Source organism: Podarcis filfolensis (genome assembly GCF_964270895.1).
Source record: "Podarcis filfolensis genome assembly, chromosome: 14".
Taxonomy (NCBI): domain Eukaryota; kingdom Metazoa; phylum Chordata; class Lepidosauria; order Squamata; family Lacertidae; genus Podarcis; species Podarcis filfolensis.
Genome location: NC_139616.1, coordinates 23,948,388 through 24,183,992, shown reverse-complemented (window position 1 = coordinate 24,183,992; position 235,605 = coordinate 23,948,388). Strand labels below are relative to the sequence as shown.

The 235,605-nt window shown below is 45.0% G+C and overlaps 12 protein-coding genes and 1 long non-coding RNA gene across 28 annotated transcripts; 5 read left to right on the top strand and 8 right to left on the bottom strand.

Annotated features, from left to right (window-relative positions):
- Positions 1 to 1,638: 1,638 nt before the first annotated feature.
- On the top strand, positions 1,639 to 10,466 carry PARP16 (poly(ADP-ribose) polymerase family member 16). Of its 3 annotated transcripts, none has more exons than XM_083586961.1 (8): positions 1,639 to 1,785; positions 2,270 to 2,364; positions 2,717 to 2,923; positions 4,346 to 4,483; positions 5,545 to 5,751; positions 6,204 to 6,375; positions 7,697 to 7,838; positions 8,576 to 10,466. In XM_083586961.1, the coding sequence occupies exons 2-8, from the start codon at positions 2,362 to 2,364 to the stop codon at positions 8,715 to 8,717; spliced, it is 1,011 nt and encodes a 336-aa protein (XP_083443087.1). In that variant the 5' UTR covers positions 1,639 to 1,785; positions 2,270 to 2,361; the 3' UTR covers positions 8,718 to 10,466. The 3 variants fall into 3 exon arrangements, with proteins under 3 accessions (XP_083443087.1, XP_083443089.1, XP_083443088.1); XM_083586962.1 differs by having other exon boundaries at positions 1,745 to 1,921; XM_083586963.1 differs by lacking the exon at positions 2,270 to 2,364 and having other exon boundaries at positions 1,689 to 1,785.
- Positions 9,138 to 20,500, bottom strand: LOC310749623 (gonadotropin-releasing hormone II receptor-like). Its single transcript, XM_083586899.1, has 4 exons — positions 19,786 to 20,500; positions 15,869 to 16,387; positions 14,335 to 14,536; positions 9,138 to 11,910 (listed from the first exon to the last, which is right to left on the bottom strand). The coding sequence occupies exons 2-4, from the start codon at positions 16,382 to 16,384 to the stop codon at positions 11,504 to 11,506; spliced, it is 1,125 nt and encodes a 374-aa protein (XP_083443025.1). The 5' UTR covers positions 16,385 to 16,387; positions 19,786 to 20,500; the 3' UTR covers positions 9,138 to 11,503.
- Positions 20,501 to 40,026: 19,526 nt separating this feature from the next.
- On the top strand, positions 40,027 to 62,785 carry CILP (cartilage intermediate layer protein). Its single transcript, XM_083586280.1, has 9 exons — positions 40,027 to 40,079; positions 43,802 to 43,978; positions 49,510 to 49,593; positions 51,866 to 52,135; positions 53,845 to 54,030; positions 56,255 to 56,569; positions 56,825 to 56,933; positions 58,609 to 58,766; positions 59,498 to 62,785. The coding sequence occupies exons 2-9, from the start codon at positions 43,915 to 43,917 to the stop codon at positions 61,843 to 61,845; spliced, it is 3,534 nt and encodes a 1,177-aa protein (XP_083442406.1). The 5' UTR covers positions 40,027 to 40,079; positions 43,802 to 43,914; the 3' UTR covers positions 61,846 to 62,785.
- Positions 62,786 to 65,061: 2,276 nt separating this feature from the next.
- MTFMT (mitochondrial methionyl-tRNA formyltransferase) lies at positions 65,062 to 73,466 on the bottom strand. The gene is made up of 9 exons (XM_083586887.1): positions 73,231 to 73,466; positions 72,022 to 72,234; positions 70,705 to 70,827; positions 69,781 to 69,883; positions 69,217 to 69,292; positions 68,353 to 68,444; positions 67,036 to 67,117; positions 66,393 to 66,475; positions 65,062 to 65,690 (listed from the first exon to the last, which is right to left on the bottom strand). Exons 1-9 carry the CDS (start codon positions 73,395 to 73,397, stop codon positions 65,496 to 65,498), a joined length of 1,134 nt encoding a protein of 377 aa, XP_083443013.1. The 5' UTR covers positions 73,398 to 73,466; the 3' UTR covers positions 65,062 to 65,495.
- A 4,368-nt stretch (positions 73,467 to 77,834) lies between these two features.
- On the top strand, positions 77,835 to 87,175 carry SLC51B (SLC51 subunit beta). The gene is made up of 5 exons (XM_083587108.1): positions 77,835 to 78,078; positions 80,091 to 80,181; positions 84,476 to 84,625; positions 85,484 to 85,574; positions 86,629 to 87,175. The coding sequence occupies exons 2-5, from the start codon at positions 80,142 to 80,144 to the stop codon at positions 86,849 to 86,851; spliced, it is 504 nt and encodes a 167-aa protein (XP_083443234.1). The 5' UTR covers positions 77,835 to 78,078; positions 80,091 to 80,141; the 3' UTR covers positions 86,852 to 87,175.
- Positions 87,176 to 87,576: 401 nt separating this feature from the next.
- On the bottom strand, positions 87,577 to 107,531 carry RASL12 (RAS like family 12). The gene is made up of 6 exons (XM_083587029.1): positions 107,062 to 107,531; positions 101,666 to 101,790; positions 100,898 to 100,954; positions 93,753 to 93,826; positions 91,955 to 92,145; positions 87,577 to 91,110 (listed from the first exon to the last, which is right to left on the bottom strand). Exons 2-6 carry the CDS (start codon positions 101,781 to 101,783, stop codon positions 90,726 to 90,728), a joined length of 825 nt encoding a protein of 274 aa, XP_083443155.1. The 5' UTR covers positions 101,784 to 101,790; positions 107,062 to 107,531; the 3' UTR covers positions 87,577 to 90,725.
- A 6,804-nt stretch (positions 107,532 to 114,335) lies between these two features.
- KBTBD13 (kelch repeat and BTB domain containing 13) lies at positions 114,336 to 122,282 on the top strand. Of its 3 annotated transcripts, none has more exons than XM_083586806.1 (2): positions 114,336 to 117,709; positions 122,178 to 122,282. In XM_083586806.1, exon 1 carries the CDS (start codon positions 114,779 to 114,781, stop codon positions 116,138 to 116,140), a length of 1,362 nt encoding a protein of 453 aa, XP_083442932.1. In that variant the 5' UTR covers positions 114,336 to 114,778; the 3' UTR covers positions 116,141 to 117,709; positions 122,178 to 122,282. The 3 variants fall into 3 exon arrangements, with proteins under 3 accessions (XP_083442932.1, XP_083442933.1, XP_083442931.1); XM_083586807.1 differs by lacking the exon at positions 122,178 to 122,282 and adding an exon at positions 119,647 to 120,283; XM_083586805.1 differs by lacking the exon at positions 122,178 to 122,282 and adding an exon at positions 119,327 to 120,283.
- Positions 120,039 to 138,644, bottom strand: UBAP1L (ubiquitin associated protein 1 like). The gene is made up of 6 exons (XM_083586804.1): positions 138,580 to 138,644; positions 134,578 to 134,732; positions 130,235 to 131,026; positions 126,383 to 126,592; positions 122,312 to 122,410; positions 120,039 to 121,572 (listed from the first exon to the last, which is right to left on the bottom strand). Exons 2-6 carry the CDS (start codon positions 134,707 to 134,709, stop codon positions 121,438 to 121,440), a joined length of 1,368 nt encoding a protein of 455 aa, XP_083442930.1. The 5' UTR covers positions 134,710 to 134,732; positions 138,580 to 138,644; the 3' UTR covers positions 120,039 to 121,437.
- Positions 138,645 to 139,515: 871 nt separating this feature from the next.
- Positions 139,516 to 147,129, bottom strand: PDCD7 (programmed cell death 7). Its single transcript, XM_083586753.1, has 5 exons — positions 145,762 to 147,129; positions 143,844 to 143,982; positions 142,513 to 142,749; positions 141,581 to 141,668; positions 139,516 to 141,085 (listed from the first exon to the last, which is right to left on the bottom strand). The coding sequence occupies exons 1-5, from the start codon at positions 146,671 to 146,673 to the stop codon at positions 140,968 to 140,970; spliced, it is 1,494 nt and encodes a 497-aa protein (XP_083442879.1). The 5' UTR covers positions 146,674 to 147,129; the 3' UTR covers positions 139,516 to 140,967.
- A 426-nt stretch (positions 147,130 to 147,555) lies between these two features.
- CLPX (caseinolytic mitochondrial matrix peptidase chaperone subunit X) lies at positions 147,556 to 172,949 on the bottom strand. 4 transcript variants are annotated; one of them, XM_083586573.1, is made up of 14 exons: positions 172,667 to 172,949; positions 169,511 to 169,671; positions 168,171 to 168,288; positions 160,795 to 160,949; positions 159,852 to 160,011; positions 158,442 to 158,483; positions 156,897 to 157,073; positions 155,431 to 155,595; positions 155,117 to 155,205; positions 154,212 to 154,376; positions 152,640 to 152,939; positions 152,262 to 152,354; positions 150,568 to 150,674; positions 147,556 to 149,367 (listed from the first exon to the last, which is right to left on the bottom strand). In XM_083586573.1, exons 1-14 carry the CDS (start codon positions 172,734 to 172,736, stop codon positions 149,277 to 149,279), a joined length of 1,893 nt encoding a protein of 630 aa, XP_083442699.1. In that variant the 5' UTR covers positions 172,737 to 172,949; the 3' UTR covers positions 147,556 to 149,276. The 4 variants fall into 4 exon arrangements, with proteins under 4 accessions (XP_083442699.1, XP_083442700.1, XP_083442701.1 ...); XM_083586574.1 differs by having other exon boundaries at positions 169,511 to 169,635; positions 172,667 to 172,883; XM_083586575.1 differs by lacking the exon at positions 158,442 to 158,483.
- Positions 172,950 to 175,782: 2,833 nt separating this feature from the next.
- On the top strand, positions 175,783 to 195,328 carry SPG21 (SPG21 abhydrolase domain containing, maspardin). 5 transcript variants are annotated; one of them, XM_083586969.1, is made up of 9 exons: positions 175,783 to 176,134; positions 181,228 to 181,320; positions 188,689 to 188,850; positions 190,380 to 190,460; positions 191,687 to 191,832; positions 192,237 to 192,345; positions 192,650 to 192,757; positions 193,543 to 193,683; positions 194,620 to 195,328. In XM_083586969.1, the coding sequence occupies exons 2-9, from the start codon at positions 181,258 to 181,260 to the stop codon at positions 194,752 to 194,754; spliced, it is 945 nt and encodes a 314-aa protein (XP_083443095.1). In that variant the 5' UTR covers positions 175,783 to 176,134; positions 181,228 to 181,257; the 3' UTR covers positions 194,755 to 195,328. The 5 variants fall into 5 exon arrangements, with proteins under 5 accessions (XP_083443095.1, XP_083443092.1, XP_083443093.1 ...); XM_083586966.1 differs by having other exon boundaries at positions 175,881 to 176,197; XM_083586967.1 differs by having other exon boundaries at positions 176,118 to 176,240.
- LOC310749789 lies at positions 182,992 to 186,124 on the bottom strand. Its single transcript, XR_014541784.1, has 2 exons — positions 183,652 to 186,124; positions 182,992 to 183,130 (listed from the first exon to the last, which is right to left on the bottom strand). It is a non-coding gene; the product is annotated as an uncharacterized lncRNA (long non-coding RNA).
- A 1,978-nt stretch (positions 195,329 to 197,306) lies between the features above and the next one.
- On the bottom strand, positions 197,307 to 216,107 carry ANKDD1A (ankyrin repeat and death domain containing 1A). Of its 5 annotated transcripts, XM_083586686.1 has the most exons (16): positions 215,734 to 216,107; positions 213,263 to 213,429; positions 211,285 to 211,388; positions 209,818 to 209,916; positions 208,635 to 208,733; positions 206,828 to 206,932; positions 206,524 to 206,622; positions 206,247 to 206,345; positions 204,793 to 204,891; positions 204,523 to 204,621; positions 202,503 to 202,601; positions 202,248 to 202,346; positions 201,008 to 201,103; positions 199,621 to 199,822; positions 198,407 to 198,538; positions 197,307 to 197,935 (listed from the first exon to the last, which is right to left on the bottom strand). In XM_083586686.1, the coding sequence occupies exons 2-16, from the start codon at positions 213,339 to 213,341 to the stop codon at positions 197,874 to 197,876; spliced, it is 1,572 nt and encodes a 523-aa protein (XP_083442812.1). In that variant the 5' UTR covers positions 213,342 to 213,429; positions 215,734 to 216,107; the 3' UTR covers positions 197,307 to 197,873. The 5 variants fall into 5 exon arrangements, with proteins under 5 accessions (XP_083442812.1, XP_083442813.1, XP_083442815.1 ...); XM_083586687.1 differs by lacking the exon at positions 213,263 to 213,429 and having other exon boundaries at positions 215,734 to 216,096; XM_083586689.1 differs by lacking the exons at positions 213,263 to 213,429; positions 215,734 to 216,107 and having other exon boundaries at positions 208,635 to 208,774; positions 209,818 to 209,912.
- Between the last annotated feature and the right edge of the window lie 19,498 nt (positions 216,108 to 235,605).

Here is a 235,605-nt window from a genome sequence, read left to right as displayed (position 1 = left end):
TATCAGAACATGTTATTATGCTTGTGGGCTATGTAGCTGCAATCTTACTTCATTTACCTGGTGTGAGTTATTCCCACTGAGCTGCTTCTGAGTAGACGTTATACGTATTGCAAATCCATGGGCAAACACTGACCGCCTACTCTTCTGTCAAATACTATCAATTATTGCTTGCTTGCGTGGCTGATCTGGTCAAATGTTAACTGCTGCTGCATGCCAGCTGCCAAATTTGGTCAAATATTCACCACTAGGACTCAGATTTTGACCAAACTGCGGGAGGCAGTGGAAGACAGGAGTGCCTGGCGTGCTCTGGTCCATGGGGTCACGAAGAGTCGGACATGACTAAACGACTAAACAACAACAAGGACTCAGATAGAGTCAGACTCTTAATAACTGGCTGAAGCAGCTCCTATAATGAGCAAAGATTACAACATATGGGGCTTTTTAGTTTAGAAAAAAGGTGAGCAACTGGGGAACATGATAAAAGGAGTATAAAATTATCAGACCCTCCAAGTGTCCGTATTTTCCAAGGACATCCCTGATTTAGAGAAGCCGTCCCGGTTTCTGATTTGATCCCCGAACGTCCCACTTTTCCTTAGGACGTCCCTATTTTCATCAGAAAAATGTTAGAGGGTATGGTAGAATGTCCCTATTTCATTGGAGAAATGTTGGAGTGTATGTAGTTATTTGACTCCAGAGCTGTCTGAAGGCAATCCTGTACAGGGAAGAGCTGTTGTTTTTTAATGTTCAATGTTTTATTGTGTTTTTATCTATGTTGGAATCTGGGGCAACCCAGTAAGGTGTGTGCGGTATAAATGGTAAAATTATTGTTATGGAATGGGACGTCCCTATTTTCATTGGAGAAATGTTGGAGGGTATGAATTATGCATGCATGGGCGTAGCCAAGGGGGGGAGCAGGAGCTGCCCACCCAGATCAAGTAAAACAATAGAAATACTTAACTAACTGACCAAATACGTTGGTTCTGCCCCCCTCAACAAAAGTCCCGGCTACACCCATGTATGCATGGCATGAAGGAAGAGGATGGAGGACGTTTCTCTCTCTCATAACACTTAAATTTAGGGCCATCCACTGAAGCTGAATGTTGGAAGATGCAGAACAAAGGGCAGACCTTAGTTAAACTATGGACTTGGCACCACAAGATGCAATAATGACCATTAAGTTGGATGGCTTTAAAAGGCGGTTAGAGAGAAATTGACGAAGGATAAGACTGCCAGTGGCTGCTGCTGCCCCTGCTTTTTACTGATTTTTAGACAGCCTGGGAACATAAATTGATGCTGATTGCTGAAGGCTTACTTCTGAATTGACCTGGGCAGGATTGTACGCGCCAGTTAACTGAACGCTCTCCACGTGAAAGAAAGGTCAAGGCTGAAGCTTCACTTACTGCTACTGAGCATGCTCAGGTTTGAATGAGGGCAGGACGAGGGCAAGGGGTTGAGCTTCATTGTTTATACTGAGCATGCTTAAAATCAGGTAAGGGCAAAGTGTGGCTTCATTTGCTGCTACTGAGCCTGTCTAAGAACAAAGGCCGGCAGGTGCTTCTAGTGAGCATGCTCAGGATGACGTAGTAAGCAAAGGCATGGTAAGGGTAAGGGAGGCGGCTCAGCTCCTGCCACTGCGCACGCTCATAATCAACTGCTGGCACGCGTACGGCTTCAGCTCCTGCTACTGCGCATGGCTGAGCTGAGCTGAGCATGTTCAGTAGGAATTGGGAGGGCCTCTTCTCTTCCACCTCAGTGAGAGTCGCCTTTTGCTGAGTAGCCCCTGAGGTAGGCCGGAGGGCGAGGGGAAGAATAAAGACCACACACACACACACAAATGTCAAGGAGAAAGGGGAAGACGCTTTTTTTGGCAGCGTGGGATCCTGCCCGTTTAACAGCTGCCTTACAGGCTGAAGTTCAACAGGTGAAGCTTGGATACAAACGATAAAAACAGACCTGTTGGGCTTCAGCCCGTCACAGAGCTGCTAAAACACTTGCTTGCTAGGCAGTTGTATCTTCTGATTTGTGTTTCCCCACCCCTCAAAATACTTGCAGTCTGCCATATTTGGGTCGGTGGGGTGGGGGTGGGTTTTCCAAGCTGGAAGGTGCAGTGATGCAGCTGCACAAAGTCTCACCTGTTGAATGCCTGGCTGCCATGTGACAGTTTAAAGGGTAGAAGCGTAGCCTCGGGCGGCACCAGTGAGGGTAACTTTAATTCTGAATGCTGCAGAATGTATTTTATCATCTCTTTTTTGTTGTTCTTTCAACTCAGCGTCTGGGAAGAGTAGGATTGCTGTTCCCCGGGAAACGTCAGTTTGCTTGTGGGGATGTTTGCTGGAGACCTTATGGCCTGGTTCGCATGACATGGTAAGCCAAACGGGGACTTTCCAGGACTCTGTGAATGTGTGGGTTCCCAGAGAGGAACGCTTAGCTGCTTGGCTTCTCCCTGGTATTCCCCCCCCCCATGCTGAGCTTGTTATCTGAACCAAGGCCCTTGAGTCCAGGTTTGAATGACGTGCCATACGCTGGCTTAGCTTGATGCAGCACAGGAGTAAAAAAAAGACGAGGGAAGGAGGGAGCAGAGTGCCTGGGAATGCCTCTCCAGGAGGCAGCACATTAGCTTGGTCCCAGTAAGCTATAGCCTGCCTAATGGTGTTGTGTGAACCAGGCCGCTCCCAACTCTTGATTTCTCTAACTTCCGCCTGTGTTTTAATGGCAGGAGGGCCCCTTGGCAATGCAGGTGCCCACGGCCGGGGTCGCGGGCCTCCGAGAGCGGGTGCGAGAGGCCCTCAAGGCAGACCTCTTGGCTGCAGACCTGAAGTGCAGCTTCTTCGTCTCTGCCCTGCAGAGCTACAAGCGGGATTCTGTCCTTCGGCCCTTCCCAGGACTCTATACCACGGATGAGACGAAGGATTTTGAGGCTTTGGTGAGTAGGTGGTGGGCTCTACATCACTTGAAGTTTTTAAACAGAGACTGAATGGCCATCTACCAGGAATGATGATGATGATTGCTGCAATTCCTGCATTGCCAGGGGTTGGACTACATGGCCCTTTATATGCCTACAATTCTATGATTCTATCAGTAATTATTATTATTCACATAGCGGCGCATAGTTCTACTAAGGAACTCCTGAGAGGGTCTTGTCCCTGACTTTGCCTCTGAAATGCAGCTCAAGGCCAGAAACAAGCTGTTCTCCTCCCCAACTTGCAGGGGTGGGAGCAGGAATTTCAAAAACAAGCTTCTCCCCTACCCGAGCTTGGAATTGACGTAGGGGATGGAAGTTTGTTTTGCCTGGTTTTCTGCTTGTAAGGGGCTTTGAGATTCCTGCATCTAGTTGGACTGGATGACCTAGGGGGTCCCTGCCAACTCTACAATTCTATGATTCTATTGAGCACCTGGTAAATTCTGACCCAAAGTAATCCCAGCATCCCTCATGGGTTAGGGCAGTGGTTCTCAAAGGGTGTAGCAAGCCACACTGGGGTGGCAGGAGAGGATGGCAAGTGTTTCGGGAAAATCAAATAAATATTTAAACATCTCATTGTAGCGTAGCGTAGTATAGTATAGTATCTTATCAATTTTTAAAAAATTATTATTACAGTGGTACCTCTGGTTACGAACTTAATTCGTTCCGGAGGTCTGTTCTTAACCTGAAACTGTTCTTAACCTGAGGCGTGCTTTCACTAATGAGGCCTCCCGCTGCCGCATGATTTTCATTCTCATCCTGGGGCAAAGTTTGTAACCCGAGGTACTACTTCTGGGTTAGCGGAGTTTGTAACCTGAAGCGTTTGTAACCTGAGGTACCACTGTATTGGATACACAACCAGAAACAGTACCCCTTTCTGCAAATATCTTCCCATTCTAAGCAGACAAGGGTGCCCAGGAGTCGTTAGAGGAGTGATGTTTCGTAATGAAAGATAGTTGAGCTCTGTTGTGTTCTAAAAGAATTCCACCCTTGCCATTTGTGGGGTTGTTCACAGTGCCACCATGCTTGTGGAAATAAATGCCACCAGTTATGAAGATCTGTTAGATGAAATGGTTCAAGTTTGATGGATTGAGGAGAAAACAGGAAGCTGTGTGTGTGTGTGTGTGTGTGTGTGTGTGTGTGTGTGTGTGTGTGTCTCCCCGTCCATGTGGAGTTTGTGTTCCAAGGGGGCGAATAAGAAGGCCTATAGGGTTTGTCCACAGGGATTTGCTTGCCAGCTAATGCCCTGAAGACATGTGTTTGTTGGAGAAGTTGCCTTTCTTTCACCACAAGGGGGGGTCTCTGACTGTGTGAGATGCTCAAGGAAAGCCAGCAACCCATGTTTCTCTCTCTCTCTCTCTCTCTCTCTCTCTCTCTCTCTCTCAGCTTGCAGATACAAATGCCTTGGTGGGCTTGAAAGAGCTGCTTGAGTTGGCCCAAGACACAGGCACAAGAGGCTGGGAGTTGCTGGGCTGGGTTTTGTCTTCCAAGGCCCTGTGCATCCACAGCACAAGCAAAAAGGAGGTGAGAGGCGACACTGGCGACAACCCAGTTATCGAACGTGTGCAAAAGGATCCAAGTAATATTGGAGGTGTCAGATGTGTCAGCAACCTGCATATGGGCACAGGGCTTTGGGGGAGAGTAAGCATGTTAAAGCAGAATCGAGACAAATGGGATGACATATTTTGTTTTATGGTATTTTTAAAAAAATAATAATTTAAAATTATTTTTTGGACAAAAGAGAGGACCTGTGAGGTGGTTAACAGATGGCAAAAATGCAATGCAGGAGCGAATCAAACCTATCTATATATAGATATACATATGTGCACATATATATGTGCACATATATATGTACATATATATATATATGCATATATATGCATACACGCACACATAATGTTTTTCTTAAATGTTTCAAACCTTTTCACATTAACCTTCAAATCAAATAATTCCATTGCTTAGTAAGTCAACTCTTTGCCCCCTCACCTCAACAGTGTCTTTGCTCAAACCTTTTCCACTACAATATATCCTCATTGATTACAAAAAGTTAACTGAGCATCAGTGAGCCAAAAGCCCAGCAGAGGAGACTCTGAAATCTCGGAGGTTACTGAATGCCTTTTAAAAATGCACAGCCTCCCGCTGGCTTCAGCATGGGCCAGGGAAGAGCTGGGACAACCCCTGCTTTCAGTATTACTGGGGTGTCTTGTTAAGCGGAGTCCCAAGACTTGGGGGAAGAGCCTTAACTCAGTGGTGGCGTACCTGCTTTGCAGTTTCAATCCCTGCCTTCTCCAGGAAAGACACGTGCCTGAAATCCTGGGCAGCTGCTGCTACTCCGTGCAGACAGTACTGACCTAGATGGGCCAGGGGAAAACAGCTTCCTATGTTTCTTAAAGATACTATTTTACTTCCCATGGGGATGATTTCTGCCTTTAAATCAGCTTTTGCCAGCCTGGGGTCTGCCGGGTGTTTCAGACCACAACTTGCATTAGCCCAGGGGCTGGTGGGAGTTGTAGTCCAAAACATCTAGAGGGCACTGGATTCTCAGAGCAACCCAGTAACTTCAATATATTTTATTGGTGTTGAAGTATAAGAAGATCCAGGAACTGACAGGAGTGCCCTGCGTCCCCGTCCCTGCACCAGACTTCCTGTTTGAAATCACTTATTCCAGTCAAATGAACGCCAAATTTGAAGAGACCAAGGCGGGACGAGACCTCATCTATGCATTCCATGGGAGCCGGCTGGAGAACTTCCACTCCATCGTGCACAATGGGTTACAGTGCCATTTAAACCGGGTAAGGTTTGAGTCTGGGTTGTATTTCAGAATTGAATATATTTCACATCTGGCAACCAGTGCTGGTTTCAGATAGTACGTGGGTAGGCGAGGACTTCCGAGGCCCGTTTGAAAACCTCAGCATTCACTTCCGGGTTGTCGGTGTTCGGGTTCTGAATTGTTCGGCTTCTGGAGCATTTGACAACCGAGGTTCCACTGTAATGTATTTAGCTTTAGCTCTGGAAGTGTATACTTGATTCTGGCCATACCAAGCCTCCTGATGTATATTTTGCTCTAGGCTGCTTAGCTTGGTCAGAAAGCCACTGCCGGTCAGTTCAGACCGAACTAGGTCTAATTCAGCTTCCTAAAATGCTTCTAGGAATGAGGCAGATTTTCTGTGATTGGATATGTTTGAAATGGCTGGCTGCCAGCGTGCAGCCCAGTTCATGTGCAACCCCATCCTGCTTTTTCTAGACCTCCTTATTTGGGGAAGGCACCTACCTCACCAGTGACCTGAGCCTCGCTCTCCTCTATAGCCCCCATGGCCTCGGCTGGCAGCAGAGCCTGATGGGACCGATCCTCAGCTGTGTTGCCGTGTGTGAGATCATCGATCACCCAGATGTAAAATGCCAGGTGAAAAAGAAAGGTGAGTCTAGAAAAGACTTGACTCGGTGCAGCTGCTTAGGCCCCCAGCTCCCATCAGCCCCCAGCCAGCACAGCCGTGCTTTCATCAACTCCATCCTTGGTGCATCTGTACTGGCAGGTGCTGATGGGAGTTGTAGGCTACAACATCTGGTACTAGATGGATAACTTAATTGGTTAAGTGTGTGGGGCTGATAATGCCAAGACTGCAGCTTCGATCCCCATATGGGACAGACAGCTGCATATTCCTGCATTGCAGGGGGTTGGACTAGACCAGCCTTTCTCAACCTGTGGGTCCCCAGATGTTGTTGAACTACAACTCCCATCACCCCTAGCTAGCAAGGCCAGAGCTCAGGGATGATGGGAGTTGTAATCCAGCAGCACCTGGGGACCCACAGGTTGAGAACTGCTGAACTAAGGGTAATCTAAAAATGCAATATTAAATTTAGAAAATGTGTAAAAATGGGAAAATATGGATGATTGGCAGAGAAGCTGAGGGAAGTCCAAAAAGTTGAAATCTGTGAAAATTGTTTGATATGGCAAATTTGTATAATGGAAAATTTAATAAAAAATATTTTTTTAAAAAAAAAGAGAAGTGCTGAACTAGACGATCCTCAGGGTCCCTTCCAACTCTACAATCTGGAGGGCACCCAGTTGGGGAAGGCAGGGCTGAAGCAGCCTCACGCGTGATCAGATCATTGGTCCCTCTAGCTTGGCTGGGCAACATTTTGTCTCTCGAGAGCCTTGCAGGAACACCTGCTGGAGGTAGGAGGAGCCAGAGTCAAAAGCCAGCAGTGGGAGGGGCCAGAGTCAAAAGGAAGCAGGCCACCGCCCCCTTTTTCTCTAGCTTTTTCTGACACCCCCTTCTCTCCTTCCCTGTCCAGTAGGCAAGATAAGCTCTGAACTGCTGGCTTTTGAAATTGCACGGAGGGCCATGTGACGTTAGAGTGAGGTCCACCCTGATCTAGCCCATTACCGTCTCCTGTGAGGCAGTGACTCTCCAAGAGAGAGAGAGAATGGTCACTCCAAAATCTGTTGCTTGAGGCTGTGAGAGGTGCCCTGCTTCAAACCCCTGGAGAGCTGCTGCCAGTCAGAGTAGACAGTAGTAAGCTAGATGGGCCAGTGGTTCAACTCGGTATCAGGGATCTTCCTGTGTTCCTTTGAGATGCCTGCACTTTACTCAGAAAACAGACACAGCAATTCATGGGGCACATGGCAAGACCTGTGCTATTATCAGGAACTGATCCCTTTGCCCTGAGAACTCCAGTGCGGTTGTATCTTTCACCTCCTTGTCTAAGAGGCCCTCTTCTGCTCATTTTGACCAGATTCTAAAGAAATAGACAAGAAAAGAGCCAGAGTGAGGAACAGCGAAGGGGGCGACGTTCCCCAGAAATACTTTGTCGTCACGAACAATCAGCTGATACGGGTGAAGTACTTGCTCGTCTATTCGCAAAAGCAGCACCGGAGGTAAGTGCCCTTCTGCCACCCTCCCTGCCCCCAAATACCCTGACCAGGGGTGCAAGTGCTTTGTAAGTTCATCTGAAACCGTGTGCTTCAGAAATGCAGGAAAACCTCTAACATGACGGACAGGACTGTAAGGGATGAGTGTGCAAAACAAGTTGTTTTGCAGTGTTGGCATCGCTCAGAAGACTTTTGCACAAACGCAAAAAAACACAGTTCGCAGCTGTGGTTGCAGAAGTTCAATTTATCTTTTTGTTAACTTTTGCAAAAATGCATATGCAGAATCCTGAACACATTGTACACATAGTAGTGTTTTGACATATATATTTTTGCCAGTGGTCTTCAGCACGGGCAACCAAAAGGGGACAAGTATTTAAATGACAATAAAACAGCTTTCAAAATCAGCCATATGAAAATACATTAAAAATGCACACATTGAAAACACACAGTATGTGCCCAATGGGCCAGTGTGTCTGGCTGTTAACCAGAAGGTTGGCGGTTCAAGCCCGTCCAGGGACAGCTGTGAGCAGAATTCCTGCATTGCAGGGGGTTGGACTGGATGATCCTCAGGGTCGCTTCCAACTCTACAATTCTATGTTTAAAAAGAGCCATTGGGGCCATATCTAAACCAGCAGCAAAGCTTTGGCCTGGGCATATAATCACATTGTGGGGGGTAGGGGCTTTGAAAAGTTGTGCTCCCTTGTGGCTTGATGTAGTCATCGCTGTCTCTTTTTTCCCTCTAGGCCTGCTAGCCAGTCGTGGGTCTCTAAGCATCGCTTCGCTATCATGATGAGCCTGTATCTGCTGCTGCTGGTTGCCATCGGGGCTAGCAACTCCCCAGCTTTCCTCTACTATTGGAACAGGATTTTTGACTTAAAACAATGAACTTGTGGGGATGGGACAGGGCTGCCGACCCTCACCATATGCCTTAATATTGAGCAATCTAAAGCCTTCATGAAACTTTCCACTCTGAAGCTGGGGGGGGGGCCCTCTGGGGGCTGGGGTAGGATGTTTCAGCTGCCTTAACTTTCCCGGCACAGCTATTTCATATCTCTCTGGTTTTGCCTTGCTTCTCTGAACACAAGTCAGGTAGGTGGACCCTCCTTAGCTTAAAGATGGAGCAGGACGATGCAGATGACAGGAAGTGCAGAAATCCTGCAGAACAGGGACTGGCAAGACTTAAGGGTGGGGTCCCATGTCTGCAATCACTAGCAAGAGCTTCAATGCCCTGTGCAAGTAAGGGTGATGTTCTTCATCTCAAATCTCCCCCTTGCACTCTTTTCTGATTTGGGCATTGGAAATAAATTTCCTGAATTCTCTCTCTCCTCCCCCCCCCCAATAATACCATATGAATGACGGAAGAGCTGGGTCAGAGTCAGACCAGATGCCCTTTTGCCCAGCAGCCCTTCTTACAGTGGCCACCTGTATGCTGCAATGAAAAGTTTAGAAGCAGGACCATGTGCACTTTCCTGCCTGACTTGTGATTGCCAGAAATTGATGCTCAGAGGCAATCCCTAGCTAGACGGACTCATAGTCTGACACACCTAAGGCACCTTCCTGTGTCCTGATTTGGCCCAAGACAACATAAGAGCCCTGTCAGAGGAGGCCCAACTAGCCCAGCTGCCTGTTCTTGCAGTGTTCAACCAGATACCCCTGAGAAGCATGCAAGTAGGAATGAGCGCAACTCTGGGTGTGAGAAAGAAGACAAGAGACCCTGTGTCCCTTGAAACATGATTTCCACTCCAGCATTCGCCTGCCAAATGCCCAAGTCAGAAACACGTTCCCAGTCTGAGAGCAAAGGCATACCGTCTGCATCCTGTTGCTTCTCCTCAGCTGCTGGGCTGCCCCTTCCTTTGTGCTTCTCCCTGTTCCTCTTTCTCTTGCTTCTCCCTGTGACCAGCCTGCCGCCGCCCTCCTTTCAGCTGGTTGGGGCTTATCTTGCGGGAACACCTTCCTCAAAGGGGGAGAACCATCTCTCTCCAGACAGTCCCCTTTTCCCCAAAGCAAGGCAACAGTGTGGAGCAGCGTCTGCCCTCAAGCAGAGAGGCACAGGTGGCTCTTGGAGCAACAATCTGATCACTTGGCTCAGGGGGACGGGACCCTGGGGCCCTCCAGATGTTGTGGGGCTCCAGCTCCTATCATCCCTGACCATTCGCCCTGCTGGGGAGCTGCTGAGAGTCTTAAGAGCCCATGCAGGAACTCAGGGTTTCCACCTGTGATCTGACTGTAGGAAAAACCACACGCCGGCTGAGCACTGGAAGAGATATTGCAAATGGCAAGATCATCTCCACTGCAGCTCAGGATGGTAACACCCGTAAGAGGCAGAGGGTGGCTCAAGTTGCGAAGTTGGAAAAATAAGTAAATGGACTTCTTTCGGTTTGGACTTTGCAAAACAGACCTTCTGGGTGAATTTTGCATTTGCCTTCCTGGTTTTATTCTGCGTAGCAGCCGCTTTACAAATCACACACCGAGGGCAGTTGGTTCAAGTCCCCTCTTCTCCACAGGCCTTTGATGGGCAAATCACTTGTCAACACCAGCCCTCCATTGATAAAATGGGAATTGTGGCGGCCTACCTCGCAAGCTTGTTGTAAAGGCAATTGCAATAAAGACTCTCATGCACTTTGAACATTAGAACTGCAACATATGCGTGGTAAGTCATGACGCTTCTATTTTGAGGGTGGGGAGAGGGCTGCCCTGAGACACTGAGCTCCAAGGAACTGTTCATCTAACTCCCAGGGAGTGGGCTGGGTATATGCTAGTGGTGGGTGGGGGCAGAGGGAAGAGTGGGCAGGCCAACACATTTGCCTCTTAACCCTGGTACAGTTGGGTACATTCCAGCCATGCCAAAGGCAGAGATTTCTGCATGCACCCACTTGCCCATCCTTCATCCAGGCAGCAATAATAATAATAATAATAATAATAATAATAATAATAATAATAATACAGGTTTTATTATATGGTCACAGACCCAATAACAGTTAATAGTAATAATAAAACTGCTACTAGAACAAAAATCATGCTACCCCAATAAAGCATAATATAATTTCTGAAAAGGTATCCAATTGGCCTAATACAGCTTTAAAAATTGACATTGCACAATGTGTTGAGTCTCAAGTGGCTGCATTTTGTTCAGGATGATTGTGGGACAGAATTCGACCCTCCCCACTCCCAAATGTTTAACAACAGCTTGACATCTTAACTTCCATTTATGCTGAGATCTTGGTACAAATGAGCCCACTCAGTGTTTGCCAGGGCCTGCTTCATACATGCCTGTCCATCGCTTGATGCCTGTGGCATAAACTGGTGACTTGTGTGTGCAGGAACTGTTTGACCCATTATCTCAGTGGCAGAGCATCTGCTTTGCATCCAGATGGCCCCGGGTTCCAGTCCCAGTCATCTCCAAGCACAGTTGGCGGCAATCCCTGCCTGAAATATTGGAGAGCTGCTACTGGTAAATGCGGACGATACTGTGCCGTATTCACCAAGTGTGTGACTTGGGATCAGGCACCCTCCTATATCCCTAGATCACCTTAAACCTAGTGCAGCTTAAGAGAGTTGATCCAGGCATTTAGTCCTCAAGTGCACAGTTAAGACAGGTGTAGCAATTCAGGTGTTCTGCCTGCATAAGTGAGCTCGCCCTGAGTTTCATCCCTCCCAGAGGGTTTTCCCCTCTAGAACACAGTGTGCATAGTCCCTCCGTTGGAAACACTTGACGGCACCTGACCCTGGTCATGAGAGTCTTTATGGTTCATCTCTGAAACAGATGCAAGTTTTTTCTCCTGGTGGGCCACCGTCGCTTTCAGGTTCCTGATGCACAGTTTCATGTCCTCTCGAAAGGACGGGGTGTAAAGGCCGTAGACGATGGGATCTGTACAAGTGTGCAGCAAGCCGAAGAGGAAGAGGAAGTGGTTGATGTACTCTGGCATTCTGCGGATCATGTCAGGCTGGAACCAGTACCACAAGCCCAGGAGGTAATAAGGGGTCCAGCAAACGATGAAAGAAGCCACAATCACAACTGTCATTCGGAGTGTCTTCATTCTGGCCTTGGAGATGTGGTCGTCCTTCCCTCTGGCGAGACCTGTGGGAGAGGCTCAAAGGAGTCAGTTGTGGGGTGAAAGGTTGCCCTCTTCTGAATGAAATGCAGGCCCCACTCTGGGCTGGAGTGATCCAAGAGCAGGTGGGGCAGATAAAAACAAGACAGTGTCCCTCTGGACGGGTGATGGTGTTGCTTTGCAGTTGTATTCTGTATAGCAGAGGTTTTCAACCTTTTTGAGCCCATGGCTCCCTTGACCAACTACATTCTTTTTGCGGCTCCCCTGTGGGGAAACATGCCCTGAGCCTCAGAAGCCCAGTTATGTCACCCCTTCCTAGGCTTGCCTGGTTTTCGGGTGTAAAAATGGCGTCAGGGGGGAATTTTGCTGAATTGGCAAAATGTCAGGGGAAACCCAGATGTATTGCAATGCGATGTAAAAAAACAACTTTGCGGGTGTCAGGAATTTTACTTTTTGAAATACGGCAACTCTACTTTTTGCCTGCAGAGCCAGCAGTCCCTCACCCCTTTTTGAACACCCTCCCTTGTGGAGTGTTCCCTCAGCCTCCTCTCTCCTTGGGAGTCCTCCAGGCAGCTGCCACCACTGCCCCTGGTCTCTGAGCCGCAACCCCAAAGAGAGGTGTCTCCTCATGCCACCCCACAGGGGCCTAGGAAGAGGATGCCCCTAGCTTTAGCAGCCTGATAGAGACTTAACCGAAGGTGAACCCCCTGGTCCAGCCCCACAGGCACCATTCACCTGGGGAGCTTGTAGCCAGGGCTGTTGTAACAAACAGCTACGCAAGCCTTTGGGAGGCAGAGAATCAGGGGAGGGAGGGAGGGAAAGAAGGACAGAAGCCAGTGTTGCCTGCGGCACCCCTGACCATCATTCAAGGCACCCCAGGGTGCCACAGCACACTGGTTGAAAACCACTACCATATAGGGTTGCCAGGCCGGGAGCATCCCAGACCCTGAAATTGCAGGGGCCAAACCTGAGCTTCAGGGGCAGTCCCTGGTGAGTCTTCCTCTGTGCTCCCTTCCGCCACTGAGCCCTGGAAATGGAGGTTAATTGGGAGAGGGGCGGAGGGAGAGGAGGAGGGCAGATCAGGTAGTTGTGCAATACTTTGCAGGCTGCTCCTGCTGGACTGAAGCTTACAAGATGCACACATAGGCTTAAGAATAAAACTAAAGGCACTCTCAGCTACCTGGATATTCACGCCCTCCCCTGGAGGGGGCCAGGCAAACCTGGAGAGTTCAGGTTAGCCCCAGAGGTCTGGAAACCCGATTTCTGTAACATGTCATCAAGGCAATACTAGTGCATTAATGGTGGATTTATACTGGACAATCCACACACCAATCTACTTTATTAGTCATCGTGTGACGCTTCCCCAACATTACCATATTATTGCCATCCTGTGCTATAGCTCACCAAAAGTGGGACAAAAAAAATTCATTGAACCAGAACATTTGTGGCATGAAAAGTTTCAGGTTTTCTGCAGGAAGTTATGAGACATGCACTGATTGGAAACAAAGCTGAAACTTTTTCAGGTGCAGACAGTATCGAAAGTACGATTGTATATAACTGCCCCAACACCCACATGAGCACAAATCATCATGAATGTGCAATAAAAAAAGGCTATCTGGAGGGGCCCATAGAGCTTTTCCCATTGGAGAAATGGGTCTTCAAGTGTCTACCTTGTTAGGGTTTACTGTTGTTATAAATGTATTGCTGTGTTTGTGTTTTTAATTGCTTTTAAATACAGTGGTACCTCTACTTAGGGACACAGGTGGTGCTGTGGTCTAAACCACTGAGCCTAGGGCTTGCCGATAGGAAGGTCAGCGGTTCAAATCCCCGCGACGGGGTGAGCTCTTGTTGCTCAGTCCCAGCTCCTGCCAGCCTAGCAGTTCGAAAGCACATCAAAGTGCAAGTAGATAAATAGGTACCACTCTGGCAGGAAGGTAAAGGGCGTTTCCATGTGCTGCTCTGGTTTCACCATGCTGGCCACATGACCCGGAAAAACTGTCTGAGGACAAACATGGGCTCCTTTGGCCAGTAAAGCAAGATGAGTGCCGCAACCCCAGAGTCGTTCGTGACTGGACTTAACTGCCAGGGGTCCTTTACCTTTACCTCTAGTTATGTGCAAATCGCCTTGAGACAATTGTTCAGAAGGCGATTAATAAATCACAGATGATAATAGTAATAGTAACAATAGGGGGCAGGGGAAGGAGAAGTAGTAGTAGTAGTAGTAGTAGTAGTAATAATAATAATAATAATAATAATAATAATAATAATAATACAGGCACAATCCTCAGCCATTTCGTAGCTATAAGGTCAGTGCCAAACCCTGAGAACAAGGCAGAAAAATGGAAGGCTGTTTTTCAGGGGAAGAGAAACCTTTTGAGAAACTGGAAAAACACAAGCTGAAGGGCATTTCATTGTTCCCACCCAATGCAGTTGAGGGGAGGCCAACTCACCTTTGTTAATTTTCAGCTGCTTGCTGATCTCAAATAAGATGCGGACATAGCAGACGACCATCACGGTCAGCGGGGTGACATAGAGGGTGGTGAAAGTGAACATGTTGTAGGTGGTCTCCTGCCAGTGCTCTCTGAAACTCCCATGTGTCACGCACTGGGTGAAATTGACGCCCGGGATGGTGTACAGGTGGAAAAGGAAAAGCTGAAATGGAAAAGTAAAACAGTCTAATAATATACACACTTATTAATTTACATACATATATTGGTTTGTTATTATATTAATTATCAATGCATTATTATTTATGTACAAATATGCAGCACTCTGAGATTTGAAATACTGCGCAGTACATAAAGGCTTTTAAATAATGTATAATGACACACACACATGCAAATACATTCAGGCAGCTAAAATAACCCACTGTAAAACAAGGCATCAATTTCCTTGCTTCTCCCTCCCCGCCCCCAAATAAATGCAGGATGGGAAAAGGTCAGAAGGGTGAAATTAGTAATAATGACATTCTAAATGCCAGCATTCTCCGTTTCAGCCTTCATGCTCACACACTGCATGATTCAGAAATCATGTATATAAGGAAGCTGTTCCCCATGAGGCTGCTTTTATGGAGTGTTCACACATTATGTTCTACAAGTGCACAATCTCTGTGTGTACCTCTCTACACAAATCCTTGAGCTGTGCACTCAGTGTGCAATCTGTGCACCTGCGTACACACTAACCATGATGAAAAATTGAAAAATCAATAAGTGTACGCTCTGTCTCACAAACGCTTGTACACGTGTACAGAGAGCTTGTACTTGTGTTCTGTGCAGTGCGCGAACAAGCCTGATATATTTCGGGTGTCGCGCTTATATTTCTGCTCTGAACGTTGTCCTTCAGTATCCTGGCTGATGAAGATAGTGACATTACCCTAGCAAAATACTCTGTAAGATCCCTGCAAGAACGACACAGGAAGCGAATTAAACAGGCAACTGTGGCAATGCACCGGAATGTATACAATCTCTTACTTGGGTTCTGGCATTGTGGGGAGGGAGGGAGGGAGGTGCTTGTTATTGTTTGGTTTTGTATTTCTCACTGTATTCCATTACTGTTTTGTGGCTTGGTACAATATGTGCGAGACGCGGGTGGCGCTGTGGTCTAAACCGCAGAGCCTAGGGCTTGCCAATCAGAAGGTTGGCGGTTTGAATCCCTGCGATGGGGTGAGCTCCCGTTGCTTGGTCCCAGCTTCTGCCCACCTATCAGTTCAAAAGCAGGTCAAAGTGCAAGTAGATAAATAGGTACCACTCCGGTGGGAAGGTAAATGGCGTTTCCATGTGCTGCTCTGGTTCGCCAGAAGCGGCTTAGTCATGCTGGCCACATCACCTGGAAGCTGTACGGCGGCTCCCTTGGCCAGTAAAGTGAGATGAGCGCCACAACCCCAGAGTCGTCCATGACTGGACCTAACGGTCAGGGGTCCCTTTACCTTTACCTTACAATATGTGCACCTCCCTGAACAAGCCTTCTGTCCTAATGGATTCCTACCTGGGGAGCGGCCAGCAGGACACTGAGGATCCACGCGACAGAGAGCATGATCCGGTTGCGGCGGCTGGAGTTAGCAAACGAAAAGGGGTGCAGGATGGCAGAGTGCCGGTCCAAGCTGATCACCACCAGCACCAGGGCGGCTGAGTACATGGCAAAGAGCTTGAGGAAGTTCAGGAACCTGCACAGGGCATCGCCAGCGTACCACTGGACCGTGATATTCCACACAGCGTCCAGGGGCATGACGGTCATAGTGACCAGCAAGTCGGCCACGGTCAGGCTCAGGATGAGCAGCTGGACGTGGGACTTCCGTCTCTTTCTCGTGACGCTGTACAAGACGGCAAGGTTGCTGCATGCTGCAATGACGAAGAAGCAGCCCGTGATGACAACTCGAGCTTTGGCAGCGAGTGTGAAGGTTGGCTCCACCCAGCCCTTTGGGCAAACCACAGATGCAGAGATGTTCTCATCCACAACGTGGCATCTTTGTGGGTGATTCATCAGGTGTTCTCTGTCTGTCATTACCTGGAGAAAATATTAATCATCTATTATTATTATTATTATTATTATTATTTAGTTTATTGGATCTATCTATCTGGGGACGCGGGCGGCGCTGTGGGTTAAACCACAGAGCCTAGGACTTGCCAATCAGAAGGTCGGTGGTTCGAATCCCCATGACGGGCTGAGCTCCGGTTGCTTGGTCCCTGCTCCTGCCAATCTAGCAGTTCGAAAGCACGTCAAAGTGCAAGTAGATAAATAGGTACCACTCCAGCAGGAAGGTAAACGGCGTTTCCATGCGCTGCTCTGGTTCGCCAGAAGCAGCTTAGTCATGCTGGCCACATGACCCGGAAGCTGCATGCCGGCTGTCTCGGCCAGTAAAGTAAGATGAGCGCCGCAACCCCAGAGTTCGCCACGACTGAACCTAATGGTCAGGGGTCTCTTTACCTTTATCTATCTATCTATCTATCTATCTATCTATCTATCTGTCATCTATCTATCTATCTGTCATCTATCTATCTATATGTTATGCACAAATAACATAACATGGCATCCCACCACCCCCGTAACAGGTATTGGGTTGTATATTAACATGAATGAATCTCATCGGTCCATATGGGTTATCCAAATGTCCAGGATATAATGTTCCAGGGACAGTACAAAATTCCTAGAATCATAGTTCTGTAGAGTTGGAAAGGACCCCCAGGGTCATGTAACTCAAGCCCCTGCAATGTGAGAATCACAGCTAAAGAATCCCCGACAGGTGGCCATCCAACCTCTGCGTAAAACTGCCAAGAGTCCACCCACTTCCCAGGTAGTCCATTCCACTCTTGAACAGCTTTTGTAGTTGGAGTCAGTCAGCACCCCCACCTCCCCAGGCCAGGTGGGGAAAGGCCAGCAAGGCAGGGAACAGGTTTTCCAGGGCTCACAGCCAACACTGTGAGAATGGGATGCTGGACTAGACAGGTCACTGACTTCGCCCAGCAGGTTCTTATTCTAGCAGAGAGAAACATAGTCGTGTGTGTGTGTGTGTGTGTGTGTGTGTGTGTGTGTGTGAGAGAGAGAGAGAGAGAGAGAGAGAGAGAGAGAGAGTTTGCTGGATTATTATGGAATAGGGCTGATAGACAATTCCCAACCAATGACATTGTTTATTTGGATGATAGGTTTGGCAGGGAAGGCTGAATCTGGAAGTTAGGGAGGCAAATGGACGACCCACCAACATATGTATATCTAAAATCAGCAAGGTAATGAAGATGAGGGCATCTTTTGAATGTGCGCCATCCTGCCAATTCCATCTTCCCTTCTGCTCAACATGATGGCATCCGTAATTATTCACAAGCTCCATCGTTGTTCACAGATGGGAAGAACAGGTTATGTGTGGGTGTTGGCTGACGTACACACACGCGCACAAACGCACACACACACCCTTTGCGAATCCAAAAAAAAAAATAGGTTCTTAATTAAGATGTCTCTTAATTAAGATGTCCTGATCTGGCAAGGGAGAGCTACTTGTCTAGCCAGCAGTATAGTCTTCAGCCCCCTAGTGAATTTGCTGGATGTACCTGAGGCATTTCAGATGCTCAGTCCGTCATGGGGCTAGGAGCCAGGCACAACGAAGTGCAAGGAGAGGGGGATTGGGGCCTGTGTCTTTCTTAGCAGTCAGGTATGGAGTACTGCCATAAGTTCAACAGTGGGGTGGGGGACCTTTTTGGCTCCACAGGCCAAATCCTTATGAGGATCTGCCTTGCGGGGCCAACTTTGACAGGTGGGTGGCTGCCAATCACATGACAGCATACCGGGCCACACCACACCTCCCTTGCCACCCACTCCACACACCCTGCTTCGCACCCTCCTTAACTGTCCCTGAACTCTGGTAATTTGTTTATTTAATTTTTATCACATTTAAATCCCACTTTTCTTCCAAGGAGCTCAAGGCCCCTTCTTCTCTTCGTCCTCATTTTATCCTCACAACAACCCTGTGAGGTAGGTTAGGCTGAGGGACTATGGCTGGCTCAAGGTCACCCAGTATTATATGTTTCCTGCTGGTCTGAACAGAGGAAAGAGATTGTGTGTGTGTGTGTTTGTGTGTGTGTGTGTAGAAACCAGCCTACTGACTCAGGCATGAGACCCACCCACTTGGGCTGAAATAAGTCCGCCACCCCTGCTTTAATTTAAAATTGTCCTTCGGCCCCATTCAGGCCCCGATTCCTGCCTCCCCTTCCTTTCCCTGGTTCTGCCCTCATGGTAGACACATGACAGCCTCTAATGTCATTCTGCACAGGTCTACTCAGGTGCAAGTCCCATGAAGTTCAATGGGACTGATTCCCCAGCTGAGCAGGCATAGGACTGCAGCCTTAGGAACCAAGCAGGCAATCTTTGAAGCAGAGCCAGTTTTGAGAACTCGGCGCTTACTGCGTCTCAATCAATAAAATGACGTACTGAGCTCAGTTCTCAAATTCCAGTAAGCGAACGTAAAAATCCCAGTAAATGTCAATTTAAATCTGAGTGCATACTCATGGCTCCATCAATCAGAACTTCCAATGACAGTCCATCACTTTCTGAGGGAGTTTGCTTCACTGTCCAACAGCTCTTATTGCCAGGAAGTTCTTCCTAATGGTCAACTAAGGCTGCATAGACACCAAGCATTTAAAGCACACACACAAAACACACACAGACAGCTACAGTTATCATCGTCCTTAACAAACTACAGTTCCCTGGATTCTTGGAGGAGGGGAACATGCTTTAAATGTGGTTAAATGTATGGCTCCCCACCAACAACACTCCTCCCCCCTTTCGAATTAGAAAAAATAAGAATCTACAGCATCACATGTCACACTAAATCACCTATATAATAAATGGATGATATCAATAATCAGAGTGGACAGTTTGATATCACCCAAGTCTAATAAAAATATGAGCCGTCATACTTATTTAGAGAATGGGGGCTGCAATAGCTATACTAGGGAAGAAAGGGGTAAGAAATGAGAAAAGGAGTCAATGATAAAGTAAAATAAAGCAACTGTTTTCTGTTGATAGTTTTAAATACACTGAGAGTAGGAATTCTACAGTTTCTATACAGTACAGAAATATTAGCAAAACAAAGGACACTTAGCTATCTACTTCGCATATATAAATAGGAGGCTAACATGCTCTCACTATCATGTAAGTGAAATTGGAAATAAGTGATTTTTAAAGAAATCAACTTTTTTTTAAAAGAAAAACAGGAAAAGGACCAAGCTGATCAGCAGCCCGACCCCTTCTCTGCGTAAGAAAACAATTTGGCTGAGTTCTACGGGGTTTTACCCCCAAGTTAACAGCCCCATCATATGCAGGCTCTTTCTCCCGTAATTGGCCGGCCTCTAAAACAAAGTCAGCAAATCATTTCAAAGGCAATCAGGAACCCAGTCCCAGTCCCGCTATTGTACCTGCACATGTCCTTGAAAGGAGAGAGAAGAAAAGGCTGCCCGGTTTCGTTTCCTTCCCTGGCTGGTGCCAAGTCCTACCAACCAGCTCTCCGCAGTGCCCTCAGCACCGCATTTCTGCTCCTGGGTGGCATCTGAGACGGGAAAGGTGAGCTGGGAAGCTGGCAGTTCTGCCCTAGGACTTTCTCTGCAGGCAAGGGAGATGCCATCCCAAGAGTCTCTGCCAGCCTGCCTGCTTCGGCTCCTGCCACTGGCTTTGGAGTCAGCCGCCTCCAGGCCCCCCCTTAAGCCTCCCCCCAGCTTTGCGGGAAGCGCAAAGAGGCTTTGTCAAAGCACAGAGGCTGCGAAAGCATGCAGAGGACGCGATGCCACAACAGAGAGGGTTTGCAGAGAGTGCTTCAGGCAGGCAGGCAGAGATGCTCTCTGCAGTAACAGGCTGCACTTTAGGTGTATATGCTTAGTGCTGCCGTTCAGGTTGGCAGATGTGGGGAGAAATCAAAGCTAGGGACATGCACAGGGACTACTGCCCTCCTCCACTCGCTGCCCCCACCCCCTGCTGCGCCTTGAGTTGAGGATGGGGAAGATACTGGCTTCGCTTTGAATTTTAATGCAAAGCTGGCGAATTCGCACTTCCTAATTCACACCGCTAGCTATCCTTTGAAATCTGCACCAACCCGAATGTTGCGATGCAGGTATCTGACTGATCGATATGTAGAAAAATGTGAGGGGGGGGCACTAGGTGGCGCATCGGAAGATGGCTGACAATAACATCTCTCCGACCCACACGAGGTAATTTGGAGGCTATGATGGGGGTAATTAGCCTCCTTAACCCCCCCAGGATTGTGGGGGGGACGGCCCTTGCCTGCTGTGCCCTATACCACCCCCGAATTTGTGGGGGTGGGGGCACTAGGCACAAAGCCCTCCTGTGGGATTTCGGCACTCCTGGACGCCGTCCCTGATTCGCGCCGCTAGTTGCAAGCATCTTCAAAAGAAACAATTTGGACGAGATAAATTGCACATGCTTCAAGGAAAAAGGGGAGTAAAGACTGCTGACAGAAGAGATCTCTGATAACAAGACAAGAATAAAATATGAGAAGATACGTCAAGGTACGGTATGACTGAGGGGGGAGGGGGGGGAAACCTGCCTTCCTTTTTCTTATGTGATTTAACAAGAATCCCCTCCCCTAATGAGTCAGAAACTAAGGACTTAAGCTGTGGATTTAAGGCTGTGTGGAGATAAACTTTCGAACCAAAGCAATGTTTCAAGATGAAGCTGGAAAGCTAAGAGTTTTGGAATGACGCAGTTAAAAATGCCGTCGCCATTTTGGGAGGCATTGTTGGAGCTCTTGGGTCTGGGAGGAGAAAAGAGAGAAATAGAGTTGTTTACATATCGTGGATCAACTTCTCGGTGGGACTTAAGAGCGACAAATGCCAAATTTATGATGGAAAGAGCGATGTTATCTACGAAGGAGATATATGGAAACCATCTGGACTTAGTGGAGGAACCGGAAATCCACACAGGATTATTATTTTGCTTATCGGCTTAAGGAGACTAACAGAAGAGATCGTAAAGGAAAAATAGAAATTATATGAACAAGATATGATGTGGAAACACCAAGATAAGACTGGATAGAATTATGAATTTTGTTTGGACTGATTGGGACTGATTTGGACATTAACGCAGTAATAAGAAGATGATCTGAATCCCCCTTTGGATCTTGAAGTATGGGTTCCCCCAACAAAATTTAAAAATTTGGCTTTGTAATTTGGAATTTATGTGATGTGATTTAATTTGATGTGATTGGCCAGTTAATAAAAATTACTTAAAAAAAACCAACAACAATATTTAGAAAAATGTGGGTCTTAGGGGGAAGTGTGCAGGAAAAAGGTGTCTGCCTGTTAAGATAATGTATGAAAATGCATTAGCCTAGGGGGAATTGCTTGCGTAAGTGTGCATGGAAATATGTATACCTTTGGAGAAATTTGCACTGAAATGCTGGTGAATTTTCATGAGGAGATTAAAGAAAAAACTGCAAACTTCTCTGAATTTTTTGACTTGTTAGAAGACACTCCCCCACCCCCAATTCCCCTCACAGAGCTACAATTCCCAGAGTGGTTTAATAATCAGTCCCTCTTCTGGGAATTCACCACCCTGAGCAAACTACAATTCCCGGGTTTCTTTGCAGGAAGCCATGACTGCTTAAAGTGGGATGATACTGCTTTCTGTGTCTAGTGCAGATGGAGCCAAAGTTTGGGGGAAATAAGCTTTTAATTTTTAATGGAAAGGTATTCACCCAGCCTGCCTTCAGGTCACCTGCCTGCCCTGTGCCATTTCACCTCTGGGTCCACTCCTTCTTATTCAGTTCCTCGGCTTGCCAGTGCTCCTACTGACCCCCTGAGACCACCTTTCCCACACGCTGTCTCCTTGCCTTGGCTGCTGTTTCAGGCAGGGATTTTCCAGCCCTATCTGGAGATGCTGTTTTATTGCACCTGGGGCCAGATCCTCTACAGTCCTTCCACACAGGACGTGGCTGGCAAGATGTTGAGCAGTCTTCACTTGGGTCCATTCGCTGAAATGCTTTGCTATTTAGGTGCTCCATGGGAATGCCAAGGCAGATTCTACTGGCAGCATGGGGTTGAGTTTGGTCTTGTCTCAAGTGGAGATCTGGAAGAAGGATCTGATTGATTTGACTGTCATGTTCTTAGTTTTCAACGGTTTCGCTTTCAGCTGCCTGTCTGGCTGCCATCTTGTCCTTTGCCTCAGGTAGCAAAATCTCTTAAGATGGCCATGGGAACTGAAGAAGAATTGTTCTGATCTTTCACCTTGTGGTAAGAGTTCCCTGTGAGAAGGATAATGCCATCTGTTTGGTCTGAGATATCTTCTTCTATCAGCTTGATCATACAGGCTGCTGGTTTTGACAGACACATGGAGAGTCAGGCCTGGCCTGTTTTGCCGCCTGAGGTCAAGAGGAGTCCTCCCTGTTCCACATATAGAAGCTGACTGGACTGAGAGCTGAATCTTACCTCAGCACGGCGACAACAAGTAGGGCTGGACAGACCCAATAAAAGTTTTCTCCATCAAAGTTCTGCACTGGCAGGGGACTAAGTACATACGTGCTGTTTCTGTGTGGATTTTCAAGGGACAGTCCTTTAAAATCTGTGCAGAGACGTAGATGTTAAAAAATAGATGTTTTAGAAGCACACACTGAGGGCAGCCAAGTTTTTTATGTACAGTTCCAACTGAGAGTGATGGAACGGCCTGTCACTCCCAGGGGGATTTGCTTTACTCCATTTGAAACTTGTGGCAGCCACAATCTCCTTGTGCTAGCTGCTCCAGGCTGTGGGCGGCTGGATGGCTGAGTATTTTAGAAGGAAGGGGGGGGGGGGAGTTACCAGCTTACAAAGAGGAGAGAGCGCTGCAAGACACCTCATAAAGGAATCTACAGAACTGCCGGTGCTGAAACAGACTCGTGATCTGATCTGGGTCATGATCTCCTCAGATAAAAGCAGATGAGTCTGCTTTGAGATCTGCCTTTTGCCAGTGAACTGATTTTATAATGAATTGATTTTAGAATGCTGTATTATTTTATTGTTGTTAGCCGCTCTGAGCCTGGCTTTGGCTGGGGAGGGCGGGATATAAATAAATTATTATTATTATTATTATTATTATTATTATTATTATTATTATTAGGTATCATCCTCCACCACACCTGAGGGCAGCTTAAGGGGTGCAGGACCCACTGAACTCTGTCCCCTCCATTGCTTCATTGACACTGCCTGCCCGCTAGTATTTATTGTCTGAGGCAGCTGCCGCAGTGTGTCTATTGGGAGGACTGGCCTCATGTTGTGGGGGGAGGGAGTTGTATCCAATGTGTAGTTCTGCTGGCACAACGGGATTTCCATCTCCTTTTTTCCTCTCATGTGCTCCTCAGATCTGCTCGGGGGGTGTCCCCAACTCTCTGGAGCTGATTTTGAGGGTTCAGGGGGTGGGGCTGGGAGGACAGGCGATGAAGAGAAAGCCCTCTGGTGTCCATTGCATCAGCAGAGCTGCAGTACTGGATCCAGTAGGGATCACACCACGTACACCTTCAGTACCACCCTGGGTATCATAACCCGCCCAGAGAACTTAATGTGATAAAAAGTGATGGGGTGGCATACAAACATCCTTTGTAAATGCGTCAAACAGTAGCTGCCATCATCAAGGAAGCACAACCCACTAGGAGTCAGCCTGTGTTAAAGCTATTTTGAGCGGCTGGTGCAGAAAATTGCAAAAGGAAATCAAGACCTCAGTGCAACAGGACCCCAAACTCATCGTGGCTGTCCGTGTCCTTCCCCCAGACCTGACCATGTGCCAGATATAACATGTGCTAGCTGTGAGTCCAGTATGACAACTGGAGGTGTGGGATTTGGGGGTGGGTGGGAAAACCACAACACACTCCCCTCTCCGCGCTTTGCCGCTTGGAAAGAAAACAGTTGACATTCCAAAAGTTCTTTCCCCCCTGTTGGGTTACCATGGTCCTGTTTTCTAGATTAGGCCCTGTTATAATACGCCTTTTGTCCCAGAGGATGCAAGGTGGGCGACTTATGCTGAGAGGGGCAGAGGGGAAACACAAACACACCCAGCCTCTTCCGCGGCCAACACATTTTAAACGTTGTTTCAACAATTTCACAATAATTTCCCAAGGAGATCAGACTTAAGGCTGGAGTGGCAGATCAGAGCCAGCTGGACGACACTCAGGCTGTGTGGGCCACGGAGGGGCAAACTTCGCCAGAAGCCTTTAAAAGGGGGCAGATGTTGCTGGGGTGAAATGCCTAGGAGAGGGGGCAGGCTTTCTTGTACCAGCTGTGGGGTCACTAAGCGAACTTTCAGAACAGAATGTCTGCTGAACACCCTGATTTATTTGTGGATGACATCAGATCAAAGTGAATATCAACCCTACTTTCCAGAGCATTTTCTGGTCACTTTCCTTGCTACAAAAGTCCTAACTTTTGGGGGAAGTGGGATTGTTGCGCAAGACCTCCCAATCAATTATAACCACACAACCTGAATTTGCTGGTATGTGATCCCATCTGAAAATAGCAAAAGCCTGAATTTCCAACCAGATAGAGCATAGTGGCTAAGAGACAAAGGCCAAGACTCATCAAGCCCCTCATTCAAATTTTGCCCCACCATTAACTTATGGACTAGGCAAATGATTTTGGGGGGACCTCGCTTCTGAAACTGGGAGGGCTGTGCATTTATTTCTGTTCTCTGTTTCCATTCTTTAACCAGATTCTGATCCATAAGGGGACGTGCCCTCTTACGCCTTGACTCCTAACCTTGCTCAGGATGCACACATATTTGCACGCAATTTTGCCTAATACACATATTATTTTTGCAAAGCAATTTCCTCTTTTGTGATGCATTTCCGTAGGTTAATTTCACTAACATATGCATTTTTACACACATATCCAAGAACATTTGCATTTCTGTATATGGTTGGAGAACTTCATTGCAAAATTCAAAGGGTGAGTTTCAAAGGGGGCTGCGTTTTGGCTCACATACTGCTTTGGAAAGTGTGAATTGAGTAGGTTTGTCTTTAAATGCTAAGAGAATGTAATTTCTCTCCCCCACCATTCCTGGTGTATTGTCCCATTCCTTGCTTATCCAATGTAGCTATGTGGGACCAAAGCTCTCGCTCTCTCTCTCTCTCTCCTCCACCCCCACTATTTTCAGTATTTTGTTGAAAAGCCTAAGTCGCTCTCCAACACCACATGCCCAGGGAAAAATCTGTCTCATGCTGGATCCTACGCAGAATGTCTAGTCCAGGGGACGTTGTGCTATGCGAGTAAATATCAATAACCATTAAGTCATTTCCTTGGGACTGGAAGGAAATGAGTGCAAGAGGTACACCAGGTTCTCAGAAGCAGCCAGAAAGGTCAGGGGTTTTAAAAACATACTTGCCAAGGGCTTATTTTTTATTTTCTTAATCGTTAAAAGCACCATTAGCGTGTGGTCTAAGGCTTGAAAGCCACCAGGCAACTTCAATAAAACTGAGTTTTGCAGGCAAGATCAAACTAGCCAGTGTAAATTAATGCCAATAAAGCAAACAAGCACCCACAAAAGCTGAAGCCATAATCAATTTGCTAGTCGGGTGGCGCTGTGGGTTAAACCACAGAGCCTAGGACTTGCCGATCAGAAGGTCGGCGGTTCGAATCCCCACGACGGGGTAAACTCCCATTGCTCGGTCCCTGCTCCTGCCAACCTAGCAGTTCGAAAGCACGTCAAAGTGCAAGTAGATAAATAGGTACGGCTCCGTTGGGAAGGTAAAAGGTGTTTCCGTGCGCTGCTCTGGTTCACCAGAAGCGGCTTAGTCATGCTGGCCACATGACCCGGAAGCTGTATGCCGGCTCCCTCAGCCAGTAAAGCGAGATGAGCGCTGCAACCCCAGAGTCGGCCACAACTGGACCTAATGGTCAGGGGTCCCTTTACCTTTAAGATGACACAAGACTCTGTTGTTTTTGCTGCAGCAGATGAACACTGCAAGTCTTCTGCAATGCACGTTAATGATGTCCTTTATTTTGATGCAGCCAGAATCACATGAATGCTGTACCAATTAGAGATGACATCATTGGGAACTTGGTGCCCCCCAGATGTTGCTGGTCAATAACTCCTGCAACTGGCCGACCACATGTGGAGGACCACAGGCTCTCCATCCCTGAGTAAGTTCAACTACACAGATATAACCACGAGCTGACACCAATAGCCAGCAAAAGCCACATATAACAAATAACTTTTTCTCTGGTGCCCAGATGACTTCATAGCCAGCCCCTGTCTTATTCCAAAGGGGAGCCCATCCCACAGATTGGGTGCCACCACTGGGAAGTCTCTGCTCCTGGTCATCACAAGATGGGCTTTTGTAGGCTGTAGCACAGAAGATCTTACTGACTAAGCAGCCTGGCCTCTATGGGAGAAAGTTTCCCCCCAGATAACCCGACTCCAAGCTACATTGTGTTTTTAATATTTTTTTCTGATTTTTGGATTTAAATGCAAGTCATTAAATGAAAATATGTTTCCAGTGCTCTGAACGCTGACCTAACTGTATATTTTTTTGAAGTCAGGGTGTTAAACTGGTTGTAAATTTTAGTGGAAAGAAAGCTAGGTCAACAGGCAGCGCTTTGGAAAATCTCAGAGTTGCCCATTTCTCTCCCTGGAGGCCTGTTAATATCTGAAATGCCCAAGAAACGCAAGAACTTGAGCTGCTCTGACACCAGCCCTTTCTCAACCTGGTGCCCTCCAGATGTTTTGGATTATAACTCCCAGACATCCGGAGCACACCAAGTTGGCAAATATTGCCTTAAACAAATCAAGGAAGCTCTTTTTCAACCCAGTTGGGTTTCAAAAAATTCAGCTTTCTTGTCCTTAATTGCCACCATTTCTGATGCAGAGAAACATGAAGCACTTATTTAAAAAAATAATGAAGGTGGTGGGAGTGGGTGATAGGGAGTTCAACTCTGTATGCTTCTAGACCAGCGGTTCTCAACCTGTGGGTCCCCAGATGTTGTTGGACTACAACTCCCATCATCCCTGAGCTCTGGCCTTGCTAGCTAGGGGTGATGGGAGTTGCAGTTCAGCAACATCTGGGGACCCACAGGTTGAGAAAGGCTGTTCTAGACTGTTGCCATTTTGGGGGGATAGGAGTCAATCACATGCCAGCAAATTCAGGATGTGCAGTTGATGGGGGACTCTTAGGGAACAAGCCCACTTCCCCCCAAAACTGGATTTCTTGCAGGAAGGAAAGTGACAAGAAAATGCAGCAGAAAGTATGGGATAACAATTGCTTTGACACAGCAATCTGTAACATACCTTTAAAACAACATCATGCCACTTTAGTCATAGCTTCCCCCAAAGAATGCAGAAAACTGTACTTTGTTAAGGGTGCTGTGAGCTGTTAGGGGACCCCTGTTTCCCTCACAGAACAGCAATTCCCAGAGTTCCCTGTGAAGAGGGATTGATTGTTAAGCCACTATGAGAATTGTAGCTCTGTGAGGGGAATTAGGGGGCTGCCTAACAACCCTCAGCACTCACAGGGAAGGAGCTCAGGGACTTTGTGGGCACCAGGAAAAGAACTCAAGGGCTTCATTGTGCCCACGGGCACCATGTTGGTAACTCCTATGCTCTCTGATTTATGGTGGTTGTTTCTTAAAAATGAAAAAAGATCCCGGTTCATGGCCTAAAAACGTAACAGAGTCTGTCCGTTAATACATCCGAAGGCTAGCAAAACCAGTGCCAAAAGATGATTGTAATACTTTTCCTGAATTACTTCCAAGATTTCCAACAAGAGAGGGAAAGATATCAATAGATAAGCTCTTTCGGAGTGTTCAGTTTTGTCTGTTGAGTGTGAATTTGCAAGAGAAAGAGGCTTTGGGGAAATAGTTCATTGTTTTCCAGTGAAAAGAGCTGGAAAAATAAAGCTTTAAAGTAAATCAATCTGTTTGCAGCTGCATTGGCTCAGCAGAATTCTCTGTTTTAAAAAAATAAAAATAAATCAAAGTATTAACAAGCAGCCCCCATATGTACCAGAAATGCCAGCCCAACATGAGTAACTGCCTGGAGGCACATCTTCATGCATTGAATACAGATGCTTGCAAGAGGCACCTACACATGAACAACTGTTTCCACATAGGTGCTCTGTGCAGTTGGGACCACAGATGTCCACTGGGTGGGGCTGGCACAGAACCTGACACTGGAGCAGGAAGTGGAGGTGCAGCCTTGCTTCAGCTGCCCCATGGATTTGCCCAGGCATGGAGAACATTTCTGAACAGAGCTACACCTGCACTCCAAAACAGTAGACCGCAGCATCAGGTGTGCTTCTTTCCGCTCTGATCCTGAGCACTGAAAGGAGAGCATTGCAAGCTTATTCTGGGTTAGAGGAGTCCTTGCAAGTACACACTCAGCTGTGCTAACGCTTTGGAGACACCTGACTTTCAGTGAGTTGCATACGGAACAATACACCTCCAAATACCAGTTGTTTGGAGAGAGCTGCTGCTGCACCCAAGTTCCGCTTGCAGACTTCCCATGGGTATCTGGTTGGCCGTTGTGATAACAGGATGCTATAACTAGGGATGCGGGTGGCACTGTGGTCTAAATCACTGAGCCTCTTGGGCTTGCCGATCGGAAGGTGGTTCGAATCTCCGCCACGGGATGAGCTCCCGTTGCTCTGTCCCAGCTCCTGCCAGCCTAGCAATTCGAAAGCATGCCAGTGCAAGTAGATAAATAGGTACCACTCTGGCGGGAAGGTAAATGGCATTTCTGTGTGCTCTGGCTTCCATCACGGTGTTTTGCTGCACCAGAAGTGGTTTAGTCCTGCTGGCCACATGACCCAGAAAGCTGCTTGTGGACGAATACTGGCTCCCTCAGCCTGAAAGCGAGATGAGTGCCGCAACCCCATAGTCGCCTTTGACTGGACTTAACCATCCAGGGGTCCTTTAACTAACAGGATGCTGGACTAGGTGGGCCATTGGCCTGATCCAGCAGATCTCACTATATGTTGCTATATTCCAACTCAGTTCTGTTTTATAGAGCACCAGCAGAGGTATAAGGGTCTGGGTTGCAGGGAGACAAAGGCCCATTATAGTGGACGCTCGGATTGCGAACGTGATCCATGCAGGAGGCATGTTCTCAACCCGCAGCGTTCGTAACCCACAGCGCCGCATCTGTGCACGTGCGGGTTGCGATCTGGCGCTTCTGCACATGCGCGACTGCCGAAACCCGGAAGTAACTTGTTCCGGTACTTCTGGGTTTGGGTGCGTCCATAACCCCAAGAAAATGCAACCTGAAGCATCTGTAACCTGAGGTATGACTGTACTATTTTTGCAGGAGGGTCCTTGTCTCCAGCATCCTAGAGCTGCCTGACAGCAGCATGAGAGGGGAACCTTTTAGCCACTGAGAAGACATCTTCTCAGCCTCTGTGTTGATTGGAGCCACTCACCGCGAAAGGAGGTGAGTCAGCAACTGAGGATTGGCTCCAAGGGTCACTCTGGAGAATGAGTGTGGGAAGATCTTTGAGGAGGCATTGCTCCATATATTCTAAAAATGAAGCATTCAGGAACACTGAAAACACAAGGTGCTTCAGTTTCAAGGGAATGGTGCACAAGTTTTATTATGTACAAAGGAACTTGAAGGAAAACACAACAGAAGTCATTCTGGAAGAAGATCCTGCAGCACTGAAAATCATTTGCCCATGTAAAAATGCATTGCAACAATCAGTGCAAATCAGTGCAAATCTCCAAATAAATGAAGCGAAAAGGCAACACATGGAGATTTGCACTGATTGTTGCATACATTGTTATTGTTATTATTGTTATTGTTATTGTTATTGTTATTGTTATTGTTATTCTTATTAAATCTTAGAAGGGGGCATGGCTGTGAGAGGGATCATGCATATCTAAATTTTCCAGCACACTACTAAGCGCTAGTCCTTACTAACCTGAGTTGTGGTGAACAAGGTGCACTGTAAACTCAAACCCCCATTTTAAAGGTGTGCGAGCTTATCCATTTGTAAAACACGGGCTTGGAGCTTTATCATTTCTACTCAGGTTTCTTGCCTTGAGACAAGTTGCCCACATTTTCTCACTGGATTCCCAGCAGTGAAATGTGTCTTTATGAGGAGGGCAGGCTTTCGCTGTCGAAAAACCAGATTTCCAATAGGCAAAATAGTTTGCTCGGATTTATGATTTCCTGGCTGGCACAACTCAGCTCCACCCCCCTTCCTTGCTAAGCCACCTGTTTCAAGCCTGGCTTTAACTGCAGAGAGCTGGGAATCTGCACTTGACGTCTGAGTGATTCACCCAACATTAAAAAAAAACACTGGGATTGAGCAGGCATGAGATTCTACAAAAAGACTGATGCAAGGAAGGAAATAAGAGAAATCACAGCAGGCTCTGAAAAGGAAGTTACACCACCCTGAGCTCCTTGCCAGAAAAACAATTCAGATGACAAATGAATAAAGCTGAGTTACTTAGAAGATTGAATCAAGTACTTTGTAAGGTATCCTTGACCCAGTCTGCTAGTCTATCAATTTGCTGCCCCTGTTTCATTACATTTGGGCTGTTGGAAAGTTATTAAAGTCATTATTCATTTTGTATAACTTATATACCACTTAATATCATAAAATTTGAATGTTGTTTTTTTAAAAAAGAGTAATTCCTGTTTTATTCTGTTTTTATTAGTGTTTGTTTGCTGCCTTGAGTCTCCTTGGAGAAATGATAGAATTTTCAAAATTAAATAAAATATCCTGTGTTCCAGAAATCAACTTGATGGCGGTGGTCATGAAGCCTGTCTTTCAGACATTCACCTTGAATGAAAACAACCCTACACAACCTTAGGGCACGTCCAGGCTGTCACACTTCAGCAGAAAGAACAGTGAATGGAAAACTATGGGGAGAAATACAGGAAAACAACTATTTGATGGTGATATCATATAACCTTTGTGCACATTTCACAAAGACAAATTTATTTACGTTTTAAAAAACGACCACACCACCATTTAATATAATAAATTTCTCTTAAGTGGTTTGCGTAAATGCAATAAAAGCACAATGATATCATTTGATGCAGCTTCCTAAAAGCTAGATAAAAATACAGCAAAACAGTATAGCACAGATAAAACTGAGGTGTCCAAAAGGAAGTGTTAACTATTAAGAGTCAAAATCCAGGAAAGATGAACAAACACATAGGGTCCTTTCCAAGGCAGTGGTAAGTTAAAGTCACTTAGTGTGATCAACTTACTCCAGTGGAATATTGTTGTGCGAGAGGATGCACAAGCAGGTTGCGTTTGTTTCACAATGAATTGTGCAACACAGCGGAAGCTGTGTTGGATTCCTGTGTTGTGCAACATGAAAACTAACCCGGCTTCTAGCACAAAAGTAGAGAACTCTGTATAAGCTCCATACATTTTAAAGAAGTGAGACTTGTGAGAGTCCCATGGACTGCAAGAAGATCAAACCTATCCATTCTTAAGGAAATCAGCCCTGAGTGCTCACTGGAAGGACAGATCCTGAAGCTGAGGATCCAATACTTTGGCCACCTCATGAGAAGAAAAGACTCCCTGGAAAAGACCCTGATGTTGGGAAAGATTGAGGGCACAAGGAGAAGGGGATGACAGAGGATGAGATGGTTGGACAGTGTTCTCGAAGCTACGAATGTGAATTTGACCAAACTGCGGGAGGCAGTGGAAGACAGGAGGGCCTGGCATGCTCTGGTCCATGGGGTCACGAAGAGTCGGACATGACTAAACAACAACAACAATTTTAAAGAGGTGTTTCAAGGTCATTAGTCCATCACTGAGATGGTTCCCTTCTGCACTATCCCCAAGTGACAATCCGCTGGTTGTGGAACGGCCATCTCTGCAGGAGATCTTTAAATCTGGCTTGGTTTCTATACTGGGGGAGGTGGTCTGCCAATCAGGATGTTTGCTCAAGATAAACCTCATCTGGAAGGGACCCCAGTTTCCCAAGGAAGAACTTTGTGCACTTGACAACAACAGAAGCAGAAAGAACTGGATGAATGTAAATAGAGAGAGTCAGACCAAAAGAGAGGGATTCTCCTGGGAGCTTAACATAGGCAGCGTCTTTTAGATGTAAAAGATGTTTCAAAACAAGCAGGACCAAGTAAGCAAGTGAAACCAGCATTAATATTTGTTGACATTATTATTTTTCAGCGGGGTCAGTGCTGAGCAAATGGAACATCTTACTAGGAAGTCTCAGTGGCTGTCAAAGAGGGCTTTCCCAACAGCCAAAGTTAACAACCCGTTTAAGGGGGTCACTAAATTATGGGCGGTTAGCTGTCCAAATAGACATCCATAATCCCTAATGACTGGCTATGTTGGCTAGGGTTGATGGGAGTTAGAATCCAAAACATCTGTAGAACATCTGATTGGTTTCTCTTGCAAATAAGCTGTCATTAGCGGACATGGTGGTATGTTGTTGGTTTTGCATTCGGAATAAAAAGTTTAAGATAAGAGAGAATCCCATGCCTCCCTTTGAAGAGTGAAAAGAGGATACAACGTTCTGGTTTCCATCCCATGCCTCCACCAAGCCTCACATCCATTGATATGTTTCCCAGCTGGGCTATATGCATCGGGCAGATGTCAGCTCCCAGACACACAACAATCTGAAAACACACTTCCCACCTCCGTGCCTCCGGGATTTCATGATGATAAAGGGTCTGGAAGTCAAGCATGATGAGGAGCAGTTGAGCAAGTTGGGTATGTTCAGGCTGGATAAGATGAGAGGAGATAGGATAGTCATCTTCAAATATCTAATGGGCTGTTCCATGGAAGATGCAGCAAACTTGTTTTCTCCTGCTCCAGAGGGTAGGACCTGAACCAATGGATTTAAATGTCAAGAAAAGAGATTCTGTCTAAACCTTAGGAAGAACTTTCTGGTGGTAAGAGACAGTGGAACAGACTCACTTGGAAGGTGGTGGACTCTCCTTCCTTGGAGGTTTATAAGCAGAGGTTGGATAGTCATCTACCATGAATGCTTTAGTTGAGATTTTTGCATTTCAGAGGGTTGGACTAGATGACCCTATGGACCCCTTCCAACTCTACAGATTCTATCTGTGGGTATCATCTGGGTGACAATACCAAACGGCAGTCTCATCCTGCCTGCCTGATTCCAGATCTCTTTAGCTATACCTCCGTGGCTATGAGCCAAAGGGGACTTAGTTATGAAACATTTTGAAAACTCTGAAATCAGGAATGCAAAGAGGTCTCTGCAAAAAAATATAAAAAGCAAAAGCAAAAAGGGCTTTGATCTGACACTGAGCACAATTAATTTCCCTTTCCCATCTTCCCCCAAGTTCAGAGCAATTTAAAAGGCATTATTTTTTTTCTATGTCTGTAAAATGGGCCCCATTTGTCTGAGCTTTGGGGAACTTGACAGGTTTGAAGTGCTGTGAGAAAAATGCATGCAAATTTCATGCCATTCAGACTGAAAATGCTGAAGAGTGCCTTCCATTAAATCTAATGGAAAGTTCATTAGAGGTTACCCCTTATATAAATGCCTCTCAAAATGGACACCTTTTGTCCAATCTCTCTGACGTTTGGCAGATATGATGCCCCGAGGGAGTAGTGCAATCTCCGCAAGTATCGTGCCAATCAGATTTTAAACACTGAAGTTTTAGGTAGGAGAAAATAGACCCAGCTATAGGTCTATTTGCATCTTTCTTTGACTAGATCCTGTGTTCTCATGAACATCAAACCACTCTTCATACAGGTACCTGTAAGTGCTGTGCAGGACTTTATACACCTGCAGGACAACAGCTCCAGAATTAACTCTGGGGCTAGTTTTCCTGTCATTCACTGCATGGGAGGAGAGAGGCCAAGAGGCAGAGATGAATCAGGCTGATGAAGAGTCACAGGTGTCTCTTCCTCCTGCTGTGAAAAGTTCCCCTTCGCAATTGTGTCCCAGAACCAGAAGAGGCATGAAAAGAGTGGAGAAGACGTTGGCTTCATGCAGGTGCAGTCTCCGATTGCTTGGGGAAAACCCTGGAGAGGCAGGAACTGTGGGGAAGTGGGGACTTTCAGACTCAGCAACTGATCCATGGGGCAAGACTTACTGAGGATGAGCTGCTGTGCTCATTAGGCTTAACGCTCCATCAAATCTGTGCAAATCGTGTTTTTGCTAATGGTTAACTCCAGCTTGAAAGGTGTGGTTGCTGGTGGCTTGCTCCTGTCAGTGGCAGTGGTTCTAGGATGTGGCTGTAGCTCAGTGGCAGAGCACCTGCTTCGTATGCTAAAGGTCACAGGTTTGATTCCTAATGGCATCTCCAGAAACAGCTGGGAAAGAGACTGAGTCAGTGTAGACAATATTGAGATAGATGGGCCAATTATTCCGACGAAGGTAGAATGGCAGATGAAATTAATGGACTATGCAGAATTGGACAAAATGACAGGAAGTATTTGAAACCTGCTGGACCAGAGATTTACAGAAGATTGGAAGAAGTATATGAATTATTTGAAGAGCAACTGTAATCAACAAATTACGCTAGTAGGACTACAAGAAGTTTTGTAAGGAGAAATATACGAAGTGTTACAAAGTAGAGAAAGATAGAGATATTGGTTATGAGTTTGAAATGTAATAGGGAAGATAAGAAATGCATACTGAGAGACTAGATTGGAAAATTTTCAGACAGGATTGATGGAAGTCAAAAATTTGAATAAGATGTAAAAGTATGTTTAATTACTGTTGAAAATGATATGTTAAAAAAAACCTAATAAAAATTATATTAAAAAAGAGAGAGAGAGATAGACGGGCCAATTGTCTGATTCAGTGTAGGGCAGCTTCCTGTTTTCCTATAGTGACTGACAGTGGCTCTCCATGATTTCAGGCAGGGGGCCTTCCCAGCCCTACTTGCAGATGCCATTGGGGATTGAACCCGAAACCTTCTGCACACACAGCAGATGCTCTGCCGCTGAGCTACAACCCTTCCCCGAACACAGCAGGACCTGGCTCTCCATGATGCTTACACGCCCACAGCCCCATCTCTGTATCCCGGCCAGAGAAGGAGGAGCATCCTTTCTGACCATGGTGTGACTCACGCCGCCACCTCTTCCAAAGCAGAAAATCAGCCACAGGCTGGTTTTGGATCGGGTGTGTCAAAACCTGGGACCTTCTGGCACACGGCACTCCTCAAGTAATCAGATTTCATTTCGCTAATAATCTCTGCGCCCCTCACATGCAACAACAGCCTGGGCGCCTTCCATAGCAGAGCAAAGCAGCCTTAATTCAATTTTGCTCGGGAAGAAATGTTCTCTTTACAGGGCCAAGAGCTCGTCATGCGCACTTCCACATGACAGAACTGTTTATGTTCAGGTTGCAGCCCCATTGGCGCAACCTATTATTTCATGTGGAGCAAGAGAGAGAGAGAGAGAAGAAGCAAGATGAATATACCAGCCAAATGGGTAGGAAACAAGCCTGCCACAGCTGGCTTCTGTGGATCTGGCCTTAACATGGATTTAAAACACAGGAAGCCGCAGGTGGGGCATTTCGGGATCTGGAGATGAAAAGCATCCAGGACAGTTGCAGAACCTTTTCCAGTTTGAGGGCCACATTCCTTTCTTGACAGCCTTCTGAGGGCCACCCACTGGTGATGGGTGGGACCAGAGGCAAAAGATGGGCAGTGGAACAAACACAAATTCTGACTTTTTGTCGAAAGGTATCATTTTATCAAAACACAGCCATCCTTTTTGAAATCCACACTTCTTGACTTTGGCAATACACTCCTCCAGCCAAATAATGTGTACAGTGGTACCTTGGGTTACATATGCTTCAGGTTACATATGCTTCAGGTTACAGACTCCACTAACCCAGAAATAGTGCTTCAGGTTAAGAACTTTGCTTCAGGATGAGAACAGAAATCGTGCTCCGGCGGCGTGGCAGCAGCAGGAGGCCCCATTAGCTAAAGTGGTGCTTCAGGTTAAGAACAGTTTCAGGTTAAGAACGGACCTCCGGAATGAATTAAGTACTTAACCAGAGGTACCACTGTATAAAAATGCATATGCCAGAGTGACGTGTGCCTAAAAATGAAAAAATAAATAAATAATGAAATAAGCATACAAACATATTGGGGAAAGTGCTTTGCAAAAATGTGTTTATCAGTAAAAATTGCATACCAATATATGGGCATTAAAGGAAAAAATCACAATTCTGATAAACTTTCACAAAGACTTAAAAAGAAAACAACCGCAAACTTATCTGGAAACATGGAGAGCTGAACTTAAGAAGAGAATTGTGGGCCACATTCACACCAAACAGTGAATGCACATTCTTCCCCAAAGAATCCTGGAAGCTATAGTTTGTAAGTGCTCTCTGATGGTGTCCCCCATGTGCATTAAATGTGCTTTAAATGTCTGGTGTGGGTGTGACCTGAGAAAGAAACTGAAATTGACAGATCCGCCCATTCTTTAGTGGAATTCAAAATGTTTGAGACGCAGAGCCTGAGCAGAACACATCTGCCTTTGCTATTGCTTAGAGGCACTTTTTAGTTAGACAGTTGTATAAAATACATTTGTCTTCTTGTAATTTCCTGTGCATGGGCCAGTAAACAAACTGCTCTCCGGCAACAAGAGTCCACTGTAATGCAAAGGAGGCGAAAACAATCCCCCCCCCGCCACCTTTTATGTTATTGCAGTAACCTTTAGTGATCTCATCTGTTTTTGTTCTTTTACTGTGCAAACATAAATCGAACCCGGTGCAATCAGAGGCCGGTTATTTATTTCAGTGACAACTTTGCAAACATTTCTCTCTCTTTCCCTTGGCCCCGTCGCACAGCAGAGCTGGGAAGGCCCTAGACAGGGGTAGCCCTGAATCCTCCAAGCCTTCCAAACTCCTGTTTTCAACCTTCTGCTCAAATTCAGATGAGTACCTGGAAAATCTGGGGGTGTTAGGGGAGGGGGAGTACCTCTGGTGGGACACACGTCATGCTCTTTCTGGGGTAGTTTGTCTACCTTTGGTCTTCACCCAGCACTGAGCTCTCACCTGTGGCTCCTAGAAGCTGGCAAAACAACAACAAACAAACCTATGGTCACGTAAAGCATCCTCAATAAACACACGAGACGTAACCAGCTGTGTTCTTAAATAAATAAGGTATACTATCATTGTATCAAATGGAATGGACACCATTACATGGATGGACCTTATGCATGAACTGACTAGAGAATGATCTGATCCACTGGGTCTTCTGCTTTGTTCGTTTGTTGAACTTTATGAGTTACTTCTGTTGAAATTTGATACAATGAATAGTACAGTGGTACCTCAGGTTATATACGCTTCAGCTTACATACGCTTCAGGTTACAGACTCTGCTAACCCAGAAATAGTACCTTGGGTTAAGAACTTTGCTTCAGGATGAGAACAGAAATCGTGCTCCGGCAGCGTGGCAGCAGCAGGAGGCCCCATTAGCTAAAGTGGTGCTTCAGGTTAAGAACAGTTCCAGGTTAAGAATGGACCTCTGGAACGAATTAAGTATGTAACCAGAGGTACCACTGTATACCTTATTTATCTAAGAACACAGCCGGTTACGTCTCTTGTGTTTATCCTAGAAGCTGGCAGCATGCGACAGCGACCACGCCCTGGGAATGGCTTCAACTGGCCAGCTAAATTAGGTGAGGGTAGCCGATGGGTCTCAAATCCTCAGTGAGTTAGGGACCTCCCATGCATGTGAAGACAGGCTCTGGCAGATTGAGCAGACGAGACCAATAGTGGGCCCAACGGTCAAGAAGGCAGTTTCTGCACTTGCTGTAGATCAGGGGTTGTCAACCTGGTCCCTACCGCACACTAGTGGGCTTTTCAGGATTCTAGGTGGGCAGTAGGGGGTTCTATGGCACAAGCTGAATCCTCCTTCCATCGAGCACTGGTGGGCGGTGAGGAAATTTACCATCAAGAAAAATGCATTAGTGGGCGGTAGGTATAAAAAGGTTGACTACCCCTGCTGTAGATGGAAGTGAGGGGCAGATGGGGCTTGTCAACCCGGGAAGGTAGCCCATCTAGGAGAAGGAGAGCTCTGGTTCTAAATCTCCACTGCCTTGTGGGATATCTTCAGGAGAAGAAAAGTCTAAGGAGTAAACCATACACAAATCTGGAGTAGAGTCCCCAAGACGTTTGGCTGGCGCCTTGTTTGCCTCCTTCCAGCAACTCCTGCAGACAAGCTGATGCCGAACATATTGCTCTGCTTTCCTTTAGACCACACCAGCAAGGCCGAGAGGGGGGTCGTGTCATCTGGGCAGCCCAGGGCCTCCATACACACTGCTTGGGCTTTGGTGCTGCTAATACAGTGGTACCTCAGGTTACAGATGCTTCAGGTTACAGATGCTTTAGGTTACAGACTCCACTAAGCCAGAAACAGTACCTCAAGTTAAGAACTTTGCTTCAGGATGAGAACAGAAATCGTGCTCCGGCGGCGTGGTGGCAGCAGAAGGCCCCATTAGCTAAAGTGGTGCTTCAGGTTAAGAACAGTTTCAGGTTAAGAATGGACCTCCGGAACGAATTAAGTTCTTAACCCGAGGTACCACTGTACAGTAGTTTGGCTTCACTCCCAGAAGCACACTCCATTGGTTCTCAAGACAGACGGGTGCTAGCAACCTGGGGGGAAACAGTGACTAGTGGAAAGCCCACATTTGAATATTTTGCACTGTGTGTGCACTTTTCCACAAAATACATGCTCAAAATATAGAAGAGAAATGTTTTGATGCTTCCCAGTGCATTCATTCATAAAATATGCATTTTCTGTGCACAGAAAAGGTTGTACCCAGTGCTAATCCTACTCAAAATAGACCCATTAAAATGAATGAACACAACTAACTTAGATCCACTAATTTCAATGGATTTACTCTTAGTAAAACAGAGTTGGATTACAACCCAAACTCTATTGCAGATCTCGTAGTATCTGACTGTGAGTTGTGTTCTGATCTGCAGGCAGCTTTGGGAGCACTGGATTGCTGTGAAAAGTTGCCTGAATAAATTCCTTCCCCATTCCCAGGAGCGATCCTGATCAAAATAATTTTTGCAAACGTGCACAGGTGATAGAATATGCAGGAAAAGAGAAACAGAAGTCCTGGATGCTTAACTCTGAGCTGTGGACAATAATAGAATAGAATAAAAACAAACAAAGAAACAGAAAAGCTTTGCAGTTGAACAGAAAGATTTCTAATTTTTATAAAACATTTGACTGCAGCCTAAGTGCTAAATCTCTGCCACGAATGCAAAATGTGGTGCAGACTTTTGGGGTGAATCTTCCATCTGTGGGTGGGGGGAAATAACCTGAAAGAAGCAGGGTGTGCAAACCCAACTGTCTCATGTTGACTGTCTCATGCTGACATTTTGGGGTGCTCCATAAGACATGAGGACAGCACCATTGGGGCGATGGGCTGGGGGCCCCCAGCAAATACCCAAACATACCACCCTTTGGAGCTGGCCCCACTGATCCCAGTGGTTCAGAACTAGGACCTCAGAATAAGGTGATTTTACAAGTTATTCAACACATGTGTGTGTTCCAGGGCACTGCCACTTAGCCTGCTGGCCGTTACATTTTTTTCTGATCGTCCAGAAAAAGTTTGCATTTGCATCTCCTCCTTTAAAGGGATTTTAAAAGTCTCTGGTTTCCTTGCTGTCAGAGCAGGTTTTCCATCTGTGTGGCTCAATGCCACCCCCTAAGCTCTACACAAGGCTATATAAGAGACCCCAGCAGTTGGAAAACACTCAGAGCGGATGTATTTAGACAGGAGTCCAGAAGACGCAAAGAACTGGGAGCCTGGGGTAAGCTGCGACACTTATTTCTCTAAGCATCTCAAACTTCTTAGAGATTGACTAGGCAGAACAAAATCTGAGCTTCTCCATCATTAAGTCCATTTTTTAAAATGGTGTGAGGTTGACTTTATATGCTGTTATATGCAAAAGTCACCTACATACAACATGAAGAAATAGAGTCAGGGGTAGGAACCCGAAATTTTATTGCTGCTCGCTTGATTTAGACTGTGCTTTAATTTATCTTGATAAGTGGGAAGTTTCTTTAAGAATGGGTTATACATATCCTAAACAGATAAAATGTGTTGTTTTTAACCATGGAACCACTGTTGAATGCTTGGTTAAGTAGCAAGTTAGAAGCTTATAAGAGGCAGTTGTGTCAGAGAAGCAGAGGACAAATTGTTCTGCAGTGTGAAAACAGTGGATTTGCAAGGCAGGTTCATCACGTTGCAACGACTGGGAAAGTTGAAGGGACCACGCCAGCTAGGACAGAACCTCTGATTTAGGACAGATTGCCCCTAATTTATTCACACCATTAGGTCAGAGAATTCAGGACTTGGATAAATTCCGATTTTTCTCCAGCTATCACTCAACATTCAGAATTTGAAAAAGGAGGGGACCGTTAATTTTCAAAGATGTTCAATAAAGAGCCACCGCCGTGATCCAGGCAGCATGAAGAGCTTCTCATCTGGCAGAGAAATGGATGGATGTGCCTAAGTCTCTGATATGAAGTCCTTTTGCTTTGCTTGGAATGGATGATTCCCGCACACACACACACCCTGCAAAAAAAAAAAAAAAAAGTTCAGGCTTTATTTAATTGCATTGAAATGAAATGTATTGGCAAATGTGAACAAGAGTTTTGAAAAAGAAAGAAAGAAAGAAAGAAAGAAAGAAAGAAAGAAAGAAAGAAAGAAAGAAAGAAAGAAACCACTTGTCTAAACTCTGTTTTGTTTACATCTTGGACAGACCTTCTTTAGACTTCAGATGGATTCTCCCACAAATGTATTTACTTCAGAGGGATCTGAAGGAGATGTGTGGGAGGCAATTGCAATAGCATATTCTCCTCCATTTCATCTGTTTGCAACAAAACCAAACCGTGGGCCCTTCCAGGCTGTCCCTATTTTCGGGTGAGATTTAATCACATACCAGCAAATTCGGGTGGTTGCAGTTAAAGCTGATCCAGAGCTCTTGTGTAACGAAACCTGCTCTGCCCCCAATGTGATGGTGAAATGCACTGGAATGTATGGGATGACAATTGCTTGACACAAAGTCGTATAACCTACCCACAAACTTAGTGCAAACAAACCAAAATGAATGCTTAGGTTGTCTGGAAGTGTTACCAATTATATATGATGTTCTATTTCAAGATTTCTTTAAAAAACACAGGGTGACGCATGTAGGGATTTGGGGGAGAAATTCAAATTTATGCTTGTTTAAAGTCAAACCTATTTGATTCACTCTTTCCGAAACAATACGAGAATGGAAACACAGGCATCCTTTGAAATGTGCACTTCTCAGAAATTTGCAATGTTGTCCTCTAGCCAAGTAATACGTAGACTGAGGTAAAGTGTGCATATAACTGCGCTAGTGAAAATAACATACAACAATGCAGTATGTCAGAGAAAATTGCTTTGCAAAAACACTGGTGAATTTCATGAGGACTTTTTTTTTTAATTAATCACAAACTAAAGTGGAAATGTGCAGAACTGTACTTAAAATCAAGAAAATGAGAAACTGAGAAAAAGGTGAAGTTGATACACCCAGCCCTAATCACATGGCGATGCTGGAAAGTTAAGCTTATTTACAAGAGTTAAGAACATCAAGAAGTTTGCAATGTTCCATTTCCTTTGGGACAGTTTAATGGCTCAGGTCTTTTGTGACTTGCATTGTTGGTGAGGATGCTTTAACTCAGCTGTCTCCAACCCGGACTCCTCCAAATGTTTTGCCTTATAATGTTGGTTGGGGCACCAGGTCGGCAAACGATTTTTAAACGTTTCGCCGCTTTATATACTTTTGATTATATTGCACACTGCTCTGGGATTATTTTAATGAAGAGTGAGATAGAGATCTTTTAAACAGATAAATAAACAAATGGCAAGAAGCGTTTTCCAAAGTGCCCCTAAAACGTATTTCTAACTTTGGATTTGAATTTTTGAAAACCTGACCAAAGGTTGCATTTGAGCAAGGTTTTATTACAACCCTAATCTTAATGTGTTGCCTGCTGCAAGGATTCTACCAGGACGGTTTGCATTCTGCATAGGGATTCCCTGCAAATGCACACAACTCCTGACATGGCATTAGACACAGCATTAAAACTCCTTATAATGTCAGTTTTAAAATATCAAAGTTTCTAGACCTTGTGGGCATCATGATAGGCTTGAAGACATGAGGGCAGTGCCTAGTGAAACTCTCCACAGTGGAGTTTCAGTAGGAATCTCAATAGCTGGGGGTTAGGAATTCAGTTCCTGCTAGACTCCTTCCTTGCCTAGCTGCTTGGACAATCTCATATTCTATTTTGTTTGGGTCGAAGAGGATTCAGTACTTAGTAGCAGACATTTTACTTTAAAAAAAAAATCCCAACACCAACAGGACTAGAAACTTGTAAAATAATTTGTACATTCTCTCAGTGCAAATCAAAACATGTAGCATGTGTGTGTACACATTTGTGTCTGAGGGCCCTGGGGAAAGGGTTTACACTTCGGAAGATTTCACATCCACATCATTTCTGGCTACATTCCTATCTGATTTGCGAGCGAAACTGGCTATAACAAGGATTTTTATTTTCCTTAGCATATGTCTCAGAGGATGTTCCAATCTCAGGAGGGAGGATTGTGTTACAGGATGGATATGCCGTGGCCAAGCTCGGTTATTTCAGCATTCTTGAATCATTTTGGTTCTGGGGGCGTTTAATCCTTTTAAAAGGGGGCCTCCAATGAGATTGCAAGAAGCCATCATCTGCAGAACAGATTTAGGTGTGGAAGCTTAAGTGGATAGACAGATATGAATACTGTCTTTGCTACATGCTTCCCTCTTGTTATACTTGAGAAGTTATGCCAGGAGTTTCAGGGCGGGGGGGGGGGCAGAGAGGGGAAACATCCACTCGGTTTTCCAATAAGTTAGAGCAGGGAGAGCCAACTTCCTAAAAGTTCAGTCTGCTGCATTCTCCCTGGCCAAGATGCTCAGGGAACAGACCCTCTCTGGTGATGACATCACTGTCCCGAGAGAACAGCCTAAGAGGGCATGGGTGTTTTTATTCGGGTGCTCCATTAGAAGCCCTGGTTATTGAGCATTCATCCAGATTTGCTTACACAAAGCTTACATGGAGGTTAGACTTTGGTCTTTATTGAGCTTTCACTCTAATTTGTTTTTTTGGGGGGTGCGGTTATACGACGTGTGGCAATCACCCTCCGTTCATCCTTATTTGTGGGTGGAGTGTTTATACGTTTTCCCGTTAATCCTTCCATTCATCCCACGCTTTCCGGGGCGTTTACCCGTCACAGCTGTATCCAACTAAATTCTAATCAAAGTAGACCCACCGACATGAATTTACCCATATTAATCACATCTATTAACTTTGTCAGAATGTAAGAAGGGCCTGTTGGACTGGGCCAATGGCCCATCTAGTCCAGATTCCTGTTTTTGAAGTAGCCAAGTAGAACCCTGCAAAGTCTCAAGAGTCTCAAGGCACCCTTGGTCAGGCTCCTATTGATAGACATGTCCTCCTTCTTCCCCAGTTGTTCCATGCAGAAAGATTAAACGTCCACTGAAACCAGAGGGGCACCACCTGAATGCATCCAATCTGACTGGGACTCAGCTCCCCACGAGGAACCAGTTCTGTCCCTGGAGGATGGCTGCAACACAGCGATGCCTCCTGGCTTCCTTCATCCTTCTCGGAGTGGCAGGCATTTTCGGTGAGCATCAAAGATGAAATTAGTATTATTTTGTTTTGTTTTAGCTATCCAGGTCTAAGAAAGGTCTTCTTCATGCAGCTTTTGCATGCCCTGGAAAGACCATCAGAAAAAGCTCTGTTGGGTCAGACTAAAGGTCCACCGAGAATTGTGCTGGGCCAAAACTTGCTCTCTAATTTCCGGAAGGAACGATGCTTCTGTTTTTTTGCATCTCATTCGCAGGGCATTTGAGAATTCCTTTATAACTTTGGTGGCTGTGAAGTATAGAGCTTACCTTAATGTTTCCAGGTGACCAGGCTGACCTGCCCATGAGGCTCATGAGGCAGTCACCTCAGGCAGCTGGCTGGGGATGGCTGGAAGTTGTGGCAGATCCAGCCCCCAAGGAGCATGCCACTCTCTGCCTCCTTTGCTGCTACCCCACTTGCTCCTTCCTGTATCTGCCCCACCTCCTTCAACATGCCAGGGCTTCCCCTGGCCGTCTCCACTTGCCCAAGGCAGCAATGGAAGTGCGGCAGGGGGTGGAGGGAGGAAGCAGCGGCAGAGGTGCCATTTTATGTTTTGCCTCAAGTGGCAAAGTGGCCTGGCCCTGCAGGTGGCCAAGGATGGCATGTGTTTTTCTTCCCAGTAAACATTTCTCTCATACATCGCAGCCTCCCTGGCTGCCTCTGCTTCTTGATCTGAAAAAGCCCCAAGGGAGGAGTTGCCTCAGGGGGCAAACTGTTGCACAGGAGGCCAGGGAGACTTGTTTGCCAAGGCCAGAGATTGGTGTGCTTGCAGACCTTGCTTTTAAGGAAAGTCCTTCCTTGTACCTTAAAATAAAATTCTGCAGGGATTTCTTCAAAAGTGAAAAAGTAAATGTGTTACTTGAGAACAAAAAAAGGTGCCCAGCAGGGAGTAGGAATTCCCAGCCCAGGACGCCATGGGATTTTCAGGAAACACCTGGGAAGGCTGTGGAGTGCAGACCAATAAAAGGTACTCCTTGGCCACCTCAACATATATTTAAAGCCCCCTCCCAATGAATCCTGGGAAGTGTAGTTTGCCCCTCATTGATCTATATTTCCCAGTACCCTTAGCAAATTACAGTTCCTGGGGTTCTTTGAGGGGGCGGATTTAAATGCATTGTGTATGCACAGCCTAAATGTAAGGGGGGGTGTCCACTGTTAAATTATTTTCACATTCAATTTCTTTATACTTTATTAATTTACATACTTAATTACTTGTCACATTTATATGCCACCTAAGGAGCTCAAGCATACATGGTTCCCGTCGTCTCCATTTTTATCTCACAGCAACCCTGTGAGGTAGGTTAGGCTGAGAGATCATAGGAGCCAAGGTCCCTTCACCCACCCCATATAATATTTGTGTGCCGTGTCTTGCGATTGATTATTCAGGGCGGGGCTTACCTGCCCCCCCCTCAAAATGTTATTCAAGTTGACCTACCTGTGACTTACCCATGAGAACTTAAATCCCTCAACCCAAAAACTGATGTGGAGAGAACGGAACTCAAGACTGGGCGGGGGGGGGGGGAATGAGAATGTGAGAAACCCAAACAGACAGATTTGCTTGTCTTTTGCTTACACACACCTGCCTTCCCCTGGGGAATGGCTGTGGTGGGTGGGTTAGGAAAGCTGCCTCCACCCTCAGATCTACGACCTAAGGCAGTTGCCTCACTTTGCCTAACAGTAGGAACGGCCTGGATGGAGTTGTGCTGGGAATAGGAAGGGGTGATTGCTTCTCTGTGTGCTGAATTTCTGGCCTCCCCTGCCTGCCCCAACAACCTTGCTTGCCTTCCTCAGCGGAGGATGCATTCAAGTGGGGGCGGGAGGCGGGTTTGTCATGGTTTCAGCTCTGCAAGAGGCTCTGCTCGACAGCCTGCGCAGACAGCTGCCGCTTGGCACACTCGAGTGGAAACCAAATTTGACAGGGAGCAGACACAAAACCTTTTGTTTCCAATCCTCAAACCAGCTGCTCTCTTGCCCCACAGGCTGGGTCGGCTGCCATAAAATGAACCACTACACCATCGGCAGGCACCGCGAACATTTGTTCTTTTGAAAACGCATCTCGCACAGAGGCACTGCCCACCGCATAGCAATGAACCAGAGGTCCCAGCTACCCTGTATGTTGACAGCACTTTAAACCGCCGTGGCTTTCCCAAAAGAATCCTGGGTGTACAGGGTGCTGGCTGCTACAATTCCCAGAGTGGTTTTTAGCAATCCCCCTTGCCAGCGAACTCTGGGAATTGTGGCTCTGTGAGGGGAATAGGGGGTGTCTCTTAACAACTCCCAGCACCCTTAACAAACTACAGCTACCAGAACATTTTGGGACAAAAATTGCTTTCAACATACAATGCAGATGGGACTTCAGGTTCATTGCTATGCAAGGACAGTGTATTCATCTGGTGCCTTCATTGTATATCTTTAGGCGACAGGCAAAAAAGGTCCTGTTCAACCAGGCCTTTGGCTGATTAACATCAGCCTTTTAAATGTGTTCGTGGGAGGGGAGTATTATTTTGTTGTCTTTGTTTTAACTATTAATTGTGCTTTTACTTTGTACTTTTAATCTTGTGAACCACCCTAAGATCTTGTGATGAAGGACGGTATCTAAATCTAATAAATGATGATAATAATAATAATTGTGTGAGATGCATTTCACACTATTGTGTAACCCTCTGAGTAATCAAGAAAACCTATTGTGTAATCAAATCAGGATGAACACTCAGTAAATAGGTCATCTATGATATTATTTTCAAATCACATTTTTACCTCACATTTCCTCCAAGGAGCTCAAGCTGGTTCTCCTCCTCATCCATTTTATCCTCCCAAGAACCCTGTGAGGTAGGCTAGGCGAATAGAAGTGATAGTGGCTGGCCTAAGGTCACTCAGCAAGCTTTGTGGCTGATGGAGGGTTTGGACTCTGCTCTCACAAGTCCCATGACCCTAACCACTACACCACACTGCTCCGAAGTCCTTTCTTCAGTGCTGGCAATGGGATCACATCCTTCCTTGCAGTTAAGGGCAAGCAGTGCCAGGGACTTGGCCAACAAGCCATGCTCTACCTCCACAGGAAGGAATTAGAAGAGGAGTTTAGCTTCAGCCAAGTCTGTGCAGCGACAAGCAAGCCGAGCCTACAGAACCACAAAGGGAGGTTGTATCAGCCAGTCATTTCCTCTCTTAACTTTCTGGATTTTTCATTTTCATTCGAATCGTCATCTGGCTTCCTTTTAGAGTCTGGGAGTTGTTTCCCTTCCTCCCCTTAATGCCTAATGTCTTGTATAGCACAAAAAAAAATTGGGAAAAGGTCTGCAGCAGACTATACAATTTTGCTCTTGCACCACGTTGCCAAATGCTCACAAGCACCCCCTCGCCTCTCCTTTGCACGCACATCTATTGGGTGTGGGGGTGTGTGGGGGTATATGCAGAGAGCTCCACTTGGCAGCTGTTGTTACAGCTGTGAGGCTGCCCAGCACTGTGGCCAATAAGGCTTCTACCAACAGAGATGGCGGCAGAATTGGGGCAGGGGGTGGGGCAATCTTTCCACCCTGACACCTGCAGAGTGTCACCTTTGTAGGCCAGGCAGGGCCCAGAAGGGCCAGAAGAACACCACATATGTGAAGTCCTGGTGCCTGGGGGGGGGGCACATCCTGCCTCTGGGTGGAGGTCATGGGAGGACAGCACTTTGGGGTGGTCCTTTGAAGGATCTGGCTTGGCATCTCAGAGACTCTGCTGTGTGGAGGACAGGAAGAGGAGCAGCAGCTGGAATATATTATCAGTATAGCTATATTGAACATGTCATTTTAATATGTTAGATCATGCAGTGGTACCTTGGTTCTCAAACGTAATTTGTTCCGGAAGTCCATTCGACTCTTGAAACTGTTCGAAAACCAAGGCGCGGCTTCCAATTGACTGCAGGAGCTCCTTGCAGTCAATTGGAAGCCACATCGGATGTTCGGCTTCCGAAAAACGTTCGCAAACATTAACACTCACTTCCAGGTTTGTGGTGTTCGGGAGCCAATTTGCCCAGGAGCCAAGCTGTTCAACTACCAAGGTACCACTGTGCTTCCGCTATTTTGTGTCATAAGCCACATTTGGTTAGAACAGAATAGGAAAACGTTTAAATATTAAATTGAATCTAAATGGCTAGTTGAATCTAGAGCAGGGGTCAGCAACCTAAGGCCCATGGGCCGGAAGTGGCCCGCGGAGGTTGTTTGACCGGCCCACAAACCATCCCTGAACTGAGATGCCCACTTGCGCTCTGCGCTAAACCTATGCAGTGCAGCGCGGGGACTCACTTCCACATCGCCGAAAATTGTGTCTGCTCACGCGCAGATGCCGAAAATCACTCACACACACGCACAATCCGGGATCTCCGTGGGACTGATCTGGCCCAGGCAAGACAAACCTTGCTGTCCCCTCATCTAGAGGGTCAAATATTTCTCTCCATTTCCCCCATATCCTGTTGTTTCCCCTTCTGTTTAGAGAGTAACATGAGCAACAAAAATTGAGACCCAAGACAGTGAGCACTTTCAGGCAGGGATCCCCCACCCCCAAAAAAACCCCTTTCCATGTTCTCTATAAAGAAGCCTGTGCACTGATGCCATTATATTAAGGGAGTCATTTTCTGGCTCTTTTTGGCTCTAAATAAGGCTCTGTTTGAGGGAGGGCTGAGTCCCAGAACATATTTAGGATGCTTTGGAATATGTGAATCTATGGACAGGTACAAGGGGTCCTAAGTAGGGCTGGAAATAAATTTTATTCAGGTTGCATTTCAAGGGAAACCTGTATGAACTTTCTGAAACAATCCGTGAACCAAAATTTGCGCTTCTCCCAGTTTTGCAGTGTAATTCTCCAGCCCAGAATGTGTACAAATGTGTACATGCTAGGGCAGGGTGTGCACATAATGTATATATTATAGTGAGCAGAAAAATCATACTAAAATCGTAGCATTGTAGAGTTGGAAGGGACCCCGTGGATCATCTAGTCCAACCCCCTGCAATGCAGGAATATAAAGCTCTCCAATACGCGAATCAAACCTGCAATCTTGGCCTTATCAGTACTGCCCTCTAACCAACTAAGCTATCCAGGCTGAGCCTTAGGTGTTATACTAGGGAACATTGCTTTGCAAAAATGTGGATATAAGGAGAGATTGCACCTACAAATATGTACATTAGGAGAGACTGGTATTAAAATGCTGGTGAATTTTCATCAGGACATGAAACAAAACATTGCAAACTAATGTGGAAACGTAGAGACCTGAACTTAAGGCTGGAAAAAAATGAGAAACTTTGAGAAACCAAAATTTGAAAGGTTCACCCATTCCTACACTGAGTAACCACAGTGTCTCTACACATCAGGAATTGAAGCGGACATGCATATACAAAATTCCAGCATCACAAGGAGCATTGAGGACTCCCAGTATGTATTCTCTAGAAACTAATAGCTGGGTATAACAGAATTTATGCTACTGTTATCACTTCAATATGTTATTTTCTCCAGCTGGTTTGATTATGTTTTTCTCCTGGCTTTTCTCTCCCTGAGGCGAGCGAGTTCTAAAGCAATCAGTCAGCAGGATCAAGCCAGGACAGAAACTGTACAACCCTCTGATCAAACGCGGTCCAGACAGTAAGTCATTTCCCATCTCTAGTAGTTTTGTTTTAGGAAAGAGGGAGGATGTCTCGGACTTTGCCATTCCTTTAAAAAAAGAGAATGATTTAATTTACAACAGATCCAACCAGTTTGTCTCCACGACTTTCTTCAGTAATGGAAAACATACTAAGTAAGTCCACTGCTGAACAACTTTTGGCGAGCAGCAAAAGAGAATCGGCCTGGCTGCGTTTGCTGGACAGCGAAAGTCAAACATAGAACAGCAGCCCATTTCAAGGCCGGTCCTGCCAATAGGCAGAGAAGGCAGCCTCCTCAGGCAGAATATGTCAGACTGGTGTAAGGAGCGGTGGCAGCACCTGGTCCATTTATTCCTCATGAGAACAGAAAGGGAGCCTTTCTAGACCATGCCAAAAGCCCACCTTAGTCAAACATTCAGTAACTACAAAAGGGTTTGGTGGGGGGTGAGCATAGGTCAAAGGTTAGCCATGGTAATTGCTCTCATTTCCCAGCACCCAGAAAGTTGGAACTCCCTGTCTATTGACATCTGGCAGGTACCTTCACTGTGCTCTTTTGGATGCCTGCTAAAACATTTTTGATTAGGCAAGCCTTTCCAGATATGTGTACAGTAGAACCTCCTGTTACGTACCGTCCTCCTTATGAATGCTTCAGGTAACGAGCTCCGCTAACCTGGAAGTAGATGCCCCTAGTTGCAAACTTTGCCCCAGGATGCGAGCGGAAGTCGCGTGCCAGCGACAGCAGGCACCATTAGCGAAAGTGTGCCTCATGTTAAGAACGGTTTCGGTTTAAGAATGGACCTCCGGAACAAATTAAGTTCGTAACCGGAGGTACCACTGTAATGTTGATATGCTTTAATCTGGTTTTTAGCTTATCGTTAATGTTACTTATTTTTAGAGCAGTGTTTCCAAAACATGGCTCTCCAGCTGCTTTTGGACTACGGTTCCCATCATTCCTGACCACTGGTCTTGCTAGCCAGGGATAATGGGGATTGTAGTCCAAAAGCAGCTGGAGACCCAAGTTTGGGAAACACTGTTTTCAGAGGTTTCTAATTGTTGTTTTTAACTGTGCTTTACGGGTAATTTAGTTGTTTTATTCTTTTTTGTAAACTGCTGTGAGGTTCTGGGTTGTTGTTTTTTAAGTAATCAAATGCTATATACTGTATTTTTTGCTCTATAAGACTCACTTTTTCCCTCCTCAAAAGTAAGGGGAAATGTGTGTGCGTCTTATGGAGCAAATGCAGGCTGTGCAGCTATCCCAGAAGCCAGAACAGCAAGAGGGATCGCTGCCTTCGCTGCGCAGCGATCCCTCTTGCTGTTCTGGCTTCTAGGATTCAGAATATTTTTTTTCCTTGTTTTCCTCCTCCAAAAACTAGGTGCGTCTTGTGGTCTGGTGCATCTTATAGAGCGAAAAATACGTAAATAAAATAAAAATTGAGGATTGCGGGGCAGAGAGTGAAAGAGAGTGGCTTAGCAGCAGGGTCTATGGCACAAGCGAGGTTCAAACCAGGGACTTTCTGATCCATAGATCAGTCTCTTCGTCAGTATACAACACCACTTTCACTGTGTAATGTGATTCTGAATATGTCTAAGAGCAAGTGGAGGAACCGAGCAAGCTGGCTTACGAAGCCTGACCATCGGTCCATCTAGCTGAGTATTGTCTGCACTGACTAATAGTGGTTCTATGGGATTTCAGGCAGAGGACATTTCCAGCCCTATCTGGAGAGGTCAGAAATGGAACCTGGGACCTTCTGCATGTAAAGCAGATGCTCTAACACTGAGCCCTTCCCTGCAAACTTTCCAGTTTACATTGGATTAAGAAAATAGAAAATGAAAGCTGAGTAGACAGTTAACCAATCAAAGGGGTGAAGAGAAGGAGGGGACAAATTAAAATACACATACTAGCTAAAAACAGCTTTTTGGAGTTAGATGAGATCCTGCAAGGCTGTGTCATATGAAACCTCGTTTAAGAGACTATAGGTTCATCTGGCTCCACATTATCTACACTGACTGGCAGTGACCAGGGCCTCAGGCAGAAGACATTCCCAGGTGACATACCTGGAGATGCAAGGAACTCAGCCAAAGATGAGGAGCTTCTGCCTGCAAAGCAGGTGTCTCAGCACTTAGCTGTGGGCCTCCCATCAGTGTCTTTTCCAAATCATGTTTTCCATCTTGCTAAGCTAGGGGGTTTGTTAATTCTAAACAATAAAACTGATGAAAGATAAGAAGGTTTCCAGGTAAGTGAGAGGCACCCTGCATCCTTCTCTGTTATCCAGGCAATGTGAGATGGACCACTTGGTTTAACATTGACCACCCTGGAGGCAATGGGGATTACGAGCGCACAGATGCCATCCGCTTCTACTATCGGGACAGGTTGTGTCCCAGGCCCATCCGCGTCGAAGCCCGAACGACAGACTGGATCCCTGCCGCCAGCACAGGCCAGGTGGTTCACTCCAATGCTCAGGAGGGATTTTGGTGCCTGAACAAGGAGCAGCCTGCAGGGCAAACATGCTTGAATTATGCTGTGCGTTTCCTGTGCCCCAGAGGTAAGTGCTCACCAGATAAGAAGGGCTGGTCACTGGATCAGGCTAGACGTCCATGTAGTCCAACATCCTGTTCTCACAGTGACCAACCAGAGGCCCAGAGCAGGAACTGGCTGCAACATTATTCTCCCTGCTTGTGATTCCCAACAACTGGTATTCAACAGTAGAGGCAGAACATAGCCACCATTAGCCTTACCCTCCAGGAATTTGCCTAATCCTCTTTTAGGTTGGGGTGTGAATAGATGCTGAAAGGTAAAGGGACCCCTGACCATTAGGTCCAGTCGTGGCCAACTCTGGGGTTGCGGCACTCATCTTGCTTTATTGGCCGAGGGAGCCAGCATACAGCTTCCGGGTCATGTGGCCAGCATGTCGAAGCCGCTTCTGGCGAACCAGAGCAGTGCACGGAAACACCGTTTACCTTCCCGCCAGAGCAGTACCTATTTATCTACTTGCACTTTGACGTGCTTTCAAACTACTAGGTGGGCAGGAGCAGGGACCGAGCAACGGGCGCTCATCCCGTTCGAACCGCCTACCTTCTGATCGGCAAGTCCTAGGCTCTGTGGATTAACCCACAGCACCACCCACGTCCCTGAATAGACGCTAGTAGGGGCTATATTTATTAGATATTATCCTTCCTTCCTTCCTCACTTTTGTGAGTTCAGCAGAGTGTCATCCCTTTGCAACTTCATAAGGGAAGCAAAGATAGGCTAGTTTTAGACTTTTAGTTTAAGAAATCCAGGTTGCTTTAAGGCAGACTGGGTTCTCCTAGTATTTCCCCCTTAAAACAATAATTGCACAAACAGTCTTGTAAAAAGGTAAAAACATTTACTCACTCAGAATGCTTGTTGGAGAGTAACAGATACAGCAACTTTGCTCAGACTTTGTTCAGGCTTAAAATGGTAATTCTGTTAGAAATACATACTTTAGCTTAGCTTAAGATGGTGTCTGAACATTGGAGCTCAAACTCAGCAGATGTTCTCAAATTTCTGGCTTGGTGGAAAGTGACAAAAAAGATGATGTGCCCAAGCAGGTAGGAAAATATGTATAGCTCAGGGCACAGAGTTCTCTCTAGCAAACTTACAGGAAAACTCTGTGAGCTTCAGCTCCTATCGTGTGCCTGTCTAGCAAAACATGAATTGATGGTTTGACTGCACTTTAAATACCCCCATTTTAAAGCCACCCAAGTGGGTGGGCATCACTGGGAGATTTCCTAGTGAGAGTCTTTGTGTTATGTACTGAAGTTCTCACCCTGGGCCAGCAGGGGGATACTGTAGATAGTTCAGGTCCACATATGCAAATAAGGGATCGAAAGTGACGTTCAGTGATTGGATAGTTACAGAAAATGGTTACTGTTGCGTTCTAGTGGAGCCTATATAAGCAGGCTGGCTGAACCCTTCAGTTCAGTTCTGTTCTGGCCTGTGAATAAACAAGAGCTGTTTGAAGAATCGCTGTGTCGTCTGATATATTCACCCATAACTTAACACTTTGCACAGCAGGTTTTGTCCAAATAAGACTAAGGAGAAAGCAGTCTTCCTTGGGAAGATTTATGGCCAAGATATGCTCGAGAAGATGAGGTAGAGAAGGCTGCTTCTATTATTCACCAAAAGCACTCTTTTTAAAAAAGTAAATCACTGTAAGAGAAAGGCCCCAATTGTTTTATTTTGGACGCATGAGGCCAGACCTCAGTAACACAGCGACAATCTTGTTGCCAGACTCCTTACCTCAAGATTCCAAAATGCTATGGTCTTCGTGGTCAACTTGGAGCGAATGTTCTGGAAAATGTGAACAGGATGGTGTCCAGACTCGGACCAGGACCTGCCTCGCGGAAAGCCTTCAGGAGCCACACTGCAAAGAAGTGAGCGAGGAAGGGCGACGCTGTCCTGGACCTCCTTGCTCAGGTGCCCCCATAAAATTCTAAGATTGTGTTATGGGTGAACTGTACTTGCATATTCCCCCCCCCAATACCTCAAACTTTCACCCCCACAATGGCTTGTCTAGCATCTTGCTTGATGAAGAGAACTCAAAAGCTTGTCACAATTTTGTGAGAGTTTGGTTGGTCCCTAACCAACAAGAGGTGTTGTGGTCTGGGGTTGAAGACCCATTGCTGTTTCTGCAACTGGGTCCCAGAAGGGTCCCTCCCACCAGCATACTGGGGTCAACCAATCGGCACGAAAGGGGAGCTTCTTGGCTAGTGAGATGAAGTCTTCCCACCCTTTCTGCTGATTGGAGCCAATCAGAGTGAAAGGAGGTGAGTCAGCCACTGAGGATTGGCTCCAAGGGTCACTCTGGAGAAAGACAGTGGGAAGATCACCGAGGAGCCATTGTCCTGTATGTTCCAAAGCTAAGCATTTATGAACACTGAAAACACAAGGTGCTTCCGTTTCAAGGGAATGGTATGCAAATTCTGTTATATACAGTGGAGCTTCAAGGAAACATAAATAAGTCAGGCAGAAAGAATACAGTGGTACTTCGGGTTACAGATGCTTCAGGTTACCGATGCTTCAGGTTACAGACTCCACTAACCCAGAAGTAGTACCTCGGGTTAAGAACTTTGCTTCAGGATGAGAACAGAAATCATGCAGCACAGCGGCAGCAGGAGGCCCCATTAGCTAAAGTGGTGTCTCAGGTTAAGAACAGTTTCAGGTTAAGAATGAACCTCCGGAACGAATTAAGTTCTTAACCCGAGGTACCACTGTATATTGGAGGACTCCAAATCATTTGCACATGTAAAATAAATATTGCTGAAATGCAACCAATGGAGATCTACATTGATTGTTGTAATGCAACAAATATTATTGTTGTAGAATTATAGCCATATTGTATGTTCTCAGAATTTTGTATAGTCCTAGAAGGGGGCATGGCTGTGAGAAGGTGTGGCAGTGTTTGCCATGGTAGGACCCTGCACATCTGAATTTGCCACTATACTACTGCTAACAAATGCTTTGACTAACTGTGGATTTTGGAAGAAAGGCTGGTGGCGACTGTGGTCCTTTCAGCTCCGTATAGGGATGGGAGAGAAATTTAATTCAGTTCATGTTTAAAGGGGAATCTATCAAATTCTCAAACAATATGAGAACCAAAATACAACTACCCAAAATTCACACTTGTCTGAATTTTACAGTGTGGTTCTCCAGTGACTGTTTACTAATAATAATAATAATAATAATAATAATAATTTTGTTATTATTGTTGTTGTTATTAAATTTATATCCCACCCATCTGGCTGGGCTTCCCCAGCCACTCTGGGTGATTTACAACATATATAAAAATACAACAAAACACCAAACATTAAAAAACAAAATATCCTATACAAGCAACCAACAAACCAATAGAAACCAATATAACAATAATAACAGTTTACAGTTATACCCAAATTAAAATAACCACAACCTCAACTAAACATTTAACCAACACCAGTCTGACAAAAACAAAAGAGGAACCAAAATTAGAACCGTTTATAACATTTTAGCCAGTTGCCCCAACCCTAGAGTTGTTCCAGCATTGTCCCTCCGGCCTCCCAGGAGCCTCTTTTAGCTGTTCAAGGTGAGTTTGGGCTCCGCCCCCTAGGCCAGGTGGAAATGGGCCCTGTAGCAGGAAGCAGTCTTCCTTCCAGCACTCATGGCATCAAATGCAAATATTAGCGGAAAGTGTGTGTAAAAATGAACACATTAGTAAAACACATTTTTACAATCCTTGCAAAAATGTGTACATTAGTCAGAGAACTGCATGTAAAAATGTGTTTGTTAGGATAATTCTTTTCTTCCTTCTTTTGGGGTTGTATCCAACACCAGTGATACTTAGAGTAGACTTACTGAAATTAATGGACACACCTAACTTAGATGCATAAATTTAAGTAGGTCTATAACTTCATTGGATACAACCCTTAATTGTGCGTTTCAGAGAAGACCATGTACACACCATACATTTAAAGCACATGCGGTCCCCCAAAGAATCTTGGGAGCTGTAGTTCACCCCTCACAGAGCTGCAATGCCAAGTTGCCTTAACAAACTACAGTTCCCAGCATTCTTTGGGGAGTACTGTGTTCTGTGTGCAAGCTGTGTATGTAGTCAAATAAAAAATGATGTGATGTGTCATAACCGGCTGTTTTCTCCATCCCGCAGTTTGCAACATGACCTGCTCCATGGGCCATGTGAATGCTGAATGTGACACCTGCATGTGCGAGGAACACCTGCTTCGTGGCAAAGTCTCCTTGCAAGGTGGTGGCCCTGCAGTTGGTGCGGCCATCTCCTTGCAAACCAAGCCGACAAAACTATTGACAGTGACTGACAGCAATGGAGAGTTTCAGGTTCCTGGTGTGTGCCTTGATGGCAAAACCGCCTTGCAGATCAAAAAGCCCAATTACAAAACAGCTTTGGTCATCGTCCCCGAGAGTTCCGGACGTTCCTCATCAGTCCACATCCACTTGGAAAGAGCAGGTAAACAAAGTCTGTTAACAAGCAACTTCGGTGCAAACTGCTCAAAGGAATGGGAGCCACACTCTTTTACCTGCCACACACCTGAGCTCACATATGACATCGAGGGTGGAGCAGGTGGCTGTAGTTTGGGAGGAAATGGCCTTGTGGGTTTAATTAGGCTGGCAGGCCTGAGGTTCTCCAGGTCTGGATCAAACACAGGAAATCGTAAATCGAGCTACGTAAGCCAACTCAGTGAGGAATATTTTCTGCCCCCAGAAAAACCGTACATGGTGACGCATCCTGAAAGCAAAGCCAGGAGAGAGGGACAAAGTGTTTCTTTCTGTTGTCAGGCTGTTGGAGACCCAGTACCTGACCGATACTTTTGGTAAGTCCTTAAAGTTCACACAGGCAAAGTGTGTTCCTTAATAGGTTATAAAAACTGCATAAAGCTATAATTAAGTCATTATACTAATGCCACAGTTTTTATTTCATTAAGCTCCCACTGACATTAGTTTTGTTCTAAAGCAGCAAATGCAGCCACATGAAGCAGCACCATGGAATTGAATGTTGTGAAGCCCCAATAGGGTTTTGGGGCTGTTAAAGGAACACAAAGCAGCCTGCAAAAGGAGGGATGTTTTCTGTCCCAAAATCAACATTAGCTGCTACCCGCCCTAGTGCTTCTGACGTGTGTAGTTATAAGGGTAATTGCACATGTGGAAAATTGCAGATGGGAAAGCTTTTGGAGGGGGGAAATTGTGAGCCCAGAACATATGGAGCCTCCTAATAGCACTGGAATAAACAATTCTTTAAATAGGGTGGTGTTCAACCAAGATCTAATCAGAGTAGACCACTAAAATTAAGGTATCTAACTCAATTCCGTTCATTTCAATGGGTTTAGTCTGAGTAAAGCCTAGCTGAATACCAACCACAATATTTATTGACAATGACAATTTTTAATCCCGCTCTTTAGCAAAAGAGAGAGAGAGAGAGAGAGAGAGAGAGAGAGAGAGAGAGAGAGAGAGAGAGAGAGACTTGCAGAGTGGCTTGCAATTCAGTTGAAAGGCTTACAAAAAAAACAAAAACACAGCGCAAAAGGAAAATGGATTGGGAGGGAGGAAGAGATAGGCAAACTCATTTACAAGTTGAAAGGTTACAAATTGTTCTGATGTCCAGCTGGGATGAAAAAGTTCAGGGAGAGGAGGCAACAGAAGTTGCTGTGCAGATGGAGCAGTCCTGCTTCCTTCTCTTCCTGTATCTGCTGCTGCCTGATGGAATGACTGCTGCCAGGTGACAACTGATGGAGGGAGGAGTCTGGGTGATAACCCATCACCTGTTTGTTTGTCCCAAACACTTGGTTCTTAGAGGTATACTGCTAATTTCTTCACATTATTTATCTACTATGTATTTTGGAACATTGTTTTGTTTGTTCGCTATTCACTGGGACACTGCTTAAGACACCCTAACCAAATGTTGCACAATGGTTCCTCAGATCAGGAAGCAGCTTTTTAGGTTTGGATGCAATTGGACGCCATTTTGAATCACAATGGCAGCCTGAACCTTTCAAAACTGCACTGATCTTTTTGGTTTCTTAGAATTCCTGAGCAACGCCGAGTACGAGGCTGCTATTGATTCGATAAACTTTTATCACAGATCTCCCATTAGCTTTCCATTGCCAGGGTGGGGAAAGGGAAATCATCAAGACAGCAGACCTGGAAAATCCACAAAAGCAAAGAGAGGTAGAAAAATGTTATGTACTGAAGTTCTCACCCTTGGCCAGCAGGGGGATACTGTAGATAGTTCAGGTCCACATATGCAAATAAGGGATCGAAAGTGACGTTCAGTGATAGGATAGTTACAGAAAATGGTTACTGTTGCGTTCTAGTGGAGCCTATATAAGCAGGCTGGCTGAACCCTTCAGTTCAGTTCTGTTCTGGCCTGTGAATAAACAAGAGCTGTTTGAAGAATCGCTGTGTCGTCTGATATGTTCACCCACAACTTAACAAAAAAATATATCTCTTTGATTCTAAGCTTTGAGTCTTCCCTTTCTGAAAATACTACAGGTTCCACAACGACACCTTGCTAGACCCTTCGCTCTATAAATACAAAAGCAACCTGGTGATAAAGAACTTGAAAATGGACCAAGCTGGAGAGTATTCTTGCAAGACCAGCAATGATGAGGGATCTGTGAAGTCCAGAGCGGCCACACTTTCCCTAACAGGTGAGAAACCATTTTTGGAGGGGTAGGGAGGCGGAAGTGGTGGTGGACTTCAAGTCTTCCCTATTCCTTACTTATAGTGTATGGAAGCAAGTGGGGCAGTTCCAGTGCACACCCACACCACAGAGTGGAAGTAGGACTGGACCACTTGGAGGGTCATCCCCCCCAATTAAGCAGTACAGTTGCACCTTGGTTCTCAAATTTAATCCGTTCCGGGAGTCCGTTCGACTCTCGAAACGGTTTGAAAACCAAGGCGCAGCTTCCAATTGGCTGCAGGAGCTTCGGATGTTTGACTACCATGGTACCACTGTATATACATTTTATGAGATAAATAAATTCAGGCAACGGAAATTGCCTTCATGAGGCAAGCAAGGATGGGTGGATTTCTATAGTTTGTGTTGATTTCACATATGTTAATTCAGAAGTCTGTTCAATTCCCCCTTTCACACATTGTTGCCATTTTTAAAAAAATCTATACAACGCTATTTTATCTTAGTGTATGCATTTCCAAATGCATATCCTAAACAAGACTTTCCCCCATTGCTAGCTACTTTCCAGAGTTCTTCACTCAATGGAAACCCATGTCATTAGTACCCTGTGTTATTTGGCCCTTAGTTACATAGGTTCAGAACTCTCACTTTTTGGCCTGAACAACATTCCTGCATAAGGGAAGTCCCTGAACTCTCACAGAAATGGCTGCACAATAAACTAACATATGAAATCTATTTCAACAGCAAAGAATGAAGCTCCTTGCAACCCAAGGCCCGAGAGCTATCTCATCCGGCTGCCACATGACTGCTTCCAAAACTCAACAGGCTCCTTCTACTATGACGTTGGCAGATGCCCATCCAGTGCCTGCTTTGGGATGTTGGATAACGGCCTCCGCTGCAAAGACGTTGCCGCTTACTGCTGTGGGGTCTCCAGAATGGAGACACAAGAATTAACCTGTTCCGGGTACACACTTCCCATCAAAGTGAATGTGAGGTGCGGCTGTCAGAAGTGCGTTGAAGCCAAGGTGACGGTGCGTGGAAGAGCCGTGGCTTCTGACACGCAAGAGCCCATGAGGTTTGGCCATATATACATGGGGAATAACAGGGTGAGCATGACCGGCTATAAGGGAACCTTCTCCATTCAAGTGCCACCCAACACAGAGAGGCTGGTCCTCACGTTCGTCGATCGCCTTCAGAAGTTTGTGAACACAACCAAGGTGCTGCCTTTCAACAAAAACGGTGGAACCGTCTTCCACGAGATCAAGATGTTAAGGAAGAATCCGCCTGTCACGCTGGAGTCGACAGAGACCAGCGTGATACCTCTGGGAGTTATGGAGGGGGACGACCCGATAGCCGAACTGGAAATTCCCCCCAATACGTTCTATAGACAGAACGGAGAACTCTATGCTGGGAAGGTGAAAGCCAGTGTGACCTTCCTGGACCCAAGGAATGTCTCCAGCGCAACCATAGCACAAAGCGACTTGAACTTTGTAGACGACGAAGGCGACATGCTTCCTCTGCGGACGTATGGCATGTTTTCCATGGATTTCACGGATGAAACCTCCGCCGAAACCCTCAACGCAGGGAAAGTGAAAGTCCACCTAGACTCCGCTCAGGTGAGGATGCCAGAACATCTGAAGGGAATGAAGCTCTGGTCTCTGAACCCCCAGACAGGCTTATGGGAAGAAGAAGGAGACTTCCAGCTTGACCAGAGAAGGCGCAGCAAGCGAGAAGAACGGACATTTCTGGTAGGCAACATGGAGATAAGGGAAAGGAGGCTTTTCAACCTTGACGTCCCAGAGAGCAGGCGGTGCTATATCAAGGTGCGCACTTACAGAAGCGAAAGGTACATGCCCAGTGAACAAGTTACGGGGGTGGTGGTTTCCGTTATCAACATGGAGCCCACACCAGGCTACTCAACCAATCCTAGAGCATGGGGCCGCTTTGACAGTGCTGTCACTGGCTCCAATGGCGTTTGTGTGCCCGCTTTCTGCGATGACCAAAACCCAGATGCCTACAGCGCATACGTCATGGCGAGCCTCGGAGAGGAGGAGCTTGAAGCTGTCCCCTCATCTCCAAGGCTTAGTCCTACTGCTGTTGGAGTCCCGCAGCCGTATCTCAATAAGCTGAAGTACCGGCGGACGGACCACGTGGATCGTAACGTGAAGAAGACCGCTTTCAGCATCAGCGTGGCGAAGCCCACTCCAAACGCTGCTGAAGAGAGCAACGGCCCCATATACCCTTACGAGAAACTTCGAGAATGTGAAATGGCTCCACATAGCGCCGCTCACTTTAGGTTTTACAGGGTAGAAGGAGACAGGTATGACTACAACACAGTTCCTTTCAACGAGGACGACCCCATGAACTGGACAGAAGACTACTTGGCCTGGTGGCCTAAACCGATGGAATTTAGGGCTTGCTATGTCAAGGTGAGGATCAACGGGCCCCTGGAGGTGAATGTGAGGTCTCGCAACATGGGGGGCACGCACCCACGTACAGTTGGCCAGCTGTATGGCATCAGAGATGTCCGTAGCATCCGTGACCAAGAGCGACCCAACATTTCAGCAGCGTGCCTGGAATTCAAGTGCAGCGGCATGTTGTATGACCAGGAACGTGTTGATCGGACACTGGTGAAAATCATCCCACAAGGGAACTGCTACCGGGAGAGTGTCAGCAGCACACTTCATGAGTATCTGGTGAACCACCTTCCCGTTGCGGTGAACAACGACTCCAGTCAGTACACCATGTTGGCGCCTCTTGACCCTCTTGGTCACAACTATGGGATCTACACAGTAACAGACCAGGATCCCAGGACAGCCAAGGAGATAGCTCTGGGAAGGTGCTTCGACGGAACATCTGACGGTTCCTCAAGAATTATGAAGACCAACGTGGGCATAGCGCTCACCTTCAACTGTCAAGAGAGAGACGCGCAACAGCAAAGCTTGTTCCAATCCCTGCGCAATGTGCCGAACAGGTACCCGGTGAGCCCTCTTAGAGGGAGGGTAGGGGTGAGAAGATCAAGTGAAAGCCGTGCTGGTCAGATTAGGGGGAAAGGCACCCCCTTTGTCAGAGTTCCTCAAAGAACCCAATAAGATCTTATAATCCAACGCGATCCAACAGCTCCATGGGGCTCAGAGGGTCTTTGCCAGCGCGCACACACGTAAATTCTGGGGACAGCATCACATGGACGATAGTATTTTTTTAAACACTGATTTATGTGGGGAAGCCTCTACCCATATGAAGTTCCTTGAGTCCTTCGACACCTTTTACTAACATTCAGATCTCATCCTAGGAATGCAGTGAAATACTTAACAAGATAAATAGCAAGCACTTGATTAGTACATCTGATAAAACCAGACTGGATGCCCCTGGCTTAAGCAGTAGCACCTCTCAGTGAAGTACTGTCTGAAGAGACCTCCGGGTATAGGACGGTATATAAATTCAACAAATAAATAATAAAAAAAGAAGAGAGTGTATGCAGGACAGACCAAGATGCACCAACAAGAAGGCCCTTCTCTCACTGATGTGCTCCAATCCCCCCACCACTTCCTTCCACCTGGATTAAATTTTGCATACCTCTTAAAAAGGGAATGAATATTTGCAGGTAAGCTAGCCTCAGCCCATATGCTTCAGCCCAAATTCTGCATCACCGGCAAATCCTTTCTTTGAAATTTTAGAACTTACTGCATTTAATCAATATCAGTACTGAAGATTCCCTTTTTGAGGAAGGTTGCATTTTAAGAGTCTCTGACCAAATGCAGCTGAAGAGTTAACACCTAATCTATGTAATTATGATCTTGTTTTTCAGAAGAATGTTTAAAACTGTAAAAAAATGTTCTCTGCAAGGGTGGAAGAAGCTATATCGAATATTTAAAAAAAATGTACATAAATTCTTTTTCTGATAAGTGGCTTTGGCAGCCCCATTAACAAATGATAAATAAAAAGGAAACTATTCCTTCATATTGAATCTACAGTATCTGTAAGACTCTGTAAATGTGAACAATGATATTTATTTCTGTATTTGCTCTGCAACTGTGTGTGTGTTTTCATTCCTACCATACTGCTCTTGCGAACTTCTTCCCTTGTTTGCAGAACACAGAAATGCCAATTACGTAAATGTATTCACTACATTTTCACCCCACACGTCCTCCAAGGAAATCAAAGCAGCACGTATGGGCTCTTCTGTGACCCGACCCCCCCCCCCCCGCCAGTACTTACAACAATCCTATGAGGGAGGCCAAGAGACAGCAAATGGCTCAAGGTCACCCAGTGAGCTCTGTAGCTTAGTGATTTCAGCCTAGAATTTCCCCAGCTCTAGTCAAAGAAGCCAGTGCCAGTTAAGCACAAATTGTGCTTAACTAAATAGAGCACAGGGGACAAGTCTGTAGGGATGAGTTTGGCCCACAAGTCTTACATTACTTCCCTAAAATAGAAACAGGAAATATTATGGATCAAGAGTTAACATGTGCCCCATCACTCTTGTTTTGAGGCCTGAAGCAGAATTGTTGGGCCCATGCTATACCTGGCCAGCCTAGGGAACTTGTAGGTCAGCTGATTGACTCTTCCTGTAAGTCAGTAGCCCTTCATAGGAAAAAGGCTCCTCTACAACAGGAAGTGGGGGAACCTTCAGTTGTTGAACTACAACTCCAATCCATGCCAGCCAACACAGCAAATGGCTAGAGATGATGGGAGTTGTAGTTTAGCAAACAACTAGAGGGTTACAGATTCCCCACACCTGTTCTATGAAATCAGTAGTCAATATTATGCCCATTTGTGAGGAAGAATAAGTGGGTTTAAATAGAAACAGCAATCACTTCTGTAGTTGAGAGGAGTTTCCGGTCACTTCCATGCAGGGGCGCCAACTTGAATAAAATGCTGAGGGCCCCCAGGTAAGGCCTGCCCCACATAACAAAACACAGCATGCACACACCATTTGAATGACAATGCCTGTGAACTTGGTGGAGCCTGGCCTCGTCAAATATTTTATTGGGGGCCCTGAAGGAACCTCAGCCCCTATGAGTTGGCTCCAATGCTTCCAAACAATCTGTTTATCCAACGCTCCATTCTGATGTGTTTGCTGGGAGGTTAGATGATGTTTCGTTAAGCAAGTCTTACCTCTCCGGTGCATTTTACTATCACTTTCTTTATCACAAAGGTCTATTTTGGGGGGCCGTTTTGTCATGCATGACTGCCAGATAACCTTTAATTGCACCACCTGCATTTGAAGTATATGGCTGACTCCCAGCCCAAAAATAGCAACTTCATTAGCAAAGGCTGCCTGCTGGCTGCTGCTATTATTCTGAATTTCTGCTGTGGATTGCTTGAGTTTAATCTAACAGCATCCTTTAGATACTGTTTTTACTCCAGCTGAAGGAGTAATGTTGGCTGACCATGTATGTTAGGCTCAGAAGCACAGAGTGCCACCTGTTGGCTTACTGGTGCTACAGCACCGCCAAGAATGTTAGAAACAACAGTAAAAAAAAAACCACCATCATGACAAGAAGAAGAAGAGGAGGAGTTTGGATTTGGTATCCCGCCTTTCACTCCCTTTAAGGAGTCTCAAAGCGGCTAACATTCTCCTTTCCCTTCCACTCCCACAACAAACACTCTGTGAGGTGAGTGGGGCTGAGAGACTTCAAAGAAGTGTGACTGGCCCAAGGTCACCCAGCAGCTGCATGTGGAGGAGCGGAGACGTGAACCCGGTTCCCCAGATTACGAGACTACCGCTCTTAACCACTACACCACACTGGCTCTCACAAGTGGACTGTGTGTGGAGAGAGCACTTATGTACTGCAAGGTCTTATAGCGCTGCACAGTGCATAGAATGCAGGCACACTGAGTTGTGTCCAATGCTATGAGTCAACTTCCACTCATGCAATTGGACTCCCTCTGGCTCTGCATCCCCCCACCCCTTCAAGATGCCCCCACATGTGCTGCCAACAGTCCCCCGCCCTTTGCAACAGGTTTTGAGGGTTGCAGGTAAGAGAGAGATTTCTCTTAGCCCAAGACCCTGAGGAGCTACTGTCCCCAAAGCAACACTTTACTCCTCACTCTTACAGGGAAATGTAAATGGATATACTCTCAAATACCACCCTTGTCAACACAAAGCTTGTTCCCCGCTATTGGTGAGGAAGCCAGTGTTTGAAGAAAAACAAAACAATATATAAAGCTGACTTGTTTCTTCTTGATTATCCTAGCATGTGAAAAATGCAGGGGACTTGTTTTTACACAGACATCCTTATGCTAATCAAGAGTGTAAGGCCACAGACACTGTAAGAGTCACAGAAGACCACATCATTCAGATAAACTTATGTAAAAAATAATTTATCATTCAATATTGCAGTAAGGGTACCATTGTTATCTAAGGTAACTTTACAAACCTGCACTTTTGAGTACAAGGATTAATACACTGTTAACCTAGAAAGCCAGAGAAAGGATGCCCATATAAATCTCTCGCAGAGCTGAAAAGATTATTTCAAGGCTACAGATACTGTGGATGAACACACTGTTCAGGGTAGACAGAATGAAAACCGTTTGGGAGACCCACAGAGGAGCAACAGTCAAACTCCACCGCCTCTTGACATCTTCCTGTTCCTTCCATCCCTGTTTCAATTGATGGCTGCGCAGGGAGACACCAAGACTCAATTTCTGATGCAGAGATGATATGGCGCGGAGATGTCTCCAACCCTGCCAGCATAAACAAACACCTGGTTGATTCTGACAGTGTACCAGGCCTTCATTGCTATGTGTTGCGAGCATGCAACAGTGTTCCTTGACGACTCCTTTTCGCTGGGGCTAGCTTGAGTGTTTGGAACCTGCACGTCCCAGGAGTCATTTTGGAATTCTGCTGGAACCAAGGATGTAAGTATCCATTGTAGAAGTCAGCAGCTGTCAGCTTCTTCTTAAGCACCACAGCTTTAACTCCAACCCAGCCTTCCTGGAGGGGAAAAGAACAAGGTGAAGCTGAGTCTTGGAGAGGTCTCAGCACATCCCGCAAGTCCTGAAGTCACACAGAAAAAACATGGGGTTGTATCCAACTGACTTACACACTCAAGAATAGACACATTGAAGTCAGTGGAACTAAGTAAAGTTATGCCCATTAATTACAAGATGTTTACTCCGAGAAGGACAAACACTGGATACAATCCATGAAATTCAGTATCCTGTCAGTTCTCAATCATGTTTAAAAACCCAAGTTACTGTAATGCAATGGGAAGGGGGGATGGATTTAGGAAATGCTTGCGAACTCTGCATAGTTTGATTCTCCAAGCCACTGAGTGGTAAAAGCAAGCAACTTCAACATAAATTTGATTTGCAAACTGTTCCCCTTACTGCAGCTGCCTGTGAACAGTCTAGTTATAGCAATCTGAGGAAAGAAAAGTGAAACATCACATACAGCGGTACTTCGGGTTACATACGCTTCAGATTACATACACTTCTGCTAACCCAGAAATAGTACCTTGGGTTAAGAACTCTGCTTCAGGATGAGAACAGAAATCGTGCAGCGGCAGCACAGTGGCAGCAGGAGGCCCCATTAGCTAAAGTGGTGCTTCAGGTTAAGAACAGTTTCAGGTTAAGAACGGACCTCCGGAACGAATCAAGTACTTAACCCGAGGTACCACTGTACATACAAACATACCTTGCAACGGATCACCAGTGTCTGCAACTGCTTATGATAGAACACTGATCCTGGGACGGTTCCGTTTTCAGCTGCTAACCTATCTGAACACAAAACACATGTTCTAGACTTAGTTTTCCCACAACAGGCTGTTGTGGAGTTGTGCATGCCCGATGTATCATCAGCCACATAGAACCAGCCCAAATGAAAATATCTTGCAAAGCTTCCAAGTGTTGCTTAAGCTCAGGTTTTAGTAAACATCCAAGGGAAGGTTGCATAACTTGCAGGAAGCCACTCAAAAGGATTTACACTCCCCAGGTCATCCATATTTGTTATGGAGGCCAACCCAAACAGGGTTCTCTTGGCTGATCATAGTTGTCATGGTAAGAAATCACTGCCTCTGCTGAACCCTGCCCCTGCAGGTTAGTTTCTGTTGGTTATAAAAGATCAAAGAGATCAAAGGCAGAGATCAAAGGCAGGGTCTTCATTTATGGCCAGAAGGTAAGATGACACCAAGCTAAAAGGCCACACAGCAATTTGAAACACTCGCAGCAAAGGCAAGGAATAATATATAACTTCAGTTTCACAGGTGCCTCCAGTGTTATGTTTAACTACTTTTTGTGCCATAGCTAACAACCAAAATTGCTGAGATGTATGTACATACCATTGTGGTCATGTAATGTCTCCACTTCCACAAAATCCAAGAGTTTTACAGTAGTACCCATCCAGAGTGTTTGCAGGGGCATCTGAAAAAGGTACAGTAAGGTATCTCAGCCACAGATGTTCACACTCATTTCAGCTAAACGAATCCAGAATTGTCAAACTGTTTTCATGTTCAGTCAGCAATAGAAACACAAATTTAGGGCTAGTTTCCACTTTTTTCTGATGTGTATTAGCAGAAGCATTTCAAATACAAGAAGACTAGGTCAGATGCAAACTACAGTAGTTTCCCCAAGGTGTATGAGATTTGAGTGCATTTTAGATTTAAAACAACTTTTAAAAATCAAGGTCAGCCTTCACCTGCCAGCCCTGTAGCTTTGTTGGAAATAAGGCATGCAGTTTAAATCTTTGGTAAGCAGGACTTCAAAGGAATCTGAGCAACAAAAAGCTAGTATGTAACTGTGGGTGAATGAGTTGCTCATCTGAAGCTACAGCAAAGTACCGTATTTTTCGTCCCATAGGACGCACCTAGTTTTTTGGGGGGGAAATAAAGGAAAAATTTTTTTCCTTTATTTCCCCCCCAAAAGCAGGTCGGGGAAACCTAACCAGGTCGAGGAACAGCGGGATGGCGGTGCTGCGCCTCCCTGCTGTCCCTCGAGCTTGTGGGGCTGGCCGATGTCTGCCCGGCACGAGGGGCGCTCTGCTTCAGGGCGCCCCGCCCGCCGGACGGCAGGCTGCTATCCGCAGCGTGGGGAGCCAGGCGGGGAACTCCCGCAGGGCTGCCTAGGCTGCGGATGTGTTCCCGAAGCGCCAGGCGCTCTGCTTTCAGGGCGCCCGACGCTCTGGGAAGCAGGCTGCTATCCGCAGCCTAGGCAGCCCTGCGGGACCTCCCGCAGGGCTGCCTAGGCTGCGGATGTCTTCCTGAAGCCTGGAGAGCGAGAGGGGTCGGTGGGCACCGACCCCTCTCGCTCTCCACGCTTCAGCGAAAGCCTGCATTCGCCCCATAGGGCGCACCCAGATTTCCCCTTCATTTTTGGAGGGGGGAAAGTGCGTCCTATAGGGTGAAAAATACGGTAAAATGTAAAAAATCAACTAGCATCCCCCCCCAAAAAAAACTTGGCTTTTTTAAATTTTAATTTTGCAATCCCAGAACAGCTGGTAAGTGGTGGTGTTAACCTGTTTCCTCCAAAGCTGAAGACTAAGAGATGGGAGAAATTCTCTCCCAAATCAGCATTTAATTATATATAATCGATAAGACAGGCTATTGAAATTCTTTTGTAGCCTAGGATTTTAGTGAACCTCTTTGCAACACTGGCATTACCATTGCTCCCAAGGCACGATGCATCCTCAGTATCTGCTCAGGAGTTTGTTCTTCCCACTGGATGCAGCTCATTGCAATGCTGGCTTTAGGAGCTTGAAGATAACAAAACGAAAGTTAATGAGTAAACTCTGAGTCAAGTTCATAGAGCTAAAAGGCTACCAACAGCTTCTAGCTGTGATGGCTATGCTCTCCCTCCACAGTTGGAGGCAGGAAGCTTCTGAATGCCAGTTGCTGGAAACTGCAAAAGGAGAGAAGGCTCTTGTGCTCAAGAGAGAACAGTGGCCTGATCCAACTGGCTTGTCTTACATTCTTAACCCCTACAGTTCAAATGACTGAACCACCAGTATTCTTTCACTGCAATGCATTGTGGTTCCCCCGCTTCACTTCTTTCCTTGCAAATTGAGGGGCTTTTACCACAGACTGGCCTCTCAACACCCTCCCTCTCTCAATGCTGTTGCCCCAAGGTGGAATGGCAATGGGAAAAACTCTGGCCTGTGGGTTAATGAGACCTGGCAGGGATCCTACTGTGGCCAGGCCATTTCACCTATGCCATGCTCACCTGCCCCACATCTGATACGTTTGGCTGGTAAAAAATGCAGCTGCACACCAAATTGCTCTTTGGCAAAAAGACCTTGCTGACAGCTGCCCCTTTTGAAGGTGTGTTGTCAGTGCCAGTCAGCTGATTGGCACTGACTGCGTGCCTCTTTAAGGTTGTGAACTGATGGCAAAGTGGCCTGCGAGGGAGGTCATGATCCATTTCTTCTTGGCTATCAGAAAGACCAGCTGCTATTCCTGAACTGTGAGAAACTGTAGGCTTGATTGCAATGTGCTCACAAGAACAAACATGAAACATCGGGTACATACCAAAAGTTGCTCCTTCCTTTGGTTGCTCTGTCTTGTTCCTTAAACTTTCAGGTAGGTTTTTCAGAACAGAAATGAGCTGAAAGGAAGAAAAAACCCCAAAACATACATCACACAGCATGAAAACAATGTTTTGACTACAATAATAGTGTTACAGTGGTACCTCGGGTTACATACGCTTCAGGTTACATACGCTTCAGGTTACACACTCCGCTAACCCAGAAATAGTGCTTCAGGTTAAGAACTTTGCTTCAGGATAAGTACAGAAATCGGGCTCCGGCAGTGCAGCGGCAGCAGGAAGCCCCATTAGCTAAAGTGGTGCTTCAGGTTAAGAACAGTTTCAGGTTAAGAACGGACCTCCGGAACGAATTAAGTACTTAACCCGAGGTACCACTGTATTTATATTCTGAACTTAGGAAAGTGAGTTTCTCAATGTTCAACTTGTTGTCTCTTAGAAACTGGAGGCTTCAACTGACCTCGTTTCCATAACTTGGAATTTCTAAGCATCTCGTAAGTTTTCAACTGTTTTAGAGATGCAACTTGGGGGGGGGAGCAGTGTTAACTTACCATACTTGCACCAATTTTGGATAACATGGATTCCAACTCTTTTGCTGAACAACAGGGTGGCACTGCGAATGTTTCCTGCTTGATAATTGGACCTACATCAAACCTAGGAGCACAACACACAACTTTAAGGAACACAGGAAGCTGTCACTGGTCCACCTAGCTGAATGCTGTCTATACCAGTGTTTCTCAAACTTGAGCCTCCAGCTATTGTTGGACTACAACTCCTGCTCGTAGCTAACAGGACCAGTGATTATGGGATTATGGGAGTTGTAGTCCAACACCAGCTGGAGACCCAAATTTGAGAAACACTAGTCTGCACTGATCATCAGAGGCTCTCCAGGATTTCAGGCAGGAGTCTCTCTCAACCCAACCTGGGGAAATCAGAGATCAAACCTGGGACCTTCTGCATGCAAAAAACAGATGCTCTACCACTGAACTAAAGCCCTTCCCTCTAAGCTTCCCCATTTAAGTGTTTTGCCAACACCCTCAGCAATTTTCAAGTGATCTGTGGGATGAAGATTTGGGAACCACTGCCTTAATAGTAACACAAAGCAATTTAAGACACTGAGAAGATTACCCAGCACTATGGATGGACTGAACAGCTAATTCCATCCCATTTTATGCATTTTCTACACACTTCTTACATAAAATTCATTTACCAGTTAACTGCACATCATCTTTTGCATAGAAAATACAGTCTTGGGTGCATTTTTAGTGCACTGAAAATGCATTGCAAAATCTGGAGAAGTGACTGGGAACTGTGTTTGGGTCCACAAGCAAAGCTGGGAGCACTTGATCACGTCAGCCTGCTTAGAGATGCTGACCAGATTCTTCCCCCATCTCTATTTGGCACCCATGAAATTATGAGTTCCTAAAAAGGACATGTTTGCACCAACATTCTGTTGAATTAAATAGCTATTGTACCTCTTAGGCCTGATCTGCATAATTGTCACCCCAGTAACTGTATCTCCATGGAGCACTGTGTGGATTATTGGTGCTGGGCCTCGCCACCTTGGAAGACAGCTGGGATGGACATTCAGCACACCACTGAATCAGAACATTTGGAAGTTAGAATAGGACCAGTAATTCTGTAACATATATAAGCGAATAGTAACCATTTTGAGAACTCACTTTAAAAAATGCAACTTAGCATTCACTGTAACTGCCCAAAGATATAAAAATATAATGTGAAAACTTAGGATTACATAACTATGCATACAGTAAAAAAGGTATTTCCCATTTTTGTATTTTGCTATAACCAGTAAACTGTCCCACTGATAAACAGTGGAAAACATGATCAAGAAAAGTGAAGGATAAGAAAAAGAAAATGAGGGAGCACGTGACAACCTGCCTTTAAGTAACATTAAAACTGGCTAATTGGAATTAGCAGGTTGAGATGTAAACACTTTTGATAAATTGACAGAATAAGGAACATCCAAACACTCAGACCTATCCGCTTACTTCTCTCTCTCTCTCCTTGTTGTTTAGAGCTTGTCTTGTGAACTGCCCTGAGATCTTTTGATGAAGGGTGGTATATAAATATAGTAAATATTATTATTATTAATAGACTGATATGTCTTAGGATTGCATTCTGTTTACAAATTCCTCCTTCTCAAGATGAGAGGTCATCTTTAACTAGCCTCTGAGAGAACAAAGGAGGTAGCATGGCTACCTTTTTCTTCTTTAGACTAGTTAGTTGAACTAGAACGAGAAACCTTTTCTATCCAAGTTATGCATTTCCTACAATAAACAACTTTATTATTTTCTTACATACAAGCATACCTGTGTGCTTGCAACAAGTAAAGTCTACTCTCTAACCAAGATTCACTAGCCAAATGCAGCTGACTCTGCACACTAAAGGGTTTCAATAGGAAATCAACAGTTATCCCAATCGGTTCCCCACTGCATGTACAAAGAATTGTACACTCTGCATCAATTTATGGTGAAAGCCCTACATATTTTGCATTGGAAGTTAGAGTACTAAATCAATTCAATTTTAGACTGACAGTGCCTGTAAAGCAACCCATATTGTACCCCCTTGGACAATAATGCATTTGAGAGGGCATTTGTTATTAATGTCTTCAGGCACTAAAATCCTGCACATAGTTACATGAAAATACTAGTTTGATTAAGAATTACAGCCTTTCCCATATTATCCTGCTCCAACCACTTTCCTTTAACACACAGCCCAGATTGCAATACAAACAAAATACTCAACACATTTTGTGTTCACAGCCTTACTATGGAAACTTCAGGATGAGGTCCTCACTGAGCAGGCGCCCAAATGATGCCACCACACCGACATCAAAGTGGTCACACAGACCTACATCTGGCCAGAGGTGGATGGGGAGCATAAGTTGCTCTGCACAGCTCTTGACAGGGAGACCCTTGGGCAGCTGGGAATGAAGTGTTACCACCTCCAGACGGTCCACAAGATGACCTGACTTGGCCTCTCTGCCACAGAACATAAAAGAGAATCATGGAGGACACTGTTTGAGAACAGTGCCAAGCTGCTACCACCCCTGTAAATGCCCTCCCACAAGAAGCTCCTTTATACCAGGTCAGGTGCTTTGTCTGTCTGGCCCGGTATTGTCTCCTTTGACTGGCTGCAGCTCTCCAAGGTCTATGGTCTTTCTCATCACCATCTGCCAAATCTACTTAACAGGAATTGCCAACAACTGAACCTTGGCCCTTCTTCATACAAAGCATTCACTCTGCCAATTGAGCTAGACCCTCTTTTCCCACATGTGCTCTCTATCATTCTTATCTTTCCAATGCCTTCTGCACAATGCAAACACCTTGGGGCAGTGAGGGAACCCCACTCCATCTCCATCCTCAAGTCACTGCTCTTTACACTGGCTTTTGACACCTGATATATACATACCCACACAGTACTGTGATTAACCAACAAAACAGTATTTTATAATTTATGCTGCAAAACATTTTGTCTGTCGCCTTAATCAGCTTGCTTTGATAAAAATGAAATGATGCTGTTTCCAAGGTGTCACTTAGGGATCTTTGAGGATGGAATGCTTGGAAGGCCTATATGGACCCTCCCTATTGTTTTGATTGCATCAGCTTTAAAGTGATCTTAATATTGTATGTACCTTTAAAATGCTGCAACCCACGCTAGGACATTGTGCTGAAGGGCAGTTAAGAAACGAAAAATAACCATAATGATACCGGTAATAACAGCGAGGTAGCTAGTTGATGAGGAATACCATTCTCAAAATGCAGCTGCTGCTGCTACTGTCAGTCAGAGCAGCCACTACTGGGTTAGATGGATAAATATCCACAGTGAGCTGGAAATGGGCAGCTCCTGTTCTTGGAGCTTCTCTTCTCCCTTTCACTCGATACCCTTTGACCCTCTCCCTGTCCCACAAACCATAACCTTTGACCCGGCTCCCGAAGGCCTTTCCCCCCTTCCCTCCTCCGCCCTTAGAGACCCACCGGGCAGCCTGGAGCGCTAGGAGGGTCTCCGCCGCGAAGCCGTCAGTCCCAAAAAACAGGACCCGCCAGGGCGGCTTTTCCCGCCTCGGAGCCTCCGCGGCTTCCGAAGCGTAGCCCCGCCCCAGGCTCCACCGGCCCCGCCAGGCCCGCAAAATCCGGCCCCTCATGGCCCCTCCGCCTGCAGCTCCCGCAGGCCGCCGCCGCCCACCCCGCCCGCGCACTCCAGCGTCGCGGTACGAATGACGTATAGCCCCGCGCGACACTCCACTTGCGCATCTGTGGGCGGGGCAACAACTGCTCGAGTCCAAGCTTGGTTCGTCGCGTGGCCTTGTGGGATTGCTGGGCGGTGTTAATCCAGTAACCGCAGCAACCAGGGGCAAGCCGTATCCATGGCAACTGTTCGGTGCCTACCTCGAGCCCGTCCACTTGTTGCCACAGTCCCTGCTACTCGCAGAAGGAGGAGGAGGGTTGCCTTGTTCTCCCCTGTGCTTTCTTTCTTTTTATTAAAGATTTTGTTGATTTACAAAAGTGTGCAACGTCTCTCATGTTTTTCCCCCCATGTAACATTTTTACAAATCAATTTCATTTGTTGAGACTTAAGGAAGAAAAGGGGGAACGAGGTAGAGCTGCGTTGCAAGCAGGAGTTCAGGCAGAAACTATAAGGGAAAACCTAAAAAGAAAATAATCATAACAGGTTGGAAAAAAAACACTTAGCAGCCCCTATGTCGCAACATGACATTACATAAGACCGTGAAAATAACGGAAGAAAACGCAGCTGAAAGGACAGTAGATGGGAAACTATAGAAAGAGTAAAAGGGAAGTAAAAGTAAAAGACACATAGGATCTAAATAGCTTGAAGGAATATAGATATTATTATTTGTCAGTTGCATGAAGCATATCTTACTGCATTGTGGGCAGTACGAGCAAGCAAGGGACCAGCTGATCAAACCCCTATTGGCAAATCGGCTGGGAAAATCCGAAGCCTCCCATATTAAATATCTCTTGGATGACAGGTCTAATGATATTACACTGGCCGTGGCAAAGTTTCTCTCGGAAGTTAAAAGCAACAAGGATCAGCTTGCTTGAGACAAAACAAAATGACCGCCTCTGTTTCTCTCTGTTTTGTGGTCGGCTGTCTTAACTGTATTTTGTTCTGAAATTGTTTGATGGGTCTTTGGATCGCAATAAAGATTTTATTTTATTATTACCTGTTCATGTTTTATATTTTTTGCAATCATTTCTCTTACCATTTTATGCATGGCTGTAACAAAGTGTGTGTTCTTGGAGAAATAGAAAAGCAAATAATTTTTTAATTTTTTTTTAAAAAAACAGCAGGGACAGGTGTCGTCCCCCCCCCCCCCCCGCCCCGGCGAGGAGATGTCAGTGGTGGTAGGCAGGTGTCACCTGCTGTATCCCTGCCTCCCCTTGCTATTGAAATAGGAATATGAATACCACATTTTCCCACCGACACCATTGTGCTCAAAAGCAGTTTGCGGAATAAGTGTCTATGGCCATTTAAACTCTCTCTCTCTCTCTCTCTCCTTGTGGGTGTTATTCTTTTGTTTGTTACTATGTTAACTATTTTTATGCTTTTACAATGTGAACCGCTTAGTCATCCTCGGATGAAGGGTGGTATACAAATTTAATACCTATCTTTCTAATGTCAGAAAGACATTCAAGCTAACGATTTAGGAGTGTTGATAAGTTAAAATATGCAGCGTTAAAGGATAAACATAGAACATCATGGAGGGAGGGATGGGAAGTCAACGGATTAATTAAACGTATTGTTGATGGTTATGTAAACTTTTGAAAACAAAATAAAATGCTTCAAAAATAAATAAATAAATACAGCAGCCACAATTATAACATATTTCTATATAACATTGTCAGTTCAAACCTATACTTTTAAAGAACTGTTTCTGAGAGAATGCTTTTGTTTTACACTGAAATGTTCAAAAGGGGTTTGGGGTTTTTTTTGGTTTTGCTAATCTTAACAAAAAAAATTAAGGAAATCCATCTTTAGGGACAACTTCTCCACCACCGTCAGAGGCTGCAGGGCAAGCGGGGCAACTGCAGAGGTTCCACTTCAGGGGCTTCTGTCACCTAAGGCCTCACCCTGCATGGGCATACTTTACAAATAAAGTAAATAAATAAAAATACTTAACTAGCTGACCAATTGTGCCCCCCCAAACATAATGTCTGTGCCCCCCCATAAATCCTGGCTACACACATATCATCCTGTCTTAATGGTTGGGCTGGCCATCCATTTTGGCTTGCAGGTAGCACTAGTTATTCTCTAACCAGGCAAGGATCTGAGGTCAAAGACACTGAAGACACAAGGTAATATCTACAAGAACTGATAAACAACCTGAAATATACTACATCCCAGATTGCAGTTTCTTCCTAGATATATCAAGGGCGAAACTCACCTTTGCAACTATGTTCTTGGTGAGTAATCTTTCAGGCAAGAATACGCAGGCCTTTGCTTGTAGTAAACTTTGCCTAGGCTGGTATTTAGAAAAGGCACTAGGGAGTGTGCCAAGCAAGGCCAGTGAAGGGTGTAGGAAGAGGGGGTGTGGGCTGAGTGGGGGTCCCAGGGACCAGATAGAGGCCCACACCTGAGGTTTCCCACCCCTGATTTAGAACATTTATATAACACTTTCCCACAAAAAGTTATCGAAATGGTTTAGAGTGTGAAACGGCAACAATTGAAATGGGTAGTCAACTGAGTGCCCTCCAGATGTGTTGGGCTACAACTCCCATATTTCTTTAACATTGCCAATTCTAGCTGCAGCTGATGGGAGTTGTAGTCAACAACATCTGGAGAGTACTACATTTACTACATCTGGCTTAAAACCTCTGAATTCTAATGGTTCCATTACAGCAGCTCTTCTGAACTTTGTATCCTTTTAGAATTCAAAGCATTCAGATGGTTTGAACTTCAACTCCAATAAGCCCCTACTCAGCACTGGGATACCAGTGGTCCAACTAGCCTTGTCTTTCCTCTGCCAACAATAAGGGTTTACCCACACTTACCTTTCGCCGTGATTAAAAGCTCAATGTCCAAGCCATGGGTGTAACCAGGATTTTTGTTAGGGGGCAAAAGGAGCTTTCTTTAGGAAATCAAAGTTGCCCCCTTGCCCCCTCCCCCCGGCTACGTCCATGGGTACAGAGGATGAAGGGGGAAGAAATGAAGCGATAAGCAGCCTTTCATGTGAACAACTCCAAATCGTTACCTAGTTTGTAGTGAGGCATCGCTTATTATTTTTATTTTGGGACTACTCTTTTGTGCAAGCATGGTAGATCACAAAAGGTGTATGTGCACATGCAAACAAATACCAAAGTACCGGTATCTCAGCTTTCCTGGCTTGGAGTAAAACACACACACACACACACAGCTGCTGTTTTGTGCAAATCTGGTAGATTGAGAAAGTTGTATTTTAAAAAAAAGTAAAGGTGTGTGCTTACAGGTAAACAGATACCAGTGTGCAAAGCCAGCCCACCTCTGCTAGAGAAGCAGTCCCAGTATAGGTGCTGATTTCCTACTGATTTCTTGCAAGATCTTGTGAGATCTCATCAAAGTTTTGCAAGAGCAAAAGGAGAGCAAAGGATCTCATGAGATTTGGGTGCGATCTTGCAAGCTCCTTCAGCGAATCGGTGCCAATGCCAGCACCGCTTCTCCACAAGTGGCAGAGGTGGCACAGCTTGGTGGTACAGCTGCAGTGCCACCGGCAGGTGGTGCCGTGGTGGTGAGTGTCTCACTGGTGGTGGTGGGGGGGCAGAGCAGGGTAGCCTTTCCTGTTTTGCCTCAAGTGGGAAAATGGGACTTACCACCTCAGGACTCCAGAACTTACAACTGTCCGTTCTAAGGGAAGGCAGGCAAGGACCCACAGCCCAGGTGGGGCTTGCTAGCTCAGGAAGGAGGTATGTGATTCCTCAGCTGGAATAGGCTCAGGATAGATGAGGGTCACATGCCTCATCAAGCCCAGAATATACAAAAGGAAAGCTGTCCTGGCCAGGCTGGCGTCCATTGATGCCAGTGTCCATTTAGTCCATGGGAAGGCAAACTAAGGCCCGGGGGCCAGATCCGGCCAAATCGCCTTCTAACTCTGGCCCGCGGATGGTAAAAACCAGTGTGTTTTTACATGAGTAGAATGTGCCCTTTTATTTAAAATGCATCTCTGGGTTATTTGTGGGGCATAGGAATTCGTTCATTATTTTTTCCCGAAATATAGTGAGGCCCCCCACAAGGTCTGAGGGACAGTGGACCGGCCCCCTGCTGAAAAAGTTTGCTGACCCCTGATTTAGTCCATTGACTAAAACATATGCATTGTTCATTACCGCTAGCTGAAGGACTTTGTGCTGTATAGATAAGTGCCACTATTATCCACGGTGAGAGAAAGATAATGCACCAGTCTGCTTTCCTCCAAATTTGTGCCATGGTTTCATTTCATGATGACAGAAAAGTAATTTCTTTTTCCCAGAGGAAAAAAAAATCCACTGTGGACTCTTTTAAGTGAGCAGGGTAACAAGTCAATAAATGATGAAGCCCCAGCTTTTGGCTTGGGGATGAGTTTATTCACCTTTGGTTTGGAGCTGTGGGTGTGGACAGCTCAGGGACTTTACAAATTCCTCTCTTCTGTGCTTAGCTCCAGCGGTCCTTGCCTATAGCACAGGAGAATGAATGTGTGTGAGTTACAACAGCCTTTGCAACCAAAGAGTCAGTGCTGAGATTCTCACAACCGACCCCAGGCACTGAACAGCTCAGAGGGGCAGCATCTTCAGAAAGCGGATTCAACATAACACTATCTTCCCATTGATTCCTGAGGACAAAGGGCATACTTTCTGGTAAGATCATTCTTAAATGTTTGCAAAGGGGAATGGGATGAAACCAAGAAGGTGTGTTAGGGAGGGGAAGAAGGTAGTTGGTTTCTAAGAGGAGAACACTATTATTTCTGTATGTTATAGTTATTTCTAATTGCTTAATATACTTATGAATTGTTATTCATTTGATATGTTGTGAGCCACTTAGGGGAATAATTTTCTGGGAAAGTGGCATACAAATGAACAGATGGTGATGATGATAACTAGAGCTCAGATTTGCAGTTTGGGCCCCCAGTTCCCAGATGTCAAAGAGATCACTCTGACTCCTCAGTGGGAAGGTAACGCATTTTGCCAAAGCTTAGAGACGTTTCTGTCCAGAGTTCCTTGAAATGTTCTTAACCTTTATAACGGGGATGGGGGGGCAAGGTAGTGCCCTCCAGATGTTGGTGGACTCCAACTCCCATCATCCCTGACCACTGGTTGTGCTGGCTGGGGTTGATGGGAGTTGTAGTCCAGCAACATCTGGAGGGCACATCCCTCTTTGGCCCGGCTTTGCATCCTCCGTGAGTGTCTTTGCCCAGTTGGACTGTGTCTTTGTACTGGAGAATCCCTCTTGCTTGCCTGAATGGAGGACAGAGAGGGGTGTGGTGAGTGAATATAAAAACTAGCCCCCCAAAGTGTAAAATTTACATTTGTTGCCCCACCCACCTTTGCTTCTGCCCCCACCCACCATAGGTATGTGGACCCCAAAAGGCTGGCCAGAAGGGAATGTGGCCCTTGGGCTGAGGACGCCTCCCTTTCCTGATCTAACTTTTTGGTGTGCTCCTCTTCTTTTGCACTTAAGTCTCCCTGATTGAGAAAGGCATTCTGAAAACCCACACCATATCTTTTAAGTACATTGTTTCCCCCTATGAATCCTGGGACTGGTAGCTGCGGTTCCTTAAGGGTGCTGAGAACAGTGGCTCTGTGAGGACTAAACTACAGTTCCCAGGATTCTTGTGGGGGGGTGGGGTAAGCCCTGACTGTTAAAGTGGTATGTATGCTGTGGTTGTCACTACACAGACATATAGAGCCATGCGCAGCTTATAACACTCTTTTCTGTCTCTATAACTGGAATAGCCTCTTTTGGCCATGAAAGGTGAACTTTGACCTGCTATGAGATTAAATCTGGGGGAATGTAGCAAGAGGGAAAGTGATAAAGGAGGTCACTAACCGCAAGGATGTGTGTTCTTTGCCCTGGGTAGAAACTCCTTGATAATGATGACTCAGAGCCAGCGGGTAGCAGCCAATTGCAGCTTTCTGTGTTTGTGGCTCAGCTTGAGAGGCAATGATGCTTCTGAATACCAGTTGCTGGAAACCACAGAGTGGGAGAGGGCTCTCATGCTCAGGTCCTGCTTGCTGGTTTCCCACAGGCATCTAGTTGGCCACTGTGAGAACAAGATGCTGAACTGAATGGGCCATTGGCCTGATCCAGCAGGCTATTCTTATACTGAACATCTTTAAAATGAACCTGTGTCAGAAATGTTGCTGTGGATGGGAGGAATGCAGATTTTAAAACTTAGTGGCTGGAGTGCTTTGTGAAAATTTGATTGTGTACCCAGAGGTGTAGCATAAGGTTACCAGATTTTTTTCAATGAATCTAGAGACACTTTTCAGCTTCCTACTAAACTGATGGATTTTGTCAAGGGACTGATTTGTAAATCTGGGGACTGTCCCTGGGAAACAGGGACATCTGGTAACCTTAGTGTAGCAGCCTCTGCCAGCGTCTAGAATAGACCCAAGTTGTTGAACACTACAGACCCCCATGCCACCCAAAAGACCCCCATGGTCCCCTATGGCCCACTGATGTAGATCGGCCCCTCCCCCCTGGCTACTGTGTGTACCTGTGTGTAGTGGAATGGAATGGAAACATGTTTTCCTCTTCAAATCTCATGGGCTTTGCTGCAATTAGACCCTGTCTCTTGTGATGCTGTCCATTTTCAGAATATCAATAATCTGTACGCATATAAGCATCTTGGTTCCCCTCCCCCATCTAGGTTCTATTTGAAGATCCTTTGAAAGAAGACTGGAAGAGCTCCTGCGCCATCATGAACACTTTCTGGGCAATCCTCTGTTTTGTGGTGTATGGTAAGTGTAGGGATGTGTATAGAAACTAGGAGAGGATATATTTCTTAGGTATCATCCTTCCTTACTCACGTTTGTGAGTTCAGCAGAGTACACCCCTTTGTCAGCAAAAATAAGGAAGCTATTGATAAGCTAGCTTTCGCTTTTTTATTTAAGTAAGCCAAGATGCTTTGCTACAGACTGGATTTCCTGGTATTTACCCTTTAAAACAATAAACATGCAAAACAGTCTTCTTATAAGTAAAGAAAGGTTTCCTCACTCAGTTTCACAGTAGCAGTCTCAAGGCAGGCTTAAAATGTAGTTACAGGCCTATATTATAGTTTAGATTAGGATTGGAGCCTGAGCTGCGACTCAGATTCAGCATGTGCCCCACATCCCTAGCAATTGAAGAAGCATCAAAGAGAAGAGAGCAGATAGCAGGGATGGCAGAGATCAGATAGCAGGTTGCACCCCATTACCTGGCTGTACAAAGTGGGAGTGGCTGTCACAGGGGCCCAGTGAGATCCTCTGTGTGTGTGTGTGCCTTTCTAGCAATCAGAAGTTGTTGGTTTTGACTGCCTTGTTTTAGATATCCCAAAGTAAGCTCACTGCTCTGCAAAAGTTGTATACTGTAATGGCATTTAACACCTCCTTGGTAACTTCTGGTTTATACTTGCTCTTAATGAAAAAGTAATAATGAGAAAGGGAGTACGTATAGGAACATAAGAAGAGCTTGCTAGATTCGGCCAAAGGTCCATCATACTGTGCTCATGGCAGTCAACCAGATGCCTGTGAGAAACCCATAAGCAGGACCCAAGTACTCTCCATAGCTGTCAACGTTTCCCTTTTTTAAAGGGAAATTCCCTTATTCTGATTGGATTCCTCACAAGAAAAGGGAAAAGTTGACAGCTATGGTTCTCTCCTCCAAAATGGTTTCCAACAGCTGGTATTCAGAAGCATTGCTGCCTCCTACCGTGGAGGCTGAGAGTAGCCATTGTGGCTACCAGCCATTGATAGCCTTATGCTCTGTGAATTTGTTCAATCCTCTTTGAAAGCCATCCAAATTTGGGGGCCATCACTGCCTCCTGTGGAAGTGAGTTCCACAGTTTAACTGTGCACTGCATGAAGAAGTCCTTTCTTTTCTCTGCCTGGATCATTCAATATTCAGCCTCATTGGATGGCCGTGAGTTTGAGGGACAAAAACTTTTCTCTATTCATTTTCTCCCTGCCATGCAGGATTTCGTAAACTTCTACCATGTGGCCTCTTACATGCCTTTTCTAAACTAAAAAGCCCCAAACGCTGCAATCTTTCATTGTAAAGGAATAGCTGCATCCCCTTGATCAGTTTGGTTGCTCCTCCACATGCAGCTGCTGGGTGACCTTGGGCTAGTCACACTTCTCTGACGTCTCTCAGCCTCGTTCACCTCACAAGAGTGTTTGTTGTGGGGGAGGAAGGGAAAGGAGAATGTTAGCTGCTTTGAGACTCCTTAAAGGTAAAGGGACCCCTGACCATTAGGTCCAGTCATGGCCGACTCTGGGGTTGCGGTGCTCATGTTGTTTTATTGGCCGAGGGAGCCGGCGTACAACTTCCGGGTCATGTGGCCAGAATGACATATTCCGGGTCATCTGGCAAACCAGAGCAACGCATGGAAACACTGTTTACCTTCCCGCCGGAGCAGTACCTATTTATCTACTTGCACTTTGACTCGCTTTCGAACCACTAGGTTGGCAGGATTGACTCCTTAGGGTAGTAATAAAGCAGGATATCAAATCCAAACTCTTCTTCTTCTTCTGAACCTTTTCCAACACTACAATACAGTGGTACCTCTGGTTAAGAACTTAATTCATTCCGGAGGTCCATTCTTAACCTGAAACTCTTCTTAACCTGAGGTACCACTTTAGCTAATGGGGCCTCCTCCTGCTGCTGTGCCGCCACAGCGTGATTTCTGTTCTTATCCTGAAGCAAAGTTCTTAATCCGAGGTACTATTTCTGGGTTAGCGGAGTCTGTAACCTGAAGCACCTGTAACCCAAGGTACCACTGTATCCTTTTGAGATGAGGCAACCAGAACTGTACACAGCATTCAAAATGTGGTCACAACATTGATCTGTGTAAAGGCATTATGATACCAGCAGTTTTAATTTTCAATTCCTTTCCTAATGAACCCTCACATGGAATCTGCATTTTTCACAGCTGCCACACACTGGGTCCAAAATATCTGGAGAGGACCAGGTGGGCGTTGGCTGTTCTAGTTCCTTTAAGTGTAGACATGGGAGAATCTTTAGTCTAAAATTGCCTTTCTTTGGCTCTTCTCTGTTTGGCCTGCATGGTTAGGGGATGGACAATAGCTTAGTCTTAGACAGGGCTGGATTTAGGTTTGATGAGGCCTTAAGCTACTGAAGGTAATGGGGCCCTTTATATGTCCAGTTGTCCTTTGTAAACAACAAATTGTCACTGTTTTTTGTGTTGAATATATGCTATATGGTAATTTATGGACCTAATAAGTATCTAAAGCCATTTGCACATAACAAAAAATGTATTTTATCAAAGTAATTGTTGAACTGAAATACAATTAAGAAGAAGTATATTAATAGTGTGTTTTTTTGGGGGGGGGAGCCAAGAGAGTGGGGACCTAAGCTATAGCTTGTTTAGCTTATACGTAAATCCGGCACTGGTCTTAGAGAAAATCATCTGTTATCTATTTGTGATAAAATAGATGCCTTACACAGCACTTGAAGATAAATCTTCACTCATATTCATGTGTGTTTGTGTGAGAGTGTGTGTATGCAATGTTTCTCTTCCTTGAGTCCAAGAGAAGGTTTAGTCATTTTGCTTTCAAAACTCCACAGCTGTGCATAAGTTATTAATCCAAACCTTGCCTGTTCTCAGAAACTCCTCCAGACAGTATCTGCTTGAAGTCACCCCACTCAACATTCTCAGTCAAAAAATCAACTAACGGAATAATCAACCAACTGCCAACTGCCAACTGCTTCCTCCTGTCTTTAACACTATTCACTATATGTGTACAATGCAATAGAGTACAAATACTAGCATGATCTGTCTCTGTCGCATCTCAGCCTGGTCCAGTATCTTGTACTGGGATTAAAGAATGCCAAGTGAGACAGCTGGGAAAGGCACTTCCATTTCAGGATCTGAAGAGCCTCTCCCAACCTGAAACAAACAGTCCAGGCCAGTGAATGAAACAATTGTCAGAGAGCTCTATAGATGCGCAGGCACTCACAACCTGGGAAATTATGAACTGTCCAATGCATTAACCAGATTTGAAACCCAGTCACGGGTTGTGTGTCCAATGTAGCACCAAATTTATGTCACTTAGTGGTATACAGTAAACCCGCAACTTACGCAGGGGTTACGTTCCAGAGACTGCACCCGAAGCTAAAATTGTGTATAGTCAAAACACATCTGGTTCAGTGGCGGGTGGGATTGTCCAATTCATTTCCCCCCCTGGAACTCCACTCCCTTTCTGTTTTTTAAAATTTGTGCCACACATGTAAAGCTGAATGAGCACAAGTTAAATTCGCGTAAGTTCTGGGCTTACTGTAGTTGCTCCGTTGATGTCCAGTGGTATCTCGGGTTACATATGCTTCAGGTTACATACGCTTCAGGTTACAGACTCCACTAACCCAGAAATAGTACCTTGGGTTAAGAACTTTGCTTCAGGATGAGAACAGAAATCCGCCGCTCCGGCGGCGTGACGGCAGCAGGAGGCTCCATTAGCTAAAGTGGTGCTTCAGGTTAAGAACAGTTTCAGGTTAAGAACGGACCTCCGGAACGAATTAAGTACTTAACCCGAGGTATCACTGTACTGTTTTGCACCAGTGGAACATTGTTGCACAAGACGTTGCACCAGTAGGTTGCTGTTCACCTTGTTGCACAGTAGAACACACAATCTGTTGTGCAGCAAGTTTCCATTGGCACAGCTGCTGTGTTGGAGTCCTCTGCTGTGTGACATTAAAACTCATCTGTTCACTAGCACGAAAGCCCTGGCGCTAGCGGACAGAGAATGTTGGGCACAGCTCCATGTCATGATGGGCTGGTTCTGGTTACATTCCCATAACCTGTTGCCTTCCAGAGGCTTTGGATTCCAGCTCCCATCAGGCCCAGCCAGCAGGGCCAATGGTCAGAGGTAACAGGAGTCGCAGTCCAAATAATGTGGAGGACGCTGGGTTGGGAGGTGGCTGAGTTACGTTGTTGTTTTAAAGGTTAAATACAGAACTGAGGGACAGTGCTTGATAGTCATTACAGCCCAGGGTTAAAGCTATGACTGGAAACTCATTTTGTGCTGTTCTCTCACCCAGCAGTGAACACGGACCTGAGTGGACACTCTGCCCTGGCCATGTCTAGCCCACACGCTCAAGATCCCCCAGAGATCAGCGGTAAGCCTGAAACAGAAGAGATGCCTTCAGCGATGCTGCAGGAGCTGCTGTGGTTTTTTCGGAGAGAAGAATGTGAGTTCTCACGAGGATAGGCTTGTTTGCAGAATTGTCACTGATGAGTGTTGCAGGCCCTAGGGCAGTTCCCACATTACACATTCTGTGTAATAGCTGAGCTGTATACTTATAGAGCGTATAAGTACAGAGAGCCAGTGTGGTGTAGTGGTTAAGAGTGATAGATTTGTAATCTGGGGAACCGGGTTCGCATCTCCGCTCCTTCACATGCAGCTGCTGGGTGACCTTGGGCCAGTCACACTTCTTTGAAGTCTCTCAGCCCCACTCACCTCACAGAGTGTTTGTCGTGGGGGAGGAAGGGAAAGGAGAATGTTAGCTGCTTTGAGACACCTTAAAGGGAGTGAAAGGCGGGATATCAAATCCAAACTCTTCTTCTTCTTCTAGAGCTTTTCACATGTAACCTTTGACGAGTGCACAGTCTGTGCATGCAACAGTTGAGCTGTACAAGTTACCAAATGTACACTCCTCCACACATGCACTCGTCGATGTGTAAGAGATGTGTACTTGTTTTCAGTGCAATGTGTGGAGAGTCTTTCTAAGACTCAGAGCCACGGTGGAGCTTAGAGAGTGAATTAACAGTCAATCTCTCTTCCCAGAGAACTCTGGAAATGTTAATTCTTGAGGGGAACAGGTGCTCCTAGCAACTCTCAACACCCTTAAGGAAACACAGTTCCCAGAATTCCTTGGTGGAAGCCGTGACTATTTAAAGTGGTATGATAGTAGTTTAAATGTATAATGCAGATGGGGCCCATGTTGCGAAGGCAGAAAGGGTGGGACAGGCTGTGAGAGAGACAGCAGGACAGCAACTCCCAGGAGCTATTGACCCACATTATTACAGCTCCCTGTTTTCTCTTGCAGCAACTACATGGAATTACTGCATTCTCGGCCTTTCAGTGCTGGTTCTGCTTGTAGGCATAGTCCTCTTGTGGAAAAATATTGCAGCAAACAGGTAAGGATAATGCCAGAACGGAGGGTTCTTATGTAATGTCTCCTCACCTGGGTACGTCGGCTTGCAGAGTCGGAGCTGGAGATGAGGAAGAAATTTGGTTCAGCTTACCTTTCAATGCAAACTTACCTCATTTGCACTTGCTGAAAGCAATACTTGAAAGGAAAAGGAAATGCAGCTAGCCTTCAAAACTGGCATGTCTCTGAACTTTTTCACATGGTTCTCAGGATTCTTTGGGAGAAGCCATAACTTTTCAATGTGGTGTGAGAGGGGCTGCAAGTTGGAGCTGTGCAGAAGCACCAGCCATGTAGCCCAAATACAGTCTGCAGAATGCCACGGCTAGACTCCTTATGGGGTCCTCACCACGGGATCACATTCACCTGGTGCTATACCAGCTGCACTGGCTCCCGGTGGAGTACAGGATCAGGTTTAAGGTGCTGGTTTTAACCTTTAAAGCCCTATACAGTCCAGGACCCTTGTACCTCCTGGTATGTCCCACAGAGGACCTTACGGTCGTCTAACAAAAACATCTTGGAGGTCCTGGGCCACAGGGAGGTTAGGCTGGCCTCAACCAGAGCCAGGGCTTTTTCGGCCGTGGCCCCGATCTGGTGGAACGCTCTGTCACAAGAGACTAGGGCCTTGCGGGACTTTCCGCAGGGCCTGCAAGACGGAGCTGTTCCACCAGGCCTTTGGTCAAGGCACAGTCTGACCCCCTCTCTCCTTCTGTAATCTTCACAGGACTCTAGCCCAGTGGTTGCCATTAATTTGATTCTGAACTGATTTTAGAATGTATTTCAATTAATTGACTGTGATTTTATGTAAACTGTGCTATTTTCACTGTTGTTAGCCGCTCTGAGCCCAGCTTTGGCTGTGGAGGGCGGGATATAAATAAATTATTATTATTATTATTATTATTATTATTATTATTATTAGGGTTTGAGCCATTTTCTATTCCCAGGAAACCTTGAGAAAGATAGTTTTCAGTCTCTTCCTGCCTCAAAATTAATCTGAGCCTGATGAATTTATTTTATTTATTTCTTCTTCTCCCATCCAATAGAGCCCAGAAGATTGCCCTCATGCATCAAGAAGGGTATGTAGCTGGCCAGCCTGATGAGACGGAAATGAAGCAAGCTTTTGTGCCTTTGAAGGAAGATAACAACTCTGGTTCCCCCCCAGAGAACTTCCTTCCAAAAGTAGAAAATGCAGGGCAGGTGACGATCCATTGGAAGGATGGGAACGTTACAACCATGTTTGCAGATGCGCCGGAAGAGGATGCATAGGGTTACACAAGATTGCCATTAGTTTTTTGGAAATTGGGTTTCTAAGCCAAGCAAAATTCATCAACTGGACCCAAAGTAGCTGCAAAGGGGGGAAGTATTAATGTTACATGTGGTGCAGGGTACCGAATTGACCGTTTCTATTCATACAGTGGGTGTAATTATAATTTAAAAGTGCTCCTTTAGATTTTCTTTACAGGGGGTTTGAGATGAAAAGAGAAAGTAACTCAAAAGTTCCATGGTCTGGTGTACATCAAGGAGTGGAGGGCAGGTATTATTCTGTACATCTGTATGATCAATAAACGCTTTCCATATTTTCTTAATTTACCATTTGTCCCTTGGTTACATTTTGTGTGTGTTCATTTCTCTAAAAAGGCACATTGCCAAACTTTTTGGTACCACAGGTCAATATTGTTTACATTCCAAAGGGTCTTCCAGTTCTGAGCTACATCTGCTTGTGCGGGAGGAAGGAAGCGTTAAGATGATCAGCATGTATAAAGACTGAGCTATCTTAAGCCCGTTATGTCAGTACCCCTTGCATCTGTTTTGTTTTTCTTTATCTTTAATTTGCATTTTCGAAAAAGCTTAGTAAAGGGAAAAAAGAGGGAGAAATAACAATTTGAAAGTGCAGTTTAAAACTGTGAATTGTGAAACTGAACTGGAGAGAGTGACCAGAATGTCCAAGAACATGGAATGAATGAATAAATGAACACATTTACATTACAAAGTTACATATATAGCTTTTATATACGCAAATGGAACCAGGAGTGGTAATTAATCCCTATGAATGAATGCACAAGGCTTTGGTATTACAGGATCCTAGGGCTGAATAAATCAAACCCTAAACAGAGAAGGGGAGGGGGAGGGGAAATTGCAATTGTGCCAACAAGCAGAATGAAACAAAAGATTCCACACTTGGCTTTCCCAAAGTTTCCTTCATCAAAATATTTTCCGCACCAGTTGGGTGAAATAGCAATGCTGGATTTAAAGGTCACCGCTTCCCAAGAAGCATCAAGATAGAAGTTAAAGTTGGTTCTGCACACACAGCCCACTTCCTTCCTACTCCCCTTGCGGAAAAAGAGAACAGATGGGGAAATAAATCAATGGTCTTTATTATGAAAGTGCCGGGCTGGTTTTCTTCACTCTTAGTTTCTTGGTTACCTTTAGAGCACCATTGCTGCATGTTGTCATTCGATTGCAAAATAATTTGGGGCAAGTGGGAAACAGATCAGACTTAGAAGGGAAAAAGAAGAAAAGGAAGGCATTCTAAGTTAAGGCACCATTTAACTCATTATGTACTTCAGTTGAGCAGGCAAAATGATACTGGGTGTTTACCGAGGTCAGATCTAACTGATGCTGGGTTTGTACTAGTTTAATTGCCACCTCTTTATCCACACACCCTTCCACTGCCTGATACTGAGAACTGTAGTTTCAGCGCCTCCACCAGACTTCTGTACATAAGGCTATAATGGAGGATAGGACTATCAATGGCTGTGCTGTTCCTTCAAAGTCAGAGCCAGTGGCTTGGAATCATAGGCGTGAAGAGTGCTGCTGTTCCTCTAAGGTCTGACTTGTGGATATCTTTTAGGTTGGCCACTGTGAGAACAGGGTGTTGGACTAGAGGGGCTTGGCCAGATCCAGTAGGGAAATTCTTACGTCCTTATTTTGAGAGTGCTGTTGCACTTAGGGGCAGCTGGTTAGCCAGTGTGAGAACCAGATGATGGGTTAGATGGGCTTTTACCTTATATTCCCCTATTAGAAACCTCCCAGCCTCCCTCACAGATGCTTCTCTGGGCCCTGAAACTAGTTTAAGGACAGAAATACAGTGGTACCTCTGGTTACATACTAATTAATTCCGGAGGTCCGTTCTTAACCTGAAACTGTTCTTAACCTGAGACACCACTTTACCTAATGGGGCCTCCCACTGCTGCTGTGCCACCACCGCACAATTTCTGTTCTCATCCTCAAGCAAAATTCTTAACCCAAGGTACTATTTCTGAGTTAGTGGAGTTTGTAACCTGAAGCGTATGTAACCCAAGGTACCACTATAGATGGGACCTCAATGGCATGGATGCAGTTGGCATCTTTGTTCTTGTGAGGTGTAAACAGCAGCCACAGTGGAGCCTGACCAGCTTGGGTCTGTTACAGGGTGGGCTGGGGGCACGCGAAGATTGCGAAGTTTGGTTCTCTTTCCTCCTGCCACAGTCCACAACTACAACAACTGCCCCTTAGAAGCTGCTATTTGCATTTCAAGGGAAGCTCTCTTTGCCTTGCACAGCAGGAAAAGAGTGTAACTTACCTGCCCCACCATTGTAGTTTTGAGGCTATTCAGGTGTCTTTGGGGCTGTTTTGTTTACATGACAAAAAAAACCTTTTTTGGGGTGGGGAGTAGCAATGTGGTCCAATGATGTTTATTGTCGTGTCACACCTCACCCACTGTTGTGAGTGAAATTTAGGGGTGCCAATTTGAATAAAATATTTCAGGGGAGCCCAAGTAAGCCCTGCCCTGCATAATCAATCACAAGATGTGGCACACACAAACACCATTTGAATGGCAATGCCCATTAACTTGGCCCCGCAAATATTTTATTGGGGAGTTGGCACCTATGGTGGCAGGCCTGTATCTTAGCCATAAAGCCAGAGTTCTGTGACACTGCAGTGTGAAAGGAACATTAGAAATCAGTTCAGAAGTGCTAGCAGGAAAATGAACACAATTCTGAATGCACCCTAGGTTTGCAGTGTGTACTTGAATGTGCTGTGTGTGTGTGATGCCCAGCACAGATTCTCCGGTTTGCAAATGTGCCCACAGGCCAAGAAAAGCTGGTGACCCCTGCTCCAGGAGCGCTGACGGAAAATGTATGCAAGGAACGATATGCCATTCTTTCACCAGGGGGCTCTGTGTCCCTTTAGCCTGTTCTTTGGCAGTGCGTTGGAAAGCTGGACGTGGAGGCATCCTCAATACCCAAACAACAGGCACTTTTTGTTTCAACGGCACATGCGTCATGTGCCCCTGCCCACACACCCCAGCACATTTGCCTGTCCTCCTGCTATCTCCATCTGCTACCTCCGTTTCCTAGCCTATCACACACACACAGATTGGTGGTTACAAAATGCCATTCATAATGCAGACAAACTTTGCAAGAGTGACAAAAGTATGCAAGTATGCGATGCAATTTCTGCCGGTTGTAAGGTATCTGTGCTTTGGGTGCAGAATTTGAAAAAAGGTCTTGGAGCAGCGTCAATACTAATCCTGGTCAAACTGCATGCAGCACAGTCGCTTAATGCCGTTAGCCCTCCAGTTTTGGCATTGGCATAGCAGGCTCTGATGGAGCAGGGAGAAATGGGTTTGGGGTTGCTGACCAGGGTTGGACTTCAGTCACTTTGGAAGGGGGAGCAGGGATGTCAGCTCTTCTCGTTTCATCTTCCTGAGGAGTAGAGAGCCCCAGTGGAAGCGGGGGAGGATTTTGATCAGCCGGGTTGAGGGAGAGCAGAAAGCAGCACAGCAGTGACTGAACTGGAGCCTGAACAGGAGGGTGCAGCCTTGTCACTGAAAACCACTACTGTTGGAGGTGTTAGGTCCCAAAACAGCAGCCGCTGGGAATCACAAATAGGGAGAGTTGCTGTTCCGCTCATGTGCTACTTGTGTTTTCCCCATAAGCATCTGTTGGTCACTGTGAGAACTGGTCATTGGACTAGATGAATCTTTAGCAAGGCTCTTTTTATGTTCCCAGCATGCTTTGCTCTAGTACGAGAGACCACACGGAAAGCAAGGAAGGCCAGTACACCAGCCTTTAAGATGGCTGCTGAGGGTTAATGCAGTCAGGCAAAGGGCCCCAACTTGCTCTCCCATCCTGAAGCAGCCCTTTGCAGGCTCCCTTCAAAAGATCTTAAATCCCTTCAGTAATGTCAACGTTGGAGCCTTCCTCTTGCTCTGGGCCCTGGAGGATTTTACCGTGACCAGCTTGGCCTGGGCCACCGAAGGGATTTCCTTGAAGTTCACGGTGGAGAGAGTGTTGTAGGTGCAGCTGGCCAGGCCGTGCTTGGAGGCCATGGCGGCTGGAGGGACGAGGTGAAGGGACGGCTTCTCCTCGATGATGAACAAGGGGCGGACCGCCATGTGCCTCTCCATCTCCCGCCTCACCTCACGCACCGCCTCGTGGAACATGTGCTGCACAGATTCAAAATCCAGGCAGGCCGAGACTTCGTAGAAGGAGGAGCCGTACTTGGAGGCCAGAGAAATCCCCTCAGCTTTGGTCACCTGCCTGAGAAAAGAAATCAGAAATGGTCACTCTCCAACAGACCATTTGACCTATAAACAACCCCTGCTCAAATGGTGCTCTGGGGATCTAGGCATTGCAAGGCCTGGGCTAGGGACTCTGATGGTGGGTGAATCTGGCCATTTTGGTTTTTCTGTTTCTCATTTCTCATTAAGTTCAGTTCTCCACATTTCAGTTTCTGAATTTGTTTTTTTGTTTGTTTTTTGTTTTAAGAAAATTCATAAGATTTTGTGTGAACTGCTCCTGATAACATTTCTGCAAAGCATGCTTTCACTAATATATTCCCTTCTTTAATGATTTTTTGTATGTTATTTTGCATGCATTTTTATGCACACTTCATGCTAGCGTATGGAATTTTGCACACGTTTCTTGGCTGGGGAACTGCATGGCAAAATTCAGAGAAGTGAGAATTTTGAAAGATGTCTGAGTTTCAGTTTGCATATTTCAGAAAATGCAAATTAAGTAGATGCCCCTTCATAGGTCTGGCTGGTAGATCATGGGGTTCTGGTTTTATTAAACTTGATTCAGAAAACCTGAAGTCCCCCAGCCCCAATATAGGGTGCTCAATTTTACATCATCATTTGAACTAAGCAGCCTGTTTGGGGAGCATCAGGCTTCTTCATCATTCTCATTTATGGGGAAGGGCCATAAGTCCATGGTACAGTGTCTTGCCTTGTATGCAGAAGGTCCTAAGTTCAATCCCTGGCATCTCCAGGTAGGGCTGGGAGTGACTACTGCCTGAAACCCTGGAGAGCTGCTGCCAATCAGTGTAGACAGTAATGAGCTGGATGAACCAATGGTCTCAGTAGGTGCTTGCTTCAAGCATTACCTGTATTGTTCCATGTCCAGCTTGTTCCCCACCAGGAAAACCGGAGATTCATGCTGGGCGTTTTTCAGGTGCAGTGCTATGATGTCCAAGTATTGCTGGCTTCCCTCAAAGCTCTTCCGGTTGTCAATGCTGTAGACCACCATGAATGCGCTGGCCCAATTCAAGTATCGCTCGCAGCTCACTGGCACATCCTAGCAGGGAACCAACCACATGGGGATTATTAGTGACTATCTGGGTGGTCACTGAGGACAGCATGTTGGACTAGATGGGCCATTGGCATGATCTAGGAGGCTCGTCTTATGTTCTTAAATTGCATTTGAAAATTTATTTACCAATCCCATGCATATCCTGCTCTTCCTCCTCAAAAAGGAGAGAAAATTTAAATGAAATTCTCATGGGTGGCTGAAGGTTGTTTGTGATTTCATTCTACAAATCATCTTTCCAGTGGTCCACACTCTGCAGCCTTCCTGGGTATCCATGATGAGAAGGCAACATGAGGCAACTCCTCTCATCGGGCTGTTTCAGAACAGGAAATGCAGGCACCTGGGGAGGCTGCAGTATAACTGCCTCAGTACAATAGAAAGGATGCTTGTAAGGACCTGGTAACTCCCATCTTCATTTTAACCTCGCAACAAACCTGCAAGGTTGGGTAGGCTGGAAAATGGTGACTTGTCCGAGGCCATCCTGTGAACTTAACTGCTGTGTGAGATTTTTTTTTTTTTTTGCTGTGTGAGATTTGAACCCGGGTCTCCCCAAGCCTAGTCCCACACTGCACCAAGTACGCTGAATGGCTCTTGGTGTAGTGGCTAGAGTGTTAGGCTAGGGCCTGAGAGACCAGGGTTCAAATCCCCACTTGGCTATGAAGCACCTTGCGCGGTACCCATAAGAATTTCACTGCCTCTTAGCCCAACCAACCTGACAAGGTTTTTGTTGGGATTCAAGAAGGAGGGTAATCCATGTAGGCCACCTTTGGCTCTTTGCAGAAGAAGGTGGGGGGTATAAATGCAACAAATAAATTAAACTTCATAGCTGTTTCCTCCAGGAATTTGTTTATCCCCGCCCCTTTAAAAGCAACTAAGGACAGCAGCACAACTTATAACAGCAGTGAGTTCTGCAAGTTGGTCACAGGAGTTATTAGAAGGGTTTCCTTTTCTCTGTTCCGCCTCTACAGCCAACCAATGAATGCCACTGGGTGACCCTGCCTTCTAGTGCTACGAGGGAGAAAGAATTCTCTCCATCCCCAGACACCATGTATAATGTCAAAAATCTGCATCGTGCCTTGTTATTTCTAAACTGAAAAACTTTCAAAATGCTTTGGTTATTACTCACAAGAAAGGTGCTGCAGGCCAGCTGCTAGCAGCTCCCCTCCTCTTCCTCCTGCTTTTGTCCATTGTTTGCAGCATTAGAAACAAGATCCATTATGCAATTTGACTCCTGATGTTCCTGGGGCAAACTAATCCTCAGAGCCTTATAAGAATGGGGCATTTTGTTCCTGTGCTAAGATAGGCTTGCAGGCTGGCTTTGGCATTCATCCATTTAATCTGTCATTCTGCCTTTCAAAAGAAGGCAATTAAAAGAAGCTTGGTTTTAAAATAAACCTTATTCTATTTACCTGACTGTCCCTAATAAACTTTAAAAATATTCCAGGGCAATGAAGAGGAGAAAGAGGCAACTTGACTCCAGTGTCCAAAGCATAATGTGCCTCTGGTGAACAGAAATGCTCAAGTTCACAGTAAGAAAGTGCATTAATGGTGCAGTTGCAAAGGAGCCTTTGTGCCAGGACTCCATTCTCCATTACCTGGTCGGCTGTATCCATGACCTTCAGTAGAACTGGTTGTTGGTCCACCACCTCTTCTGACGCATATGTGTCCTCTGCAAGACAATGGTTTTTAAAATGGCATTAATCTAGAAGCAGACCAGCTTCTAAACCCAAACCCAAGCCATTACTACATTAGCCACTGTGATCCACGCGACGGTCACCTCCAGACTGGATTATTGTAACTCGCTCTACGTGGGGCTGCCCTTGAGACTGACCCAGAAACTCCAGCGGGTGCAGAATGCCGCGGCGAGACTCCTTACGGGGTCTTCACTGCGAGATCACATTCATCCGGTGCTATACCAGCTGCACTGGCTCCCGGTGGAGTACAGGATCAGGTTTAAGGTGCTGGTTTTAACCTTCAAAGCCCTATACGGCCTAGGACCCTCGTACCTACGGGACCGCCTCTCCTGGTATGCCCCACAGAGGAACTTACGGTCTTCAAATAAAAACATCTTGAAGGTCCCAGGCCACAGAGAGGTTAGGCTGGCCTCAACTAGAGCCAGGGCTTTTTCGGCTGCGGCTCCAACCTGGTGGAACGCCCTGTCACAAGAGACAAGGGCCCTGCGGGACTTGACATCTTTCCGCAGGGCCTGCAAGACAGAGCTGTTCCACCAGGCCTTTGGTCAGGGCACAGCCTGACTCCCTCCTTTGGCAATCTTTACAGAACTTTAGTTTATGGTTGCCATCAATTTTGATTTTAATTAATCTTTATAATGTTTTTATAATGTTGCACTATTTTAGTGTTGTTAGCCGCCCTGAGCCCGGCTTCGGCTCGGGAGGGCGGGATATAAATAAAATTTATTATTATTACTAGGGTGGTCAACAGGACTGCAATACCTCAATGACTTCCTCTCTCCATATAAACCTACCCAGACTCTGAGATCATCATCTGAGGCCTTTCTTCATGTGCCTCCTCTATTAGAGGTCCGGAGGGTGACATCGCAACAATGGGCCTTTTCTGCAGTGGTCCCCCATTTGTGAAATGCTCTCCCTAGGGAGGTTCATCTGGCGCCTTCATTATACACCTTGAGGCGCAAGGCAAAACATTCCTCTTTAACCAGGCCTTTGGCTGATGGACATCCAATGCCCTTTAAAAGTGTGTTGGGTGGTTTTTCTTGTTCTTATTTTTATTATGCATTTTGTGTTTTTATCTTATGATTTTATCTTGCGAACCGCCCTGAGACCTGCGAGTATAGGGCAGTATATAAATGCAATAAGAATAATGATGATGATAAGGAGGAGGAGGAGGACTGGGCTCTGCACCTTTGATAGTTGCATAACCAGCTGAAAACTTCTCTTCTACACACTATTAAAGGTTCAGGAGTCCTATCCACTTTTCCACCCAGCTACCCTCAAGCAAGGGATGTGGGTGGCCCTGTGGGTTAAACCACAGAGCCTAGGGCTTGCCGATCAGAAGGTCGGTGGTTCGTTGGAAGACACAAGAACTACCCACACTGGAAGAATGGCAGACCAAGGTAATAGACTACATGGGACTGGCGGAGATGACCGGCAGAATCCGAGACCAAGGGAAAGAGACGGTGGAAGAAGACTGGAAGAAGTTTAAAATCTATCTTAAGAACTGTTGTAAAATTAATGAATGCTAAAATGTTTTGGGTAATGTAAAATAGAATTGCAGCGATTAACAATTGGATATGAGAAATAAGATCTAAAGAAAGTGTTATATTGAAATTAGGGGATGCTGAAAAGATTGATAACAGGGATGCAGAAAGGGGAGGTATGGGGAAGTCGCTGAAAGAAGGTTCAAGAAAAGAAAGGTTAAGAAAGTATACGTGTTTATATGTTTGTATGTCTATGTATTGTGTTGTATTGTTTTGTATTATGTGTGGAAAAACCAATAAAAAATTTATTAAAAAAAAACAAAAAACAGAAGGTCGGTGGTTCGAATCCCCACGACGGGGTGAGCTCCCGTTGCTCGGTCCCTGCTCCTGCCAACCTAGCAGTTCGAAAGCACCTCAAAGTGCAAGTAGATAAATAGGTACTGCTCCGGCGGGAAGGTAAACGGCTTTTCCGTGCGCTGCTCTGGTTCACCAGAAGTGGCTTAGTCATGCTGGCCACATGACCTGGAAGCTGTACGCCGGCTCCCTCGGCCAGTAAAGCGAGATGAGCACCACAACCCCAGAGTCGTCCGTGACTGGACCAAACAGTCAGGGGTCCCTTTACCTTTTACCCTCAAGCAACAGGCTATGTCAGAATGGAGCCCTTCTGTCCAGGATTCATCTAATACTTTTTTTTGCTTGAGGCTAAGTAAGATTCCATTCCATTCCACAGGCAGAAGCCAATTGGACAAGCAGTTGACTCTTATGTCAAGGCTGATGATGGGATAGAACATTCTGTGGGTTCCACACAGCTCTGTTTTCCAAAATGTTGCTACTGCCTGCTTCCCCCAGCATCTGCCTCCTGAGTGGACCCTTCCCTCTGCTTCTCACGGTAGGGCTAGCTCTGCTTCCACCCCACCATAATCAAAGCTAGATGAGCAATTGGCTGCAAGGAGAAGCCCTCAATATGTCTTTTGTCTCCTGCCACCTGGAAGGCACCAGCGATGTGTCCTGGGCTTACAGGCTGGAGTGGCTGCCTTCTGCTGTGTCTTCTGTGCTTCAAACCTAAACTGGCTCCATCACGTTAAAAATGCAAAAGTAGAAAGTGTCAAGTGCTTGACAGTCATCTCGGTCCCCTTTGGACCGATTGGCCAAAACACTGGGATCTGGAATCTGCTTCTTGCTGAGAAAGCAGGGAAAAATATTGCCTGAATGTTTCCTCTTGAATCAAGAAAAGAGATGAGTGGATAGACAGACAGTTATAGTTAGTTAGATAGATGGATAGATGGATGGATGGATGGATGGATGGATGGATGGATGGATGGATAGATAGATGATATAGATAGATAGATGATAGATAGATAGATAGATAGATAGATAGATAGATAGATAGATGATAGATAGGCGGGCAGGCAGGCAGGCAAACAGGCAAACATAATCTCTAGCCCCCTTTCCTGGAATCTCTACATTCAGGAAAGAGATTTGATAGGTCCAGACCTTTGTCACTTCTCTCTCACACACACACCTGGGCTCTCTGGTTTTCTCCTAAATTTTCCTCTCCCCATCCCAGGGCTCTGGGCTTGACTCAGAATAGTCACCTGCCAAGAATTTCTGCAAGATTACATCTCGACTGTCTTGTCACTGACACACAGATGAAGCCATTGGTAGCCTGAGCTCTTGTTCTCTGCAGATGCATCAATTAGGGGGGGGGGCGGGATGGGAAAGATGCTTTATCCCAGGTCTGATTCTTGGTCCATCTCATTCAGTATTGTCTGCTCTGACTGGCAGGAGGGTTTCAGACAGAGAGTCTTTCCCTGCCCTACCTGGAGACGCCAGGGAATGAATCTGGAAGCTTCTGCATGCAAAGTGTGTGCTCTTCCACTAAGCCTTCCCTCCAGAATCAAGCGAGATCTCCCTGCTTGCGTACATACATACAGTCAGACCCTTGGTCTATCTAGCTCAGTATTGTTCACACTGACCAGCAGCAGCTCTCCTAAGTTCCAGCTCAGAGTCCTTCCCAACCACTGGACCTCCTTCATGCAAAGCAGATGCCCCATGACCAAGCTAAGAGCTATCCTTTGCCCCTCTACAGTTTCCCTGGTTAACTAAGCAGTGCATGGGGTTGCAAAGTTTATTCTGCAAGGACAAAAGAACACCTTGCTCCATCTTCTGAAGAGTTTCCGCCGCAGTCACCAGGGACTATTTTCATCTCAGAGGATGGGCATCCCAGAGGACAAGAAACTCCACACTGGAAATTCCACCCCACCTCTTTTCTGGATTGCCCCAGAATCTGGACAATAATGACCTTCAAAGCAAAGGGGAAATTCTCTCGGTCCAATTAAAAAACATTTCCATGCCCTTTTCATTGCTCTGCTAAATGAATGCCCAGTGATTCATCTAGCAAGATATTTCCGCAGAGTAATATTTTCACAGAGACTTCAAAACTGGTGGAGCGGCATCCTCCACTCCTTTTCCTTTTGTTGAAAACAAGGTTATAATTGCTGACATTTGAAGAATGAATATTTGGGAACACAGAACCCATTAAAGTGAGGAGGCCTTCAGATGAGTTCCTGGGTTTTGCCTGCATGCATAACTCGCCATAAATCATTTGCGGCTCATTGCCGTCCGCTTTGAGGTTGGCTTATTAAAAAAAGCAGCCCCATTTGCTTGAATGCAATCAGTGGGAAAGTATGCTGGAAATGTTTAACATTGGCAGCGCAAGGTAATCCTGAGCGCTGAATTCTAGCCCAGCCAGACCCATTTGTTTTTAGAAAGAAGACCCCTGCCAAAGTTAACACATTGCAAGTTTGTGCATTCAGATAGAGCTGTTTCTGCACCATTTAGACTATGTTTAAAAATAAAAAAAGGAAGAGAGGGAATCAGGTGAATCAGGGAATATTAGTGTTTTAGGCTGCTTTCAGAAGCAAACCCATGGAAATGCATGGCAATCGTGTCCTTAAAAGTTGCATAGAAAAGGGACTCCGTATAGCTTATCACACTGCAGAATGTCAGAAATGCTGTACCCTCAACCCTTAAAAACACATTATCAAAGCAATGGCTTGGAAGTAGCAACCAAAGTACAGATTGGTCATTCGATCTGAGACCCCATCTGGACTATTGATTTAAAACAGTACCGTCCCACTTTAAGCAGTCGTGGCTTCCCTACCCCCAGGAATTCTGGGATCTGTGGTTTGTAAAGGGTGCTAGGAAGAGGGAATTGATCGTTAAACCATTTTGGGAATTGTAGCTCTGTGAGGGGGAACAGGGGTCTCCAAACAACTCTCAGCACACTTAATGAACTACAGCTCCCAGGATTCTTCAGGGGAAGACATGGCTGCTTAAAGTGGGATGATACTGTTTTAAATGTGTAGTGCAGATATGGCCTGAGTCCCATCTTCTCGTACCCTTCTTCTTCCTTCTACACACTGGCGGAGGAAGAGGAGTGCTGGGAGAGCGCACCCCCCCTGGCAGTGTGATCCCAGTAGGGTGCCATCGCGGCTGCCCCCCCGCCCACGCTGGGTCCCACGCCCCTGCAGGTGGCGTGCCCTGCCCCCAGGACACACGCCAGCCCCGCCCCTGCCTGCTCTCCGCCCCCCCCCGGAGCTGGAGCATGAAGCTCCACCACTGCTTCTACATACACCCCTGATTTACTGGTTCTTGGCAAAACATGAGAGGGTCTGTGTCTGTGGTAGAGCAGCAGAAGATGACAATTTCAGTTCCCTGCGATGTCCAGAAATTGCTGGGAAATCGAAACCTCGCAGAGCCCATATCAGTCAGTGTAGCCACTATCTGGACAACCCTGTAGCACAGAAGTGACTGAGATGTGGCCTCCCAGATGTTGCTGGTCCGCAATTCCCATCATCCCCAGACAGGGATAGTCAGGGGTAATGGGAACTGTAATCCGACAACCTCTTCAGGTTACCAGGTTGGGGAAAGCTGACTATTGCTGCCTCAATGAAATGTGCACGCCATCCACAAACCTCCCAGCTCACAAACAGTAAAAGAGAGCAACACAGAGATATTTGGAGGGTTTCGTTTTATATCCTGGCTGCCTTGCCTTTGCTTGCTACACAATCAGTGTTTTCCATCTCTGCTTCGTCGCTTGGTATGTGCTCTAAATTTGGCAGTTTGTTTTGAAACAATGGCGGAAAAAAACATCGCAACTTAAAATACCTTGGAATATTTCCGGACAAGCTCTCTCTCTCCCGCCCCCCCATCCCGCCAATTCTCCAAGAAGGCAGATGGAACGGTGGCTGATGTCTCCCAGAGACCCAACAATCAGGTCTCTTTTCTGCTTAATTATTACTGGACACTTCTAGGACAAACAACCCACCCCCTTTTTTGTGTCTCTGGTGAGTCCTTGTGGGTGAGAGTTGTAGGTCTGAGCCAAGTGATCTCAAAGTACTATTGCTCTGTTCATCCGGGAGGCAGATAAATTGTCTTTGCATAAATACTGTTACGGGTTCAGGGGTGCCCCACCCTTTCCAATTCCTGGCAAGTGTTAAAATAGAAGTCAGGCCAGTTTCCTGATGAGGTAATCACCTGAGAGATGAGCCATTAAGAGAACAAGGGAAAGGGGACTCTGTGCCAGATGCCAAAAGGGTGGAGCCCCTCCCACAACTTAGGGATTGTTAGAGGCACAAAGCCTGAATTTAGGGTTGACTAAGAAGCAAAGCAGCAAGCTGCAAAGCCAGAGAAGCAGAGCAATAGTTGATCCAATAGTTAATGCTGTGAACCCCTCCAATGTAGGCTCAGGTAAACCATTTATCATAAAGACACCATAGTCTCCGCTGTGCCTCGTTTCCAAAAGGAAATACGAACCCTGGGTGGTAAGCACGTGGAATCTCACACCGCTCAGAGACTGGAGTGGCATGCAACAATACTTATTCTCAGAGGCACATTTAGAAATACAGTGGGGTGGAAGATAAGCTCCTCTGAGGGTAGGGAGACACTTCCACCACTGCCCTCTGTTACCCAATTGAAAAGCAAACTTTTCTTGCAAAGAATAGAGAGAGCCAGTGTGGTGTAGTGATTAGAGTGTCAGACTAGGATCTGGGAGAACAGGGTTCAAATCACCACTGGGTGACCTTGGGCCAGTCATTGCCTCTCAGCCTAATCTACCTCACAGGGATGTTGTTGGGATTCAGTGAAGACGGGGAGAACCACCTTGAGCAACTCGGATGAGAAGGTGGGATATAATTGCAATAAATAAATAAATAAATTTGCACAAGCAGATCTTTGGATTTTGAGCATTTGGAGGTAGATGAGCCCCATGCCTGACTCCAGATAAGGCAGCTTCTATTGTTTCTAGGAGTTCTAAGGTTTCAGCCAGGGACCTCTCCCAGTCCTACCTAGAGATGCTGGGGATTGTATCTTAGGCCTTCTGCATACAAAGCATGTACTATGTCACTCATTTATGATCTTTCCCCATGATAAAGCAAGATTCTAGTCCTCGTGGTCCTGAATAAAGGGCTGATTTAAAAATGAACATTGGAAGAAGGAGAGGAGGAGGAAGGAGAAAGAAGGGGTGCAAGGGGAATCCATGAGATCAGAGCAAGGTCTTCTTACCTAGGTTAGGATCATATTCACTTATAAACCTCTTGGTTAGAAACTTCACTGTCAACGCTGAAAGAAGCCAGAGAAAGAGAGAGATACTTAGTTCCAGCAGTGAGTCCTCACAGAAGAGCAAAATTATTATTTTATTTATTTTGTTGCTGAAATGGATGAGAAAGACCTCAGTTTTGCACACAAGGAACGGACCCTTCTGCTTGGGACCCTATCCTGCGAAGACCTACCTTCTAGCCTGCAAGCAGTAGACATGAAGAGAGAGCAGTTCCGCTTTTGAGCAGGTGCATGGGCAGTACCACAGCTGGGACTACTGCGGCAGATGGTCCCAGGGCATGATGTGAGAGCTCATGGGACCATCACTTTGCCAAAGCTAAAGCAGATTGGGGTGTTTTTGAGGAGTAGCTAGCCTGTGGCCTTCCAGGTGTTGTTGAACTACAATTCCCATCATCCTTGACAGCTGGGTGCACTGGCTGGGGCTGGAAGTTGATGGAATCCAACAACATCTGGAGGGCCACAAGTTAGACAATCGTAGTCTTATCAGTGCCTGGTTAAGTGAGCTCCTGGGAACCACATGAACATCACTTTGGGTTCCAGGATGGACGAAAGCTGTGATATAATGGGGGGTGGGGTTTTTGTCCCTTTTCACCACCTGAGGAGAAATGGGAATGTGCTGCTCCCTGTGCGAATTAAACAGGTTCAACTTTACAAGTGAGCTGAATTACAATTTCTTCCCCCTCCCTACTCCCAGGTCCCCCAACATCTCCTAACCTGATTTTCCAGATCCTTGACACCCCAATATGGCCACGTTGCATTCCTGGGGAAAGGTGTGGAGATGGCGCTCATTCGCACAGTGGGCCGTCCGAGTCTTGCTGAACATGGAAGACATCCTCTGGCTGTGGGAACAGAAACAAATTTGGGGACATCCTCTGGTAGTAATCAGTTCGTTTTTTCTCTTTCCAGCCTGTCCCGTTGAGACAGCCTCAAGTAACAGTCACACTACATATTAAAGCACCAGGATACCATTTTAAACAGTCATGGCTTCCCCCAAAGGATTTTGGGAGCTGTCATGTGTTAAGGGTGCTGAGAGTTGGTAGGAGACACCTGGTCCCCTGCTAGAGCTTCAAGTCCCAGAATTTCCTGGGGAGAGGGATTGATTGTTAAACTACTCTTGGAGTTGTAGCTCTGGGAGGGGAATAAGGAGACTAAGGTCTCCAACTCTCAGCATCCTTAACAAATTACAGCTCCCAAGATATAGGGCTGCCATATGTCCGGGAATCAGGCTCTAAAAATGGCGTCCATGTGGATTTTTGCTGAATCTGCAAAATGTCTGGGAAAACCTGGACATATGGGCGAGTTGTTGTTGTTGTTGTTGAGTTGTTTAGTCATGTCCGACTCTTCATGACCCCATGGACCAGAGCACCCTATGGGCAAGTAGAGTGATTTCATAGAATCATAGAATCATAGAATCATAGAGTTGGAAGAGACCACAAGGGCCATCGAGTCCAACCCCCTGCCAAGCAGGAAACACCATCAGAGCACTCCTGACATATGGTTGTCAAGCCTCTGCTTAAAGACCTCCAAAGAAGGAGACTCCACCACACTCCTTGGCAGCAAATTCCACTGTCAAACAGCTCTTACTGTCAGGAAGTTCTTCCTAATGTTTAGGTGGAATCTTCTTTCTTGTAGTTTGGATCCATTGCTCCGTGTCCGCTTCTCTGGAGCAGCAGAAAACAACCTTTCTCCCTCCTCTATGTGACATCCTTTTATATATTTGAACATGGCTATCATATCACCCCTTAACCTCCTCTTCTCCAGGCTAAACATGCCCAGCTCCCTTAGCCGTTCCTCATAAGGCATCGTTTCCAGGCCTTTGACCATTTTGGTTGCCCTCCTCTGGACACGTTCCAGTTTGTCAATGTCCTTCTTGAACTGTGGTGCCCAGAACTGGACACAGTACTCCAGGTGAGGTCTGACCAGAGCAGAATACAGTGGCACTATTACTTCCCTTGATCTAGATGCTATACTCCTATTGATGCAGCCCAGAATTGCATTGGCTTTTTTAGCTGCCGCGTCACACTGTTGGCTAATGTCAAGTTTGTGGTCAACCAAGACTCCTAGATCCTTTTCACATGTAGTGCTCTCAAGCCAGGTGTCACCCATCTTGTATTTGTGCCTCTCATTTTTTTTGCCCAAGTGCAATACTTTACATTTCTCCCTGTTAAAATTCATCTTGTTTGTTTTGGCCCAGTTCTCTAATCTGTCAAGGTCGTTTTGAAGTGTGATCCTGTCCTCTGGGGTGTTAAAAAGGGAGATGTTCCCAATAAAGGCCAACAACTTTGACCAGATTTTCACTTTGGGGAATATGCAACCCTAGGACACACTTCTAATAATTTTAATAATTTGGTTTTTCTTAATTGCACAATAAGCAGGCACGCTGCCAGAAGCACAAGCATGTTCACTAATTCCTTGGTGGATATGAAGTTCAAGGTAGAAGTAAACTGGGGGCAGGATACCTAGTGGACTCCCCCCCCCCCCCCCGTAGTACATACCAAGCTGGTTTTGAATATATTCTGAGAAGTCCCTGCAGATCATTCCACAACCAGCCAGTGGTCACAGAAGCCGGCCTTCTCGATGACATCATGCACCCTCTGGAATGTTCTCCCTCAGGTGATTAAGGAGGCAGATATGGTAATGACCTCTGAACACCTCATGAAAACTTATACCGGTATGTTGTTTACTCCAGATTTCCTGGACTTGGACTCTTAGTTTTTTAATTATCTGTTTTGTAAGCTGCTCAGTTTAATCTGTGATTTGTAGTTCGGGTCTGTTTTTCCTTAGCTTTTAGGAAAGCTTGTACTTTTCTACGAATTGATACCAATGTTTTGTTTGATTGCCTCGGAGATAAAATTTTTTATTAAGTGATATTTTTAAATTAAATAAATAAATGGTGTGATTTACTGTTTTCTAGGACAATTTCTTTCTTCTGAAATTGTGAAAACCAAGCTGTTACAACATCCCCCCAAGGCCCTGCTGTGCACTGTCAATGAAGACTAGAGTTTGTCCACAGAACTGGCATGACATGTTCAAAGTCTGTGATGTCAGGGTAGCCAACATGGCAAACCTGTAAATCTTGTTGAGCTACAATTCCCATCAGCCCTGTACCCTTGGCCATGGTGGCCAGGGCTGATGGGACCTGTAGTCCAACAAGATATGGAGAGCACCATGTTGGCTACCCCTGCTGTGGGGTGTTCACAAAATCCCATTTGTGCTTCTGCTCAGCGGGCACAATAGGTTTCTTGATAACTTCCAAGCCTGCTTAGAAACGTAGGAACTGCTTTCTACCACACCAGACCATGGTCCATCTTGCTCAGTGCTGATTGGCTTCAGGGTTTGGGGCAGGAGTCCTTCTCAGCCCTACTTGAAGATGTCATGGATTGAACTGGCGACCTCCTACATGCAGAGAAATGTTCTAGTGTTGAGTTATGGTCACTCCCCATTTTGTCCATCTAGCTCAGGATAGTCTGCATCAGGGGAAGTGAACCTGGTGCCCTCCAGGTTTCACTGGGCTCCCATCATCCCTGTTGGACACATTGGCTGAGGCTGATGGGAGTTATAGTCCAACAATATTCAAAGGGCACCATGTTAGTTGTCAGTGGTCTACAGTGATTGGCAGTGGCTCTCCATGATTTCAAAAATGGCTGTTTCCCTGCCCTACCTGGAGATGCTGAGGACTGAACCTTCTGCAAGCTAAGCATGTGCACTGCCATTGTGCTACAGATCTTGAGAATGACCAACGAAGATGATGGCAGGACAAAGAACATTATTTGAAGCCCTTGTTAGCAAAAGGATTTCAGCTTGTGCAAAAGAACTTGCCCCTCTCCTCTCATCTCAGGTGCCACCCACCCTCCCCATATCTGTTCTGTAGAGTTGGGGGGAAACCCCAGAACAGGTTTAGGGGGTGCATGGGGACTGCAATGAATCTGGCTGGTGGTTGTTGGTTTAAGCCCACTCAGGAACAGCTGTGGGCAGGATTCATGCTTTGCAGGGGGTTGGACTAGATGACATTCAGAGTTCCTTCCAAATCTGTGATTCTATGGGTCAAAGTAGAGAAAATTCTGTTGCACAAGCAGAAATCCTTGCACTAATAGAACGAGCGGCTTAGCGCAGCTTTGGATGCAAGTCAAAATGAAGATGTGTGTTCATCATAGGAAATGATGCCTCCTTCATGCCACTCTTAACTCTTGACTATCTCCTGTCTAACAAAGTAAGAGGCTTTGAGGATCAAGTCTGGTCATCATGAAAAACAAGGAACATCTGACTCATTCAAGGACTTCCTCCAGTTCTCATGAGATGAGTTAATTTTCTGTCCTTGGCATAAAATTACACTCATCCCTGGCAAAGTGGGGATCATTAAGGCATCTCTGCTTCCCACGATCGTCTCCAGGAAACCACTTGAACAAGATGTGAAACCAACAGCCTTTCCTGCTCTTAAAACTGTTAGCCAGAAGCGCAAATGTTCTCAAACCTGGACATTTCCCATTCCCATCATCACCTCTCTGAACTGGGTGTCACACACCCTTTCCTAGGTGGGAAGGGAACTCTTCAGGGCTTGCTTTGTGGACAGGGAGCAGAACTTTCTGCACATGCCCAGAGGCACTGCCTGGTTTGTCATTCCTTTCCATAAGCTGACCTAGAACCCTGGATCTGGAAACAGGGTCCAAGGCTAAGTCCAGGCGATGATGACTGGCTGAAGTGAAGCTCCTGTTTGCATGTCAGCTCCCAGGTTGCAGTCTTACAACTTTCGAGCTGACAAGGTCCCTGATTTTAAATCATGAGCGATGCACTTAAATGGTGCTTCATGGAGGGAGGAGGTCACTGCCCCAAGAACCTTACAATCTAAACAGCAAGCAACAGTTACGAGGGGAGGGGAGAAAAATGTAGAGGCTACGTGGGCAAAGGGTGACTGGCATTCTGTAAACAGGTTTCACACCAGCACAGTAAGGGACATCTGTCAAAACCCTCCTGGGTGAGACTGACACTGAGCTGGTCAAGCATTCTGTTTCCATTCAGATGCCTCTAGAAAGCTCACAAGCCAAGGCTATAGCTCTTCTGAGATGTCTGTCTCCGATATCTGACATCCAGAGTTAGCCCTGAATATGAAAGTCTGGGAGCTGCAAATAGGTAGACCAATAATTCATCCCCTCATCCAGCCAATAATTCTCTAAAAGTCTGGTGGTGACGGGCAATATTTTCCTCCATAGAGTATTGAGGCTGATAGGAGAGATGCAACAAGGCCCAGAGTATGCATCCTTGTTCCCTGTGCTCTACTCTTCCTCCTCCCTCCTGATCTGTTTTCCTTTAGTGTTGTGTCTTTTTAGATTGCAAGCCTTCTCCCCCCCCCCATGAAAAAGTCAGCAGTAAGCTGCTCTGAGAATTTTATTCTTCTTTTTGGCTGAAGAGTGGGAGATTTAATTTATTTTGATAGATAACTTTAAAAAGTAACTAGAACAAGCAGAATGCTGTAGAAGCCTACACAACCTGTTCAAGCAGAAAAGACAGTGGAACAACAACAACAACAAAAAGCCCTGCAAGGACATCTATGTCTCAGTCATGCCTTCAGCTCTCTTTTCCTCCTATTTTTGGAAGATGGGCCATGTCTCAGAGGTAAGGGCATCTGCGTCGCATGCAGAACAGCATCTCCAAGTAAGGCCAGAATGTCCTCTTCCCGAAATCCTGGAGAGCTGCTGCCAGTCAGTGTAGACAATACTGAGCTAGATCAATGGTTTAACTCTGTGTAAGGCAGATTCCTATGCTCCTATGTCTTAAATCCATTGGCTGACTCTCCCATCCCCCATTCAACCCCACATGACACAGGTGCCATGCATTCCCTCCTTCCTTTGGCCTCAGGGTCACTGGGATTTGGGAAGCTGCCTTATTCTGAGTCAGACCACCAGGTCCATCTAGATCGGCATTGCCTGCTCTGACTGGCAGCTGCTCTCAAGGATTTCAGAGGGAGGATGTTCCCAGACCTACCTGGAGAGATGCTGTTGGGGATAGAACCTGGGATCTCCTGCATGCAAGGCAGATGCTCTACCACGGAGCTACCAAGAAGTAGCAAAAATGGACCACCAGCAGCAGCAGGAGCAGCAGCAGCAGCAGCTCACCTTCAGATTAGAGCTGGATCGCCATGGGACCTCTCGGCAAGACACAATCACTTGACAGCCACACATCCACAACTGTTTCCACCTTCGAGAGTCCCTCTCCAAGGCCTCCCTCCCCGAATCAAAGCAGGGAGTGAGCAACGAGGAGGTCCCCCCCTTCTCTCTCACCGCTGGGAACAAAGAGGTGTCTGCTTGCTCCCCACAGCTGCAGGTCACTCCGATTTGACTTGAATGAATGAGGCAGAGGAAGAGGAACTCCCGTTCCCTGAGACTTTCGCCAGCTGAGCCCTTGCCAAACTCCTTGTAAGGAAAGCTGCTGCCTCTCCTGGCCTCTGATGGACGGAGTTTCCCATCAGCAAAGGGCAGGCTTAAGAGGAGGAGGCCTTTTCTTCTGGGCGAATAATCAACATCATATAAAAGATGCCCAGAATGGGGGAAGGGAATCTTTCTGGCTTCATTCTTAAAGTAGAACCACCTACATGCCCCCACCGCAGCAGAGCCATCTTTTTGAGCCTACCCTGTGTTGCAGGTTGATAATAAAGCTTTCCTGAGATTTTCACCATACAGTAAAAGGCACCCACCCACCCACAACCCACACAAAGAATAATAAAGAAAAGAAGATAGAAACAGACACAATTTTCTCTCACAAGTGCATCCCATCCTTTGTCCCATTCAGAAAAATATGTGTCACCCCCCCCCCCGCCAGCTATCACCTAGGAACATCTTTTTCTTCTGACAGCCTCTCATCCTGGGAGATTTCCCCTTCCCTCTCTCACGCAGGGTCCTTCAAACAGTCCACCAACTCCATCTGCATGCAATTCTTACCCAAATACAGGTTGATTAATTAATAGGCTATTAAGAGAGGAAATGATAATACGTTTATATCATTATGCATGGCAAGGAGAAAGTTGGTAGAGACAAGGGCAGTGGCGTAGGAAGGGGGGCGGAGAGGGAGGGCCACCCCAGGTGCCACTCTGGGAGGGGTGACAAGAAGGCCTCTGCCTCCCCCCAGCTATAGAGTGGCCGAGGGTGCCTGCAGTCTGCATGGGTGCCACCCTTGCCTTGTATGTGAGCTTTAGATAGGGCCATGCACCTTTTAGAGCAGGGTTCCCCAGCTTTTTGGATGCATTTGGAAATCTAACAGTATGTTTTGGGCACTACAAAATGCCCATTTTGCAGAAGGAAAAGTGGTGAGGCTCAAACTCCTCTCCTCCAAACAGGCATATGCCCCCAAACAAATAAAACACAGAACATAAAGTGGAAGCAGGCACCCCCAACCAAATAGCCCCACCAAGGGCCAATCTAGCTCAGTATTGCCTACACTGGCTGGCAGCAGCTCACCATTCACACGTGGAGGTGTCACAGATTGAACTTCGAAGTTTCTGCATGCAAAGCAGATTTTCTACCATGGAGCCACAGTCCTTCTACACAACTATTAAAAATTGTGGTAGGCATATTAGTCCTTGCGGTGGACTGTGCAAGTCCTTGCATACGGACTGCGCATGTGTGGCATCCCATATGGACTGCGCTGCCCTGGGTGCCAGAGAGGGTTCCTCCGCCACCGGACAAGGGTTGTTGTTGTTTTCTTCCTTTCTTTCTCATGACGCTAGAATTTATGGGCATCCATAAGTTGGATGATTCAGGACAGAGAAAAGGAAGGACTTCTTCATACAGTTGAACAGTTAAACTGTGGAACTCACCCCCACAGGAGGCAGTGATGACCACCAACTTAGAAGGCTTTAAAGGAAGACTGGTGAAATTGAGGGAGGAGAAGTCTATCAATGGCTACTAGTCAGGAAGGCTATGCTCTGCCTCCATAGACAGAGGCAGGAATGCTTCTGAATGCCAGTGGCTGTGAATCGCAGGTGGGGACTGTGCTCTTGCACAGAGGTCCTTCTTGTGGGTTTCCTACAGACCTCTGGTTGGCCACTGTGAGACCAGGACGCTGAGCTGGTTGGGCCTTTGGTCTGATCCAGCAGGCTCTACTTACATCCTTATTTTTTCAAAGTTTGGAGTGAGCACTTGCCAGCTCTTTATTTCGACAGCTCAATCACGGTAAGCGAAGGCAGCAGCGTCGAGAGACGGCTTGGCTCAGGGAAGTGACCCCGACGGCATCTGTCGCCAGGGCAGGGAGGACTTTGCAAAGCAACGGAGCATAAATATTTAGGAAGGTAAAAGCATTGCCATCCCTTTCGTCATGCCAACATGCGCCTTTGCGTTGGCGTCTCTGTTTTGTTTTCTATTCTTGGACTCAGAGCAGGGCTCCTCTTGGCTTGGATCAGGGTATGTGTTTTGCATGCAGAAGGTCCCAGGTTCCGACCCCAAGAGCTCCAGTTAGAAGGACCAGAACTTGTCAGGCTAGCAGAGAGCTCATTCTTTCAGAGAGATGCTTTTTGTCTGCGTAGGCAGAAGCAGATCAAGGCTTGGCGAACTAACAGAGGATGGGGACTCCCATTGCTGGACTCCCATCAGCCCCAACCAGCATTGGAGTCAGGGAAGATGGGAATTGCAGAATTGGAGAATTGTAGAGTTGGAAGGGACCCTGAGGGTCATCTAGTCCAACCCCCTGCAATGCAGGAATCTTATGCCCAACATGGGGCTCAAACCCATAACCCTGAGATTAAGAGTCTCATGCTCTACAGACTGAGCTATCCCAGGTATCCTTCCTATTCCAGCAATATCTGGAAGGAGCTACGTACGCTGGCTATGCCTGGACTAATGGTCTGTTTTGCTGGCAGCTCTGCTGACAAGAGTGTCCCCTGAGGACAGTTGCAAGTCATGGGAGAGGTCAAGGCTTGCTTGCAAGTGGAAACTGTTCAGTGTGCAGCAACACCACATCGCAGGGAGCGTGCTCAGTGGATTGCGCGACACAGATGGCAAAGCCCTTGCCTTGTATGTGAGCTTTAAGTTAGGGCCGTGCACCTGTTAGAGCAGGGCTCCCCAACTTTTCTGCATGCATTTGGAAATCTAACAGTATGTTTTGAACAGTACAAAATGCCCATTTCGCAGAAGGAAAAGTGGTGAGGCTCAGACTCCTCTCCTCCAAACAGGCATACACCCCCAAACAAATAAAACGCAGAACATAAAGTGGAAGCAGGCAACCCCCCCAAGCAGGCACCCCCAACCAAATAGCCCCACCAAGGGCCAATTTAGCTCAGTATCGCCTACACTGGCTGGCAGCAGCTCACCATTCACACTTGGAGGTTTCACGGATTGAACTTCGAACCTTCTGCAGGCAAAGCAGATTTTCTACCATGGAGCCACAGTCCTTCTACACAACTATTAAAAACTGTGGTAGGCATATTAGTCCTTGTGGTGGACAGAGCAGTGAATCCAACAGCATAATATTTTCATTGGGACCAACTAAGAAGTCACAACAACTTGGCTGAGTCCTTGTATCGTGCTTGCTGTTTGTATAATGCTGCTGTTGCTTTTGGATGTCATTTACCAAAAGTGGAAGGATCCTGCAGGCCTCCTTAGCATCTTCTCACTCTATTGCCTAGCTTTAACACAGCCTTCCCCAACCTGGTGCCCTCCAGCTGTTTTGGACTACACCTTCCATCAGCCCCAGCCAAGATGGCCTTGCTGGTTGGGGCTGATGGGAGTTTTAGTGCAAAGCAGCCGGAGGGCACCAGGCTGGGGAAGGCTGCTTTAATATCTGACTATGGTGGTTGATGTCCAAGAAGGGAAACTGGGGCACCTCCCACTTCCCCAAACATTTATACAGGGATACAAGGCGCCAATCAAATGGGCGGGGTATAAATAGTAAAACAGTAGTAAAATAGTAGTTGTAGTAAAGCAGTAGTAAAGGTGTAGTAACATTACAGTACAGTACTAAAGTTATGGTAAAGTGATAGTAAAGTTGCAGTAACATTGGAAAGCCGACCCAAGTGGCTGGGGCTACCCAGTCAGACAGGCAGGATATATATAGTAAAGCTGTAGTAAAGCAGCAGCAGTAGTAAAACAGTAGTAGTAGTAATAGTAAAGTAGTAGTAGTAATAATAATAATAATAATAATAATAATAATAGTAAAGTAGTAGTATTAAATCAGTGGAAAAATAGTAGCAGTAAAGCAGTAGTAAAGTTATATAAAGTTATAGTAAAGTTGTATTAGAGTCATAAGTAAAATGGTATTAAAGTAGTACTAGTAAAGTAGTAGAAAAGTATTGTAGTAGTAGTAGTATAGGCTGCCCCTATTTTCACCAGAGAAATGTTGTAGGGCATGCACTCCTGTCAGAGGTCTCAGTCGTGCTTTGACAGGATGCAATTGTGGGGGGGAAACACCGCAAACAAGGGCAACACAGACAAGAGTGGAGTGCTTTGCAGTGACATCACATGGATTCTCCATAAGGAATGACCAGGCAAATGATGTCCTAAACGACCAGCATGGAATCAGACAAAGAAGAGGAGAGGAGGGAAAGGGGTGCTCTATCACACTTTGCTGCTCACGAATTCTGGCAGACACCCTCCTCCTTCTGACACGGCAGGCTAAACACTGGAAGATTTACTTGAGTGCGTGTGCGATCTAATTGCAGCCATAAAACCTCCTGGAATGAAAAAGAGGAAACTGGGACACTTAATCTTCTTCCCTGCAAGGAGAAGGGAGATTCACTCTCAGGGAAGGCAGCAGCGGAACGAAGAAAACCCAGCGGCCGGTAGCAGAGCTGAGCCAAAATTTCTCAAAAGATGTTTTTCCTGAGAATTGCTTCCTCCCACCTTCAACATTACTATTTACTGAATTTATATAACACCCTTCAGCCGTAGATCACAGTTTACCACACAGAAACACAAAATGCATAAAATAATAATGATAATAGTAGTAATAATAATAATAATAATAATAATAATAATAATAATATTACCAATGCCCACCACAGTTTAAAAGGCTGTAGAATTTTTAACAGCCAAAGACCTTGTTGAAGAGGAATGTTTTTGCTTGGTGGCTAAAGATATGTACCGATGGGACCAGCTGAGTCTCCCTGGAGAAAACATTCCACAAATGCATAAACAGGGGGCCACAGGACGAGACTAGGGGGCCACAGAGGAAAGTGAGAAGTGAAGAAAAAATAATTGTTTAAAATCCTGATTGGCTGGCTATCCACTTGGCCAATCACAAGCGGGTAAGGGGGCAGCCCACCAAGGCCTACCTAGTGCTCCTTTTTGCCATGTGTGTTTTCTTAGAGCAGTCCTGGCTTCTTTCCAATGGAGAGGGCAATCGCTGAGGCTCCCATTTTGACCAGCATTTTGACCGCGACCCAGAACCCCCAGGTCAGGAAAGTGTGGTGGTGGGATGGCAATGGGTAGGGCTGGGCGAGCCGGAGCTGCCCATTGCTGCCACCAGTTCTGGGCCCGGTGGCAGCCTGGGCCTGACTCTGCAAGGTGCAGGGTGCGATCCACCCCAGCGCCTAGAGGATCAGGGCCTTCAGATGTTGCCCAGAGGCACAGGGCCTGTCGGTGGCATCAGCCCAGTTCTGCAAGGTATGGGGCGAAATCCGCCCCAGTGCCTAGCCAAGCGGAGTCATTTGGTGCTGCTGACTTGCATCTAGAAAATCACTAGGTGTCTACTACTCAGAAGAAAGCCACACTGATTTCAGTGGGCCTTACTCCCAGGTAAGGGTGTGGGGGGCTCTAGTGGTTTATCCAGGCAGCCAGGGCTCCTCCGGATGACAGTATCTTTTTGCACCAGGTCAGTGAGGACCACTTGCTTTTTTAAAATTCTCCCATATATACAGAACTCCCTGTGTGCCTTTTTGGACTGTATCTGTAGGTTTTCCCCTCTGTGGCAAATAACTGCAGTCTAATAAGTGTTGTTTACTTTTCATAATACATGGATCTCCCTCAGGAGGTTCTCTCCTTCCTTGGAGATTTCTAAGCAGAGGTTGGATGGACGTCTGCCATGGATGCTTTAGCTGAGCTTCCTACATTGCAGGGGGTTGCACTCAAAAGATGACCTTTGGGGTCCCTTCCTGCTCCACAATTCTATGTTTTTTTCCTGCTTCAACAATATTTCATTATGTTGCCATAACTGTATTCTGTATAAACTTTAAAAATTATAAACAAAACACGTTCTATTTACATGCAAAACATTTAAATACAGTGGTACCTTGGGCTAAGAACTTAATTTGTTCCGGAGGTCCGTTCTTAACCTGAAACTGTTCTTAACCTGAGGAACCCCTTTAGCTAATGGGGCCTCCTGCTGCTGCTGTGGCGCTGCCACGTGATTTCTGTTCTCATCCTGAAGCAAAGTTCTTAACCCGAGGTACTATTTCTGGGTTAGCAGAGTCTGTAACCTGAAGCATCTGTAACCCGAGGTACCACTGTAGCTACCTTTCTGCTGGTAGGATGTGGGGGCATGGATGTAGCCAAGAAAGCCAAGTTAGGGGGCAGGCTTTCATTAGGGGGGGTAGAACCTCCAATTTGTATTGATTTTTACTTATGGGGGGCAACTGCCCCCCTGCCGGCACCACAGGAAGGAATCAAGGTCGGAAGGGGCCCACGATCAGAAAAAGGTTGGGAAACACTGGTCTTGGGATTTCAATGACAGTTAGTGGCTCTTCAGAGTTTCAGGCAGAATCCTTCCCAATCCAGGTCAACTTGGAGGTTTTCTCCCACTGTGCCCTGGAACAGTGTTAGCTTTGGGGCTTCTTGCACTGAGTGATGGATTGCTTCTACCTGCCCATAATGCAATGGGTATCTGTATACCCAGTGCTAGCTGGAGAAGCTAGGGATTGAAATGGCGACCTTCTGCATGCAAAGCGGTTGTTCTGCCATGGAGCTCTGGCCGTTTCCAAAGAGCTGCATGTCCATCCTTCCTCGCTGAGCCAATATTTTGCACTCGGCCCTCGATGTTGAACTCTGAAGTGAGGGATGAATGAATTGGTTTCATTTTTTCCAGTATTAAATTCAGTTCTGCTCATTCCTCCAGTGATTTGCATTTTTAAAAAAATGCTCATGAAAATTCATTGGCCTTGAATTTTTAATAATTAAGCACATTTTTGCATGCAATTCTGCCTAGATCAATGCATTTTTTTTTATGTTATCTTTCACTGATATGTGCATTTTATGCATACTTTCCCGTAGTTTTTTGCACACATTGCTTCGCTGGAGAGCAGCATTGCAAAATTCGGAGAAACAAGATGTTTGAAGGATGGCTTTGAAACAGCCAATGCATTGTTTCAGAAAATGTGAATTAGGCTGGTTTGCCTCTTAATGTGAATGTAATTGAACTTCTCCCCACAACCCTACTTAGTGTTCTCGTAAAAAACAAACCCAAGAACCACCCCAGGTAGATTCTACAAGCCTAATGTCTGCCTTCTCTAGACCCTGTGAATGCCACCTCCCTTCAGACTGCATTCACCTTGAATTGGAAGTGACCTCCAGTGATCTGTGTAGTCTCAACACCTCTCCCTCCCCCCCCCCCAAAGCCACTCCTTTGCATTGGAGTGGAGCAAATGTTGTAGACCTTACTTTGGAAAGACCTGGGGGGGTCCTCATGTTGCTGGCAGCCTCGGTCACATGAACCACAGCTATCTTTAGAAGAGGGTATTTATATGACAGAGTTTGCAGCTTCTTAGCTACTCAGACAGATACAGGAAGATAGAAATCACACCCACCGTGACATATATGAAGAGCCCTCTGATCTCTGCAGAGCACTTGCCGACAATGGACTAGGCAGTGCAAGAGCTCCCGTGGTGACACAGGAGTAAGCCTTGGCTGGGCCATGCAGCCCCCGCTGGACGAAAGGGTGCGGATCCAGGTGGAAGAGGAGTTTTTCTCGGTGGACAAGGTTCTCCTGGTGGAGAATAGCGAATACTTCCGGGCGCTCTTCCAATCTGGCATGAGAGAGAGCACCCAGAAGGAGATCCAGATCAGAGATCTGAGCGCCACAGGCTTCGCTGTCATGCTGAAGGTCCTGGAAGGGGAGCACCCGATCCTGAGCTGCGAGGAGAACCTCAGGGCAGTGGAGTGTGCCTCATTCCTGCAGGTCAAGACCCTGGCCAAGTACTTGATGTCATCCATCAATACAGACAATTGCATTCTTCTCTACCAGGCAGCCGCCATCTTTGGCCTCTTGGATCTCTTCCATTGTGCCGCACTGTACATACGAGACAGTTACTCGGACCTGGAGGAGTACCTCGACTGCCTCTCTCCAGACCTTCTGGATTATGTGGAGTCCATCATCCCCAGCACGTTTGTGGCAGTAGGGGCCCACACGCCCACCTTTGAGTTCTTGGAAGACCTGTCAAGAACTGTTTGCTACCTGGACGAGGAAGGTAACACCTGGAGGACACTTTCCTGCTTACCGCTGACAGCCAGCACGTTCTTAGCCGGCATAGCCACCTTGGACAACAAGATTTACATAGTGGGCGGGGTCTACGGTTACAACAAGGACATTGTGAACCGGAGTTTTTGCTACGACCCGATGGCCAATGTCTGGAGTGAGTTCCCTGGGCCCCAGCAGCTGCGCTATGACTTCACACTGACAGCCCAAGAGAACAGCCTCTACGCCATAGGTGGGGAGTTTGGGAAGGCCGCCCTGAAGTCGGTGGAGAAGTATGACATCTCCACCAACACCTGGAGATTTGTTTCTGACCTCCCCCAGCCAACCACAGCGGTGCCCTGTGCCCAAGCGATGGGGCGCATCTTCGTCTGCTTGTGGAAGCCTCTCGACACCACCATGATCTACGAGTACAAGCCTCAGAAAGATGAGTGGCATCCCATCTCCACCCTCAACAGGCCTCAGAGCTACGGCCACTGCATGGTGGCCCACCGGGACAACCTCTACATTGTGCGGAACGGGCCTTTCGACGACTTCCTGCGCTGCATGATGGATTGCTTCAACCTGACCACGATGCAGTGGACATCTCTACCGGGGCAGTACGTGAACAGCAAAGGGGCCCTTTTCACGGCTGTCATCAAAGGGGACACAGTCTACACGGTCAACAAGATGCTCACTCTGATGTATACCATAGAGGGGAACACATGGAAATCCAAAAAGCAGAAAGCTGGTTTTCCAAGGGCTGGTTCTTTGCAAACCTTCCTCCTCAGGCTTCCAAAGAAAGACCACAGCATCGCAACTTAGAGAGCCGGTCTCTGCTAGATGAATTTCTCAGGGACCCATGTTGCCTTCCTTCTATGCCAGACGTCCCGCAACACCGCCAAATTTAAACCCAAAGGTTGTGAAATCACCCCAGCTTTCAGTCGACACTCTCTGCACCTTCTGGGCCAGCAACATTTCAAGGCAGGAACCTCAGGGCTAGCTTGCACCAGAACCAACTGTAACACAGCTCTCTGCTCTTCCAACTTCAGCTGGGCTTGTGGTTCTGTGGGCCTCAAGCAATATGGTTTCTGCAGACTTATTTGTCATACCAAACTGGGCCAAGTAGAAGGGGGGCAGCAAGTGGCAACCAGCAAGCAGGAGGAGCCAGTCACTGGCAGGAAGCCAGCGGCGCTAGGAGGAGATTTATGCACTGAGGGGGTCATGTTCATTTTGGCCTACGCCCAGCTGAGTGGCGGAATCTACCTCTAACCGAGCAAGCTGGCAGTACATCACACCATTCAAAGTTGGAATTAGCTCTTTATTAGCACAAACCCGACTGAGTGCCGGGACTAATAATCAGAGCAGCTTATCTCCGGTAGGTCTTTACCCCATGAATCAGTTGCTGAGACTGAAAGTTCCCCGCCTCCCCAGAGCCATCTAAGTCGCTTCCTATCCAGGGCTTTCCCCAAGCAATCGGAGACCGCACCTGCGTGCAGCCAATCTCTCATTTGCCCTTTTCATGCCTCTCCTGGTTTTGGGAGCTTGTTGCAGCAAGAAGGGGAGACACCCATGACACTTCACTAGCTTGACTTATCTCTGCCTCTTGGCCTCCCTCCTACCACCCTCCTGCTTCATCTTCCACCTCTGATTCTCTCTGCCACAGACTCTCCCAGCTCACTAAACCCTGTTACCTCTTCAGCTTCTGATACTTCCTCCTCCTAGGCTTCTCCCTCTTCTCCCTCTGACCACTCATCATTGTCTCACCAACACTCCCCAGTCTCTGAGCCTTCTTGCCTTGATGTGTGTGTGTTTTTCCAGTTGGTTCCTCCATTCGTCTGCGCCAACCAGTCCATGACACTACCATTGTTTTTGTCCATCTTGGTGAGTCTCATAGGAAGTCAGGCCATTGCCTATGTGATTCACCATTGTCTACACTGCTTGGGAGCCGCTCTCCAGGGTTCTAGAATGGAGGTTTTTCCAAGCCCTACCTGAAGATACCAGGGATTGAACCGAGGACCTCCTGCATGCAAAGCAGGTGGTTGACCACTGAGCTGTAGCCTCACTGTCCCCCCGGACATAGGAAGCTGCCTTATACAGACCATTGGACCATCTACCTCAGTATTGCTGGCACCTCTCCAGGGTTCCAGAATGCTCTTCAGCCCTGCCTGGAGATACTGCTGGAGAATGAACCTGGGACTTGCTGCATGCAAAGCAGGTGCTCTGTCATGGAGCCACAGGCCTTCCCCTTCTCTTCTGCTGAAGGTGAAAAAGGATTAGGTGGTGCTCTCTAATTCTCAGAGTGAAAAGCTGCTGACATTAACACGCACAGCTTTTAGAAGAAGGGTGTTTCAGGCATCCCAAACTGAAGCACTGGAAATGTAGACGTTAAAGGTCAGTAACTGAACTACATTTTGAGAATGTCTTTTTTTTTTAATTGACCACAATCAGAGACAGTTAAACATGCTTAAGTCCCATTGAACTCACTGGTACTTAAGACAAGACCCATCTCTGATAACTTTCAAGAATACAGAGCATTGATTTGGTTTGACTTTTAACCTGAGATGGAAGCCATTGATCCCAATTGTCTTTCTTTCTTTTTCTTTGAATGAGCTCTGGTTTTAAATTTGTTAATTGTTCAGATTTGCTTGGTGTTTTTATTTTGCATACCACTTTGAAGGCACTTTGTCAGGGCCCAAAGTACGGTTTCTAAACCTCTTTTTATAAAGAAATACAAAAATAGTTCAACCCCGAATGAAGTATTGCCCTGTGCAGAGTGTTGTGGGTTTCTCCAGGGTTATGCCAGTAATATCTATACCCTGCGATGAAGTTGTGTTTCTAAGTTTTATATGCCCCACAATTCAGTCTGCGGCAGGCTTTAAGTGGTTAGGAAATTTATAGCTTCATAATAAAGCACAGACTGACTCAGATTCAGGGTTGAGCATACGGAGAAAACCTTTTCTGTTTTCATCCAAAAGTTTTGAACTCAATCCAGAAAGTGCCATTTTAACAAGCATCATTAATTATGCCCAGCCCCCAAAAACGCAGTTAAGCCCAGACCATCAAGCCTTTGCAAGCATCTCCCTGCTGATATTCATCTCTTCAAATAAGAGGAGGAAGGACAGTTTGAGCTGAGCCGCAGCTATGGAGCACCAGGCATTTTCCTTGATGGACTGTGATTGAAGCCAGACTTGCTGTAAAAAAGAAAAGAAAAAAAGCCCCACATGCAACTCATGACTGTTTTTGGTAACGGCTGCTGATCTGACTCCAGCTTGCCAGTGTTGTTCATGTTATGTTCTGTATGTTTATAGAAGCCTTCAGGCCCTTGACTAGGCTAACTTTAAGGTCATATTATTTATGCCACAAAAATGAACAGGCTTGATTGACAGCAGAAGTGGCTCACCAGGTGGGGCGGAGCCGCTAAGCTAGCCTGGCGGCAGGTGGATCGCTCTTGCTGATGGTTAGGAAAAGCAGAAGGCAGCAGGGAGGTCAGGGAGGTGCAAACTCAGTGGCTGGATAAACTCTGCTGGTGTGTTTCCACCCCACCAACCTTCCCACCGTCTCCCCTACTCTCTCGCCATAGCAACAGTGACCCACCAGCAGGGAAGCTAGTGGAGCAGCTCCACCCCACCCAATGAGTTGCTTCTGATCATCACTGTACTGTAGTGATTAGAGTGTTGGGTGAAGGCCTGGGGTACACCTGGGTTCAAATCCCCACTCAGCCACAACACCTCTCACCCTAACCTACCTCACAGGGTTGTTTGTGAGGACACGATGCCAAGAGGGAGAACCATGTACACTGCCTTAAGTTCCTTGGAAGAAAGGTGGGATAGAAATGTAGCAAACAAATAATGATTCCGTGTCTGCCTGGCCACCCTGGGAATTTGTAGTTCCACAGCAGGGAGACAGAGATGAAGAGAGCATTCTCTACATTCTCATGAGAAGCTGCTTTAGACTGCCCTTGTTTTAACTACTGAATACTGAAGGTGTGTCTCCACCCTCATCATTCAGCCCAGACACTGAGGTCCAGCTCCAAGGGCCTTCTGGCAGTTCCCTCACTGCCAGAAGTAAAGTTACAGGGAACCAGGCACAGAGCCTTCTCGGTAGTGGCACCTGCCCTGTGGAATGCCCTCCCATCAGGGTGTCAAGGAGATAAACAACTACTTGACTTTCCGAAGACATCTCAAGGCAGCCTTGTACAGGGAAGTTTTTTAATGCTCGATTACGTTTTTATATGTGTTGGGGCAACCCAGTCAGATGGGTGAGGTACAAATAATAAAAATATTTCTTCTTCTCCCTCTTCTATTTCTTCTTCTTCTGTGTTGCTGCAGTTTGAAAACCTGGCAAAAACTCTAGCTCTGAACCAGAGATTGCTAGGTTGGAAAGCAGGGAGGCCAACAGTAGGTGGAGCCAGAGTCAATGAGAGGCAAGGCCAACTTATTCCCATCCTCTCTCCCTGCTGAGTTCTACATGGGCAAAACTGGGGCAAGAGAGGAAGCTGACAGGCAGGTGGGGTTGGCTGAGGACAGACTGCGCATAGTGGGGCAGGGCCCCCATTTGCCACAGAGGAGCAATCTCTGCTGCTCTGAACATTGTCAGCCTTGTAATACAGCTTGTAAGCAACAGGACGGCAACGTGTCAGGAAGGAGGTTGGTAAATATTAAGTATTGCCCTGGGCTTTCATCCGTCTCTCCCTGAAATAAGAGCACAAACACACCAGCTATTGGGAACGTGCCATTTTATTTGAGAGAAATATGCTGTACCTATGAACCTCAAAGGATGTTTGTTTTCTTCTGTTACATTCAGCTAAATATCATATTTGTTTCCCCTTTCTCCTTTAATAAGAGACACAAATACTTTTTTATTATTTGGCTGAAAGACAAACAGGTATCACTTCGCTGTATCTCAAGGAAAGACAATTGGGCATTCACGGTGACAGGAAAAAATAAAGAATTACTTGATTGGAAACAGTCTTGGTTTCTTATTTCAAATAAGGAGTTGACGCTCAGCCATAATAAGCTGAAGACTCTGAGCCCCGCAGTAAATTAAGAAGTTGCATTCCCTATCCTGGAAATCCAGGTATTGTGGTTTGGGATGCGTGTGTGTGTTGGAGGATTGTACAGTGGTAAGCTCTCAGCTTCGCTCAGCCCACTTTTCAGAGAACTCTTAAGTCTGTACAGTCTTTGATGGAGTCCATTAAAAATCCAGTGCATCGTTGAAATAAGTCAGGGCATTGGCCAGGAAATGGGAGCATGGGTATGCCCAAACGACTTGTTTATTGAACATTTACCCTGATTTGCTGGCACAAAGCTTACACAGGCTACACTCGGCCTTTATTAAGCATTTGTTCTTACTTGTTTCCAGGTTGGCTTTGTGGCAATGAACATTCATCCTGAATCCATGCTGAATTGCTTGCAGGGTATTTATGCACCTTCCCATTTATCATTCACCCATCTTGCACTTTTCAATGCATCTCTCTCCCCCCAGCCCCTTTCTCCTAACTTTTCTTTCTTTTTAAGTGGGTTTGTTGTTCCAGGTTAACACATGCAAATCCATTTTTATTGCACAAATCTAAACCTCCCCAAAGTGCACTGCAAAATGTTGGCAACCTGGAGGCACCCTTAGGCTACAGAAACATCTTAAGCCATGCTGTGGATCTGTTTGCAGACAGGTGCAGGTTATGCAGAAGAAGTTTGTGTTAAAATGTTGGTCTTTCACGAGCCCGAGCAGAGCGTGCGATGCAACTAGAAGCGATTCCCTTGCAGTGACTTTTAGACACTCTGCCTCTTGACTAGCATTTGCTACCACAACATGGAGCGGGGTGGTCACTAACTTAAATGCCTTTTGAAAAGAGAGGGTTAGAAGAATTCAGAGGTGGCTATTAAAGATGATGGCATATAGAGCCTCACTGTCCAGAGCCAGTATACTTCACAGTGCCAGCTGCCAGTAAAAAGCAATGGGTGAGCCCTGCTTGTGCACTTCCCAGAGGCAGGTGGCTTGATCCAATGGGATTTTGGCTGTTCCAGCTGGGTTCTGACATTCAAAGCTTGTTCTGAATCACATGCCATGGGGCTGTGGCATGTTCTGCCCTTTCTCAGTATGGAAAAAGGCCCTCTTGCCGCTCACTGGGTCCTTGTCATGAGCTCCTCAAGCGCCTTGTCTCTGTGGTTCTCGCACAGCAAGAGGACTTCTTTGATGTCTGCTTGCTGGAAGCCCATGTCGTTGAACTGGACCAGGAGGTGAAGGAATTCTGCTGCCTGCAAAAGAGAAGCAGAGTGAAAAGTCAGGGATCGGGGGTGGGGGTGGGAGGAAGGGACACACAGTGCACGTCCCACAACTGAAGCAACTGAAGATAAACAGGCCTGGTGAAGGGGCTTCAATGTTCAGATGGATACGTGAACAAGGCAAGCAACTCCCCTTTGCCCCTGCAATTGAGGGGGCTGGGACCGTGCAATGTCAGCACACCCTGCGGTGTGTGACGTCAGCATTCCGTGGGGCGGGCTTGCACACCCATTGTGGAATTTTGAGGGGGCTCTGCCTCCTTGAAAATGTGGGGGGCCCTTGCCCCTCCAGACACCTCCCCCAGGTGTATATGCCTGCAGAGGTCCAGCCCCATACATTTTGGAACCTGAGGGGAACCAAAAAACAGCATATCCCCTTCTGTGGAAGAAGGGGTGAGTAGAGATCTACATCGGGGGAAATGTTGAGGGGATAAAGATCTACATTGGGAACAATGGGGTTTTTTCTTCTTCTTGATTTCACTGTTTTACCTTTCTTAAACAGCTTTGAGGGGTTTTTTTGGGGGGGGTGTTGCTATCAAGCGGAGTATAAAGAAATAAAATAGATTTTTGCTTATTTTTAGCTTATACAGCCCCAAGCAGCTCAATGCCAGGGTTATGAGAGGAAACTACCAAGCCATTTATACCCCCTACTCAGTCCCTGCACCCAGCAGGAGACCCTGCGGCTGAAGTGCAAAAAAAGGCTGGGTGTTCTGACCTTTTCTGAGTTCTGGAACATCTCCATGGCTTCTTCGACCTGAGCCTCCTCGTACCCCTGCTTCAGAAGTTTGTCGCAGGCACTGAGGTAACTGAGGAACTGTTGGGGGAAGGCAAAGGGGAAGTTAGCTAGCTAGCACACCATCCGGAATCAGGGCTATTACTTACTTATTGTATTTGTATCCCACCTAAGTTGCTCGAGGTGGCATACATAGTTCTCCCCCTCCTCATTTAATCCGCCTTGTGAGGTAGGTTAGGCTGAGAGGCAGCGACTGACCCAAGGTCACCTAGTGAGTTGCATGGCTGAGTGGAGGATTTGAACTCTGACCTCCCAGGTCCTTGTCTGACACTCAAACCCAGGCTTCCTCAAACTTGGCCCTCCAGATGTTTTGTGACTACAATTCCCATCGTCCCTGACTGCTAGCTAGGGATCATGGGAGTTGTAGGCCAAAAACATCTTGAGGGCCGAGTCTGAGGAACCCTGCTCTGAGCACTACACCACACGGTCTATCTACCCACTCACCCGTCCTTGTAGATAGGGATGGGTGAACCTGTCAGTTTTGTTTTCTCTCTGTTTCTCATTTTCCCAGTCTGAAGTTCCGTTCTCTCCAAGGAAGGAGAGAGTACCGCCACATCCTATTCTCTCACTTTTTTAAAAAGAAGCCTCTGACTTCTGCTCTTATCTTCCGCCCACTACAACCCTGGTCACAATCGGTCGCATCCAATGCTAGCACTACTCGAGGTAGACCCACTGAAAATAATAAACAAGACCAGCTTAGGCCTATCAATTTCATTGGGTCTGCAATGAGTAGAAATAAGTTGCATGCAACCCTGTGTTCCCCACGCTCCCTATCTTCTAAAATGGGTTATTCGTCTGATTCAAAAATAACTCTGGCAAGAAAAATAACGCAGCTGCCCATGTGTTAAGTTCATAACTTTACAATTAACTAAAGATGGAAAACGAAAGTATTATTATTATTATTATTATTATTATTATTATTATTATTATACTACCGCCTTATATCCGGGGCAGTGCTTTTTTTCTTTAAACATGTTTAGGGGTGCTCTCATTTCGTCTGAGACTCAGGAAACACCATGACAGGAAATGAGGCCGCCATCAGGGGTAGCAACAGAACTGACGATTCACCGTACTAGAGAAGAAACTATTTTTTTAAAAAAACAATTGTTAGTTTCTTCTCCTGTTAGATTCACAAAATGTTTAGGGGTATGCATCCCCCCAAGAAAAAAAAAGCACTGCCCAGGGGGTCTCAGGGTGGTTCACAGAATAAAATCAAGATATAAAACCACAAAACACATAATAAAAACAAAAACAACAAACGTACAAAAGAAAGAGGAAACCTTTCCAAGGTAGAAGAAACCTGGAGAAATCTACATCATCAACCTTGCAAGAATTCTCTCATCCTATCCTGGAAATGCATGAAGACCACATTGAATCAGACCCTCTGATCTTCTCATTTCAAGGATCCCGTCAAGATGATCTAGATCCACTGATGGACATCAGGTGATGCCGTTCCTGACCCATTCAGATCTGGGGCAGCCTCAAACATCCTGCATGCTAGGAGGTTATGCAAGGATGGGGCCAGAGATCTGCCTGGGACACGCTGAGAAGGGCACTCCGACACTCCAAAGGGACGATCTATTTTTGGCTTCCCCCATTGTTCTTGGAGTGCTGACAGGACAATTCCCAGTGGCACCCCTCCTAAATGCCTCACATGCTATTCATTCCCAGTGCACAAACACACACAGGGTGGAATCAGCAATCCCTGGAAAAAAGGCTAATACCCAGCATTGGCTTGCAACAACAACCACAACACACACCCCCCACACACACACACATTCATCTGCAGGCAAACAGCATCCTTCTGGAGGCCTGAAGATGGCACAGATGGCTAGAGGACTGAGTGATGGGCATGAAAGGCTGGCATTCAAAATCTGTCCTTAGCCACAGACTCACTGAGAGGGCCTTGGCAACGCCACAGAGATTCACTGTGGCAAAATGGAAAGAACCACCACCTCTTTCTCAGGAGATTAGGCAAGGACTAATATGGATTGGAGGGCCTTGTGCAAATTAAAATGAGTGATGTGTTAATAATTCATTGCACACTTCAATGAACTTCAGGCAGGGGCTAATATAGCCCTCCAAGTCTCTCTCAGACTCTCCAAGTGTCCCTAATTTCTGGGGAGAGTCCTAGTTTCTGATTTGATCCCACAGTGTCCTGCTTTTCCTTAGGATGTCCCTCTTATCATTGGAGAAATGTTGGAGGGTATGGAGTTATGTGACCCCTCCCCCCCACAGCCAAGGAGCTAAGTGGTACCTCAGGTTAAGAACTTAATTCGTTCCGGAGGTCCGTTCTTAACCTGAAACTGTTCTTAACCTGAGGTACCACTTTAGCTAATGGGGCCTCCCACTGCCGCCGTGTGATTTCTGTTGTCAACCTGAAGCAAAGTTCTTAACCCGAGGTACTATTTCTGGGTTAGCGGAGTCTGTAACCTGAAGCGTCTGTAACCCGAGGTACCACTATACAACCTTTGTGTGCAGAAACTAGCCAACTATACAAATGTAAAGTTCACAGTCATTGCTCCGCCCACTTTTCTCTTCCCTGCCCCTTCCCCCCTTATGCCCTCCAACATTCCTGGCCTGGAAATGGGGACATTCTATTCTACATCAGTATCACTGCTTGATTTCCTCCTGGTCGAGTACAAAAGTTATTAGAAGAAAACACACAAAGCTGCAGCATTTTAAGCCTAGAAATCTTTGAATTTATGTATTGCGCTTAGAGAAACCCCAAATCAATACATACTAGCATACTATACATACATGCTAGCAATGATACTGATGTAACAACAACAACAATTTTATTACTTACTATATGCAGCCCATTTCACTGGGTTGCCCCAGCAACTCTGAGTGGCTCCCAACAAAATATTAAAACACCAGTCATTAAAAGCTTCCCTGAACAGGGAATACAATGCCCCTATTTTCATCTCAGGGATGGTAGAGGGTGTGCACCTCTGACACGCAGCTTCTGGAAGGCTTCCTGGAAGTAAATGTGCCCCTGCCTGCAAAAGATCCACCCACTCTGGTCTACAATGACTGACAGCAGCACCCTCAGACAGGGGTCTTTCTCACCCCTTTCCAGTGGCGTAGCGTGGGTTGTCAGCACCCGGGGCAAGGCAAGTAATTTGCGCCCCCTAACCCGTGGATTTGTGCCCCCTAACCCGTGGATCTGCGCCCCCTAACCCTAACCCCCAGATGTTGCGCCCGGTGTGGCCGGGCCCCCCCCCCTGCATCCCCCACGCTACGCCACTATCCCTTTCTGGAGTTGCTTGAGATTGAACTGGGATTTTTAGCTGCTGCTGCTGCTGTTGTTGTTGGCCCTTCACAGCAGGACACGGGGTGTGTGTGTGTTAGGAATAGGGTGGGCTCTGAGGTCCTCCTTCAAGGGTCTTCTGCTGGCCCCCTCAGTGCAAGAAGCAAAGTTGCAGGGAAACCAGGCAGAGGGCCTTCTCATTAGTGGTGTCCTCCCTGTGGAACGTCCTTCCATCACATGCCAAGGAAATTAAAAACTACACAACTTTTAGAAGACATATGAAGGCAGCCCTGTATCAGGAAGTTTTTAATGCTTTATGTTTTACTGTGTTTTATATATGCTGTGTATTATGCATTTCCTGTAGGAAGGCAATGTGTGGTTTCATGGCGTTTATGTACGAGGTGATGCATTTTCTTTTGATAGGATTTCCCAATCCCCTCACATTTAGTGCAATGGCTTTTAAGCTAGCCATTTTGTATGTCTATTTTATAAGATGATTTCCTTCCAACCCGTCTGCATTGCCCTGTGTCCCTCACCTTCTATTGTCTATCTAACCTAGTGCTTTGTATTTCTGCTGATCTTAACACTCAAGTGAGTCTGTAGGGAAGAAGGTGGTATTTGGAGCCTAAGTCACGTGTATGAGCTGTGCTCCTGAGCTGCGGCCTCATGATTCGCACTCACTGCATTCACAAACAACGTGTTCCCTGGTGTTCAAGAGAAAGGAACCAGCCTCTACTGACCTGACCCAAGCTTTGTCTCCCAGTCTTCTGCAGAGCAAGGATCGCCCGGCGGATCGGATAACCCAAAGCTAAAACGGGCTCAATGAGGTCGCGCTCCTCTTGGCTGAGCGCCGAGAGCAGGTCAGCTGTTGAGTCAGGATGAGTTCTGTGGGAACCACAAAGCTGCTGCACTCCAGGAGGGGGTGGAAGGCAGGAATAAGGGCTCAGGGACTGGGGGGGGGGAGAGAGAATAAAAATAAACATAGATCATAATGCTGGTTAATTTACAGACATCATTATGAGAAATTCTGTACTCTTCAAGGCTTTAAAAAGGGTTTTTTCCCTGCCCCCTGGAAGATGTACAGGGTTTGTGGGTGCTCAAAAGCATGGTCTGGAGTCATTAAATTAAATTTAGTCAGACCACAGAAGATGCCCGGAAAATTCCCCTACTTGGAACAACCCCCCTTTTGGTTTTCTGATTTTAGACATCCTGTTTTAATCATCTGAAGTTTATTTCAAAATGTGAGTGTCCCTTCCTTGGATGGGAACTATTATTATGTTTCCAGGGAGATGACAAAGGTTGATTTGACAACAATGGAGACTGGAAATGTGTTTACATTCGAAAGCAAAAAAATTAAACCTGCATCTGAAATGGATGTGCTGAAAGTGATTTGTCGAGACACTTCTGTCCAGTTCTTAAACTGGAGTCAAAACACTGGCAAGGTTGTTTCATGATGGGACCAGTTCAAAGACTGGTGTTTCTTTCCAACACATCTCCAGACATGGTAGCCTGAGTGGTGCTGAGGTTGAGCAGCTCTACCACCAGGGCTGAGGAACCATTTTGGGCCTGAGGGAGCAGCCTTCTGAGGGCCCCTGTATGAAAGGTGGGTGGGGCCAGAGGCAAAAGTGGGTGGAGCAATGGATGAGATTCTTACCTCCCTCCAGTAGGCTGTATTCCAGCCACACAAAAGCCAGAGGTTTCTACACCATCTCTCCATCTTCCAACCAAGTAAGTTGGAAAGCACATCGCAGTTCAATGCAACGGTTCAGTTCTGTGAAGCTCCTTTACATCTGAGATGACTGATTCAGACCAGTTTAACTGTCAAAGCTATCTCCCGAAGGAATGTGATAAGTCATGCCAATGCCAGTTAAAATTGGGAACACCAAAAGAGAGAGGGGGGGGGGGAGAGAGCTCATCCTATAGACAAGAGTGTAATTCCCAGGGTCCCAAAGCCATGGCAGTTCTACTGATGGTTAATGCAGATGGGAGTCCAAATTAAAACCCGGCATAAGAACCTAAGAAAAGCCGTGCTGGATCAGACCAAGGACCCACCTAGTCCAGCATCCTGTTCTCACAGTGGCCACCCAGTTGCCTCTGGGAAACCAGAAAGCAGGACCCGAGTGCCACAGCAATTCTCCCCACTCGTGACTCACAGCAACAGGCATTCAGAGGCCTTACTTGCCATATGTCTGGGTTTCCCTGGACATTTTGCCAATTCAGCAAAAACCTACCCAGACAGCCCAATTCCCGGATGTGTCCAGGAAAACCGGATGTATGGCATCCCTATCTTTTACAGCAGCTGGTCACTAAGCAGTGAGCCACTCTCAAGGGTTGGACCCCAGAGCTGCCTGCCACCACTGCTGCTTCCTTCTAAGAAGTATTTTCTGAGAAACAATCCCTTACGCGTAGGTTGAATTGGGCCAGGCACGCAAGGACAGCAAGGTCAATGGGGAAAGGAGGCGGGTGGCTGCTCACAGCCTGATCTTCTTTCCAAGAGGCAGTCGCTGAAAGACGTCAGCAAGGCTGGAGCCTCCTTGCAGCCTCGGGGCTTATCTCCTTTGATGGATTTAGGGACTACTAGGTGACATGCTGCGAGAGAAGGATAAGGGCTCAGCAAGAGAGACTCAACAGGTGTCCTGGTGAAGAAATGCACGTCCTCACATAGGGTGTCAACCGGCCCCTTGCTAGTGACATTAAGAACCAGGCAGCTGCATCAAAGATCACCGCCTTCTCTACAGTGCTCAAATTGGCAGAGGGGGCCCTCTTTGAAGTTCCACTGCCCCCAGAAACTTGGGGGGGTGACCTCGAAGAGGGCATTGTCTATGGCAGGTCCTCACTTGGGGACACCCCCCCCCCAGAAGTGAAAATGGAACCTTCATTATACAGCTTCCAGTGAACGCTGAAGACACTTCTTTTTATCCTGGCTTCTGACACTTGAGATGTATATTTTTAGGACCACCTTGATACCACTTGAGGAAGGTGCCATCCCCTCACCTCGCTGAAGCCTCCCTTATCTGAGGCTTTCAGAGGCACCCACGAATCAGCAATGATGGTGGGTCCCAGTGATATCTTTCTAGAGCTCGTGGAGCTCTTGCAAGATCTCATGGGGTGCAGAAGATCTGGCAAGGTCTCACCAGAAGATGATGCTGAGTCCATGCTTGCTTTGTGCTTTGGGCAGACAAGGTCTGGAGAATCTTTTTCATCCCAGGGGCCTTGTTCCATTCTAGGCAACCTTTTGAGGGCCACATGCATGTGGAGGCCGGGGCTAGAGGCAAAAATTAGCAGAGCGACAAATGTAAACTTTACTTTTTGTACAATAGGTTGGCTTCTACACACCCTGTTGAGGTTCCTGCTCTAAACTTTTTTCAAATATGGACTCTACCTCTAGCCCAAACATGCATTTTGGGACCTACCTTCAGTCAAGCTGCAACTCACCAGTGAGTCCTGACTCAAGGAAGCCATATCTGGGGGCCGGATCCTTTATGCATGACCATCACTTAATGACTGCAAACCTGAGTGGCAACTGGGTGTCAAGTAAACCACAACAGATAACAATTCCAGAGAGGCTTTCCTTAGGTTCTTGCACCACCTCAGAAGCAAAGCTTTGCAATGGGGTTACTCTGCTGCCAGGAAAATAAATATTTGTGCATTTTAGGCTTCACACTGGCCAATTTGCAAATATTTTTTTTTGTGTGTACATAATTTGATTGTCACAGAAAAGGGGAGATGCCGGTGTCCTGTACAAGAGCTTCCCACTTTGCCATCACTTACTTGTGCCCAGAATTTGCCACCTGCAGCAAGACCTTTTTAGCCCAGCTGGGTAAGCAAGCAAGCTGATTTCAACACGTTTCCATTTTCCATTTTTTTAAACTCAAAAAGTCTAAATCCTCGAATTAGGGATTGGGGAGAAACATGATTTGGCTGATATTTAAACATGAATGTATCAAATTCATACTTCCTGTCAAAATCTGAGAACCAAAACACAGTCATCTATGAAAATTTGCATTTTGCAAAGTAGTTATCCAATCATCAGTGTTTACAAAAATGCATATTTTGTGGGGAGGGGGATAAAAATGAACATGCTAGTGAAAAGGAAGGACAGAAATATTACCAAAAAGTGCTTGCAAAAATGTGTATATCAGTCAAAACTGCAAACAAAAATGTGTTTGTTAAGAGAAATTCACACTAAAATTATGAATAATTTTCAGGATGATTTTTCTTTAAAATTAGGATATTGCTACAGAAATGTGGATAACAGAATTTAGGACTGGAAAAGTGAGAAATTGACAGAACTGAAATTATCTGATCCTTCTGTCCCTACCTGCAATTTTAAATTGCGAAATGGAGAGGGAGAGGGAAAAGAAGCAGAGAAAAGTGATTTCTTACTGCAGTTGTGGGCTTGTGCTTTTGGTTAGGAGGGACAAGCGCCGCAACAGTCAGTGGCCTTGGATTGCAGCACGGCTGAGAAACTAAGAGAACCAAACTGACAGATCCTTCCATCCTTACCTGCAATTTTAAGACTGTAAAATGGAGGGGGGGGGGAGAGAGAGAGAGAGAGAGAGAGAGAGAGAGAGAGAAGAAAGATATCTTACTGCAACTGTGGGCTTGTGCTTTTGGATAAGAGGGACAAGCCCCGCTACAGTCAGTGGCCTTGGGCTACAGCAAGGAGTCGTTGGTGGCATCGGGGTGAGAGTTCCCACCAGAGACACATCAGAGGTAGGTCCATATTTCAGGTTCCGGCTGCTCCGGGAGCGCTGATGGAGGGAGAAAGCTCTGGATGCCAAGGTGGGTTCCGCTGCCGTCTGGTTCCCCGGGAGCATGAAAGCTGTGAGCTTCTTCCTGGCTCCTTCAAACTCATGCTTCACGTTGTTAAATAAAAGCATAGATTGCCTCTGCTTGACTAGAGGAGGCTTTTGGCTGATGCTCTCCGAAGGGGTGGCCAACAGCACCGGGGAGGTCTTTGGTCTACATTGGGGAAGACTCAGGAAACGAGGCAAAGTGCCGGGAACACGCTTGGAGTCAGAGAAGGGCTTTTCTTCACCGTCGCTTTCGACAGAGGAAGACAAGGGAGACTCCTCACCTTCGGAGCACCCTTGCTCTTCCAAGCACCCATCCTTGCTCACCTTCTTAGCCAGCCTGCTCTTGTTCACAGTGCAGCTGAACTTCTCCGCTGCAGCACACAGGTTGGCACACCGTCGGATGGGTACCACAGCCGTCAGTTTGCGGCCTGCTGCCTCTGGGAAGCTTTCTTTTGAGTCCAGCAGCAGCAGCCAGCAAGGAGGAGCTGTTGGGACGACGTCAGTGGTCACTTCGTACCAGGGGGTGTCTTGCCGAGAGGCGGAGTCTACCCAATACAGCACCTTCTTCTCTAGTGAGAAATCATGCTGTGGAAACAGAAGAAGGAGAGTCAGCATCTTCTTGGCCTTGGGCTGTAGCTGGAGTAACCAAATGAGCGAAGGTTGTGAGGCGGGACTTGAGAGCTAAATCACAAACCAGATGAGGTCACCTGAACCCAACAGGACCACCCAGCAAGATCTGACTTTGCTAAGAACTTCAAAAAGAACTCTGCTGGGGCAAATCAAAGCCCTTCTAGTCCAGGGATGCAGAACTTGTGGCCCAGCAAATGTTCCTGGACTCCACCTCACATCACTCTGGTCAGTGGTCAAGGATGGCCCAGTGGTCAAGGATGATGGGAGCTGTGGTCCAGCAATATTTGAAAGGTCACAGGCTCCCCATCCCTGACCCAGTCCAACGTTTTATTTTCAACAATGGCTAGCCAGAGGTTTAAGAGCCTTACAGGAAGGCCATGGAGGAACTATAGTCAAATGAAATCGTGAGCAGGGTCTAAATAACAGGCAAGGGAAGAAGAATAAATAAATGATTGTAATCTAAGTTATAATACAATAGAAAATAAATGTAGATACTGTAAAGGAATACAACAGGAATATCACAAACATAAGGGTGCGCAGTCAAAGTGTAAGAAATTATTATACTGAAAGTGAACTGAATAATGTCAAATTTTGTGTAAAAAACTAATAAAAATTCATATATATTAAAAAAGGAAGGCCAAGGAAGCAACATCTGTACTTTTTTCAGCACCTTCTAAGGAAAACATTTTTGTTTGGGCAACTATCCAGATATGTAGAATGTTGACATGTATTTTAATCTGTTTTTTAAGTTCATCCTTGATTTTAATTATTTTTTCAATGTTTTAGAGAATTACCGTATTTTTCGCTCTATAACACGCACCAGACCATAACACGCACGTACTTTTTAGAGGAGGAAAACAAGAAAAAAAAAATTCTAAATGAAACAGTGGATGTATGATTTTTGTGGTTCATGCTGTGGCCACAGACATGTGATCTGACAGTGAGTTTGGAGTAGCCCAATGCAAAAATCCTGAGGATCCATGTGGATCCGTGCTTTGTAACCACGTTTTAAGTGGGGAGGGAAGGAAAAGCACTCAAGGGACAAGGAGCACGCATGGGGTGTGTGGAGAAGGATGCTACTAATAATGCTATTTAGCGAGCTGAGTGGGGAGGAGAGAGGGACAGAGAGCCTGCTTGCTTTAAAGGAGCCAACCAGACAGGAGCCGCTTACACTCATGTAAGCGGCTCCTCTCCTCTCCCACTTTGCTCCTTTAAAGCAAGCAGGCTCTCTGTCCCTCTCTCCTCCCCACTCAGCGACTCTTCTCCCGCTTTGCTGTTTCAAAGCGAGCCACGGAGGAGGGAAGGAAGGGGAACCATGGATCCTCTGCTCACAACTGCAGCAGATCCCCCCCCCCCCGCTACCCGTAGGCATTCGCTCCATAACACGCACAGACATTTCCCCTTACTTTCTAGGAGGAAAAAAGTGAGTGTTATGGTGCAAAAAATACGGTATTTTTAGCTGTTTCTTACTGATTAGTTCGTTGTTGTTGTTGTTTTTTTAACTGCTTTCAGGTGTTTTGTTTTTTACAGTCAAGTGGCACATAAATTTTGTGAAATAAATAAATAAAACAAGAATGCATGCAGCCTTAGGAGGAAAGTTGTTTCCCCACATATTTGTGTGTTTCAAAATACAACTTGTGTGGAGTGAAAGCAGACGTGTGTCGAGGTGGTTTCTTAGAACTGTTTCATCCTCTCCTCAAAACCCTGAATATAATAGCAGAAGATCCACTAAGACTACTCCCAAAAACACAAATCTTCCAGAGCACAATGATGCTCCCTACTGGCAGGTATAAACTGGACACAGGGCTTGAAAGGCGGCAGAGGAAGATTGCTTTAGCTTTTCAAACCCAAGTTTCCAGGCGACTAAAAGGTAATCTCCATACAATGTTTAAAACCCCCTGGCAATATTTGTAACCTAGGAGATATTGTAAACATTGCACTCTGGGTCTATGCTACAAAGACTGTTATGAAAATACACTTCAAAAAAGCCTGTGGAAAGTTAATTTGTCACAGATTTGATTTGCATATATTGCAAGGGAGCAGGAGAGATGTGCTTCACTGACACTCATTAGGCAATTTCTTTTTTTCCAGCTAGCTAATGTACTTCAAGGACTAATTCAGATGTAACACTGAACCATGACTTGGTGTTCTAAGAACAAACCTTTAATGGCATTGCCAGGGCCGGATTTAGGTTTGATGAGGCCCTAAGCTACTGAAGGTAATGGGGCCCTTTTTATGTCCAGCTGTCCTTTGTCAACAACAAATTGTCGCTGTTTTTTGTGTTGAATATGTGCTATATAGTAATTTATGGATGTAATAAGTATCTAAAGCCATATGCCCATGTTGCCATGCAACCAGTCCATGCAGAATGCAGGCACCCTATATATAGAAATGAGCAAACCAGTGATATTTTAGGGAGCAGGCTAGCAGGCGGGGCTCATTACTTACATCGTAGGAGCCTACACAACACAAAACACTGTTGCTGTATGTAGGTTTTATTTTATTTCTTTTTCATCTATATTTTGGAAATGTACATCCAGGCTTTTCTTTCTTTCTTTCTTTTTTAGCCCCCCAAGAGAGTGGAGCCCTAAGCTATAGCTTGTTTAGCTTATATGTAAATCCGGCACTGGGCATTGCTGTTCCTCCATTTTTGGAATTAGGGTGCCCTGCATACCAGCTGCTGGAAATCATAAGTGGAGAGGCATTGCTGTGAGAACAGAGTGCTGGACTCGATGGGTTCCCCTGGGCCTGATCCAGCAGCCAGCCTCTTCTTATAATGTTAAAGGGAGTCCCTGGACACGCCTTCCTCCACCTCCTCCCCCTGCCTTGATTTGAGGCAGTCCATCATTTGTGGCTTTGTCCAAACAATGGCTTGTGTTTGCCCTGCAAATGACAAACTGGAATCCAGTCCCAAACTGTGAGTCCTAATTCTGGTTGGATTAGGGCAGGCGTAAGCCCCGTGTTTGCCAGGTTTGGGCAAAAAGATGAATCACACTTTGTTTCAGGGCAGCAAAAAGTGAGAAAACAGTGATAAGAGAAGGAGGAATGTGCTGCTCGGAAGGTCCTTGAATGCTTATTATTGTGGTGTGATTCTGGCATTGTAAGAGCCCAGAAAGCTGCCTTTTACCAGCTTGGACTATCAATCCATTGAGCTGCGCATTATGAACATTTTCTGGCAGCAACTCTCCAGGAGACCTCAAACAGGAGTCCCTCCCAGACATACCAGGAAATGCTGGGGATTGAACTGGAGTTCCCTGAACTATCGTGTCAGGTTAAAGGCTTTCAACATCAGCAAAATGTTCTTCCCAGGGGTAGGAATGTACATATAAAAAGCCTGTGGTGCCTAGGTGTTATTCTAATTAATAAATTTATAGACTTTAAGAATACTAAACTAGAAAATGGAAATGGCTAAAGATTCAGTAACATGAAAGAATCTTTTTCCCAAAAAACAAAACATAAAAAAATCCCCTTTAATATCCACATTTGGGAGAGATTTATTTATTTACCATTGCACACATCAGGACCTCCGTGCAATCGAGCATCTCAAACTCAGGCGCTGACACAAAGTTTGTCTCTTCCGTGGAGTCGTCTGCAACGCTTATGGTCACTCTGAAAGGTACATCTTGCAGGCAATTCATGGCTCCCCTTGTTACATTACACTCTAGTAAAAAATAAGAAGATTGATGTGACTTAGTTACTCCTTCTGCTTCAGCTCCTCCTCAGTGCCTGGGGCTGATCACAGAAGTGGGGAACCTCCAGCTTACAGACCTAAGCCCAACATGTGTCCATTTGGCTAGTGAGACCATTGCTTCCAAGCCACACATATAGGATGCCAGGTCAGGTGTGAGGCAGGCAAAGACATGGCTCCAAAGAAAGAATCAGAAGCTTAAAATAAGCTCCCAACTGGTCCTTTGCAAATGAGGCTTGCGGACACTGATTGGCACTGACAGCGAGCCCCAATGGAATCAGCCGCACTGGGGAGTCCTGCATCAGGAACGTCCTCCTGCAGCCAATGAGAAACAGTGCTTTGCAAGGTTGGCTATGCGAGTACCAACGGTCAGCTGATCACAGGTGCTTACAAAGCCCTGTGCTTTTGATTTCAAACCATGGGGGCAAAGGAAAATAGGTCATTGTGATGTCAGGGGGTTGCCGAGTGTCTGAGCTGTCGCACTTCAGATTGCAGGTCACGGTTTACATGATGGAAGGCTCCTCCACGGCAAATAAAATAGAGATCCCTGCAATAAGAAAACTAGGATGTTGGGGGGAAAGTGCAAGACTACCCTTTTACCTAACAGGCTACTTTTCAACATGGAAGGAACACATTTCAGTACAGAGCATTTTATTGTGAGTGTTCATCCGCAGTTTGAAGCAGCATAGCCCTGCTGCAGGTGAGGTCAGTTTGTTCCTATTTAACTGACTTTCTTATTTATCTAAAATGTTATGTCCTTCCCTTTGCAAAAACAACTTAATTTAATAAATGGTGGTTTGTGTGAGTGGTCCCAAGGTAAAAGGAAGCAGAGTGGGCAATATCATTGCTTTTTTAATATCAAAAGCCTTTATGGCAGAAGTTTGGAACTTTTTCCCATTGAGTGCTGTGTTATATCAGATAAGACATACCGGTACTCTGCGGGGTGCGGCAGGGAGACACAAGCTGGAAGCAGGTGAGGCAAAAGCAGCCAGCCTCCGTCTCTCAAGATCCTCACCATCTCAACACACTTTAAAAGGACTGATGCCTTTTGAAAGCCAGATCTGCAGCTTCAAAAGCTCCTCCTTGCTCTCTGGGACACATTTTGAAAACTGCATTATGTCCACCTCTCACAAAGAACAGCTTAAGATTGAATGGCAGCATAAAATGCACAAACTCTTCTCCTGCTTGATAGGATTGGCTTTGCGTAGGCACCAGGAAGCTTGGATTTTGCAGAACTCCTCATCAGCCAGTGTCGGCAACTTCTGATCAACAACCTATGAAATCTAGAAACCTGAGTACACCCAATAAACAATGTTATTTTACACACTTTGCACCTTCCATTTCTTAACTGATCCTGGTGAAGATTTGTTAGCAATCCCCTTTGCCTCCTCCTAATTTCTATGTGCTCCTTCAAAAGAGTGAAGCTCCTCTGTGGACTTTTTTTTTAATGCCACTCAGCTATAAATTGGTGTTTCTAATCTCAACAGAATTTATTGCTGGGTGGCTAATGCAAAGTCTGTGTCTCCTGGTGCTGGAGTGGAGAAGCCAGATGGGCACTTCCTAGCTCTGCCATGCTGCACATGTCTTTTTGCTAATACATTCCACATGCAGCATATCTGGAAGCCAACCCAGGGCTCAGACCATCTGCTGTGATAATGCGAATGACGCTTTTCACATAAGCCACAACGTACACAAATGTCACGGAGGGAGGTGGGCGGGGGGGAGAAGCAAGGAGTAAATGTGATCAATGACGAGAATGATTTATCGTTCTGATTTCCTTTGCTGGCTCTGTGACTTATTCCTAGTTTTAGCTACATGTTTTATATCATTTAGGTAGCTTAATTATATTATTATTTCATATGAGCAGGCACGGGAGATTATGGTTCTGGATCAGACAGTTGGGATGGTAATTAGAATAAATAATGGCAAATTAGAGACTTAGGCCACCCATTTTCTATGCTTTCATAAGATACACAAACAGGCTAGCAGTGCATCACTGCTCCTGTGCATTAAGAACAGCCATTGTGAAGGGGGAAGTTTTGTAGCTGCAATTTCACCTGATCTCGTCTTTCATCCTGGATATAGGAGCAGGTGGTCCTGGTCTAATCACAGGGCCTCAGAATAACTTACTGTTATGGTTTGAAGGGGGTCAGTCTGGGTAAGACCCTGAGTTCCTTCCAAACTTCGGATATTGTGTATGTGGGGTACATACTATAAGATGAAACCTGACAAACCAGTTCTTCTGGCTTTGGCTAGCCAGGTAAGTTCCACTAGTTACACGTCAAAAGAAGTTGCTATAAAGACAACCCGGTGGGGGTCTATCCCTACCCCACCTGGCTGGATGCCACCTCATCCAAGGTGAACTATAGGCCAAGGGGAGGCTGCGTATGAGAGAGCTGTGTGAGTTTCTTGGCTGATGCTGGAAGCTGGAGACACAAAGATATGTCTGTGCTGGACTTGGGGTTCCCCTGGAAACCTAATGGGGAAGCAAGATCTGTTGGGGCATCCATATTGCGAACCACTCTATCCTGGGCTCAGGCTGTATATATCTGTAAATAAAGCCAGATATGCTTATCTCTAGATTAGCACAGGAACCCTTGGAGTCTCTCACCGCTCGGGGACTGTAGTACGCAACAATACTATTCTGTTTCCAATTATTTCCACTGCCACGTAGTTGTTGATCTTAAGGGAAAAGACACTTTACAACTGCACCTGTAGCAATTCAAGGAACAAAGGCATATAGCCCAAACCAGGTTCTCAGATGCCTAGAGGCACTTCAAATCATATACATGCAAGTGTTTGAGGGGGAGAATATACTTAGGGTTGTGTCCAATGTTGTGCATATGGAGTTCTGCTCACACAACAGGATTTCCCCTTATCCTTCTCTCCTGATTAGAGGGTCATAAGGGAGAAGAGGGGGGAGTTCCATTGTGCAAGTGGAAGTTTGTTATGCAAGCAGAATGATAGCGCTGGATAAAACTCTTAGGCATGATGCCCCTTTTAGAAACAAACAGGTGGCATTTTGCTTAATGCGGAAACTAGCAACCACCCTATAAGATACCTAGAGAGGCAGTGCTTTTTTCTGAGGGGACACATACCCCTAAACATTTTGTGAATCTTTGTACTTTTGTCCATTTACTGTATATATTTTTCACGATTTGAACTATAAAATGGTGATTTTCTTGAGTCAAAATGAGAGTACCCCAAAATATTTTTTAAAGAAAAAAATCACTGCCTAGAGGGTACTAGAATAGAGCAAGATGGAAACTATTAGATAGAAAAGAGGATGCCTTGTTGGGTCCCTCTTCTAATTTAAGAACTAAACATTATGGCAGCGTTATAAAAACACCACCATGATCTGGGGGTAGGGGGAGAGGACTGAGAAACTTGCAACTAGGGATCACTAGTTTTCATCAAAATCCACCAGGCAAGAGAAGTTAACATGTGCTCCAGCACTATCTAGCAAGACTATAACAGATAACAAAAGGGTATAAAAATAGCAAATAATTTATAGGGAGAATACTAGGCCACTGAAATTTATCAAGCAGGTGTAGCAAAAAGCTTTTCACCAAGTAAAACATGTTGTATCTCATAGTGAGGTATGAGCAAGCAGTTGTGGAGAAACAAATCATACCTACAAGAAAGTAATGCCATAGCTTTACATATAGAGGCTTGAGTATTTACTTCATTGCGCAGCAGGACTTTGACATTTTATAATGAAAGCAATAACTAACTCAAATTCATTTTTCTACATCTTGAGGGATATCTTTCCATTTTGTACCATTCAGTGCCTGTATTTCCTTTGCAAATTTAAGCTTACCTTAAGAAGAAACCAACTAGCTGCTTGTGATGCAGGATAGAGGCACCTTGTCAGCTCTCTGTCCCATACTTGGAAACTTAAGTGCCTACAAAGGAGGTCAGGTGAATGCCTGGCTCCCTTTTCTAAAGCTACTGATTAGAGCAGCTTAAGGGGTTAGCTTGCATCATCAAGTCTTCCAAAAGAGTAAGAAGCCTAGCCACATGTGTGAAAGCAGCGCCAATTTTTATGAATCGGTTTGAGATCTTACTAGTCTCAAGATACTAATTCAATGGAGTTGCTTTACAACACACATGCATGTTACTCTGGTAAATAAAATAAAAAATAAGGCAGAGATAATGTTAATAAAAGGGCAAGTTTTTATCTTTAGCAAAATGGTATTTCCTAGTAGTTATTGCACTGTGTTCAAGGTGCTGGAACTGGTGTAAAAAACCACTATTGCTTGGGACCAGGATACATGAAAGACCATCTCAGTCCCTACATAGCCAACTAGTCAGTGTTCTGCAAGACAGGAGGTCCATTCTGCATGATGTTGGAATTAAGACCTTAAGCGTGGTGGCACCTGTCTTTTGGAATTCTCTACCACTGCGTATCAAGACAGGCACCTTGTTTCTTGGCTTTTTGGCACTTGCTAAAGACGTTCTCTTTCAACAAGCCTTCTAAATTCTTTATCCTGGTTGGCATCTGTTCTGGATCTGAACTGATTTTAGGCATGTTCTTGTTTCAAACTTTTTTTTTTTAAAAATCCCTATATATGCAATTCTTGTAACTGTGTGTGTGTGTGTGTGTGTGTGTGTGTGTGTGTGGCATTATACTGCAAGTTGCTTTGCGAAGGAATTCATAAATGAAAATACCGTAGTAATAGCTGACACTGTCCATTACCAACGGACAGTGTCAAACTCCAATAGCTTTTCTTCATTTAAAAATGACAGCTACAAAGAGTGTGAAATGTTCTTTATTTTTTTTAAAGCACAAATAAAATTCAACTTTATTACTTTGTACTACAAACAATTCTTGACAATGTTTCACACTACATTCTCCCTTCATCACAGGCACTTATGCAACTTTGTTTCAAAGCACAAAAGAATAAAGAAAAAATTCCCTCAAATTTTATGTAACATTTTGGTAGATATTTTTGTAACAAGCTGCTAAATTTAGTATCAGAGGTCAAGTTACACTGAAATGTTTGGGAAAGGCTGTTTCCTTTTCCCTGAACTAAAGATTCAATTGATACAGGCTATCATAGTCTATCAACATAGCAACAGAGTTATATTGTGTCAACAGCACTTTTTTTTTTGTCAATGAGTCCCACAATGTTCTGTAACCTTCAAATAACAGGGGCCATGGAGAGTATGTTACTATGCTAATGAAGTTTATTTTACAAGGTTTGTAAACATTAGATGTTCAGGTTTTTTGGTTCACATGCACAGGAATTGTTTATGCAACACCAAACCAATATTTGATATTCTATTAAATTAACACAAATACCCTAACTTGTATCGCTTCTCTAGTGTTCTTACTTTAAGAGATGATAGAAAAAATGCTTTCCTGAGTATGTACATCTTATATGCACATTAAAAAAAAAAAATAAGGTGCAAGTTGCACAAAAAACAGCAATGATGCTATTAATTCTCTCCACATTGCTTCATCTTAGTGTTTTAGCTTTTAAAACCACTACACCAAACTTGCAAGGAGGCGATAATTGACCACACCTGTCAAGTCACTTAAGTAACAGCACATAAGACCAAGATAAACACAGAGGCAATTTTTTAAATGAGAGTTCAAAAAAGAGCTGAAACTTGAGAACCCGGATATGGCTCTAAAGAGTTCAATGACAGTCTTTGATGTTGCTTCAAGATTATTACCTGATTTCCCATGAAATATCAGAACATTAAAAACACATGCAACAATATTTAGCAGCTGCATTAAGTTATATGGCCCTGGGATTGTATTTCGCCTCAGCAGGATGCAGTTAATGACACAGGTTCTCAAGTTAGGTTTTGTTGCTCCACATGCCCATGACAAATTAATTTCCCTGCTATTGATGCCGTTGTCCAGAAATAATACATTTAAAAATTCTAAGGAAAAATGTCCTGCTTTTAAAGTTCGCAGGAGCAGATAACGTGCAATGATGTTGTAATTAAATTCCTCCAAACAGTGTTTTAAAAAACAAGATCTGAAGCAAATCTCTGCCAGTGCAACTAACCAGAGATTCACATTTCCGGAATACAACATTTTGGGGGGGCAGTATTTGTCTTCTGAATCAGCTGTTGCATATTCATCTTATGTATTCTGTGCCCCTGCTTTATAAGAAAAAGATTCAGAGTTTTTCAAGTCCAAGGGAATTAATGAAGTACGCTTTATCACTTGTGTTGCTATTCTTTGAACACATCATCCAACAGCTGTAGCCCAGATGTCACTAGAAGGTTGACAGGGAATGACCCATCCTGGTGGGATAAAGTTTCCTTCAGGATGATCTGTAGGCACCAGGTATCGATCCCATTCATGCCTTAAACATAATAAAGTTAGTTATGCAGCATATTGAGTACTGTGTTCAATCCTCCTGAAATCTTAATTTCCCACCATTAATTTTACAACTTAAGTGTTGATGTGAGTTGGGGAGATGAGTGCAAAGCATTGTGGCCACCCAACGGATCCTTGTCAGTGGACAGCATTAGAGACATGTTTTGCACTGTCCACTACTACAGTATCTCCAAGTCCCTCATAGGGGTACATGGCATCCCATAACTTGTAGGGAAGTAAAGGCATGGCTCTTGGGAGACCCAGTAAAGCAGTCTCTTATTCTTGGTAATGCCACTATCTGGGTCCAGAGGGAAGTTTTAGCAGCAACAACAGTTTTGCTGACTGCAACTTGAACAGTAACTGCTACAACAAATATCCGATAGGAATTAATACTACACCACAACGTAAAAAAGCAGGTAAGTTTCAAGATTTGACAAAATTGTTACAGCTTTATTTTTACTGCAACACTGATTAAACTTACCTGATCTGGATAAGAGATGGGACAGAATACTCAGCCTGCAAATAATACTGTGTGAAGGGCTCCAAAAGGCGGGCAAGGGGAAATTCCTCTGTAAAACAGGATAATAATTAAGAAAAACAAGTGCCATGAAAAACTACCAGACACAGAAGCATATCCCAAGAATGTAAGCCATACATTATTCGCTACAGAGAATACTAAAACTGACTGTTATAATACCGTTACATAAAATCCTAACTGGACATGTTGATAGAAACATAGGGATTGCATAAATATATTAAAAATCAGGAAGTAGCTCCCATCATTTTATTCTATGACTCTCTGCAATCAAATATTGCCTATTGAGATTAAGAAGGTGCCTTCAATGTACTATTTTTGGTGCCTGCTAAAAACATTCTTGTTTAGACAAATCTGCCCAGCTGCTTGAAGTAATTTTAATCTGTTTTAGTATTTTAACTTTTGTATGTTTTAAAATATGGTTGTGAATTTTTCTCGATTTTATCATTGTGGCTTTTTGTAAACCACTTTTGAGAATTTCTACAATCAAGAAGTGTATAAACTTTATGAAATAAAATAAATAATTAAGATTTAAACATAAACTATCTCTGGTGTGGGTTGATAGCTGGAGAATACGCCTGCATTGTAAAACAAGCACTTGGGACTGTATCCAACATTTTCTGTCAGCTACTGTGAGCGGATGGGTGAGTTGTAATGTTACGCAACAGAGGAATCCAACACAAGTGTTTCACTAGCAGAAACACACTCTGCAATAGACTGCACAATTTGCTGTGCACCATTTGCTAGCAAACTCCTTATGTATTCTCTTGCACAACAATGATCTGTTGGTGCAAAACATTTCACCAGTGGGACAAGTATAACTTTAACTTAGCACTACACTGAATACAACCCCTGAGCAACAATACGCTGAAGGTTACCTGGATCCCCAAACAGTTTTGAATCCATTTCCCGCTTCTGCTGCAGAAGTTTCTCCTTTTCCCGCTTCAGCTTCTTTTCCATTTCTCTTTTCCTTTCCTCTTCCTGTTCTCCTTCCAGCATAACCCGCAGAGCTCGTTCTTCAGCTTCATACAGTTCAGTGCGTGTTTTTATCAATGCTCTTAAGCTCTGGACTTCATTCTCGAAGGCTTCATCTGCAGCTGGGGGTGGACAAACACCTGGAGCAAAAAACAGAACAGAAACCACAACCCACACCAGATTAATTACTTGACTTTTCCTCCACATTCTGATCCAGAACAGTGAAATGCATGTAAACAAGAGAATCGAAGCATCCCCACTGGTGAGTAATCTTGCTCTGAGGTGGCATCCTCACCCTATCTCACTTGCTTTTAACAGGGTGGTCAGTTGCTTGGGTGTGTATTATTTCCCTGTCCCTCCTCTCCTCAATTGCATGTTTTTTCACTGTTTAAGGACAGAGGAGGAACCAGGTGCAGTAGCTTACTCCACTGAAATATGGTATTTATGAATTTTACATTTTATTATATATCCCCTAAGAAAAATGAACACTTAACATAACATGGAACATAAAAAACAAACCTGTAGAAGCACCTGTGTTTGATTAAAAAAACCCAAAAAGCCAGATAAGCAAATGCGTATATTGCACAGTAAAATACAAACTACGTTGAATAGAAACTGGACACTTGTGTTTATTAACTGGTTTCTTCACTGCCACATAAGTAGACCATCTGTGAATTCCACAAGTGGACATATTGATCTGGCACTTGTGTGTCAGCTTCTTCATTGTCAATGAAGGAAATAGCCTTGGGTCTCTTGAAGTTCTCAAATAGCTTGCTAACTTTTCCATTATTGCCATATTCTACAGCTCTTCATACCAGAGTTGAAGAATTAGTCCAGCTGCATCTTTTCAATGCTGGGTAATAACAAGGTGTATTGACATTAGCATACAGCATAATAGGTCACTGGAAGAGGCATCCCTTATGCTGGGTATTTATAACAAATATTTGCAAAAAACAAATGCTTCAGAAGTTCTAATGGTTTCAGTGCCTTACAGATGCTTTGAGTGCACTTCGTCCGGGGCAGGATGCTATGCTTTCAACCAAATATTTGTTTTAACAATACAAGTCTTCCAGGACCTAATTTATATATTGAACCATATTTTATAAACAATACATAAGCAATACAAGCCCGAGTGAAATGTCGGTGCCATTATACAAATAGCTTTCCAGCTATGTTTCAGCATATATGTAAGTAAGGAATATAAAAAGCACATGCAATTCTGAGTCATGTTTACCTTTCCTCGCTGCTGCTTCTTTTCTTAGTTTCCTAAGCTTTTCTAAGCCACGCAGGATTTCTGCCATACGCTTCGTGTCTGCTTGTTTTTTCCTTACTTCAGATAACACACTGTCTGCAGCAGCTTTAAGTTCTTGTTCCTATATGGGCAAAAATATGAATAAAGGAATTAAGAACACATGTAAGAATGTAAGAGAACAATGGCAGACCTAGGTAGGTTCATCTAGTCCAACACCCCATGTTCACTGGCTAGCCAGATCCTTCAAAGCCCACAAATAGGGCAATAAGGAAAAGAGCCCCTCATCACTGTTTGTCTCAATAATTCCTAGTGGGTAAACACAGCTCATGGCAGACAGCTGTCAACACATGCACCCTCCTTGAGTTTGCCTTCTCACCTGCAGTGACATACATATTAGTTAACACCTGGCATTGAAACACAGGTGCTAGGGCTCAATTTGTTGCAAGCTGTGGCAGCACTCATAGGTTTCTTTTCTACAACAGGATACTGCCTATAAACTGAGATTGTCATGAAACTACTTATATCTACTAGACTCAAAAACAGTTACCAATGATGATTAGGCAACCTTCAAGAGACACCTGCTTGCTATGCCTCAGGTTTTGTCCCCAAGTTTCAGGGTCCCACATGTTTTCTTGGGGTTTGTAGGGAAAGGATAAGAATCTCATTGTGAAAGGCCAAAAAAAGGGAGTAGCCTATTGTCTTCAGCACCTATCACTGTAACTGTTTCAATGAATGCAAAAACAAGCACACATTTGTGCACCAAGAATGCTATACAATAATATGTAAATGGTACTGACTGGCTCCAGTTTTCCCCTTGGATCCATTTTATTGTTCAGCAAGCTTCACTTCTTACCTACTAGACTCTACCCTGTGATTCGCTAGGGTCTTCGCTGTGATCTTTGCTCCTGTCCTACAAACCTCCATCCCCTGATATAACCAGCACTAATCCTCAACTCCCAAGCTCCACCCGTCTCAGGAGACCTGACAATCATTGCTCTGTGTGTGTCTCAATTACAAAGCACAACTGCTCATCAAAATGAACTGTAATCCACTTGTCACTGGAGAGCAGTCTTTGTTAAAAATACATTTGGAGTAAACATGTAGATCAGGGGTCTATAGCATGTAGCCCACCAGTACATTTTGTGCATCCCATACAGGGTTCATAGTAATCCTATTACTATGAAGTAATAGGATTACTATTACATAGTAAGCCAACCCCAGGCTTCCCTGAATCACTTGCTCCATGCTAAGCACAAACATGGAATGAATCAGTAGTGAAGAGATGGTGCTGAAACTGTGCTTTGTGTTTACGCTGTTTGCCAACTGGGACTGGCAATTCCAACTCACCGCCCAGTGTACAAAGAAGACCCTGGGAGGGTTTGAGTTGTGACACATGCACACCAGTGTAGAGAATAACAATATTCTCTCTAGAGAGTACAAATTCAGCGGGCGCCTTGTTTCACCCATTAAACACCAGCTGAAAACTTTCAGGCTTATTCAGTCAGTGAAGAATATATCTTTCCAAAATAGCTGATTTGAAACTTTTTTTGGATGACTTTTATTGAATGGTTTCTTGTATAATTGCTGTTAACCATGCTGCTATTTTTAATTAGCAGTATATATTTTATAAATAAAATTATTTAGCAGCTAATAAAACGCGTTTAGTGTTCAAAACAATTCAGTTTACTATTCCCTGCAACAACCCAGTAACGTAGGGTACTACCTCAACACTGCAGGTGGCTGTGAACAACAGAGGTTTGCCTAAAGCAGAGATCCTGGTGCCCTCCGCTGGACTACAACTCCCATCAGCCCCTGCCAGCACGGCCAACGCAGCCAATAAACCCAAAAGCACCGACTACCCTGCGGGGAATTCGTGGGCATCCCTTAAAGCGCAACCCACCCGGTGCCTCTCCTCGACTTCCAGGGCGCGCCTGGCCCGCCAGCTCTCGATCCGCGCCTCCCTCTCGGCCTCGCGGGCCGCCTCCTCCTCGCGAGCGGCCCGCGCCTCCTGCCTCCGCGCTTGGCGCCGCAGCCTCTTCTTGCGGCTCTTCTCCGCGTGGCGGCGCAGCTGGGCCAGGGGAGCCTCCGCCGCTGCTTCGACCCGCAGGGGCCGCACCACCTCCCGCAGCTCCGCCAGCCGGGCCTCAGCCTCGGCCACTTCCTCGGCCTCGGCGTGGTCGTCCCGCAGCCGCCAGGCCCCGCACAGTGCTGTCACCTGCGCCACCAGCCGCAGCGCCTCCGCCGCCAACGGGCCCGCCTGGCTGGGCTTCAAGCCGCTCGGCTTCGGGGGAGAGGCGGCGGCGGCGGCGGTTCCTTCGGTGCGGCGGCAAGCCAAGAAACGGCTTAGCCATTGCTCGCTCTCGTCGCCGCCGTCGCCTCGCCTCAGGCCGCCGGCTGAGGCAGCAGCGTCAGGCCCCAGCGGGAGCCTTGGATTCTCCCCGGCCACGAACGGCAGCGCCTCGGGCCTCCATTGAGGCGAGGGCCGCTCCGGAGGCGGGAACCTTGGCTTCTCCCCGGCTATGTAAGGCGGCGCCTCGGGCCTCCATTGAGGCGAGGGCAGTTCCGGAGGTTTCTGCTGCTGCTGCTGCCACGGAGGAGGGGGCAGCGGCGGCCGGAATGGCGGCGGGTAAGCGGGAGTAGGAAGGCCTCGGCCATCCGCCGAAAAAGGCGGGAACGGGGAAAGAGGAAACTGAGGGTGGTGAGGCGGCGGCCCACCATAAACACCCTGCGGAGGAGCCCCCGTCGGCGGGAAGTAGTGGGGCTGAGGGGGCCTCGCGAAGGATGAGGGGAACGGCGGCGGCTGTTGCGACATCTCGCCCCCCCTCACGCATCAAGAGGCCTAGTTAACTGAATGAGAAGCTCTCTCGCCCTCGGACACCGCTTCCGGTTTGAAGCGGAAGTGACGGCGAGAAGAGCAGCGCCCCCTGTAGCTTGGGAGGAATCCGACATTTGTCGGCTACTGATTTTAGACTGCAGCTCCCATCAGCCGCACCGGGACCGGAATGTACTAGCAGCCTTTAAGGTGCATGGCAAGTTATGCTGCTTTGCCCCCAAGCACCACACACACCCCGTCACCTTAGTGCACTCCTTACCCCCCACCCCCCAAACCTTAAAGCATTTTACCTATGCTGTATTTCTAGCCTAGAATGGTATGCTCAGTTGCAATTACTTCAATAATGGACAACCTAAAGCCCCTCATTTCTGTGAGATTTAACATTCTGTGAAACGCACAGGAGAAGCACTACTAGAATCTGGGAGGAACAGGAAGTAATAATAATTTATTATTTATAATAATTTCCCCAGCCACTCTGGGCAGCTTCCAACAGAACACTAAAATACAGTAATAGATATGGGACGCTGCAATTATTATTATTTTTAAACCACGGGACACCTAGTTTGCTTCTCTTGCTTAAAACCACATGGGTTTTAAGAAACCATTAATGTCTGTGAGCTCTTGGAGGCATTACACCAATTTCTAGTCTCATTGCCTAGCAGCCTGCAACTTCAGAATTAAGAAGAATCATTCATAACAAGCTTGGAAAGGATTAAGAATCAAGCAAGTAAGTTGCTACACCCACCCAATGCACTTGGTGGCCAGTGTCAAGTTTAAAAAATATTCTATCAGTGTCTAAATGGAACCTAGTTCAGCAAAACTTTTATAAGCACACCTCAACATGAAGGAAGGACATCAAGCTTTTAGGTACAGATTTTAATTTCAGAAATGAATCAAAAACATACACGTCCTTTTGTGTTTTTACAAATACTTTACTAAAGGATCAAGTTAACTTTTAAAACAAAGCAATCTTTGCTTTGCTAAAAGATTTAAAATAACAAGATGCAGACCGGCGTTTTAAGCTTATAACTTAAATAAGAATTTTGTGCAAACAGTGACTACTGATTACATGAAAAATATTATACAATTATATGCTACTTTCTTGTGCCTCTTAATGTTATAAGAAGGTAGGCTGGGAAAAATACCTGGCACCAAAAAACTGATGCATGATGGTTCCAGTACGTTCAATAAAAAGTACTATATTAAAATATTGGCATAGAATTTTCTATATTCTATGGTCTATTTCTTCCTGTAAACCTTTGTTCTGTCCAAAAAAGGTATAGCAAGTTTCTGGTTCATCTGTTCTCGTAATATCCATTTTTCTCTCCAAAACCTACATGTGATATTTAATCAAGGTAAGTAAAAATGAATGAACCCTTTGGTATTATATCCAATTATTTTTAACACATTACATTAAGTTTTTAGTAAAGTGGTGCAGTTTGCTCTAAAATAAGGTCAACCCACAACCTGTTTATTCTAGAGCAGTCCCGCTGGTTTGACCAATATGGAGTTTGGGGACCAGAAAGTACTGTCCTAAATCTTTCATATCCAGTTTTTAAGGGCAGTTTTCATAATAAATGAAACAAGTACCTCTAGCACCCACTGCATTTAAAGCAGAAAAGATATTTAGTGCATACTGAATGGTCTTTCAAACAAAAGTAGATTCAAAATATTTGTGTGTTATGTTTCCCTGCTCAAATTGTGTAGTATAATTATTGTAAAATTCCTCAACTATTGGCAATACCTGCATTGCACTCTAGAACTGAAAAAGCTAGGGCTGAGCTGAAAGTTCTTCAGGAAATGCATTCAGTAGAAAAAAGGAGCTTTTGAGGGGGCCTGATGTTAACTCAAAATCTTTCTTTTTTTTGTACTGGTTCACAGTTTGAAAAATAACCTTTCCATTGATCCTAGTAACAATGATGTTGCCATGCAGCCAGATTTTTGTCGTATGATGGGAAAAAAGCTATTTCAATGTATTAGCATTGTTTGACCGCAGTGACTGTTGTCACACAGGCTTGTAGTTGATCAGATCTGGCCATGTCATTGCTACTAAGATGAAATCTAAATTGGAACAAAAAATGGCACCAGCTGCAGCTGACTGAAGTTGAGAAAAGAGGGTTGCAATGGTGCACTGCTGCCTTCATCAAACTGTAGGATACAGTGCAGGTTTTGTGTGTGTGTATGTTTTGGAGGGGGTGCATTAACTCTTCAGTGCTCCCAGTGGTAATAAATGGCCAAAAAAGTGCCCCAAAGGAGAAAGGGATGAATTTTACAAGGGGAGTCCACCTTTTCAGCTCAGCACTAAAAAAGAGAGCATTTTTTTTTAACTGAACAAAATATAATATACATTTCATTTCTGAACATTATGTCACTGAAGTCCAAGTGTCCACCAAAAAAAAAATAAATCAGTGTGATGTTACGCAAAATACTTGATCTGATTTCCATTAGCGCTGCCAACATTTTCTGAACATGTATCATATTCAGGAGAGATCCAATGTTATCAAATAGGCTAAAAAGCCGGATGTGGTCTTAAAAACAAAATCCCCATTAAGTGCATTTTCTGCAGAGCATTCTGACAGCATTTAATTGTTTGCAGCATCTGCTTGGCGAGCCCAGTTTTCTTCTTCTACTCCTGAATCGTATTCTTCTTCAGAAGCATCTTTAGCTGGAGCCCTGCAATTAAACACAAGTAGGATCAAATACAGTGGTACCTCTGGTTGCGAACGGGATCCGTTCCGGGGGCCCGTTTGCAGCATGAAAAGTCTGCAACCTGAAGCGCTGTATCTGCGCAGGTGCGTGCTGTGATTTGGCGCTTGTGCGCATGCGCGAAGTGTGATCTAGTGCTACTGCGCATGCGCAAGCAGCGAAACCCAGAAGTAACCCTTTCCGGTACTTCCGGGTCGCCGCGGGACGCAACCTGAAAAAACGTAACATGAAGCAAATGTAACATGAGGTATGACTCTACTTCCATGTAATGTCTAGAACAGGGAGCCATTTCAGCCCAGTTGAACTTTTGATACTGATCCCCAGGACCACAATGCATCTTTACCTCCCAACTTATATTCTATAGTAGGGACGTTGTAAACTGTCATGTACTGAATCAGATTGTTGGTTCACTGACTGGCAACAAAGGAAAAAGGGGGTCTGCATGCAGAAACAATGGCTCTTTCTCCGAGTACTTTTAGCAGAACGGCAGCAAATAAATAACTATTAAAAGAAAATTGCTACAAAGTAGGTGGAATTGCTGTTCAAGAAGAATCAATCTACTGGTCCCTTGGCTCAAGGAGAGAATCAGTTCTGTGGACTGTTGCCTTGAAAGTCCATTAGAAAATGAAAAATGAAATGGCAACTTAAGTCTGCACTTCTTGTAATCTTTTTATCCTAGCAACGCACACCAGAAATAATGGACTCAAAACTGAAGCAGGAGGCCTGACTGGATGGTCACCTATGGTTACTTCCTACTCTAAATATAAAGTATGTCCACCACTGGAGGTAAAGTATGCTGCTCTTTGAAGGTTTATTGCTTTTTTTAAAAAAACAACAACAACCCCACATTATTATTAAAATTAGTGTCCTTTCAAAAAGACAGCTTTCAGTAAGATTCCTGCTTCCAATTGGCCTAATGAAGCCTCTTTCAAATGCATAAATCTGGCCTTTGACTTGAAAAATACAAAAATGTGAATGTTTATTTGCCATTTTGTTCAGCCAGTTTGTGTTAAGTGCTAAGCAGCCATCTACTGTAAAAGGTAGCTTAAAAATATAACTGGAATTTTTAAAAGTATCTAAAATAACTGTGAAAAAAAGTAATTATGAAAAAGTGTTTTTGTTTATTTTTGCATCAGACCCAAACTAGTGTTGGAAACCTGACATTACCTGACGTATCCTGGATCCTTCTTTCCTTCCACAACATCTTTGTCAACCTCCACACATACAATGTCAGAATTGGGTACTTCAAACATGGGTTCCAGCAGTAACTTTTCCTTAAGGGTAGAAGAATAAGCATCAAGGTTTTGCTCACACAATTCCTCTTCCAATGAACACCTGGCAATAGACAGTTTGCTACAACTACTTCTCTGCCTGAAAGAGGCATAGGGCGGTAGCCAACCAAGCTACTATAGTAAACCTATTGAAATTAATGGACTTTAGCATAATGTTCATTCATGTCAACATCTCTACTTAGTAGCTAAATAAGGTGAGAACTTAGTTGACAGGCATTTGTCAGGAATCCTATCACAATGCTACTTTGCCAAGGCTGCCATCAGCATAGCTACTTTCTTCTAACTCCACCTTAAAAACAAGGTGGAAGGGCTGTAGCTCAGTGGCAGAGCACATGGTTTGTATGCAGGTCTCATGCAGGTTCCCTAGCATCTTCAGGTAGGCATGAAAAAAGACACCAGAGACCTGATGCTAGTCTGTATTAGCAGTGCTGATCTGGATGGACTAATGGTCTGACTTGGTGTTGGGCAGCTTCTTAAATGGCCCTACCACAAGGCAAGGTGAAACAAGTGCTTGAAAGTGGTAGATTATGAAATCAGCATGGGTGACGGAATAGAAGACAGACATAAATGACCTATGGGCAGGATCTACTGGTAATGTTCTGTGCAAAACCCACTCAAGAGCTGCACAGGACCGTAGAGCTGTTGTGCAACTCATTTAAATGATGCATGTGCGGGAAGTTGTCTAAGATGCAATTACGCTTCCAGATTCCACTCTAGCCATTCCAGGCCAGCCCTGCTTCAAAGCCGCTTCTTATGCAACCTTCAGTTCTCTGCTTTGGGCCAAACATTAATTCCCTGCCACTCTTGCTCTTCCTCCAAATCAATCTTTGATTTTGCTTTTTCTGCCTCTTTGACTTGATTACACATTTATACCTTTCCCACTTTTATTTAAAATAAGAAGTACTTAGTCAACAAAATAAAGATCCAGAATACAGTAAATGAGAAAAGCAACTTCCACCACGATGGGAATAGAATTAGCACCACCATTAATATACTTTTGATTTCACTACTGCATAGGAAGACTCCATTTATTTGCAAAAAGATTGCAAAAGATATGAACTTCCTCATAATGCCCATATTCATTTTCCAAGAACATCTTTGTTCAATACTAATCTTATAATTTTGGCATTTAAGAACCCCAGCATTAGGTGAATACATACTGCTGTCATCATAATAAAGCAGCCGCTCTATAGCTTCAGACACCACTCCTTTTAATACTGTTAACAAATATTTTAGTGTCTAAACTCAGTCTTTCTTCCAGAACATGTAGAACTATCACATGGCACAGTCTCTTTGGGACTGAATCACTTTAGATTGCTAGGAAGGCTTTGCAAGTTGGAAAGTCTTTAGGTAGCATAGGCTAGGCTGGAAATGTTCTCCCCAAGACAAAAATTCAAGCTGTAGGGAAGGTTGTTTTTGTTTTTAACAAGGGTAACTGAGCCACTAATGATCTGATTTCTAAAAATCTTTCTGTGATTCACCTCCCAGGGCAGACAGTGGGGTTTCAATAAACACAACTAATGGTTATGTCCTAGATCATTGATACCAGTGAAGAGAAATCAGCCTTACCATTATAGATCGAAGACCTCTTGCACCAGTCTTGCGGTCTAAGGCCAACCTGGCTATAGCCTTTAGGGCATCCTCAGTAACATTCAATTCACACTGGAAAATGCAAGACAAAAATTACACTCGGTAGTTCCCACCTCCCTATGGAAACTCTAATTGCATTTAGACAAGCATAAATTAAATTTGGAGTCATTTTTCCTTTTGTTTTTCAGCAGGTAATGCAGTCATCATTTAATAGAGCTGCATATTAATCACAATTTTTCTAAAATTCAATCTAATGTTTTAATGTGTCCAAGAGAGAGTCCTGCTCTTTTGGAAACAAAATACTGGTAACAAGAAAGAGCCCTGAAGAAGTCTCAAGTAGCAAGAGAAAATCCAAACCTTGTCCATGCTGAATAATGCCTGGTATTGGGGAATCACTGCATTCCGAGGCTCGGTAAGAATCCGTACAAGGGTTTTCTCATCAAGGCTGTGCAGGGGGACCACCACTGGCAAACGCCCCACAAACTCAGGGATCATGCCAAATTCAATAAGATCTCGTGCCTCCACGTGCCGAAGCAAGCGATCTTTTTCTTCCATATCCTGCTGAGTGCTGGAATCACCACCTACATTAGCCAGGTCTGCAGCTGCTGCAGCCCTTCGGCCCTTCCCCAGATTTGATGGAGTTCCGAAGCCAAGATACTGCAAAGACCAAAAAAAGAGAGAGAAATATAGACTGCATTTAAGAAAAAAGTCCCAATTACATTATGTATATTTATCTTGTATTTGACTAGACACATCAATATGTGGTGGAACACTTGACCACCTTAGTTAGTCTCTAAGGTGCTACTGGACAGTTTTTTATTTTATTTTATTTATTTCAACTTGACCACCTTGTTACCTGAACAGCATTTGGAAAATGTGAAATCTTTACCACTCTTTCCACAATGAGCTTAGAGTGGGATTTCAACCTCCCAACAACCATGTGAGATTGGTTAGGTTGATTGTGGCTTATAAATGGGATTTGTGAGATTTGAACACACAACTTGTGGGATTAAAACCCATAACCCAATGCAACAGTCACTATATGCATGAGTTTTTGCGGCTCTAGCTTTTCAGGCAACGATAGCACAGCTGGTATCCCATAATGTTTAGCTTTCAATATAAAAGTATTATAATTGTCAAGAACTACAGAGTTTAATAGAACAGTAACATTTTTCATCATCTAAAATGCCCATATATAGTTATGTCAACCTGACCACATGTTGATGCTGGAAAGTGCCCTTTGGAAGATAAGCACATGCGATCTCCAGGCTAAAAATAAAAACACAACCCTCAACACTTAGCAAAGCCAAAATATAGTCATTTATATGTTCTACAGTGGTGATAAAAAAGTATAATGCAAATTTAATAAATAAGTGAAAAAAACGCTGAAAGGCAGCCACTTTGGGGCTGCAACAACATGCCAGCCACGCAAGGCCTTGGGTAATGAATTTCATAGCACAATGACGCTGATCCTTTCCAGAATAGCTACCAGCAGTTAAAACCAAGTGTACCTTGCATGACTAAAGGTAAAGGTAAAGGGAACCCTGACCATTAGGTCCAGTCGTGGCCGACTCTGGGGCTGCGGTGCTCATCTTGCTTTATTGGCTGAGGGAGCCAGTGTACAGCTTCCGGTCATGTGGCCAGCATGACTAAGCCGCTTCTGGCGAACCAGAGCAGTGCACGGAAACGCCATTTACCTTCACGCCTGCAGCAGTACCTATTTATCTACTTGCACTTTGACGTACTTTTGAACTGCTAGCTTGGCAGGAGCAGGGACCGAGCAACAGGAGCTCACCCTGTAGTGGGGATTCGAACTGCCGACCTTCTGATCAGCAAGTCCTAGGCTCTGTGGTTTAACCCACAGCGCCACCCGCGTCCCTTTTACCTTGCATGACTAAATTGTACAATTTTAATTCCACGCCTCCTTACCTTTTCATTTTTCCTCCGGCTGATGATTCTGTCAAGACCATTAAAAGCACCAGAAGCCACAAAGAGGATGTTGGTTGTGTCAACCTGCACAGTCTCACCACGTAATTTACGGGAGTTCTTCTCTGGAACATTCACAATTGTCCCTTCCAGTAACTTTAACAAGCCCTAAGTAAAAGCAGGAGAGGGTTGAGCAATGTATTCACAATGACATGGCAACCTTGTGCTCAGGGGTGATCGAGTCAACAACCTGAGCCATTTGGATGTTTCCACAAGTCAGCCAGGGCTTTGAAAGAAGCGCCAGTCATATCAGCTGGAAAATCCCCAAAGCTGTCTGGAAACCCATTGGATCTATCAGCCTCTGGGGGGCAGACCATCCTAATAAGTCCCCTGCTTCTGCAGAGGGGAGAAGGCGGTGAGGAACTAAATCTCAACAGGAAGTGATCTGAGAATGGCAAGGAACTGATGTCAATACCTCCCACCCTCTTCCTGCCCAGTTGAGAAAACAATGTCCAAAGTGTGGTCTGCCAATGATATGTTGAGACAGCTCCATGCTTGTCATGGCAGCCATGAAGTCCTAAGCCACCCCAGAGCCAACTGCCTCAGCCTGGATGTCGAAATGCCCCCAAACCGGCAGGTGTTTGAATGCCTCAAGCAATGGGGTGGGAGTATGCCTTCAAACACTACCCCTGGAGCTTCCCCTTCAAACTCCTTGGTGAGGAGTGAGTGGGCATGGCTTCCTGATAGCCTGGCCAAATTGGAAGGCCTGGAGGGCCTCATTTCGTCTGCAGATTGGAGGCTTTCTACTCTTGAAATAAAGCATGGCTTAATGTTACATGCAAATTAGGACAGTCTATCTAGAGCTTGATAGTTCCTGAAAGAGCAGCAGCAAAGCTCTCGATACTCACTTGCTGAACGCCTTCTCCTCCCACATCACGCAACTGATGAATGCCTGGCACACTGCCAATCTTATCCACTTCATCCAAGAAAACAATTCCTGTAAATTAGAGGCAATTAATGTGAAGAGCATTTGGGTTGTGCAAGAAGGACAATCTGTACACAGTGAAGGCCATCTTTTTTAAAAATAGAACAATATGCTGTGGCAGTGTTATGAAATGCTGCCTACTGCATAAGAACAACAACCCAAACATTAAAAGAACAAATTAAAAATGTATGTGAGGCTTTACTGGCACCTCCAGCAGGAAGAAGGGCCCAATTTTACCTTGCTGAGCTTTTTCTACATTGTAGTTTGCATCCTGCAGTAGTTTTGCAATAACAGACTCAATATCTTCTCCCACGTAGCCTGCTTGAGTCAAAGTGGTACAATCACAGATTGCAAAAGGGACGTCCAGGCATTTCGCCAGAGTCTGAGCCAGCAGGGTTTTACCTAGGTTAATATATATATGTTATTAACATTCACTCGATGGCTTATTTTTATAAAATTTAATTATTTTCCACTAGGAGTCAACTACCAGTGATATTTGCTTTTGTACTAGCAGATCTAGAAATTCAGGTAACCTGGCATGCCAACCATTTTATGTCTAAAAGGTTTATTATACAACTAGCAGGCACTTAAGGAATACCGTTATTCTAATCCAATAAAGTTGTTCATATTTATTTCATTTTTGCAAAAAGGACTACAATGCTATGGTCAACTTTTTATTTAAAACACAAACACACATTTATAGTCCAAAGGAAGGGTTACAAGATTAAGTAAAGAGACCATTACAATTTTCTTGCTAATATGCAGGGTACAATACCAAGTCCATTACTTTATTTACATTTTCCTTGAAATAAATAAAAATAAATAAAAGCAGCTTATGATATTATCAGCATCTAGTTTACAATATGTTTATAACACTAGATGCAGTGGTATGTGTATCACTGAATTAAAAACTTTGCCTTTAAGCTATTACAGGCATGTTGATATTTGGAGCAATCTCTGCAGCTTCTCTTGACTGCCATATTGGACAGATGGAATCTAAATGTTAATGAAATATTAGACTCAGAAAAACTGTCAGCGTAAGGATAGTTACTTCTGTAAGATGTGAAGTACACTTCTTCAGGAAGAAACTGCCTTCTCTCTCTCTGTTCTTCCCTAAAAAGGAACTCAGTCAACTTAAAGGGTAGCTAGTCTTTACATGGTCCCCATGTAAAGCTCCTTCCTAGAGCTTCCTAGACCTCCTTCCTAGAATTCTGCTCAAAACTGATGGAATTTACCGTATTTTTTGCTCTATAAGACGTACTTTTTCCCTCCTAAAAAGTAAGGGGAAATGTGTGTGCGTCTTATGGAGCAAATGCAGGCTGCGCAGCTATTGCTGAAGCTATTCTGAATCCCAGAAGCCAGAACAGCAAGAGGGATCGCTGCGCAGTGATCCCTCTTGCTGTTCTGGCTTCTGGGATAGCCGCACAAAGCCTCTTCAGGGCAGCTGGAGCGTTCCTCCTGCTGCCCTGAAGAGGCTTTGTGTTGCTTTCGCTGAAGCCAGAACAGCAAGAGGGATCACTGCACAGCCATCCCTCTTGCTGTTCTGGCTTCTGGGATTCAGAATATTTTTTTTCTTGTTTTCCTCCTCCAAAAACTAGGTGCGTTTTATGGTCTGGTGCGTCTTATAGCGCGAAAAATACGGTACATAACAATCTACCTAACAACCTGAACGTTTTAACAAGGTACAACACGCCCTTACAAACCTGATCCAGTTGGTCCAAGCAGCAAAATATTACTTTTTTCAAGCTTGATGTCATCATGAGTTGAATCTAACACTTCACCTCCTCGCTTTTCCTGGGGCATCTGTTGGTTCACCTGCTGCTGCATTGACGCTCCCAAAGCATTGCCATGGGGGCTAATACCAGCAATCTGGAGAAGTTCTGAAATGTACAAGTCAAAGTAACTGAGAATCAAATTGACTCAATCTAGATTTGTTTGAGACAGCCTGCAGAACATGCACATATTTTTCCAGACAACTCCAAGTATTGTTCCATCTACCTGAAAATCAAGAGAGACCATAGCATCTGAAAACCAGATTGCAACATACATCATCATGGGAGGATTTAGATTCTAACAAATATTTTGGAATAAAGAGATCAGAAATATTCTAGTTGAAGTGGAAGTTTCTCATTTCCCATTTCCATACAAATTACTTTTTAGGCAAATTTTCTTCTGAAGGTAATCAGAAGTCCTTCAGGTGCCACAGTAATGGGAAAAATGTTAAATGTTAAATGGATAATAGAGATCCATGATAGTGACTCTGCAAAAAGTTACCCAATAAAAATATCGCAGGCAAGAATTTCTTTTAATTCAGGCCCATCAAGAAAGGAAAGAATTTGACATTTAGACATACCTCACTGGATACTTCTTTAGTTTTGTAATTTAAATTAAGTGACTCTAGGCTGGAACTGCACAATAATCTAAGTTCTAAACTTCACATCACAGCCATTGTTAGTATCAAATCCACAGGAAGTTTAAACTTTCACTCACATATCAAGTATTAAAATTATTTCTAGAAGTTCTGAGGAGGTTTTACCTGCCTTCAACACACCGTGTTGAAGTAAAGCTAAATCATCCTCATTTTAAGACACTCCCTAAATCACAGAAGAGGAACCCATTGATCTCCAGATTCTGTTGGGACTCCAACTTCCATCAGCCACAGCCAATATGGCCAATCGTCAGAGATGATGGGATTTCTAGTAATCCCACTACACCTGTAGGTTAACAGGTAACTCACCCCTGGTGGAAACACAGAGGTATTGTTTTCACAGCCAACCTGTGTCTGGACTGTACTACTGCAGATTGCAGGTGAAGGCTCACATGTCTGGATCATACTACATCAAAAAAATAATTTCTGCACCCCCAGAAAGCAATCCACCAGTAGCCTTCTCCCTGACATGGTAGTTTTCTATATGTAGGTATCCTGCCCCCATAATGTTGGAGCTTTCTATCACATGGGCTTCTCTCCCACAACCCAACCTGAAGTAATACAGCTATAGCACAATGCTGGCCATTTCTACTAAGCAGTAAGTCCTGCAGAATTCAATCAGGCTTAGTCCTGGGTAAAACTGCAGTTCTAGACACAGGTTTTCTACCTCAGTGAGAACTAGGCCTGAGCGGCTATTTAGAAAATGAATGCAGTCTGGATTTGCTGTATTATTTTTACAGAGTCACAATTAAAATACTGCTCATGGTTCAGTTCAGGCAAGGAGATATTGCAGAGGAGGACATGAGGAGAGCCCACTTACTTGTAAATCTGTACTCATCCTCCCGTCTTCTGATTTCTAATTCTAAGAGAGAGGATGAAAACAGTAATACGATACATATATTTATATATGTATAAATGAAAATAAAAGCATGACACTTTCTTCACCTCTTGCCCTCTTCTGAATACAGGTTTATGGAACAATTGATTTAATTTATATTGCAAGAAAACTCCTCCGCAAACATTCAGAATTTTAACAGCCTCCCTAATTTTTTATCTTAAAAAAAAAGGAATGGAAGTCAGTATTAAAATAGTTATGCTAAAGAGTTGATATTAGTATTTGTAATTTTAAAATGGAGTTGGGATTAAGAAAAGCAAAAGATACAAAAAATGAACACACACAAAAACTCTACACTTGCAGTGCAAATCTTATACCTATGTAATCAGAAGGTGTATTATAGAAAAAGAAAGAAAAAGAAACCTTGCTAAAATTTAACAGAATTAAATGGGTCAGACACTTCTCTTATGAGCCAGTTGGACGTTTGACTTTTTCTGGGAACAGCAGACATATTTGTCATTTTGAAACCTCGCTCAATTTCAGAAAAAGGAGCATCCATAAGAGATCACACTCTCCAGCTGCCATCTATCTCCAGGTGTAAATTTGTCTGCTCCAACATGATAAGAACCCTTAATATATTTTTAGCATTCAATTACTATTTCTGGGTAGCAAGCAATGCTGGTCCTTATCAGAGTAGACTCACTCAACCAACAGACTTAATTTACTTAAGTTCATTCATTTCAATGAGTTTACCATATGACCATCACCTGCTGTCATATGTAATTTTAAAAGTGAACTAGGGTCCACTCTGTGAGGCTGGATTAAAGTGACTTTTCCCCCTAAGCACAGGAGAGTTAAATTAGTTTTTTGTTCCATGCATATTACCCACCATTGTATTCTGGACTGTCTTTCCATGTATCTGAAATAACATTATTTTTGTTCTACATCAGGGGTGATAGTCTATACTGTACACAAATAAATCTACCGGTAAGTTGACCATTAAGCATATTCTTGCCCCAATATTCCTTTAATGAAGGCAACTTTTTCAAACCTATTACTTAAAAGGATTCTACCTTTTGATTCTCATGTGTTGAAAATATTGAGGGAAGAATATAGTGTATGATAAGTACGTAAGTAAAAGTCAGCTTTCAAAAAGGTTCTAAGAAAGAAAAACTCCTTGTTAAACTGCAACAGTGCAAAAATTGAGGCAGCAACAATCAAATCATTTGGGTTGCCAATAATCTGTCTATCCTGTGGACAAATCACCAACACTGAAATGATAACAGAATGTGTACTGTTTAACTGCCACTTGGCACCAAGATCACACAGGGAGGAGACAGCATGACTGATGGTGCCAGACATATCTGCACATACAATGTAATATGAAAAACAAACCTCTTGGTGTTAAGGAAGTTTGCTTTTCAACTTCAGCTTGCTGCCTCAGGTTGGCAGGGATATTGTTGTAGATTCTCTTATAATGATTGTACACTGCGACCGAAAGCACCTTCTTGGCAAAACACTGGCCAACAACATACTTGTCGAGGTAGTTATAAATCTGGCCGAAAAAAGAGAAAAGAAACAGTCAACGGATCCCCTCAAGGCCAGAAGATGTTTAGTTAATAATACTGATCACTTTAAACTCACTTCCAGTGGGGTGATGGGAAATCCCACACTTAAATTCCCAATACAGTGGTACCTTGGGTTAAGTACTTAATTCGTTCCGGAGGTCCGTTCTTAACCTGAAACTGTTCTTAACCTGAAGCACCACTTTAGCTAATGGGGCCTCCTGCTGCTGCCGTGCCACTGGAGCACGATTTCTGTTCTCATCCTGAAGCAAAGTTCTTAACCTGAGGTACTATTTCTGGGTTAGCAGAGTCTGTAACCTGAAGCGTATGTAACCTGAAGCGTATATAATCTGAGGTACCACTGTATATATTTTGCAGGAAAATTTCTCCTTTGAAGGTAACCAAGGTCTTTGGTTTCCTCCCCAAATCCTGGGAGCACACAAACTAGGGATTTTTTATTTTATTTTTTAAAATAGTGGTGGTGGGCTTATATTGTTGAACTGCATCAAGAGCCCTGTTTTTCTTCCCAAACCCTTTAAGCAAATTTGAAGGGACAAATGAAGCTTATGGGTGATACCCAATGTAAGCCATACTTAAGAATAGTCTCCCTGAAGTCCGGTGACTTCATTAGGTCTAATACAAAGTATGACTAACCTTGGATATCACACTATGAAAGCAGAATAAAGCAGAATTTTGTTTGGCTTTGTGAAAAAACAAGTCACAAAACTTCAAGGTAAGATAATCAAAGTCCAGTCAAAGAAAGAAGGCTCTACTTTTTTTGGTGGAGGTGGCGGCTTCTGTTGGAAGGCCAACTTCACAGCTTCGGCTGCAGATTCCGGTTCTTTAATGATGCTCTTCTTGGAATCCGCTTCTGACAACACGACGAAGAAGTGGTGGCATTTTTCACATTTCACAAAGCGGGTAGAAGCTGAAAAGGGCATAAACACAAACAAGACAATAGTTATTTAGTAACAACTGATTTATCCAGCAGTTAAGAGTGGATTAACGCAAGTAAAAACTTATGGGACAATTGGAATGCTTGAGAGTGTGGGTGGAAGACTGGCCCATGGTTTGGCTGCTCCTTCTGGCTTAAAGCCTCCCCTCCCCACTCCATTTGCAGCAATTAGGAGCTTGAAAACAACCTACCGATGGAGCAAATGGGAGGCTGTTTTTAAGCAAAACCACTACGCAGGGAGGCATTTGAGGGGATCACTGGATACCCCTCTCCCCCTCTATGTGCTGCACCTCCCCTTCTAAAAATCTCTAGCCCACCTCATGGCAATTGAGCATGAAGATTACCTTCCAAGAAGCCCCACACCCAGCTGCAATCTTCATGAAAATCACCTGCTTCCCACTGGAAATTAGACTTTTCAAGTCTCATTACTGGGGAAGGGAGATAACAGTGACAGTCTGTGTGTGTGTGTGTGTGTGTGTGTGCGTGCGCGCGCGCGCACACACACACACACACACACACACAGAGAGAGATGTGTGAGAGAGCGCAAATATGAAAATGTGCATGGTGTGCTTGCATATGTGAGTGTGCAAGGGTGTGTGCAAGGGTGTGTGCGGCCTAGTCCTACCTCTTGACAGATCTGACCCTACCTGCTTTTGCTTTGGGCCACAGCCATCATTGGCATGTGGCCCATGGAAGGTTGTTCATAAAGGAATGTGGCTCCAAGCTTGAAAAGATTCCTCACCCTGGTTTATAAATTCCTTTGTGTTTTTCAGTTTATCTTCCAAAGCATAGCACCAACTAGCCATTTCATGCACAACAAAAAAAAAACCCTTCAATATTATAGAATTTAACCAAGGTTCTATTTTAAACTCAAATCTTATAAGTGATTTCCAAACAACTGGCTCCACCAGTGGGCCTGCGTTGCTCCACTTTTACCCTGCCCCACCCTGGTAAGAGGAAGTGCTGCCGAGGCCAGCAAGCCACTATTATACATCGAAAAAATTACACAGTTCACTGTCTCAAAAGAATCAAGGAACATCACCTCAGTTTTCTGCATCCAAGGAACCTTTAGCTTGGAAAACACAATACAAGACATCAGGTTCTTATTCTATGTGTCTGAGGGGGCTTTTGTAAAGCACTGTCTGAATGGGAAACTGTTAAGCAAATACAATAAACTAAGATCTAAACTTGGTCTCTTCATTAGTGGGGGCTGCACTCTCAACCCAAGAAGGAAAATCTCCCCACTCGCAACTGCTCAGTCATACTGACTGTGCAGTAAACACCGCGATCCTGTGTCCAGCATGTAGAATGGGGCCCCAAACAGACTCCCAAGGCACTTATATGCTGGAGGACGTTTTGGACAGGTGAAGTGTAACTAGAGCTAAGAGCCCAAGGCCTGAAACAGGTCGTCAGCAAATCCTTTCTACTTTCCAGGAAGAAATCTTACACCAGTCATTCCTGATGTAAAACTAACTTTGTGAAGCACTAGGGACATTCTCTGAGGACAAGAGGCTTATTATTCAGCAACACAGTTTCAAGTTGTGTTGTTTTCCCAACTGGCCTTTTCTTGACATTTTTAGTGACTTAATTATTAGGATTGTTTTAACTATGTTTCCCAAAACAGACAACACTCAAGCAGGACCTGAAGCTTCCAGTTTTGTTGGGATGCAAAGCGGCTTATATTTGATAAGCATTTTTGTGTTCCAAAGTAAATGGGGAAGAGCAACAACTGCAAAGAGTTACTGGATTTTTCTTTCAACAAGCAATAGTTACTTCCTCAAAAATGACACTTTGTTTAATGTTATGGGAGGGGTAAACATGGATATCTTATAGGAGAGGTTCCTGGATTGTGGGCTGCAAGCTTTAGTCAACATGTCTGGATTTGTAACTGAACATAGGATATAGCACATCCACCACATTAAAGATTTGAAACGATCTAAATGTATTGTTATTGCTTCTTTTATTTCTTATATTTTACAATATATAGGAAATAAAAGAAGCAATCAATTTAAATCAATTTAAAATCATACAATATTTAGCACAGTGCATTAAATTGCTACAGAAGGCAGAAAAATCATAAAGTGGTCTGTCTCCCAAGACCCTCAGCAATTTTCAGGAGGTCTATGGGGAAAATTTGGGAACCAATGTGTTAAGATCTGGTTCTAAGTAGCAACAGTTTAGCTGAAAGATGAGATAATTGATTCAGAGCAGGAAAAAAGGAGTACCTTAATACTGGGGTCTGACCTACAGAATAAGAAATGTAGAGCAAGTGAAGCGATATATTTGATTGCATCTGCAAATATGTGATCTCATATGTACAAATGCCCGTTTAACTAGCTCTCTCTATATCACAAAGATAGGTACTGGAATTCCACAGGGTTGTAATATGATCAGGGGAAGCCAGTTCGGGCCAAGCTACACAAGATGTGGGCAACATTATTGGCTGCTCATGTGTCTGCCCCATTCACAAACAAATTAATCACTGGTGTGCTGCCAAGCTTTCTGTGGCTGCTATGTGCATTGTTTTATCTGTTTTAATATTCTAATATATTACTTATATGCATATTTTTAATGCTCTGTAAGTCATTTGGAGACGTTCAGGTAAGAAGCAACTAACAAGTCAGGTAAAAAAATAAATAGAAGCAGGGCAAAGGGGTCTAATTATCACAACCAAGTTTGCACAGAGCTGAACCTTTTCCTGCCTGCTCGCTTCCAGCTTTAATGTGCCTGGTTCCAATTCCAAAGCAACCTGGACTGGGGGGGGGGAGCACCTGAAGCAATGAGGTACAGTGAGGTAAGGCAGGAGGTGGTGCAGGGTTCAGCTTCTCTCATCTCTGTGCCTTTTGATGTAGAACAGACACACCCACACTTTATACACAAATGAGAAAAATGGAAGAAGGGATGTAGGCGCCCCAGGCATGCCCAGTTTGTTTCCTGAATTATTTTAATCCAATAAATAAATATCTGTGATAGAGTCACAGAGCACAGAATCGATGGGAGTTTCTATTTCCCCAGATACTAGAAAGACAGGGACCTTGGGTCACTGCCCAAGCCCCGTCCCTATATTTTCAACTACATCACTTTCCTCTGCTTCTTTCCTGAAGACCCATTATGAGCCTAACACGCTGCCAGAGAACTAGAAACGGAGGGGGCACCTCTCCATGATCCTTTTCTTTCTGTGTAGGATAATCTTATTTGTGTGTCCGAGAGCACAAGTGCACAGCCATGCAAACAACAACAGAGTTTTGTCATCAGGGTTGTATTTCCCTTTTATGTATGCTATCACTCTGTGATCCAGAAAATAAGCATGTCCGTGTTCCACTGATGAGGAAGATTTCTCCACAGCACAGAACAAAGCAGCATGAGGATGCAGCGGACACTGTGTTAATTAGATTGCAATTAGTCGGGCCCTGCTGAGAAGATTTGTGTTCCAAAAGTCCCAGCAGGGATAAAGCCATAAATGACGAAACAAACAAAACTGTCTACTAAAGCCAATGCCTCTCTCCTCTGTATATTCTACAGAGCTCTAGCAATGCGCAACCTAAGCTCCACCCAGATTCCACCTGTGGTCCTCAAATGCCCTCAAGCCCAGGAAGAGCAGCATGACCGCCTCTGCGTCTAAGACCAGTCACATGAAAAATGCAGTTTCAGACCTTTGTACCTTTAAAGGCCTTTTGATAACTGAGATCACATAGTCAAGTACCACAGCAAACTTGTTTTTGACCTACTGAAACCCACACAATATTTGTTGACAAGGTATTTATGCTTGCTAGAGTCTAAGTCAATGAAATGACGCCATATATATATATATTTGCATAAACAAGGGGGGAGAAGAAAATGTAGAGAAGGTAGAAGTCAAAGGAAAATGAAATGCAAAAAGAATTTTGAGTGAAGCAGAACTGAAAGCAGCAACAGCAGGCCCAATCAGGCCTTCCCACAGCAGTGACAGCCCTGTTGGTCCATCTCCTGCTGTATGATGTCACACACGCGTGCCGCCGCTCCCCCCCACGTTGGGTGGAACCTGGCACCTGTGTTTCTGTTAGCTGTGTGGCTCCACTATTTTGCATATATGAACTGTAGGGGTTGGTGGTGAAGTATACCTGATCCCCAGAATCAGGGCTATCTGCAGGTTTATAAAATCTAGAAGTCAAAAAGGAATTAGACACAACAATAACAACCATGTTCATTTTTGTCTGCAATGGCAGGATGGTAACAGTAATAATTTAGGGTAGAAGTTTAAATTGATTCTCTCTCCGCCCCCAACCTCAAGGCCCCTTTGCTGAGCAGTGAGAGGTTCAGCCAGCTAGCTTTTTGCACTACTTATCTTGCACTCCTGGGAGGTTTCCTTGCCTTGAGTAGCAGGAGGGAAGCGAGGTGGAGAGGATGGTGTAAAAGACTCTAGCAGCAGAAACATGCTATCAACAGAGAGCAAAATCATCCTAATGTGTCAAATGCCTGGGAGAAGATGTAAGTTGTTACCTGGCACCAAAAGGATGTTACTGATAGTACCAGATGGACTTCACTGCGGAACAGCATTCAACAAGCAGAAAGTCACAACTGAAAAGGCCCTTTCCTTTGTTGCAACCCTCTGAGCTTGCCTCAGATGGGGCTCCTGGAAGAAGGTCTCAAGTGAAGAGTGAAGGGAGATTTGTATTAGGAGAGATGCTCTGAAATATATTGTTTCATAGTGGAAACACTTGTGATTCGACATGCTTTCACATTATAAACAAACAAAATAAAGAATAGTTCTGTTGGGTGAAAATATTTATTGGCTTTGGTATACTAATTAACATATGTAATGTGTGGTAACAAAACCATAATTTCAGTTCAAGCCACAAGTGACTGAATTGCCAGAAAAAATGGTAATCCAGCTGGAAGGAGAACAAGACTTTCCACAGCTCCACATTCAAGGGAAGGTAAAAGGTAGACTACTGAATCACACTGAAAGATCTCAGATAACATCTAGAGTGGAGGGAATCTTCCAATTAGATGGCTTTTTGTACTACAACCGCTAACTATTCTTACTACTAGAACTTGTGCAGAGTCAAGAGACCACGAAAGCTCAGGCTTGTTCTGCTGCAACATTTGTCTCAACTGACACAGCGCTGGAATGACTTCTACAGAGGCATGCACAGCTGAATAGATACTTCCACATCCTGTACTGGTTTGTAAAAATATTAAACTTCTTAATTTCCTGTTTCTATTCCCCAGCTCCAAACCATGGGCCTCGGTGCATACTTTTCTAGCCCTGAATATTAAATGTTATTTCAACATCTCTACCCACTTGAGTTTTCAGGCAATATCACACAGGGAGGAGGCAGCAGAAAACAAGAAATCTGCTGACAGATCACTCTTGCAAAGTTCACATTTCAGTTCCAGATCCCTATTCCAAGGAAATGATAGGCAGACAGGCCTATCTAACAACAACAACAACAACAACACTGTTTTTGGATGCTATAAGCCAGCATAGAGTAGTGGATACTGTCTCACCATTCAGTCATAAATTTCAATATTCCTTAGAATGGCTTCGAAACAGCAGGCCAAATTAGCCCTTGTCCTGGGGGAAAGGGTTGCAGATCAGTGGTTAAAACCTTGGCATCTCCAGGCAGGGCTGGGAGAGACTCACTGGAGAGATGTTTCCAATCAGTGCAGACACCACTAGATGGACCAAAGGTCTGACTCTGTATAAAGGCAGCTTCCTGGGGGCCATTAGGAGGCTCTGACTAGTGCCTTTTCTTGTTTCTTCTGCTGTGATCATTGCTGCTGCTAACTAATACTAATTAATTAGCAAATTAAATATTTGTTATGTTTTTATATAGGTCTTAATATACTTTCCTAGTCACCTGGGAGCCTTTTAGTAAAAAAAATAAACAAACAGGCTACCAATATTCCAAACAAATTGAATAACTTTGGGTCACACACAGTCACTTACACACCAATCAACCTCACTAGATTGTTGTGAAGTAAAATGGGATAGCCCCCTGCTCCACCCCATTTACCACCCTGAACTTCAGTCAGGAAAGACAAAATAGACAGGTGAGAAATCAACTGTCATGTGGAAACTTATCCCTTAAATCCTCCAAAGAGACACTAGCTCCTCAAGTGGGCTTAAGGGTGCCAACACAAACATGATATTGCGTACTTCCAACCATCTTGACTACTAGGGGAAGGCCATTTATATTTCTGATGCAACATTAGCTAGAAAAAAAGAAAAAAAGAAAAAAAGAAAATTCATTCTGACTCTGCTTTCTGTGCATGTTGAAAGCTGTTAGTTGCAAGAAAAAAGTACTGAGTCAGTGTTTGCAGTGATAAGGTGTAACTCTCCTTTCTCAAAACCCTGGAATGCCTTTTATCACACCCCACCCCTTTGGTGGAGGAAAACCTGTCTATCTATCAACTGCTGCAGACCCAAGATGATGCCAAGAAGGAAAACCCTGGGAAGCCATTAATCTTCTTGCAATTATGCCTAACAAAATCTTACAACTTCACCTCACAAACATGGACCTGACACATGAGGAGAGGCACAAGCAGCAAGCCCAACAGGATTCCTGTGACGTTAGTAGGAAAGTAGGAACAGGTCAGGTGCCCAACTTAAGAGGTTTCTTGGATCCAGTGCTTTTTTTCTTTAAAAGATGTTTAGGGGTACTCTCATTTTGACTCAAGAAAATCACCATCTTATAATTCAAATTGGGAAAAATAAATACAGTAAATGGACATAAGTACAAAGATTCACAAAATGTTTAGGGGTATGCATCCCTCTGCATCCCCTCCAGAAAAAAGCACTGCCTGGATTCCATTTTTTAACACTCTGGGAACCAGAAAATGTAGAATCAGGTTGCTGGAGAATATGAGCAGCAATTATTATCATCATTATTATTTTAAGATGCATACTTTGCTGTTTGCTCACCATTAAGTCTCTCTATTCAGAACTGAGCCGATCCAGCAGAACAGAAGAAACACAATACCAAGGGGCAAGGTTTATATTGGCCATACTGTACACGGCTATAAGATATTTATTCCAGCTCCTGGGATGTCACCTTCAACCTGTTCCAGAATCAGCTCTTACACACAGTTAAACACGCACACGTGCAACTTATCATTCAGAAGGAATAATTTTAAAAACTCAAGTTATAATCTTCACAAAAAATGCAAAAGTCAATCTACAGAGCCCCCAAAAGCCCTGCTACAACTTACACACAAAGGTCTCCACATGTGTGCATAAGTCACCACACTTTGGGCAACGCAGCTGGTTTCCACCTTTGCCGGAGCCTCCAGAACTTGACTTCTTGCTGTTGCCTTCACTAACAGTTTTCTGATGGAAGTAAATAAAACAGGATTTGGACTGTTAGAGCCAGGCAACAGATTTACAAACTTGTTGCACTTCACATTATTCCTCCTTGCCCCTGCCTCCGTCAGCATGTTCAACCACTAGAAACAAGGTCTCTGGTTTTACCTTGTCCACCCACCCATCCCCGCCTGCCTGCTTCACTCCAAAATTTCCCTGCTGTTTTCTACACAAACATGGCATCCATGTTCACCCTGTGAAGGTGTTGTGTATTCTCATATATTTCTGAGAAGTTTCTTAGCTCACTAAAATATTAATCATTCATGTGAAGAGGTTTCTCATTAATATCAATAAAAAAAAAATAGAGATAAAAAAACTAAAGGAGTCTGGAAGCGGCACAGAAATTTGTGCAACTATAAACAGTGCCAATTCTAGATTTAGGAGAGCAGGAGGGGCTCCATGCCAATCTCATGGCTACCCTTCTGCTTGCCCCCTCCCCCTAGGACCAATCCTGAAACTTCCCAGAGGGGAAGCGCAAGACATTGCTCCGTCTCCTCATTCCTGCCACTACTTATATGAACAGAGAATGCAGGTCAACTTGAAGCGACAGCAAGGAGGAGCAGGAACAGGGCCAGGAGGCTCTGGGGGTAGGGAGTGGGGCCTCAGCAGGGGTGCAGGCTTTGAAGGTGCCTGACAATAATGATCCCTGATGTAAGGATTGTGTTTCAAAGCTAAGGTAATCTCCCCCCCCCTCTCTCTCTCAAAGGCCCTCCACAATTTAAACATGTTTTGTCAGGAAAGAAACAAAACACATACCCCAAAGTATTGAATTTAAAGAGGAACCAATTTTTATGATTTTATAACTAAGCTTCCTTGGCTCAACTCAGACATCATGTCAAACTATATATCATAGTCTAGAATCCAAATCAGGATTTGAGCGTTCACATGCACAAGCAACTTGGATTCATTCATAAGGCTATCTGTAGTGCAGCAGGGTCTTTATCCATGGTTTGGAGTTTTATGGCATCGCTACACAGTCATTCCCAATTTAGTGTTATCCAGTTGCTATACAATATATTCACTTAAATAGCAAAAGCATGGATTCAAATTGTGGCCAGAAATCATGCTGAATAATTTCTTTTCAAGTTTTTAGGAAGCTTCTAAATTTTGGTTTTTTAAAAAGAGAAAAACCTAAGTACTGTGAACACTTTTTTTGGAAGAACAAGGTCTACGGAAAATGCTTGCATACCTTACTCCCATCTCCTGAACCATCTTTGCTTGCACCATCCTTTGAAGCAAAATATGCCGGTGTTTCAGAGAAAGTTCTCAAGGGAATACTTCTTAGTGACCGTGCTTCAAAAGTCCCAATTATTCCTAAAACAGGAAGGCAAGAACGGCCACATGTAATACCTGCAAAAGAAACAAATTCTTTTGTTTTGCAAAACAAACTCAGCCCACATTGTAGACAATCTACCATCAATCCAGCTAAAGTCACTTATTAGGAACTTTGCTCCAATGAAGTCACTGCATCTCATTTCCACCAAAGGTTGTGACCAAAGTCCCACAAAGGACTCTTTCACCTTCCACAGCTATCAAAGAGCAAATGTTCATCATATGGAGTGTGTCCTCATTCAATGTGCAAATTGTTTTAGGATCAGAGTGATTGCTGAGGTAGTGGGACTGGAGCAGATGTGTTGCCATACTGATAAGACCTGCTGCAGGCTCACCTATTGGTTGGAGAATAACGTTGTCATGGTGCTCCTAAATCAGATGTAAGGACATCAGTGAGACACTCCAATATGGATATGTATGCAGTTGGGTCATTATGCAGAAGATTCACAAAGAATAGAGATTCACTGCCTCTGACTATGAACAGAAAGCTAGCAGCCCCAGCCAGTATGACAAATGGCCTAGGCAGGAATGTCCAAAGTCCGTTTCAGGGGGCCTAATCTGGCCCGTCAGTTGGTTTAATCCTGCCCCTGTGGCAGTTCTAAAAAAAGGTTGACAATTTTGGTCAGCCCTCATGCATGCTCACTTTATCAAAACTGGACCTCTTTGAAAAAAGTTTGGACACGAGTCCAACATCTGGAGGGCCACTGATTAATCAGTGACAGTAAAGTTTAGTCAGTAGGCTTAAAGTTAAGAGGTGATTAATGAAAAATAAAACCTTTTCTATTAACAATGTATGGTAACCTTTCTTTGAGAGATTCTAAGTTTACCCATTTTTCCAAATCTGAAAGAAATCATCAACATATGTACTGCACAGAATGAGTTGATTCATAGCAACTTAAAACAGTCTTCCCATGTGTTAGACAGCCCTCTTGTATAAACATAACATGTTGCTCAGACATTTATATGTCCTACCTTTTTAAATGTTAAAAATCAAACCAAGGAATCTTACAAAAAATAAAAAACCACAACAAAATTAAACAAACTCTTAGTACAGTTAACTTGCATGTGGGTTATGTTTCAGGGATAGTCTGTAAAAACACGTATAATCAAGCCACCCCCTTGGAACCGCCCCAAGCAAGCAATCTTACCTTCTAGAGCCTGTGTACCAAACAGGTATTTCACCCCAAACAAGGCAGAGCACTTTTAAGCTCTCCACCTTGCTTACTGGGCTCTGTTGTGAGAACCTCCCAGAGCCCAGTAAGCAAGGTGGAGAGCTTAAAAGCTCTTTCCAAACCAGGAAAACACAGTGCAGAAAGAGCTTGTAAGCTCTCTGCCTTCCGTAAGTTTAATTTGTGTGATTTCAGCTGGTTGGCCTTCAACAGCACAGATAAATGCTTAACACAAAATAAACTGCAGGGGGAAAGCAGCCTCACAAAAGGTGTATAAGCAACAAAGGCTAACAGTGCAATCCAAAGTACTGTACATCTATTCAGAAGCAAGTGCCACTGTATTAAGTGGCACTTAAACACAGGTAACTCTGCATGGAATTGTAGGGGTAAGGCTGCAAATACTAAATATACTTTGAAACCAATGGGAATGATGTCTGTATAAATACAGCTAGAATTCTCCTTTAATTCATTTAAGGAGTTGAAAGCACTTCACAGAGGTTACCTTCAGTACTCTTAACAACTCCTCTGCTACGCAGATCAGTATTATCACCCCTCTTATTTCAATTTACAAAGGGGGATGGGTGGATGAAGCATTTGTTGCTACTTTTTTAAAGGAAATATATTGTTGGACCCCACCTTTGGATGGTGTTTATTTTCCCTGCTTGAAAAGATACATAGACACTTTACAGGGTTACAACATATACCGAAGGCCAGCAATTAGGTAATAAATAAACTATGGACCCAGCCTAAAAGCCTCCTAGAGAATTTGTGGCAAATTTCAACCAAAATTTGAGCTTTTAATTTATTCCACAATTTATAAACTACATTCAGGGAATACCTGAGCAGGGTATATGGAGCATAAAACAGAATAAAAATGTAAACAAGAAATAAAAATGACAGGATGAAAATAAACAGATTTGGGAAGGTCTGGGGGAAATGTTTTCAACGAACACCAAAAACAAAATGTTGGAGCTTGCTTCGCTTCTAATGCAAGAGAATTCTAGAGAACTAATGATACACCCCAAACCTTGCAAGGAAAGGCTCTCCTATTGTTTTTTATAAAGTTGCTTTGAATCTATTTTATGGTTATATTTATTTTCTCACGACCAGTTTTGGTCTTATTTCGTACACTGACTCAACGTATAATTAATGAATTATGTTTTTTAAAAACAGCTAATACACAATTTATATAGATTTAATCAACATTCTGGCACACTGGGCTTCAGTTCCATGAAAGCTTATGCCATAACAAATGTGTTAAAACTGCAAATCCGAACATCACTTTTCCTAGGATAAAGCCCCACTAAACTCAGTAGGACATACTTGTTGAGCAAAGAAACATGGTTAGGATAGCACTGAAGGTGTCACACAATACAATCCTTGGATTGTACCCAACATTAAATTATACCCAGAGTAGACCCACTGAGGTCAGCGGACCGGAATTAATCGTGTCCATTAACGTCAACGGGCCTACTTTTGAGTGGGATTTGGATACAACCCTTGTTGTTTTGCTGCAAGACATTATTAGGACAGGTTACCCCTCTGAAAGTCGACAGATAATAATTAAATTGCATCCATCTGGAAGCCTGATGGGCTATAATAAATAAATCCTACCCCTCTGGAAACTGCTGGATACTAACAAATTAAACCCGACGCAGAAGCTGATTAAAAAAAATAACCGTAAATAAATGGTGTGGGGGATATTTTGGGGGGTGGGCAGACCTAGCTTGTAAAGGGCGGGGCCAAGGCCTACCTGAGGGGACGGGAGGGGGCCGGCTCTAGGCCGCGGCCAGGGTGAGCTGGGTTGGGGGGGGAAGGGGAAAGGGCTGCCCCACCCCCGTTACCTCTGCGCGCGGACGGCAGCGAGGAGCTGAGGAGCCGCGCGGCCGCTGCGCAGGTGTTACAGGCGGCCATATCCGTGGCCCCGCGCCTCCTCCTCCTCCTTCCAGCCGGGAGAGAGCGCCTGGCGTAAACAGCTCGGCCTTCTCCACGACCCCACCGACAGCCTCCTTCTCGACGACCTGTGTGGCGTCACAGGCCCCTGAGGAACTGCGACTCCCGGCATTCGCGGCGCCCGAACCCGGGGCGCTGGGGGCGGAAGGGGGCGCGCGGTGCTTCCTGGGACTAGCAGTACAGAGAGCGGGGAGGCGGATACATAGGCGGGAAGTGCGGCGGGGAAAGAGATAGTGCATGATGGGAGTTGAAGTGCGCGGGGCGCCGTAGCCTTCGACTGGGTAGTGTATCAATGGCAGAGTAGAGCGGAGTTTTCCCCAATCTCATATAAAGAGTGCTCCCCCCCCAAAAAATGTTTAGGGGTACTCTTATTTTGACTCAAGAAAATCACCATTTTATAGTTCAAATCGGGAAAAATAAATACAGCAAATTGACAAAAGCACAAAGATTCACAAAAAGTTTAGGGTATGCGTACCCCTGCGTACCCCCAGGAAAAAGCACTGCATATAAAACATTTACCAACATTAGTCAGGTTCAGTCTGATCTGAACAGTGGACCTCCCATCCATGGCTGCATTAGCCCATCCAATGAATAAAACACAAGCAACAAATAATTTATAAACTAAACATTTCTGTAGGAATCGCTCCTTAGCTTTTTCCTCTCCTGAAGATATCTTGCAAGGCAACACTCCACTAATGTGGGGAGAGAAGAGATAGGCCCTCTGTTGGTTTTGCAATGTACTTTCCTGCTCTTAATGCAGGCACCAATTCCAACTGATATGTGATTGCAGACACATGGGTCCTTCTGGACCTGAAATAAGACAAAAAGGGCAGAACAGAGTGGGGCGGAGCAGAATGGGGGCCACGAAATGGTCACCATCTGTAATGAGAAAAACAGCCCGGTTTAAACTAGGCGTATCCAGTTTTGGGTTACAGCTCCTTTTAACACCAACCACTGCCCTTCTAACAGTTTAACGTAGTGTGGGATTATTGTTGTAAGTAGCATTCAGTTCCTTTTGTAAAAAAGAACAACTAATAGATTTAATTAATAATGATGATCATCATACTAATGGTTAGTGTCCGAGTAGGACCTGGGAGAACAGATTTCAAATCCTCACTTGGCCATGGAACCCACTGGGTGACCTTGGGCCAGTTACTGCCTCTCAGCCCAACTTACTTCACGAAGTTGTTGTCGAGATTAACTGAGGAGTGGGAAAACCATGTATGTCACCTCGAGCTCCTTAAAGAAAAAAGGTGGGCTATAAATGCAATAAATAAATAAATAAATACATAATTATAGGCATACCAGTTTAGGCACAGCAGTTGCTGCAGCACTGGGATCTTATGGATCCTGACAAGGATAAGGAGGCTTGTGTAAGCATCTCTTTTCCAGACTTTTCTCACCTATTTTCCCTACCCTGCGATGAAGCTGCAGGATTGACATTATAACAGAGTTAACAGAGTTATAACAGAGCATGGGTGGGCCAACTAAGGCCCAGGGTCCGGATTCGGCCCAATCGCCTTCTAAATCCGGCCCACAGACGGTCCGGGATTCAGCGTGTTTTTACATGAGTAGAATGTGTCCTTTTATTTAAAATGCATCTCTGGGTTATTTGTGGGGCATAGGAATTTGTTCATTCCCTCCCCCCAAAAAATATAGTCCAACCCCCCACAAGGTCTGAGGGACAGTGGACTGGCCCCCTGCTGAAAAAGTTTGCTGACCCCTAACATAGAGTAATGATTAACATGAGGATGAATTTTATTTATTTGTGTCAATTGGAAAAAAATGATTCATAGGAAGAGTAGAAATTAAATTTCTCAGAGAGCATATGTTAATCTTCACCTCTGGGTGGCAGGCATTATCCAGTTTTTAGGTTAGGTGAAGCTGGAATATTTCAGTAACAACTTCCCTTGTCTACAGTGAACTCCACACAGTCCATTTTGTAACAACAATATCCCCACAAAAATCAACAGGCCAGTTTTGTAAAAGTGACCCTGGAATAAGTAATTTTAAGGTTTGCAGTCATAGTAAAACTAGGGCCCATAACAGAGTATATAAATAACTCAGCTTCAAGTATTCCAGACGGTTAGTCATATTAATCTGTTATAGCAAAAACAATAGAAAGTATTGTGGCACTTTAAAGCAGTTTTCTGCACAGATGTTTTGGATTATAACTTCCAAAAACCCTAGCCACCATGACTAGTGGTTAGGGATTATCATCTAAAAGATCTGGAAGGCACCAGGTTGGGGAAGGTTGCCTGAAAGACTTAACCATTTTATTGTGACATAAACTTTCATTGACCACAAGGCGCTTCATCAAATGTAGGAAGCATAATCCTAAATTGGCAAGCATGTATACACATGGAAAGCAAATACAAGTGCAGTACAGATGTTAATGGTTAGATAATCACACATTATGACCGCAGTCTAAAACTCACATAAAGCCCTGGATTGTGGAATATATTAACTATGCTGCATTTATGTACTGAACTCTCTTACAGTTTTGGACTAGGGCTAGCAAGAGCCATGTTCAAACTCCCACTCAGCTTCAAAGCTTGCCGGGTGCCCCCGAACCCGTCACTATCTGCCCCAGCCTAACCGGCCTCACAGGGTTTTTGCGAGGAAAAACTGATTCAAGCATAACTGAGCCAGAGCGCCTACTGGGAGCCCCTGGGCCATATACTATAACTATATCTTACCCCAACCTACCTCACAGGACTATTGTGCGGATTTTAAAATAAAGGGGTGGTTGATAGAATCGTGTGCGAACACCCTGGAGAAAAGTCAGGATATAAACGCAATAAAACAAATAAATAACATGTATTCGACATTTTAAATTGTTGGGGGGGGGGAGGTGAGACAATACCCTGTGGGCCTGTTGCTGGACTCCAGTTCCCATCATCTCTACCTATTGGCCTTACTGGCTGGGGCTCATGGGAGTTGTAGTTCCTCCAACCACAACGCCAGACGTTTGCTCCCTCCCCGGCCCCGTGTGCGCTTGCGCGTAAAGTGATTTCCCCCGTCCCACTCATTTCTTCAAATCACGTGACAGGAGCCCTTCCGCCTCGGTAGCTATGGAGCCTGTCGAGCTCAGGCTCCTTCCATCGGGTCCTTGCCCCTTTTAGGGGGTGTGTGACGTCGAGTGATTGGCGTGCGCCGTTGGCCCGCGCCCCGCCCGCTTGGGAGGCGGGGGCGGGAGAGCAGCGGGGTTGGCTGCTTGAGGGCGCCGCGGGACAAGGAAGAGGCGACGGCGGCGGCGGAGGGGGCTGGGAAGATACCACTGACGTGAGAAGAGGAGGGGGGGAATACGATATTGGGCTATCCCTCAACACCCCCCGCTCCGCCCTGTGGAAGATCCGGTAAGAAATGGAGGGGATCAAAGGCTCGGGACCTCAGTGAGGTCGATGGGGTACAGTGAGGAGGTGCGTGTATTGCTGTTGTTACCTCCTCCTGTAGATGAGGGAAGTAAGTTTTCAAGGGGTAGTTATGGCGAGTAAGGTGCTGTTAATTAACTAACTGCTGTTAATTTGAGAGTGCGCGTGGTGGAAGCGGTTAAGAGCGCGCAGGAACGGCGACGGGTTCAGAAATCCCTCACCGAGCCACGAAACTCGCCTTCTCAGTCTGGACTACCTCGCAGGGTTGTTGTGAGAATGCAGGCGAAGGGAGGTGGGAGAGGGAAGTTCTCTGGAGGGAAGGGGGTGTGCGCATTTACCTAAACAGTGAGTCTAAAGTATTCTGTGGTGGGTAGCTTGTTGTAGATAGCTGATGTGGAAATGATAATATTTACAGTGGTACCTCAGGTTACATACGCTTCAGGTTACAGACGCTTCAGGTTACAGACTCCGCTAACCCAGAAGTAGTACCTTGGGTTAAGAACTTTGCTTCAGGATGAGAACAGAAATCGTGCTCCGGCGGTGCGGCAGCAGCAGGAGGCCCCATTAGCTAAAGGGGTGTCTCAGGTTAAGAACTGTTTCAGGTTAAGAATGGACCTCCGGAACGAATTAAGTACTTAACCCGAGGTACCACTGTATATTTTTCAGGAAGGGGAGGTTGGGAAAAGGGCTAAGCTGTGGAGGGGGGAGGTCCTGCGCAAAAAGGCGGCAGTGGGAAATGGGGGGATGCATTTAACTTTGCAATGTGCCTTGTAATGCCTTGTAAACATGGTTGCTTTATACTCACAAAGTTTATGATTTTTTTTAACAAGCACTTTGTTGTTGGTGTGTAGATGTAATTTATTGTGCTTTCTTTAATCAGGTGACAGCTCTTAACTCTTAACACACATTTGGAGTGCCTGTGCACTCTTTATACGAGCAAGTATCCATAGTGTTTAACAGAATAATGTAAGGAAAAACACAGGCCTCTGCCCTGAGCAGCATACAGTCTATGACTTTGAAAGAGAGGGCAGTGGAAAGAGAGAAGGGGAGGAAAAGTGAAGAATATTGAGGAGACCTGTTACTGCTGCTCTGGCTTACTTCCAGTAAGGGTTGAGGACTGTGTGTGCAATCCAAACCACACCTGCTCACATGTAAATACATTTGAATTCAGTGGGGCCTACTCTCAGACAAGCGGGGTTAGCATTGCAACCCAATGGATTAAGCCAAAGACTTGGTGGGGAAGCTATAATTGTATGTTTATGCAGAAAAGTAGGAGGTAAATATGTTTTATCTTATACATTTATGGAAAGCAAAATCATATAACCAAGAAAACAAAAACTGGTTTACAGTGGGAGAGTGAAAGCGCCATTGAACTATGCAAGACTTGATCCTGTGTTGCATAAATTTCAGCTTTAAAGTTCACCCAAACATTACTTGCACACCAAGCTCCCTGCACACACACAGCAGTGCTACGTGTATATATAGTAAAGCACACGTGTCGTGGCAGGTTTCTGGAAGAGACCTTCCCTTTTATGTGTGTGAGAATGCCTCTTCAAAGATTGTGCTGTTTTTTTGAAGTTTGATATATTTTTAAGTGCTCTTACTCGAAATAAACTTAAAAGTTGAAATCTGCTGCCTGGACAATCTAGGGGTGTCTTTGTTATTGTTTTTTAGTTGTTTTTCCACAAAAGCTACTTAGAGCAACTTACAGAAACAAACATCAAAAACAACCTTTTTAGAGCAAACCTGAGCCAGGCAGCAGCAGGTAAAGTAGCTACTGCATCGGAAGCCCTGCTGGCTTGTGCTGGCCAAGGTGGGAGAAAAGTGTTCCTCCCTCTCCCCCACAGGTCAAAGTTTGGCCTAAAAGTATTGGTCCCCTCAGAGGATCTGTGGGGCTTTGCGTTCAAATCTGCCAACACCCCATTTCAGGTCTTTCTGTATGTAGGCTGCTGCCGATGGTACTTTTCTGCCTGCAGCAGGGGCTGCAGCAGCAGTACAGCCACTCCCACTCCACCAGCTGTGGTTGACACGAGGATCACCTTCGCTATGTCCTACCCCTCTGGCATCAATGATCAGGGTGTTAGGACTGTGGTGTAAGGCTGCAAACCTAAATGCACCAGAGACAGTTCCACTGAACTCAGTGGGATTTACTTCTGAGTATATATGCGTAGGATTGTACAGTGATCAAATGAATATTTGAAGCCCGGTAAGAATGAAAAGATGGAGCTTCAGCTAACAAAGCCCAGTGATGGGAGTTCAGGGCCCAAGAAGAAGTGAGCCAGGTGTAATACCAAGGACTTTTACAAAACAAACTCTGGGCTTCCAAATGAAATGGATTGGTTTATTACATTTACGCTGTGCTTTTCAAAATTGGTGCTTGATGAAAATCTATCTCATAACTTCGTTGTTATACAAAATATGTATATACCCAATACATACACGACATATTCTAGGGCCTTTCTTGGGATGAATTGGAAGGAAATATTACCTCTGTGTTGGGGGCAGGATGCCTCTGAATGCCAGCTCCTGAAACTCGCAAGTGGGGAGAGTGCTGTAGTGATGGTGGTGAAATTTGGGTTCTTTATTCCTGGATTCCAATGCAGCTGATGAGTTTGTTCAGGGCGATGTGATGATGCTGGGGAAGGCTATGATGGGTGGGAAACCTTTCTCAGGTCCTGCATTCCCTTCTGGGTAACTTTTGGGGTGGGGGGAAGTATGCCAGTTGTGGGGCAGAACAAAAGATAAAAAGTAGGTACAGCAATACATGTAAATTTTACATTTGCACTTTCTAAACATACACCCCTACCCCCATTCATCTTCTGTCTAGGCAAGCAAGGGGCATTACCTTTGTTAATAGATACCTTCCGGCCAGGCAGAAACACCTGGGGTGTGAAGCAGGGTCAATGAGGGGTATGCCATGGGGAGACTTCCAAGAACCAAATGGAGAGGTCTGGAGGGCAGCATTTGGCCACGGAGCCTGGGTTATGGGGGTGGAAGTGGGAGCTTATTGCCATGTACCCACGGAGTTGCCTAGCTGCACCCAATACTGTAAATCTCTGTGTTAGAGACTGTTCCATGCATCCCACAGCAACAAATCAATATTTTGGTGCTATATCTGTTCAAAGCCATGTACAAAGTCCGGTGTCTTTGCACACTATAGAGCACGTGAATGTTCTGAAGCATCTAAAATCTAATATCGAAAATCTTTCTGGTTTCTACCTTTGACTCGAGAGTATGGAATGCACGAGTAAACGAATAAAAATCCTTTGGGTCTATCCTATGATCTGGATTACAAGTCTTTTCAGAGGGTTGCAGTACTTGGAGCTTAACTAGTTGTTGATGGAAGTTGGAAATAATCCCTTTAAAACTTGGGTCCGAAACCATTCTTGAGTTGTAAGGATGAAGGGCTGTACAGTATAAGTTATAACCAGGAAGAATAGCTGACTGTGCTTCACTCCATACTTAAGTGATCAACAGAAGATTTGTGGCTAAAACAGAGGAATAAAACAACAGCACAGCCTTTTAATTGTACTGCATGCATGAAATGTTTTTCCACATAAGTATTTTCCAGTTTAGGTTTGGTACATCTGTCTTTTATAGAAAGTGATGTTTTGAGAATTTTATTGCTGGTTTTAATTGAGATGTTATCTAACTTCCTAAATGGTAAGGAGCAGGTGGTTTTGAGGGCTTGGTTTTGTGAATTGTCTGACATAACATTGTCTGCACCTGTAGAAGTCTCAAGGCCCGGGGTAGCACTGAATGTTGGTGAATTAGTTAGTTCCTCCACTTTTAATTCTTCTCTACCAATATGCCTTGAACTATTTGCTACGTTGTGTTCCAAGATGTCATCGGTAGTATTAAATCATAGGTGACAAAAAGAGAAACTGTGGGGTGGTTGTAGCTCCAAAGTAAGGCAGTGTTCACAGCATACATTTAAAGCACATGGTTTCCCCCAAAGAATAATGGGAACTGTAATTTACCCTCCCACAGAGCTACAATTCCCAAACCCTTAACAAACTACAGTTCCCAAGGTTCTTTGGGGGAAGCAGTGTGCTTTAAATGTATGGTGTGTATGCTGCCTAACTCCTAACCACTGTGCAGATTCATTTTTATTGTGCCCTTAGATTGGGTAAGCAGATGCTTCCTCTTAGGCATTTTCTTGGGCCCCAGGTTTTGCGCAGGGCATATTACATGGCTGTAATACAAATATGTTCAAGGTCAGTCGTATTCGTGCCTGGGAAACTTTGACCGACGAAGCTCTGCGTCCAAAGAGGCTGTGCAAGTCAACACAGCCTGTGAACAGTATTTTGCAATGTTTTGCTGAATTCACATTCTGGATTTGACTGTCGAATGTCTGCAGAATTTGGAGAGTTTGGAATTAGGAAAGGGGAGTGTGAGGGGGAAATGACCTAGAGGCTGTGAGAGAGGTGCTTGGAAGCACCATCTTCTGAAACCCTGGAGAGTTTTGCAATACTGCCTGTGCATTTTTAAGCACACTTTCATAATATAAAATGCTTGTTGTGTCCTGGGAGGAGTGCTTGAGATTGATTCTTAGGAATGTGGAATTGTGCAAGGTGCACAACTCTATTTACAATGTATAGCCAAAATACTGGTTTCATGTTAAGGTTTCTGCTGTGCCATTTTGCTTGTTAACACTCTGCAAGGCTTTGACCCATAATCCTCACCAAAATGTGCCTTATTTCCCATACTGTTTGGCCTACATGGAGCTACAACAGTGGATCATCTTCTGTTATGCACAGTTGGTCCTTCAGCAGCAGTTGTATTTTATTTTTAGGAAGAGGCAGTTGGTCTCTCAGCTCCCTTGTGCCATCTAACTAGAAAACATGTATTAAATCGCTTCCAAATTGAACTTCCTTATCTTTTCCACCCTTTCTAGTTCCAGAATTTTTCTTGGTGGTTTCCAGTTGTGCACAAGTAATTAAGTAAATCTGAAGGGAAGAATAATAAACTGATGGGGCCTGAAAGCAGGTTTACCCTGAAGAAATTCCCTCAAGTATTTTAAGTGATCCTACATTTTATTTACTTTGTCTGAAACATTTCCCCTCTTGTGTTTTCAGGTTTTTCTTTACCTTGGGTTCGTTACCACCATGGGAGAGATTAAAATCTCTCCTGACTATAACTGGTTCAGAAGTACAGTTCCTCTAAAAAAGGTAGGTCCAGTTTTTAATTCTTGCTGCCCTGGGCCTGTGCTCATTTGGGAGGAAGGATGGAATATATGATTGATTGATTGATTTTCCCTCTGATCCCAAGGACATGTATACGAGGGATCTTCTGGTGCTGTTTACTTGATCCTTAATTGCAAACTCAGGGGCATAATTAGCAGGACCCTAGAACTCAAAATGTATATCAGGTCCATAGACACCTATGTTCTGTATGTCCATATTACATGTGTGGAATTTTCTGCAATGTTTGTATATAATTTGTAGTATGTGGGCAAGCCCATAAATCCTGGCCTTGCTGGGTTGACTTCCCATACAGAAAATTATTGTTGCCTTCTGGGGATTAAGAGCAGCAATTCCAGGATCGAAGCATCAACAAAATTGCATTTTTCCTTATTCCAGAAGACTCATACCATACAGAGGTAAAGAGGTCTAAGAAATATATATATAGCCCCCCCCCCCCCCGGAAACCAAAGATGGAGAAATTTGGTTTGTTTTGTATTTTTTTACTGTGAATCTACCCAGTTTGCCCTTCCTTTGAATCCACATTTTGCCATAGAAGTTCTCTGATAAAAAAAAATGTACAGTTGCATAGATTAGACTAGAGGGAAGTGTGTAAAAATACAGATATTAACAAAAAACAACAACACATACAATGCATATTGTTTGTAGCAATAGGTCTGTTGTGCATAACTTCATATAAAAAAGTGTTTGCCAAGGACAAATGTACATTAAATTGCTGAAAAAAATTACTGAGGATTAAAAAAATATATATAAGATGGCAAACTGAAGCGGAAATGTGGCGAGCTGAATTTAAGGTTAGAAAAATAAGAAACAGAGAGGTACCAAAATTTACAGATTGGTTCAGCCCTACTAGAAACATATGTTCCTTCCTTCTTGCAACCCAAACCAAGCTGTCTAAACTCTTTCCCTCCCACTTCATGTGGCTCTCTGGAGATCATGGTCCCATAGCGTGCCTGCAAAGGCCTTATAGTGGTGCTGCCGAACTAACAGCTGTACAGGCTTCCACACCACAAACTAGAAGCAAGTTAGAATAATAAAATCTTAGAGCTGGAAGGGACCCAAGGGTCATCCAGTCCAACCCTCTGTAAAGCAATGGCAGATGGCCATCCAACCTCTGTTTAAAAACCTCCAAGGAAGAAGAGTCCACCACCTCTCATGGGAGTCTGTTCCACTGCTGAACAGCTCTTACTGTCAGAAAGTTTTTCTGAATGTTTAGTCATAATCTCCTTTCTTGCAACTTGAAGCCATTGACTCGAGTCCTGCCCTTTAGAGCAGGAGAAAATAAGCATGCTTGCTCCCTCCTCCATGTGACAGCCTTTCAGATATTTGAAGATGGCTATCATATCTCTTCTTAGTCTCCTCTTTTCCAGGCTAAACATACCCAGTTCCTTCAAGCGCTCCTCATAAGACTTAGTTTCCAGACCCTTGATCATCTTGGTTGCCCTCCTACACACATTCCAGCTTGTCAACATCCTTCTTAAATTGTGGTGCCCAGAATTGGACACAGTATTCCAAACGTGGTCTGACCAAGGCAGAATAGTGGTATTATTACTTCCCTTGATCTGGACACAATACTTCTATTGATGCAGCCTAGAATAGCATTACCTCTTTTTTTTTTTTTTTTTGCTGCTGCTGCTGCTGCTGCATCACACTGTTGACTCATGTTAAGCTTTTGGCCCACCAAGACCCAAAGATCCTTTTCACATTCATTGCTCGTAAGACAGGTGTCCCCCATTCTATATTTGTTCATCTAATTCTTCCTGCATAAGTGCGGAACCTTACATTTGTCCCTATTGAAATTCATTTTGTTAAGCTTGCACCCAGTTCTCAATCTGTTAAGGTCATTTTGAATTCTGATTCTGTCTTCTGCAACATTAGCTACCCCTCCCAGTTTGGTGTCATCTGCAAATTTGATGAGCATCCCCTCAATTCCTTCATCCAAGCCATTTATAAAGATGTTGAACATCAAAGGGCCCAGGACAGAACCCTGTGGCACCCCACTTGCCACTTTTTTCCCAGGATGACTAGGAACCATTAATGAGTACTCTGTGTTTGGTCAGTCTACCAGCTACAAATCCACCAACTGTTACCTCGTTCAACCCACATATTATCAGCTTCCTTGCAAGAATATCATGGGGGACTTACTGAAATCAAGATACACTACATCCACAGCATTTCCCTGATCCACCAAATTTGTTATTCCATCTAAGAAAGAAATCAGATTGGTCTGGCATGACTTATTTTTGAGAAACCCATGCTAGATCTTAGTAATCACAGCATCCTTTTCTAAATGCTCACAGACCGACTGTTGAATTATCTGTTCTGGACCTTCCCTGGTATTGATGTCAAGCTCACCGGTCAGTAGTTACCTGGGTCTTCCTTTCCCCCCTTTTTGAAGATGGGGACAATATTTTCCCACCTTCAGTCTGTAGGGTCCTCATCTACTCTCCAAGAATTCTCAAAGATAATAGACAAAGGCTCTGAAATTACATCCACAAGCTCCTTTAGTACCCTTGGGTGCAGCTCATCAGGCCCTGGAGATTTGAATTCATTTAAAGTAGCTAGGTGTTCCCTTACTACCTCTTTTCCTATCATGGGTTGCAGCTCCCTCCTTACATCATTTATTCTGTTATCACCAGGTTGGGCATCACTTTCCTTTTGGGTGAAGACAGAGGCAAAGTAGGTGTTGAGTAGTTCCACCTTTCTCTGTTGCCCAATAGCATTTCTCCATCTTCCCACTCTGAGGACCTACCACTTGCTTGTTCTTCCTCTTACTTTGGACGTAGCCGAAGAAACCTTTTTATATTATCTTTAACCTCTCTTGCAAGCCTGAGCTCATTCTGTTGGACCACAACCCAACGGTTGTAAATGGTGCATATTGCAGACCTACGGGAATTTTCTATGAAGCAATAGCCGTTGGTGTCTGAGGCCAATGTCTCCCTTGAGTAATGCTGTCTTTCTACAAAGCATAGCAGCCACAGAGAGGGAAGGTAGTGTGATGAGATGTGTGTGAGCATGCCTTCCCTGTGGAGAACTCTGCCCTGCGCCCACAGGAGGAGAGAGAATAAAAACATCACAGCTGCTTCTGCTCATCACTTCAGACTGGAATTAATTTGAATGCCCTGCCCTCCCTGGCTGCAGAAAATAAAACTACAACAAGATGGAGTATTTGTTCTGTTACGAAATACCTGGCATCTTCCTTAACATGCTTCTCATCAACCTGAATCGCAGCTGTGCAAATAATTATTGCTTAGCTGAATAATCACAGTAAGACTCCTTGAAAGCATGGAACCAACATTATTGTGATACTTAGAATCATAGAATTGTAGAGTTGGAAGGGACCTCAAGGGTCATCTAGCCCAACCCCCTGCAGTGCAGGCAGGAATCTTTTGCCCAGCATGGGCTCAAATCCACGACCTTGAGATTAAGAGACTCCTGCTCTACCAACTGCTATTCCAGAGAGAGGTTTATTTTTCAAATCTGGGTGATGTGCTCATTGTGGTGAATTGTAGGAATCTGTATCATATGACTCAATGGTATCAATGAGCAAATCTGTCACTTTCAGTTTTTCTCAGTTTCTCATTTTTTCATTCTTAAGTTCAGTTTTCCACATTTCTGTATCAGTTGATGATTATTTTTTTTTAAGTCCTCCTGAAAATTCATCAGCATTTGAGTGTGATTTCCTGTTAATAAACACTTTTTTGCAAAGCCACTTTCCCTCATATTATGCACTTTTTGTATGTTATTTTCGCTAATGGGGGTGGTGCTGTGGTCTAAACCACTGAGCCTCTTGGGCTTGCCAATCAGAAGGTTGGTGGTTCGAATCCGCATGATGGGGTGAGCTCCTGTTCTTCTGTCCCAGTTCCTGCCTCCCTAGCAGTTCGAAAGCATGCCAGTGCAAGTAGATAAATAGGTACCACTGTGGTGGGAAGGTACATGGCGTTTCCGTGTGTGCTGGTTTCTGTCACAGTGTTCTGTTGCACCAGAAGCAGTTTAGTCATGCTGGTCACATGACCCGGAAAGCTGTCTGTGGACAAACGCCAGCTCCTTCGGCCTGAAAGTGAGATGAGCACAGCAACCCCATAGTCACCTTTGACTGGACTTAGCTGTCCAGGGGTCTTTTACCTTTACCTTTTACCTATGCATTTATATGCATATTTTACCCTAGATATGCATTTTTGTACACATTACTTAGCTGGAGAACTGCATTGCAGAATTTGGAGAAATGGGGATTTCAGAGGATGATGGTTCCGTTTTGCTTTGCATCCTATTTTGAAAAGTGTAGATTAGGTAGGCAGCAGTGGCCCTCTAGGATATCAGTCAGGGGTCTTTCCACACCCTATCTGAAGATGCCAAAGATTGAACATGGGAGCCTTTGCATCAAAGAACATGTTCAGCCACTGGGTTACGGCATGTCCAGAAAACAGTTAGCATCATGTGATGTGGTGAACTCTATCATCTCAGCAGTGAGCATGCATTCAGAGAATCTTTTGGCTGTCTGGAATGTACAGGCTGAAATCTCATGGGTGGTTTGTGGTTAGAAAAGATAGTATGAATCAGGGCTAATATTGTATGCTGAGTAGACCTGCATTCAAGCACTTCTGTTCAGTGGGGTGCACCTCTACAGGAAATTCTCATCTTGTTAATATAAAAAAAGAAAAAAAGAAAGAAAAAGTTCTCTTTTAGAACATGAAAGTGAAAAGGACACTTTTCACTTGTATTGGATTTCTGGCATGCAGCCCTGTTTAGGATTATCTCTGAGTCTTTTTTGTTTTAGGTGAACAGTGCAAGATTTACTAGCAACATGTGATCTTTCACATGCTTCCTCAAGTACAGCTTTTACTGCAGACCAGAGACATCTAGCCAACCAGCTCTTAAGGTTTTGCCAGCTGCTTTCCTTTCAGATGTTAATAGAGGCGTTGTGTGGTGGTGGTGGAGGAGGAACAGCTGAATTTGTGCTATTGTTTCCAGCTAGAGAAGTTCAACTAACTTGACAATGATTGAATAAACTGGACATTTTTATACACAGAAGATTTTGGTGTAATCTGCAATCAGATAAATTAATGTGGGTTTTGTAATTGACTTAAACATAGGGTGAGGGTTTCCCTTATGCATGTTAAGGAATACTGTATTGAGAGTAAACATGTAGGGCAGGGGTAGGCAACCTAAGGCCCAGGGGCCAGATGCAGCTCAATCGCCTTCTCAATCCAGCCTGTGGACAGTCTGGGAATCAGCGTGTTTTTACATGAGTAGAATGTGTCCTTTTATTTAAAATGCATCTCTGGGGTATTTGTGGGGCATAGGAATTCGTTTATTATTATTATTATTATTATTATTATTATTATTATTATTTCAAAATATAGTCCGGCCCACCACATGGTCTGAGAGACGGTGGACCGGACCACTGCTGAGAAAGGTTGCTGACCCCTGACATAGGGCAAGATCCAATGAAATTCCATCTGGACACAACAAGGTTTGCCTTCCATTCCCCTTTATCTGTTTTGGAGGATCACTGAATCCTCCAGAACAGATCTTTGGAGCATGGAGGGGACTGCAAGGAACACCACAATTGGATTTCACCCATATATATTTTTATCCTCTTGGAGGTGAAGAGATTGTTAGAAAAACCTGGAGCTTATTGCACTAAACATTCCTGGGTAAAGCAGACACAGAATGTGCTTCAGTAAATCTTAAGGAGTAAAGTTAAAGCACTTCTAATATCATGGTTAGTTTATGATTGTGACCCATCTTCAGAGCAATGTTCATATTAAAGCCAAAGCAATTTTTTTAAAAAAATTACTTTGGGCTATACACTCAGGGGCAAGTTCTATTGAACTTAATGGGATTTACTTCTAAGTTGACATGCAATGAATTGTGCCCATCTTTTCATTTGGGGTGGCTCTCCAAATGTTTCTGGATTATGGTTCCCATCATCTTTGACTATTGGCCAGGTTAACTGGGGTTGATGGGAGGTGGAATTCAACATCTGGAAGGCCACAGAGCAGCCATTCCCATTTTAATGAATGTACGTCCAGGTTGGTCAAAGTGGTGCCCTATAGACATTCTTGGTCTTCCAATCTCATCAGTCATAGTCAGCATGGCCAGTGGCCAGGGATTAAGGAAAATGTAGTTTTATAACATCTGGAGGGCACCACATTGGCAACCCATGGTGTAGGTGTTTTACATGCATGCATTAACCAATTATTTTCTTATCTGAGCGACTCCTTCATATTCAGAGTGGTTTTGGATCCAAAATGGCTGCTGAAAGAGTCTTGTTTCCTTGCTCAACCTGCAGTGTCTAAAAAAGGAAGCCAGCTGCATGTTTCTTTCCTCTGAAGCTTGAAGAGCAAAACCACTCTCTTTCCATCCCCCAATATTTTTTCAGTCTCATGATTTGGTGATGACGCGTTGGGAGAGCAGAGAAAGTCTGACTTCTGAATATTTTAGATTTGCTTACGTCTTTTCTAACTTGGATCTGTTCCAAAGCAGAATGTCCTGATGCTCACATGATTGAGTTCCATGCCTGCTCTTCTGCGTTGGCGTATGACATGCGTATTGAGTAGATTAACTTTGCTTTGGCCTGTGACCATTTTGGGGTGGGGGAAGGCAGATTTGGATCCACAACAGTATTGTCTGGAGGAGTCTAAACAGTCAGAAAGAAGGGAGGGAAATCATTTTTTTATAAAGCTCTTTTTGAAGCCCAGTCTGGAGTGGGCATGGCAAAGCCATTAATTATTTCATCTCTTTGCATGACAGGATCTTGCAAAGGATTGTGCATGTTACATGTGGATAATACCTTGCAGTGGCAGGTTGTGTGGCTTACACAGAATCAAAGCAAAGCAGCCAAATGGCTGGTTTCATGGAGCTGGTTGAAAAGCAACTGGTTATATTTCACAGTTGCACTTCTTCTGCCTCCAGATGTGTTTCAGTAGGCTGTGTAAACCTAAGACGCGACAAGCTAAGACTACTTTGCAAGCAGCCTGTTTTTAAATGTAAAGCAGAGAAGAGATTCCTGGAATCAGAGTAGCAGAAAAATTTAGACTCTGGAGTTAATTGTCTTATTCCGTCTGTCTGCCTGCCTGCCTGTCTGTCTGTCTGTCTGTCTCTCCCCCCCCCTTTTTTTAGATGCTACTCTGCATTAATTTTGCTTAAGATTGTGTTAAGCCAGTATTTGGGGAGCTCATTCTGCTCATTTGGTGCCATGGTTATCTGCCCCCCAAATCCTGCCCTGATGATACCACCACCCAGAATTCAGTGATGGCTGTGCTGAAGGAATACAAACTATTATGTGCATTAGAAGAAGCCATTTTTACCTTCTCTGCATTTATTTTACAGATTATAGTAGATGACGATGACAGTAAAGTTTGGTCGCTCTATGATGCAGGACCCCGTAATATTCGGTGCCCCCTTATATTTCTCCCACCTGTCAGTGGAACGGCTGATGTTTTCTTCCAGCAGATTTTAGCCTTGTCTGGATGGGGTTACAGAGTCATTGCTGTAAGTCCTGAAATTCTCAGCATTTGAGCAAATGTTAAATCTGTCTTTTTATGTATGTTCTCAAAACAGTATGAAATGTACTAGATTTCAGCTACAGCCGTCCAAGCCTGTCCTTTGGAATTCTGGTCATGCAGCTTTTTCATGTGCCTACATTACTTGAGTGCATATTTTGTCCCTAAAGCCTGCTCTGAAATTTGATACTAAGGGTTTTCAGATCACATTTAACCTTGGTGGTTTTATTTAATGAGAGAACATTCCTCCAAGGCAGGATATCTCTGGGTCAACACCATCTAATCCCTTTTGGTAATTCAGATTAGAATTCCAGCCTTATAGTACAGAGAGCGTCTTAAGAGCTGAGGCTTAAAACTTAGGATATACATCTCTTGGGAGATGCGTATCTTTCCCCTGTAGTGATAGAAGATTGATCAGGGGCTCCCTCCCACTTCTTTCCCATGTGCTAATTTTATGCATGTCACCAAAGCTCTTGGAACTCCCATCCACTGGAAAATAGTGAATCTCAGGTGACATCTGGAAAGTCTAGGTTGGTTTAGCTTCTGGATTCCAGGGCTTCTTACACTCCCTGGACTGTTATAAAAAGCTTCAAGCCCTAATGATGATCACAAAGCGGAATAAACTTCCCCAACCTAATGTCCTCTAAATAGACAGTGGCTTCCAACAGCCCCAGCTATACTGGCTGAGGCTGATGGGAATTGTAGACCAAAGCATCTGGAAGGCACCAGCTTGAGAACATAAGTAGACTTCTTGAAAATGTAGATTATGGCTGACTTTTTCTGTAACTACATCTAATGAAATTGTTTTGAAGCGTAGATGGGGGTGCAAACTTGTGCATTTCCCCCCTATTAGTGCTGCCTTTCAGAGGCCAGTGGGTAAAACTTTAAGAGGCTAGGGGCTAGTGCAGTGGTTCCCAACTTTTCTTTGGCCATGCCCCACCTAAGCATCTCTAAAATCCTGGTGCCCCCCCATGACATATAATTCTTATTATTCAAAAAGTGAACTCCTATTCATGTGGAGGAAGACTAAAAGGCCATTAACTGTTAATAACTGATTCTTGAATTGCCCCCCTTAAAAATCAAATTGCCCCGTTGGGAACCATGGGGCTAGTGGGTAAAACTAAGAATGAAAAATTAATCATTGAATATTGAAAATCCAGACTTGGATGGCAGAAAATAATGTGGAGAATAATGGGTTTTCAGTCGAGCTTGTTTTATCACAAGGGTATGGAACTTTTGGCCCTCCAGATCTTGTTGGACGGCAACTGCCATAATGCTTTACTGTTGACTGCTCTAGTTGAGACAGATGGGAACCCAACAACATCTGAAGGGCTGCAGATTGCTTCATAGCATCCTTTGACCTCGTACAAGGTGGGCTTCTCCCCATATATGATGCAGGTGTCTAAGTTGCTAGCTGGTTCTTAAATTATGCTTACTGGTGAAGAGGGTTAAAATGCATGTTTTTACATCTTTGTCTTTGTTCATGTCACCATTATTAACCTACCTTTCTAATCTTAGTTGCAGTATCCAGTTTACTGGGAAATTTTTGAGTTCTGCGATGGATTCAGAAAACTATTAGACCATCTACAGCTGGATAAAGTTAGTGCCCTGAGATTGACAAATAGCCTGTGCTTACAATAGAAATGTTAGGTAAAAAGCCTAGAGTTTATTCAGAATAACCTTAATTGCTCCAACAAAGGAGAGCCCTCTCCTGTTATTTTCCAGCCCCATTGATTGATTTTTTTTGTTGCTTTTTTCCAGGACCTTTTCTAAGTAAACAGCATATTCTGGGTAGGACTTGGCTGTTCTTAAATTGTAATAAATCTTCCAAAATATATTTTCTCTAAAATGGTTTATAATAGCTGTTGAATGGAAGCTTGCATAAGCTGTGTGTGAAAGAGTATAAGTTATTTTTGAATTTATATACCCCCCCCCCCCGCCCACCTTTCGTCGAAAAGGCCCCAGGGTGATTTATAGAAAAATGGAAATACGTTTCTGTCTGGTAGACCTTACTTTATTTCTGCGAGGACCATTGTCTATGAATGTAATTGATAAACTTTGGGAAATCCCAAATGGGGAGGATAATCTTATTTGGAACAACTTTCTCTACAAAATACCATGAGAGTGATTATAGCAGGGCCTGGGAAACCGCAGGCCCAGGAGCTGGTTGCGATGCCCCCAAATCTCTCTAGCCAGCCCTTGGCACTCTTCCCCAAGCCACACACTTCACTGGTCTTGCTTCACCCCTTGAGTGTTTCACTTGGCAGGAATATTTCACTGAACTGTAATAGTGCCTCTTGCTTGCCTAGATGAAGGACAGAGAGGGGTGTGTGAGTGTAAAGAAACCAGGCTACTATACTGTCCTGGTTGCCCAGAAGGGAATGCAACCCTTGGGATGAAAAAGGTTCCTCACCCCTGTGGTTTGGCATAGTGCAAGGGCAGCCAGCCTGGTGGTGCCCTCCAGATGTTGTTGGGACTCCAACTCTTACCAACTCCAACCAGCATGGCCTGTGGTTGAGGATGATAGGAGTTGTAGTCCAACATCATCTGGAGAGCACCACATTGGCTACTCCTGGCGTAGTCCTTAAGAGCAAAGTATGAACGAGAAACCACCTGGTTTAAAATGCATCTCTGTCATTGACTCTCACCAGGTAGTCTTCGGCAAGCCAGTCTCTCTCCACTTTCCACCTGCAATACAATCATAATACTGGCCTAGCTTTCAAGTGCTTTTGAATGCAAAATGTCATACAAAATGCCTTAATAAAAACAGTTAGCCAAAGGATGTTGCTGTTATTTATTGCGGTATCTTTTACTTTTAAAATTAGGTTCACGTCTTTGGTGCTTCCTTGGGGGGCTTCCTTGCTCAGAAATTTGCTGAATACACTCACAAGTCTCCCAGAGTCCAGTCTCTGATTCTGTGCAACGCTTTCAGCGACACCTCCATTTTCAACCAGACATGGACGGCAAACAGGTGAGAGATGTATGTAGGCAAAACATATAGGTTTTGGGTTGTGCTTTAGATGGGTGTAAGGGCCACTTCCTGCCTACTGTTTGTGAACTTTGGGTTAGGTAGAGTTATGGCAAATACAGCTTAGCCTTTGCAAAGCAGTTATTTAAAAAAGGGAAGAACTGCTCCACTTCTTAGAATTAGCTTTCGGAGCCCATAAATGTTATGATATATATATATAAAATCCCTTCTGTTGTTGTATTAATGCAAGCAGTCACAAGTACATGCTTTAATGCCGAGGGAGTTCAGTATGTCTTGTGTTTTAACATTTGTACGGTTTATACAAAATGTTTCTCATTACAATCCAGTGCTCCTGGAGGAAGGAGAAAGTGACAAAAAAATTGACCTTTCTGTAATTCTCTTTTCAGCTTTTGGCTAATGCCTGCCTTCATGCTGAAGAAAATTGTCCTTGGGAATTTTGCATCTGGTCCTGTAGATACCGAAATGGCTGATGGCATTGATTTCATGGTTGATAGGGTGAGGATTCCCAGTCATGAGTTGTAAGACTTTGCTTTAAGATTTGCATGCTAAAATCCCATCTAATATTGGTTATTTCCTTCATCCTTTCTTCCTTCAGTGCCATGTCTTTTACACATTAAACTTTAGGCATGGTTTGTCCTTTTTAAACGTATTCTTGCTTATGACTGTTCTGAGAGCCTCTTTGGCTGTGAAGAGTGGGGCAAATGTGCTTCAGACTCCCAGAGGTTGTGATAAGCTTGGTTATTTCTTTACTGAAACAAATTCACAACCTTCTTTTAAATTAATTTATTTTTCCTGAAAGCTGGAAAGCCTGGGTCAGAGTGAGCTCGCTTCAAGACTTACCCTCAACTGCCAAAATTCCTACGTGGAACCTCATAAAATCAGAGACATTCCTGTGACTATCATGGATGTAAGTTACCTCTTATTTAGGATGTGGGATTGGGAGAGGAACACTTACTGAGCATCATTCTAGGAAGATGCAAGGTCCAGTTTTGGAAACGGAGAGAACATCAGCAAGAGCATGCCTATTTTTAAAACATAGCTGTGTCCCTATAGGACTACTTTCTCCAGTTATCAGAGTTGGGATAATAGTACTACTTATAAATGACAGATGCTGTCATTTCATAATCTGTAGCAATTTATAGTGGGCTGTTTGCAGAGCTTTTCAGAGTAAACAAACATATTGGAAGTGGATGTGCCTTCAACACAGCGATGGCTCAGCACAACTCCTTCTCTGGCATCAAATGTTGTAACACATTAAAAGTGAATACAGAAGGAGAGTTTAAATAAGGTGTAGGAAGTGTGGGGCTTGAGGTCAGTTGGCATCACCTATTTTTCTTTCACTAAAAGCTGTGTGCGGATTTGCAGTTGACCCTTTTCAGCTGCAGCTTTTTCATCTGGGACTCATGACCCTGAAATTAAGAGTCTCATGCTCTACTGGCTGAGCTATCAAGGAGCCTTTGACAGTCAACAGCAGATTGAGTTGCACAGCTGAACTTACAAAGCACAAGTGGCTAACCTGTGCCCCCACAAACGTTGCTGAACTCCAATGGCTAGAGGCAAGGGATGATGGGAGCTGTAGTTCACTGACAATGTAGAGGGCCACCCCTGTTCTAAACAGAAAAAAGTCTCTCTGTTAGAATGCATGGGATCTACAGGCAGTTCTTAGCATGGAATGCTTGTTTTTTTTTTTAGGTGTTTGACCAGAGTGCTCTTTCCACCGAAGCAAAAGAAGAGATGTATAAGCTGTACCCCAATGCTAGGAGAGCTCACCTCAAGACAGGGGGCAATTTCCCATATCTTTGCAGGAGTGCCGAAGTAAACCTCTATGTCCAAGTAAGTCTGTAGCTTTAAATTTCTCAGCTGTTGTTTGGAAACCACAGAGCTCTGCCTGCATTGCCAAAGGGGTTTATGCAAGCATTGTGGTGTTAACATTGCTGACGGATTATCAGAGGATGGGTAAAGCTGGGGGGGGGGGGCATTATTACAAATCCCCATGCAATGGAGGCAGACTTGTTGCATGAAGGAGAGAAAAGGAAGGAAGGTCAAGAGGTTTCTATTATTGGGCTGCAGGAATGCTGCTGTGGGTTTTAAGAAAATATCCCCATCCCCCCCCCCCCCCCGGCCACCGCCAAACACAGGGTAATAGAAGATTCGTGGCACTGCCAAATGTTCCTCTCCTGGAGTCATTGAGTTTGGGTGCTATATGGACATGCCTGGCATTGTTCAAATATGCTGCTCCATAGAGCTGACTCCATTCGGCTTGTGCTGCCTCTGGGAATGGTTCCTGCCTCTTCCTAGAAGACTGCACACCCTTCAGATGGTGTGAAACTTGTGGAGCTTGCACCAGCAGTGATTGTGGTTGTTGCTTTTTTTGTAAAAAGTGGAACAAGCACTGTTACAGGCACCATACAATATTTGTTCTGCATTTGTCAAGAACTAGATCTTTTAGTGTGACAGTGTCTTTACACTTTGGAACTCCCTGCCTATTGACACCAGGCAAGCACCTTCACTGGGCTCTTTTCAGTGCCTACTGAAAACATTCCTGTTAAGACAAACCACCTCAGATATGTAGAATGCCATTCAGTTTATCACTGGTTCTACTTTTAAAATGTTTTAAAACTTTTTATTCTTTTTGTAAACTGCTGTGAGGTTGTTGCATTTTATAGTCAAGTGGTGTATACATTCTATGAAACAAATAATCACAGAGTGCTGTGACTTACAGGAAAGGGTGAATTTGTGCCACTTTGCCTATTTTTTCCTATTCTGTAGATCCACCTACTTCAATTCCACGGTACTAGATATGCCGCAATTGACCCTTCCATGGTCAGCGCAGAAGAACTTGAAGTCCAGAAAGCCAATCTCCAGGCCAGCAGTGAGCAAGAGCAACAGCAGCAGCAGTCATAGTCCTTGGGACTCGCAGAATCTTCATCCAGAGGGTCTTATCCTTTTCTTCTTCTTTTGGAAGTCTTCCCATCCAATTGCATCTTTTTCAGTTTGCCTTGATTCCTTAGTACTTAACCGGTTAGAACTGTGTCCTTTAAAATAGGTTGGACTGATTTCATTAAATGAAATGCAACTACGGACACTCGGTCACATCACTGTTTAAATGAGCTGAATTCAGATTATAAAAAAAAGAGTTAAGGGTATCACTTTGGATGACTTGTTTTAGAAACAACAGTCTGGGATGAACTTTTGCTACCAAAGCCTTCACGATTGTGTTCTTAAAGAGGATAATCTTATATATCCATGCAGAGAGGGGGATGTATGTATCATGAGTGAATTATGTATGTCTGCAAGTTCACTTACAATTCATAGGATATTTAGTTTAAAAAACTCTGTTGAAGTGCCAATATTGCTATTATTATTTTTCTTTTTATATGGTTGCCAGTTAATGCTTTAATTTGAGATTATAACGCATTTGTTTTTTATTGTATTGCTTTCTAATTTTTTTTGAATAAAAATTCAGTTTGGGAAAAAAGGCTCCTCTGCCATCAACAGGAGTGTGCATAGTAACTGTGCTGCCTACACAGCTATAAACATATATTTGGTACTCTGTTTGAATTTTAAATATAAGACTATCGGGCTTCATTTAACTGAGTGTTCTGTGGGTGTTTTCAACTACAACTCCCATCAGTCTTAGCCATTATGTGCTGGGGCTGATGGGAGTCGCATGGAGGGCACCAGCTTCACAAAATCTGATCTGTACCATAAATACACTTCAAATAGCCCAAACGTCTCAATTTAGTGGTTACCCCAGGATCTGATGAGATACAATGATTGTTTAATTAAAAAAAGAGGGGGGGAATGGTTAAGGGAAAAAAATAAGTTTATTTGAAAACCAGATGTTATGCTTGCACTTTTTTAAAAATACAAAACTTCATGACAAGTTTAAGAAAAGTATACTGTTGGTAAATACAAAGAGGTGACCATCCTATCTGTGCTGACTGGAATGAACCCCGGGCCTTGGTTGGCCCTGCCTGTATAGAATCACTGTATAGAATCTGAAGCTGATAACTCCTCCTTTCAGTGAACTTGTAGCTGTTGATACGCTGAGGAGGAGAGTTTGGCTATCCAGCTTTCTTTCCATATGCATAGCTCAAAGGCAAAAGTTAGGGAACCTGTGGCCTTCCTGATTTTGTTGGACTTCAACTCCCATCAGCCAGCATGGCCCCATGGCTCAAGGACAATGGGAGTTGGAGTCCATCAACTTCGGGGGGGGGGGCCTACAAAGTTCCACCTCTGCTCTAAGGTGTACAAAAATAAGAGGTTAAGCATGGATTACCAAAGTATTAGCTTTGGTTCTTAGTATGCAGTTCTAAATCAAGTCGACCCTAGTATATTTCACATGGACTGAGTCAAGCTACTCCTTCGGGGGTGGGGGGGACATGGTGCAAAAAGCATGAGGTAGCTGCCCACTGTTTATTAGGCACTGAAGTCTCATGCTCCATCCAAGTTCATATGAAATCTGCTTCATGAAGAACATAAAATAAATGGCTGATTCGTCTTCTGCTGTAACACTCAAAGGGCATTCTTGTGCTCGAGAAGCATGCAGCTGGGGCATCTGTTTGCAGGTGCAGCATCTATCTGCACCATTGCTTTCAGACACACAAATACTCCATAAGAATTAAAGGAAAAGATGTGTTTTCTTCAGTAGAAGGACCCTGGGTAGAGCATCTGTCTTGCCTGCAGAAGGTCTCGGGTTCAGTCTCCAGGGTGGAGGAGAGGAGAGACCCCTGTTGAAACCCTGGATAGCTCAATAACTTTGCCACAAAAAATGCTCTACAGCTTTTGCATCTAGATTTTCACTTTTTGAAATAGGGCAACCCTAGTGTCACACTTGGGCCTCCAGCCGGTTTTCACTTCTGGCCCTACCTGCCACTGGCAAAAGGGTCCCTGGAGGTTGTCCAGGAGGGAATATACCGTAGTCCTCAGACTGGAAAAAGATCTGCTAACCTAGGCCACAATCCAACTCAAAGTAAGCATGCATCTAATTGTATGTCTTGGAGTCCGTGGAACTAACAAACACTTAACTCTGGCCCAATGGTGTGCTTGGCTTTTTTGCACAGAGAGAGATCTAAGGGTGGGTGGGGCTTCTTCATAAAATTCTTGTTTTTTTAAAAAATATGCCTGCATGGGAGAATGTAAACAGCTTACACTGAGAAATAAACGTGGCACGCTAGCACCTGACTGACACAAGAGCAGAATTCTAGGCGTCTCTCTCTGTGCAGTCTCCAATGGTGGAACATGATGCCATCATTCTTTAGTGAAACTTAAATCAGTTTTTTCCCTGCAATCGTAGCTACCCCTACCACAATGGAGGTGCGTTTAGAAAAACTGGGAGAATTGCAGTGTTTTCTTATTTCACAGTGAGATTTTCCAGCTGAGAAACATTGTTATGCATGTCCCATTACACTCTTAAATCAATATAAATGACTGATTAGCAAATGCTGTTAACGAGGTTTACTTGAGCAGGGCTGGCCCACCCATGAAGACCGTTGCCTCTGATGGCCTAACTGAGATCGAAGAGCATGTTATTCACCATTGCTGCCTCCTACGTGGGTGTGTCCCTGCCTCCACGGTTGCCACAAACCCACCTCCTCTGTCACAGGCAGGGTACAGCTGCGGAGAGGGATTGGATCCAGTGGCAGTGGGGAGTTTTCCTGAAGCAGCAAAACATCCTGGGCCATCCCAGAACTTGAGATTGTAACCTTAGTTTTAGATCTGGAAAATATGGTGTATATTTCACTTCCTGGTCTCCCATGTTTTGAGAATCGTGCCTTCTCTTTACTATAAAGAATGCATTGCCGTGAGCAGAGCCTGTTGATGTACCAACTTGCATTGTTACCTGATCTTGAGTGGATAGTGGATACGGTTGCCATTTGCTATGGCAAGAAGCCCTTGGAAAGAGAGTTTATGGATACCTTCCAACCAACAGTTCAGAATTGTCCATTTTGCTTGCTGTGGCTCCAGCGTGAAACTTCTGAAGCAGCAAAAACAGGAGGTTTCCTGTGCTCTTACTGGTATCACATCGCGGTGCACTTCCTCGGTGAGGTGGAGTCTGCATTCGCCTGTTTCCTGATGCTTTCTGTTTGAAAACAAATTTCAGTTCTTACGTCCTTCAGATTTCTTGATAGCCATCTATGCTAAACTAGGCTTGAACAAGACGTCTGAATTTTCCCTGAGAGATTTTGAGTGATAGACTTTATTTATTTATTTACTTATTTCTTGCATACATAACAATACTGTGTTCCTCCAAGGAATTCAAGGTGTCATACATGGTTCTCCACCCCCTCCCCAACCCCCATTTTATTCTCACAACAACCCTATGAGGTCAGTTATGCCGAGAGGCAGTGACTGGCCCAAGGTTGCCCAGTAGGGATTTGAACCCAGATCGCGCATGTCCTAGTGCAACACACTAAAAAGTACAACACATTTCCTGAACGATAAGGAACGAGGCTTAAGCATGCCTACTTTTTACAGGATAAAATTCAGCTGACACTGATAAAGATGGGCTGGATAGCCCAGCTAATTTCATGCAAAACCAGGTGACCCTTACCTGCCAAGTCTCTTCTTCCGATGCCCACCAGGCCTTCATACAGTCCTTTGACTGGGTTTTCCCCTGCCATAATCACGCTATGGAGCCAAATGAGCAACATCCTATGACCGTGTTCTCTGTAGCTTTTGCTGCCTAGAAAGAAGAACGGGGGATAGCAGGCTCACACACATGTACAAAGACCCTTAAATGCTTCATAGTGTCTTATGGCTTAAGTGTGAAGAGTGATTAGCTGTGGACTTGACTTGGAACAGTCACAACCAGATTCTTTGTTATAGGAAAAATGCCTATAATTTGGGACATGGCCACCACCTTGGGAGAATACTATCTACCACAGCTGTCACCATCTCCGTGTCCTCCAGCTGTTTTGGATTACAGTGTTATCAGGCTGAGGCTGATGAGAGACCAAACAGCTGGAGAACCCCAGGGCCACATTTACACCACACATTTAAAGCAGTATGGTAGCACTGTTCAGTCATGGCTTCCCCCAAAGGATCCTGGGAAGTGTAGTGTTTCAAAGGGTGCTGAGAGTTGTGAGGAGACCCCTATTCCCACCACAGAGCCACAATTTCCAGAGTGGTTTAACAATCACCTCAGGGAACTCTGGGAAGTGTAGTTTGGTGAGGGGACTAAGGGTCTCCTAACAAAGCTCAGCACTCTTAACAAATGGCAGTTCCCAGGATTAATTTAGGGTAGCCATGACTGTTTAAGTTACCGTAGTGCTTTAAGTATATATTGTGTAAATATGGCCAAGGTTGGCAAAGGCAGATCCTGGAGTGCAGTTGTTTGAGAAGGCAAGGGGGTTCCTTTCACAAACCTCCAAGCACCTCCTCCTTACTTCACAAATTTGCTTCTAATATCAGGCTATTGATTCTGTCTTTGAAAGTGTTCCCCAAACATTTTGATCGGTGAGGGGCAAAATTTTACTGTTTACACACTCAGGCACTGGGATTAAGCTGACCTCAAAGCACCACTCTCTGTGCTTTCTGCCTAAGTTGAAGCCCTCCGTTGGCAGCTGGCAAGTGACTCATGCAGAGAGGCAGCAGGGAGCCTCTCAGAAAACCCTCCTACATGCCTTCTGTGTGAGTGATCGGGGATGGACTGTTAACTGCTTTGCACACAGAAGGTTCCTGGTTCAGTCTCCAGGTAGGCAGGAGCTGGGAAACACTCTTCCTAAAAGTGCACGGGAAGTTGCTTCGTCTGAGCAACCGACCTACCTGCCCACTGGTGCTCAATGGCTCTGATATGAGCCTCGGTGAATTTCCAGTAATGTGCCAGCTTCTTCCACTCGTTGGGTTTGAGGTATTTGGTCGCAAGCCTCCACATGACGGAGCGGATGTGCTGCGTCTCCATCCGGTGGTCCTGCTTGAAGGTTAAGTGCTTGGCTACCCAGGAGTCGGAGTCGCTGTTCAGATTATCCTACAAAAAAGTGGAAAGAGCTGATTCACTACTAGCTTGAAATTCCCCCCAAAATTTTATTTCCTCTACTACTGACAAATGTTTTCTCCAAGCTGTCTATAATGGCTCTAAGTGGGTGCAGAGTGAAGGAGGTGCCTGCCTGCTGAGTTTGCTTGCTGATCAGAAAGCCACCGGTTCGAATCCCCGTGACAGGGTGAGCTCCCGTTGCTCAGTCCCTGCTCCTGCCAACCTAGCAGTTCGAAAGCACACCAGTGCAAGTAGATAAATAGGCACTGCTGTGGCGGGAAGGTATACGGTGTTTCCGTGTGTTCTGGTTTCATTCACAGTGTTCCATTGTGCCAGAAGTGGTTTAGTCCTGCTGGCCACATGACCTGGAAAGCTGTCTTGAATAAATGCTGGCTCCCTATGCCTGAAAGCGAGATGACCGCCGCAACCACATAGTCGCTTTTGACTGGACTTAACCGTCCAGGGGTCCTTTACCTTTACCTTTTACCTGGTGCTTCTAACCATTGATGGGCAACTTCAAGGCCCCTTTTCCTTTTCTCCTGCCTTAGGGTTCTTTATCTTCACATTTGGACCAGACAGCCATTCAAATGGAAGACACCTTTAAACATAAGGCTGCCTCTGACAGATCTTCAAAAAGAGGACCATCCTTTGTAAAGCAAGGACACATGGCCACCTCATCACATGCTTCGCCCTTGCCAAGAGCACACTCTTCTTTGTCATCTCTACTCCAGCCAAACTGACCTCTTCTTTCATTCACAGCACCTGCACTGCTTATCAACATTCTGTTGCTGACACCTTTCCCTTCAGCAGCTGTATCTGTGAACATTCCATACCCACAAGCCCATAGATAGAGATAGAGATACACACACACACACACACACACACACACACACTCGTACCTTGGATCCCGAACACCTTGGCACTTGGACATTTTGGCTCCCAAACACTGCAAATCTGGATGTGAGTGTTCTGGTTTGCAAAAATTCTTTGGAACCCGAACTTCCAACAGGGCTTCTGCGACTTCCAATTGGTTGCAGGAGCTTCCTGCAGCCAATCAGGAGCCGCGCTTTGGTTTCCGAAGGTTTTGGAAGTTGAACAGACTTCCGGAACGAATTTTGTTCAACTTTCGAGGTACCACTGTATACATGAATGTTTGGATATTCCATAATGCCCACCTACCTTTTCCCATTTGTAAAACCTATCTGCTTTGATGATCATGTCAGCCAGGTTGATGTGGTTGCCACGGGCAGCAATATCTAGGGATGTTTTACCTTGCTGAAATCAAAGGTAAGAGCAGCAGAAGGAAAGATTATTTTATTATTCTTTAGCAAAACTTATACACCGCTTGATGGTAATAAAACCACTAAGTGCTTTACAATCAGTATTATGATTATCGATAAACAGTGTAAAAACAAGTAATTAAAAGCATGTAAAAGATCATTAAAATAAGACAAGTTCAAAACACATCAGCCAACTATGTGTCTGGATAGGCTTTCCAAATCTCACAGCAAAAATCGCACAACAGCATTAATGCATTTATCACTTTTTTAAATGAACAAACAGTATTCAGCTCATAAAATTATATGCCACTTGACTGTAAGGAAGAAAGCTCCAAGTGGTTTGACTTCTGTCATTTTCCACTGATGAAAGATGCATAATATGATTTTGTAATATTTCTCCAGAAATTTAACATACTGTACGTGTGTGTGTGTGTGTGTGTGTGTGTGTGTGTGTGTGTAGAGCAACCTGCAAGGAATTGCTTCAGGGAAGGAAATGTGTTTTTGTCCAAATTTTGAACAGGGGACCAGGCAAATTTCATAAGCTCCCTGCAGCAAGTGAAAAAGGGAATCCAAGTGGAAGGAGGAGAGAGAGAAATGTTCTGTCGTTTGGGGCTCATTCACCCATGCACAATCGTATGACAACTGCCTAATGTGCTCGGTCCATTGCCGGGTCATGATATTTCTACCTTTGCAACATTGCAAAAAATGTTGCTCTGCTTTGCAGCTTCTCTGCAAGGCTCTGGCAAAAACCACGGTGGGAGATTCAGGAGAGACAACAAATGAAAACATACCAACCATCCAAATAACACAGCACTCGGCTAAACTACAGAATTCCCCACCACAAAGACATAGTGGTGGCTGCCAACATGGATGGCTTTAAAAACGGGTGAGGTGGATACCTCAAGCATAAGGCTATCAGTGCCTACAAATCAGGATGGCATACCACTGAATTCCAGTTCCTGGGAAGCACATGGGTTCTTTTCTTTATTAAAACTTCTTTTGAGTGTCATCTGCCTTCAGTTTCTTCTGAAGTCCAAAATAGTATTAATGTTTCCGTTCAAATATCTGTATGCTGATTGCTTGCATTCTATTCCAACCATGACTGAGAAGGTGCTACTTGTCTGCGATGGAATTATTACCTTGTCCGTTAGTTTTAAGTTCACCCCAGCGATAAGAATCATCTCAGCAATGTCTTGTCTCCCATGCTCTGCAGCAATATGCAGTGGGCTCTGCTGCCTCTGGGTAAAAACAGAAAATTAGGCGCTAGTATTAATGAGGGCCTATTGCTCTATGGTGGAGCACTGGTGGTCTCTTAACATTTGGGACATGTAGATCGTGTATCAATAGCATGAAACCATACAGTTTATTTCTTTAAAATAAAATAAAAGTCTTACATTATCAGGGATATCCAGGTCACATTCAACATCAATTAGGAGTTTAACGATGGCTGGGTGATTCTGTAGCACCGCAACGTGCATAGCTGATGCATTTTGCTGTAAAATGAAGCACACTGATAGTTTTGTGTACAGTTGAAGTGGGGGAAGTCTGCCTTCTAAGGTACATCCTCTGCGCTAGAAGGTCTGTCTCTTAACATGACAGCATTATTCAATGGAACAGGTACAGAACTCGGCAGGTGTGCAAAGGCACCCATTCTGCTCTGACACTGGAAACAGGTTTTAGGGCTAAAAGCCTGAAGGCAGAGAGGCCATCAATATATTGCCATTAAAGAACACAGGGTTTCCCAAACTTGGGTCTCCTGCTTTTTTTGGAGTACAACTCCCATCATCCCTAGCTAGCAGGACCAGTGGCCAGGGGTGATGGGAACTGTAGTCCAAAAACAGCTGGAGAGTCAAGTTTGGGGAAAGCTGCTTTAACATCTTGTTTTTGCTGCAACTGACTGACATAACTATTCCCTCAGAAACTGTAGCAATGGAAAGCAGCATTATATGAAGCTTATGGAGACACAGTATTTGTCCCTTCCAAGTTCTCAAGAAGATGCCTTTCTTAGCCTTCCTACCTCTTAGGAACATAACAAAGCTGCCTTATACCGAGTCAGACAATTGTTCCATCTAGCTCGGCATTGTCAACATTGACAGGCAGCATCTCTCCAGAATTTCAGAGCTGCTTGGAGATGCTGGGGGTTGAACCAGGGATCTGCATGCAAGGCAGCTGCTCTACCACTGAGCTACGGTTCACTGGAATGTCAGGAACTGACCCTCAGACCTTTTGCGTGTAAAGCCAAATGTGGAGGTACAAGTCCTCCTGATTCAATAAGAGCCAGGTGATTTAGCACAGCACATTAATATCCCCCCATTTCTTCTGCCATAAAAATGTGGTGAATATTGGGCCTCCCATCCAGGCACTTGACCAGACCTGAGACAAGCTTAAAAGGGTAAAGGGGACCTCTAACCATTGGGTCCAGTCGCAGACGACTCTGAGGTTGCGGCGCTCATCTTGCTTTATTGGCCGAGGGAGCCGGTGTACAGCTTCCGAGTCATGTGGCCAGCATGACTAAGCCGCTTCTGGTGAACCAGAGCAGCACACGGAAACACTGTTTACCTTCCCGCCGGAGCGGTATCTATTTATCTACTTGCACTTTGACATGCTTTCGAACTGCTAGGTTGGCAGGAGCTGGGACCGAGCAACGGGAGCTCACCCCGTCAGGGGGATTCGAACTGCCGACCTTCTGATCGGCAAGTCCTAGGCTCTGTGGTTTAACCCACAGCACCACTCGCGTCTGAGACAAGCTTAGCTTCTGCTAAAACAGGTGCATCCTCCACAGTTGGAGGAAGGATGCCTTGTTCCCAGTAGCTGGAAGTCGTAAGTGGGAAGAGCACTTGTTCTGCTTGTGAGCCTCCCAGAAGTATCTTGTTGACTACGGGGAGAACAAGAAGCTGGACTAGAGAGGCGTCAGGATCCAGCTGCCAGGTTCTTATTATGTTCTTATGTATTAAGAGCCCTCTGGTGGTGCAAAGGCCAAGAAGTTCTTGTGGGGTGGAATATCACATACTTGATTTGAACCAGATCAACCTTCCCCAATCTGGTGCACTCCAAATGCTTTGGACTACAACTCCCAGCAGCCACCAGCTGGCATGTTGACTGGGGCTGATCCAAAACATCTGGAGGGGGCAGCAAGCTGGGGGAAGGGTGTCCCAAGCCAGCTTTCACTGCTGCTGACTGGAGGTTGCTGGGAGTTGTAGTCCAACAACATTTGGAGGGAGCCAGTTGGCGAAAGCTATCCTAGACAACAATGGCTTGGCTGCTGAGCTTCTTAGCCTTCTTAACTTACAGCACCACTCCTACAAAGAGAGTCCAAGGATGGACTCAACAGACCCAATGGACTCTTACTCCTTCTTTCTTTGCTCAGAGGCGCAAAATTGCTGTAGGTGGTACCCGACCAAATGAGCTACTTACGTAATTCAGTGTATCTGTGTGAATTCCTGCATCAATAAGGATCCTGGCCATGATCTCATAGCCATTTTGTGCAGCATAATGAAGGCAGGTCATCTTTTTCTGAGAGAGAGAAAACACCGTTCAGACAGTACAGAGATTGTCCATGTGGCCCAAGGTTGCCTTAACTCAATCCCAATTATTTTATTGTTTATCAGCTGCCCCTGATAATCCTCAGCATCCTTCCTTCAGGGGAGCTGAGATGGGCATCACCTTCCAGTGAGAGCCACTGACCTGAGTTTGGATGTTGACATCACAGCCGGCTTCCAGGAGCAGCTTCATGCAGCCATGATGACCATTTTCAGCAGCCAAGTGCAGGGCGCTTAACCCTTCCTGGGAAGGGAGAAGAAGAGGGGAACCCTGACTGCACTTCTAATTATTTATTATTTCATAAAATGTACATACTATTTGATAGCGCAAAACAAAACAAAACCACAAAGTGGTTTACAAAAACAATTAAACAATGAAATGATCAGTTAAAAATAACTATTTTAAACTTTCAAAAATAATTAAAACCAACAATAAGCTAAAAACCAGATTGAAACACATCAACATTCTCCATGTCTAAAAACAAAAATGTTTTTAGCAGGTGCCAAAAAAGAGAACTCCTGTACTCTCCCTCTCCTTAGCGATCTTGCCATTCAGCTTTTTGAGCTGGGCCAAGAAGTGGCAATATATTTCCTCCAGAAACTGGTGCCAATCAATGACTGAACTCAACCTCCTCCTTCTCCGCTGTCCTCCCCACCTCCACAAATACTTTCATGAATCTCATACCCTCCAACATTCCGCAGAGGAAAACCCTGACATTTGGCTTCCAGGGCCGCATGCCCACATGAGTCATGTGACTTGCGAGAGAGAATGGCCTCCCCCAAACGAGTTTTTCAGGGCCGAGAGCGAGCAAGTGAGCAACTTCCCAACTCCCCTCCCCACTAACCATCACAGTGCACATGGCAGGAGCAGAGGCGGAAGGAAAAGAGCCTTGGCACCTGCCCATACCATATTTTTCCTCCTCTGTTGGGGTCCACATGCTGCTGCTTACGGTTCTGCTCCTATAGTTGGCTGCTCCTTGCTAGAGTGGCATACCTGAGCTGTGGTGCTCAAGGGCAAGAGGAGCACCTGGGGCAGCTACTCTGTACATCTTTCAGGGCTGCACTTTCGCGGGAGCTAGGTGAATCTCGCGAGAGCACGCCCTCTCCCCCAATGCACATCTTTCGGGGCCACACTCTTTCAGAAGCCAAAACCAGACATCTCATGATCCAGTCAGAAGCTGGAGTGGCTTCTGCAATTCCGGGATGCCTTGCTTAAATCAGGACAGTTGACGGGTATGGCATCTTCATGGTGTACTCTTCCTACTGAGTGAACTATGTTCCTCAAAGGATGGTTAGAGTGTCAGATCAGGACCTGCAAGACCATGAGCGGTACCCCATGTTAATTGGATCCATTGAAATCACAGGAATTTAAGTGTGTTGTATTTCACTTGGTCTACTCTGAGCACACCTGGTTCAATAGCCCACTCAGGGACAATGACCAATCGGTGGCCTTAGGTCAGCCACTATCTCCCAGTCTAACCTACCTCACAGGGTTGTTGTGAGGGTGAAATGGGGAGGACAACTATGTACATCACCTTGAATGCCTTGAAGGAAAAGGAGGAGATAAACATAATAAACTAGCAAAGGTCTTCTTCTCACCGTATTCTTCTCATCAAGGTTCATTCCTACATCTATAAGCTTCTGCAGCACCTCTGCATGACCATTCTTGGCAGCTAGATGAAGCGCTGTGTTCTTCTCCTGCAAATCAAGGTGACATCCAATAGAAATAAGTGTGGGTAATATCCTCTCAAAGTACCAATAATTTAAGGGCCAGTCTAGATGGAGAGGAAATAAGCAAAGCCCCAAAGGGTGAGGAAGACCCACAGACAACAGCAACTGGACTGAACGGGATGCTGATTCCTGTTCCTTTTCATACCTTGTCTTTGATTCTGCAGGCACAACCTAAGCGAATCAGGAAGTCAACCACCTCCAGTTGCCCATTCTCAGCAGCCAGATGAAATGCCGTCCTGTCCATCTTTAAGGAGAGAAAGGATGAGAGTCATTGTGGTATAGTGGTTATGGTGTTAGACTAGGACCTGGGAGACCAGGGTTCAAATCCACACTTGGCTATGAAGCTCACAGAGTGACTTTGGGACAGTCACTGCCTGATAACATATTTGAAAAACAAGAGCTATTTACAAAAAAATCCAGTGTCTTAGACTGTTCCGAAAAATTCCCACCTTGTCTTTCTTATCCAGCTGCACATCTTCAAGGTCTTCCATGATGAACTCAATGACCCTGATATGACCTCTTTGGGCTGCGCAATGCAACAAGTTGCGACCATTCTGGGAGGGGGGAAAAAAGGAATAGGATTCAGTTCCTGAGATGTGGGCCTAACACACAAACTGTTTTGAACTACAGTGGTACCTCGGGTTACATACGCTTCAGGTTACATATGCTTCAGGTTACAGACTCCGCTAACCCAGAAATAGTACCTCGGCTTAAGAACTTTGCTTCAGGATGAGAACAGAAATTGTGCTCCGATGGTGCGGCAGCAGCGGGAGGCCCCATTAGCTAAAGTGGTGCTTCAGGTTAAGAACAGTTTCAGGTTAAGAACGGACCTCCGGAACGAATTATGTACTTAACCCAAGGTACCACTGTATAGCTCCCATCAGTCCAATTAAACCTAATTGCATATTCAAATGTATCCCTATCATGTTTTATGACTTCCTTGATATTGTATGTGGGCTGGAACTGGTCTGTGACCAAAATAATAAAATTCAATTTCCTTCTATTGTTCTGACCCCAGCCACCACTGGGTGGGTCCACTACCCAAAGCTTGCCCACAAAGAAATGCAGCCCTTGGGCTTCCAAAGAGCTCCTCACTCCTGATCTAGTATCCCTGAGCAATGTATTTTTAACAGAGGAAGTGTGACGAACATATTGAAGATGGGAATTCCAGGAATGGAGGCGGACGAGGACAAAGCAGTCAACTCTTCCTCTTTGGAGTTGCATGAACTTTCCCCTGCACTTTACAACCACCACAGCCTCATTGAGTGCCAAAAATATCCTCCATGCTTATCTTAAGTTATTTATTATAAAAAATATACAGCCTTGCCCTTCTGGCTATGTATGCTTTACACAGTTCCAAACTTGCCCCGCTGAGCAAACACCACCTGCCCACACAGGACGACTGGATGCTCCTGACTAAGAGCCCCCAGCTGCTATGAGGCTACTTTCGCAGCCACTTCCGCGTGCCTTGGGAGACATGCATCTCTGAGTGGTTTCAGTTCAGGCCAAAGGAACTGCATGCATGTGATAAAGGTCATCAGGTTTAAGACTGGTCATTGCAAACATTTGCATTAGGCTGGCAGGAAGGAGAGAGGAACTTGTGGAGCAAATGATGTACCAGGCAATTTTCATCCCCCAGTTTCCAGTGCATTTTACCATTACTTTCCTCAGCGTAGACAGTCCAGGGCTTTCTTGGGAAGTGTGTTTGCTATGCAAGAGCCCCAATCCACTGTAAATGTACATCCCAAGGGAAGATCTACACCACACATTTAAATCACACTCAACACACATTTAGAGCATGTGACTTCCCCCAAGGAATCATGGGAATTGTTGCTTAAGGTTGCTGGGAACTATAGCTCTGTCGAGGTGAAACTACTGTTCCCATGATTCTTTGAGAGACGCCATGTGCTTTAACTGTACCATTTGGATCTTCCTTTAAATTTGCCAGTCACAGTGCAACCTGAATTTGCTGGTGTTCAAACGATTTCCACCTGCAAATTAGTGAGGGCAGTATTCAACTGAGTTTTACTTGGAGTAGGTCCATTAATTTCAGTGGGTCTGCCCTCAGTAAGACTGAGTTGACTACCACTCTGACTGCCTGGAAACACCCTAAATTGCTTATTCAGATTTCAAACTTTTAAAAATTTATAGATTCTGCAATCAACCCACACATGCAGTCAAAAGGTAATGAAGGAATCTCTCTTTCTCTGTCATACAAAGCTGTTAATACCAGGGAGCCAAGGAACGATGCCATACCTTGTTTTGGCAGTTGATTTTGGCACCAGCAGTGACAAGGATCTGAAGGACACGGAGGTGGCCAAACCAGGCAGACAAGAGGAGGGCGTTCATCCCAAACTGGGTAGCCAGAGAGAGACAGAAGAAAGGTCATCTTGGGTCTGGAATAAAATGGCAGTTAGTCCTTGCTCAATTTGCCTAGGAGAAAGTTGTGTGTTCTAGGAATGTAGGAAGCTGCCTTACACTGAGACAGACCTTTCGGTCCATCTAACTCAGTATTGTCTACACTGACTGGCAGTAGTTTGCCAGGGTTTCAGACCAGGATTATTTCCTGGTCCTACCTGGAGATGGGACGCGGGTGGCACTGTGGGTTAAACCACAGAGCCAAGGCTAGCCGATCAGAAGGTCGGCGGTTCAAATCCCCGCAATGGGGTGAGCTCCCGTTGCTTGGTCCCTGCTCCTGCCAACCTAGCAGTTCGAAAGCACATCAAAGTGCAAGTAGATAAATAGGTACCACTCCAGCGGGAAGGTAAACGGCGTTTCCGTGCACTGCTCTGGTTCGCCAGAAGCGGCTTAGTCATGCTGGCCACATGACTCGGAAGCTGTCTGAGGACAAACGCCAGCTCCCTCGGCCAATAAAGCGAGATGAGCACCGCAACCCCAGAGTCGTCCGCGACTGGACCTAATGGTCAGGGGTCCCTTTAACTTTACCTGGAGATGCTGGGGATTGACCCTGGGACCTGGTTGCATTTTTCTAAAAATATATGCTGGTTTAGCATATGCCTATAATAAACTGCTGCCAAAGTGATGTCACATCGCATTTTAGCATTTGTGACTTGTACTTTGTATGCTGGTTAAGTCCATGGCAATGAACGTCTACCATCATCGTATGCAGAAGAGCCAGTTGCCCTACTGGGAGTTGTTGCCCAAAACATTTGAAGGGCACCAGTTTCAGGAAGGCTATCCCTGAGCCTCTATCATTCACCTCTGCCTTTTGAAAAGAACCTTTATTATTTTTTTATGACACATTCATTTTTCACTTCCCTGTATTTTACCACCTGTATTGGTGGCTAAACATTTTAAACAAATAAACCAAGCAAGCTTCTTAGAGGAGGTTCTCATTCAAAGCAACCAAGGAGCTGGGTTTTAAGAGGCCAGCCGCATTTCGCACAGATGCAAGAGCTGAGATCCTCCTCAAGCTTACGTTGTCCTCGTCATTCACAGAGGCATCGTGGTCTAGGAGAAGACGGACGGCCTGTTCGTGACCAGCTCCTGCAGCCCAGTGGAGAGCGGTCCTGTCTATCTGGAAAGGAAGGACAAGGTTAAGTAGGGGGAAGAAAAGGATGCAGAACAGGTGGGTGGGTGCTGGGCAAACTGCTGTCAGTGCCCCCCCCAGCCACGCCTTCCCTCTGCAACTAAATATTCATTTATTTTACATTCTATCCAATCTTTCCTCCAAGGAACTCAAGGTGGTGTGGATGTGCTCCATCGTCTAACTTCTCTGCAAAGAAATCAGGATGAACATTCAATAAACTTAGAAGCCCCCAGTGCTGGAATTACATATAAGCTAAACAAGCTATAGCTTAGGGCCCCACTTTTGGGGGCCCCTAAAAAATTTAAAGGGAAAAAACAACAACTGAATGTACATTTCCAAAATATAAGATAAAAAACAAATAAAATAAAACCCACATACAGCAACAGTGTTTTGTGTTGTGTATGGACCTATTAGGTCCATAAGTTACCATATAGCATATATTCAACACAAAAAACAGCGACAATTTGTTGTTGACAAAGGACAGCTGGACATATAAAGGGCCCCATTACCTTCAGTAGCTTAGGGCATCATCAAACCTAAATCCAGCCTCGGAAGCACCCATAGTTTCTGGGTGTCCTTTTCCCCTCCTCCCTCCTAATGCCTTTTCCTTTTGTGCCACCTCTTTCGCACTGCAAGTCTCGTAAGCTGCTCTGGGAGCTTTTGTGGCTGAAGAGTGGGATAAAAATGCTCAGTATAATAATTAAAAAATATATTTGGGGCTGATTTAACTTTGGGGCTAGCTTAGTGCTTATAAAACACTGGAGGGAGAGTTTGGCAACAGAAAATATGTCCCTTTCCCTCCCGACCCCATTTCAGCTTCGCTGTTCAAGGAGATTGGGGAAAGTCTCAGGACAGAGTTCTTGGATCTACTGTGGTACCTCGGGTTAAGAACTTAATTCGTTCTGGAGGTCCATTCTTAACCTGAAATTGTTCTTAACCTGAGGTACCACTTTAGCTAATGGGGCCTCCTGCTGCCGCCATGCCGCCGGAACACAATTTCTGTTCTCATTCTGAAGCAAAGTTCTTAACCCGAGGTACTATTTCTGGGTTAGCGGAGTCTGTAACCTGAAGCGTCTGTAACCTGAGGTACCACTGTACTTGGTTTGGTTTTGTTCTCCTGCAACCCAAAACGTCCCTGTGTTCCAACTGTGAAGGGTCTAGATAAGATGTAGAAACCTGTGTGCCATCAAGATGTTCCCGGATAGCGTCAGTGAACGTGGTCAAGGGCAAGGGATGATGGGAGATGTAGTTCAGCAACATCCAGAGGGACACAGGTTCGTCACCTCAATTCAGATTTTTGGGGAAGAGCCCGCAACACGCAACATTATCTGGACCCCATCCCCTGTAAGCACTTACATTATTCTTGGCCTTGACATCCACCCCTCTCTTGATCAGCTCATTCATCCGCACTGTGTTGTTCCGCTTTGCCGCATCGTGAAACTCTTTCTCTGATAGAAGCACTTGGGAAGAAAAACAGGGCATGGTGGTGTTAATGATGGTTACAGTGCAGGTTGTAAGATGGAAAAACACAGAAATTAAATCCTAGAGGCAGCTGGGTACATATTGTTGACTGCAAGGAGGTGCCCGCTGAACAGATGGAACAGATGGTCCGGCACAGTTAGCTTGGAGTCTTCAGTCAGTCTCAGAGGGTGGATCATTCTGTTATGGGCCCATGCTAGGAAGCCATCGGAAGCAGAATTTCCTGCCTCCAGCAAAGCCTCCTTGGATAGAGCAAAGTCAGATCAGGGACTCGCACAAAGACCCAACGGGCATCCTCTATGGCAGCAGACAGCAACACAGGGCAGAAGGTTTCTCACCCTAACATGATGGTTCAGCACAATAAAAGCCAAATTGGAATGGAGACAGTGACAGAATGTAGGAAACATAGGAGGGTTGCCTCAAGTTGAAGCAGATCACTGGTCCACCTAGCTCAGAATTATCAACATTGACCAGTTCAGAGGCAGCGAGTCCCTCTCAGCTCTGCCTACAGATGCTGTGGCACCCCTCAAAAAACATTTATTTATTTTTAAGACTATAAGCCATTTAATATTGAAATAGCCAAGCTTTGAACAGGAATATATAAAAATACAACTAAGTATGATCTGAGGGCTTTAGAAGGAAATGCCCACCCCCAAGATGAAACGGAGATATTTATTTACACAGGATGACTAGTACTTATAAGTTATAATAAACTAGAGGTAGTATAAACCACAGCTTTCATAAAACACACACACGCACATATACTGACAGGGCAGGGGTGGATTTACACAGCACACTTTATGCCCTTGCCTTCTTGTGTTTTTTTCTACAGCCATGAGACAAGTATAAAGTCAACTGAAGGGAACTGTAAAAAACATATGGAGGGAGGGGAAGGGTGGCGGAGGGAGAACTATTGTTAAATTCACAGTCATGCTTCAGGAAGAAGCAGATTTAAAGCAGTTATTAATGAAAGGAATTTGGTAAGACGTATCTATAAAACTATATAACGATTTTCTTTTGGGATAAACAAATAGGTTGGTACTTTATTAAGAATTATAATGAGCGAGACACCTTTTGGATAATCCACTCTTCATATTATAGACAGTGATACCCTGGTCCTCAAACGCCTTGGTACTCAAACAACTTGGAACCCAAACACTGCAAACCCGGAAGTAAGTGTTCCAGTTTGCAAACTTTTTTCAGATGCCGAACGTGCTGTTTTTAGTCTTACGCTTCCTATTTGATAGCCACACTTTCGTTTTGAGTGTTACGCTGAGGTCTGTCTATTTTTGGGGGTTTTTTTGTGGCTCTTTTTTTGTGTGTGACTGTGTGGAACCCAGTTCAGCTACTGATTGATTGATTGATTGTGTGACTGCAGCACATTGTTTATTGCTTTCATTTTACGGATCCATGGTCTCATTAGATAGTAAAATTCATGTTAAAGTGCTGTTTTAGGGGTTGTTTTTAAAAGTCTGGAACGGATTAATCCATTTTGCATTACTTTCTATGGGAAAGCGCACCTTGGTTTTGGAACGCTTTGGTTTTGGAACAGACTTCCGGAACAGATTAAGTTTGAGAAGTTAATGGCGACAAATTCATGGGGAATAAGGCAGTCCATGGCTACTCACCACAATGGCTATACAGTGATACCTTGGGTTAAGAACCTGAAACTGTTCTTAACCTGAAGCACCACTTTAGCTAATGGGGCCTCCTGCTGCTGCCGGAGCACGATTTCTGTTCTCATCCTGAAACAAAGTTCTTAACCTGAGATACTATTTCTGGGTTAGCAGAGTCTGTAACCTGAAGCGTCTGTAACCTGAAGCGTCTGTAACCCGAGGTACCACTGTATTCTTACTTGCACAGTATGCATCTGTATTCCTGTTGCTGGGAATCACAAGCAGAGAGGGCAGTGCTGTTGCACTCAGGTCTTGCATGTGGGCTTCCTATTGGGGCATCTGTGAGACCACTGTGAGAACAGAATAGGGGACTGGCCATCTGTCACAGATGCTTTAGCTGAGATTCCTGTATTGAAAGGAGTTGCGCCAGATACTGTTCTATGACTCAATGGGCCATTGACCCGAGCCAGCAGGGCTCTCCTGTTCTTAAAGACTGTACCTGCTGCAGATGTCATGTATCAAGGGTGGATCTTGTACATAAACTTAGATGGCTTTAGAAGGAGGCTAGACAAATTCATATAACAATAAAGCTAAACATACATACACATACTGGTGCAGCAATAAAACTGCTAGCACATTTGCAAAGCTAAGCAGGGTCCCAGTATGGTTTCAGATTGGATGGGAGACCATGCACTGAGATTGCTGCATCAAAAGCGGGGGAGGGTTAGACTTGTTGATCCCTCAGGGTCCTTTCCAACTCTACAGGTCTTTCAATGGATATATGCTATCTCCAGTTTTGGAGACAATGCCCCTCTTAATACTAACCGCTGAGAATCACAAGTGGGGACGCTGCTGCCACTCAGGTCCTGCTTTTGGGCTTCACATGGAGGCACCTGGTCAGTCATGGTGAGAACAAGAGGCTAGACCAAATGGGCCATTGTCTTGATCCAAACTATTGTTCTTACATATATATATTTATTCCAATTTTTGGAACCAGTAAAGTATATTCCAAATTTTAAAAGATGCCTGACACCCATGTTATACTTTGTATAAGTTGTATGGAATAAATATAAATATAAATATTACATATATGTATGTATGTATGTGTGTGTGTGTGTGTGTGTGTGTATAATAATAATATAAATACATAAATATAAATAAATAGGTAGGTTTCCTAACATCTCTTGGCACCCTTAAGGAGCAACAGCTCCCATAAATATTTGGGGGAAGCTATAGCTGTTTAAGGGACGTGGGTGACGCTGTGGGTTAAACCACAGAGCCTAGGACTTGCCGATCAGAAGGTCGGTGGTTCGAATCCCCACTACGGGGTGAGCTCCCGTTGCTCAGTCCCTGCTCCTGCCCACCTAGCAGTTTCAAAAGCACATCAAAGTGCAAGTAGATAAATAGGTACCGCTCCAGCGGGAAGGTAAACGGCGTTTCTGTGCACTGCTCTGGTTCGCCATAAGTGGCTTAGTCATGCTGGCCACATGACCCCGAAGCTGTAGGGATGAGCGCTGCAACCCCAGAGTCGGCCATGACTGGACCTAATGGTCAGGGGTCCCGTTACCCTTATAGCTGTTTAAAGTGGTATCACAGTGCTTTTAAATGGAAGCGGCCGCAGACACCCAATTAATTAGCTAACCAACGCCAGGGTATCTGTGCAATAATCACCAACAACTGTTTTGTGAACATGCCGCCAGAGTGGCCAATGTAGTAACATTCAGACGTTGTTGGGCATCAGCTCACATCACTCCTTGAGAGCAAAGACAAAGCTCAGGGATGATGGGAAATGTAGTCCAACACCAGCTTGTTATTGAAATAGCTATTTTCTCTCTGTGTGCGCACGTCCATGGATGTGTAATCAGGATTGGGACCTCAGCATGCAGATAGATAGGGCTTTTTTAACCCTCTGTGGTCCTGATGAAAATTAACCCCCTGCACACTTGCAGCTGGGCAAGAAGCTCTTGGGGCGGAAGAGGGTGGGTGGTATCGGGGTGTAAGGTTTCAACTCTCCCCACTCCACCTGCACCGTGCTCCAGATCCTGCAGCTCCTCCTCCAAAACTCAAAAGGTGCAGTTACACGTGTACGCCAGGGGGACCAGCAGGCGCGCGCCCACTTCGTGCATCGGCTGCCCCTAATGCAGGCGACTAAATCTGATCCTCACTCAAAGAACAACCCCACAAAAGCCCCAACTCTCAGGTGAGGGGTCTTAGAGAGAAAGCACAAATAGCTGGAACGCAAGCGCCCCGGCTCAACGGGCTCGAGGACCGGGCGAATTCCTGCCCATTTCGGTCAGATCTTCCACGAGGAGCGCGCCGAGGCGGCTTTCAGCAGAGGCCGGGAAGAACTCTTCTCCTTCCCCGCCGAAGCCTGCTGCTCCCCGCTCCCCCTTTCCGACGGAACAATCCTCCCTCCCTCCCCCCCAACTCGAAGCCCTACTTATCCAGTGTCACCCCCCCATTCCCTCCTCTAACCCCTTTCACTTCGCCGCTTTCCCTTCCGATTGCAACCCCGATTGCACGCTCCTCGGGGCGGGAACTTAAACCTTCGACCGCAGTGGCACTGCCAGCACCGGCCACATTATACAGAGCGAGGAAGTCGGTGGGAAGTCCAAGAGGAGCCCTCGGTTCTTCCTCTACTTTTGCCTCGGACCCCTCTCCACCCCGCTTCGTTTCTCCCCCCTCCACAGCCCGCACCCATTTCACTTACGGGTGTCATCCTCGGAAGCCAAGTCGTTCTCCATGGCCCCTGCAAGCTCCTCACCGCCAGAGCATCCCAGCTGTAGCCCGGCCTCCGCTTTCGGAGGCAGGAGAAGCCTGCCTGCCTCTCCTTTGGCTAAACGCAGCAGCAGCAGCAGGCGCCAGGATTTGAACGCGCATCCCTTAAGCCCTGGGCATGGGGCGCGCTCTCCGCCCCGCGGCCCAGCTGTGCAGGCTGCGGAGGATAAGATGGTGTCAAATTACTCCATCCGCGGCGGCATCTCCTTCTGCTGCTTCTGCTGCTTTTTCCCTCCGTCTCCTCCTAGCGGGGCTTGTGGGAAATGTGCTTAAAATAGCCTGTGAGCCATTACACAGAAAGGGAGCTCAGCTCCCCTTGGACTTGTCATGGGCGAAGCTGCATTCACACGTGCGCCCTGTCCCCCACTCCACTTCGGTGTCTGAATGGGTGCAGGCTGGGCCCAGCCTCTGGAGAGAGAGGAATTGGCACGTGTGTGTCTAAATATTGAGCAAAGGGGATGCATGAAGAGGTGTGTCTGCCTTCCACTGTCTGGAGAGGTTTCGATTCATCTGTTAATATTGACCTTTCTGTACCTGCCCCGCTCTTGACACGGAAGGTGACACAGGGCGGTTTACACAGAAGGAAAAAGCAATCACTATTAAAATGCACACACACACACACAATGCAAAAGACTTCTTAAAAAAGCAGCATGAAATAATCTGGAGGATTTACCCCCTTGCAGAACTACAATTCCCAGCACCCTTAATAAACTACAGTTCCCAAGATTCTTTGAGGCCATGTGCTTTAAATAGATGGTGTGTGCACCCCCATTTTTTGCTTTTCATGTCTTGGATTTATTTATTAAATTTATATCTCACATGTCTTCACATACATACACACTAACATTTTCACACTTTTCTAATCATAGCTAACATGCAATCACACAGATGATTTCTGGAATATACTTTGCATTCTCCATGTTGCAAAACAGATGCAAAAATCAATTCATCTACACATCAGACAGACACCATTTCTGTTGTCTTCTCAGCACCTATTGAAGAACTCCCTTTTCATCAAGATTTCTAACTGGAGATCTTTAAATCAGTCTGTATCTGTACTGGATTTGAAAATGGCTTTTTAATATATGGACTTGTTTTTCATTGTATTTCTTGTTGATGTTTTTACTGCAAAATCACTTCGAGATATTTTTATGGGAAGTGATTCATAAGTGGACAAACAAACAAATAAAATATCCCTTTCATAATTTATAGTAATCAAGATGTCTTTAGCTATATGTGTGTCTTAAATTCTATTTGTTTATGTGATTTAATTTAGGGGATCTATATCTTACTCCACAGTGGGCTGCCTCCCGGAGTGCCTAACTTGACATTTTAATTAGAGATAATTAAATGCAAAAAAGAGATTCATATCAAAACAGCATAAATCCATAGCTGCAGAAGAAACTTCTATCCAAATAAATGATACAAACCCAGCAATATTATTCTAGATGTACTTGTTAAGAGCTTTCTAGGTAAAATAACCATTAAATCAGAATCAAGGAATAGGTACTAGCTTCTAGACTTCTTGTAGTCTAGCTTTATCTAGCTGGACAACAATTCCCATCTGTCCTGATTTTTCTAGACTACTGACTATGCATGCACAAGCATTATTTCATCTTTAAAATTTCTTATTACATGTGTAGGAGCTTGAGGTGGCAACCCTCTGTGGTCCTGATGATATGTGTTTCAGTCCACGTACCACTTTGGAAAATATGAATTGGGTAGGTTTGCCACATCCCTAATATTGTGGTCTAAACCACTCAGCCTCTTGGGCTTGCTGATCAGAAGGTTGGTGGTTTGAATCCCTGCAACAGAGTGAGCTCCTGTTGCTCTGTTCCAGCTCCTGCCAACCTAGCAGTTCGAAAGCACACCACTGCAAGTAGATATATAGGTACCGCTGTGGCAGGAAGGTAATCGGCATTTCCGTGTGTTCAGGTTTCCATCACAGTGTTCTGTTGCACCAGAAGCAGTTTAGTTCTGCTGGCCACATGACCCGGAAAGCTGCCTGTGGACAAACGCCGGCTCCCTCGGCCTGAAAGCGAGATGAGTGCCTCAACCCCATAGTTGCCTTTGACTGGACTTAACCATCCAGGGGTCCTTTACCTTTCACCTTTTTTATTGCCACATGTACTGGCTCCACTTGAGACCTTCACATATTCCATGCAAAGGTCTAAAGTTCTTCTGATCCCATCTGGCTGAAGCCTCATCACAACTGGGAACAGTGCAACTGGGAACATGCAAAGGTCTGAAGTGGGAGTGTGTAGGGACAGTGGGACAGGCCTGGTGAACATGCACCTTTCCTAGTTTAAGCTCCATATGTTCACACATGCTTGACCAAGGCTATTCTCTGTGGATCCTTATGTAACAAACCAGGGGCTGCACCTCTCCTTGTTTCATTCACAAGTCCCCTACCTCACACCCCATCAACCACTCTCGCCAAAGCCACCCACCCCTCCCCTTATTCATTTTATTCATTTCATTAAAACTGTATACACTACTTGATTGTAAAAACAACAACAACAACATCATCAAAAGCTGTTTACAAAGAGAGGTCATCAAACTGCAGCAGCTCACCTGAGCTTCCCACTTTGGACAGCCCCTTGCTTCCCTCTGTCTTTGGTTCCCCCCTCCTCACACTCCTAAGCTGCTCCAATGTGAGAGCCCATCTGTCATCATACTGTAGTTTGCAGTGCCCCCTGTCAGTGGCCAAGCCAACTGCTGCGTGACGACAGCCTTTCAAGTTTATTGTATGTAAAATATGGCACCATGAGCTCACAAGAGAGGGAGGCGTCAGCAAGCTTGTGGGAACCTAAAGGTTTGCAAAAATAAATAAATAGAAGAAATCTTTTGCGGGTGGACCTAAGCAGGGGCACCACTATTAAAATAGTCTAACAATGACTGAGCATGTTCAGAAGGAATGGGATGTCGCTGACTAATAGAGTCAGGGAGGAGGCAACAGAGTGTCCTGGAAAGTAAAAACCAGCTGGAACCTTGAAATCGAGTCCTCCACACACTGCAATATTTAGTGGCATGTGATGTGTCTGTTTATCTTCTCCTTTGTTCTTGCCTGCAGTTGTATCCATCTGTTTCCCACCAGGTGGCAGGAAAGCCTGCAATATAGATGCTTCGAGATAAGAAGACAGACGGGCTTTATTACCTCTTGCAAGCAGATTTCGGGACCCTGGGATGCCATTGCGTGGTTCCCAAACTTTAGTAGTGTCTAAAATGGCCTGATTACATATTTTTATGAGGATGAGATGTAGTGATTGCGTGAACTGTACCGTTTCAAAGTACCCATGGCGGATCCCCCCCTTTCAACAAAACAATTTATTATACAATTAGTACACTTATATATCAGGGACGCGGGTGGTGCTGTGGTCTAAACCACAGAGTCTAGGGCTTGCCAATCAGAAGGTTGGCGGTTAGAACCCATGCGACAGGGTGAGCTACTGGTGCTCGGTCCCTGCTCCTGCCAACCTAGCAGTTCGAAAGTGCGTCAAAGTGCAAGTAGATAAATAGGTACTGCTCCGGCGGGAAGGTAAACGGCGTTTCCGTGCGCTGCTCTGGTTCACCAGAAGCGGCTTAGTCATGCTGGCCACATGACCCAGAAGCTGTCTGTGGACAAATGCCGGCTCCCTCGGCCAATAAAGCGAGATGAGCACCGCAACCCCAGAGTCGGTCACGACTGGACCTAGTGGTCAGAGGTCCCTCTACCTTTACTTTTACACTTATATACCATCTTTTTGCCAAACCATTCAAGGTGGCTCCTTCATCTTGGCAGGCCATTTTGACAGGTGGGCAGGACCTCCTACATGCCAATCAGCTGATGTCATAAGTAATGTCAGGGGACCCCAACTAAAAAAACACAGAAGCAACCCCTTTTGTGAGTGAAGCTTGAACTGCAGAGGAAGATCCTTTGCGTAGCCAGTTTCAATTTAACCTATGATGCAAAGGGAAATTTGAGATTACATCAAGTCCTGCTTTGGACAGGCATTCATTTTTGTGAAGATGAATGTTGGAAGGTTCAGGAAAGATGAAAGGAAGGATTTCTTTACAAAGTGCATAGTTAAATAATGGAATTCACTCCTGCAAGTTGTAGGCCACACTCACAGAATACACTTAAAAACACAGTGATACCATGTTAAACAGCCATGGCTTTCCCCCCAAAATTCCTGGGAAGTGTAATTTGGTAAAGGAGTTGAGCATTGTTAGGAGACTCCTGTTCCCCCCTAACAGAGCGACAATTCCCAGAGTTCCCTATGACGAAGCAATGATGGTCAAACCATTCTGGGAACTGTAGCTCAGTGAGGTGAACAGATAGACAACTCTCAGCACCATTAGCAAACTACAGCTCCCAGAATTCTTTGGGAGAAGCCATGGCTGTCTAAAGTAGTATCACAGTGCTTTAAATGGGGTCCCAGCACCGCAAGCCCTTGGACTATATGCAAGGAAGAAGGCAGGCAAGTGGGGGCTGGCCCAGGGCAAACTGAGGTTGGAGGGGGGGGGACAGAGCCCCATTTGCCCTTATGACCTTCCTCAAATGTATCTGCAAGAACCATAAAGCTGCACTATGACCCTGTGTCAGGCATGGGCACAGAGCAGAGCCTTCTTAAATCTACCACCTATGCATCAGGTATTTAAAAAACCATCATTGGCAAAAGCCTAAACCCAAACCTGTTTCTTCCTGTCTTTCTTTGTTTTGTTATTTCTCCCTCTTGGGGGGGGGGGGGAGGGGGGTGCTGTTGTTGTTGCTGCTGCTGCTCAGGATGCAGCGTCACTGAGTTCTCCTCCCCACCCCTGGACGCCCTTCTCTCTTGCGCCTTTCCTGCTGCTGCAAGTACATTTCCTTGGAGAAAGTCTATGGCAGACATCTGCACTGCAGCTATTCTGCTGATGATGACAGACTTTCTGGACTGGTCTCCGGACAAGCAAAGGAAATGGGAGGAAGGCAATCAGACTAATTGCTCCCCAAACTACGACTTATTATATTAATTCTAGGCCAGTGTTGGCAGACTGTGCATTAGGCGAGGTGAAGCCATTTGCTTCGGGCAGCAGCTCTGACCCTCTCCTCATCCCCAGAGCACTGCTGCCAGTCCCACCTGCAGCCAACACATCCCTGATGCCCTTGCCTTTGCATCACAGCAGCGGCACGGATGCAGCCGCAGGTGAGGTTACAGTTGTGGTGATGGGGCTGGCGGCAGCATGGGCACCATGATGGTGGGGGAGGAAAGGGGTGGGGACCCTGAGCTGGGAGCGGGGCATCATTGTGGGGGTGAAGGGTGGCATTGGGCCATTTTGCAAAATGTCTTGGGCCACCCCTGAGTATTGGGGGAAAGAAGGAAGACGTCGGTGTAATTAGTTGATTCAAATCTGCACACCTTTAAGATCCAAATTAACACATGCTGATCATTGGCAATGTGACCATCTGGAATACAGAGCTGTGACGCCAAGTCTTTTCACAGCTTTCCCCCTCTTTTCCTCTCCTTTACTCCGCCGCATCCTCCCCCAGCAGAAGTCATGAGTTTTAAATTTATGCTATGATTATTGCCTTACCTAATTCATGCAATGACATCGCACTCCATGGCCACATTCGTGCCTTACATCTAAAGCACTATGATACCAAATGGCTTCTCCCAAAGAATTCTGGGAGCTGTAGTATCTTCAGGGTGCTGAAGCTCCAATTCCCAGAGTTCCCTGTGAAGAGAGATTGACTGTTAAAGCACTCTGGAAATTGTAGCTCTGTGTAGGGAATAAGGGGTCTCCTAACAACTCCCAGTGCCCTTTACTAATTCCAGAATTCTTTGGGGTGAATGTGGCACATGACTCTTCACACTGCAAGCCTAAGGTCTCAATTTATATTTCATCAGTAGGAACCTAGGAAGCTGCTTTATACAGAGTCAGACCATTGGCTCACCTTCCTCAGTTACTGCTGTCTAGTAGCCCCTGCTCTACATGCAAAAGGTCCCAGGTTCAAATCCCCGACATCACCATGTAGGTCTGGGAGAACTGAAACCCTGGAGAGCTGCTGCCAGTAGTGCAGACAGTATTAACTGAGCTAGGTGAACCAATGGTTCGACACAGCTTCCTTTCTTCTTGTAGAAATGTCTGGCTGATGCCCAAAGCTGCCTGATGTCAACAGCCTCTCATGCGAAGGTACCGGCTCCTTACAGCTTCCAGGCTGAGAGGCAGGAATTGCACTATATTTAATGCATCACACGGCAGCAGCACGCTGCGATGTAAATGAGGACTCCAGCAGGGTCATGAAATATGCATTATTTGCGTGTTTTCTGATTCGTCCATTCACTCTAATTGACTCCCTTTCCAGCTGACGTACGGCAAACGCTGGTATGTCTCACTCGGCTGCAGCTGAATGCTGAACACTGATCTTTTTTGCCTTTCTTTTCTCTAGTCACACTTTCAAAGTCATGCTAAAATAACCAACAGGAATTCTTCCCACCTCTGATTATTTGTCCTCTTCTGAACAAGATTGAACACGACAATCATAATACTAGAAAGTGCTACTGCTAGAACTCAGGGGCATCCAGTGTCGGAAGGTTAATGGCAGATGAAAAGGAAGGACTTCTTTACATATGCAAAGTTCAACTATGGATTTAATGTTCACAAGAGGTAGGTCACATAGAGAGCTATGGTGCCACTTTAAACAGTCATGGCTGCCCCCAAAGAATTCTGGGAGCTGTAGTTTGTTAAGGGCGCTGAGAGTTGCTATTCCTCCCTCATAGACCTACAATTTCCAGAGCTCCCTGGAAAGAGGGATGTTAACCTACTCTGAAAATTGTAGCTCTGGAAAGACAAGAAGTCTCCTATCAATTATCAGCCCCCTTAACAAATGGCAGTTCTTGAAATTCCTTAGGGGAAGCCATGGCTGTTTAAGGTGAGTCCATTGTGCTTTAGATGTATGGTGGGAATGTGGCCATGGTGATGGTCACCAGTTTGGATGGCTTTAACAGAGAAATAAATAGATTCATGGAGGATAAGGCTATGAATACCTACTAGCTGTGGTCTCTCTGTTCTACCTCCTCTGTCAGAGGCAGTATGCCTTTGAAATACCAGTTGCTGGGGATCTCAAGTGAGGAGAGGTTCCACTTGCTGGTTTCCTACAGGTCTCTGGATGGCCACTGTGAGAACAGGGTGCTGGACTAGAGGGGCCTTTGGCCTGATCCAGCAAGGCTCTTCCAATGTTCATGCATACCAGGATGCAGATTCCACCCCTCTTCTGTCCCCCAAGCACTGTCCAATTTTGTGCTGAAAGGATCAAAGGATAGTTTCTTGTAAGAGAATCTGCTCCTAACCAGCACCGAGAGAGTTGGAAAAGAAATCCATGCCAGTGGCAAAACGTGGAAGGGGGCACAGGGTCAGTTGCCCCGGGTGCAAAATTGTTAGGTAAAGGTAAAGGGACCCCAACCACTAGGTCCAATCATGGCCGACTCTGGGGTTGTGGCGCTCATGTCGCATTATTGGCTGAGGGAGCCGGCGTACAGCTGCCAGGTCATGTGGCCAGCATGACTAAGCCGCTTCTGGTGAACCAGAGCAGCGCACGGAAACGCCGTTTACCTTCCCGCTGGAGTGGTACCTATCTATCTACTTGCACTTTGACATGCTTCCGAACTGCTAGGTTGGCAGGAGCAGGGACCGAGCAATGGGAGCTCATCCCATCGCAGGGATTTGAACCGCGACCTTCTGATCGGCAAGTCCTAGGCTCTGTGGTTTAATCCACAGCGCCACCCGCGTCCCGCAAAATTGTTAGGGGAGCAAAATTTCAACACCCGGTGCTGCCCCAATACAGCAGCACACTTCCGTCGCTAGGCTCTGTTGAATACAGCTTCTTCATGCAAACCAGGAAGTGACCTTTCCAGACAATGGAATGACTCTTCTTAACTCTGCCACTGCAATCTCCTGGCTGATGCGGACACTGGTAGGCAGTTGAATGTGCATGCATACTCCGCCCATTTCCCTCCTGCCCACTCCCTCCATGTGGCCCTTGGCACTGGCAACCCACGCTATGCCACTGATCTATGCTATGGGAAATCCTCAAGCAGGAACTGAGCACGGGACCACTCTCCCCTCCTGTGGGTTCCAGCAACCGGTATTCAGAAGCATTACTGCTTCCAGCTGTGGAGACAGAGCATCCAGTGCCCCCCAGATGCTGTTGGACTCCAACTCCCATCCCTGACTTTTGGCCGGGTTGGCTGAGTTGATGGGAATTGGACTCCAACAGCATTTGGAACAGCCCAGTGGTGCTGTTCTAGACTGATCATCCTCTGACTTATCCAACCTCCCAGCACACACACAGCATGGTGGATCAGGACCTTGGATTGTGCCTTAATAAATCTGGTCTGATTATTAAATCAGCATACACAATTTTATGCAGATCTATTTCCCTTCTTTTTTTTGGTGATGTGTTTTGTCTCTCGTTTCCCTCATCAGGCACCAGGTGTGGCCTCACTGCTATTGCTCTCCCCTCCCAGCCTTTTGTGCTGAAATGCAGGTGGAGGGGAAGGACTTGGATGCACAGCTTTGCAGCATCATCTGGAGAGAATGCGTAAGTAAGGAAGCATTGGGGCTCATTTGGAATTGCAGGCAGAGAAAGGGGAATAGAAAACCAACCCCAATCTATTCTCTTCTTATCCTAAGGCGACTGTCAGCTGAGTGGCATTATAATGGGGCACAGAGCCCGCCGTGGGGGCAAGCTCAGAGTCATTTAGCTAGTGTCAGGGAAATACTAATTGCGGGCGCCGTCACCTCGCTGCTCTGTGATTCACTCTGCATGCAGCAAATCTCACTCGCCCCAACAGCTATGATCCAAAGCATCATAGCTTGAGGAAATTTGGAGACTTGGGGAAAGGTGAACTGAACAGTCCTTGGTGGGCCAGCCAGCACTTAGGATGAGAGGTTCATAGGATGCTGTTCTATAGTGAGTCAGACTCATTTGTCCATCTAGCTTAGTATTTACACTACTCTTGGCTGTGAGCTCTGGAAGACCTGCTCCCTGCCTTGCAGGCCTTTCCCTACCCTGACTGACTCCAGCTACAAAAGCTGAGGCTGTTGAACAGACCCTTGGGCTGTTGCTGTTGGTTTTTTTGTATCTTTAGTTTTAGATCTTGTGATCTTTATGTGGAAATTGTTTGGTTTGATTGTACATTTTTTTATTTGTTTTTCATTGTTAAGGAGTACTTTTGTCATGTTGCAGTTATGGATATTTTTTCTTGTTGTAATCTGCCTTGTGCATGGTTTGAACTGTGGAAAGGTGACATTCAAATGTATGTATGTATGTATGTATGTATGGACTCTGACTAGCAGTGGCTCATTGGGATTTCAGGCAGGGTTCTCTTCAAGCCTACCTGGAGATGTCATTGGGGATTGGACCTGGGACCTCCTGCATGCAAAGAAGATGCTCTGGCTCTGGAGCCACGATGCTCCCCCTAAAAATAAACAAGATTCCAGTTTTCATTGTTCTGAGTAAAAGACTGATTTAAATAGTGCTTTTTGTGATGGTACCCAGTAGTAAGAAATGGCATCACACACACACACCCCTTTTACTTTTGCTCCCTGTGGCATTTTGTACTGGCAACCATGACACTTTTATGAAGTACTGCTATCTTCTACCCCCTAAAAAGAGAGAGCACATAATAGAAACATATTTGCAAAATAATTTCCCCAAATATAATGCATTTTTGAATGTTCTTTTCACAACCATATGGTTTTTTTTACGCATCCTGCACCCCAGTACATGCATTTTTGTGTAGATTACTTGCCTGAGGAATAGCCAATTTAAAAAAAAAAAAAATTGGAAGAAGTGTGAATTTTGAAAGGCAGATGTGTTTCAGTTTTCATATTGTTTTGGAAAGTGTCAAATCTTGGTGAAAAGCAGGGCTTTTTTTCAGCAAGAACTCTCCAGCACCTCTCAGTTGGGTGCCATTGCCATTCTAAGAGAACGAGGGAGGTGTTCATGGTGAGTTCTGGCACCTCTTTTTCTAGAAAAATGGCACTGGTGAAAAGTAAATACATTTTCTTCCCTTGAGCTTCTAGTTAATGCATGTGTTACTTTAAACCACAAGTGGGCACTGTTGGTCTAGTGAGCTAGCCACCCCCTGTTTGTAGCCTTAACTCAACCCTTAAAAGCTGAGCTATTTTGTGTTATTCTCCCCCAACATGCTGAGACAAGAAGTCTGTTATTTCTCTCATCTATATCTACTCATCCTGTAAATTGTTCCTGATATAAATCTGCTCCTCCATGAATAAAGCCTTTGAACTCCAGAAACTGTAAGTGATTACAGTAGTACCTCGGTTTTCGCATGTCTCCATTGACGAACATTTCGGTTTTCAAATGACGTAAACCTGGAAGGAAATGCTTCAGTTTTCGAATGCGCCTTGGAAGTTGAACTGGAAATGCAGCTTCTGTACTGAGTTTTCTGTTTTGAGGCTTCCGAACTGAGTTTTCGGTTTTCGAATGTTTCAGAACTTGAACGGTCTTCCTGAACGGATTACGTTCAAAAACTGAGGTACCACTGTATTCCAATCCAATTCACCTAAGTTGCAAGGTCTGCTAACACAAATTTGGTAGGTTCACCTTTAAATTTGAACTGATTTAAGTTTCTTTCCCATCTCTGATGATACTCTTGCGCTTTGGGCGAGTCCCAAGATTTCCACCTAGACATGAATGAAGGAGGTAGTATATAGCCAGCATTTTACTTCTTCATTCCCTGCTTCCTTGATCTCCCTTAAGCCTCCTGTATTGCTGCTTAACCTTGGCTTCCTTTATATATTATCTGTATCAGTGCTAACACAGCAATATGTCCTGGAGCAGATTTCAGCAAGGAAGGAGCGAGGCTCTGGATACCAGCCAGCAAAAGACGGATTTATTGCTGATGGGAATGGCCATCGTTGGATATGGGCTAGATTTTATGAAATGATAAATGCATCTGTGAAATGCATTATCTGTTCCCTTTGATGGTTATGTGAAATTGTGGAATGCAAGGCAACAGTATTCCCTAAATATGGGAAGTGGGTGTTCTCTTGCACCCTTCAGCTGATTTTCATAAGTACCCTATGGCCTTTTTAAAGGCTATCAGTTCCCCACTGCTGGTGTAGACAATACTGACCTTTATGGACCAATGGTCTGGCTCTGTATAAGGCAGCTTCCTGTGTCCCTATGAAACTAATGCACATTATGATGGGCAGTGGCAAGCACACAGGTCACATTTGTCACAGTCAGGACGCCTATGTCCTGGCCAGGCCTGCACCCAACCTTGTTTTTGTACAATCTTGTTTGTCCTCAGTAACCAAAATTATATTATCAACATATGCAAGCAGAAAAGTTGATTTCCTTCATTTGCAAGAAATTGTACAAAAAAGTGGCACTAATAAAGAAAAGTTCCAGACAACAGAAAGCAAGCTAAAAATGCTTTTGCAGTTCATCAAAACTATCCAGCAATATCAAGTTATAGGAAAACTGGTGCTGTTAACAGTAATCCTTCTAGTTGGTTAATTGGTTCAGCAACTTCCATGCATATGGTAAAGGTAAAGGGACCCCTGACCATTAGGTCCAGGCGTGGCCAACTCTGGGGCTGCAGCACTCATCTCACTTTATTGGCCGAGGGAGCTGGCGTACAGCTTCCGGGTCATGTGGCCAGCATGACTAAGCCGCTTCTGGCGAACCAGAGCAGTGCACGGAAACGCCGTTTACCTTCCCGCCGGAGTGGTACCTATTTATCTACTTGCACTTTGACATGCTTTCGAACTGCTAGGTTGGCAGGAGCAGGGACGGAGCAACGGGAGCTCACCTCATCGTGGGGATTCGAACCGACGACCTTCTGATTGGCAAGTCCTAGGCTCTGTGATTTAACCCACAGCACCACCTGCATCCCTTTTATGCATATGGTATGTGATGCTAATTATTTCCCCCAAGAGTTAAATGATAACTGTTATCTGGCGGGCAGACCAAAGCACTCGCCAGGAGAGCTATGAGATTCAGGTGAGAGTCAGATGCCTTGTCAATCCCAGCAGGTATATAAGAGGACGACTTGGCCCGTGGCCTGCCCAGGTCGCAAAAGGTTTACAAAATTCAGTTATTGCAAAAGTTTTTCAGTGTTAATTTTATGCATTTTTTAAAATGACCATGGTATTTAACAATAATATCTTACGTTATTTAAATGAGAAATTGTGAATTGCAGAATTTTAAATACCCATTACCATCCTTTGGTTCACTGAATTTTGTTTATAACACTCTTGTATTTTCTTCTAGTTGTGAGGGTGGGGAGTAGCCTTGGGCCTCTCTTCATCTAAATCCGGCCCTGCTTCCAGCCTGTGTTAGGTGGGTAGCTTTATAAAGTGTGGGGAGCTTCCCTCTCCTTTAAAGGCAGCCTTTTCCAACAGGGGGGGCCTCCAGATGTTCTGGACTACAATACCCATCAGCCCCAGACAGTTGCAGGCCAAAACATTTGGAAGGCACCAGGCTGGGGAAGGATGTGTTAAGTCATCAAATTGGTCTGGGTGGGCTCCAGCCTCTCCCTCTCCCTACCCCCCCCACAGTGCCTCTGTGCCTTACCATGTGTAAGAAAACAACATTAACATTAATTAACAAACTTCTTAATCACATTGAAACCAGCAACACAGGGGTAGAGAATGAAGACCTTAAAGGAGCAGCTGTCCAATTAGCAACGAGGCGTCTTTGATGTGCTCTGTCTGAGTTATTATACCACCGCTGCTGCTGTCATGAGCAATCCTCTAAAAGCTTTAAAACTGAAGCCAAGGGCTGGTTATTTGATTATCCTGATGAAATTCTGCACACTTCCCTCCCTCCTGTCTCAAGCCAATTCCTCTGTGTCAGCTCTGCAGCCTCCCCCCCCCCGCACCTCTCCCTTCTTTCCTTCTTGCTGTGGGGCCAAAACAGCAGGTCAGATCCTCCGCCTTCCTCTTCCCCTGCTGGGACACCCCCCCCAAGACTCGTCATTAACATGCAGCGCCAGGCAGGACTGCATCACGGTATGGAGTGGAGATTCCGATCCCGTGGTGCCTCCTGTTCCTTGAAATTCAGAATGTAAGCAGCAGGGATTGCTTCAGAAGCAACATTTAACTTCTCTTGCCAGGTAAGAAGTTTTTAAATCTGTCCACCCTATAATTCTTCTTTGCTATGGTACAGATGGACCAATCCTATTTCACAAGGTCTAACAGCAAAATGTTCAGTCTCCAAAATGCCCATTTATTTTGGGGGAGACCACCTTAAGCCTCCCTAAAACATGAATCCTCAACCTTTGCACCTGCAACACAAACTCCATCCCTTTCCCTGAATTGGCAGGAGACATTTCAGGGTGCTCTGTCTGTTGGTCCCCAGCTATGCTCATGATTTACCGCAACGCATTGTAGAAATGGAACTCTAAAATCAAAACGAGGGGGTGATCATCTGTGGCTTTTGCAGTCCAGCTGGATCAATGCTTTTCACAACCTCAAGGGACTTTAAACAACCATTTTGTTCAGATCAGGGTTGCCAAAAAACCCAATGTTTTAGACTGAAGTGGATTTGTCTTCTGCAGGTCTATGCATACAATGGGTTTGTGCAATTTAATGTTTGAAGTATTAGGGTGACTCTTGAAAGAGTTGATAGGGGAAACTGTTCTGGCAGACTGTGTGCAATTGGTGTGAAAATGTGTCAGGATGGGATATTGTTTAGGGGTTGTTGCTGGAGTCAAGCTTTATTGTGGAGGTGCATTATTTCTGCTCCATTATGCCATTATATTAATATTATCAATTATCAATGGATTCTCTAATTAAACGGTATGTCTATTAGTAGAAGATGTCTTCATTAGCCTATTATATAAATGTTGTCATATCTTGCAACTGTTTGTGGATCATGCAAGCTTTTTGATGTTGCAAACTGCCTGGAACATGGCTTAATATGGAAGGGCAGAATGCAAGTAAATGTTGATGATGGTGGTGATATGAGGCTTCTGCACATGTGTTCAGGTGCATTCTGCTCGGTTGTGTGCCAGCGGAGGTTGGTCTATCAGGGTGAATGTGTCACTGCTCACCAACCTCAGTCTAACCTCAGCCTGCTCCAGCCTGTGTTCTTTATTCCATCCAGTCACCCACCAGCAAGGAAGCAATTCACTGCTCCATCCAGGCCAAATTCCCACAAGGGATGGGGAAGAGATCTGATTCAGTTCCTATTTAAAGGCAAACCTACCTAAGCTGCACTTTCCAAAACAATACACAAAGCAAAACACAGCCATCCTTCGAAATTGGCACTTGTCTGAACTTTGCGACACAGTTTTTCAGTCAAGTAATGTGCATAAAAATGTATATACTGAAGTGGAGTGTGCATAGAAATGCATATATTTCTGAAAACAATAGAATACGAAATGTGTTAGATAAGGGAAAATTGCTTTGCAAAAATTTGTATATGGGGATACTTTTTGCCTAAATGCTGGTGAATTTTCATTTGGAGTTGACAAACCGATGTGGAAATGTGGAGCTCTGAGAAAACACGAGAGTGAGAAAAACCCAAATTGACAGGTTCCCACCCAGGTTTCCCAAGAGGCCTCTGGCTGGCCACTGTGAGAATAAGATGCTGGACTAGATGGGCCATTGGCCTGATCCAGCAGGCTCTTCTTATGTTCTTATGTTTTTTTCAGGCAGTAGCAATTTGGAAAGGTAGGGAGGAGTGCGCTCCTAGATCTGGATTAAGCATAAAAAATAAGTGATGTGTTAATCATTCAAACCACCTTCCTTCTCTGTCTCGCTCATCCTTTCTTTGTTTGGGATAATATCCTAATAATGCCGGCAAATCCGACCAAGAGACAGTCCAGGAGACTGTCTTTTGAATGTTGTCAGCTTCCTAAATTAATTTTCCAGATCACCAACTGAATGCTCTGATAGCATTTTCCCTCTGGAACCCATTGCTAACGAGCAGTTTAACGTTACGATGGCTTAACATCTTGCAAAGAACAAGGCGCGCAAGAGAGAGAGAGAGGCGTGGCTGGATTTTGGTGCTGTGGCAATTGTTGAGAAAGGAATTAGGAGGCCTGGCCTAGGACATTCTTCTCAAGGGCCATGCTGTTTCACAGGAAGTGTTGTCCCCCCCCCCCAGTGCTCATGGACTCCCATGCAGCTGGCCTGGATTGGGAAAGAAGTTGGTGACATCTTGGGATGGGGGGAAAATTCGATTAAGTTTGCATTGAAAAGTGAACTTGCCTCACTCACACTGCCTGAATCAAGATGCAAACTGAAATTTGCACGACTCTTCAAATTTTGCAGTTCTCCAGCGAAGTACTCTGTATGAAAATGCTTCTGTAAGAGGGTAAAATATCCATAAAAATGCACATATATGTGAAAATAACACACAAAAGGTATTATCTTAAGTAAAACTGCTCCTTTGTTTATTGAGCATCTATTTCATTTCATTTACAAATTGCTTCCTATGAAATATCTTCTTGGAACAATTCAACAGGAAACCCCATCTACAATAAAAAACATACCGAAACCAATTTCGTATATGAAAACCATTTCAAACAGATACCGGCTAGGATTTTTTTAAAATCATAAACTCTGTTTAAGAGACTTGTTGGAAAAGGTAGGTTGCAATTTAATGCCGAATTTTTGTTATTGTTCTGTTTTGTGCTTTTGTTTAACTGTTATTTTATATTGATTTTTTTTTAATCCAGTTGAATGCCAGTCCTGATAATTTTACAGAAGAGAGCACCGTAAAACACATTTGAATAAACAAAAGGAAAAAAAGATGAAAAAGGCTGATTATGTCTTTCTTTCCTTTTCAAGGACCATATGTTTCTCCCCCAAAAACTCACTTGGTTTTTAAATCAGTGTGGGGAGCCTGTGGCATAAGGGCCATAGTTCAGTGGGGGAGCACCTGCTTTCATGCAGAAGGCACCAGGTTTGATTCCCAGCTTCTCCATGCAGGAAATACACTTGTGCCAAACCCTGGAAAGTGTCTGCTAGTCAATGTAGACAAAACTGAGCTAGACGGACCAATGAACTAGGGTGAGTCAATATAGACTGGTCTTACTCTGTAGGAGGCAGGTTTCAGGTTCATCGACAGCACTTAGGTCCAGTCCCTGGCATCTACAGGTAGAGGTGGGAGAGAACCCTCTCTGAAAAATTGTATAGCTACTGCCAGTGGTCAGTGTGCAGACAATAAGGAGTTATAATGACCAATTGTCAGGGCCTTCTGGCAGTTCCCTAGCTGCGAGAAGCCAAGTTACAGGGAACCAGGCAGAGGGCCTTCTCGGTAGTGGCACCCGCCCTGTGGAACGCCCTCCCACCAGATGTCAAAGAGAAAAATAACTACCAAACTTTTAGAAGGCATCTGAAGGCAGCCCTGTTTAGGGAAGCTTTTAATGTTTAATAGGTTATTGTATTTTAGTGTTTTGTTGGAAGCTGCCCAGAGTGGCTGGGGAAACCAAGCCAGATGGGCGGGGTATAAATAATAATAATAATAATATATTATTATTATTATTATTATTATTATTATTATTATTATTATCTGACTCATTGTAAGTCAGCTTCCTATGTTTCTACCTAGTTTCTACACACATAAACGAAGGCAAAATGCAGCCAGGGCATGATTCGGAAATGAGACGGGAGCTCAGAAAGTGATCCTGGATGAGAATGGAGGATGCTGCAAGCAGGGCTGGTGTAGCCGTTAGGCGGGGTGACCCAAGATGGCACTCTCGTGGACACACCTGCCCCACTGCTTTTGTTCCTGCTGCTGAAGCAGGCACCAGCACTGGTTTCAGGTGAGAGCTTGCCAAAATTGTGCGAGATCTTGCAAAGCACACGAGATCTCACTTGATATAGGCACTGATTCTGGTGCTGCTTCTCTGCTGCTGGCGGTGGCAGGGTAGCACTTCCCATTTCACCTTAAGTGGCAAAACTGTATGCACCACCTCTGGCTGCAGGCACCTCCCTATTTCCCTCTGTGAAAAGCTGGAGGGTGTGCTTGATTTTCAAACGTTCGGGCAACCAAAGGCCAGAGGAAATTGCTTCAGGGGACCAGATCCAGCACAATACCTGGGTTATAGAAATAGTATGGGCTCTGCTGCTGCTTGCTCTTCTCACCGACCTGTCCTGCCCTTTGCTCCATTGACAGCTGTATGAACAGCACTGTGTGACGACAGCCTTAGATTTTTATGTATATAGGAAGAAATCATATGCCAGGCCACGAATTAGAAAGAGAATGCATTTCTTTCTTTCTTTCTTTCTTTCTTTCTTTCTTTCTTTCTTTCTTTCTTTCTTTCTTTCTTTCTCTCCCCCCCCCCCTTTCTCTTTGCATGAGACCTCTCCGTGCCTAGCTGAGCTGAAATGAAAAGGCCGAACCATCTATATTTAGGTGAGGGCAGTGCTCAGGGTGGGTAATCCTCTTTCCCTGAATTATCTAGCTTGGGGGATTAGGCCCTTTAAACTCTTCGCCAAACCTCCCCCGCTCCATAAGGACACTGTGGAAGAGATGGGCATTTGAAAACTCACATTTTGCAGAGGGGACGCCATGGATACAAAAACATAGGGTGCCCACAGAGTGGGGCTCTGCACTTGACTTGGTGGAAGGTACTAAGGCTGAAACAAAGCATATTTATCCCCTGCCCAGATCAGATGGTCAAAGAGGGCAGTGTTTCGCATAAAATTTACATATGGTAATTAATATATCCAGACGCACATTTGGAAATAACGGCTGGAATTTACACAGAAATATAACACATCTCACCAGTGTGGGGGGAATGACTGTGTCCAGGTGAATTTTGTGCCTGCCAGTTGTTGTCCAGGTGTTGCACCTCTTGATAATCAACTTCCTGTTCTTCCTTCTTATGGTTCTTTAGCTTTGAGCCAGACAACCTTTCAAATCTAACAGAGGTTATCTTCCAACAGGGGACTGTCCTCTGATGACCCTTCAGAATAAAAGAGGACTGTCCTCTGTAAAGCAGGACACACAATCCCAGAGTTCGTCAACATCTTATCTGGATTGCTCAATGGGATGGATCCCCAACCTTCCCGGAAAGATCCCTTGCCCATCACTCCCACCCTTCCCTGCAATGTGCAACTCTGAGGAAGTGTTGGGTGGTTTCTGGGCAGTAGGTTCTCTGGTTTTCACCAGCTGACATCAGTGAAGTTCAGGAGGCGTAGCTGGCATCCCTGGATGAACTGACTGAGCCCTAGAACATGCTCCAGAACCCCTTGTAATGTGCAAGGGTTCCTCAGCACATCGTTTGATGTGAACATGGTTCCTGAAAGTAATACAAAATGAAACAGGGACATAGACTTTGCAGAGCTCCTGATGAAGGGGAAGTGAAAGGAAAGTCATTTGTCCCTCACTTACTCTGAAAAGAGAAGATTCCTCCCCAGCCAATTCAAAACCAGGGTGGGTTTTGAGTTGGTTCCAACTGGAGGCTGCTCCGGATCAGCCCTCCTTCTGACACTCTCCAACCAAATTCAGGCTCTGAACCTCAGCTCCAGGGTCAGGAAAGAAATCCTTCCTTGTTGTCCATGGTCAGATTAGGAAAGTCCAGAAGCAAGCCAGACTACAACAGATCAAGGCTACCCTTCACCCCAGACTCATCCTGGTGGGTCTTTCTCTAACACAGTGCTTCTCAAACTTTTTTCCCCTGGGCCACACTTTCAGAATAAAAATCTGCTCACACCGTATCAAATTTTAAATTGAAAAGAAATACATTGGAAAACAAAAAGAAACAGTGTCTAGCGGTTCTTGATTTGTAACATAGAACACAATTACTTTATTATATGATTGTGGGACAACCAGAAAGTATAAAACAATGCAGCTACATAGGAACATGAATCATTCCCGAAATAAAATATTGTTTGTCCTTGAATCTTCCTGCCACACTTGCCATCATCTCCTGCCACATCAGTGTGGCACACCACATCCTTTGAGAACCACTGCTCTAACAGGATGGGGCTCCTTTCCTTCTCTTTTCTTCCCTGGGAGGAGAAAGCTTTGGGACCAGGGCTGGCCCTACCATTAGGCAAAATGAGACAGCTACTTCAGGTGGGAGGTTTAAGGAACAGGCAGCAGTTGGAGAAGAGAGAAGAGCTTCTTACACAGCAAATCCTGTATCCACTAGACTCCTGCCCTCAGGTGTGGTGGAAGATATTGTCCCATCACCATTGCTCAGAGGTGTTGTGGTCTGGGGTTGGGGGTGTGTGTCAGAGACCCATTACTGTTTCTTCCTATCTACAACATCCTAGAACTACCCAATCAGCATGAAAGGGGAGCTTTTTTAGCCACTGAGAAGTCTTATCAGCCTTTGTGCAGATTGGAGCCAGAGTGAAAGGAGGCAAGTCAGCCATAGACGATTGGCTCCTAGGGTCACTCTGGAGAAGGTGCATGAGAACACTGACAAAAACCAAGGGGCTCTCTTTTAAGAGAATGGTGTGCAAGGTATTGTACACAGGAGCAGAAATTGCCGATGTTCATCCCATGATCAGAACAGGAATCAATCCAGCCAATACGATCAGAGTCTGCTTTTGTTGCTGCTTTCAGGGCGTAATAACAATGTAATGTACGTAATTACTTAAGTAAATTATGCAAGCTATGCAATTTCAACATGGTGGGCAGCTAGGCAAATAATTTAGTTGTGGACAGAAGATGAACTGCAGTGGAATGGAAATGGGGGTGCACGACACAAATACAGAGTGAAATGGAAATTGGGGCCCTTCTTACATGCCCAGGACAGAGGAAGGTTACCCCTGTTCAAGTAAACTATAAACTACAGGAATCCAACTTCCTAAAGCAAATATTGGAATCCATATAATGAGCGGGAAA

What these genes read in the sequence shown, in the direction of transcription:
- PDCD7 (XM_083586753.1), bottom strand. Translation starts at nt 146,673, where the DNA reads ATGTCGCAACAGCCGCCGCCGTTCCCCTCATCCTTCGCGAGGCCCCCT. An exon ending in AAGTCGAGGAGAGGCACCGG is followed by an intron (nt 143,983 to 145,761) that starts GTGGGTTGCGCT and finishes TTGCCCATATAG; the next exon opens with GAACAAGAACTTAAAGCTGC. An exon ending in CCATCTCTTATCCAGATCAG is followed by an intron (nt 141,086 to 141,580) that starts GTAAGTTTAATC and finishes ATTATGTTTAAG; the next exon opens with GCATGAATGGGATCGATACC.
- KBTBD13 (XM_083586806.1), top strand. Translation starts at nt 114,779, where the DNA reads ATGCAGCCCCCGCTGGACGAAAGGGTGCGGATCCAGGTGGAAGAGGAG.
- LOC310749623 (XM_083586899.1), bottom strand. Translation starts at nt 16,384, where the DNA reads ATGACAGACAGAGAACACCTGATGAATCACCCACAAAGATGCCACGTT. An exon ending in TCCTGCTGGCCGCTCCCCAG is followed by an intron (nt 14,537 to 15,868) that starts GTAGGAATCCAT and finishes TTTCCATTTCAG; the next exon opens with CTTTTCCTTTTCCACCTGTA. An exon ending in GCAGCTGAAAATTAACAAAG is followed by an intron (nt 11,911 to 14,334) that starts GTGAGTTGGCCT and finishes CCTCTCCCACAG; the next exon opens with GTCTCGCCAGAGGGAAGGAC.
- UBAP1L (XM_083586804.1), bottom strand. Translation starts at nt 134,709, where the DNA reads ATGAATTGCCTGCAAGATGTACCTTTCAGAGTGACCATAAGCGTTGCA. An exon ending in AGCACAAGCCCACAGTTGCA is followed by an intron (nt 126,593 to 130,234) that starts GTAAGATATCTT and finishes CCCCCCCCCCAG; the next exon opens with TCCCTGAGCCCTTATTCCTG. An exon ending in TGTTCCAGAACTCAGAAAAG is followed by an intron (nt 121,573 to 122,311) that starts GTCAGAACACCC and finishes TCTCTTTTGCAG; the next exon opens with GCAGCAGAATTCCTTCACCT.
- ANKDD1A (XM_083586686.1), bottom strand. Translation starts at nt 213,341, where the DNA reads ATGCAAGACCTGAGTGCAACAGCACTGCCCTCTCTGCTTGTGATTCCC. An exon ending in AGCTGGATAAGAAAGACAAG is followed by an intron (nt 206,623 to 206,827) that starts GTGGGAATTTTT and finishes CTCTCCTTAAAG; the next exon opens with ATGGACAGGACGGCATTTCA. An exon ending in ACCTTGATGAGAAGAATACG is followed by an intron (nt 204,892 to 206,246) that starts GTGAGAAGAAGA and finishes CTCCCTTCCCAG; the next exon opens with GAAGGGTTAAGCGCCCTGCA.
- CILP (XM_083586280.1), top strand. Translation starts at nt 43,915, where the DNA reads ATGGCTGCAACACAGCGATGCCTCCTGGCTTCCTTCATCCTTCTCGGA. An exon ending in GATCAAACGCGGTCCAGACA is followed by an intron (nt 49,594 to 51,865) that starts GTAAGTCATTTC and finishes TCTGTTATCCAG; the next exon opens with GCAATGTGAGATGGACCACT. An exon ending in GCGTTTCCTGTGCCCCAGAG is followed by an intron (nt 52,136 to 53,844) that starts GTAAGTGCTCAC and finishes TCTTGTTGCCAG; the next exon opens with ACTCCTTACCTCAAGATTCC.
- CLPX (XM_083586573.1), bottom strand. Translation starts at nt 172,736, where the DNA reads ATGGCCGCCTGTAACACCTGCGCAGCGGCCGCGCGGCTCCTCAGCTCC. An exon ending in AACTTCCTTAACACCAAGAG is followed by an intron (nt 158,484 to 159,851) that starts GTTTGTTTTTCA and finishes CCTCTCTCTTAG; the next exon opens with AATTAGAAATCAGAAGACGG. An exon ending in GGATGAGTACAGATTTACAA is followed by an intron (nt 157,074 to 158,441) that starts GTAAGTGGGCTC and finishes TGTACATTTCAG; the next exon opens with AACTTCTCCAGATTGCTGGT.
- SLC51B (XM_083587108.1), top strand. Translation starts at nt 80,142, where the DNA reads ATGAACACTTTCTGGGCAATCCTCTGTTTTGTGGTGTATG. An exon ending in CCTCTGTTTTGTGGTGTATG is followed by an intron (nt 80,182 to 84,475) that starts GTAAGTGTAGGG and finishes TCTCTCACCCAG; the next exon opens with CAGTGAACACGGACCTGAGT. An exon ending in AAAAATATTGCAGCAAACAG is followed by an intron (nt 85,575 to 86,628) that starts GTAAGGATAATG and finishes CCCATCCAATAG; the next exon opens with AGCCCAGAAGATTGCCCTCA.
- RASL12 (XM_083587029.1), bottom strand. Translation starts at nt 101,783, where the DNA reads ATGTCTTCCATGTTCAGCAAGACTCGGACGGCCCACTGTGCGAATGAG. An exon ending in TCAAGGATCTGGAAAATCAG is followed by an intron (nt 100,955 to 101,665) that starts GTTAGGAGATGT and finishes GGCTTCTTTCAG; the next exon opens with CGTTGACAGTGAAGTTTCTA. An exon ending in TCATGGATACAGCCGACCAG is followed by an intron (nt 92,146 to 93,752) that starts GTAATGGAGAAT and finishes GTTCCCTGCTAG; the next exon opens with GATGTGCCAGTGAGCTGCGA.
- SPG21 (XM_083586966.1), top strand. An exon ending in ACCATCTACAGCTGGATAAA is followed by an intron (nt 190,461 to 191,686) that starts GTTAGTGCCCTG and finishes TTTTAAAATTAG; the next exon opens with GTTCACGTCTTTGGTGCTTC. An exon ending in AAGTAAACCTCTATGTCCAA is followed by an intron (nt 193,684 to 194,619) that starts GTAAGTCTGTAG and finishes CCTATTCTGTAG; the next exon opens with ATCCACCTACTTCAATTCCA.
- MTFMT (XM_083586887.1), bottom strand. Translation starts at nt 73,397, where the DNA reads ATGAGGGGCCGGATTTTGCGGGCCTGGCGGGGCCGGTGGAGCCTGGGG. An exon ending in CTAGCGCTCCAGGCTGCCCG is followed by an intron (nt 72,235 to 73,230) that starts GTGGGTCTCTAA and finishes GTTCTGTGGCAG; the next exon opens with AGAGGCCAAGTCAGGTCATC. An exon ending in AAAGGAAGGAGCAACTTTTG is followed by an intron (nt 68,445 to 69,216) that starts GTATGTACCCGA and finishes GTTATCTTCAAG; the next exon opens with CTCCTAAAGCCAGCATTGCA.
- PARP16 (XM_083586961.1), top strand. An exon ending in ACAGCACAAGCAAAAAGGAG is followed by an intron (nt 4,484 to 5,544) that starts GTGAGAGGCGAC and finishes TTGGTGTTGAAG; the next exon opens with TATAAGAAGATCCAGGAACT. An exon ending in ATGCCAGGTGAAAAAGAAAG is followed by an intron (nt 6,376 to 7,696) that starts GTGAGTCTAGAA and finishes CATTTTGACCAG; the next exon opens with ATTCTAAAGAAATAGACAAG.